General features: G+C 43.2%; 2 protein-coding genes, 1 non-coding gene and 1 pseudogene across 7 annotated transcripts; 1 reads left to right on the top strand and 3 right to left on the bottom strand.

Moving 5' to 3' along the window:
• The first annotated feature begins 39,136 nt into the window (after positions 1-39,136).
• On the top strand, positions 39,137-41,827 carry LOC129555180 (atlastin-2-like). Its single transcript, XM_088842068.1, is given in 4 exon segments — positions 39,137-40,374; positions 40,377-40,675; positions 41,124-41,204; positions 41,689-41,827. Coding segments are annotated over 4 exon segments (1,599 nt in total). The 5' UTR covers positions 39,137-39,275; the 3' UTR covers positions 41,809-41,827.
• A 106,269-nt stretch (positions 41,828-148,096) lies between these two features.
• On the bottom strand, positions 148,097-148,169 carry TRNAC-ACA (transfer RNA cysteine (anticodon ACA)). The gene has a single exon. It is a non-coding gene; the product is annotated as a tRNA-Cys (tRNA).
• A 39,058-nt stretch (positions 148,170-187,227) lies between these two features.
• Positions 187,228-271,552, bottom strand: SH2D4B (SH2 domain containing 4B). 5 transcript variants are annotated; one of them, XM_088842468.1, is made up of 10 exons: positions 271,326-271,552; positions 249,629-249,788; positions 247,759-247,906; positions 231,172-231,319; positions 214,841-215,057; positions 211,143-211,271; positions 209,632-209,755; positions 195,287-195,293; positions 190,881-191,101; positions 187,228-187,320 (listed from the first exon to the last, which is right to left on the bottom strand). In XM_088842468.1, the coding sequence occupies exons 1-10, from the start codon at positions 271,507-271,509 to the stop codon at positions 187,228-187,230; spliced, it is 1,431 nt and encodes a 476-aa protein (XP_088698594.1). In that variant the 5' UTR covers positions 271,510-271,552. The 5 variants fall into 5 exon arrangements, with proteins under 5 accessions (XP_088698594.1, XP_088698595.1, XP_088698596.1 ...); XM_088842469.1 differs by lacking the exons at positions 195,287-195,293; positions 209,632-209,755 and having other exon boundaries at positions 211,147-211,274; positions 249,629-249,792; positions 271,312-271,552; XM_088842470.1 differs by lacking the exons at positions 195,287-195,293; positions 209,632-209,755 and having other exon boundaries at positions 211,147-211,274.
• Positions 263,498-263,719, bottom strand: LOC148775973 (cytochrome c oxidase subunit 6C pseudogene; annotated as a pseudogene).
• Positions 271,553-288,358: the final 16,806 nt, after the last annotated feature.

Below are 288,358 nucleotides of genomic sequence, written 5' to 3'. Positions count from 1 at the left end.
ACCTTTATGGCAGAAAGTGAAGAAGAACTAAAGAGCCTCCGGATGAAAGTGAAAGAGGAGAGTGAAAAAGTTGGCTTAGAGCTCAACATTCAGAAAACTATTATCATGGCATCTGGTCCCATCACTTCATGGAAAATAGATGGGGAAACAGTGGAAACAGTGGCTGACTTTGTTTTTCTGGGCTCCAAAATCACTGCAGATGGTGATTGCAGCAATGAAATTAAAAGACGCTTACTCCTTGGAAGGAAAGTTATGACCAACCTAGACAGCATATTAAAAAGCAGAGACATTACTTTGCCAACACAGGTCCATCTAGTCAAGGCTATGGTTTTCCCAGTAATCATGTATGGATGTGAGAGTTGGACTATAAAGAAAGCTGATCGCTGAAGAATTGATGCTTTTGAACTGTGGTGTTGGAGAAGACTCTTGAGAGTCCCTTGGACTGCAAGGAGATCCAACCAGTTCATCCTGAAGGAGATCAGTCCTAGGTGTTCATTGGAAGGACTGATGTTGAAGTTGAAACTCCAATACTTTGGCCACCTGATGTGAAGAGCTGACTCATTTGAAAAAACCCTGATGCTTGGAAAGATTGAAGGGGACGACAGAGGATGAGATGGTTGGATGGCATCACCAACTCAACGGACATGGGTTTGGGTGGACACCGGGAATTGGTAATGGACAGGGAGGCCTGGTGTGCTGCAGTTCATGGGGTTGCAAAGGGTCAGACATGACTGAGCAACTAAACTGAACTGTTGGCATCCATGGAAGAATTTTAGGTAAAGAAGCATTACTAAGTTGGTGTCAGTTACTATTTCTGCTACATTAAACTACTAATAATTGTCATAGCTTCAAAACTCCCATGTATAAGCAGGATACACAGGCATCTCTTTGACAAGCTTTCTCAGACTATGAAATGTTCTTTTCTATTTTGTTCTCATCAATCTATTACCATTGGTGTTGTTCATTCTGTCTGATCTGCTTCCATATGCTCTTTATTGTTGTCTCATTCATACTAGCCAGATTGGAATAACTAGGATGCTAGATAGACCTAAAATAAGAGAAGGTATGGGACACTTGGCTAAAAGGCCTCTACCTTTCTATGTGACTGACTTCTGTGAAGACTCAAATGAAAATCCAAACTAAATAAATGTGGAGAACAGTTTACACACACACACAAAACTTAACTTGGAATGAAAAATATTCACAGCTAGAGAAATTATGTTAAACTCATGGTTGACCAAGATAAGCTCTTGTTACCTGATTGGAAACATCATGGAATTTTCCCAATGAATTCTATAAAATCAGTTTTTTTTTCAAGCTTATAATTTGATGATAGTAGGTATTCACGTTTGTGTCTCAATGCTCATTTTCTTTAAATGTTCATTTTTATTGACTCAGTTCAGTTCAGTTCAGTCGCTCAGTCATGTCCAACTCTTTGTTACCCAATGTAACACAGCACGCTAGGATTCCCTGTCCATCACTAACTCCCAGAGTTCACTCAAACTCATATCCATCATATGGGTGATGCCATCCAACCATCTCATTCTCTGTCGTCCCCGTCTCCTCCCACCCTCAATCCCTCCCAGCATCAGAGTCTTTTCCAGTGAGTCAACTCATCGCATGAGGTGGCCAAAATATTGCAGTTTCAGCCTCAACATCAGTCCTTCCCATGAACACCCAGGACTGATCTCCTTTAGGATGGACTCGTTGGATCTCCTTGCAGTCCAAGGGACTCTCAAGAGACTTCTCCAGCACCACAGTTCAAAATCATCAATTCTTCGGCGATCAGCTTTCTTCACAGTCCAACTCTCACATCCATACATGACCACGGGAAAAACCATCGCCTTGACTAGACGGACCTTGGTTGGAAAGTAATGTCTCTGCTTTTTAATATGCTATCTAGGTTGGTCATAACTTTCCTTCCAAGGAGTAAGCGTCTTTTAATTTCATGGCTGCAATCAGCATCCACAGTGATTTTGGAGTCCAAAAAAATTAAGTCTGACACTGTTTCCACTGTTTCCCCATCTATTTCCCATGAAGTGATGGGACCAGATGCCATGATCTTCGTTTTCTGAATGCTGAGCTTCAAGCCAACCTTTTCACTCTCCTCTTTCACTTTCATCAAGAGGCTTTTGAGTTCCTCTTCACTTTCTGCCATAAGGGTGGTGTCATCTGCATATCTGAGGTGATTGATATTTCTCCTGGCAATCTTGATTCCAGCTCGTGCTTCTTCCAGCCCAGCGTTCCTCATGATGTACTCTGCATATAAGTTAAATAAGCAAGGTGACAATATACAACTTTGATGTACTCCTTTTCCTATTTGGAACCAGTCTGTTGTTCCATGTCCAGTTCTAACTGTTGCTTCCTGACCTGCATACAGGTTTCTCAAGAGACAGATCAGGTGGTCTGGTATTCCCATCTCTTTCAGAATTTTCCACAGTTTATTGTGATCCACACAGTCAAAGGCTTTGGCATAGTCAATAAAGCAGAAACAGATGTTTTTCTGGAACTGTCTTGCTTTCTCCATGATCCAGTGGATGTTGGCAATTTGATCTCTGGTGCCTCTGCCTTTTCTAAAACCTGCTTGAACATCTGGGAGTTTATGGTTCACATATTGCTGAAGCCTGGCTTGGAGAATTTTGAGCGTGCCTTTACTAGCGTGTGAGATTAGTGCAGTTGTGCGGTAGTTTGAGCATTCTTTGGCATTGCCTTTCTTTGGGATTGGAATGAAAACTGACCTTTTCCAGTCCTGTGGCCACTGCTGAGTTTTCCAAATTTGCTGGTGTATTGAGTGTAGCACTTTCACAGCATCATCTTTCAGGATTTGAAATAGCTCAATTGGAATTCCATCACCTCCACTAGCTTTGTTCGTCGTGATGCTCTTTAAAGCCCACTTGACTTCACATTCCAAGATGTCTGGTTCCAGGTGAGTGATCACATGATTATCTTGGTCTTGAAAATCTTTTTTGTACAGTTATTCTGTGTATTCTTGCCACCTCTTCTTAATATCTTCTGCTTCTGTTAGGTCCATACCACTTCTGTCCTTTATCGAGACCATCTTTGCATGAAATGTTCCCTTGATATCTCTAATTTTCTTGAAGAGATCTCTTGTTTTTCCTATTCTGTTGTTTTCCTCTATTTCTTTGCATTGATCGCTGAGGAAGGCTTTCTTATCTCTCCTTGCTATCTTTGGAACTCCGCATTCAGTTGCTTATATCTTTCCTTTTCTCCTTTGCTTTTCACTTCTCTTCTTTTCACAGCTATTTGTAAGGCCTCCTCAGACAGCCATTTTGCTTTTTTGCATTTCTTTTCCATGGGGATGGTCTTGGTCCCTGTCTCCTGTACAGTGTCATGAACCTCCGTCCAGAGTTCATCAGGCACTCTATCAGATCTAGTCCCTTAAATCTATTTCTCACTTCCACTGTATAATCATAAGGGATTGATTTAGGTCATATCTGAATGGTCTAGTGGTTTTCCCTACTTTCTTCAATTTCAGTCTGAATTTGCAATAAGGAAGGAGTTCATGATCTGAGCCATAGTCATCTCCTGGTCTTGTTTTTGCTAACTATATAGAGCTTCTCCATCTTTGGCTGCAAAGAATATAATCAATCTGATTTCGGTGTTGACCATGTGTAGAGTCTTCTCTTGTGTTGTTGGAAGAGGGTGTTTGCTATGACCAGTGCGTTCTCTTGGCAAAACTCTATTAGCCAAGAGTTAGCCCTACGTCCAAGGTAAGGTACAGCGGCTGCGCTTTGCTGGAGCAGCTGTGAAGAGGTATTCCACGACCAAGGTAAGAGAAACCCAAATAAGACAGTAGGTATTGTGAGGGGGCATCAGAGGGCAGACACACTGAAATCATAATCACAGAAAACTAGTTGATCTGATCACATGCACCACAGCCTTGTCTAACTCAATGAAACTAAGCCATGCCGTGTGGGGCCACCCAAGACGGATGGGTCATGGTGGAGAGGTCTGACAGAATGTGGTCCACTGGAGAAGGGAATGGCAAACCACTTCAGTATACTTGCCTTGAGAACCCCATGAACAGTATCAAAGGGCAAAATGATAGGATACTGAATGAGGAATTCCCCCAGGTCGGTAGGTGCCCAGTATGCTACTGGAGATCAGTGGAGAAATAACTCCAGAAGGAATGAAGGGATGGAGCCAAAGCAAAACAAATACCCAGTTGTGGATGTGACTGGTGATAGAAGCAAGGTACGATGCTATAAAGAGCAATATTGCATAGGAACCTGGAATGTTAGGTCCATGAATCAAGGCAAATTGGAAGTGGTCAAACAGGAGATGACAAGAGTGAACGTAGACATTCTAGGAATCAGTGAACTAAAATGGACTGGAATGGGTGAATTTAACTCAGATGACCATTATATCTACTACTGTGGGCAGGAATCCCTTAGAAGAAATGGAGTAGCCATCATGGTCAACAAAAGAGTCCGAAATGCAGTACTTGGATGCAATCTTAAAAACGACAGAATGATTTCTGTTCATTTCCAAGGCAAACCATTCAATATTACAGTAATCCAAGCCTATACTCCAACCAGTAATGCTGAAGAAGCTGAAGTTGAACGGTTTTATGAAGACCTACAAGACCTTTTAGAACTGACACCCAAAAAAGATGTCCTTTTCATTATAGGGGACTGGAATGCAAAAGTAGGAAGTCAAGAAACACCTGAAGTAACAGGCAAACTTGGCCTTGGAGCACGGAATGAAGCAGGGGAAAGGCTAATATAGTTTTATTGACTAGGAGACCTAATAACTCTACTTCATTTGCAACTGTCAAACTAATGAAAGACAAACTGAAGTGGTTTCTCCAAACACTTGATTTCACTTAGATCTGTTAAATGCTTCAAGTGCAATGGGATAGCATTCAATTCTGGATTCTAAAATACAATGTAATACTTCATTCCACTCTCCAGTCTAATGAACAGTATTTCTTGTTTAACCGGGAAACATAAGTACCAGCGATTTAGTTTGAATTTGAGACCACCCAATGCCTCCTGGATTAATGCTTCCTGGCATTAAGCAGGCATATTAAATTAAGGAAAATGCCAGTCTCATAGCTTTGCTAAATGTAATTTATAGTTTAACCATCATATTAAATCCTTTAATTGAAATCTGTAAAACAAATGGCAGTATTAGTAATTCCTTTATCAGCTTCCAATTCTCTGCCTACTTAACACCAGCCTCTAACCCAGGGGAAATAATTTCCCAAACAGAGTCCTTGAACTTGGGAAAACGTCATTGAATCTTCACATTGCATAACCTTAATGTTCACTATTCCTGCAAGATAATATACTTTCGTTTATCACACAAATGTGCTAATTTCCTTTTTGTGGTTCAAATGCATATTACCAAGGCCTTTCTAGCTTAATATATCTGGACTTCTGGCTTATGTTGTAATTATACATAAAAAAGAATAATAGTTCAAGCAGAAGAAGAAACAGAAAAACAGAATCAAAATGGCAGCTAACGAGGTTAACAAAACTACAGAATAGGAGTGAAGTACTGGGTGACAGAGATGATAAGGAAAACCTAGAATTAGCAGAGAATCACTATTGTCTTTCCCAATACATGTATCTCTTTCTGCAAAAAGCTGTTGCTTGTCCTGGTAACTGGTGCTTTCCAACTAAAGTGTGCCATGGTCTTCCTTTGCTACAATGTGCCTATATATTTGGCAATTCCTCTATCTAGATCAGCCAGACTTGTCCAGATGTTTAAAGGTAAATACATCCACATCCTTAAACCCTAAACCAGGAGTGCCAGTTAATTCTGCTAGATAGACAGCAGGCAGGATCAAATTGAGGGCAGGACTGGCCAGGCCACAGTGTGAGAAGGAAAAGCCTTCCTGGGAAATAAGAAGAGGACTCCAGGAGAATCTCCGTACATCTGTTTGCTTGAAGGAACCAGGGCCAAGGGAAAGGGCAAGGGTGAGGGAAGGGAGTCAGGGGGTGGGAGGGCACCCTGACCCCAGGTGGACTTCAGAATTTATACCCGGCTCCAGTGCCCATCTGCAGGAAGGAGCTGAAGGATGCTTTTTCCAGCTCACTTTCAGTGACGGAAGTGGCTGGATTCTAGAGAGCTGAACGTATCCACTGGCTATCAACAAGGGGACGTTCCAAACAAAGAAGAGAAGCACCTGTCACTTCCCTGACAGTTACTTCCAGGTTTAAATCTGGGGGACACAGTCCCTTATATTTCGTGGTCTGACTTTTTCCTCCAGCTCTCTCCTTCTTTCTAGAATGTCTGAGTTCCCCTCTGCTTAATTCCCTTGCAATCATACCACTTTCTTCGGGAGAGAATTCAAAGCCAGTTCTCTGGGTGCACTTTATCATTTTGTCCCATCAGCTAGATCTAGCAGTTGATGGCACCCTTCTTTAATTTAAAGCATATTTACCTTTCCTCGGCTCTTTTGGCCAGGATCACTGGAGCAGAAAAGGCAGGGGATATGCCTCTGTTGCTGTTAACTTTGTTTCATACTGATTGTCTACCTTAGTTTCTCACAGCCCTTGTTTCAAGAATTTGAGGCCATTTTCCCAGAAGTAAGATGTCCTGGCTTGTTTATCCCTGAAGCTTGAAAAGCTACTGGAGAACAGGCTTTGAAAATGCTTCTCAAATCTGCATGAGCTGGGATTCATAAGAGGGCATTTTTGATGATCCCACCAAGTTATCACACCAAAAACCATTCCCCGCAATCAACAATCACCCTTGACTAAATCATAGGAGCTTTATTCTGCATTCTCAAAACTGGTTACCTATGCATTGAGGACCGTTCCTAAAAATCAGAGGCGACCTCTGCCTTCTCTCTTGTTGAGTGCTGCATCTAAGTTATCTAGGGCTTAATCACAAGTTCCAGAGTTTTCCTCACCATTTCTTAGGTCATTATGTAAAATTAGACTCCTAGCAACCTTTCCTAATTCCCAAGATCATTTGACATATTATACAAAACTAGAGTTACCTAGTTTTGTTACCTAATTTAGGAGATTAGGAAAGGAAGGAAAAGGAGAACAATAGCAGTTATTTCTAATAAGAGTTTTTTAATTTTGTTCTTTTTCTTTACTTCCTCCCTTTTAATATCTTTTTTATAAAAACAGAGACTAGACAACCAACCACTTGTTAAGAAGCCACAAGGTGTTGGGTCCTATGTTGGCACTTCCCTGAAATTATTTCATCTAGCTCCCTAAAAACTTTGTCAGATAGGCATTTTAAATTGTCAAACTAAGGCTACATCAGGAAAGGAACTTGCCTAAAATCAGCAACAGATTGGCTGATTCAGAATTCAAATGTGGGTATCTAACTCCATAGATAATATCCCTTCCTCCACCCCATTCTGTCTCTCAAAAGTTTAATTTTATTGTCAGTCTTCAATCAATACATAGATCATTGAAGGGTCAAATTAAGGAGGCAGCACATTGTAGAGAAAGCCCATAGTACCCACTCAGTTCAGGAAGCCTGGGTTTTTCTTTTTCCTTCCACTAACCAGCTCTGTGACCTTGGACTGTTCATGTAGTTTGTGGGCTCTCTCATTACTTCTATAAAATTTATTTCAATAACTGGATTATCGCTAAGGTCTTTTTGACTCTAGCATCCTATGATTCCTTTATATAATTAGATGAAACTATTTGAATAAATTAATATATTGGAAATCAAGACACAATTCTTTTTACCTCTTCCCATAATATCCCTCCCTTGAAGAACTCAATTTCCAGGCACTCATGTTCCCATCATTACAGACATTACTGCTTTGACAATGCCATTTCATTCACCTTTAGAATTTAAAAATCGTCCACCATGAGTGCATTTCAAAAATCACTCATAGGCAAAGGTTAAAAAGTGGAGGCTACATATAATGAATTTGTGAAGAGTATTCAGTCACCAATCCTTCTAATGCAGGCACTGATTCTCAATAATAAAGGGACAAAAATAATTGGAAGCAGAGTCCTTAAAACACACACCTCATATTCATCCTTCATCTTTGCAGCAGTCCTATCGCAACTTAACAAGAGCCTTTTCACGCTTAAAGGAAACTCATTTAGCCTCTTCATTCAACTTTGATCTTAAGAAGAGGAAACAATTAATAACCATGCTGATACCAACCAGAGCCCTCACTTGAGTTCCTTGTCACTAAGGTATGTGGGTGCCCTCTGGGCATTAGGCAAAGAAAAAAGAAATTCAGGACAGCTATTTTTCTTTTATCTGCCACACAGTCCCCACCATAAATTAAGCCATTTTCAATTTTCTTAACTTCTGTGGTACTATCATCTTCTATCTTCATGTTCATTATCATTCCTGACAAACATTTCAGAGAATATTGTTTCACAGTAGCTCTTGAAACATTTCCTCTGAAGATACCTTTTGAAGAAATTGATGCTCCAAAAGGTGGAAGGACAAAATAAAACTTGAATGCATAGAATTTGTATTAAACACATACACACGCAATAACACCATTGTGTATATTACAGCCGTATTTATGAACACAGATTTTTTGAAACATATATGGAAGGAGAAAGAACAAACTGACAATTGTAGTTTCCTCTGAGGAGTGGGGTCAGTAGAAGGGACATGGTCTGAAATGTCTTAACCTTTTTCAAAGAATTTTTTTTGTTTAATTTTCAACGCTAAAATAATTAAGTTTAAAGAAAATTTAAAACATGCACTAACCACCTTTACTCTCAATGGTTATGATGGGCCTTTGATTTCTGTAGCCCTGATGAACCATGGATAAGTTTGCTTAAGCTGTCTGCCACTTGGGGCATGATGTCATCAACCTTCCACCCTTCGCCAGGAAAGTCAGACTGGCAACCCTAAAGAAAGTCCAATAATTCGTTTACTTCCCATATGATCTAGTAAAACATAAATAGGACAGATTCAGAATCTGACTTGGGCATATGTCAGGAATGATGCCCTTGTTCTTGCCCACCCTGTTCTTGGTCCTGTTCCCAAGTAGAGGACCTCCTGCTCACACATCTGGGTTTCTACAAAGACAGTGCTGAAATTAATGAGAGTGGCCCCTGGTTTTTGCCTCTGCCTCTCACTGCCTCTCTTCTACCACCTTCCAACATGCCCACTGACCCTCTACTCCAACGTCAGTCTTTTCAATCCTTCCGGACTCCCTGAAATCCCCGTCACCACTTACTCTAAGGTAGTAGCCATTTCGCCAACTTCTTCTTCCAGACTTAGAACTTTGTACATCCTTCCAACTCAGAATGTCAATATGGAAACAAGTATATGGTTAAATATATATATATATATATAGCTAAGGGGAAAATACTGAATACATTCCTTCTGAGGTCAGGAAGAAGATCGAGTTGTCCGTTATCACCAATTCTATTCAACATCATGCTGAAGTCATAGCCAGGACAGTAAGGCAAGAATAAAAAATTAAACCATAAAGATTGAAAAGGAATAAATAAATCTGTCTTTATCCTAAATCATACGATGTTCTATGTTAAAAATTCAAATTAATCTAATTTACAGGTAAATGACTGGAATTAGAATTTGTTAGCAGTGATCATAGCTATGAAATCTGTCTAGAAAAACATTTGCTTTTCTATGTAACAATGCAGAAATGTTGTAAATATTTTAAAAGGCACCATGTACATTAACATCAAAACTATGAAGCACATAGGGAAAAATGTTGACAAAATTTTGTAAGTCCAAGGAGAAAATTACAAACAGAAAATAAAAACATATATTATTTTTATGTGATCTATAAAGTAGTTGGAAGTATTGAATATTTAGAAAGGTTTTGGAGGTGACAATGACTATAGTATTCTTCAGATAACAGAAATGTCATAGGCAACATCTACTTGTTGAAGCTGATGGATTTTTGCATGAGCATCTGCAAAATTTCAAATGGAAAAACAAATATATATAGCCTATTTACCTAAAACAGTTTTTGAATAATTAGTTTAAAATAATGAAAAACATGTATAAAATAAAATGGTAAATCCAACAAAAGAAACAGCAAATACTCACATTATTGTAGATTTGTCACCATATGGGACAAACACTAATCAGTTGGGAATTGAGTAAACTGTAATTATCTAAACACAAATAACATAACAAAAAACAAACCCCCAAACCTCAACTCTGAGCATGATTTCTAATCTCTTCGTCAACTGAAGAGCTTCTACTGTAGGTTTATTAACAACATTAAACAAGTTCCATTCAAGTGTAATGTGCTGTGGAATAATAATCATAGACAGATACATAGACTGCAGAACTCCCCTTAATATATCTATCAGCAATTCCTTTAGTCTTGCCTGACAAAAGCTGCCTCCACAGTCCCTGATAAATGGTTGACTACTTTGTTATTTTGCAGTTGTTACTCTTTTTCTTTTCCAGGTGTCCTTTATGTGGAGTATCTTAAATATTCTTGGCAAGGTGTGGCTTTCTTTAAATAATCTAAGAAATGTAATGAGATGTCTTGTCCATTATAAAACTTTTCAACCTTGCAACAGTAGAGTAGCATTTTAATTATTTGAATATATATATTTCAAAGATTCAGCGGAAAAACCCAAACTCAGATGAGATGCCAAAGAATTTTTTCAAACAGTTGGTAAAAACCAAATATTTTAACTACAATAATTTTTAATAAAACAAGTGATAAAGAATCCCACATGCATGCGTGCTGAGTTGCTTCAGTCATGTCCAACTCTTTGCGACCCTATGGACTTTAGCCCACCAGTCTCCTCGGTCCATGGGATTCTCCAATCAAGAATACTGGAGTGGGTTGCCATGCCCTCCTCCAGGGGATATTCCCGACCCAGGGACTGAACCCACATCTCCTGCAGCTCTTGCTTTGCAGAGGGGTTCTTTACCACTGAGCCACCAGGGGAGCCTGAGTTAGATCCAAGTAATGGGTACCTCTTGTCAACTTTAAAATTATTTTAAAACAGCAAAAAGGAAATTGTGATAAAACATTAATGGGATATACAAAAAAGGTGATAAAGATGAATGAAGAGGTCAATAAAAATTATTCTGCTATCAAGAAGCAAATAGCTATGAAAATGTTTTTTAGATTATGCCAGGAGCAGCATGGAAAAGGAAATGGCAACCCACTCCAGTATTCTTGCCTGGAAAATCCCATGAACAGAGAAGCCTGGAAGGCTACAGTCTGTGGGGTCGCAGAGAGTCAAACACGTCTGAGCAACTGAGCACAGCACACAGAAGCAGTAAATGATTAGAGAGAGACATAAATTTTAAAGGTTAAAAAATTGATTCTCAGGCAACTTGAAAATGAAATTAATAAAAAGTCAAATATCTGATCACATTAAAAAGATTCAAATGGCTTGCCAATCTGACATGAAATACTGACATCAACTAAAATAACAAAAACTAAATATGTCATTACAACCTGGGCATCAGGAACCAGGCAGGACATTAATTTAAAGAGTAGTCATGATTAGTCACTGCCCAAGAAAATGTGAAATATTCTGAAATTTTATAGCCTATGCATAAAAGAAACTTGGAAAAGAATTTGCCAAATTTGACAGCAATCCTAAAAATGTACATGATATTATCATTAATGAGGTATAAAACTTAAACAAAATTTTCCAGGTCGTCAATAACAAAATAAATTTCTATCACCCATGTTAGAGTAGGGACTAAATCATCTTTATGTTCCCTATATAGAAAGTTACATTACAAAGTCATTGTCATATAAAGAGGCTATCAAAGCAGCAAAAAAATAATAGGGGGAAATGATTCTATTGAGTCAGACTTTTAATAATAACTTACTTTTCTGGATTTGGAGATGTTTATATATAATGTTTGTCAACTTTTTAAATTTGGAATTTGTGTGACTCCTTTGCTCTTCCAAATGAGTATTCACATTTGTAACTGATTATGTACTTTCATTGTAAATTTTTTTCTCAGAATGAACTACCTGCCCCAAATTGTGAAAACATCAATTCTCACAAAACCAAGATCTACCTGTACCAACCCATGTGAGGTGAAAGTTGGAACTGTGAGTCCCAGTGAAGGTAGACATGTGATTATATTTTCTCAGGATTTTTGTAAAACCACTTCTCTGCTGGAAGCCAATACACAGGTCCTTGTAGTCCCTGGGAGCGGGGTTGATTCACTCCTAGTCAACCCTTATCCCAAGGGTATGACATTTCTGGGTTCCAAGCTTTCCAGGAATGGTTTCCTCTTAGATTCTCCAGCCTGGATGGCTATTGGACTCCTCTCTTTCACCTAGCAAGTTCCAAAAGCGGCTACTCATTTGGCAAGTTCAGTGGAAGCGCCGGGCAACAGTCAGGACCTGTGGTGCTCTGCTAATCCCCCGGGGTGGCACCATTGGTCATATTTTGACTTGGCAATCTCTTACCATCTTATTATTGCTACATGTTTAATATCTTTTGTCCAACATTTCTCATTGCTTTCAGTAGAGTGGTCAGTTTGAATTATTAACAACCCATAGCTGGACACAGAACCTTATTTGCCCATCATATGCTAGATTTAGAAAAGTCCTATATCCTCTCAGGCATATTCTTGCTTTTTAAAAAAAAAAAAGTTTATTTAGAGTACACATAAATTTTTTTGGAATAAAAACACTCTCAATTCTACTAAGCAAATAAAATGAGTGTCCTCATATACCATCCTAATTCTATGCTTTTTTCTACTTTTGAAATCACAGGCTAACATTTTGAATGATGCTTTCTTCTCTTGTCTTTATTCTCAAGATTTCATCATAAGCATTTTCTCACATCATTAAAAATATTTGATGAACATTTTAGTTGGTTGTGCAATAAAATTATATTGCTACTCTATACAGTAATAATGTTTGCAATTGAGGTAATTAAAGAATAAGATCTGAGAATATATAAAAGACACATCTGCTTCACCTAGACTTTTCATCCTATGAAGTTCTACTCTGTGGGCAGATTCACTGCAGACTGAAAGGCTTGTTAGGGAAACTGGTTTGGGGGCAACTCCTTCTCTCTCCTTCCTAACCCATCCCCACCCCCACCCCACCAACACACACACACACACATCGTGCTTGTGTGCTCATGAGCTTTGACAAGCCAGGACAGTTTTGAACTAAGGAGATCCCAGAGGAAATGAGTTTGCAATTCATGATTAGCTGGATCCACCCAGTTCAGCATCTGAACAAGTGCAAAGAAGTGGCTGGAACAACCAAAACTCAGTGTTTCCTCTTCTACTCCATGTGACATTGGCTGAGGGCACCTGGTGGTAGTCAGATGGAGGGCAGCTGGTCTGGAAGGATCAAGACAGCTTCACTTCTTTCAAAATTTCCTGCCATATATATTTTTCAATGTAGTAATACATACATTTGTATTTAGGAGAGTAAACACAGCACATGTGTTTCCCTCCCACCACTCCCACATCCCATCGAAATGACAGCAAAGATGTACAGAAAGGAATTAACCTGTTACAGTTCTGGTAAGAAAATTGGAATCCATGAGTTGACTCAAGACATTTTGATGAATTTCTAAGGGCAAGAAAGGGGTGAGGAGTGTGTCAGAGATGCCTGAGACACACAGAGAAAGTCATCACAGGGATTCAGAAGCAATTCTCCAGGTACTACCTCCTAGTCTCTGATCAGTGAGCAAGATAAATAGAGGAGGGCATATGGGACACCTGGGACTTATCTCCTGCACCCCACACACTGAGAGACTGGCGGCGGGTAATATCTGATCCCAGACTGAAGTCTACAATCTCTGCTCTAATGAAATTAAATGATCTGCCTGAAGAGAACCAGAGCCAGTGGGGATGCGAGTACCAAGGGGAAAACTCTGTTGCTTTTGACACTGAGGAGTGAAGGAAGCCCGCCTACTTGCTGCTGGAACACACACCCTGAAACAAAACCTGCTGGTTGATACCCACCACCCATAGAGAGAACTTCTGTCTGGTTAGCTATTGTTCCTTAACAAGTTAGCCCAGAATGTTGTGACTTAAAATATCAACCATTTTATTATCACTCATGATTGTTGGCTCAGTAATTCAGGCAGAGCTCAGCTGGACAATTTTTCTGCTCCATGTGACATTGGCTGAAGGTACTTGGTAGTATTTACATGGAGGGTGACTGGTCTGGAGGCAGCTTAACTCATGTTTGGCATAGCTGGAACTCTCCTGAGACAGTTCTCTGGAGCACCTACACGTAACCTGCCCAACATCAAACTCTCAGAGTAGCTGGACTTCTTACATAGTCACTCAGGTATCCCAGAGAGTATGTTCCAAGAGACAGGAAAAGTCTCTTAAGGGTCAAGTCGAGGAACCAGTCCATCATCACATTCATCATATTCTATTGGTTAGGCAGTCAGAATCCATCCAGACTCAAGGAGGGATACTATAAACCTCACCTCTTATTCCACTGGGGAAGGAGCTAAAAATAAAACAAACTGTTAAATAGATACTCTGTAAGAAAGTTATTTGAGTTATAATGAAAAAGCAGTTAAAGGGGGTAGAGAGTATCAGAAAGTTGGGAGAATAATATTTATATAGAATAGTCATGATAGCCTTCACTGTTTAGATGACTTTGGAGTAGGGACATTAAGGAAGTAAGGGGACAGACATATGGATTTTGGCTTTTACTCTGAGCTCAGTGGGAAATCTTCAGAGGGTTTTCAGCAGAGGATTGATATAGACTGAGTTGAATTTTAAAGAGATACTCTTAGTGCTATGTGGGTAATACACTGAAGGGAAGTTGAATGGAGTAATAGGAATACTAAGAGGCTCTTTTGATAATCTAGTCAAGAAATCACAGTGGCTTGGACCAGATGATACAGCAGTATATGTATTAAGTGGCCGATTTTGTAAAGAGATAGATATACCTAAAAATATCTTGTTGCATTCCTGCACCTGTTTCTAACATGTATGGGTATGTGTAAGCTTTCACATACTAACAATAGTTCCTGGACACCAGCAGGGTGTCTGAGAATTCAACTCTATTGTGAAACTATCTACCCAGAAATGGCATCAGATTCCACAAGCTAAGGGCTCATTCCCCCAGGACCAAACTCCATGTCAGAGGCCAATCACAAGCCCAGAATGTTACCTATACTTCTGACTGGCTATAAAGCAGAGGTTTTCATGACCCTCTCCTTGGGTTTGAGTAATTTGCTAGAACAGCTCACAGAACTCAGGAAAACCATTTACTCAACAGATGACTAATTTATTACAAAAGATATTAAAGATTATCAGTCAGTGAAGAAGAGATGCAGAGGGCAAAGCCCCAAACAAAGGTCCTCATGGAGCTTGGGGCCTGGCACCAGGGCATATATTAATAGAAACGTTCTGGTTCACCCTCCATGGAAGCTTTCTGAACTGCAACCTTTTGGAGTCTTACACAAGCATCATTACATAGGCATGAGTGATTCATTCATTAGCCATTGGTGACTAAACCAATCTCCAGCCTCTGTCCTGTCCCTGGAGGTCAGGGAAAAGGGACTAAAAGTTCCAACCCCCTAATCATATAGATGGTCCTTCTGGCAACCAGCCCCCACCCTTAAGTAGGGTCTACTAGTTGCTTCATAAACAGAAATAACAATATCTTTGTTGCATTCATCAGTTACAATGAGAACTTCCAAGTTTAAGGAGTTTTATGCAAATATATATTTCCCATTATAAATCACAATATCTCAAAATATATCTGTGATGAATGAACTTTTTCATCTTATACATCAGGCTTCCCCAACAGCTCAAGTGGTAAAGAATACTCCTGCAATACAGGAAAGGCAGGAGACTTGAGTTCAATCTGTGGGTTGGGAGGCTCTGCCACCAAAGGAAATGGCAACACACTCCACTATTCTTGCTGGGATAATCCCATGGACAGAGGAGCCTGACAAGCTATGGTCTCAAAGAGTTAGACATGACTGTGTGATTGAGCACACACACAAACACATATCTTATACATCATCAGAAATCTGTAGTTCATGAATTATTGGTAAGAAAGCAATAGTTATGTTTCTTTGTATTGAAATATAACTTATGTACATGCAAGTCTTTAGTGAACTGTCCCATTAATTTTCACATATGTGTCTACTAATGTAACTAAGAATCCCTCCCATACCTCCCTGTCAATATTTCCCCAGAGACAACCCCTATTCTGACCTCTGTCACTATAGATTTGTCTGTTTCATGCACTTCATGTAAACAGAATAATATAAAATATGTCATTTTTATCCCTGGCATATTTCAGTTTATATTATGTCTGTAAGATTCATCCATGTTAAAAAAAAAAAAAGATTCATCCATGTTGTTCATACACACAGTGAGTTCATTCCTTTTCATTGAATATGGCATGATTTATTTATAAAGATATAGCTGAGAATATTTGCTGATGATTTGGAATGGTCTGAGAGAAAGGAATCATTTTTAGCCTGTGTTTCCAGAAGACTTGGAATTGCCAGAAGGAAGGCTATAGAAAGCAATTATTGGTGTAGGGAATGGGGAAAAGTTCTGTTTGGGGCATGGTCTCTGTGAGATACCTGTTAGACATCTCATGCAGAAACCAAGGAGGCTGTTGGATATGTTAAGCTGAATTTATGAGAAAAATGTGAATTGAAGATCTCACTTTGGGATTCATCAGCATAGGTAGGTGTTATTTAAGACTTTGGGGCTGGATAAGATCTGTGACAGCATGAAGTTTGCTATCCTGTAAAATAAGAAGCAGACTGAGCTTGAAGAACTGTCAGGAGCTCAGGAAGGAGGATGAACATGGAAAGGAGACTGAGAAGGTGTGGCTGACGACGTAGGAAAAGAACCAAATGGTCTAAATTAAAACATGAAATTTCATGGAAAGAAGTGTGTCAATGGCTGCTAATAGGTCAGTAATATATGGGATGAGTTGACAAGAGCTGTTTCATGGGGAGCTGGAGAAAAAGCCTGAGTGGATTCATGTGGAGGCAACTGCTGGTTCCCACTCAATAGTCATGTCCCACTCTTCTTTAGTAACAAGAATCTGGTTTTGTCGGGGGTTTAGAAGCATCCAGTATACAGTCTAATCTCCCTTTCATCAAAATATGACCACATATAACATATAAGTAGAAGTATGTGTGGTATTTCTGTGAAGTCAGCTGAAAGGGAGCTTATTCAGCCAGGAGACATCCTTTGCATTCATCATCTCTGTATTGGTCAGATTTTTACTGTGATAGTTCTATGAAACAAACAACCCCAAAATATCTCATTGGCTTACAACATTCTCTTTCATGATTCTGGATCAGGAGTTTGGCTGGCTTGACTGAGTAAGGCTGCATTCTAGGCTTTGGGTCAGGGTCAGGGCAGCTTCAGTTCCAGGCTGAAAGGAAAATATGCTGTTCCCATGAGGGGGCGATGGAGCTTCAAGCAGTCGTGGAAATTTACCACACCTCTTAGTGCTTCGGTTCAGAACCTAAAAGATCACTTCCACCCACTGCCCAAAGAACTTATATGATTGAACCCAAAGTCAATGAAGAGGGTTATTATCTCTCCATCAGCTATGAACCATGGCAGGGGTGGGAAATATGAAAAATTATACACTAACAGTATCATCTACCACACGTCCTTTTATTCATTTTTTTGATGCACTAAAACCCAAAGTGATGGCTGGAGCCCCAGCAGCCTTTGTGGATCATGTGACATTGAAAGCCCCAAGCTAAGATGGTAAAGAAGAAAGACATGTCCCATCTGTCTGTGGACTCACCATTCCAACCATGAACAGGCTGAATCTGACCTTATTTTATTTTGATTACTTTTATGTTACTTTCTCTTTTGTATGTAGCCAAATGTAAAACTAATGGACACAAGTGTGTTTAAGTAAGAATGGGAGGTTTATGGATAATACCTGCAAAGAATTATTTTATGCAGAGTAGCAGAGAGATCGAATAGTAACTGAAAAGGCAAAGGGAATTTTGCTTTTTTTTTTAAGTTGGAAAGTGTTACAGCATGCTATATGATGATGAGAAAAACCCAATAAAGAAAAAATTAATTGACACAAGAAAGGGAAAATCATTGAAGTACTGTCCTTGAGTAAGCAAGAAGACCTTGTCATGTTGGCACTTAGAGGTGATTCTGTTTGGTTTTAATTATGGGTCAATTTATACCTATTATATGACCTAAACTACTTAAATTCCATGAATTTTCCTGAGAGTTTCCCAGGCAACTCCATATATTAAAAATGTCTGGTTTGACAGAAAACAGCAAATTTCTATAAGGCAATTATTCTTCAATAAAAAAATTAATTTTTTAAAATGTCGTATTCATGTTTTTTATTTTCTGTAAATAGTAACTCAACTTTTCACAGATCCTAGCCCTACCCATTCCCACATTATTTTTCATTTTGAACTACAAAAAGAAGTAGAGAGAGGGTTTGTATTATTTGAAATTATATAAATGATCAAAGGATGGTTCAATAGTCTAAATTAAAAGAAATAACTCATTAAATGGCACAAATCATCTTGCAGATAAAAATATAAGACACAGAAAGCTGATAAAGCAAGTAAAGAAAAATCCTATTTCTTCTAAGCTCCCTGTTAAAATGGAATTTTTAAACCCACAGATGTTTAGAGGAGGTAAAAATACACTTCCTTGTTTGATGGAACTGCTACAATTCCAAATATATAAATCCACCCACAGCATTAATTAAAGTTTAACATTTTTTTTCTCTCTCTGATGTGAGTAGCATAGTGTTTTTACCTGAATAAGGCACTGCTTTTCTTCCCTGTTCTGCCAGATAAAATGCAGAACTCTTTTAAATACCTATTTTTTTCCCCAGAGGGAGCAGCTTTGGGAGAAATATCTAGAGTTCCATTTGAGACTTGTTAACTTTGAGATGCCTACTAGACATCCCAGTGGAGGTGTTAAGTAACAAGTTGGTTATACAAGTCTGAAGTCCAGGGAAAAGGTCTGAGCTAGAGGTAACATGCTTGGAGTCATCTGTATTTAGTATATTTAAAGACATGGCACTCAATAAGATTATCTAGGGATTTACTGTATGCTGCTGCTACTGCTAAGTCACTTCAGTCATGTCCGACTCTGTGTGACCCCATAGACGGCAGCCCACCAGGCTCCCCCGTCCCTGGGATTCTCCAAGCAAGAACACTGGAGTGGGTTGCCATTTCCTTCTCCTTATATAAGGGAAGAAATACAGATCCTTAGACTCAGCCCCAGGGTGCAACATTTATAGGTTAAGAAAATAAGAAAAAAAATTAGCAAAAGAGACTGAGAAGGAGCAGCTGGTGAGGTGGAAGGAAAACAGGAAGAGTGCTATCCTGAAGGTGAGAAAGAGTCTGAGATTTATCTATATTGACTAATAAGGTGAAAATGGAGATGTGACATTGGGTTGTGCAAAATGACATTAGAGGTCATTAGTGATCTTGATAAGAGTGCTTAGAGTAAAGAGTAGGAGTGAGCATTTGTTTGGAGTGGATTCAAGAGAAAATTCAAGAGAAATTAGAGCAAAAGGAATGGACAACTCTTTCTGGAGTTTTGCTCCCAATAGCAAGAGAAAGAAAGCCGGTGATGAGGTCATAGTGGTTTGTTTGTGTTTAAGTTGAGAGAAATACCACTTAAGGAAATAACCCATACAAGAGGGGAAAACTGATGATGCAGGAGAGAGATGGAAACTTAGAGGGATGTAAGTCAGAATGGGGTCTGTCACACAAGAAGAAATCTTGGCTTTAGCTGGTAACATTGACAGTTCATCCAGAAGGAAAAAAAAAAAAAGTTAGAATATATAAACACCAATGCAATTTGAAGTTGGATATGATAGTGGGAATTGATGAAGCACTTTCTGATTTATTCACTTTCCTTGGTATTATCAGCTAAGTGAGAATGGGAAGAAAATATGAGAGGTTTCAGGAAAGTAGGAAAGTGAAAAATATCCATCCAGATAGTAGGAAAGAAAATAAACCTGGAAAATATGATGTGATTACCTGGCAGCTTTAAAGGTCCTCTTGAGGTCATTGATCATCAGTGTAAGGGGGGAGAGCCATCAGCATAGTTGTATGTTTTACTACAGTCATTTTCAGTCATGGATCCAAGTTTGGAAGGAGTTTCATCAGTGATTTCCCCTAGCAGTATGACCAACTAAAAAAGGTCAAAAGAGTTGTGTGCAAGGAAATGATTAAAATGATTGACCATAGATTCTAGGCTGAGATCTCAAGGGAGAGGAAGACTTCAGGTAGGGAGGGATGGAGAATGTAAAGGTGGTAACATCGTGGGTTGAAGATCCAAGTGAGACTAAAGAGAAAAGTCAGGTACTAAAAGGGATGAGCGGGAAAGACAGCAAAAGAGATGTCGAGTACGTGACACTGACATTTTGGAAGAGACATGGTTTCAGGATAAAAGCATGACTTCCCATGAAAGCAAGTGCTGAGACAGGGTAAAGGGCAAGATCACTAAGGGAGAGATTGAGGAACCACATGCCAGGGGATTGGAAGGACCATCTAACTGTACCTGTAAATCACTAAGACTTAAAATAGCAGAATGTTGGCAAGAATGACAGGGAACCAAAAACCAGCACCTTCGTTGAAGACCACTGGTCAGCCTCCTCACTGCAGTGAGGATGAGTACTCACTGACTAATCTCATTACATGATAAGCAAAGTTCAGGGGTCTTTTGGAAGAAGCTGGGAGGATGGTAGCAAATGCAAAGAGGAGCAGGAAGTACACTTCCCCACCCTTCAGAGCTATCTTGGGAGTGCCTTAGCCTAAAGCGAAGTATAGGCTTCAGTTTTAATGGGAACATTTTGGTAGAGGTGCTGAGAATGGATTGAAATATAGCAAAGGGTAGAAATAGAATAAGTTAGGAGGCTACTACAGTAATGTAGGCAAAAGATGATAGAGACTTTTCCCAAGAAGATAACAATAAAGGTCTGAAGATACAGTCAGAGACTGAATATTTTTAAATATACCATATTTCATTGCACCATCGATTTTAAGATGCTCCACTATTTCAGGGGCTTCCCTGGTGGCTCAGATGGTAAAGAATCTAGCTGCAATGTGAGAGACCCGGGTTCGATCTCTGGGTCGGAAAGATCCCCTGGAGAAGGGAGCAGCTACCCACTCCAGTATTCTCACCTGGAGAATTCCATAGATAGAGGAGCCTGGTGGGCTACAGTCCATGGGTTTGTAAATATTCGGACACAACTGAGCAACTAACACTTCACACTATTTCATGTACCACTAAGAAAAAAAAGTAATGCTGACAATTAAACAGTAATAACTTTTTTGTGATTTCAATTTTAAGATGCATCCAAATTTCAGAGAAGTTAAAATATTAAAATGTGCATCTGCAAATGGATGAAATGTATTATTACACCAGTTGAATGTGCTACTGTACTGAGGAAGAAACTCTTTTCCATAAAATCTAAGAATTAAGCAAACTGAGTGTTTGGCATCTTAGAGGACTTCCTACAGAAACTCCCTGACAGCTGCTTAAGGAAAAGCAAGGCTGTGCCCCTGTTAGGTGACCTTCATTGGACACATTTTGCCACCTGTTTACTAATTGGCTCCTGTCAGAGAATACTCCACGTTCCTTGGTACATCTAATTAATAGCCACACATCAATTTACTTATGATTTGTGTCTCTATATATTACTTGTTATTTCTAGTTAACGGTTCATGTCTGATCGTTGTGAGAAGGTAGTTCAGACTTGTTCAGGCTGCAAATTTATCCCTGTCACTGTTGAATATCCCATTATGGCCACAGGAAGTAAAAAGCAAAACAGCAATCTGTGCTAAGTCAGAAGTCTTATGTTTGTAAGTCCTTCTCCATGTCAAATCAAACCAGCATATCTTCCTTGTTGGTTCATAATCCTGACTGCACATTAGAAACACTTCAGGGTGCTTCTTAAAAATGCTTATTCCTGGACCGTAGCCCAGACCAATTAGATCAGAATCATTGGAGGTGAGCTCCAGGCATCCACATTTTTTAGAAAAATGTAAGTGATTCAAATATCCCACCACCATTGAAGGCCATGGGTGTTTGGCAGTCTCTTCATTAATAAGTAACAGACTTTGATGAGCTCAGATCAAGTTGTCTAAGAAATATTGCTTAAACAATATAAGCTATGTCGTGGAGTATAGCAGGCATCACAAATTAATATGGAATGATGTGGAAAGTTACAGTGTGTCACTAATGAAAAATAAAATTGTAGACAGTATCATCTTAATTGAAATAAGTTGTGTCTACATATTTTTGTGTGCATGTATGTCTAGTTAATATCCACAGATCAATTTACCTATTATTTTCTTTTCCATATTAGTTCAGTTTAGTTCAGTCGCTCAGTCGTGTCTGACTCTTTGCGATCCCATGAACCGCAGCATGCCAGGCCTCCTTGTCCATCACCAACTCCCAGAGTCCACCCAAACCCATGTCCTTCAAGTCGATGATGCCATCCAACCATCTCATCCCCTTCTCCTCCTGCCCTCAATCTTTCCCAGCATCAGGGTCTTTTCCAATGAGTCAGCTCTTCACATCAGGTGGCCAAAGTATTGCAGTTTCAGCCTCAACATCAGTCCTTCCAATGAACACCTAGGACTGATTTCCTTTAGGATGGACTGGTTGGATCTCCTTGCAGTCCAAGGGACTCTCAAGAGTCTTCTCTAACACCACAGTTCAAAAGCATCAATTCTTCTTGCTCAGCTTTCTTTGTAGTCCAACTCTCACATCCATACACGACTACTGGAAAAACAATAGCCTTGACTAGACGGACCTTTGTTGGCAAAGTAATGTCTCTGCTTTTTAATATGCTGTCTAGGTTGGTCGTAACTTTCCTTCCAAGGAGCAAGCATCTTTAAATTTCATTGCTACATTCGCCATGTGCAGTGATTTTGGAGCCCAGAAAAATAAAGTCTGACACTGTTTCCACTGTTTCCCCATCTATCTGCCATGAAGTGATGGGACTTCTCCATATATTGCTTGTTATTTCCAGTTATGAATCGTATTCATATCTGACCATTATTGAAAGATTATCCTGAGTTGAACATAATGCAAATTTAACCCTATCACTGATGCATATGATATACAGACACACTGAAACATGTACAGATATATCTATACACACAAATAACACTCATACACAAATATGAGTGATGAAGTAGAAAAAAAAGTTTTCAATTTTAAATACTCAAGATTACAGGAGTTTTTCAGTTTTTTCTTTCTTTTGACCTCATTTTTTTGCAGTGCAAATGTATTACTTTGCTCATTCAGAAACAATACCCTTACCTATTCATTGGAGAAAATCTGGAAAATTCATAAAAGTATAAGTGTGTGCTTAGTCACTCAGTCGTGTCCTACTCTTTGTGACCCTATGGACTGCAGCCCACCAGGCTTCTCTGTCCATGGGATTCTCCAGGCAAGAATACAGGAGTGGGTTGCCATTTCCTCCTCCAGGGGATCTTCCCAACCCAGGGATAGAATCTGCATCTCTTATGTCGCCTGCATTGGCAGGCATGTTCTTTACCACTAGCATCACCTGGGAAATCCCAAAAGCCTTACTAAGAAAATTTAAATGGCTCATGAATCCACCAGCCAGAAGTAACTATTTTGGACATTTTGGTTTATTCTTTCCAAAAAATGTTTTTTCTTTATATGAAAGTGTTTGTAAGTATGTGTGTATATACAGAATTGTGTTTATTACACTGAAAAAAAAATTGTTTTTAACCTTTTTGTTCTCTTAATAAAAGATTCTCCCATGTCTTTAAGAATTATCACAAAACATATTTTGTATTGAACTACACGCATTTTGCCAAAAGACTGAGGAATACATGCAGTATAGCTAGGCCTTAAGCCATAAAAAAAAACAATCCAGTAGAATTTGGGAGGTTAGAGAGCTGTGAGAATTAGCAAGCAGTACTGTGTTGAGTGTCCTCTGCAAGGTTCTTTCAAGAACTTGAGCAAGGAGGGCTGCAAAGCAGGTGTCATTGACATTTGTGAATTGTAGTCCTGTCTCTTTCACTATATCATTACAATGAAATCTGAGTTAATTTAGCAAAGTGAGATGAGCTAATGACAATAGATTAAGATATGTGAAGCTAACTTAGGTTATCAAGATGCATTCATTTCTAAGGCATTTCCAAGGCCAGGATACTTACATAAGAACAGCATTATACCTGGTCATTGGCACCCGTGAAAACTAAGAAAATCACCAATAAATTCAGCAAATATGTACTGTATTGAAGGGTGAGGGGTGAGAAGCAAGACCTTTTACTAGTGCCATGCACTGGTGAGTGGAAATATCTTTTTCTACCCCAGATTTTCTCTTATTAACCAATTTCTCAGCCAAAGACCAGCATCATGATGACTACAAAGCCATGAATTTACTATGGGTTATCTGTTATTAATATATGATTTTCTGCTGTCATGACAGCAGAGACTATCTGTGAAAAAAATCCTAAACAAGATAGGATTGGGATTCCAGAAACAAAGAAAAAGGAATAAAAGTAGAAATGTGTACAAAGGGAGATGGGGTAGAAACAGACTACAGTAGGATAAGATGGATTATTCAAGAAAATTCTAGAGATCAAGAGTGAAATCCTTATGAATCTCTAAATTACGGTGCTACATAAACTCTTAAAGAGAAGGCATCTGGCTAAACTGAGGGTTTTTTCCCCCTTGATATGAGAAGTTTAGTTTCCCAATTACATCTCAATGGGAGACTTGTTGTAATTGAGTTTTAAGTTCACAGATGGTGGAGTCTGAAAAACTGTCACAAATTGACCAACACTAACAAAACTGAAAATCTCTAGCCTTTCTTTCCTACTCCATTTTCTCTGCCCTCTTTCTTTCTCTCCTGACACTGAATCTCTGCCAATGTTTGGAAGCAAAATATGAATCAGAGTTTCAAGATAACACTGAGCTCTGGTGGCACTACTTTTCCTTGGTTAGAAGAACTTATAAGGACAATAGTAGTTAACCTGCTTTATGCTACAGTACTTGGACTGAGGATTGTGGTCACATGTTTGTTGTATTATTATGGTCAACTGATAAATTTTTCACACCAAATATCATACATTTTGGTACTATATTCTTTTATTCTTTATGGCCCTACAGGCACTTAGGAGGAAGAGACTATAAAGGATGTAGGATTTAAGTAATACAGCTAAGAGAGCATGAGGTAAAGGATGCCTCACTATTCCTGAAGATACCCATCCACCTACCACGTCCCCAGGGAAATCTAGCTGAGAGTGGGGAGAAAAAGGAGTAAAAAGTGAAATATTTTAATACACATTTGGGAACTCTACAGGTTTTTCTGAGGAAACAAATCCATGGGAAAGGGGTACTTATCATAGTTTTTTTCCTTTTATTTATTTTTTACTTAGAAGATAATTGCTTTATAATATTGTGTCGGTTTCAGCCATACATCAACATATATCAGCCATAAGTATACATATGTCCCAAGCTCAAAGGTGGAGATTGTTACATGTCTAGCAAAGTGGCCATTGGGTTATACTATCTTTTGGGACATCATGTAAGTCTATTGACTGAATTTGTTCACAGCTGAGAGTTCTTTAAGATTAGGAAATAAAATACTTGGCTTCTTGGTTTAGTGTACAAAGTGACACTGAAATAATTCATTTAAGAATATTTTGGTCATATTTTAGTAGGATTTCATAGCATCCTGCAAAAAATTACCTTGAAAGTCTGTATCTCCAGTAGCATTGTTTTCAGATGGGTATAGAAAAAGTAATAAGGGTAGGAAAGTATTTTAATGAAAGCTCACACTGCAAATTTCGGACACTCTTCCAGTCCTTTCTTTGAGAGGACTTGACGACTTTCCCTTCTCCTTTGTGGACCCTTCTGTAAAGCACATTTCTTTTTCCTTGGGTCTTAGCTGAGCATGTCTTATCTCAATTTAACTCTGCTTCTAAACTCTGGCTACAGATGTATTTCTGAGCATCCTTATTCTACCCTCCTATTATCATTTCATAATTTTCCAAAAGAGTAAATGTAATTTCATATCCATCCATGTATACTGAACTCGTCAACTGTCTCTTTGGAAGAATGAAAGTTGCATGCTAGCTATTCTAATAGATACTCATCTTGTCTAATAAATTGTTAAAAATGAGTAATAGCCATGATTTATAGAAATTATCCTCTTAAGATAAAGGATGTTTGTTCAGCATCACTTGGCTGGAGGGAGGGGGTAGGATTGAGATACCTTAGTATTAGATTTTCCCTTATGATTTTTCTGTTTTTTTATTTTAAATTATTTATTTTAATTGGAGGATAGTTCAGTTCAGTTCAGTTCAGTTCAGTCGCTCAGTCGTGTCCGACTCTCCGCGACCCCATGAACCACAGCACGCCAGGCCTCCCTGTCCATCACCAACTCCCGGAGTACACTCAAACTCATGTCCACAGAATCGGTGATGCCATCCAGCCATCTCATTCTCCGTCGTCCCCTTCTCCTCCCGCCCCCAACCTTTCCCAGCATCAGCGTCTTTTCCAGTGAGTCAACTCGTCTCATGAGGTGGCCAAAGTATTGGAGTTTCAGCCCCAGCAGGATAGTTACTTTACAATATTGTAATGGTTTTTGCCATACATTGACATGAATCAGCCATAGGTGTACATGTGTTCCCCATCCTGAACCCCGCTCCTCCCACCTCCCTCCCCATCCCATCCCTCTGGGTCATCCCAGTACACCAGCCCTGAGCACCCAACTTAAAATAATCAACAAAATCTTCCTGGTCTAGTTGTTTTATTCCAGAAGAATATATTTCAATAGGTAAAAAGCAGCTTAGTTAACAAGTGAATTATTCACATTTACCAGATCTACCTATTTTGAACATTCTTTTATGTTTATCCATTATTACAGTACATAAGAAAATATCAGATAGTCCAAATTACTTTTCTAAAATTATACAGAACACTTGTTCTGCATTTGTTTTTCTTCCAGTATTTTTCAGCATGACTCAAAATCACATGCTTCTGGTTAACATTTTTCTCATTAATGTCATTGAAGATTTTCCTGGAAATAGTGCCTGCAAATGTTTTTATTCCTGGCCTTTGACCTCTAGGATTAAATTTCAGACACTAACTTTTCTTTGTAGAATCATTAATGTGGTATCTGGCAAAACACTTCTAATAACAAGTAGGTCAAATATTTCCTAAATAGTAAATAGGAAGTAATATTTTGAAGGAAAGAAAGCTCAGTGCAATTAAATAGCAAACCTTGTATATACTCTAGAACATGCACTAGATCTTTTTTCCATTTTCCTCAACCACTCACAATCTCACATGCTCTTGGAAGTTAATAAATATTCATCAATGATTGATGATGTTGAGCATACTCTACTCAGAGTCTAATACCCTCAGATATTTACCAAGCAGCCAACATCAGTGAAATTTTCATCACATTGCTCAACTGGGTTCCCTGCCTCCGGAATCTCCATGCTGCAATCTACCCTGTGGTCTAACACTAAATTAATCTTTCTGAATCTCTACTTTTATCATATCAGTCCCTTGTTTAAAAATATATAATGTATGGTGGTACTTAATCACTTGGTTGTGTCCACACTTTGCGACCCCATGGACTACTGCCAATGGGATTTCCCAAGCAAGGATACTGGGAAAAACTGGAGAGGGTAGCCATTCTCTTTTCCAGGGGAATATCCTGACCCAGGGATTGAACCTGAGTATTCTGCATTTCAGGCAGATTCTTTACCACCTGAGCCACCAGGGAAGCCTCAAAATATGTTGTTGTTGTTCAGCCACTAAATCGAGTCTGATTCTTTGCGACCCCATGAACTTCAGCAAGCCAGGCTTCCCTGTCCTTCACTGTCTCCTGGAGTTTGCTCAAACCCATGTCCATTGAGTCAGTGATGCCATCCAACCACCTCATCCTCTGTCGCCCCCTTTTCTCCTCTTGCCTTCGGTCTTTCCCAGCATCATCAAGTGGTCAAAGTATTAGAGTTTCAGCTTCAACATCAGTCCTTCCAGAGAGTATTCAGGGTTGATTTCCTTTAGGATTGTCTGGTTGGATCTTCTTGCTGTCCAAGGGACTCTCAAGAGTCTTCTCCAGCACCACAGTTTGAAAGCATCAGTTCTTCAGCACTGTCTCTTTGCCAATTGAATTATATCCACACTACTTATTAGTGAACAAAATTTTCATTTTTCTGGCTCCACCTCTTGCCTCCCACCTCTCACAAACTTCTCCTAGCCTCTCAACTCCACACACTAGCCATACTCAAAGCTGTCAAGTCTCCAAGTTTATCAAATGGGTCATGCATGCTCTATCCTTTTTCCAGGCCTTTGCTCCAGCTATCCATTGCTTTGAACAGCCCCCTACCCAACTCCATCCCATGGTCCCCTTTGCCTAGATAATTTATGTTAATCCTGCAAATTTCAGCTTTAGTATTTCTTACTCCTTGGGAGGTGTCAGGGAAGAGGAAATTTCTCCCACTCCCCCTCTTGTGGTGAGACTAATATTAAATAATAAAATTGACCCAAGACATGTTAACAGGAGAAAAAGAAATTTTAATTCATGTATACAGAAGTCTCACAGAAATCTGAGACCTAAGAATTGGCCAATGCAGGCAGCTTTTATACTTTTTAGACTAAGAAACAATATATTTGGGAGGAATTGGATAGACAAAGAAACTTAGATTTAGCGTATTCAATTAGTGAAGAATCTAAAAGAGTTTGGGTTTCAGGCAGTAAATTAAAGAAGTAGCAAGATTCATTTCTGCAGGCTTCTCTGCCCAAATTCCTTATCTCTGATGATAAGCGTGTCCTTCTACCACCAGATGCAGGGAGTGCACCTTTGACAGGATAGATTTATCTCCTGCTTTTAGGGAGACAGAAAGGAGGGTCGAGTGTCCTTTTTGCATTGACCATTTCTTAATTCTTTACTTCAAAATAAACAATATGACATCGTGGCATATTAGGGGGCAGTCCGCCCCCAACAGAAAGCATGCCTTTACCTACTAGGCTGGTTGGGATGTCTCTGCTTGTGCTTCCCTACATCTTCCCTACTCCCCTGTCTGAAGTGGATCGAAGGGTGACCCCTCAAAGAGATCAGATCCTGTTCTCTAGAACCTATAAGGCTCAACTTGTAAGCAAAAATGTTTTTTGCAAATGTGATTACCTTAAGGGGGCTTTCCTGGTGACACAGATGGTAAAGATCTGCCTGTAATACAGGACACCTGGGTGCAATCCCTGGGTCAGGAAGACCTCCTGGAGACGGGAATGGCTGCCCACTCCAGTATTTTTGCCTGGAGAATTCCATGGTCAGAGAAACCTGGTAGTCTACATTCCATGGGTTCACAAAGAGTCAGACATGACTGAGCCATTGTCATCATCATCATTTACATTAAGGATCTTCAGAGAGGGAGATTGTCCCAGATTATCTAGGAGGGCCCAAATGCAATCACAAATGTAAGAGGAAGGCAGAAGGAAGTCTCATACATCAAAAGAGGAAAAGACACACAGAAGAAAAGGTGGTGTGGGAAGAGGGAAAAAACAAATTCTCCCCTAGAACCTCTGGAGGGTCTACAACCTTACAACACCTGGACTTCAGCCCAGTGATGCTGACTGCTGACTTCTGGCCTCCAGAACCATAAGAGAACACATTTCTATAAATTCACCAAATTTGTGGTAATTGGTTGCAGCAGCCTTGAGAAACTAATGCATTATAATAGTTCTATCAGTCAGGGGTCCATCAGACAAGAGATGACAGTCAAACTGGCCAATAAGAACTAAATAAAGGGATACTGTAATAACACGGGGCTAATGATAATAAGGTCCTTATTGTTTCTGAGAGGGCAAGGGAAAGGAGCAGTTTCCAGAACCCAGCAAAAAGCTGATTGGAGGGGGTTCCCCAGTGAAAGCCTTCAGTAGGTGACCCAGTCAATTTAAAGTGACCCAGCAGAGAGAAAACCAGGGGAAAAAATATTCCAGCTTCCCCATCTCTCCACCCTGTGATCGTCCTCTTTTTTGGCTAAACCTAGAAACAAAGGGTAAGGGAGTTTTGTCATGCATTCCACAAAGTCAGAGCAAAAAGCCAATTGGAAGATGGTGGTAGGGGAATTGTCCTATTCAATAGCAATGACTCTTTTAATTCTCTGACTCCCTCCCTCTGCTTTAAATGCCAGCAACTACTTCATCTCTCCTCTTTATTATGAATTCCAGTGCCTGACCTGGAATTTATAAAATATTTAACAGATATAATTAATTAATAAAGCAACACCCCATAGAAGGATTAGAGACCCTTCACAACTGGGATCTAGTCTTCTATTTCCAGTTTCATTTTCCACTATTTACACCTTTACGAACGTCTGCTGGAGGCCAGACGGACTATGAAACAGCAACAAAGCTGCTCCATCCTCGCCCACTACCACACCTCTGCTTATGCCTACTCCTCTTCCTAAGCCATACTCACCACCTCTACTGAATGTTGTCATTCTCTGCAGGCCATCTTTTAGGCTACTTCCTCCATGACGTCTGTCAGGATCACCCGGTTGAAAACAGTCCCCTCCTTCTTGACACTTTTCATCTCTTGCTTGTATTTCCCTTATAGCTGTAACTTTTTATAGCTGTGTTCTGTTATAGCTGTGTTCAGTTCAGTTCAGTTCAGTTCATTCGCTCAGTCGTGTCCAACTCTTTGCGACCCCGTGAATCACAGCCCTCCAGGCCTCCCTGTCCATCACCAACTCCCGGAGTTCACTCAAACTCATGTCCATCGAGTCGGTGATGCCATCCAGCCATCTCATTCTCTGTCGTCCTGTCTCCTCCCACCCCCAATCCCTCCCAGCATCAGACTCTTTCCCAGTGAGTCAACTCGTCGCATGAGGTGGCCAAAGTATTGGAGTTTCATGTCATAACTTAACTTGAAGACCATAATTTTCTTGAGAGCTGCCTCTTCTTCTCATAAAATGATCCATTCTAAACAGAAGTTAGCCAGGGACTTTTTAAGAGTTATCTATTTTCTTTTTTGACAGTGGTGGGTCTTCAGTGCTGGACATGGGCTTTCTCTAGTTGTGGTGCTCAGACTTCTCTTGCGGTGACTTTTCTTGTGATGGAGCACATGCTCTAGCAGCATCAGCTTCAGTAGTTTGGTGCACGGGCTTAGTTGCTCTGAGGCATGTGGGATCTTCCCAGACCAGGGGTCGAATCAGTGTCCCTTGCATTGCAAGGCAGATTCTTAACCACTGGATCACCAGGGAAGCCCCTAGTCAGTGACTTTTTAAAATAAATGCAGAAAAACTTTGTTAAATAAGTAAATTAACTGTAAATGTTTGTCAGTTAGCATATTTCATGGTCACCTAATTACCCTAGTCTCTTCCCTTGTCTTTCCCTACTGAAAGCTGAAAGAAACCTCTTGGAATGTCAACTTTATCTCTTTGCATAATAGTTTCCTCATTTAATAAGTTTCACAAGGAAAGAGACTTGTGAACAAAGTTTAGATCCCCACTAACTTCATGAAGTTAGCCATTCACTGTGTTGTACTATGAAACATCTTTGGAAAGGATTTGCCCCCGAGATGATAGGCGTTAGTAACAAATCTTCAGGAATCCTGGTATTTCTGAAGTTTGTCTCGAAATGTGAATTTACCAGACTTGGCATTCCTCAGAACGCAGAACAAGTTAAAACTTACTCTTGATTTTAATGTAACTGCTTATAAAAAGGGAAAAATAGAAAAAAAAAAAACAGCTATTAGGATTCATAGGAGTGGCATTTATACTCACGAAGTCTTATGACATTTTTATAAAAGTCGTATTAGAGAAACAAATGCTAAATTCAAGAGAGTTAAAATGATATATTCTGCTGCAAAATTCTATACCTCTTAACATCAGAATAAACATTTAAAATAATCCTTATTCATGATTACCAGAAATCTTTAGGAACACTTATGAGAGTTTATGAAATTTATTGTCCCATTTCACTATAGTATCACCTAAAAAGAGAATATAGAGCTGAGTATATCTCCCCAAGGACTATCATAAGGGATGGTATGAATACCTAACATATTGATTTGATCACTGTCAGAAACACATACTTTCATACGTAAAAGCAATGTCGTTCAATAACTATATTTTGCAAATGACTGCAGCAGTATAACCGCATCCCAGAAAGACTCATGTGAAAGTCTTTGGAAATATTTAAGCTCTTTAATATTTGAATTGCTTCTAAATGTTTATCTGCGTTGTTTTTCTTCCAAAACCTACCAAGCTTACATCATTGCAATGCATAAGTCAATATTTGCATATGGATGTGGGTAAACACAGCTTTGCAATAGATTCATTTAGATGCAATGGGCAGAATAAAATATATATTTTCTAAAAGAATAGCTCCTCTTGGCTAATCACATAGCGCTCAAAAGCAACTGAATACTCAGTGTTTCACAGCTATTTAAACCAGCGGGAACTTAATAGCTAAATTCTGAAGGAAGAATAAAAGGTATTGGACAAAGAAGAACACTGTACACTACTCAGAACTGAAGCAGCTTCCCATTCTTTCAATGTAGAGAAACCACACATTCAGCTTTTCAAGACCTGTACAAGCAATATGACAAACGGGGACCTTTAGAACCAGTGGCCAGAGCATCTTTGGGTTCTAACATAACTTAGGACAGAGCTGATACTGACTAGTAGTACTAAGTAAGCTTATCAAGTTAACTGCACCGGAAAGCATACAGAGACACTCCAAAGGCATATCAAGGAGCACTTTGTCTCAAATATATACAAGTTATATAATCCTCCTTACCCAACATTGGTTATGGAACAAACGGGTCTTCTATATTTTGTAAACTATCCTGAATTTCTAAAATAAAGCCTTCAATCTTTCTTTAGAGGATTCAATATTGCTTTCTACATTTAAATACCAAAACATAATCTTAGCTACCACACCCATGAATGATACAAGGGACTAGCAGAGATGCCCTACAACAGTTAACTTGATAAAGGGAATGAGTCAAAGGAGCACTTATGTTTCAGGTTCAAGCCCTGGCATCTTAAAATAAAGTCAAGCCCCTAGCAGCAAAGAGAGGAAGAGATTTCCAATGTTTCCCGCTTGCCCCCATATTTGCCTCCTTTTTGTCTTAATATGAAACTTTAGGATGTGCTCACAGGCACGAGAAACAAATGTTGGATCAGAAGTCAATTCCACACTCAGGAGCTCCCTAACGTCCTAGTTGAAACAGCACACGAGCATTAAGAGTTACAAATTTTCATTCAATGGAGAGATGCGGTTCCAGATGAGTGATCAGACAATGCTTCATGGAGGTGACATCGAGTTAGGACTGGGGACATGGGTAGTACTGGGGGCTCATGGACATAAGAAAAGATTGCTATGCATTGTGAAATGACCACAGAGCTTCTCTGCTTCCTTGTTCCCATGTCAATAAGCTGAGCATGCTCATAAAAAAGGTTTGTCCATTCCTCCTCCTGAATTTCAGTATTTGGCTCAGTGGTTTCCTAAACAGCTGCACTGAAATCTCTGTGGTCCAAATGTGACTACGAACTCATGCAAACTGTCACTCTCACGGCACAGTTTGCACATGTCCTGTGGTTTCTGTTCCTCCCTCTTGCCTCCTTGTCCAGTCTGTCACCTGCTCATAGTTTGCTTTCTCCCACTCACTGGTTGCTCCTTTGCTGTTGGGTTTACAGTTTGCATTTTGGGTGATCACTTGGGATTACCAAATGTTTATAAAAGAAAAATTATCAATAAATAGTTTTAAATTCTAAATTGAAAAGAAATACACCCAAATACGTGACAAGGATAGACAAATATCTACAAAGCAATCAAGATGATATACCAATATTTTAAAATATTGATATTTAAAAATCCAGTAGATAAAAATCATATGATCATTTCATTAGATGTAGAAAAAGCTTTCAACAAAATTCGACATTGATTTTATGATTAAAAACTCTCAACAAAGTGAATATAGAGTGAACATACCCCAACAAAATAAAGGTCATATATGACAAACTCACAGTTAATATCATGGAGCATTTTCTCTATGATCAGGAACTAGCAAGGATACTCGCAATTTTATTCAATGCAGTAATAGAAGCAAAGATAGCCTTTTTAACAATGGTGCAAGAACCAATCTAATCCAAGGATTGGATATCCACATGCAAAAAAGAAAAGAATCTAGACTTTATACTCTTCACAGAAATGATCTCAAAATGGATTATAGACCTACATGTAAAACACAAAACTATAAAATTCCTAGAAGATATCATAGGAGAAATCTAGATGGCCTTGGGTATGGCAATAAATTTTAGAATACAAAAGCATATGAAGGGATGGGATATATTGAAATTCTGTGTACTTTCAGCTCAATTTTACTATGATCTTAAAACTGCTCTAACACAATATAGTCTACTTAAAAAGGGAAAAAAATCCCAGAAAGCCTACTGATGGTTAGTATTTGATTCGTAAGTAGTGGTGATCCACAGAAGATTTCCATAAACAGGAGAATGGTATAAGTTTGCTTTCAAAGGTTAATCTGGGGGCAAGCACAATAAGGATGGGAGGGGAGTGAGGGAGAAGGAAGCCAAACATCATGTGATTGCTCACTGGGTGATATATTTGGAAGATAGCAAGGGTCCCTGTTAGCTCAGTTGGTAAAGAATCCACCTACAATGCAGGAGATCCTAGTTCAATTCCTGGGTCGGAAGACCCCCTGGAGAAGGGATAGACTGGGATTCCTTTGTGGCTAAGCTGGTAAAGAATCTGCCAGCAATGCGGGAGACCTGGGTTTGATCCCTGGGTTGGGAAGATCCCCTGGAAAAGGGAAAGGCTACCCACTCCAGTATTCTGGCCTGGAGAATTCCATGGACTGTATAGTCCATGGTGTCACAAAGAGTTGGACACAACTGAGTGACTTTCACTTCACTTCACCCACTCCAAAATTCTTGGGCTTCCCTTGTGGCTCAGCTGGTAAAGAATCTGCCCGTAATGCAGGAGACCTGGGTTCAGTCCCTGGGTTGGGAAGATCCCCTGGAAAAGGGAAAGGCTACCCACTCCAGGGTTCAATCCCTGGGTTGGGGAGATCCCCTGGAGAAGGGAAAGGCTACCCACTCCAGGGTTCAATCCCTGGGTTGGGGAGATCCCCTGGAGAAGGGAAAGGCTACCCACTTCAGTATTCTGGCCTGGAGAATTCCATGGACTGTATAGTCCATGGGGTCCCAAAGAGTCAGACACGACTGAGTGACTTTCACTTTCAAGGCACTTGACAGTTTCCCAGATAGCTCACTGGTGAAGAATCCACCTGCCAATGCAGGAGACACGGGTTCAGTCCTTGGGTTGGGAAGATCCCCTGGAGAAAAAATGACAATGCACTCCAGTATTCTTGCCTGGTGAATCCCATGGACAGAGGAACCTCACAGGCTACAGTCCATAGACCATAGAGTGGGACACGATGGAGGGCGCACACATGCACTCACTCACAAGGAGCTTGACAATGGCAGTAGAGGAAGAGGAAGAGAGATCAACGTTACCATGGTGAAGGTACTCACGTGGTGTGGCATCTGGCTGCTGCTGCTGCTGCTGCTAAGTCACTTCAGTCGTGTCCAACTCTGTGTGACCCCATAGACGGAAGCCCACCAGGCTCCCCTGGTATCTGGCTAGATGCTACCATTTGTGAGATCCTATTTGTAGATGAGAATAAGAGGAAAAGTAGAATGAAACAAAATGTCCTAAGAGACTAGAAGAAAGATGTTGCCATTAAAAGAGGTACGGAACACTGAAAAGAATATAAGTAGGAAAGATGTAGTGTAGTTCCAGAGATTAGCATGCATTCTGTGAATGATCTCTAGAGCATAATTCTAGACTGATGCACCTAAATCACATTGCCATAATTCATAGGAAAGTTTTGCAGATTTTTTCAGCAAATTGCCTAACAGGCAACCAATCCTTTCACTTAATCTGTAGCAAGAATCCCTGGAAACAGCCTGTGATGCTCAAGAGGAACCAGCTCCTCTGCCCTGGAGGTAGAAAATTGGTTACATCAATCATACACAGCTAACCTCGGAAATTGTGTTCAGGAAGAAAGCTGTGCTGTCACAGAAAGGGACTTGGGTTTTAAATCAAAGAACCAGGATTTGTGTGCCATTTCTGCCACTAAATGAACTTGAATCTGGAATAGATGTTCTCTTTAGTTTTTTATTTAAAATGTATACATTAATATGTACTTCATAGGATAATAATGAGAATAAATGGGGTGATCATGTAAAGGCATTTTGCAAAGGGCTTTGCAAAAATGGAAGATTTAAAGTTTTTTCTACTCAGCAGAATGAGGATCTATAATTGACTATAGATTCTGGGTGGAAAAGTTTTTACCAAAACACAGAAACCAATTTTATGCTCACCAAAACAATTTCAAGTTACTAAATTAATTACATATATGTGTGTGTGTGTCTGTGTGTGTGTGTGTGTGTGTGTATGAAACATTGCCTTTGGTCAGAAAATAATAATAACGATAATAATTTCTGAACAAGTCAAAATAGCCTAGGATCAGAAGTGGCTTTAATAAGTATATTATCCATCTTAGGAATTCTATGGTGCATGTGACAAACCCAAGAAAATGCATTTATGTGAACATCTCTAATTCCTTTAGAAGAAACTGTAAAAAGAACATTTAGAGATTTAGGCCCAAATTCCAAATTAGCACCCAGAAACCAATATTGAAGATGTGGGCTGCGCCCACATTGCCTGGGAATTTCCCATGATTCTCATTTTCTCTGCAAAGTGAATTGTAAACAAGCATGGTTTATCTCCTGAGAAACCTGTTCTTGGCTTAGTAGGTTTATCTCCTGAGAAGCTACTAATTGAAGTAGTGATAACATGGTGGCATGTAGACATGGGGACCAGATAAAAAGTAGCCCCTGGATTAGGGCTGCCCCACCCCAGGCATGGAGTCCTACCCTCTGCTCTGAGTTGGCTCCCCCAATACCCATGCCATGACCTCTCACCTCTGTGCTCCTGCCACTCTTCTTCTTGTTGAATCATCTACAGATTTAGACTTCATAAAGATCACTCAAAACCACCAGATTCAGTTAGCATTGATGCACAACAAACTGACCTGAAACTTAATGGTTGAAAGCAGCATCATTTACTACTTCTTACAGATCTGTGACTCAGGGAGCCATTCTGCTGATTCAGGCTGGGCTCCAGTGATCCCAGCAGGGGTCACCCGTGCCTTGGGATTCAGCAGGAGGGTTGCTAAAACCTGGTTGGCCCAGAATAGTCTTGACTAGGACCTTTCGACCCTCCTACACATCTCACGTCCCTCTAGCAGGCTTGCCTGGGTGTTTTCTCATGGCAGTGGAAGAACCCAGGATAAATGGACATTTCAAGAGGAAATGTGCATGCACCATCTCAAGCTTCAGCTTGCACCATGTTTGCCACTGTCCAGTTTTCACTTGTATGCACTGCTCTCTGGAGCTGAGTCCTGACTTTCTCCACTTTTCAGGCCAGGCCCTAAAACAGCACTTTTTTTTATTTAGAAAGTGGGCATGATACTGTACCTGTCACTTCGTAATGTAATTTTTTAATCAATATGTTACAAATTTATTTCCTGTGACAAAATATCCCTCTGTATCAGGGATCAAATTCTGCTTGCTACATTTTTTGGACAACCTGTGAACGAAGAACAGTTTTTACATTTTTAAATGGTAAGGGGGAAAAAATAGGATATTATTTATGACACAAGAAAATTGTCTGAAATTCCAACTTCAGGGTCTAAACTAAAGTTACATTGGGATATAGCCACACTCTGTCGCTGCTTTTGCATTACAGCAGCAAAATTATATTGTTGCAATAGGGACCATATGGCCCCCAAAGCCTAAAATATTTACAACCTGACTATTTGTGGAAAAAGTTTGCCAAGCCCTCTTCTACAGTGTGATTTCCAAAGGCTGAACAGTGATTATTTTCTGTAGTCACACTGTAAAGATCTAAGGTATAAATATTGAATATGGAGGTCATGCTCAATTTTTAGTATTATAGATAACAACTTTGAAAAAGAAATACTGTGTACATTTCTGAATTATTCCCTAGATCAATTCTTAGAAATGGAGTTGTTGGTGCAAAAGAACGTAATTTAGGCCCAGTTTTTTTAGTGTTTTTTTTTTAATTATTATAAATGGACATAGAATTTGCTCAAAGAACATTTTGTTCTCTAAGATATTCATTGGACTTTTTCTTCCCCTTAATGATGTTATCAATTCTGTAAATGTTACCTTGATCATACTGGTGGTCCAGTATGGACCTGAGAGGACTGGTGGTGCTCTCAGGCAGAAGAAATTGAAGAATATCATGGACTGTAGCCCACCAGGCTCCTCTGTCCATGGAATTCTCCAGGCAAGAATACTGGAGAGGGTAGACATTCCCTTCTCCAGAAGATCTTCCCAACCCAGGGATCAAACCTGGGCCTCCCGCATTGCAGAAAGATTCCTTACCATCTGAGCCACCAGAGAAGCCCAGAAGGATATCAAGATCCTACCGTATCCCTTAGTGTATGTATACTAAATTATAAGACATTCTTTTTTTATTAAAAAAATCATTTTCCTAAAAACTAATTATATAACTATACAGTTAAGCACAGAAAGAGAAAATTTTCTCTTGAGTTTGTAGGCCAGGTGTTACTGTCCATATATTGATGGCCTGCCTGACAGCAAGAGACTTCTCCATCAAGTTCCAAGTGTTTTACTTATTTGCCTGTTTCACCAAGTTCCAGCTATTATCCCCCTACTGTTTCCATGCCAAGGCCCTTTATTTTTTCTACAGTACCATAGGTTATCTACAGCTATCCTCTCCCTAGTCTGGGAGTGCAGACTAGCTCAGAGTTCAGTCTTCCCTCTGCCCCAAATAAGGAAGAAGAAGATCCAACTCGAATGTTTGATGGAGGAATGAAAATCAGTATCCAAAACACACACACACAAAAATACGTCTGAGCTAAAGACCATGAAAGGAAGCCTTATACACATGCCAAGTCTGAAAGGCAGCCTCGAATCACACATGGGGTTGCAAGACAAATTTAGGAGCCAGACCAAAAGTTATAAGAATGGGAGGCATTCTTCCCATTCAGATATTCCAGGTCAATTTTTGTTACCATCTTTAGGGTAAATATCATTCTTGGATACTGGAGGTGACAGACTATTTTAAGAGTAAAGACAGGGCACAGCCACAAAGGTTCAACTAAATACAATTTTTCGAAGGTAACGCGAAGCCAAGAACCACACCAAGGGCTGCGGCGCCGGCTGCGGACCAGCGACTCAAACACCGGGGTTAACCACGTCTCATCCACGACCCTCCTAGGTGAGAATTATGAAGATGATGACCTCGTAAACTCTGATGAGGTTATGAAGAAACCATGTCCAGTACAGATTGTTCTTGCACATGAAGATGACCATAACTTTGAGCTTGATGAAGAAGCTTTGGAGCAGATATTACTACAGGAGCACATACCAGATCTAAACATAGTAGTGGTATCCGTGGCAGGAGCTTTTCGTAAAGGGAAATCATTTCTACTGGACTTCATGCTTAGATATATGTATAACAAGGATTCTCAGAGTTGGATTGGTGGAAACAATGAACCATTGACTGGCTTTACATGGCGAGGTGGTTGAGAAAGAGAAACAACAGGCATACAAGTCTGGAATGCAGTATTTGTGATTGAGAGACCTAATGGAACAAAAGTGGCTGTGCTGCTAATGGATACCCAGGGTGCCTTTGATAGCCAGTCAACTATCAAGGATTGTGCCACAGTGTTTGCTTTGAGCACTATGACTGGTTCTGTTCAGGTATATAATTTGTCTCAAAATATTCAGGAAGATGATCTTCAACACTTGCAATTATTTACAGAATACGGCAGACTTGCAATGGAAGAAATCTACCAGAAACCATTTCAGACGTTAATGTTTTTGATTCGAGACTGGAGTTATCCTTATGAACATTCATACGGTTTGGAAGGTGGCAAACAATTCCTTGAAAAGAGATTGCAGGTAAAACAGAATCAACATGAAGAGCTGCAGAATGTAAGGAAGCACATTCACAATTGTTTCTCAAATCTTGGTTGCTTCCTTTTGCCACATCCTGGTCTTAAAGTTGCAGCTAATCCTAGTTTTGATGGGAGATTGAAAGATATTGATGAAGAGTTTAAACGAGAGCTTCGAAATCTGGTTCCATTGCTCCTCGCCCCAGAAAATTTGGTAGAAAAAGAGATAAGTGGATCTAAAGTCACTTGTAGAGATCTTGTAGAATACTTTAAGGCTTACATTAAAATTTATCAAAGAGAGGAGCTTCCACATCCAAAGTCCATGCTTCAGGCAACAGCGGAAGCTAATAATCTTGCTGCAGTAGCAGGAGCAAGAGAGATCTCTTGCAAAAGTATGGAGCAGGTATGTGGTGGGGACAAGCCTTACATTGCGCCTTCAGATCTGGAGCGAAAACACCTGGATCTTAGGAAGTGGCAATTAAACAGTTTCGTTCAGTGAAAAAAATGGGTGGAGATGAATTCTGCCGGCATTATCAGGACCAGCTTGAGGCTGAAATTGAAGAAACCTATGCAAATTTTATAAAGCACAATGATGGCAAAAATATCTTCTATGCTGCTCATACCCCTGCCACACTGTTTGCGGTCATGTTTGCTATGTATATAATCTCAGGACTGACTGGCTTCGTTGGCCTAAACTCTATAGCCGTCTTGTGTAACCTTGTCATGGGGTTAGCACTGACGTCTCTTTGTACTTTTTTTTTTTTTGTATAAATAAAAACGTTTTAATTAGAAAACTACAGTACGCGTGGGGGTGGGGGACAACAGGAAGGGCCAGCAGTCCTGCGCCGGGGGGGCCGCGGCTTCCTGTGACAGCAGCATCAGGCCGGGGCCTCGACTCCACCCGCAGTGGCTCTACTACTTGTCGCGCGTCCACTTGATCATGGTCTCGGGCGAGCGGTACAGGAAGATGAGCTTGGCGTAAAGCTCCTCCTCCAGCTCCAGCTCCCGCGTCTCCCACACCAGGAAGATGTCCTGGCAGAGCTTGAGGATGCGGTCCACACATGGCAGCTCCTCAAACATGATGGAGTGCGAGATCTCGCTGAAGAAGCCGCGCACGAACTTGCCGATGACCAGCACGATGGACACGTACAGACCCATGATGCCATAGCCGGCCAGGAAGCCCAGGCTGGGCGGGCTGACCTTGTCACTGAAGATACTCTGGGAGTTCAGAGAAATTGGAACAATGATTGATCAGATTGCTGAAACACTATGGGAACAGAGGAGTCCCAGGAAGGTGTTTTCCAAACTGTTCGAAGTTTCTAGACGTCGAATGGTTCATTGTGTTCTTTCGTCAGCACAGCGACAGAGACTGTCATCCAACAATAACAAGTAGAAAAACTAGACAGTATTTTTAACTTTTTTCCCTATCTGAAGTGTTCACACTTATACATGTAGGACAATAAGCAGGACCGTCTGGGCCGGTCTGCATAAATGCTGTATACATACCAGATTTGATGCTGCATATAGGGTATGGAATTGCACATCCATCTCATAGGAATTGTAATGGTTTGAATAGGAGGAAAGTAATTTTTGTTACATTATAAAATGTCTACCTGCATTGTTTGTAGCATCATAACTTTTTTTGGGAGAAGCATCTTTTTATTTCCCACATTCCTGGTTATTTTCTTCATTGCTTTGAATTGAATTTTTATTTCTATTTTTATATGTAACTCTTTTTTTACCTCATGTTTTTGTTTTGCACATTTCTCATACCACAGATATTGAAGCCCCTGGGTGATAATTTGATGGAGGAAAACATAAGGCAGTCTGTAACAAACTCTATCAAAGCAGGCCTGACTGACCAGGTGTCTCATCATGCCAGATTAAAGACAGACTGACACTTCATCTCCTCATGGACTCCACTCCCTTTTTTCATGCTTGCTGTACAATGAGAACTCAAATAAAAATAAACCAAAGTTTACAATCTAAAATAAAATAAATACAATTTTTCACAAATTCCAAAAGATAATTTATAAATTGGAATAATCCAAAAAAGGTGCTATCATTTAACTGTATGGATTAACATTTATTTCAGGAAGATTTTGTACAGAAAAGTCTCTTTACACCTTCTATTGGCCCACATGGAAATTATATGTTTGCTATCCTTATGTAGTTTAAAAGGTTGAAAAGATAAATACCACTGTTGAATTTATCCAACTAAAATTAAATATGTACATTACAACCACCTATTAAAAGCTATTATGATATAATTGTTCTGTTTAATAATCTGAAGCTAACAGTGCATCAAAGGCTCACTTTCCTTAAGAATCAATCATAAGCTTAATAACAGCTCACAAGTTTGCTTAGAAAGTTAGATAAAACACTGAACTCTTTAACTATTTATCTATTTAAAAGAGTGCTGCCAAAGGAGTGATGAAAGGGAAAGAGAGAACAAAAAACAATCCGGACCAGATGAGATGATGTCACACGTGGAAGGACATGTCAAAGCCAAATCTGTTCATTCTCTCTCTGTCTTTCACACACACACTTATACACACACAGGATAATTATAGAATATAACCTGGAGTGATCAAGATGATCATTTCAAAGACAGACAGCCCAGATTACTATACCCAGCAAGGATCTCATTCAAATATGAAGGAGAAATCAAAAGCTTTACAGACAAGCAAAAGCTGAGAGAATTCAGCATCACCAAACCAGCTCTTCAACAAATGCTAAAGGATCTTCTCTAGACAGGAAACACAGAAAGGGTGTATAAACTCGAACCCAAAGCAATAAAGAAAATGGCTACGGGATCATACTTATCAATAATTACCTTAAACGTAAATGGGTTGAATGCCCCAACCAAAAGACAAAGGCTGGCTGAATGGATACAAAAACAAGAACCCCATATTTGTTGTCTACAAGAGACCCACCTCAAAACGAGGGACACATACAGACTGGAAGTGAAGGGCTGGAAAAAGATATTCCATGCAAATAGAGACCAAAAGAAAGCAGGAGTAGCAATACTCATATTAGATAAAATAGACTTTAAAACAAAGACTGTGAAAAGAGACAAAGAAGGAAACTACATAATGATCAAAGGATCAATCCAAGAAGAAGATATAACAATTATAAATATTTATGCACCCAACATAGGAGCACCGCAATATGTAAGAAAATGAAATCCCAGTTTGTTAATGGCGATCTACCAATGGAGGTAGTAAGACTCATTTCTTGAATAGTTCCTTGCTGTTATGTGATATTAATGTAAAATTTAATTGAATTCTTAAAGAACACCCTAAGTTTGTTTCTGAAGCTTATCTCAGTGATCTATCTTTGGATGAAGATCAGATGCCTCGTGACCTGCTAATTTAAGGGACTGTCTCCAACCTGGATGGAAGGACTTTTTTCAGAAGAAACTACACTACACCAGGATGAGAAGACGACGACTTCAGAAGTAGAAAGCTTGCCCAAGATGCTGGACCTGATTCGTATGATCATTTATAATGTTTTCTTGTCTTCTTAGCCCTCTGCATATAAATCAAATGCTTTTCTACCATAGGCCTGATCCTATGCTAGTTTTAGAAATTAATCCAATTGTCGGGTTTGTAGACATGTAAAAGCTCATTCTGCTTATACAAAAACTCTGTTAGATTTGTACCATCCTAATGTCCTTAAACCATGGCCACAGTCTGCTTCTAAATTGGAAAATTAAAAACAATAGCTGGAAATCAGAGTATCAGAGTCAGGGCTATGGGAAATCCAAGATGGCTGCTTGGCTTTTCCCAGCTCCCTGACAAACCTCATTTTTTATTTGATGGGTTAAAGCCTCCCTGGCTACAGGGCCTCCATAATGAAAAATCATGGAATATTAAGTTTTGTAAATTGTTAAATTAAGTTTCTAGTTTTGTTAATGTCTAGTGTTTACTAAGACTCACTGCTGAGACAGTTCCTTGTTACGTGATACTGCTAAAAGATTTAATTAAGTTATTAAAAAGGACACTCTAGGTTAGTTTCTAAGGCTTATCTCAGTAACCAATCTTCAGATAAAAGTCGGATGCTCCATAATGTACAACCAGGAGATTAACACCAGACTATAATCATTTAACAAATGAAGTCAGGTGACTTGGGGTATACTAGGCTTTATCTATGAAAGTTCTTGACTTATAATTCTTATTTTACTAATAACTGCTAGCTATGGCTATATTATTTTCTATGTCATTTTCTATTTTCACTGAGCCTGTGATATAATGCTGAATTGACAGTTCCATATGAGATCAATAATTGTAATAATGTGACTCTGGGTATGGGAAAAAGCAACAAGAGGAAATATTTTCCTGGACCAGGAGGCTAGTAAGACAGTGGTCCAGAGACTTTTGCTACTTGCAAGGCCTGGTCCAATTTTAGCACACTGAGTGGCCCATCACTTCCCTAGACCTGGGAATGAGCCTTCCCAGCACCGCAGGACACAATGGCCATGAAATGGTGTCACATAGTCAGATATGTGGCTATGAAGGGACCCTGCTGACTGGAAGTTGGTACTTGCCAGCTGCCTCTACAAAGATTACATCATGACCATTGCAAGCTGCTGACCTTCAACACCCCCTGAAAGAAGTTCAGGGTGAAAATCAGGAATGAGGCACTTTGTGCTCTGAAAAAAAAGAAAAAACAAACAAACTGGCAGAACAGGCCTTCAGATAGTTAGATCTTTTCAGAAAAAGGTTTTATGAGTTCCAATTCTTGCATCTTCTCATACCTAGAAAAACACTGATGTCATTAATGGTGAAATCTGCTTTGGCTATTAAAAAAAATTTTTTTTTTTTACAATTAAAAGTCAAAATAGAGTAGCTATGGTTCAGATATCCTGGGAAATAACTATTTCCCAGATATCCTGAAAAATGATATTATGGGTGTGATTTCAGATTAGACGCTGTGATTTAATGTAGAACTTAATGCTCCTGTAATGCATTTTTGCTTCTGTAATTTGCTTGCTGCATGTAAAACCAAAGTTATTCCATTTTAAGATAAGATTGTTTTTAAGTAAAGATTCCTAAAATTGTTTTTGAAAAAAACAAACAAACAAACAAAGACAGTCTTCAAATTTCCTCCCAGGAACTGATTAAAATAGATTGAAACAAAATCAAATATAAGAGAAACATTTATATGCAATGTAGCTCATCTGGTAAAGAATTTGCCTGCAATGTGGGAGACCTGGGTTAGATCTCTGGGTTGGGAAGACCCCCTGGAGAAGGGAAAGGCTACCCACTCCAGTGTTCTGGCTTGGAGAATTCCATGGACCATATAGTCAATAGGGTCACAAAGAGCTGGACACGACTGAGCGCCTTTCACATCACGTCACATCTGTAAGCAAGAAACAGTGTCCACTACATATGACAACCTTGTAGAAACTTCAGCCAGGTATAATCAATGGCCAAAATTGAAAGAAGAAAATTCACAAGAGATAAATTTATTTCTCAAGATAACAAAACTGTGTAAAATAAATGAAAAAATACTTGAAAACACCTAATTACTGCAATTTGGAAAGAGAAAATGAGGTATGGGTAGTAAGAGAAAAAATGGACTGTAGACTCCTGAAATTCCACTAGTGGGGAGCAAAACATTGCATATATAGATTCTCTCCAATCAAAAATGAACCCTTACAGTTCATGAAATAAACAAACTGGAGACAGAAGTCTGTAACACAGAAGGACAGGGTGTGAGGATAAAGTTAGATCAGGGGAAGATCTTAGAACACAGTAGCTCCTGAAGCAGTGCCCCAGATGTGTTTCAAGGAAATGGAAGTTCAGTTCAGTCACTCAGTCATGTCCGACTCTTTGCGACCCCATGAATCACAGCATGCCAGGCCTCCCTGTCCATCACCAACTCCCGGAGTTCACTCAAACTCATGTCCATAGAGTCAGTGATGCCATCCAGGCATCTCATTCTCTGTCGTCCCCTTTTCCTGCCGCCCCCAATCCTTCCCAGCATCAGAGTCTTTTCCAGTGAGTCAGCTCGTCGCATGAGGTGGCCAAAGTATTGGAGTTTCAGCTTTAGCATCAGTCCGTCCAATGAACGCCCAGGATTGATCTCCTTTAGAATGGACTGATTGGATCTCCTTGCAGTCCACGGGACTCTCAAGAGTCTTCTCCAGCACCACAGTTCAAAAGCATCAACTCTTCAGCGATCAGCTTTCTTCACAGTCCAACTCTCACATCCATACATGACCACAGGAAAAACCAGAGCCTTGACTAGACGGACCTTTGTTGGCAAAATAATGTCTCTGCTTTTTAATATGCTATCTAGGTTGGTCATAACTTTCCTTCCAAGGAGTAAGCGTCTTTTAATTTCATGGCTGCAATCAACATCCGCAGTGATTTTGGAGCCCAAAAAAATAAAGTCTGACACTGTTTCCACTGTTTTCCCATCTTTTTCCCATAAAGTGATGGGATCAGATGCCATGATCTTTGTTTCCTGAATGTTGAGCTTCAAGCCAATCTTTTCACTCTCCTCTTTCACTTTCATCAAGAGGCTTTTGAGTTCCTCTTCACTTTCTGCCATAAGGGTGGTGTCATCTGCATATCTGAGGTTATTGATATTTCTCCCGGCAATCTTGATTACACCTTGTGCTTCTTCCAGCCCAGCGTTCCTCATGATGTATTCTGCATATAAGTTAAATAAGCAAGCTGACAATATACAACCTTGATGTACTCCTTTTCCTATTTGGAACCAGTCTGTTGTTCTATGTACAGTTCTGACTGTTGCTTCCTGATCTGCATACAGGTTTCTCAAGAGGCAGGTCAGGTGGTCTGGTATTCCCATCTCTTTCAGAATTTTCCACAGTTTCTTGTGATCCACAGAGTCAAAGGCTTTGGCATAGTCAATGAAGCAGAAATAGATGTGTTTCTGGAACTCTCTTGCTTTTCCATGATCCAGCGGATGTTGGCCATTTGAACTCTGGTTCCTCTGCCTTTTCTAAAACTTGCTTGAACATCTGGGATTTCACGGTTCACATATTGCTGAAGCCTGGCTTGGAGAATTTTGATCATGACTTTACTAGCGTGTGAGATGAGTGCAATTGTGCGGTAGTTTGAGCATTCTTTGGCATTGCCTTTCTTTGGGATTGGAATGAAGACTGACCTTTTTCAGTCCTGTGGCCACTGCTGAGTATTCCAAATTTGCTGGCATATTGAGTGCAGCACTTTCACAGCATCATCTTTCAAGATTTGAAATAGCTCAACTGGAATTCCATCACCTCCACTAGCTTTGTTCGTAGTGATGCTTTCTAAGGCCCACGTGACTTCACATTCCAAGATGTCTGGCTCTAAGTCAGTGATCACGTTATCGTGATTATCTTGGTTGTGAAGATTTTTTTGTACAGTTCTTCTGTGTATTCTTGCCACCTCTTCTTAATATCTTCTGCTTCTGTTAGGTCCATACCATTTCTGTCCTTTATAGAGCCCATCTTTGCATGAAATGTTCCCTTGGAATCTCTAATTTTCTTGAAGAGATCTCTTGTTTTTCCTATTCTGTTGTTTTCCTCTATTTCTTTGCATTGATCACTGAGGAAGTCTTTCTTATCTCTCCTTGCTATTCTTTGGAACTCTGCATTCAGATCCTTATATCTTTCCTTTTCTCCTTTGCTTTTCACTTCTCTTCTTTTCACAGCTATTTGTAAGGCCTCCTCAGACAGCCATTTCGCTCTTTTGCATTTCTTTTCCATGGGGATGGTCTTGGTCCCTGTCTCCTGTACAATGTCACGAACCTCTGTCCAGAGTTCATCAGGCACTCTATCTATCAGATCTAGTCCCTTAAATCTATTTCTCACTTCCACTGTATAATCATAAGGGATTTGATTTAGGTCATATCTGAATGGTCTAGTGGTTTTCCCTACTTTCTTCAATTTCAGTCTGAATTTGGCTATAAGGAGTTCATAATCTGAGCCACAGTCAGCTCCTGGTCTTGTTTTTGCTAACTGTATAGAGCTTCTCCATCTTTGGCTGCAAAGAATATAATCAATCTGATTTCGGTTTGACCATCTGGTAATGTCCATGTGTAGAGTCTTCTCTTGTGTTCTTGGAAGAGGGTGTTTGCTATGACCAGTGCGTTCTCTTGGCAAAACTCTATTAGCCTTTGCCCTGCTTCATTCCATGCTCCAAGGCCAAATTTGCCTGTTACTCCAGGTGTTTCTTGACTTCCTACTTTTGCATTCCAGTCCCCTCTAATGAAAAGGACATCTTTTGGGGGTGTTAGTTCTTAAAGGTCTTGTAGGTCTTCATAGAACCGTTCAACTTCGGCTTCTTCAGCATTACTGGTTTTGGGCATAGGCCTGTATTACTGTAATATTGAATGGTTTGCCTTAGAAACGAACAGAAATCATTCTGTCGTTTTTAAGATTGCATCCAAGTACTGCTTTTCGGACTCTTTTGTTGACCATAATGGCTACTCCATTTCTTCTAAGGGATTCCTGCCCACAGTAGTAGATATAATGGTCATCTGATTTAAATTCACCCATTCCAGTCTATTTTAGTTCACTGATTCCTAGAATGTCTATGTTCACTCTTGCCATCTCCTGTTTGATCACATCCAATTTGCCTTGATTCATGGACCTAACATTACAGGTTCCTATGCAATATTGCTCTTTACAACATCGTACCTTGCTTCTATCACCAGTAACATCCACAACTGGGTATTGGTTTTGCTATGGCTCCATCCCTTCATTCTTTCTGGAGTTATATCTCCACTGATCTCCAGTAGCATACTGGGCACCTACCGACCTGGGGAATTCCTCATTCAGTATCCTATCATTTTGCCCTTTGATACTGTTCATGGGGTTCTCAAGGCAAGTATACTGAAGTGGTTTGCCATTCCCTTCTCCAGTGGACCACATTCGGCTGTGGTCCATGTGATCAGATCGACTAGTTTCCTGTGATTATGATTTCAGTGTGTCTCCCTCTGATGCCCCTCGCAATACCTACCGTCTTATTTGGGTTTCTCTTACGTTGGGCGTGGGCTATCTCTTCACAGCTGCTCCAGCAAAGCGCAACCGCTGCACCTTACCTTGGACGAGGTGTATCTCCTCAAGGCCGCCCCTCCTGACCTTGAACATGGAGTAGCTCCTTTCGGCCCTCCTGCACCCATGCAGCCACCGCCTATTGGATGTGGGGTAGCTCCTCTCAGCCGCCAGCCTTGGCCTCAGGCGTGGGGTAGCGCCTCCCTAAATGGAAAAATATAGTTCTCAGAGCTATTCTCTAACCTGAATCTTCAAAAATGAGGCAAATGCTCCTGGTCACAAGGGAGCACTTTATAAAATCTTCTTTACATCCCCCACACACTCCCATCAACCTATGAGTTAAATCTTGTGTATCGTGTGAACTAACGGTAAAAATCCATCCTTTTGCATATGGACATCCAATTGTCCAAGCACCATCTGTTGAAAAAGCTATTATTTCTACAATGAATTGTCTTGGTATCTTCCTCAAAAGTCATAAACATAATGATTTTTTTCTAGTCTCTTAATCCTGCAGATGCTGATTGCAGCCAGGAAATTAAAAGACGCTTACTCCTTGGAAGGAAAGTTATGACCAGCCTAGATAGCATATTAAAAAGCAGAGACATTACTTTGCCAACCAAGGTCCGTCTAGTCAAGGCTATGGTTTTTCCCGTGGTCATGTATGGATGTGAGAGTTGGACTGTGAAGAAAGCTGATCGCCGAAGAATTGATGCTTTTGAACTGTGGTGCTGGAGAAGACTCTTGAGAGTCCCTTGGACTGCAAGGATATCCAACCAGTCCATTCTAAAAGAGATCAATCCTGGGTGTTCATTGGACAGACTGATGCTAAAGCTGAAATTCCAATACTTTGGCCACCTCATGCTACGATTTGACTCACTGAAAAAGAGTCTGATGCTAGGAGGGATTGGCGGTGGGAGGAGATGGGGACGGCAGAGAATGAGATGCCTGGATGGCATCACCGACTCGATGGACATGAATTTGAGTGAACTCCGGGAGTTGGTGATGGATAGGGAGACCTGGCGTGCTGTGATTCAGGGGTCGCAGAGAGTCGGACACGACTGAGCGACTCAACTGAACTGAACTGTATCCTGTTACATTGATCTATGTCTAACCTTATACTAATAGCATACTGTTTTAATAACTGTAACTTTTTCTTTTTATTGAAGTGTAGTTGATTTATAATGTTGTGTTAGTTTCTGGTGTACAGAAAAGTGATTCAGTTATACACATATACACATATTCTTTTTATATGCTTTCCCATTATGGTTTATTATAGGATACTGAGTACAGTTCCCTGTGTTATACACTAGGACATTATCTGTTTTCCAAATAGTGGTTTGCTTCTGCTTATCCCAGATTCCTAATTTATCCCCCTCTTACCCCCTTTCCCCTTCAGTAAACATAAGTTTGCTTTCTATGAGTCTGTTTCTGTTTCGTAAATAAGTTCATTTTTATCAGATTTTAGATTGCACATATAAGTGATATCATATAGTATTTGTCTTTCCTTCTCTGACTTACTTCACTTGGTATAATAATCTACAGATCCATCCATGTTGTTGCAAGTGGCATTTTTCATTCTTCTTATGGCTGAGTAGTATTCTGTTGTGTTTATATGTACCACATCTTCTTTATCCATTCTTTTGTCTACGGACACCTAGGTTGCTTCCGTGTCTTGGCTATTGTAAATAGTGCTGCTATGAACATAAGGGAGCATGTATTTTATTTGAATTAGTGTTTTGTCCTGGGATTGATGGATCATCAGTTCAGTTGCTCAGTAGTGTCCGACTCTTGGAAACCCCATGAACCACAGCACACCAGGCCTCCCTGTCCATCACCAACTCCCGGAGTCCACACAAACTCATGTCCATTGATTCGGTGATGCCATCCAACCATCTCATCCTCTGTCATCCCCTTCTGCTCCTGCACTCAATCTTTCCCAGCATCAGGTTCTTTACCAATGAGTCAGTTCTTTGCATGAGGTGGCCAAAGTATTGGAGTTTCAGCTTCAAAATCAGTCCTTCCAATGAACACCCAGGACTGATCTCCTTTAGGATGTGGATCTCCTTGCAGTCTAAGGGGATCTCAAGAGTCTTCTCCAACACCACAGTTCAAAAGCATCAATTCTTCTGTGCTCAGCTTTCTTTATAGTCCAACTCTCACATCCATACATGACCACTGGAAAAACCATAGCCTTGACTAGACAGACCTTTGTTGGCAAAGTAATGTCTCTGCTTTTTAATATGCTGTTTCAGTTCAGTTCAGTTCAGTCACTCAGTCATGTCCGACTCTTTGCAACCCCATGAATCACAGCACACCAGGCCTCCCTGTCCATCACCAACTCCCAGAGTTCACTCAAACTCAAGTCCATCGAGTCGGTGATGCCATCCAGCTATCTCATTCTCTGTCATCCCCGTCTCCTCCCACCCCCCATCCCTCCTAGCATCAGACTCTTTTCCAGTGAGTCAACTCGTCGCATGAGGTGGCCAAAGTATTGCAGTTTCAGCTTTAGCATCAGTCCGTCCAATGAACACCCAGGATTGATCTCCTCTAGAATGGGGATGGATCTCCTGGTTGGATCTCCTTGCAGTCCAAGGGACTCTCAAGAGTCTTCTACAGCACCACAGTTCAAAAGCATCAGTTCTTCGGCGCTCAGCTTTCTTCACAGTCCAACTCTCACATCCATACATGACCACAGGAAAAACCATAGCCTTGACTAGACGGACCTTGGTTGGCAAAGTAATGTCTCTGCTTTTTAATATGCTATCTAGGCTGGTCATAACTTTCCTTACAAGGAGTAAGCGTCGTTTAATTTCCTGGCTGCAATCAGCATCCGCAGTGATTTTGGAGTCCAAAAAAATAAAGTCTGACACTGTTTCCCGTCTATTTCCCATGAAGTGATGGGACCAGATGCCATGGTCTTCGTTTTCTGAATGTTGAGCTTCAAGCCAACCTTTTCACTCTCCTCTTTCACTTTCATCAAGAGGCCTTCGAGTTCCTCTTCACTTTCTTTCATAAGGGTGGTGTCATCTGCATATCTGAGGTTATTGATATTTCTCCCAGCAATCTTGATTCCAGCTGGTGCTTCTTCCAGCCCAGCGTTCCTCATGATGTACTCTGCATATAAGTTAAATAAGCAGAGTGACAATATACAACCTTGACGTACTCCTTTTCCTATTTGGAACCAGTCTGTTGTTCCATGTCCAGTTCTAACTGTTGCTTCCTGACCTGCATACAGGTTTCTCTTCATTCTATGGAATGAAAAAATATATGCTGTTTAGGTTGGTCATAACTTTCCCTCCAAGGAGAAAGCATCTTTTAATTTCATTGTTGCAATTGCCATCTGCAGTGATTTTGGAGCCCAGAAAAATAAAGTCAGCCACTGTTTCCACTGTTTCCCCATATATTTGCCATGAAGAGATGGTACCAGATGCCATGATCTTAGTTTTCTGAATGTTGAGTTTAAGCCGACTTTTTCACTCTCCTCTTTCACTTTCATCAAGAGGCTCTTCTTTAGTTCTTCTTCACTTTCTGCCACAAGGGTGGTGTCATCTGCATATCTGAGATTATTGATATTTCTCCCAGCAATCTTGATTCCAGTTTGTGCTTCCTCCAGCCCAGCATTTCTTATGATGTACTCTGCATATAAGTTAAATGAGTAGGGTGACAATATACAGCCTTGACATACTCCTTTTCCTATTTGGAACCAGTCTGTTGTTCCATGTCCAGTTCTAACTGTTGCTTCCTAACATACATACAGATTTCTCAGGAGGCAGGTCAGGTGGTCTGGTATTCCCATCTCTTTCAGAATTTTCCACAGTTTATTGTGATCCACACAGTCAAAGGCTTTGGCATAGTCAATAAAGCAGAAATAGATGTTTTTCTGGAACTCTCTTGCTTTACCATGATCCAGCAGATGTTGGCAATTTGATCTCTGGTTCCGCTGCCCTTTCTAAAACCAACTTGAACATCTGGAAGTTCACGGTTCACATATTGCTAAAGCCTGGTTGGAGAATTTTGAATATTACTTTACTAGCGTGTGAGATGAGTGCAACTGTACGGTAGTTTGAGCATTCTTTGGCATTGCTTTTCTTTGGGATTGGAATGAAAACTGACCTTTTCCAGTCCTGTGGCCACTGCTGAGTTTTCCAAATTTGCTGGCATATTAAGTGCAGCACTTTTCAGCATCATCTTTCAGGATTTGAAATAGCTTAACTGGAATTCCATCACCTCCTCTAGCTTTGTTTGTAGTGATGCTTCCTAAGGCCCACTTGACTTCGCATTCCAGGATATCTGGCTCTAGGTGAGTGATCACACCCTCATGATTATCTGGGTCATGAAGATCTTTTTTGTACAGTTCTTCTGTGTATTCTTGCCACCTCTTCTTAATATCTTCTGCTTCTGTTAGGTCCCTACCATTTCTGTCCTTTATTCAGCCCATCTTTGCATAAAAGTTAAGAGTAACCTTAAAAATATTTGAAGTAGGACATATAATTTCCAAATTACCAGCAACAACAGAAAATAAATGGAGCAAATCCATACAGAACAAAAAATGGGACAAAGAGGAGAGAAATAAACAGAAAGAATAAGTGAAAGCTTTAACACTAAGATCCAAAACAATGCAAGAATGTCTGCTCTTACTATTCATTTTCAACACAGTACTGGAAGTTCTAGGCATTACAATAAGCCATAAAAATAAAAGAAAAAGCTTACAGATTGGAAGAGAAGAAATAAAACTGTCTCTATTTGTAAATGATATGATTCTGTACATAGAAATTCTCAAAAGATCTCAAGTAAAAAACTCCAAAAACTAATAAGTATGTCTATCAAGATCACAGGGTAAAACACCAACAGAAAAAAAAAAAAAGAATCAACTGCATTTCTATATTTTAACATAAACATGCAGAAACCAAAATTTTAAAACACAGTACCATTTACAATCACTTCAAAGAAAATAAACTGCTTAGGTGTATACTTAACAAAGCAAGTGTAGGATTTCTATGCTATAAATTACAAAATACTGGTGAAGGAACTCAAAGATTTAAAAAATGGTTTTAATGTAGGTCCTGTCAAGGGTCCAGCAATATGTTCTGTATGACATTTTTAATGTATTATAGAATTTATAATTTTATATAATATATATTGCTATTTGTATTTTATTTATAGACAAATAATAATAGAATGGGCTTCCCTGGTGGCTCAGACAGTAATGAATTTGTCTGCCAAGCAGGAGACCTAGGTTCTGTCACTGAGTCAGGGAGATCCCCTAGAGATGGAAATGGCTACCCACTCCAGTATTCTTGCCTGGAGAATTCCAAGGACAGAGGAACCTGGCAGGCTTTAGTCCACAGGGTCACAAAGAGTGGACATGACAGCTAAGTAATCTCAAAATAGAATAAAAAAGTGGGAATAATCATTTCTCCTGATTTTATTAAGGCTTTCTATCTACCTGATTACTTCTTATCTACCTGAAATTATTAAGGCTTACTCTCTAGCAAGTAATGCTAGCAACATACATTGACAGATACATAGACACATAAATAATGGAACAAAGAAAATATCTTAGCAATAGAACCACAAAAATATGATTTTTTTTACAAAGGTGAAAAGCAATTCAAGGGAAAAAGAATAGCAAATGGTGCTAGATCAATTATACATCCATAGCAAAAACATGAAACTCAACCTAAACATCACACTTTATATTAATATTAGCTTAAAATGGATCATAGACAAATGTGAAATATAAACTGAAAGTTTTATGGGGAAATGGAAATCATCTTTAAGATCTGCTGCTGCTGCTGCTGCTAAGTCACTTCAGTCGTGTCCAACTCTGTGCGACCCCATAGACGGCAGCCCACCAGGCTCCCCCGTCCGTGGGATTCTCCAGGCAAGAACACTGGACTGGGCTGCCATTTCCTTCTCCAATGCCTGAAAGTGAAAAGTGAAAGTGAAGTCGCTAAGTCATGTCTGACTCTTAGCGATCCCAGGATCCCACCAGGCTCCTCCGTCCATGGGATTTTCCAGGCAAGAGTACTGGAGTGGGTTGCCATTGCCTTCTTCCTTTAAGATCTAGGAGTTGGCAAACAGTTCTTAAACTTTATACCCACAGCACAATCCATAAAAGGAAAAATTGATAAATTGGATCCCCTCAAATTTAAAAACTTTTGCTTTGCAAAAGTTCTTGAGAAGAGAATGAAAGGACAATCCACAGACTTGGAGAAAGTAGTTGCAAACCACATCTTACGAAGGACTAGTGACTAGAGAATATGAAGTGAAAGTGAAAGTCGTTCAGTCGTGTCCAATTCTTTGCGACCCCATGGACTACACAGTCAATGGAATTCTCCAGCCCAGAATACTGGAGTGGGTGGCCTTTCCCTTCTTCAGGGGATCTTCCCAACCCAGGATTGAACCCAGGTCTCCCACATTGTGGGCAGATTCTTTACCGGCTGAGCCACAAGGGAAGCCCAGAAAATATAAAGAACTCTCAAAAGTAAATGGTAAAAAGAAACAACAACATGATTAGAAAACGGATTTAAATAAAAAAGAAAAAAATAGATTAAACACGTGAAAAGATATTTCACCAAAGAGAGTTAAGGACACTGGTGACAGAATGTGCTACAAAATAGAATACCTAGAAATAAAGCTAATGTGATAAAATATTTTGAGAAATTTTCTAATTTTGAACCACCCTTCCATGCCTTTAATCTGCTCATGAATTAATTGGTACAGAGGTTAGATTATAAATTAAATATATAAAAATTAATAGTTTTCCCTATACTTTTAATATTAAATTAGAAATAAAAAATGTTTTAGATGTTTGTACTTCATTCACAACAGCAAGAAAAATTATGAAGAAGTATAGTAATAAATTCTCAAGAAAAGTATACAATTTGTAAAAATACAAAAGGTTAAAGTCACTCAGTCATGTCTGACTCTTTGCAACCCATGGGCTGTAGTCAGCCAGGCTTCTCTGTCCATGGAATTCTCCAGGCAAGAATACTGGAGTGGGTTGCCATGCCCTCTTCCAGCGGATCTTCCCAACCCAGGAATCAAACTCAGGTCTCCCACATTGGGGTGGATTCTTTTCCATCTGAGCCAACAGGGTAGCCCATGAACTCTGAAGTGGGAAGCCTATCCTTTCTCCAGGGGATCTTCCTGACCCAGGAATTGAACTGGGGTCTCCTGCACTGCAGGCAGATTCTTTACCAGCTGAGCTATCAGGGAAGTCTAAAAACACAAAATAAAACCTAAATAAAGACATTAAATGGAGAGGAATCAATAAAATTTAAAATGTCAGTCTTTCCAAAATGACATATGATGCTGCTAAGTCACTTCAGTCATGTCCGACTCTGTGCAACCCCATAGATGGCAGCCCACCAGGTTCCCCCGTCCCTGGGACTCTCCAGGCAAGAACACTGCAGTGGGCTGCCATTTCCTTCTCCAATGTGTGGAAGTGAAAAGTGAAAGTGAAGTCGCTCAGTCATGTCTGACTTGTAGCGACCCCATGGACTGCAGCCCACCAGGCTCCTCCGTCCATGGGATTCTCCAGGCAAGAATACTAGAGTGGGTTGCCAATTCCTTCTCCAGGGGATCTTCCTGACCCAGGGATCGAACCCAGGTCTCCTGCATTGCAGACAGACACTTTACCCTCTGAGCCACCAGGGACGTTTGTTTGGTTTGGTTTAGGTAAAACTGACTTATGGCAATATATAGAATTAGTCCCACTTTTTTGTAGGGGAAAATTGTGTGTGTATGTGTGTGTGTGTTTCTATGAGTGAAAGACGTAGAAGGATATACAGTGGGCTATAATACGTAACCTTGGAAAAGAGAATTTTTGAGAAAAGAGGAAATTATTGTTTTTTATTTGTATAGAATATCATCTTACAGCAAATATGAACTCCTTTTTTTAAATGTTAAAATTTTTAAAATTCAAAGGAAAAGCAAACTTTAATAAATATAAAAACTCAATAAAAATAGTGAACTTTATGAATTTTTAATTTATGAAATTAATTTAAATTTTACCCAGAATAGTAAACAGGTGTGAACAGATAATAAAATACTTTCTATTCACAATGGAATATTTTAAACTTGATCTTATTTTTTTAATTAAAGCAAAATTGCACTGATGTCGAAAGAGACAAATCAATGAACCAGGACATAAAACACACAACAGACCCAGGTGCACCCATGCATTGTTTGATGTGGTAATAATGTCATTTCAAAATAATGAGGAAATATAATTATTAGTATTTGCTCAAAAATTTATAGATGAAAATAATAACAGTAAGTACTCTGTACCTAAATGTTCAACAACAACAAAAGAATTTACTAAAGTCATGATCCATTCATAACCTGGAACACCACTCAGCATTAAATTTATGTGGTAAAATATTCAAGAAAGTGTCCTCAGTAAGTTGTTAGGTCATTTTCAAGAAGAAAATAAGATGTTTTGCTGTTATAATTTTCTAAATATAGAAGACTGGAAGAATATGAAATAGAAAAATAAAAGTGTTCTGTCAAGGTAACACACAAGTAATTTTTATTTTTGTTGTTCTTTTCTCTGTCTTTTGAACTTATACTTGGAAAGTAAATTTCAAATTAAAAATCCTTGCTAAAATCATAGCTCTGTTTTCTAAATAGAAGAGAGAAAAATCACATTTATAGCTCATGAAAGAATTTTTTTTTTAAATATCACTCTATTCATTTAAATTTTGCCTCATAAGATAAACTGACCAGGAATTCCCTGGCAGTTCAGTAAGTAGGACTTCATACTTTTACTGCCAAAGGTGCGAGTTCAATCCCTGGTCAGGGAACTAACATCCTGCAAGCTGGGAGGCATGGCCAAAAAAAGATAAATTGACCAAGGAGTCTTCAGCAAAATCTTAGGGTAGATAAAAAAGGAACATTACATCCCAAAGCTCTATGCTGGTCACATACTTGGTTGCAGTAGGTTGCATTGCTGCTGCTGCTGCTGCTAAGTCACTTCAGTCATGTCCGACTCTGTGTGACCCCATAGACGGAAGCCCACCAGGCTCCCCTGTCCCCGGGATTCTCCGGGCAAGAACACTGGAGTGGGTTGCCATTTCCTTCTCCAATGTGTGAAAGTGAAAACTGAAAGTGAAGTCGCTCAGTCGTGTCCGACCCTTAGTGACCTCACAGACTGCAGCCTACCAGGCTCCTCCATCCATGGGATTTTCTAGGCAATAGTACTGGAGTGGCTTGCCATTGCATTCTCCAGGTTGCATTCAGTTCAGTTCAGTTCAGTCGCTTAGTCGTGTCCGACTCTTTGCGACCCCATGAACCACAGCACGCCAGGCCTCCCTGTCCATCACCAACTCCCAGAGTTCACTCAAACCCATGTCCATCGAGTCGGTGATGCCATCCAGCCATCTCATTCTCTGCCGTCCCCGTCTCCTCCCACCCCCAATCCCTCCCAGCATCAGACTCTTTTCCAGTGAGTCAACTCGTCGCATGAGGTGGCCAAAGTATTGGAGTTTCAGCTTTAGCATAAGTCCTTCCAATGAACACCCAGGATTGATCTCTTTTAGAATGGACTGGTTGGATCTCTTTGCAGTCCAAGGGACTCTCAAGAGTCTTCTCCAGCACCACAGTTCAAAAGCATCAATTCTTCGGCGCTCAGCTTTCTTCACAGTCCAACTCTCACATCCATACATGACCACGGGAAAAACCATAGCCTTGACTAGATGGACCTTGGTTGGCAAAGCAATGTCTCTGCTTTTTAATATACTATCTAGGCTGGTCATAACTTTCCTTCCAAGGAGTAAGCGTCTTTTAATTTCATGGCTGCAATCAGCATCCAAAGTGATTTTGGAGCCCAAAAAAATAAAGTCTGACACTGTTTCCACTGTTTCCCCATCTATTTCCCATGAAGTGATGGGACCAGATGCCACCAGGTTGCATTAGTGATGTGTTAATAATATGCCTTGGAAGAGTCAACAGAACAGTTAGATTTGTGAAAACATAATTAGCATCACAAGAAAAACAAAACATAAAGCAATCAGAGGTCTTCTTGATCCTTTGTACCAAAGTAGAAATGCAATTGTTTTCCCTGGAAAACGTTCAAAGGCCTATTGTGTATGCAAGGCTACTGTATCTCAACTTGTTTGGGGCAACTGGGCTGACAATGAAAATAAGGATGTCATTCCAGGGAGCCAGCTGACTTGTCTGAGAAATTCTGCTGAGCTGACAGACAGGGGCGGCACTTGTACCAGCAAGCTGGCCATCAGAACCCTCATCTGTTAGGACTCAAGGTAGGAAGTAGTTAAGTAGTTTCAGCATCCTTTTCTCTAGATTCCAAGTTTTCTTCAACTTCTAGCCTGTTACTACTTAACGAAAACTATGAGAAATGTGAACAGAAATAGGATTGGGGGAAAACAAAACCTCGTGTTATAGACAAGTGTGTTCCTCATCATTCGTGTGTTGAGGAAGTTCCTAACCCCTAGTACCTCAGAATATACCCATATTTGGCAAGAAGGCCTTTAAACGGGTAATTAACAGGAGATCAATCCTGGGTGTTCATTGGAAGGACTGATGCTAAAGTTGAAACTGCAATACTGTGGCCACCTCATGCGACGAGTTGACTCACTGGAAAAGACTCTGATGCTGGGAAAGGTTGGGGATGGGAGGAGGAGGGGATGACAGAGAAAGAGATGGCTAGTTGGCATCACCGAATTTGTGGACATGAGTTTGAGTGAACCCCGGGAGTTGGCGATGGACAGGGAGGCCTGGCATGCTGTGATTCATGGGGTCGCAGAGAGTCGGACACAACTGAGCGACTGAACTGAACTGAACTGAAGGTGAAATGAAGTCATAAGGGAGGGCTCTATATGGGTGGTGCTCTTTTAAAAAGAGATTAAGATACAGACGTCATGTAGATCAAGAGCCAACCCAGTGAGAACACAGCAAGAAGGAGATCATCTGCAAGTCCAGGAGAGAAGCCTCAGAAGGAACCTAACTTGCTGACCCCTTGATCTTGGGCTTCTGTCCTCTAAAACTGTGAGAACATTAATTTCTGTTGTGCAATCCCCCTGGTCTCTGATATGTTCTTACGGCAGCCCTAGCAAATTAATACATGTAGGCATACTCAAATTTCAAATAGCTCCTATAGTCCTTTCTTCAAAAGAAAATAAAATTGTAATCAGTATATATTGAAAAACAAAGGAATCTTAATGTAGCTACTTTGTTTTTGGAAGACCTCTAGGTTTCTTGAAAACAAAATAGCAAAAAAATAAATTATACACACAGACATACACGTCTGTATATGTCTTACACCCTGACTCCCCAAAAGCTGAAAGTGGTGAGACTTAAAACCCCAGGAAACCCCCAGGCAAAGCTGCAGCGCCATCTTTGAAGGTTAGTTTGGAAGGGACCCAAGAAGTCGCATCATCCAGCATCCCACCTATGAGGGGATCTACCTGGAGTACTCCTGACAGGCAGGTATCTCAGAGTGTACAGGTGCCAAAATACAGAGAAGGAAATGGCAACCCACTCCAGTACTCTTGCCTGGAGAATTCCGTGGACAGAGGAACCTGGTGGGCTGCTGTCCATGGGGTCACTCAGAGTCGAACATGACTGAAGCAACTTAGCATGCATGCATGCATTGGAGAAGGAAATGGCAACCCACTCCAGTATTCTTGCCTGGAGAATCCCAGGGACAGAGGAGCCTGTGGGCTGCCATCTATGTGGTTGCACAGAGTAGGACACGACTGAAGCAATTTAGCAGCAGCAGCAGCAGTAGAAGCTCACGCATTTCAAGAATTCTAGCTGTTAGATAGCTCCTTCTAATATTCAGTGGCACCTTATGCAATGATCCTAAGTTCTACCCTCAGATTTGTATTTGGCTTCCCAGGTGGTGCTAGAGGTAATGAACCCACATGCCAATGCAGGAGACGTAAAAGACACTGGTTCAATCCCTGAGTGGGGAAGATACCCTGGAGAAGGAAATGGCAATCCACTCCAGTATTCTTGCCTGGGAAATCCCATGGACAGAGGAGCCTGGTGGGCTACAGTCCATAGGGTCACAAAGAGTCGGACACGTATCCTTCATGTCCATTCTCCCAGCTCTTCCCACATATTGTCTGCCTTCCTCCAAATAAAGTCTCCTTTAACTCTGTCCTGCCTATAGGAGTGTCCACAGCCAATCACTGCATATCCCTTGAAGTCTTCTAATAGAAAGCATGAGATCAACTTCCAGCATGATTATATGGGAAGCTTAACTGACCAGCTCCTTAGTGAAAATTATTGGAAAAAAAAATTCTTAAGCCTCTGGAAATGGTGCTAAGAACAAAATCTATTGAAGAAAATCTATGAAAATTTATTTAAAAAGGCGAGTCTGTGATATTAGAAATAAGACCACTCCTGTGTGCCCCTCTCCCAGCTCAGTGAGGTTGAGATTCCACCTCATTCTGATTCAACCAGTAACACAGGACTCCCTCTTCCTCCAGCTCTCAGTTTTGGGAGTCTTTCTTCCTGAAAGGAGCAGGACTTCAGTGTTTCTCTGAGGCTAAGTCCCAAGTGAGTTCAGTCAAGATGTGGAGGCTCTCTTTTTCTACCCACAACCCCACTTGTCGAATAGAAGCTCTACTTCAGTACTGGCATAAAGATAGACATAATGAATCAAAGCATTAGAATTGTGATTCAAAAAATTAACTCATGCATCTGTAATCAACTGAATTTTTAACAAGAACATCCAAAGGGATAATAATTGATTTTTTAAAAAATAGTACTGGTACAACGCGATGGGCTTCCCAGGGCACACTAGTGGTAAAGAATCCACCTGCCAGTGCAGGAAATGTGAGAGACACAGGTTTACTCCCCGAGTCAGGAAGATCCCCTGGAGGAGGGCATGCCAACCCACTCCAGTATTCTTGTCTGGAGAATCCCACGGACAGAGGAGCCCAGAGGTCTACAGTCCATGGGGTTGCAAAGAGTCAGACACAACTGAAGTGATTTAGCACACATGCACACACACAACTGGATATCCATATGCAAAAATAAATAAACATATTGAGCGCTTACCTCAAACCATATACAAAAATTAACTCAAAATGTACCAAAGACCTAGGCTTCCAGGTGACACTAGTGGTAAAGAACCCACCTGCCCATGGAGGAGACGTAAGAGACATAGTTTCGATCCCCTGGTGGAGGGTATGGCAACCCATTCCAGTACTCCAGTATTCTTGCCTGGAGTATCCCATGGACAGAGCAGTCTAATGGGCTACAGTCCATAGGGTCACAGAGTTGGACACCACTGAAGCAACTTAGCACGCATTCACACACATATCAAAGACCTATGGAAGACTAAAACTGTAGACCTCTTAGGAGAAAACACTAGCTCGAATTTAAATGGCCTTGGATTTGGCAGTGGAGTCTTAGATATAAACCCAAAGCATGAGCAACAAAAGAAAATAAATAAACTAGACTTCACCAGAATTTAATAGTTTTGTGTTTCAAGTACACTATCAAGAACATGAAAATTTAACCAAGAGAATGAGAGAAAATATTTGCAAATCATATATTTCATAAAGGATTTATAAGTGGACGATATGAAGAACTCTTACAACTCAATAAGGATTGATTTAGATGTTTTCCCAAGGAAGATATACAAATGTCTAATATCATGGAAATGGAACTTATATCATCAGTCATTAATGGATCAAAACTACATGAAATACCACTTCATATCCACAAGAATGGCTAGAATCACAATGTCATACAGTGAGAGTTTGTGAAAATGTAGAGAAGTGAGAACCCTCATACTTTGCTAATGGGAGTGTAAAATGATTAAGCCACTTTAGAAAACAGTCTAGCAGCTCTTAAAACATAAGGTTATCATATGACTCAACAATTCTGTTCCTAGGTATTTATCCAATAGAAATGAGAACATATGTACACACAAAAACTTGTGCATAAAATTTTATAGGAGCATTATTCATAATAGCCAAAAAGTAGAAACAATCCAAGTATCTACCAACTGGTGAATGGAGCAACAAAGCATGATGTACCCATAGAATGGAATACAATTCAGCCATAAATAGGAATCAAATACTGATGCATGCAACAAATTAGATGAATTTTGAAAATTTATGCCAAATGAAACTAGTCACAAAAGTCCATTTATTGTATCATTCCGTTTCTTTGAAAATCCAGTACAGAGAAATCTCAAGACAGAAAGTAGATTAGCTATAGTTCTCTGTTGGAGGATAGAAGAGGCAATAAGAGAGTGATAGCTGAAGGGTATAGAGTTTCTTTTTGAGATGATGAAAATATTCTAAAACTATCGATGGTGATAGTTTCATACACCTGTGAATATACTAAAAACTTTAAATTTGCATATATACGGTATAACAATTGCACCTCAATAAAGCTATTCCAATAGGAAATATAGCCCAACACTGAAAGAGACCATTCCAGGTTCTCAAACCCCCACTTCAATTTATTTTTTCTTTTCTATATGGGAAATATAAACAGGTTGAGCAGTAATTTCATTTCAACCTAAAACAAGGATTCCCCAAGTATTCAACTGAGCCTGCAAAGTTTAACTATGAATTTGTGCTGCATTTACAATGTCGCATGTCTGTTGGGTTTATACAGGAACTGTCACCTTTTGACTGAGGCCGCAGTTCATTGTGACACTCCTGTTAACAAGACTGCAGCATCCCTGAGCCTCTGTTTTCTCATCTGTGCATCTGGCACATTCACCCTTGCTCCAACAAGTTCTGTTTGTTGTAAGGATCAAATGAAATCACAAAAAAAAAACACTTTGAAAAGAAGAAGGTATTATAAAGACAGAAGAGATTAATCCTTAACATCCTCTCAAAAAGCTTTCAGCAACTGGCCCCCCTGGGGATAGCAGATTAAGTACAAATTAAAAACAAAACTTCAACTAACATTTTCATCCAAATTCAAAAGGTATTTTACATTCATTAAGCTTTGAAGTTCATAGTCTAGTACTTCTATTTTTACTATTTCCATTAATCATATAAAGTGAGAAATCAAGTCACAGCCTTTGTCAGAGGATTGAATGTTTCCAAATGACCTATCTCATGAACACAGGGTAGAAAAGTAATGAGAAATATCAAACTCTATTTTTCTTTTGTAGTATACTAATAACAAAAGAAGCTTTTAAAATTAAACGATGTTGGTAACATTTTGCGCATACTTAGCATTCTTTTTAAAGCAAGTTCTCTGCTGGCAGTGGATTTTAGGTTGCAGTGCCTTAAGCTAAGAAAGCGAGTCTTAAAAAGAAAAGGAAAAAATCAAGGAAACAAGCATGATGCAGTCAGTTGTAAGTAATCACTTTACAAAGGGAATTATAAAGAAGGGCTGGCAGTCTTGCCTTCAGAGTCCCTCCCTTGAAGGACCTGACCATTTATGCTGCTACATCAATTCACAACATGAGAGGGAACCGAGTTCTCCAATTACGATTTTTCAGTAGTAAAAATAACTATTTCAATTTTCCAAGTCCTTTCACATATATTATCCCTTTTGATCATCACAACATGAGGGAAGTGATGATTTTCCCACTCATGAATTATAGAACTAGGAGTGGTACCCAGCATTCCAACTCTCCAGCCTCTGCGATGTCCTCTGCCTCGTGCAGAGGCTGAGAACCACAAAAACTCTCTTGCCACAAAGAGACTCTTTCCAAACTCCTGCATTACATGGCTGGGTCAACCTAGCATGGCTTCCGCCAGCCTAACGCCACATCCTTGGGATGACTAAGACATCCCCTCTTAGAGTTCCTGTCTAAAAGTGTTCAAGACTGTCAAAAAAATTTACCATTTGTTCTAGCCAACACCTGGCCTCAGGGCCCTGACCTCCACTCCTTTCTTTGAGCACTACTAATTTTAAAAGGCAAGAAGGGGCAAGCTCACAATTGTAAATTCTCCCTCTGTCACTTTCAAATATACATGTATGTATTCCCTACAACCCAGGAGTGTCTTTCTCAAGGACTTGAAAGCCATTCCTTTCAAATGCTATCATCAGGAAGGAGAGGGCCTCTGTCTCCCAGGCTCGATGGGTGAGTAGAATCCTAATTCAGCTAACTGCCAACTAGTAGCCACAGCTGTCCTAATGACATCTTCACCGTCTATCTCACTAGATTTTTGTAATTTTTTCTTATCTCCCTGATTCTACTTGACCCCTGCTCCCTGCTCCTCCCTATTCCCTCATCCTGGTCCCTCATCCAGTCACCTCTGTACAGGTTTCCCTTATGGCTCAGACAGTAAAGAATCTGCCTGCGATGCAGGAGACCCAGATTCGATCCCTAGTTTGCGATCTCCTGGAGAAGGAAATGGCAACCCACTCCAGTATTCTTGCCTGGAGAATCCCGATGGACAGAGGAGTGTGGCAGGCTATAATCGATGGGGTCGCAAAGAGTCGAACACGACTGAATGACTCACACACACACCTCTGTGTATGGAGAATGGAACTCAGCTCTTTTCCCTACTGTCAGTAGGTAATAAAATCTGCCTTCACCACTTTAACTAATATCTAGCTTTATCTTTGACAACACACACACAGCTGCCCCCAGGCAAATGTGGTCAAAACCAACCACATCTCCTCTTTATTCTGCCCTGTGTCTGACCCGAGTCCCCATCTCTGCCCTGTCCCCTCTGGCTTCAAAGCTTCCCACATGTACCAGTGGAATAATCTCCTTTACATCTGTCTGCCTCAAAACTGTCTCCCCGGCAGTTCATTCTGCATCTTCCTCCCAAGGTGTAGGTTGTATCGTATCTTCCTCTCTTCAAAAGCACCTGCAGTGTTGTCAAGCTCATTAGCATTCAGTACTCTCTCTATACCGGCTGGTCTAAGTCTCAATTTCATTTATATCCCTGACCTAAAATGCCAAGTGAATGCAGGGGCAGGAAGAAGCAAGACCTCCACACACTGTTCTTCAGGGCCCCATGTGAAGACAGCCTAACAGAATGATATCTGGGAAGAGTTGTGAAAATCACCGGTAAACCATTTGCAGAAAGCCTCAACCTATCCCAGTTGTTGTATGAAAAATGTTCCTGAAAAGACCCAGAATCTCAGGAAGTCCTGCCTCAGACAGGCAAAAATTTGTTATTCTTTAACCTCACTCTCTTCTTTGGGCTTTTCAAAACAGAATAAAGACCAGAATTATTGTTACTGACAGCCAGCACCTATCAAGTGCCTTCTCTGGGTCAAGCAACTCACTAAAAACCTACATGCATTTTCTCATTTAATCTTCAAAATGCTGTAACCATGACATAGGCACTGTTATTATTCCCATTGAACAGATGAAGAAACTGAGGCTTAACATGGATCTGCATCTTTTGTGCAAGTGGCAAAGCTGGAACATGAATCCAGGTCCCTATGTCCTCAGAGCTTGAGTTCTTAACTGCTACGCATGTTGACAAGCATCCAAACATTTTTAAACAGCCCTCATTCAATCTTAGGGTCTTCAATCCATTTCTCATCATATGGACCATGATCGTTTTGTCATCCCAGGCATTGTCTTCTGAACTTGGGTCAGTAAGTTTAGAGTAAAATAAAAGTAGCACTCTAAGGAAGCCCTAGGTAGGCACTTTTCTCATTCATTTTACATTATGTTCTCAACTGGTCTTTATTTTCCTTTGTTCATTTAAGAGATTTGTCACCACCTTCTCTTAATTCATCAAGACAGACTTCAAATAGATTAAAGAGTTAAATATTTTCCTTGAAAAAAAATCAATGAAAAAAAAACTAGAAGAAAACAAGAGTGATATATTTTTCAAAGCTCATTTTTAAAAGATTATTTTCTAAATGTAGCAGTAATGCAAGAAAGGACAAAGGAAAATATTGAAGATCTGACTACAAAAAAATTGAGAACGTCTGTACATGAAAAGCAACTAAAATATAGACAAACAGCAGACTGAAAAAATGTTTGCAGGAAATATGACAAGGGTAAATGCTCTTATTAAACAGAGAGAGTATGCCAATCGATGAGAAAAACATTAAGATAAATGGCCATCAGCAGGAGAGTTACACAAGAGAAAATGCAACCTGTAAGCTACTGTGATGGGGGAAAGTTAAACTTAATAGGAAATTAAGAAGTGTAAATAATGTTAACTATTTTCACCTAATAATTAACAAAAGAGTAATAAGATGTTCAATGCTTTCAGAGAATTAGCAAAATCAGTACTTTACTACTTTTTCTGGAGGTAATATAAATTGTTGGAGACTTCTGGAAAGATATTTGACAATTCATTTCACATGGGTTTTTTTTAAGCCTTAAAGTTAGGCCAATAATCCCACTCTTTTAATAATTCAAAACACAAAAAGAGCTAAAAGGTGTAAGATAATTACAGTAGCTCAAATTGGGACTATCCAAAGATTACAATTATAGAAGCATATCTGCATGATCTATGCTACCTACATGGTATCCACTTCATAAATCACTATTTTATAATGTAAAATATGTATACTTTCTAACAACATTAAAAAATGTATATAACGTGTTGTGGAAAAGCAAGATTGATATGCATATACTCTGTGTGTTCACTCAAATTGTTGCTGTTGTTGTTTGGTCACTAAGTTGTGTCCAACTCTGCACCTCCATGGACTGTAGCCCACTAGCCTCCTCTGTCCATGGAATTTCCCAGGCAGGATTACTGGACTGGGTTGCCATTTTCTACTCTGGGGTATCTTCCTGACCAAGGGATTGAACCCACATCTCCTGCATTAGCAAGTGGATTATTTTATTGCTGAACCACCAGGGAAGCCCCATTCACTCATATAACTATGCACAAAAATTCATCTGAAAATACTCGGAGGGGCTAAAGAAACTTGATAAGAATTGCTGAGTCAGTCTTTGGATTTATGAGTGATGAGTTTTCCCTTATTTTCCTACTATATGAACATACAGACATGTCCAATTTTATGACATTTATCAAACGCAACTGAGCAACAAAACATGCAACACAACCAATAAATTAACAGACTTTGGGTAAAGCAGATTACCCTCCATATTGTGAATGGGTCTCATCCAATCAGTTGAAGGCCTTAAGGGAGAAGACTGAGGTTCCCAAAGGAACAAGGAATCCTGCCAGTTGATTGCCTGCAGACTTGAGCCACAACATTAATTCTTCTCTAGGTCTCTCTACTACCAGCTTACCCTCCAGATTTTATACTTCTCTCTGCCTCTCTCTCTCTTCAGTAATAATATATATATTTTTGGTTCTATTTCTCTGGAGAACCCTGGTAACTACACCCATCCTCCCCACTCCCTGCTACCAGCTTTCACACACACAGTCTCTCATCAGTGGACCTGATCCTTTATTTCACATAGATATAAATGCTATGAAATTTAAAGAATATTTTTCAGTTTCTTCCTATGTGACTTCCCATTTGCATTTAACACAACTCTTCTTTCTTGAAACACTTGTGTGTGGACGTCCAAAATGCTCCAGAACCCTGCCTTCCCCTCTCCTTCTCTGGAACCTCTTCACTCAGTGCTTTGCGGTTCTTTCCTCCTCAGAACAATCCTCCTCAATGCTGGGATTCTCCTGGCCTCAGCTCTGAGTCCTCTCTTTACAGAGTCTACTCTTTCCCCATAGTAGAGTTCTACTTTCATCCATAAGTCGAGTTTTACTTACCGTCCATGTACTGCTGACTCCAGATTTCTCTAAGGTCTGGATTCATGTAATCAACTCTCCTCTGACAGCTCCACCTGGATACTAAAATGTTGTAGTTTTAGTTTTTTGGGTCAAAAGATTCGTTTTCTGTGGGGAGAAGGGAGCTACATCCAAAAGAGGCAGCTGGCTAACATTTTGCTTCACCTTCATACAGAAGGGTTACTTTTCCTTCTTTATCATTGCAATCTAAAAATTGATGCAGTCCTTCTCCAACTTAGGCAATGCTCCCCAGAACATTTAGTCATTCCCGTGGCCTGAAATTCACAGAGAACCTCAGCTGAGCTCACAGAGAGTGAGCCCCCAATCTAGCCATCTCCTTTATCTCCACCAGTGCAAGTTTGCCTTAAGATGTGCAAGTAGAACTGCAGACTGCCTCCAAGTGCACCATACGCTGCACTTATCCCTGGCCCCTCTGCTCTGGTCTTTCTCTAATATTAGAGAGATCCTATTAGAAGTCCTATCCATTAATTTTCAGGCCAATTTTATTTTTGATGTAACATCTCATAAATTAGTCAGACTCTACTCAAGGTGGTCTTGGCGGCACTTTACCATGCAAAAATTCTGGAAGATGGGCAGCACAGTTTGATGGTTTCCTGTATGCTGTTAACCATTCAGTGGAATTCAGGATTCAGGGAGAGTTCACTCAAAGGTTTCATAGCCATCTTAAACTGGAAATTCAAATTTGACTTCTAAAGATTATCCTCACTCTAATTTCTCTGAGCCTATAAACCTTCCAAACCTTTCAATCCCAGTTACCTTTAAGGGGTTCCCCCATTTTACTTAACTCAGGGACACACCCATAATCAGGAACTTGGTACTTGGGAAAACACTACCTGCAAAAATTTTCTAGCAATTATTATAAAGGACACAAATGACCTTCAGTATTAAAAATCTTTGCATAATAGGTAAAGCCCAATAGCTGTCACTTAGTGTTTTGCCTCGGAGAAGGCAATGGCAAGCCACTCCAGTACTCTTGCCTAGAAAATCCCATGGATGGAGGAGCCTGGTAGGCTGCAGTCCATGGGGTCACTCAGTCGGACACGACTGAGCGACCTCACTTTCACTTTTCACTTTCATGCATTGGAGAAGGAAATGGCAACCCACTCCAGTGTTCTTGCCTGGAGAATCCCAGAGACAGGGGAGCCTGGTGGGCTGCCGTCTATGGGGTTGCACAGAGTCGGACAAAACTGAAGCGACTTAGCAGCAGCAGCAGCGGTGTTCTGCCTTCTGCTACAATTCCATCAGCCTACTGCTGCATGCTTCTCCTCACTGCCTTCTGCTCTTAACTTTCCAATATTACTCAGCCATTAAAAAGAATACATTTGAATCAGTTCTAATGAGGTGGGTGAATCTGGAGCCTATTATACAGAGTGAAGTAAGGCAGAACGGAAAACACCAATATGGTATACTAAACCCATATATATGGAATTTAGAAAGATGGTAACGATGACCCTGTATACAAGACAGCAAAAGAGACACAGATGTATAGAAGTCTTTTGGACTCTGTGGGAGAAGGCGAGGGTGGGATGATTTGAGAGAATAGCATTGAAACATGTATATTACCATATGTGAAATAGATCACCAGTCCAGTTTCGATGCATGAGACAGGGTGCTCAGGGCTGATGCACTGGGATGACCCTGAGGAATGGGATGGGTAGGGAGGTGGGAGGGAGGTTCAGGATGGAGAACACATGTACACCCGTGGCAGATTCACATCAATGTATGACAAAAACCACTACAATACTGTAAAGTAATTAGCCTCCAATGAAAATAATTTTTTTTAAAAAGAAAGATAAGAAGAAAAAAAAAAAGCATCTGCATGTTTCAGGAAATGATGTCCAGGTAAAATGGGGAGCTCTTTAGTACACGAAGAGATATGGAATTATCTTCTCTGGGCAGATGAGAAATTCTGATTGTGAGAGGTAGCAGCAATGATGAATGTCTGCCGAGTCTCACACAGAAAGCTCCAGTAACTGATCAAGGGCACAGTCATAAATAGCAAGCTTTTATCTCCATGCTTTAGGACAATTTTGCTTTCTTAGGCAGACTATGAAGATGATCGAGATTTCCCAAGAGTGATGTTAGTTTTCCATTTCTATGTATAATATGCAAACAGTTTTTAACTTTTTTAAAAATTAATTTTTATCACAGTACAGCTGCTTTACAATGTTGTGTTAGTTTCTATTGTACAGCAGAGTGAATCAACCATGTATATACATCTATCCCCTCATTTTGAATTTCCTTCCCATTCAGGTCACCACAGTGCATTAAGTAGAGTTCCCTGTGCTATACATTATGTTCTCATTAGTTGTCTGTTCTTTACAACAATTTTTACTCTTAACTACACCTTTCAAGCCTCTTTTTTTATAAGAAAATATCAAGGCACTTTATGAACATTAATCTTCACTACCTTGGTCAAAAATAACCTTTTTTTTCCAAAACAGTCACAAGGGTCTTCTCATTTTTTTCTATTTGCTTCTTTGGTTTTAGATTTTAAAACTAGCATTGCATCAGGTTGTGAAATGGGAAGGTGGATCCTTCAACTTTATTCATCTACAGTATATTGTATGCTGTATACCTTGTAGACTTAAAGAATGGCTAATTTATCAAACTTCATCATCAGGATTTCAGTTAATGGTATCTGAGAAGATATTTTGCTTTTGGGTTGCTCAGTCTCGAGCTCTTTTTTTTGCTGGAAGGAGAGAATGTTTATCTGTCCCATATATTATTTTTTAACCCCTCACCTTCACAAAGACAATGTTCTATCTAAAGCCTTACTACTCAAAGTGTAACTTGTAGAATAACATCATCAGTGTCACCTGGAAGCTTGTTAAACCCACTACTCTCAGGCTCACCCAGACCTGCCAGATCAGAATCTGAGAACCTCAGGAGGTTCTTGCTGTGTTAAAGTTGGAAGAACACTGAATTAAAGCATTAAACATCTGGGTGTCTATATCAGTTCAGTTCAGTCGCTCAGTCGTATCCGACTCTTTGTAACCCCATGGACTGCAGCATGCCAGTGAACTGTAAAATGAGGGTAAAAACAATGGAGTCTATCACAGGATATTAGGAAATTCAAATAATATGAAATGTGGCAGTGTTATCCAGTCAACAAATATTAATATTAGTCAATGAATTAAAAACATATGAGGTTATAAAAAAAATTAACTGAAATTCACATGGTGTAGTACTTAGAATACTGTAAGCCTCAATAGCAGAATTAAGCATCCATTCATTTATCCAATAAATATTTAAGCTCCTGATAGATACCAGGCACAAATCCTACCTTTGCTCTCAAAGGTGTTAGAAGTGACAGTTAGACAAGAAGAATACCTAGAGTAATTCTTCAGGGTCATTAGAAACCAGATTCTGTAGTCTATAGCCCTTTCACCCATCCAGAGACTAGAAAGAAAGGTGTGCTTAGAGCCCAGTGAAAGGGACTTTGAACATATCCTGAGTCAGATTTCCGTCTTCTTGTCAGAGTTGGGAAATCCCATTTACAGTTAACTCTTCTACAGTGATTCAGAGACAATCTAGAATTAATAGGGCAAACTAGCGTGTGGCGCTGGGAAAATAAGATATCTATCATCCCTTGACACTTGCTCTACTCTTAGGATGGATGGGGTGACAAAAGTCCAGGAGGCACAGATACAGTCTTAGTTAACTGACATTTTCATAGAAACAAACCCATTAGGCCTGTAAGTAATACAACACCAGGACAAACTGAGCAGACCTAGTAGTTGGAAAAGACTTTCAGAAGAAAGAAATGCCATCACCTCTTGGAAAAGGAGATTTGCTAAGAATGCTAGATTTTCATCAAATAATAGTTTTCAAAAAGTCTATGGAACCTGAGAAAAGATCCAGTCCAGGTGACAGCATAAGTGCAAGGAGAAAAGGGGTAGGGGACAAAAAGGGATGCAAGGAGAGTACAGCCAGTAATCACTGTTGAAGGGAGTGGAGTGGGACATGTGTCAACCTCTGATTGGTCAATCCACCACTTTGTTCATAGAGCAGGAAGTGAGTCCCAAGAGATTAAGCCCCTAGGTTTTCCATTTCACTATTAAATTGAAATATACTTTAACTACAATGAAAAATTCACCATCTACTTTATAAATAATTCATATTAGTAAAAACATGTCAGGTGGGTGACTGTGGCCAGAAGAATGTAAAGCACTGTGATCAAGGAGAAGATGTCAAGAGGTGGTTCCTGCATAAATAGAGAAACTGATTCTAAAATTAATGGGAAAATTCTTGAGGACACAGAAGAGCCAAAGTTATCTTGAAAAAGAACAAAACTGAAGGATTAACACTTCCCATTTTCAAAACAGTGCAAAGTGTATGATGCTGGCACAAGTATAAACAAATAGATCCATGGGATAGAACTGAGAGCCTAGAAATAAATCCTAACATTTATAGGTAATTGATTTTTGACAAAGGTGCCAAGACAATTCAATGGGGAAAGAATGGTCTTTTTCCAAAAACTGATGCTGGGATAATTGAATATCCACATGCAGAAGAATGAAGTTGGACTCCTAACTCACACCAGCTAACTCAAAAGAGAACATAGACCTAGATGTAAAAGCTAAATCTATAAAAACTCTTAGAAGAAAAAGTAAATCTTTATAATCTTGGTTTAGGCAAAGATCTCTTCTACATGGAAGACCTAAGTCACAAAAAGAAAAAACAAAATAAATTGAACTACATTAAAGTTCAGTTCAATTCACTCGCTCAGTCTTATCCAACTCCCTGCGACCCCATGAGTCAGACTTCCCTGTCCATCACCAACTCCCAGAGCTTACCCAAACTCATATTCATTGAGTCGGTGATTCCATCCAACCATCTCATCCTCTGTTGTCCCTTCTCTTCCTGCCTTCAGTCTTTCCCAGCATTAGGATCTTTTCCATTGAGTCAGCTCTTCACATCAGGTGGCCAAAGTATTGGAGTTTCAGTTTCAGCAAAAGTCCTTCCAGTAAACACTCAGGACTGATTTCCTTTAGGATGGACTGGTTGGATCTCCTTGCAGTCCAAGGGACTCTCAAGAGTCTTCTCCAAAACCACAATTCAAAAGCATCAATTCTTCTGTACTCAGCTTTCTTTATAATCCAACTCTCACATCCATACATGACTACTGGAAAAACCATAGCTTTGACTAGACAGACCTTGTTTGGCAAAGTAATGTCTCTGCTTTTTAATATGATGTAGGTTGGTCATAACTTTTCTTCTAAGGAGCAAGCGTCTTTTAATTCATGGCTGCAGTCACCATCTCCAGTGATTTTGGAGCCCAAAAAATAAAGTCTCTCTCTGTTTGCGTTGTTTCCCCATCTACTTGCCATGAAGTGATGGGACCAGAGGCTACGAATTAGTTTTCTGAATGTTGAATTTAAGCCAACTTTTTCACACTCCTCTTTCACTTTCATCAAGAAGTTCTTTAGTTCTTTTTAGCTTTCTGCCATAAGGGTGGTGTCATATGCGTATCTGAGGTTATTGATATTTCTCCTGGCAATCTTGATTCCAGCTTGTGCTTCATCCAGCCCAGCATTTCATGATGTACTCTGTATATAAGTTAAATAAGCAAGGTGACAATATATAGCCTCGACCTACTCCTTTCCCAATTTGGAACCAGTCTGTTGTTCCATGTCCAGTTCTAACTGTTGCTTCTTGACCTGCATACAGGTTTCTCAAGAGGCAGGTCAGGTGGTCTGGTAGTCCCATCTCTTTCAGAATTTTCCACAGTTTATTGTGATCCACACAGTCAAAGGCTTTGGCATAGTCAATAAAGCAGAAGTAGATGTTTTCCTGGAACTCTCTCACTTTTTCAATGATCCTACAGATGTTGGCAATTTGATTTCTGGTTCCTCTGCCTTTTCTAAATCCAGCTTGAACATCTGGAAGTTCACAGTTCACGTACTGTTGAATCCTGGCTTGGAGAATTTTGAACATTACTTTGCTAGCATGTCAGATAAAATATGTTTGATAGTGATATCCAAACTCCAGACTAACTACATCAGAATACCCTAGGGAAAAGGAAAGGGATGCTATAAAAAAAAAAAAAATTCTCAAGTCATACCCTCAGAGAGTATGGAAAGCTGTGCTTTTTAAAATCTCCCAAAATATTATTGACTAATGTACAAGACTGGGCTTCTCTGGTGGCTGGGGGTAAAGAATTCACCTGCAATGCAGGAAATGCAGGTTTGATCCCTTGTTTGGGAAGATCCCATGGAGAAGGAAATGATAATCCACTCCAGTATCTCGCCGGGGATATCCCAAGGACAGAAGAGCCTGGTGGACTACATCCATGTGGTCGCAAAAGTCAGACGCAACTTAGCAACTAAACTACCACTCCATGTACAAGAGGAGTTGGAACTCCTGATCTGGAAGTTGAAACAAAACATATGAAACAAATGAGGGAGAAATATAGGGGAATATTTTCCCATTTCAGTATAAGAGAGTGTTTTAAATATGTAAAAGCAAAGGAAAACAATTATTTGATTTATTAAACAAATATTTATGGGGGCTACCAGGTATATGCATTTTGGCTATGTGAAAGAGTTAAAGTTCTGTATATCAAGCCATCACATACAATATTTAAAAACAAACTAGGAAAAGGTATTTTTGGAAAAAATCTTTTCAATGTCTATGGTAAAGAAAAGGTTTTCTTAATAAGTTAAAAAATTCTTACAATTCACTAAGTAAAAGCAAGTAATGAAATAGAAAATAGGAAGTTGACATAGTCTACAAAAGAAATTTGCCCAAATTAAAATGCAAATATGTGAAAAGCTATTTGACTTTTCTAATAGTGATAGAAATGAAGAGTATTTAGATAAACTGTGTGTGTCTATTGAGATGTTAAATACAGAAACAGATGGCCCCCAGTGTTCATAGCTACACTATCCTCAGTGGTTAGGAAATGCAGGCAACCTATATGTCCATCGATAGATGAGTGTATGGGGAAGTTGTGGTGCGTATATACAATGGAATATTATTCAACCATAAAAAGGAACGTGTTTGAGTCAGTTCTAATGAGGTAACTGAACCTAAAGCCTATTATACAGGGTGAAGTAAGTCAGAAAGAGAAAAACAAGTGTCATATATTAACATATTATATGGACTATAGAAAGATGGTACTGATGAACCTATCTGCAGGGCAGCAATGGAGATGAAGACATAGAGAACAGACTTGTAGACATAGTCGGGGAAGGAGTTGTTGTTCAGTCACTCTGTCATGTCCAACTCTTTGCAGCCCTATGGACTGCAGCATGCCAGGCTTCTCTGTCCTTCACCATCTCCTGAAGCTTGCTCAAACTCATGTCCATTGAGTCAGTGATACCATACAATCATCTTGTCCTCTGTCATCCCCTTCATCTCCTGCCTTCAATCTTTCCCATCATCAGGTTCTTTTCTAATGAGTCAGCTCTTTGCATCAGGTGGCCAAAGTATTGGAGCTTAAGCTTCAGCATATCTTTCCAATATATATTCAAGATCGATGCCCTTTAGGATTGATTGGTTTGATCTCCTTGCAGTCCAAGGGACTCTCAAGAGTCTTCTCCAACACCACAGTTCAAAAGCATCAATTCTTCAGAGCTCAGCTTTCTTTGTAGTACAACTCTAACATCCATACATGACCACGGGAAAAACCATAGCCTTGACTAGATGGAACTCTGTTGGCAAAGTAATGTCTCTGCCTTTTAATATGCTCTCTAGGTTGGTCATAACTTTTCTTCCAAGGAGCAAATGTCTTTTAACTTCATGGCTGCAATCACCATCTCAGTAATTTTGGAGCTCAAGAAAATAAAGTCTGTCACTATTTTAATTGTTTCCCCATCTATTTGCCATGAAGTGATGGGACTGGATGCTATGATCTTAGCTTTTTGAATGTTGAATTTTAAGCCAGCTTTTTCATTGCCCTCTTTTGCTTTCATCAAGAGGCTCTTTACCTCCTCTTCACTTTCTGCCATAAGGGTGGTGTTATCTGCATATCTAAGGTTATTGATATTTCTCCCAGCAATCTTGATTCCAGCTTGTGCTTCATCCAGCCTGTCATTTTTCATAATGTACTCTGCATATAAGTTAAATAAGTAGGGTGACAATATACAGCCTTGATGTACTCCTTCCCAATTTGTAACCAGTCATGTTGTTCCATATCTGGTTCTAACTGTTGCTTCTTGACTTACATATGACTTTTCAGGAGGCAGGTCAGGTGGTCTGCTATTCCCATCTCTTTAAAAATTTCAGTTTATTGTGATCCACACAGTCAAAGGCTTTAGTGTAGTCAATGAAGCTGAAGTAGATGCTTTTCTGGAATTATCTTGATTCTTCTATGATCCAGTGGATGTCAGCAATTTGATCTCTGGTTCCTCTGCCTTTCTAAATCCAGTTTGAACATCTGGAAGTTCTTGGTACATGTACTGGTGAAGCCTAGCTTGGAGAATTTTGAGCATTACTTTGCTAGCATGTGAAATGAGTGCAATTATGTGGTAGTTTGAACATTCTTTGGCATTCACTTTCTTTAGAATTGGAATGAAAACTGACCTTTTCCAGTCCTGTGGCCACTGCTGGGTTTTTCAAATTTGCTGACATATTGAGTGGAGCACTTTCACAGCATCATCTCTTAGGATTTGAAATAGATCAGCTTGAATTCCATCACTTCCACTAGCTTTGTTCATACTGATGCTTCTAAGGCCCACTTGACTTCACACTTCAGGATATCTATCTCTAGATGAGTCATCACATCATCGTGGTTATCTGGGGAAGGAGAGGGAGGGACTAATTGAAAGACTAACACTGAAACATATACATGACCATATGTAAAACAGATATCCAGTAGGAATTTGCTGTACGATGTAGGGAGCTCAAACCCTGTGCTCTATGATGACCCAGAGGGGTGGGATGGGGTGGGAGGTGGGATGGAGGTTCAAGAGGAAGGGGATATATATATACCTATGGTTGACTCATGTTGATGCATGGCAGAAGCCAACACAATGTTGTAAAATAATTATCCTTCGATTAAAAATATAGTAAAACAGAAACAAATGGAATGACACCAAGGTTGGAAAGAGTACAGTTAGATCAGTGCTTTCTTGCATTGCTCTTGGCAGTTAAACTTGTCACATGTATGTCTTATCTTCTTCATCTGCCAGCTTTCATTAGATTATGCTGTGGTAACACTACCCCTAAATCTTGTGGCTTGCAACAGTAAAGTTTTCTTTCTCTCTCGTGGTCCATTTTGGCTATGGACTGGCTATGGCTTGGCTCCGTGTGTCTTATTCATTCTAGGTCCCAGACTGCTAATAGGGACATGCCATTTCCTTCCTCTCTTCCATCCACCATGTTATTCAGCCAGAGGATGTAATCTGGGTAACCCAAGAAGGCAGACTTTATTTCATTTATTTTCACTAGTTAAACAACTACATAGTTCTTAAATAGGGAGAAAGTACAGAACTTCTCTGTACTCTCATAGTTTCTGCTAGGTAGTAGCCCATGGCACTTCTACACATGATCCATTAGCCATTGCAAATCATGTGTCTAATCCTGATATAAATAGGATGGAGGAACACAAAGATTTCTGAAAGAATGGACCAAAGGGAAGAGAGAAAATACCATAAACAAATTATATAACCTCTATGATCTTCCTCCCTCTACAGGCAAAAATACATTTCACACCCCAAGGAAAAGTGTCTTCCAAAGACCTATTTAGTTGTGGCTTCAGACCCAAAGTCTAAGATATCTTTTGATCGTTTCTGCATCTGGTCTATATATAACTCCTTGGATATGGATACCTATGAGCTAAAGAGACAAGTGATCTATACCACCACCATCCGTTGAGTGTGTGTGTGTGTGCGCGCACACACACACACACACACACAGCCTACAGTAAGGCAAGAGGGACAGGATAACCAAAGCAAATTATCCCACACGGCAAAGGAAGGGATGAGAGGCACACATAGTTACTGATGCTGCTCTTCCCTCTCACTCATTCTCTCTTCATGAAGCTAAGATTTTAGCATTCTATGACTTTGCTGGTAGCATCTGTAACCAGTGAATGAGAACAATGAAATGAAAAAGGTAACAAAAATAATCATCAGGGTGTCTGTTAATTTTCAAAGTGAAGGACATGTAAGAAAGGCTGATCTTGGTGATGACCTAATTTGCCTATCTTTATCTCGTAGAATTTACAGAATAGCTTTCCCTATAAATTTAGCAAATATAACTTTCCAAACATTTAATAAGGATACACTGTGTGTCTATTTTAAAATCAGCACAATAATTTAGAAGTCCATGTATCATTAGGGTTTTCTCTGGTCATTATTGCTAACTATCAAATATACACTCTTCTCTTAGAAGACTTTACCTTGAAACAATCCACGCTAGCAAAAAAAAAAGTCTAACTGCTTGATTACATTCCAGCCATCATTTGCTTTACTTTCTGAGTGGTCTCCTTTGAGTCACTGCCTATATGTGAGGCTCTGTCATGCAATGACCAAAGCAAATAAGTTTCTGTGGCTGTTTTTCTCTGTAAACACATTGGTAGAGCTTCCAATAAAAATAAACAGAAAAGAAACTGCTGAAGTGCAACATTTTCCCAGAGCAATATTAGTCACCTATGTATTCAAAATTTTGCTCATTACTGAGATTTACAGTATCTTTTTGGAAGGACAAGGTATTGTCCATCCATTTCCTCTCTCTCTTCCTTCCACCATGTTATTCAGCTGGAGTATGTATTCATGGGTAGCTCAAGCAGGCAGGCTTTATTTCATTTACTCTCACCAGTTCCTACATAGTTCTGTAATAAGGATCAGGCTACCCTTCATAATAAGTCATTTCCCTCTTTCCAAATTGCAAAGAAAACCAGATTCAAATTTCAGTTGTGATGACTATTTGTCTAAACATCTAACACCATGAACCTTCAAGCAAGCACAGAGACCCCTAAGATGAAAGTCACACCAGCTGGACTAGAAGCTAGAGGAGCAGCAGGAGAAAAAGGTTGAGGAAATGAGAACCAACTGGGCATCCTAGAACAAAGTCTAAAGAAAGGGCTGGAGGCTCACATATGGACTTGAAGCTCCACATGAAGTGTAAGCCCTGAGTACTTGGCACAGGCACCATTTGCCAATGTGTCTATGGGCCAGTAATGTACTAGCGCCAACTTGTACCAGCCTGAAAAAAGCTGTTAAATTTTTATGAATTTTCCAAACCACATGTTAAATTATTGGTAGCTTGAAATTGGCTATGGTGAGGTACTTACACCATTGAAACTGAAAAATTCTACAAACTAAGACTCTGGTTTTCAGAAGGTTGATGGTTATACATTTACCAGCATACCACTAGACCTTTGGTTGCTTCTCTCAACTTGAAATCCTTCACATCTCCTTCCTATGGACATTTGTAACCAGATTCTGTTCAGAAAGCAGCAGAGAACAGTAAGAAAGAATGACCATCAGGACCTGTCACTGATCATTACCCACAATGTCTGTTCAAGGTCTGTTTCCATATGAAGAGATGCTCAGGAGAGGTCCCTCTACTGACATTCAGAGCCAGGCCACCATCTGAGGACAGCAAGTGTCAGTTCTTGTTCCAGTTCTTTCCTGTTGTTTACACTAAGCAAGAGGGCCTGGGAGAAGAGTGAAACAAGTAAGGACATGAAAAAGAGGGGCCTGAAATTTGACTTGTCTGTAGCATGACTGGTCGTGTCAGACAAGGGGAGGTGGTGAAACTCCTCCCAATGCTGCTTCTCCTCTCTTTAACATGATACCATAGTAAAAGAAAAGACTCCCATGTGGAACCAAGACCAGAAAAGTGGGTCCTACTCCAACTCTGACACTGAGTTACAGTGTGACCTGGAAAAAAAAGACACCAACTGCCCCCATAGGGGACCACACTGCCCTAGTGACTCAAGCCATGTCTGCTAATAGACCCTTCCACTCATGGAGGTACTTTAGGGATAATGGGAAAACAAATAGAACTAAACTGGAAAAAAGGAGAAAGAAGAAATGGAAGGAAAGGAGGGAAGGATGAAGGGAGGAAGTAAAAGAAAAGGAAAGAGAGAGGAAGAAAGAAAAGAGAATGTGGAAAGAAAAAAGCAAAAAAGGGGTAAGAATTTTAAAAAGGAAACCAAAAAGTTAGAAGCTTAGGCTAAAATAATAGCTCTTCTCAACCATAGGAATTGAAAAAAATGTTCATTTTTCCAAGGTCTTCCTGAACTTAATAACTGATTTTAAAGTAAATAAACATCAAAAAATGTGAACTTAATAAAATAACTAAATACTAATAAAATGTCGCTTTTATATATTTATGTATTAGGGACTTGTATGTAAGATTTTATTTGAGAAAACAAAAGTTCCAGTACTGAATATTAAGTTTGAAAACTACTCAACCAGATGAATTATTTATTCAGTAAATATTTGTCTGTGAGCTATCAAAGTGTGATGCTAACTCTAAACATTTACAGAAGGAGAACACTTAAATCCTCTGCTCAAGAAACTCAAAGCCAGAATTCCAGTCAAGGGTTCATGCTTTAAATTACCTCCTCCACTCTAAAAAGAACATTTATATCTGAATTTTCTTCATTGGATTTTTAAAATTAAGACAAAACCACTTTCAAAGAGAAAAGAAATTTCTTAGTAAACCCAAAACAGAAGACAAACCAAATGCAAATCCATGAAGACAATGCCCTTGTTAATTTCAGATCAAAACTATGAGTGATGGGGATTCCACTCCCAGAAATAATGAAGACCCCAAACCTCAATGGTGATGGAGGGAAAGAGCCATCCTGCCACATAAAATAGGGTTTGGACCAACAGCCTCATGTGAAACAAGCTGTGACCACTCCCTAGGAATGCTGCCTGTGACAGCAACAGCAGTTCTGGGAGGGAGAAGACAAGGCTGTTGATGCACGACCATTTCCTGGGCATGAAATAGATCTGATAGGATGGTAATACCAGCATGGGAGGGAAGGGCTACATGTGAGGTTCCATTTGGCCAGATGGAGACAACCATAGATCTGCTGGGCAGAAAGAAGGGAGTACATAGAGAAGGAAAACAAAACACCCCTCTTAGTATGAGCCCAGAGAAGACCAGAAGTCCAACACATATAGGGAAAGGTCACACTAAGAAGGATGGACAACAAAATAAGAAATAAGGGGATGCATTCACTCTCAACAAAATGCAGAAACTTTAAACAATCACATATTGACTTTACAATTGGTATATTTAATATCCTCAAAGAACTAATGCAAGAATACTGTTCATTTTGAAAAGAACAACAACAAACGTGAAACAAAACAGTATCAGTCACCACAAATAAGGAATGGCAAAAGTGCCCAAGCAAAAGATCTTCCAGTCCTAGCTCAAAGTCCCCACAAAAAGCTCATCCCCTCCCCAGTCCAGAGTGCAGATGAATTTGAGCCCCCTTTGATGCCAAGTCTTCCAGGTCTCACCTGTGCAGCGCTCAGCCCTGAGCATAACAGCTCTGTAGCAATCAAAGGACAATCTTACAAAATCCTGGCCAGTGGAGTCATGCCAAGTTTCACCTGACTGAATTTTTGTCGTGGGTAATAAAATTTGAAAATACTCACCCTTCTCCTTCCAAGTTGGATGTTCCAAATATGAAAAGAAATGAACATCATCTGACTTGCACTCAGGATGGTTACTGATATGAATCTGGTCCCTGAAGCCCACTCTGAGACAGGGATCAGGAGCAAGTGATTTGCTCAGGACCTACTCCGAGGAAATTCCACGAGGAAGTGGGAGGACCAAGATAGGAAACAAGAAGCCACAAGACCAGGGTACAAGTTGAGGCAGAGTCTCAGCCTGTTCTCAAGTAAATTTGCATCTAAGAGATTTGCCTGCCCTGAAGTAAAGAAACTAGGCTTTCACACTTCCACACCTGTCAGTCATGAGCATAAACTCCCAGGCACTTTCTCCTGTCCATGCCTATGGGTGAGGCAATTACCATAGCCCCACAGGGTGGTCTCCAAAGAAGCCCCAGGCCCTGGCTATTAGAAGTAATAGTGCCCAGAAGCCCAGGGAGGGAGTCACAGAAAAGTTGTGTGTGTGTGTGTGTGTGTGTGTGTGTGGTATGTACTCAGTCATGTCCGACTCTTTGTGACCCCATGGACTATACCCCACCAGGCTCCTCTGTCCATGGGACTTTTCAAGCAAGAATACTAGAGTGGGTTGCCATTTTGTACTCCAGGGGATCTTCCCAACCCAAGCATCACATTCACATTTCTTGTGTCTCCTGCAGGAATGCAGATTCTTTACCACTTGTGCCCCCTGAGAAAAAGGCATTTCAAGGAGTTTAGCAGAGCTCAGATACTTGTCTGCTGCAGTTACCTTTTTTTGAGGTCAGCAACTGGGATGGTTTGTGATGATTTTACACTTCCAGAAGGTGAACTGGGCCAAGAAGAGAAGTAAAACACAACATAAAATGCTTAGGGTTTATTCATGTGTGCGGTGAATGAAGGACAAGCCATTGCTATAAAGCCTGGTTATCAGTTAATAGGACTTCCAGCAGGAACAAATCACTTAGGTCTAAATAAACTACAGAACTTAAATTTGGTTTAAATTATTGCCCAAACTATGGCTTTCACAAGCAATTTCATCTATTCTGAATTATTTGAAAATAATACATTAGTTTTGGAAGCAACCTTATAGTTTTAGAAATCAAAAGATATATAACCTTTTATTAAGTTTGTAGATATACTTTCAATAACACTATTCTGATTAAGAAATCTGACAAAATAACCTCAGCAAATGAGTTTCAATTGTTTAGCAAATTATTTATGATTTTTAACTCATTGCCAGACTAGGAATTGAAATAAAATAATTTAGAGCCTAGGTGGACAGGGAGGCCTGGCTTGCTGTGATTCATGGAGTTGCGGAGAGTCGGACACGACTGAGCGACTGAACTGAACTGAATATTGATACCTATAGATAACATTAGTGCACAGCTGTTTGAGACTTAATAACTTAGAATAAGTAGATTTATGGACTGGAGTTTCATAGTTTCAACTTGTGTGGTCCAAACTGCTGCTGCTGCTAAGTCGCTTCAGTCGTGTCCGACTCTGTGCGACCCCATAGACGGCAGCCCACCAGGCTCCCCCATCCCTGGGATTCTCCAGGCAAGAACACTGAGAGGGTTACCATTTCCTTCTCCAATGCATGAAAGTGAAAAGTGAAAGTGAAGTCACTCAGTCATGTCTGACTCTTAGCGACCCCATGGACTGCAGCCCACTAGGCTCCTTGGTCCATGGGATTTTCCAGGCAAAAGTACTGGAGTGGGCGGTCCAAACATCCTTCCTTAAGGTAAAAGAGAATAAAAGAAAAAGCACCATCAAAATATGTGAGTTGCTTTGGTGACCATGGACGCACGGTAGCACCTTTGCCAATGCACTAGCATGATTAATATACCCTAATATTGTGACGCCCTTACCCTGCCTATGGCTGACAGAAGAGCAGTGACAGCATAGCCTGGATGTTCCCAAGTGAGGCTGCAGAAAAGACTCAAGGAACTATATTGAAGGCGACTGGTCAATGTTTTTGTTTGAGACTTTGTATAATCCAACTAAAAAGTAAGCCCTTTCTATTTAAAAAGAAAAAACAGGCATATGAGGTTAATATTAAAAAGAATTCATTCTAAATCCTGGGAAATAAAAACATGGCCACAGAAAATTGTTTTAAAATGGACAGATTCAGGTGCAATGAACTCCAGATTGGACAGATTTCAACTGAACTGGTGGACTCAACTAGACATTGATGAACTGGAAGTTTTCTGAGGATTTTATTCAGAAGTTGGAAGACTAATAAGTATGAAGAAGAAAGTAAGAGATGCGGAGATAAGACTGGCTCTAACATATGTCTAATAAGAGTTCCCAAAGTAAAAAGTAGAAGGAATAGAGAAGCAATATAAAGAAATAATGGCCAAGAATTTTTGGCATTAAAAAGATGAGAGTTTTTAAAATCAAAAGCAAAATAAGAGGGATAGAAATAAATCCATACCTAGATTAGCTGCAATGACAATGCAAAATCAAGAATACAGAGAGAGCATAGAAGGTATAAGAAAAGACAAATAAATTGCACTCAAATTCTCATAAGCAACAATTGATCTCAGAAGAAAATGGGATGGCATCTCTCACTGCTGAAGGGACATAATTGTCCCCTGGAATTATATATTTACAAATCTTCAGTCACAAGTTATGGCAAAATAAATACATTCTGATACAAAATAGAAAGCTTACCATTCACACATTCTCACTGAAAGAATTACTGAATAACATATTTTAATAAGAAAAAAAAGTGAACAGAAGTTTCTTATACAGAAAACAATCATGAGTAAGGAAAGTAACCAAAAAGTGTAAATATAATAATAAAATTAAAACATTTGTGTTAAAATATGGAAACAAAGCATTAGAAAACAATGAGATAGGCAGAATAAAAGAACAGTATGCAACAAATTGTGCTAAATCCTTTTTCTACTTTTTCTATGTTTGAAAGAGAGCAGAGAGATACTAAAATGCATAAATGCACAATTAATATATATGCTCCAATTTAAAAGTAACCATTAAAAGAAATGTAACCAACATTGGCTTGCAAAACAGAAGGAAGCATCAGTTCAGTTCAGTCACTTACTCGTGTCTGACTCTCTGCGACCCCATGAACTGCAGCACACCAGGCTTGCCAGTCCATCAACAACTCCCGGAGCTTACTCAAATTCATGTCCATTGAGTCGGTGAAGCCATCCAACCATATCGTCCTCTGTCATCCCCTTCTCCTCCCATCTTCAATCTTTCCCAGCATCAGGGTCTTTTCAAATGAGTCAGCTCTTCACATCAGGTGGCCAAAGTATTGGAGTTTCAGCTTCAGCATCAGTCCTTCCAATGAATATTCAGGACTGATTTCCTTTAGGATTGACAGTTTGGCTTTCCTTGCAGTCCAAGGGACTCAAGAGTCTTCCCCAACAACAAAGTTCAAAAGCATCAATTCTTCTGCGCTCAACTTTCTTTATAGTCCAACTCTCACCTCTATACATGACTACTGGAAAAACCATAGCTTTGACTAGATGGACCTTTGTTGGCAAAAGTATTGTCTCTGCTTTTTAATATGCTGTCTAGGTTGTTCATAGCTTTTCTTCCAAGGAGCAAGCATCTTTTAATTTGATGGCTGCAGTTACCATCTACAGTAATTTTGGATCCCCCCAAAAATAAAGTCTCACTTTTTTCATTGTTTCTTCATCTATTTGCCATGAAGTGACGGGACTAGATGCCATGATTTTAGTTTTCTGAATGTTGAGCTTTAAGCCAACTTTTTCACTCTCCTCTTTCACTTTCATCAAGAGGCTCTTTAGTTCTTTTACGCTTTCTGCCATAAGGGTGATGTCATCTGCGTATCTCAGGTCATTGGTATTTCTCCTGGCAATCTTGATTTCAGCTTGTGCTTCATCCAGCCCAGCATTTCTCATTATATACTGTGCATATAAGTTAAATAAGCAGGGTGACAATATACAGCCTTGACGTACTCCTTTCCCAATTTGGAACAAGTCTGTTGTTACATGTCCAGTTCTAACTATTGCTTCTTGACCTGCATACAGATTTCTCAGGAGACAAGTCAGGTGGTCTGGTATTCCCATCTCTTTCAGAAATTTCCAGTTTATTGTGATCCACACAAAGGCTTTGGCATAATTAATAAAGCAAAAATAGATGGGTTTTTTTTTGGATCTCTCTTGCTTTTTTGATGATCCAATGGATATTGGCAATTTGATCTCTGGTTCCTCTGCCTTTTCTAAATCCAGCTTGACATTTGGAAGTTCACGGTTCATGCACTGTTGAAGCCTTGCTTGGGGAATTTTGAGCATTACTTTACTAACATGTGAGATGAGTGCAATTGTTAGTCTGAACATTCTTTGACACTGCCTTTCTTTGGGATTGGAATGAAAACTGACCTTTTCCAGTCCTGTGGCCACTGCTGAGTTTTCCAGATTTGCTGGCATATTGAGTGCAGCACTTTCACAGCATCATCTTTTAAGATTTGAAATAGCTCAACTGGAATTCCATCACCTCCACTAGTTTTGTTCATAGTGATGCTTCCTAAGGCCCACTTGACTTCACATTCCAGGATGTCTGGCTCTAGGTGAGTGATCACACCATCGTGTTTATCTGGGTCATGAAGATTTTTTTTTGTACAGTTCTGTGTATTCTTGCCACCTCTTCTTAATATCTTCTGCTTCTGTTAGGTTTATACAATTTCTGTCCTTAATTGTGCCCATCTTTGCATGAAATGTTCCCTTGGTATCTCTAATTTTCTTGAAGAGATCTCTGGTCTTTCCCATTTTATTGTTTTCCTCTATTTCTTTCCATTAATCACTGAGAAAGGCTTTCTTATCTCTCTTTACTATTCTTTGGAATTCTGCATTCAAATGGGTATATCTTTCCTTTTCTCCATTGCCTTTAGCTTCTCTTCTTTTCTCAGCTATTTGTAAGGCCTCCTCGGACAGCCATTTTGCCTTTTTGCATCTCTTTTTCTTGGGGATGGTCTTGATCACTGCCTCCTGTACAATGTCACAAACCTCCATCGGTGGTTCTTCAGGCACTCTGTCTATCAGATCTAATCAGGGAACTTAAGAAATGTTTATCAATTCAGAGAACAGAAAAGGATATAAAAATAAATCCAAAGAGGATATGATGAGCAGTAGGAATTAGATGTAGAAATGAGTGTGTGGGGGTGTGTGTGTTATTCACTTAGTAGTGTATGACACCTTGTGACCCCATGGACTGTAGCTCACCAGGCTCCTCTGTCCATGGAATTCTCCAGGCAAGAATACTGGGGTGGGTTACCATTCCCTTCTCCAGGGGAGCTTTCCAACCCAGTGATCAAATCCAGATTTCCCATATTGCAGGCAGATTATTTACCATCTGAGCCACCAGGGAAGCCCCAGAAATAAGGGAAAAGAGTTCAATAATCATACAAAACATAAATGCATTAAATTTGTCTGGAGAGCAAAGAATTATATGAATTTGATTTTTAGTCTGTATGTATATATATATATATATATATATATGTACAGTTTATTAGCAGTACACTTAAATAACACAAAAGCCCAAATCTAGCAGGAAAGATGAGTCATCAACATAAATATTAAGCAAAAGATATGAATTATCAGAAATACAGATCAGGCTTCATGAAAGTTCAAAAGAGAAGGAGAAGAGAGAGAGAAAGAAGTTATGAAATACAAAACTAGATCAGGAAAGTCTTCCTGAAAGAAGAGTCATTTGAGTTGAGCCTTGAGGAATGGATTGGATCCAGCTTGGTAGAGATGGAAAAGAGCATCCTTGCTGAAGAATTGCAGGATTTGTAAATGAAGGGGTTGATAGCCATATGGAACTTGCCATATTAATTTTAGGCAAAGGGAGTCACTGAGATTTTATGTATCAAAGAATAATATTATATTCTTAAACCCCTCAGGGATCAATGAGTAGGTGGAAGGATTATGAAAAAAATGAATAAAAACACATTTCACACACTTCATGAAATTTCTGATGTCACAGGCTTTCAGTTCAGGTTTTGGAGATAAACGTGTTTTCCAGTACCCTGAAAAGTGACCTGTTATCCCAGAACTTCATTTTTGCTCAGGACAGTTGGGAGCCCAGCTTCTAGTCTTGCTCTACTAATATGGTACAGAATGTGAATGAATTCCCATCCTTAGGAAGCCACTGCCATATGCAGTGCCATATGCCTATGCAATTTCTGCTTGCTCTAGCTTTGGTTGGAACAGGGTGAAGTAGAAAAGTAAGTCTAGGAGCAGAGGAAAAGATATCTTAAGCTCCTACCATCTTCATGAAAGCACATAAGCACTTCACTCCTGTATTGTAGAACTATATGAGATTGTTCTCTACATCAGTGATCACGATTTTTTAAGTGTTGCTTCTGTTCCCCATAGTCTACAACCAGATTTTCATTTGGTTTTGCATTTTTATTTTCCTGAAGTCATTTTTTCTCATTATCCTTTTATTATGAAATATTTTAAATACCTACAAAATAAGAGCCATCTCATTTATATTAGTGTTTCATTATGTATCTCTAAAAGGTGACTCCTCTTTTGAAGAAATATCAACAATTCCACAATCATACCTAAAACAATTCATGATAATGCCTTAGCATAGACACATATTTAATCAATGTTCAGATTTTTCCAATGTCTTATCAGGTTTTTTAAAAAAACAGTTTTTAATAGAAATCAATTTGGTTGATGTGACTATTAAATCTTTTCTAATCTGTAGATTTCCTCTGCTTTTCTTATTTTCCTTGAATGTTTATGTGCTTTGGTTTTTTGCTGTTGTTCTCTTTTTCTGTAGAAACCAGGTCATTTGTTCTGTAGCATTTCCTACACTTTGGATTTTGCTGATTGCATCCCTGTGGTATCATTAATATGTTCCTTTGTCCCCTGTGCTTCCTGAAAATTGGTATTTGAGTTAAAGCTTCTTCATGGTCAGAGTTAGAAGTTCTAAGAAAATAACTCACTTTACTGTGATCCTGCAAGTGAGGTGATCTCCAAAGTTTATACTAGAAGACTATGACATTGGCAACACCATGAAATATATATTTATTCATTCTCCCACATTTCTCCTTTGTGTATATGTGTGTGCATGCACACGCACATGCACACACGTGCACACACACACACACACAAGCAAGACTATTTCAAAGGTGGTGGTGTTTATTTCCATCAGGACATACATAAATGTCTGGTTGTCTCACATAATGTGATGTTTCTATACTTATATGCATTGTCTGGTTCCATTGTCTGGATTCATTAATTCTTTCAGTTCAGTTCAGTTGCTCAGTCGTGTCCGACTCTCCGCAACCCCATGAATCACAGCATGCCAGGCCTCCCTGTCCATCACCAACTCCCGGAGTTCACTCAAACTCATGTCCACAGAGTCGGTGATGCCATCCAGCCATCTCATTCTCTGTCATCCCCTTCTCCTCCCGCCCCTCAACCTTTCCCAGCATCAGAGTCTTTTCCAGTGAGTCAACTCATTTAGAGACCACAAAATGGATTAAAGTGATCAGTCTTTGAATTTCAGCTAATATTCCTCTATACAGAGAAACTATTTCTCCTCAACCCATGCTCCAGAGGAAGAAATCCTAAAATGAAAACAGGATAAATTTTTGATATATTTCCTTTATTTTCTAGATTTTGAAACCACAAGGTGATTCCTTGATATCCTTTCAAAAGTTACTGGCAAGCTTTCCATTATTATTTTCATTATGAACACATGCATTAAAACCTTTTATGACCAACCTTGATAGTATATAAAAAGCAGAGACATTACTTTGCCAACAAAGGTCCATCTAGTCAAGGCTATGGTTTTTCCGGTGGTCATGTATGGATGTGAGAGTTGGACTGTGAAGAAAGCTGATCGCTGAAGAATTGATGCTTTTGAACTGTGGTGTTGGAGAAGACTCTTGAGAGTCCCTTGGACTGCAAGGAGATCCAACCAGTCCATTCTAAAGGAGATCAATCCTGGGTATTCATTGGAAGGACTGATGCTAAAGCTGAAACTGCAATACTTTGGCCACCTCATGCGACGAGTTGACTCACTGGAAAAGACTCTAATGCTAGGAAAGGTTGGGGGTGGGAGGAGAAGGGGACGACCGAGAATGAGATGGCTGGATGGCATCAACGACTCTGTGGACATGAGTTTGAATGAACTCCGGGAGTTGGTGATGGACTCCGGGGCCAGGTGAGGGAGGCCTGCCGTGCTGTGATTCATGGGGTTGCAGAGAGTCAGACACGACTGAGCGACTGAACTGAACTGAACTGAACTGAATCCATTGCAGTTTTTATCCTTCTGGATGATCTATTTATCCTGTCTTTAGCCAGTAGGAGCTTCTTCAGGTAATCTCTTAAGTACATTGACACATCTCTGTTAGTATTTTAAAGCTTCTTTGCTATCTGTGCTTTGTTGCACTGTGCTCAATCACTAAGTGGTGTCCAACTCTTTGCAACCCCATGGACTATAGCCCACTAGGTTCCTCTGTCTATGGGATTCTCCAGACAAGAATACTAGAGTGGGTTGCCATTTCCTACTCCAGAGGATCTTCTCAACCCAGGGATTGAACCCATATCTCTTATGTCTCCTGAATTGGCAGGTGGGTTCTTTACCACTGCACCACCTCGGAAGCCTCATTGCTATCTAGTATGGCAAATTATTTTAGGTTCATCTTGAACCTTTTCTTTCCCAGAGCAGGAATCAGTCAACTCTCCAAGAGTCTCTGGTTCCTTTCAGTAGTAAATGGTATTACAAATGAGAATCTGGGACTTCCCTGGTGGTCCAGTGATTAAAATTCCACACTTCCACTGCAGGGAGTGAGAGTTTAATCCCCAGCAGGGCAGATTCCACGTGCCACACAGTGAGGCCAAAAAACAAAGAAAAAGAAATGACAGTCTGAACTAGGAATGCTCACTGCTTACTGGGTTTGTCATTACTTCTAGACCTTCTTAGTCAACAGGTAGGAAAATAATTTCAGGTAAAACACAGTTCACGATGACGATTTAAATGCAGAGTTACAGAGTTTTTAAAACTTAACCTTATCCATCTTACATCTTTCTCACCTTCCAATTATGCCAGAAATCTCAGTTTTCAAGGTCAATAACAGAATCATTCGTTTTATTTATTCCATGATACACACAGCCTCAGAGTCACAATACTAACACTACTATCACCAGTATGATTACTGAATACGATTTAAGATACTTTGCAGTTCTTTTTGTCCCTGGAGAATGTTCCTTTATTGTTGTAGAAGTACTGTGTTCACTTGTAGTGTCACGCGGAATAACTCCTTTCTGTGTGGTTACATCAACAATTGGATCTACAGTTAGGTTAATTTGTTTCATTTTTCTGAAAATCTTTTGCAAGTTCGTTTAGCTTTCTTGCCATCTCACCTGTTGACTTTGCATCTCATTGTATCACCTCTCTTTCTTTGCTTGTTCTTGCTTTAGAAAGGCAATGTTTTCTAAAACACATTTGTTGGTAAATGGTCTTCTATACCCTAATGATAAATCTGATCAATCCTTTTTGCTTCAGGATTCTTTGAAAGGCCTCATGCTATTTGTTGTTTGTTTTCTTTTCCTTTTTTTGCTATTTCATTCTTAAACATGTTTCTTTCTAGGGAGGCCTTTGCCGGGAGAATTATCAATAACCTCAGATATGCAGATGACACCACCCTTATGGCAGAAAGTGAAGAGGAACTCAAAAACCTCTTGACGAAAGTGAAAGAGAAGAGTGAAAAAGTTGCCTTGAAGCTCAACATTCAGAAAACTAAGATCATGGCATCTGGTCCCATCACTTCATGGGAGATAGATGGAGAAACAGTGGAAATGGTGTCAGACTTTATTTTTTTGGGCTCCAAAATCACTGTGGATGCTGATTGCAGCCATGAAATTAAAAGACGTTTACTCCTTGGAATGAAAGTTATGACCAACCCAGATAGCAGATTAAAAAGCAGAGACATTACTTTCCCAACCAAGGTCCATCTAGTCAAGGCTATGGTTTTTCCAGTGGTCATGTATGGATGTGAGAGTTGGACTGTGAAGAAAGCTGAGCGCCGAAGAATTGATGCTTTTGAACTGCGGTGCTGGAGAAGACTCTTGAGAGTCCCTTGGACTACAAGGAGATCCAACCAGTCCATGCTAAAGGAGATCAGTCCTGAGTGTTCATTGGAAGGACTGATGCTAAAGCTGAAACTCCAATACTTTGGCCACCTCATGCGACGAGTTGACTCACTGAAAAAGACTCTGATGCTGGAAGGGATTGGGGGTGGGAGGAGAAGGGGACGACAGAGAATGAGATGGCGGGATGGCATCACTGACTCAATGGACATGAGTTTGAGTGAACTCCAGGGGTTGGTGATGGACAGGGAGGCCTGGCGTGCTGTGATTCATGGGGTCGCAAAGAGTCAAACACGACTGAGTGACTGAACTGAACTGAACTGAACTGTTTATTAACAGAGTGGATGGTTTACTTTGCCTGCCTCTTCTCCAATGCAGACACTAGAGTAGGCTTTTTTTGTTTTAGTCGCTAAGTTGTATGGATAATAATATATTTATCGATATATTGAGGCCTATGTGCACTAAAAAAGGACCAGGTACATGTACTGAGGACTAACTTAATCTCCCTTACAGCCCTATGACATATATATTTCTGTCTCTATTTTATAAATGAGAAACTCAAGATGTGGAATACTTTACCTAAAATAACACAGGTAGTAAGTGCCAAAGCCAAGAAGAATCCCTTCTCAGAGTTAAATCTAGAAGAGAGACTGACGTTCACCTCCCTGACTCTAAACTCTAGCATCTAGTGTATTTTCTACTGCTCTGATTTTAGGCCTGTCTTTAAGGCAAAGACTGTAACCCCTACTAAAGGTGAGGGAAAGCTGCGAGTTTTCTCTCAACCATTTGCAGTTCACAAAATTCTGTAAGCTGCCACCTGTTCCCAGCATTCCCTGTTCCCAGGGCTCACCTTTCCTCCATCCTTTGTCCACAGCAGCCCTCAGGATGAAGTGCATGACAGCCAGTCCCTCCCTAGGTGGTATATGGAAACACTAGACTCTGAACAGAACAGAATCAATCCAATGAGAGTAGGAAGTGGAAGGCAAGACCCTGCCCCCTCAGAAAGGAGCCTGTCATCTTCATGGAGCAAAATCCTTCTCTGACTATGGGCAGACAAGGGGAAGAGAGAAGATTGTTCTTCCTTATTACCCATTCCTTACTGGAATAAAGATTGCTGGGAGAAATATCAATAATCTCAGATATGCAGATGACACTACCCTTATGGCAGAAAGTGAAGAGGAACTCAAAAGCCTCTTGATGAAAGTGAAAGAGGAGAGTGAAAAGGTTGGCTTGAAGTTCAACATTCAGAAAACAAAGATCATGGCATCTGGTCCCATGACTTCATGGGAAATAGATGGAAAAACAGTGGAAACAGTGTCAGACTTTGGTTTTTTGGGCTCCAAAATCACTGCAGATGCTGATTGCAGCCAGGAAATTAAAAGACACTTACTCCCTGGAAGGAAAGTTATGACCAACCTTGATAGTATATTAAAAAGCAGAGACATTACTTTGCCAACAAAGGTCCGTCTAGTCAAGGCTATAGTCTTTCCCGTCATCATGTATGGATGTGAGTGTTGGACTGTGAAGAAAGCAGATCGCTGAAGAACTGATGCTTTTGAACTGTGGTGTTGGAGAAGACTCTTCAGAGTCCCTTGGACTGCAAGGAGATCCAACCAGTCCATTCTAAAGGAGATTGATCCTGGGTGTTCATTGGAAGGACTGATGCTGAGGCTGAAACTGCAATACTTTGGCCACCTCATGCGAGGAGTTGACGCACTGGAAAAGACTATGATGCTAGGAGGGATTGGGGGCGGGAGGAGACGGGGATGACAGAGAATGAGATGGCTAGATGGCATCACCGACTCGATGGACATGAGTTTGAGTGAACTCAGGGAGTTGGATAGGGAGGCCTGGCGTGCTGTGATTCATGGGGTCGCAAAGAGTCGGACACGACTGAGCGACTGAACTGAACTGAACTGAACTGACAGAGCAGACAGTGGGCAGAACCTGTGCCACCGAAGAAGCTGAGAATTCTGGGGCCATTTTGGCATGCCTGGTGGATACTCAATTATTGGACAATATTATAAATCACTTGTGTTGATGAGAAAAAAAGGCCTTGAGACAATAAGAACCTGGCCCATTTTTCATTAAAATTATAGTTGGGAAAACTTCCCCCAAAATATTCAGATGATTGACTCTCTATTTTCAGAACTGTTTTTCTCTCATTTCATTAACATTCACATAGCAACTGGGAGAAAAACCTTTCAAGAGCCGATTGCCTGAGGCCATTTAAAGAAGAAGTCCTCTATATGCTAAATAATTTAATCTTCACAACAAACCCATGAGGCAAAGGTTAATTTTCCATATTGTCAAATTAAGGAAACTTTAACTGAAAGAAAATTTGGCCAAGGTCACTTTGCTATTGGCAGTGGAGGCTGAATTCCAAAGTGCTTGCTACTATGCCACCCTACCAAGACCCTATATGCAAGACAGCAAAAGAGACACAGATATTAAGAACAGACTTTTGGACTTTGTGGGAGAAGGCAAAGATGGGATGATTTGAGAGAATAACATTGAAACATGTATATTACCATATGTGAACTAGATCGCCAGTCCAGGTTCGATGCATGAGACAAGGCAGTCAGGGCTGGTGCACTGGGATGACCCTGAGGGATGGGATAGGAAGGGAGATGGGAGGGGGGTTCAGGATGGGGAACATATGTACACCCATGGCTGATTCATGTCAATGTTTGGCATAAACCACTACAGTATTGTAAAGTAATTAGCCTCCAACTCAAATAAACAAATTAATAAAAGAAAAAAAAAAAGAAGAAGAATCCTTTTGTCTAGTAGTAAAGTAGTAAAGTAATGCTCAAAATTCTCCATGCCAGGCTTCAGCAACACGTGAACTGTGAACTTCCAGATGTTCAAGCTGGTTTTAGAAAAGGCAGAGGAACCAGAGATCAAATTGCCAACATTCGCTGGATCATTGAAAAAGCAAGAGAGTTCCAGAAAAACAATCTATTTCTGTTTTATTGACTATGCCAAAGACTTTGACTGTGTGGATCACAATAAACTGTGGAAAATTCTGAAAGAGATGGGAATACCAGATCACCTGACCTGCCTCTTGAGAAACCTGTATGCAGGTCAGGAAGCAACAGTTAGAAATGGACATGGAATAACAGACTGGTTCCAAACAGGAAAAAGAGTAGGTCAAGGCTGTATATTGTCACCCTGCTTATTTAACTTATATACAGAGTACATCATGAGAAATGCTGGACTGGATGAAGCACAAGCTAGAATCGAGATTGCCAGGAGAAATATCAATAACCTCAGATATGCAGATGGCACCACCCTTGTGGCAGAAAGTGAAGAACTAAAGAACCTCTTGATGGAAGTGAAAGAGGAGAGTGAAAAAGTTGGCTTAAATTCAACATTCAGAAAACTAAGATCATGGCATCTGGTCCCATCACTTCATGGAAAATAGATGGGGAAACAGTGGCTGACTTTATTTTTCTGGGCTCCAAAATCACTGCAAATGGTGACTCCAGCCATAAAATTAAAAGACTCTTACTCCTTGGAAGGAAAGCTATGCCAAACCTAGTCAGCATATTAAAAAGTAGAGACTTTACTTTGCCAACAAAGGTCCATCTAGTCAAGGCTAAGGTTTTTCCAGCAGTCATGTATAGACGTGAGAGTTGGACTATAAAGAAAGCTGAGTGCCAGAGAATTGATGCTTTTGAACTGTGGTGTTGGAGAAGACTCTTGAGAGTCCCTTGGACTGCAAGGAGATCCAACCAGTCCATCCTAAAGGAGATCAGTCCTGGGTGTTTATTGGAAGGACTGATGTTGAAGCTCAAACTCCAATGCTTTGGCCACCTGATGCGAAGAACTGACTCATTTGAAAAGACCCTGATGCTGGGAAAGACTGAAGGCAGGAGAAGAAGAGGACAATAGAGGATGAGATGGTTGGATGGCATCACCGACCAGTGGACATGAGTTTGAGTAAACTCCAGGAGTTGGTGATGGACAGGGAGGCCTAGTATGCTGCGGTTCATGGGGTTTCAAAGAGTCAGACACAACTGAGTGACTGAACTGAGTTGAACTGAAAGCTCTCCAAGGAATATTGATCCCTGATGCCAGAGAGAGAAGCAGATCTGAGCTCCCAGATACAAGGTCTATGAGACCAGAATATCTAAAAGATCCAGGATAATTCTTTTATCTTAAAGTCACTGATAAGAGGCCTTAATTCCATCTGCAAAATCCTTTTTTCTCTGTGAGATAACATATCTGTAGCTATGATATCTCATCATATTTGCAGGGCCAAGAATTAGATAATATTATCTGCTTGGGATTCCTAAGTTGCCTAATATACCATCTTTCTCCCCTTCAGTGCCCATCATCTTGTTATCTAATCTTATTTTTTATCTAATCTTATCCACTTACTCTCCAGACTGTTTTGCAACAAGGCACTGAAATTCACAAAAACTGCCCAGCTCTGTTTGTGGTGATGGCCTATTCTTCTCCACCTGCTTGAGCCCTTCAGCAGCAGGTACTCTATACCTATGGTCTCACTGCTTCTCTTCCCAGTATGAAAGCAAAACCCTTCTCTATCCTTTATCAATCTAGAGCCCATCAAGCTAAGCAGGGTCCAGAAATCTGTTTTTTCCTTTACCCAGTGAGAAAGCTTCATCTTTGATGAAAGAAAGACTCATGCAATAAACCTTGGCCTCTCTGGTCTTGGGCTGGTTAATGTCCCTCACAGGACCTCAGTTTTTCCCAATTGAAAGACAAAGGGCACATCCTACTTGTTCCCTGGTTGGTGAGGTCCTTCCCAAGGAGAATTCTGTGCCTTGAGGCATGGATGGGTGGCAATTTTAAGAGGAAGTTGCTTTTGTGTCAGTCTTCTGAAAAGCGTGCTCCACTTGGCTCCAATGCAGCTGGTTTTTCCAGTTATTAAGGGATACTGCAAAACCATTTTAGCTTCCCCATTCTCTACCTAAAGGCACTGAGCATATCAACAAACACAGAGGCAGGGGTTCCACTGAGAGAAGATAAATATTGGAACGTGCATTGGCTCTACATAGAAAAATTTGAAGGCCATAATGGGTATACTTCTAAATAAGAGCAGTAACTACGCAACCTCAAAATATTAGGGCCTGAACTTTCTGCTTCCCCTCCCTTGATTCTGGCTTAGACTCCACCCAGCACAGGCACAGTATGAACTGCAGCTGCTCATCCCAGCCTGCTCAGCCAACATATCTGTGTCCACTGGAAGAGCTCTAAGTGCTCAGGGGATGCAGATCCTCATTGCCTGGGGTGGAAAGCCCTAGGACCAAGGTCACTGTGAGCTAGCTAATGGCTGGGCTAAATCTCCAGCCGAGAACAAGCTGGTCTCTCTCCCTTCCACAGTGATTATGACTCACCTGACTCATGTCCCTTCTTAATTCCTCAGCAGAAACTTCTCAATCTCTTTAACTTCTTTTTAATCAGGTCAAATAAAAATGTTTTCAATTAACTGCCTTGGATTTTATGCCTCACACCCAGCTGCTTTGTGCAATCTGGCAGGTCCCATCTGTCTGTTTCAGCAGGCTGCTTCTGCATTCATGCTTCTTTCCCATCCTTTTGTTGAGCAACCCCTGGGCACCCACGTTATTCTGGGTGCTGGGAAGACAAGATACACAAGGAACTACAGTCCAGAAGGGGAGGCCACACATCAACAGAGAACTCAGTCCAGCCTGATGAGGATTATATCCACGGGAAGTGAAAAAACAGGAGGGAGGGAGGGATGGCTATACTGCAGGGAATCAAGAAAATCTTCACAGAGGAGCTGGCTTTGTATCTTAAGAAATATATTGACCAAGTCAGGGAGTGATTATTTTGTAAAAGGCAAAGAACAACAGAAACCTACACAATGGTAACCAAAGGAAGGAAGGAATAAATAAAATGCTATCTTTGTGTAATGAATGAAAAACTCAGACTTAAGAAACTTGCCCTTAGGGTCTGCAAATCCTCCCTATCAGGATGGAATAAACTGTGTTCATATGTTAGTGCTATTTCCCCAAATCTGGCCAGCACCAGATTAAGACAGTCTGTAGGGAAGGGAGTTTTGAAAGAGGTGTGAGTGACAAATTCCACTTCATCTTCAAGGCACTTTGTTGGGAAGGAACTTTGGCAGAGGGACCAAGAGTCAGGGGAGAAGCGGAGGATTGAGTAAGGTGTCTGGATGAGTTGATTTCTGCTCAGGCACCCTGAGCTGGTAAAGGCAGAATGAAAGAAGCCCAGGAATCTTTCCGTGGAAGCCACTTCCTGAGTGTCTTCAACCAGAGACAGCAGCCAGGAGGCTCAACATTTAGCCCAGCTTGTCAAACGATTTAGCCTACACTATAGGGACGGGAGGCCTGACGTGCTGTGATTCATGGTGTCACAAAGAGTCAGACACGACTGAGTGACTGAACTGAACTGAACAGACGCGAGAGACGCCGGCCCCTGGCGGCGCAGACTCAAGAGGCGAAACCGACCACGCAAAGAGGCGTGGCCGAGAGGAGCTACCCCACGCCTGAGGCCAGGGCCGGCGGCCGAGAGGAGCTGCCCCACGTCCAATAGGCGGTGGCTGCGCGGGGCAGGAGGGCTGAGAGGAGCTACTCCACGTTCAAGGTCAGGAGGGGCGGCCTTGAGGAGATACCCCGTCCAAGGTAAGGTACAGCGGCTGCGCTTTCTTGGAGCAGCTGTGAAGAGATATCCCACGCCCAAGGTAAGAGAAACCCAAGAAGACGGTAGGTATTGCGAGGGGGCATCAGAGGGCAGGCACACTGAAATCATAATCACAGGAAACTAGTTGATCTGATCACATGGACCACAGCCGAATGTGGTCCACTGGAGAAGGGAATGGCAAACCACTTCAGTATACTTGCCTTGAGAACCCCATGAACAGTGACAAAGGGCAAAATGATAGGATACTGAATGAGGAATTCCCCAGGTCGGTAGGTGCCCAGTATGCTACTGGAGCTCAGTGGAGAAATAACTCTAGAAGGAATAAAGGGATGGAGCAAAAGCAAAACCAATACCAAGTTGTGGATGTGACCGGTGATAGAAGCAAGGTCCGGTGCTGTAAAGAGCAATATTGCATAGGAACCTGGAATGTTAGGTCCATGAATCGAGGCAAATTGGAAGTGGTCAAACAGGAGATGACAAGAGTGAACGTCGACATTTTAGGAATCAGTGAATTAAAATGGACTGGAATGGGTGAATTTAACTCGGATGACCATTATATCTACTACTGTGGGCAGGAATCCCTTAGAAGAAATGGAGTAGCCATCATGGTCAACAAAAGAATCCGAAATACAGTACTTGGATGCAATCTTAAAAACGACAGAATGATTTCTGTTCGTTTCCAAGGCAAACCATTCAATATTACAGTAATCCAGGCCTATGCCTCAACCAGTAACGCTGAAGAAGCTGAAGTTGAACGGTTCTATGAAGACCTACAAGACCTTTTAGAACTAACACCCAAAAAAGATGTCCTTTTCATTATAGGGGACTGGAATGCAAAAGTAGGAAGTCAAGAAACACCTGGAGTAACAGGCAAATTTGGCCTTGGAACACGGAATGAAGCAGGGCAAAGGCTAATAGAGTTTTCTCAAGAGAACGCACTGGTCATAGCAAACACCCTCTTCCAACAACACAAGAGAAGACTCTACACATGGACATCACCAGGTGGTCCACACCGAAATCAAATTGATTATATTCTTTGCAGCCAAAGATGGAGAAGCTCTATACAGTTAGCAAAAACAAGACCAGGAGCTGACTGTGGCTCAGATCATGAACTCCTTATTGCCAAATTCAGATTTAAATTGAAGAAAGTACGGAAAACCACTAGACCATTCAGATATGACCTAAACTAAATCCCTTATGAGTATACAGTGGAAGTGAGAAATAGATTTAAGGGACTAGATCTGACAGATAGAGTGCCTGATGAACTCTGGACGGAGGTTCGTGACATTGTACAGGAGACAGGGACCAAGACCATCCACATGGAAAAGAAATGCAAAAAAACAAAATGGCTGTCTGAGGAGGCCTTACAAATAGCTGTGAAAAGAAGAGAAGTGAAAAGCAAAGGAGAAAAGGAAAGATATAAGCATCTGAATGCAGAGTTCCAAAGAATAGCAAGGAGAGATAAAAAGCCTTCCTCAGCAATCAATGCAAAGAAATAGAGGAAAACAACAGAATAGGAAAAACAAGAGATCTCATCAAGAAAATTAGAGATTCCCAGGGAACATTTCATTCAAAGATGGGCTTGATAAAGGACAGAAATGGTATGGACCTAACAGAAGCAGAAGATATTAAGAAGAGGTGGCAAGAATACACAGAAGAACTGTACAAAAAAGATCTTCACGACCCAGATGATCACAAAGGTTTGATCCCTCACCTAAGCCCGACATCCTGGAATACGAAGTCAAGAGAGCCTTAGGAAGCATCACTATGAACAAAGCTAGTGGAGGTGATAGAATTCCAATTGAGCCATTTCAAATCCTGAAAGACGATGCTGTGAAAGTGCCGCACTCAATATGCCAGCAAATCTGAAAAACTCAGCAGTGGCCACAGGACTGGAAAAGGTCAATTTTCATTCCAATCCCAAAGAAAGACAATGCCAAGAATGCTCAAACTACCTCACAATTGCACTCATCTCACACACTAGTAAACTAATGCTCAACATTCTCCAAACCAGGTCTCAACAATACATGAACCATGAACTTCCAGATGTTCAAGGTGGTTTCAGAAAAGGCAGAGGAACCAGAGATCAAATTGCCCACATCTGCTGGGTCATTGAAAAAGCAAGAGAGTTCCAGAAAAACATCTATTTCTGCTTTATTAACTATGCCAAAGCCTTTGACTGTGTGGATCACAACAAATTGTGGAAAATTCTGAAAGAGATAGGAATACCAGGCCACCTGACCTGACTCTTGAGAAATTTAGAACTGGACATGGAACAACAGACTGGTTCCAAATAGGAAAAGGAGTAGGTCAAGGCTGTATATTGTCACCCTGCTTATTTAACTTATATACAGAGTACATCATGAGAAATGCTGGACTGGATGAAGCACAAGCTAGAATCGAGATTGCCGGGAGAAATATCAATAACCTCAGATATGCAGATGACACCACCCTTATGGCAGAAAGTGAAGAATAAAAGGAGTCTCTTGATGGAAATGAAAGAGGAGAGTGAAAAAGTTGGCTTAAAACTCAACATTCAGAAAACAAAATCATGGCATTCAGTCCCATCACTTCATGTCAAATAGATGGGAAACAGTGGAAACAGTGGCTGACTTTATGTTTTTGGGCTCCAAAATCACTGCAGATTTTGACTGCAGCCAAGATATTAAGAGACGCTTACTCCTTGGAAGAAAAGTTATGACCAACCTAGACTGCATATTAAAAAGCAGAGACAATTACCTTGTCAACAAAGGTCTATCTAGTCAAGGCTGTGGTTCTTCCAGTAGTCACATATGGATGTGAGAGTTGAACTATAAAGAAAGCTGAGCCCTGAAGAACTGATGCTTTTGAACTGTGGTGTTGAAAAAGACTGTTGAGAGTCCCTTGGACAACAAGGAGATCCAACCAGTCCATCCTAAAGGAGATCAGTCCTAAGTGTTCTTTGGAAGGACTGATGTTGAAGCTGAAACCCCAATACTTTGGCCACTTGATGTGAAGAACTGACTCATTGGAAAAGACCCTGATGCTGGAAAAGATTGAAGGCAGGAGGAGAAGGGGACGACAGAGGATGAGATGGTTCAATGGCATCACCGACTCAATGGACATGAGTTTGAGTAAACTCCGGGAGTTGGTGATGGACAGGGAGGCCTAGCATGCTGCAGTCCATGGAGTCACAAAGAGTCAGACATGACTGAGCAACTGGACTGAACTGAACTGAAGGTCCTAAGTCTGACTGGTTGAGATGAAGGAGCCCCTTTCATGGAATGACTGGCACTATATTTTCAAGTGTCAACACTTGTGATACTCACAGTGAGCTCTGGCATGTTACAGGAAGCCCTTATGGCTTACACATACTCCCTGAACTTGACAATGAGTTACTCTAACAAAGCTGATACTGAATGAAGAGATAAGTTATATCTGTTGGTCACTATCAAATGTTTGAATCTTCTCACGTTAAAGCAGAAAGAATAGGATGTTCAATTCTGATCAACATGATAGTCTACACTGGTGTTGTTGTTAAGTGGCTAACTCAGGTCCTACTCATTTGCAACTCCACCAGGCTCCTCTGCGCATGGAATTTCCCAGGAAAGAATACTGAAGTCGGTTTCCATTTCCTTCTCCAGGAAATCTTCCCAACCCAGGGAACAAATCCATGTCTCTTGTGCTGGCAGATGGATTCTTTGCCACTGAGCCATCAGTTCAGTTCAGTTCAGTCGATCAGTCACGTCTGACTCTTTGAGACCCCAGGGGCTGCATCATGCCAGGCCTCCCTGTCCATCACCAACTCCCGGAGCTTACTCAAACTCATGTCCATTGAGTCGGTGATGCCATTGAACCATCTCATCCTCCTCCTGCCTTCAATCTTTCCCAGCATAAGGATCTTTTCCAATGAGTCAGTTCTTCACATCAAGTGGCCAAAGTATTGGAGTCTCAGCTTCAGCATCAGTCCTTCCAATGAATATTCAGGACTGATCTCCTTTAGGATGGACTGGTTGGATCTCCTTGCAGTCCAAGGAACTCTCAAGAGTCTTCTCCAACACCACAGTTCAAAAGCATCAATTCTTCAGCACTCAGCTTTCTTTGTAGTCCAACTCTCACATCCATACATGATTACTGGAAAAACCATAGGCTTGACTAGACGGACCTTTGTTGACAAAGTAATGTCTCTGTTTTTTAATATGCTGACTAGGTTGGTCATAGCTTTTCTTCCAAGGGGCAATTGTATTTTAATTTCATGGCTGCAGTCACCATCTGCAGTGATTTTGGAGCCCACAAAAATAAAGTCTCTCACTGTTTCCCCATCTATTTGCCATGAAGTGATGGGACTGGATGCCATGATCTTAGTTTTCTGAATGTTGAGTTTTAAGCCAACTTTTTCACTCTCCTCTTTCACTTTCATCAAGAGGCTCTTTAGTTCTTCACTTTCTGCCATAAGCGTGGTGTCATCTGCATATCTGAGGTTATTGATATTTCTCCCGGCAATCTTGATTCCAGCTTGTGCTTCCTCCAGCCCAGCATTTCTCGTGATGTACTCTGCATGTAAGTTAAATAAGCAGGGTGACAATATACAGCCTTGACCTACTCCTTTTCCTATTTGGAACCAGTCTGTTGTTCCATGTCCAGTTCTAACTGTTGCTTCTTGACCTGCATACAGATTTCTCAAGAGTCAGGTCAGGTGGTCTGGTATTCCCACCTCTTTCAGAATTTTCCACAATTTGTTGTGATCCACACAGTCAAAGGCTTTGGCACAGTCAATAAAGCAGAAATAGATGTTTTTCTGGAACTCTCTTGCTTTTCTGATGATCCAATGAATGTTGGCTATTTGGAGAAAAGGAAAGATATACTCATTTGAATGCAGAGTTCCAAAGAATAGCAAAGAGAGATAAGAAAGCCTTCTTCAGTGATCATTTGCAAAGAAATAGAAGAAACAATAGAATGAGAAAGACTAGATAGAGATCTCTTCAAGAAAATTAGAGATACCAAGGGACGTTTTCATGCAAAGATGGGCACAATAAAGGACAGAAATTATATGAACCTAAAAGAAGCAGAAGATATTAAGAAGAGGTGGCAAGAATACACAGAAAAACTATACAAAAAAGATCTTCTTGGCTTAGATAATGACGATGGTGTGATCACTCACCTAGAGCCAGACATCCTGGAATGCGAAGTCAAGAGGGCCTTAGGAAGCATCACTACAAACAAAGCTGGTGGAGGTGATGGAATTTCAGTTGAGCTATTTCAAATCACGAAAGATGATGCTGTGAAAGTGCTGCACTCAATATGCCAGCAAATTTGGAAAACTCAGCAGTGGCCACAGGACTGGAAAAGGTCAGTCTTCATTCCAATCCCAAAGAAAGGCAATGTCAAAGAATGCTCAAACTACCACACAATTGCACTCATCTCACAGGCTAGCAAAGTAATGCTCAAAATTCTCCAAGCCAGGCTTCAACAATACGTGAACCATGAACTTCCAAACGTTCAAGCTGGATTTAGAAAAGGCAAAGGCACCAGAGACCACCAGGGAAGCCCATTTTAGTCTATACCTTTATCAAAGTATTAATATAGCTGGGAGTGGGGATGTGTGAGCAGAAGCAGGAACTACATGATCCTAGGAAAAGAGAGGGCAAAAACCATAAGTCAAAGAAGTGTCCAGGGGCCCGTAGGCTGGGATGGATCAACAATGTTTTTCCACTTTGGATAAGATTCTTAGGCCCCTTCCCTGAGCCCAGGGCTCAAATTCTCTAACAAATAATTCTGTGTCCAGATGCTTTGTTGAGGGAAAAGTAAACATGCCATTGTAAACAAACACATCAATAGTCTAAGTTGTGTACCAGTCTACTGTGGGCTTTGTTTGCTTGAATAAATCCTTGAGAGCCTAGAAAAATTCTGGCTGCCCCAAAAAAACCAAACGTGAAGAACTTCACACCAAAGGACCACACTGAAAACAGGCCCTATTGGTAGGTTGATCAACCTGCCTGCTTGTCAGAAGTGGGTCTTCCAGAACTGAGATTTACCCATCTGCCCACCAAGAGGCTGCTGGGGAAGAGTCATGGTGCTGGGGGATTAGGGTATGAAAGATGGCCCAAACATCTCTCTATGTATGTGCTAAGTCACTTCAGTTGTGTCCAACTCTTTGCAACCCCATGGACTGTAACCCACCAGGCTCTTCTGTCCATGGGATTCTCCAGACAAGAATACTGGAGTGGGTTGCCATTTCGTTCTCCAGGGGATCTTCCCGATACAGGGATCAAACCCACATCTCTTACATCTCCTGCATTGGCAGGTGCGATCTTTACCACTAGCACCACCTGGGAAGCCCCTTTCTCTGCCTTCCTTTTTAAGAAGGTGGAAGATGTACCCCTTCCTCTTGAATCTGAGTGGGGACTGGGACTGTTTTGACCACTGGAATGTGGTGGAAGTGACATCCTGAGACTTGCTAACCCCAGGCACTGAGATCACCTGAACCCTTCCAATTTCTCCTCTTGGAGATCCAGGCTGACCCTGTTAAAAGTCCAGGGTAGAGAGAGGCCACATGGAGCAGACCCAGAGAACAAGATGCCACGTGGAAATAGAGGCTACATGGAGTAGCACCCAGGTTACAGCCCCATCAAACAGTAAGTACAAGAGAAACCCCAAAAGAGACAATAGAGAAACCAGCCGAGACCTAGTCAACCCATGGAATTGTGAGGTATCATTAAGTTGTTGTTGTTTTAAGCCACTAAGTTTGGGGGTGGTTTTTTAGACAAAAATTAATCATCAAAACACCATTCAAGCCAGTTCCTCAGTCTTCCTTTCAAATGAGTGTAATAACTGTTCACTAGACTAAGTGAATTTAAAACTTTACGCTATAGATCCATTGTATTCTTTTCCTCTGTTTGAGACATATTTAATAGGTAAGAAACTGAGACTCAAATCAGCTAAGCAACTTGCCCAACACTGCATAACTAGTTAGAAGGAAACTAAACCAAGTGCAACCCAAATGCTGACTGCCGTGCTATTTCCCCTTCAACAACCCAGCTCCACCCTAACACTCCTCTCCCGCAGCACTGTCTGGTTCTCATTTATGCTCAGCAATGGGCTGTGAAAGATTTCTCAGAACACACACCAAAAAACTGTCATACATCCTGGGACAGCTGCTCCTGATCTGTAGTACCCATAGCTTCTAAAACAGCACGGAGCACACAGTGGGAACCCAATAAATGCCTGCTGTTTAAAACACAGATCCATTGATTACAATAAAAATAGAGCAGATTGCAAATTTTCAGGAATATGCCCTACACTAAGATTTCTCTCTTGTGGGGTTTATTCTGGTCACTCTCTCAGCAGAGGCTCATTGCAGGAAGAATTGTTTCCATGCATTTTCTAGAATAATGTGATTAAGTCTCTGATGGATGAAGTGAGTTGTTGAAAAAATTTATTCAGCTTTCAAAATTTTCTAGAAGAGGAAACCCCAGATCAGAGGCCCAGATCACTTTTCCCATACCAGCTTTGCCCTGAAGTGCATTGCCTAAGACTGGGGCTGCGTGTCTTTAGCAATTTAATTAAATTGACAAAGTCAGTTCTTTTTTCTTAGTCAGTGCTGTGATGATGTCAGTTGCCAAAGCCTGCAATCCCTTTTCCAGCTTGACAGGATAAGAGATAGCACAGTGCAGCCAACTCATAAGGAAGCGCTTCTGTGACAATGTCCTCAAGGAGGACGGGAGATGAAAGCTCCAATCTCCTTCTGACATGAACTTCATTTAGGGTCTAGAGTAAATCATGACTAAAGTGCACATATTTATTAACCACTTGCTGAGGGTGAAGCACTCTGCTTGCTAAGTGCTAGAAGAAATGATAATAATGAAAACATCTCACCTGTATATTATGTTTATCAGATTAGAAAACATTTTCTCAAGGCAGCTCATTCAATCCCCATAACGTTCTTGAAAGCAGATAAGCTGACCCCTGTTTTGCAGAAAACTGAGGTCATAAGAGGCCATTGGATCAGCCTGCAGTTACTCACCTAGTTCCGAGTGGGGCCGAGACTTAAGAAGATATGGTAATTCTACATTTATTACCCTTTCCAGGATGTGATGAATCAGTGAACAAACGATGTATAATAAAAGTGATATTGGTAGATGATAAGAAAAGACTGTGCAGTCTGAGGGGATCTGGTTAGGCTTCTGGAATTTGGGCCAAGCTTAGAAGACTGGCCTGCCCACTGAGAGTGTTTGAGAGCCATGGGCTGAAGGGCTGAGCAGCAGGGCTCCTCATGGACACTGAGACCTTTTTCCCATCCCATCTGAAGAGCTGGTTGGGAACTTGAGGCTTCACACCACCTGCACTGCATCCTACAGATGAGCCAGGGGATGCTGTGATTATGCCATCCTCACAGAGAAAGACCAGAGCAGCAGGTCATCTAGAGCTGCACAGGTATAGCCAGGTGGCCCCCACTTCAGAATTCTCCCTCCCAAGCCACGGTGCTGCTTGTCACATTTTCTTTCACAGGGCTCAGGGACTTAGTGATGCAACCATGTCAAATGCATATTCTCCTCATTCCTATGGAAGCCTCTCACAGGACACACTGCCTCTTACACACCCAGGCAGCATATCTAACAGGAGGGGTAATGGCTGTAAAGAAAAGGGAGCTAAATTCAAATCCTGTGTGGCCATTTGATAACATAGCAATAATATCTTTGACACGCATTTCATCAAGAGGTGGGGTCTATGTGGGATGAGACTGAACTGTGACCGCTTCTACCAATAGACTAGAGAGGAAGTGATGCTAGGTGACTTGCTGGGTCAGGAGAAATCTTGCAGCTCCTGTTATGGGGCTTAGGGAGGCTTGGCCTCCAATGGTCCCTCTAGAAACCAAGCACCATGGTGGGATAAGCCCAAGCTACATATGGAGGCCACGTGTAGGTACTTTTGGCAACGTGCTTAGTTACTCAATCATGTCTGACTTTTTGCAACCCTATGGACTGTAGCCTGCCAGGTTCCTGTGTCCATGGGATTCTCCAGGCAAGAATACTAGAGAGGGTTGCCATGCCCTCCTATAGGGGATCTTCCCAACCCAGGGATCGAACCCAGGTCTCCCACATCACAGTGGATTCTTTCCCATCTGAGCCACCAGGGAAGCCCAAGAATACTGGAGTGGGTAGCCTATCCCTTCTCCAGGGGAACTTCCTGACCCAGGAATCGAACCAGGGTTTCCTGCATTACAGGAGGATTCTTTACCAGCTGAGCTAACAGGAAAGCCCAAAGGTCATGTGCGTGCTAAGTCACTTCAGTTGTGTCTGACTCTGTGCAACCCCATGGACTGCATCCCTCCAGGCTCCTCTGTCCATGGGATTCTCCAGGCAAGAATATTGGAACGGTTTACTATTTCCTTCTCCAGAGGATCGTCCCGAACCAGGGATTCAATCTGGGTCTCTTATATCTACCTGCATTGGCAGGCGTAGTTCCAGTGAAATGAGCCTTCCCAGTGTTCCCCCCACCCAGAAGGACCTACAGTCATTGGAGTCCTTGATGGAGTAGAGACAAGCCACTCCCCTGCCCTGCCCAAAGTCCTGATCCACAGGGTCTGTGAGCAGAATGAATGGAGGTCATTTTATACCACTAGGAAATAGTTTGGAGGTTGTTTGGTACACAGCAAAAAAAAAAAAAAAAAAACCTACCATCTCACCACTAGGTACTGACGGTGTGACTTTGGGAAAAGCAGTTGACCCCTTTAAAGAGCCCTCTCTATACAATAATGATTTTAAAATAAAATCCTGCTTCACATGATGTTGTCAGGAGTAAATGAGACGGAGAAAGTAGCTCACGCGGCACCACACGCAGTACATCAGGGCACCCACTAATGAGTGTCAGTTTCTGCATGAGGTGAAAACGGGGCTTCAGTTTGTCCTGACAAGTGCTGCTCTCCATCTTCCAACTCATCAGACATCCTTCCTCACTTCCTCCCAGGGCTCAGACTTCACAGGCTGGACCTCCCAAATCTGCTTCCTCTCAGCCTCACAGCAGCCGATCGCCTGGTGGGGTGAGAAGACCCAGAGCAGAGTGGAGGTCTTTCATGGATGATGCCCCTCTTTTCTCTGGAGTCTGATCTTGACAACTGTGGGGAGGGGGCTTCACACGGTGGCCTTTGCTGAAGTCCTCCTGGCTCCCCAGTGACTCCGCACAGGACGGACACACACATTCATTATAATCACTAGGTAGGGGGCTTTCTTTGGAGCCTCCTCAGCCAACACCTCTATCCACACTGAATTCTGCATGAGTCTCATGATCCAAATTCAAGTATGTCAGGCATAAGGCACGCAGAGTGTCACGGAGCTAAGAAATAATTGTGTGGGTCTCTTCCCTCCTGAGGGCCAGCATGAGGAAAGTCCTTTCAAGACTAGAGGAGTTTCCAAGCATCCTAGGAGGTGATAATTAACTCTCAGCCCCACAGGTTGAAGCCTGTGAGAGGACGCAAGGAGAAGGGGAGCCCCCTCACCACGCGTGGTCAGATGGAACATTGCCCCACACACGCTGAGAGAACACAGCTCCTAGTTCTTTAATGCAGTGCTGATGTATCCCAGGCACAAGTCTCTTACTCTTAGGGAAAAAAATTAAACTTTTCTAAATCAGATGGTAATTCAATTGGAGAAACTTTTACTCCAAGACTAAGAAAACATAGAGCTAGAAGCTGCAAGTACCAAGGGCTTGAGTCTGAATCCCCATGAGGACTGGCTCAAAATTGGGCTCCTCCAATGACACTCTGCTGTAGGATAGGTGTTGGAAGTAGGGGGCTCCTTCCCAGTGTTTGCTGCTCCTTCTGGAACCATGAAGGGCTATCAGGAAGAGGTCTGGATATGCTATGGATCCAAATATGGCTTTATGTTAAGGGCTTCCCAGGTGGCACTAGTGGTAAAGAACCCACCTGCCAATGCAGGAGATGTAAGAGATGTGGGTTCGATCCCTGTATCGGGAAGATCCCCTGGAGAAAGAAATGGCAACCCACTCCAGTATTATTGCCCAAAGAGTCCCATGGACAGAGGAGCTTGGTGGGTTACAGTCCAGGGGGTCTCAAGAGTCGGACACAACTGAAGTGAATGAGCACAGCTTTATGTCAAACTGACTTTATCACTAGAGTCAGATTAACAAGAGTTTATCAAGCACTTAACTATGTGTTAAGCACTGCTCTAGAAGTAGGAAACAAGTAAAGCAAGAACCTTCTCTCAAAGAGCTTACAGTCTAGAATAGAGACGGGCTAAAAGGGGTAAAGAGAAGAGGATCATTTTAAGTTCTCGGCCTTGGGAGGGGTCCTCAGGAAGGACTAGAGTATTATTCCACATTTTTTTTTATTTTTTAATTTCACACAATTTTAAAGGTTACACTCCATTTAGAGTTACTACGAACTATTGACTGTATTCCCCATGTTGTACAATATGTTCTTATAGCCTACTTTATACGCATTAGCTTGAACCTCCCACTCCCCCACCCCTGTTTATTCCACATTTCAGATGAAAATTTTCTTTGCTGTGAGTTTCTGAATTTCCATAGATCCCAGCATAGTGGCATTCTACTCATTGCTCTAGCCTACCAGCTTCAAAATACCTGCTTGTCTACACTAGTCACTTCCTACAGCCTGTCTCAGAAATTTTCCACATGATTAATGTTCCATTTAAAAACCTCTACTTTGGGTAGGTTTGCAGTAGATACCACACAGCTGTAGCCGTCAGCGGGTCACGCTGTGTGATAAACTAGCCGAGACGAAGCCCTGGGAACACTGTCACTTTCCTCCACTAACACAAGAGCCATGGATGAGTCCCTGCACCATTGCTGCTCCAGATATGACACCTGAGACCAACAACAGGGCTCTGTGGACAGAGAATTCTGACCAGGGACCTACCCCCTGCTACCCACATGGGTCAGCTATGTTGTTTCATAGAAGGTGCCTCAGTGTTCCCTTCTCTCAAACAAAAACATAAAAATCCCAATCCTGCCATTTAAAAATTCTCTAAAGGCTGCATTATATAGGGTTCCAAACACTGGGTAGATGGTAGGAGAACATAGGTTTGCTCTCACCCCCTTGTCAAGGCAATTAACCTCTCTGGCCACTAATTGCTTCTAAATAAAGGGAGGGTCCCTTACTATTCTGCTCTCTGTGAATCTACAGATATGGAAGATGTACCTGTTTCTGAGTTGAGGTCTTGTGGAACTTTTTCAAAGTTGTTTTATTAGCATTGTAGTAAATCTTTCCATTTAACAACTTAAACTATGTCGCAAAAAAAAAAAATCTGATAACTTATTTATAATTAGATACACTTGTGAACACAATATGATTACAGCACTGAGATAAGATGATTTCCCCACTACTTCAATAATAGTTGGAAATAATTATTTCCTATAACACTAAAAAGTACAGTTGTATATCTCAAAATGCCAGTGCTTTAATGTACTAAAACAGATTGTTGCCCCTTGGAGTCTACTACACATGTTAAATTATTATTATTCTGATTATCACACCATGATTATAATGTATTCCACTTAGCACTGTGGATTGTATTTGTTAAGTAGTTCTAGATAATTTATTACTTATCCACTCAGTGGTTCTTACACAGCACCTGAGCAAAAGTTAAGGACAAAATGTAAGCCTTTAGTCTAAACAGACTTAATTTTCAATATTCAAAACTCAGCCTTAGGCTGCCTAAACAGAGCTGGCATGGTTTAATTCCTTTTGTCACAATCCCCCTGGATAAATAATTCCTTAATTACTTCTTAGATGGAAATATTAATCATGGGGCAGCCTTTAATAAAACCAAAATTATGGTGCTTCTTATCCCCAAAGGTTAACAGGGGAAAAAATTATTCTTCTCTTCCTTTCTTCTCTGTCCCCTGATACACAGCTTGTGTGGCACCAATCAGTTTGCCATTTGAATTCTATTTAAGCAAATATGTCATCTATCCTCTGAAATTCTGAGGGCCCTGAGCAAGGGAATAGTGTCTGATTCATATCAGGATTTGCCACAGAATTGACATTCAATAAATGAAATAGCCTGACTCTATACAAACATAACTGATTTAAGTAAATTTGGGAATGCCTTAACAGTTGTGTCACTGCTTCTGTTTGACTGTATGATATTTGGTCAGTTTTGTGGTTGGTCAGTAGGTTGGTTTGGGGACTTAGGAAAGCTAATCACTTAGTATGTATGTGTTCAGTTGTTCAGTTGTGTCTGATTCTTCACTGCCCAATGGACTGTAGCTCACCAGGCTCCTCTGTTCATGGAATTTCCTAGGCAAGAATCCTGGAGTGGGTTGCCATTTCCTACTCCAGGGAATCTTCCTGACCCAGGGATCAAACTCGCGTCTCCTGCCATGGCAGGTGGATTCTTTACTACTAGTGCCACCTGGGAAGCCAGTATAAATGTAATCACACAGTATAAATAATATTTAAACTGCAGCCACGTGGTCGATTTGGTGCTCTGCACTGGAAATGTTTCCTGCACTCTAGAAACTCACAGTGTGTTGAGGAAGATAGGCTAACCATGAACCTCTCTATTAAGCTACTGAACACTACAGGAGAGGTGGAAACACTCCTATTGACCCTCAGATACTGCCCAGAATGGCTCTCTTGGTTTGACAAGTGTGTGGAGCATGTACATTCATTGTCCCAACATGATGGTGTAGGAAACCCTTTCGTGAGCCTATCCAATCTGTCGATGTTTAAAATCTCAAGGGTGAAAAGTCTGTTCACAGAGGAGAGGAGCAAATCTATTTGCATCATCGAGGTGAAAGTAAGATAGTGCTGCACACAGAGACCTTTCAGGCAGAACAACTTCCACGGTTCTTGGTTAAACACGGAAAGCCACAGTCTGATCTACTACTGAGTGTAAGTTGAAGACATAAGAGCTATGACAGTGTTTTGTATGTTGCAGAGATCTCACTGAAACACAGTTTTGGAGAAACTGATTTGGAGAATTCTCTAAATGAGACAACTGATGTGAACTGGGCAAGTGTAGGTTCTGTAACACAAGAGATCAAGGTAGGAAAATAGGCAGCTGCAAAGAAAACAGAAGATAGCCAGGAGAGAGAAAACGTGTGTATGTGGAGGGGAAAGGGGGGAAGGGGGGCAGTGTATATATGTATGCAAGTTAGATTTAATATTCAACAAATGAAGGAAGGGAAGAACTTGTCGAAAGTTTGTGTTGGTTATGAATTTGGAAAAAATTAACTTTGAGTTTCTCCTTAAACCATATACTAAATAAACTTCTAAATGAATTACAGAGCAACATATTAAGATATTAAATTCCAATTATAGAAAAACTAGACTGTAAAATTGAATATCAAGTGTGTAAATTTAGAAGTAATAGAAGAAATCACAAAGAATAGATCATCAGACTTAATTACACACAATTAAATTTTCTGCATAGTGAAAGAACCCAAAATAAAAAGGCAGATGGGAAAAGAAATGCTGCTGTAAATATATTTTTAGAAAAAACAAAGAGGTAATGATTTTATTCTGTGAAGAACAAATGGAACATCAATTATAAAAAGGAAAATAATTAATAGTAGATGAATGAGTAAAATATTCTGAATAAGATAAAAGGTATTTTTATCATTATCCTACTACTCTATTTATTTTTATTAAATAACATTTAACAATAATTACTGCCTAGAATTATGTGAAGTGTTGAACATACATAATTCTGAACCCCTCTTGTAAAAACTACTTGATAATGGGCTTAATCCCAAGAAATGATCAAAATTAAAAATCAGATATGAAAACTGCAGTGAAAACTTAGTGGTGATTATTTAACTATTTAAATATGGAACTAAGGCAGTTATGGAATTTAAAGACCAGAATGTAAATGTTATAAACCTTAACCAAGTAAATCTAAAAACATAACAAATAAAAATTAAGACATGAAGGAAATGGAGATGGGAAAAAGTGAACACTGGCAATTTCTTAAATCCCCTATAGCAAGAAGTTGGTTAATAAGGTGTCTACTATTTAAAGGATGTAATTTTAAAAGCTTAACTCCTACCTGTTAATATTTTATAAGGTGTTCCTTCTTAACTTCGAAAGGATCTTTTGGGAAAGGAGCAATGGCATGTGATAAAGAAACATTTATCTGAAATTCAGCTCTTCCTTCAGTTTTTTCTTCTGTAACACTGAAGAGAAATTAATTTTAATGTTTTTAATTTAAATACTGCAGCTTAAGAACAGGCCTCTGCTTTTCTCTACTCTTATGAGTCATAGGACAGCCAGACCAGACAGGACCATCTCACAGGGAGCAAGCTGTCCGGGCAGCCCTTTCTGAAGAAAAGTCTTGAAACAAAAGAATATATGGTATGGGGAAAGTTTATATAAAGCTGGAATTTTAAATTATTGAAGTGGCTAATATAAACCCAGTTGTTGGAGAAAATAGAAGATAAAGAAGAGGACTAGAAGAGTAAAGCCACAGTGAAGTGAAGTGAATGAAGTGACAGTCGCTCAGTCATTCCGACTCTTTGAGACCCCATAGACCATAGTCCATGGAATTCTCCAGGCCAGAATATTGGAGTGGGTAGCCTTTCCCTTCTCCAAGGGATCTTCCCAACCCAGGAATCAAACCGGGGTATCCCGGATTGCAGGTGGATTCTTTACCAACTGAGGTATCAGGGAAGCACATATACATACATATGTAATTAATTTAGTAACTTGAAATTGCTTTGGTGCGTATAAAATTGTGTTCTTTTTGATGATAGCCATTCTGACAGGTGTGAGATGTTATTGCTGTTTTGATTTGCATTTCCCTGATGATTAGTGACGTTGAGCAACTTTTCATGTGCCTGTTGGGTTATTATGAATTATATGAAATCATGTGTGTGGAACTTTTGGAAATTGTAAAGCATTAAAGAACCATTCATTCAATTTAAAAAAAAGTCCAAGAAAATCAACAGTGAAAATATATAAAAAAAAAAAATACAGAGTACTTGAAAATTAAGGAACTCCCTCAGGCTAAATTAAAAAGGAAATCCAAATCAAAATTATCAGTTGTTCATAAAAAAGTGTAAAGGAGCACAGCACTCAATCCAGCTGATGTGGGAGACAGTACTGCTTGATGCTGAGTCAGACTGCCTGGAGCGGTGTGATTCTGGAAACGGTACCTAACCTCTCTGTGCCTCAGCAGGCGTACCACTGCCCAGCAGTGATAATAACACTCGCCACAGGCGTGCGGTGCAGACTGAGTCAGAATTCACAGAAAGCACCTAGAAGTCAAGTCCGTAATAAGGGTTCCTGAACGGTTTGTATCCCGTTGTCTTCATCCCTCCCTCTCCTTTCCTTCTTCCCTTACTCTTCTCCTTCCTCGTTTTTTTAAACTCTCTAAATGTGATTCTACTACTTTTGTAATAAAAAAGTACATTAAAATGTCTAATGGAGCTATTTCATTGCAAATCACGTTAATAATAAAATTTAAAGGAAAAAGACTTCAACTGAATAAGAAGTATCATCATTCCTTAGCTTAGCATATTCTGATATCCCTCCCTTCTGCTGGTGGAGGTGTGTTAGAGTGAGGAAATGGTGCAGACCAATGCAGAACTGTTTGATTTTGCCTATTTTAGACAGAAAAAATGACCCAGTTTCTAAGAAAGCCATCTGGGACCTACCATAATTTCTACAAGGAGGGTTATCATCTATCTCCTTTGTCTTAGAGACAGCTGTAGAAGGAAGGAAAACAAAGATATCAGACTTCTAGCCTTTTATTTCCAAAAGTCTTATTTCAAAAGAAGGAAGAAGAGATATTGTTGCAGACTTTCCCCCAAACCTCTTGTGACCACTCCAGATAGGAAACAGTCTGCAGAAGATGAAGAGCGGGGGGACAGGTTCCAAGACAGAAAGCATCCAGGCAGCAAGTTCAGCAACTGACAAGACCCCAAAAAGAACTGGCTTGGGGCACACCAAGGCAGGGGCCAGAATGTGCAGCCTCCAAGAGGAATTCATGTTCCAAGGGTCATATAGGTATAAAGCAGAGTGCAGGATCCAGAGGCCTTGCCAAATGGAAAGGTCCATGTCCAGCACTACCTGACCTCAAAGGACAGGTCATGTGAGGGCCAGGTGAACACCCATTACCAGACATTGGTCCCATGGAAGCCCTGGGATTTTGACACTATCTTCAGTGTCAGGAACTGCAGGAAAGAATGTTAAAGTTTCCCAATTGCCCAGTAGAACAAAGGCTCAAAAGAAAAAAATATTTTGGAAAATAAAGTCATACTTTGTTGGACATCTGAGTTTATAGTGAGACTTCTTCTTGCCATATGACTCTTCCCCACCTTCAAATCAGGGACTCATGTGACATGTCACCCACTAATCCTGATGTGAACTCGCCTCTGGAGTCCAGTGCTTCCTCAGTGATAATAGCTGGATGGCGCTTTCTCTCTAGCGTCCTTTGCAGACCTTTCTAGGAGACATACCTTGGAGGCTTATGTTCGGTTTTATTGCTCTGCATTGTGCTGTTAAGACTACCCCTGAGATTCTTCCATCTTCCTCACCTTCCCTTCTCCCACTTTACTGATGAGGAAATCAAGGACAATCATAGAAATAATGCCCCCAGGCCACACAACTAGATAGAGTGGTTACAGCTGCTCGTGAATAGAGTCTTCTCTCTTCCTAAACTGAGGCAGGATATTCCTCCTCATAGCCCTGGAACTCAGCCAGCCCTCCCAAGAAATGAGGACACCAGCCCACAATGCAGCCTGCACTGCGGCACAGCACACTCCCCCGCAGACATGACCCCAGGCACTTAACATGTTCAGGTTTTACTGCTGGTCCCCAAGAGGAACTGTTTGTTGCTCAGGCACAGCTCATGAGATACAGCCACAAAGAAGCTTCCCAACTCTCTCTCTCCTATAGATTATCATATCCTGCGAACTGCCCTAGGGCTTGAAATATAGCTTGTACTCAATAAATTCTCATTGACACTGATTCCATTGCTATGTAATTATCACATGAACATGATAACACAATAATCAGATTAACGATAGCAACTGCAGTTTGTTATACAGAGCACTTTGTGTGTGTCACCTCTCACACAATGACCACAGAGGCAGCATCACAGACATTGTACAGATGAGAAAACCAAGACCCAAGGTGGCACAGTAATGGACTTTGAATCCAGAATCTGCCTGAAAGCAAATCAAAACGTCGCTCTCTAAAATGGTGATTGCTTTCCCCCTGCTAAAATCTTCTAATGCCCTTTAAGTTTGCTTCGAGGGATTAGTTTTTTCATCTGCCCCAGGATTAATTTCCAGGATTTTCCTGGTTATTTCTGGTTATTATAAAGTTCTGTAGTCATATGAAGACAAAAAGCTCTGTCTTGCTTGTGAAATTAGAAGGTCTGGCTCTATGTAATAATCAACACTTCAATCTTAATTTGAAAATAAGACTTATCTGCTTCCTTGGCTAGGGTTTCCCGCAGTTACAAAGCCTCTCTCGTGTTGCTCGTCTCTTTTACCACTTGTTACCTGCTGTTTCTTTTAACTTTTTAATATTTTATGTGGAAACTTCCAAGCACACACAAATGTCAAAGAGTAGTATGATCAATCATCACTCACCTTCAACAGTTATTGCTTCACCAACCCATGGCCAGTCTTGTTGCAACTATACCACACCCACCCACCATTATCTGGCCGATGTTCTGAAAACCACCTCCCAGTGTTGGCGGAGAAGGAAAAGAATCTTACCTGAGTAGCAGGTACACTCTTTAGTACTCTCTGGGCCTGGCAAGTGTTTAAAAGATATTTTTTTTAGTGGGGGAGATTTGGTGAGTTCTCCAGAAAGTCCTATAGGTATTGCTCCCCTGCTGTTCCTTTGATGTGAACATGCACATCTCCATTTTGGTTGAATGGCTTAGTCAGGAATCCAGTGGCCCATCCCTAGAGTTTTTGTTTTGTTTTTTGTTTTTTCTTTTTTTGCTGAGGTCCCATCAGCCCTGCAAGCAGCCTATTGCTCGGGAATGGAGATGACCCAGACCCGTTCCCTCATCAAGAGCCTTCATCTGCTCAGTGGGACACACTCAGGCAACACTTGTCCTAATTAATTCTAGAGACATGGGCAAGTGTGATTCTGGTCACCTGTCCTTCAACTGGTCCATCTGTTGCAAGCTTCTTCTCATCCTTTAGATTTCTAAGTGCAACTCTTACTAAGGTCACAGAGTAGTTCTATAGAAGTACTTTTCATTATTCTTGATGTTAGGAATAGGCACTCCAACACCTGTCCAAAAAAAAAATTTCTTCTTCCCAACCCTTTTATACCTCAACATGAAAAGAAGGTTAAGTGCCCGAAATCAGTGTTGCTCAGAGTGTGGTTCTGGCAAATGAGATACAGAGCCTGTGATGGGTTATAAACCAATTCATTGCTTCCTTCATCAAGAAAGTCTTGCTATTAAAAAGAAAAATCAGCTGAATTAAACAATGTGCTTAGCAATGTAGCTGATCTACTTTCTGATTCAAGTTCTTCATGTCATTGGAGACTGCGAACAAATTGTTCATGGACCTGCTTGAACAGTTCTTGGTCGTTTACTTTGGGATTTATCCACAGTGGAAGCATTGGAATAAACTACTGTTTGTTCCTGCCAGAATTTGATTCTTCAATCAAAACTGAAACAGTAAGAATCCTGTTCTAATCCTGAGGTATATAAAATAAGACCAAGGACTCAGACCTACACAGAACAATCACAAAGATCCAGATTCCAGAAAGATTTCATAGGCATGGTTCCTGGTCTTGAGTTCCTGTTCCTCTGTGGTGGTCACTTACAAATCCTATGAAGTCATCTGTTTCAACTTGCTGAAGCAAACAGCCATATCCCTGGTTCTTACCCATCAGAGCAAGCAGTCCAGATTTCCAACCTCAAATATTATATTTCCTTCTCTGTGGGCTTTCTCTCATCTATGAGTCTACTTTGCTCTCCCAGCACAGCAACACATGACTGACGAGTCCGCATATAACTGTCCTGTCTCCTTCACTCCTTACCGGGACCATTCTGAAATGCATGCCCTACACTGGTGCTCAGAGTTTCCCAGCAAAGCACAGGCAAGAACTCACCACATCCTGAGAGCTCTCCACAAGGAAGATCCTTCCAGCTGCAACTTCTAGAGAGAAGCTCGCCAAGAAACCCGAGATGCTGGTTCAACCTGGCAATTAAGAAGCTCTGAGAGGAAGTTCGAAGACAAGGTGTTGTTGCCCTTGCTTGCTTGCCCTGTATCTGTTTCATCAACAACAAGGGCATATTATGGGCAAAGGACCATCCAAAGCCAGACTAGGAGAGGCATGGACCTGGGTTCAACATCATAATCTTTCAGAAAGGATTCAGAATGGACAGCTAGGAAGAGCTGCTTACCCAGCCCTTCCTGGACCACCCACTTGGGATCATTCATTGCTAGCCAACAATTCCAAAGAACCTTGGAACTCTGGCTTTCAAACCCCATTTGCTGGGGTGAAGAGTCATTCCACAGTGTGTAGATTGACCACGCTCTCCTGCCCTCTGCTAAGTCTGGTCTCACTGTGCCTGCCAGGTGCCAGAGACATCTGAGCATCCTATTCAGGTGGGCAGCACAGAATTTAAGCAGCGTGCACAAAGATGATGAAGCAGAGGCTGAGTTCTGAAACTCCTGCTCTCATGGGGAGACTGGTGAGAAAACAATCTCAGCCAAATATGGTTTCCGGGTTTCAAGTCAGAACTTTGACTCTGCAATAAAGGACAGACCTCAGTAAATAAAACATAAAATGAAAATAGGTGAGTTACCTTGGGAAAAGCATTTCTTCTTTCTGATCTTTCCATTTTCTCACCTTGAAATTCAAGCCCTACTCCTCATCGGGGGTGGTTTGAAGACTCAGTGAAAGGACTTGTGAAAACATTTTGTAAAATGCAAAGTGTGATGAAATGAAAGGGATGGGGTGATATTTGAATAAATGATATGTTCATATTCTATAATTCTCATTATATGCTAATGGTTACACTCACTATATAATGTTATCCTTCTAACATTATATATTAAATTCATCACAAACCATATCTAATCTCTCAGTAAATCCTGCTAGTGATGACTTTGGGATATATCCAGAAGCCCACCATTTCTCTCCACTCCTGCTGGACCTCCCTGGCCTGTCTGGTCCAAGTCTCCATCCACAGCCTTCTCACTCCTCCCTCCCACCACCCAACATCAACCTTTCAGTAGAATTTCTTAAATTGCAGTAAAATAGTAGATGATCCCTTCCAAATGTGAATCAGCCATGTCACTCTGCTGTGGGAACCCCGCTGATGGCCTGCAAGTCCTAGCGGGGCCCCTGGTCGCGCATCACTAGTCCCTGGGCTCCTGTGGCATCCCCCACCTCTCTGCCCTTCATTCTCCCACTCCAGGCGTGCTGGCCGCCTTACTCCACCTCAAACAGTAGCATGTTCATGCCTTAGAGCATTTGAACTTGAATCTGCTATCTGGAATGCTTTTCTCCAGAGCGCTGAGAGCTCACGCACCTTCACCTCCTTCAGGATTCTTCTCAAATATCAGAGGCATTCCCCACGCCTTTGTATGAAAAGAGATTGCCATCTGCACCCAGATCCAAGTCCTATACTGCGTGCCCACGTTCGTTTTTCCCCACAGCACTGACACCATCTCACGTGTTAGATATCTGCTTGTTCTCCCGGAGCCTGCCTCCTCAACTAGACTGTGATCTCCTTGAGGGCTTAGAAATCTCCTTCTTTCACCTGAAGGGTGCATGGTCCACAGCAGTTACCTAATACATATTTGTATGAATGAGTGCACGAACAATTGAAGGACTTATTGATCAGCCAATCAATCAACCCACAATATATTCTTGCACACCCCACCGAGTGCAAGATCCATCATAAGGGAGAATGGATACCGTGCACTTTGTAATCTGTAAAGCGGTGCTGATTCAGGTTTTTAAGACAGGAGCGCTGGGATGACCCAGGGAATCTCAGTACACGGTCTTACAGGGTGTCAGAAATAACTTCACCCAAACTGGACCATCTATTCTCTGCCTAGGGGCTTAGACTTGGCCTTCATGATTTCTTTCCAAGCATCCCGAATGGACTGACTCCACGGTGCTTTCTGGCCCCACAAGAACTCAGCAACAGCAGGAATCCAACTCCCCACCTCTGCGCTCTATTTATACTCCTTGATGCCTCTTTATGAAAGTTAAAGTGGTCAGAAGCTGAGAGAGGCACAAATGTGCAGATAGCACTATTGATTTTTTCCTCCTGAGAGAGACCAGGCTGCCGAACTGTGTGGCTACAAAGCAGGCAAAATGGCCTGGCAGGGGTCCCAGTCCCCTCCACTACCACCCCCCCCTCAACTGCCACCATACACACACGGTTTGTTCTCTGATCCCCACCTCCCACCCTTGAAACCCACAAGACCCCTGTTTCTCTCTCCTCTGCTCTGGACCTTCCAGACCCAGGAGCCAACGCAGTGGCAGTAACTAGCCCAGCAGTTGGTTTCTGCCATTTTTATTTTTAGGCGTGATGCTGTCCCTGAAGAGAAAATAAAAGCAAATAAAATTCAGGCTGCTGCTATTGATCTCCAGTCATTTCTGAACGTTGCTACAGCAACCAACAGGGGCTTTGCAGCCACTCTTTCCCTCCTCCCTTCACCCTCCTCCCCGTCGTCATGTGGCGCGGGAACCGGGCCGCCAGGATAGCATCAGCACAGCATCCTGTCATGAAAAAGCATCCATCCACAGCTTTGGAGAAAAGAGTCACCCAGAATCCAGGGCCAGGCAATCGGTTCTGTCCACGTGGTCCATTCGCTGCCAGGCCAGCCCCGCAGCCAGGCCAGGTCCTAAGTGACACACAGAGGAAGGCTGAGCCAGCGCTGTTAAACGCTGATGCAGGCACAGGGAGGAGAAAAGGAAAGAAGCCTGCAACATCTCAAGAAGTTTACAGCCTGGACTTTCCCCACCTCCCTCTGAGGAACTGGTAAATTTTCAGCAGCCTTACTCATGAAGTCAGGGAGATTTGATTTTGGTGGCTCTGCCTGCTTCACCTCCAGGCTCCTCAGGGACCTGGTATGCCCCACTCCTCCTCCATACCACCAGGGACCTGGCTTCCTGCTCCATGGTGGAAGCCAGAAAAATCAAATTAAAATATGTGTACTGGGTTACAGGTGACAGCAACACATGGGCCAGGGAGGGGGCTTTGCCTAAAGCTCAGCTCAGGTCAGCTCTGGGAGCTGGGGGGACTGGGGAGACTGGACCAGGACCCCAGCCCCTCACATAGCCTGCAGCTTCATAACAATTTCTATCATGAGAACAGTGCCAATTCATTCCAGCATATATGCATCCAAGCCAGGGGTCTCACAATGGCACAGTCAATATACCAGTTCCTGTGTGAGCACAAGATGGTTAAAGCTTCAGCTGCTGCTAGAGTATACGGTGGATGATGCAAAAAAAAAAAAGAAACTTTATGGGAAATGTCTTCCAGGTAATAGGTTGCAAATTCAGAGCTGTTCTATTTCCACCCAAATCAGAGCAGTCTATAAAACCCTTCATACACCAGCAGAAATGGGAGTGGAAGGTGTTTGTAATGGGCAACCGCTGCTGCCATTCATTGCTGAGTGTGCTCTGACTGAAAGACTCCTGCAGTGGCCAGATCTCTGCAGCAGAAAATAGCCACAGATGGATCTGGGCCTGCCGCAACAAAATTCATGAACATGAACAGGGAAGGGGTCCCAGTGGCAGCCTGGAGCAGGCCACCACCAAGTTCTCTCCAGCCCCTGGGCTTCTCTCCTCAGATCCCTCCAGTCTCGGGGTAAATCCTTCTCCCTGCGTGTTTCGGCCAAGGTGCTCTCCTTGTCTGCCTCCAATCTCCCCTCCCCTTTGAGACTAAGACCCTGAGAAATAAAACCATGATGACTTCTGGCTAGTTCTGCTTTCAGTTCTCCCTCACCCTTGCAGATCAGAGCCCAAGCATCCACTTAGGTGGAAGGAGGAAAAAGAAAGTGGGTTATTATCTGTTCTGCCACTAATCACTCTCATAGTCATTAATCTGAGGACTGACACAGAGTTCACAGTCCCTTCCCGAAAGCTTATGTGTCCTCAAGGCCAAAGACTATGCAGTTTAAGATAGGATGCAAATTTAATGTGTACTTAGTGATGAAAGTTAATGTATATTGAGTGGTTCTAAGTATTGTAAGTATAAATAGTTATAACAGTTCCAAATGCATTGCATGCATTGGTCAGTTCATCCTCATAGCATTTTGTATGGGAGGCACTATTATTTCTCTCATTTTAGAAAGGAGGAATTTGAGACACAAAGAGGGCAACTAACTTTCCCCCAAGTCACACAGCTTGGGATTGGTGGGATCATAATTCAAATTCAGGCAGGCTGAGAACAGAGCCTCTAGCTTTTTACCATGAGATTTCACCACCAGGACCCATCCTGTCTCATCCTATCTGAGAGACACTCCAGATGCTGTGGAAATAAAACAGTAATGCAGTGGTTAGACAGTGCCTTCCTTCTCAGCCCTTTCCAGCTGCCTGCCCCTTCGCACCCTCAGTGGGCAAAGGTGACTGTAGGGATAAAGAGGAAAACCAGGCCTGGAATTCAGCTGAGTTACACAAGCACAGACATGGCCAGTTTGTTGAATTTTTAAAATACTTCTAAACTGACAAAAAGTCACTGCTCAGCCCCCTCCTTGAGAAATGCTCCTCTCGCTGACCCCCACCCCGCCACTCAGGATCCAACAATTAAGCAGGTGTGAGGTCTGCAGAAGGCACCCACTCATCAGGTCTCTAGAAGGCATCAGAGAGGTTGCTACAGTTTATTCATCAGCCCCATCTTGGCCTGATGCTCTTCCTGAGTCAGATGTCAAGGGTGACAAAGGAAACTGAAGTCCCTAATGGTCTCCCATGTGCCCAGCTGAACCTTGTTCCCTGCCGGAGCCACGTGTGGCTCAACTCCTCACCAGTTTCAGTCTCTGGTTCCTGGTTTTTCCCAGCTCAGGCTGGTTGGCCAGGCTCCCAGGGGCATGGCTTCTGCCAGCCCTTCCCTTGAAACTAGGCTCTATTCCTATTTCTTAGGCATGGATCCAGATGGATGCCCCCTTCTGCTTCTGGCACCCCAACTATAAGCTGAAGCACTCACACCCTCTCCCATCAACTCTTCTGCCCCGAGTCTTGTGTCTTGGTGGCATGAACAGCAGGTCCCTCTTGGGAAGAGGAGTGGGCACCCCTGTGGCCCTCCAGCCACTAGTATGGACTGCCCCATCCCCTTACTCCTTGCTAGCAACTCTTTATCACCCAGTTAAGTCCAGTTCAACATTACTGGGAAGCTACTGCTTGTCGGGTGTTAGTGTTACAATGACCTGATTGAGAAAATTGTCCTGTGCTCAACTGATGTTAATAACTGCTTAGCTATAATGACTGTGCATCAGACGCTGTCCCTAAGCATTTTGCATTTATTAAACTTAATCATGAGGTTAAACTCATGACAGAATAGTTATTGAAGAGGACACTGAGGCACAGAGAGGTTGAGAAACCTCCCCAGGTCGCAAAGCAAGTCATAGACGTGTCTGGATTTGAATTCAGCGTCTGTACCTGCAACTACCATACTGTGGCTGACATTCATAGCACAGAACTATGAGTACCAGGACAGGAAAGACCTAAGTTCTCCCTGGTCCTTTAGACATATGAATTCAAATCCAAATGGGCATATTTAGGAAAATACTTTAAAATGTTTATCCCAAGACCTTCCACATCTCAAGGGCAGCCTCAGAGAAAATGGAATTGGCCAGTTTCTGGGTGAATAGACAAGGTTTTCGGGGAGAAGTTTCCTTTCTTGGCTGCTAAGAAGTCTTTCACCCTGTTTCAGAAAGAGAGCTTCAGGCTGCTGGGGGAAAGCAGAGGATTCTGTTTGGCGCTGGAGTTTTGCCCACTGGCCACCCTGCCAGCAAGCCCAGCCACACAGACGTTTTCCTTCTTTCCAGGGAACCTGCAGGTAAAGATCAGATTTTCTAGGTGATCACAAATACCCTCTCTCTCACGTCCCAGGAGAAGGCGCCAGGCCAGCGTCCTCATGGTGCAGTGGCAGCTCCTGGGCACCTGCAATTTGGGAATACCTCACACAGCCATTTTCCAGCCAGAGCAGGCTCTTTTCGGATAACCGGCTAGATGGCGCCACCTGCTGGAGAAATGAAGCGTCTTTCCTCTGGCGGTAGCATCAGCAAGCCCTGCTTCCTGTGGCTAATAGCCCTGGTTCCCACCTACCTCCTCCAACCCTGAGCCTGGCCAGAGAGAAACCTTCAACAGAAAGCTCAAGCCAGGGACACAAGTATCCATATCTGGATCTTCCACCAGATTAATTAGCATATTGTTCATTTATTTATCTGCTCTTCTTTCTGCTTCTCAAGGCTCTAAGCCCACCCATCCCCTCCACTTCAGACCATTTTCACTGTCACCTTCTGGTTAGGGCTTCTAAGTCCTTAAACTTTTTGAGCCTCAGTTTCTTCATTTATTAAGATGCAGCACTGTCGTGAACAAGATAGCACACCTGTTTCAGGCACTCAGAGAGGTGGAAAGGGGACTAGTGATTGTCACACATCTGCCTAAATGAACGTGTGCTGGACATAGGTCATGACAGGCCCATAACAAATGGGAAACACATGTTGATAGATATTCTCAGGTTCTCAAAAATTTCTGAACAATACGATTTCCTTTGTAAAATGTGCACAGAAGAACAGAGTCCCTTTTAGGTAAGGATTCTGCGCCATTCATTAACATAACTATCTATGGGCTTGCAAGATGCAAGACTCAAATCACAGCCCCAGCAAGACAATAAATTATTATATAACACTGGCTCTCAAAGTCTTAACAGAACCATAGAGGTTATACTTGAAGTGCCAAGCTCTACTATTTTACTTAAAGATTATTTTTCTTCACTTTCTGCTTTGTTCCTTGTTCCCTATAAGCTAATTCCTTCCCATCTATTATGGGCTGAATTGTGCCTCCCCATCTCACCAACAAAAAAAGAAATCTTATGTTGAAGCTCTAACCCTCGCCATCTTAGAATGTGATTGTATTTAAAGATAATTATCTCTCTAAAGGCGCTAAGTTAAAATTATGGTGGGTCCTAGTCCATTATGATTAGTGTCCTTATAAGAGAATTTGAAAACGCAAAGGTTAGCCACGGACTAAAAACAATTTTTCAGATCAAAAAGCTGGTATTCAGATTAAAGAACTCTTACAACTTAATTAAAAGAAGGAAAAAACGTAATAAAAAAAAATGGGCAAAAGTTTGAGACAGATATTTCCCGAAAGAAGATATACAAGTGGCCAATAAGCATATGATAAACATATTCAACATCACTAGTCCTCAGAGAAGTGCTAATTAAAACCACAATGTGAAACCACTACACACCCACTAGAATGACTAAAGTTAAACACATCAATAACAAGGATTGGTGAGGTTGGTAAGGATGTGGAGCAATGGGAACTCTCTCCTGCATTCCTGGTAAGAATGCAAAATATTACAGCCATTTTGCAAAGCAATATAACAGTATTTTATAATATTAAATATTCATTTATTTTTTATATTCAGTCGCTGTCATGTCCAACTTTTGCAGCCCTATGGATTGCAGCATACTAGGCTTCCCTGTCCTTCACTATCTCCCAGAGTTTGCTCAAACTCATGTCCATCAAGTTGGTAATGCCATCCAACCATCTCAACCCCTGTCATCACCTTCTCCTCCCACCTTCAGTCTTTCCCAGCATCAGGGTCTTTTCCAATGAGTCAGCTCTTCACATCACGTGGCCAAAGTATTGGAGCTTCAATATCAGTCCTTCCAATGAATATTCAGGACTGATTTCCTTCAGGATTGACAGGGATGATCTCCTTGCAGTCTGCAGGTACTCTCCAGAGCCTTCTCCAGCACCACAGTTAGAAAGCATCAATTCTTCGGCACTCATTCTTCTTTCTGATCCAACTCTCACATCAGTACCCGACTACTGAAAAAAACCGTGACTTTGGCTAGACGGATCTTTGTCAATAAGGTGATATCTCTGCTTTTTAATATGCTGTCTAGGTTTGGCATAGCTTTTTTCCAAGGAGCAAGCATCTTTTAATTTCAAGGCTGCAGTCATCATCCATAGTGATTTTGGAATCCAGGAAAATCCATTGTCTCCCCATCTATTTGCCATGAAGTCATGGGACCGGATGCCATGATCTTCATTTTTTGAATGTTGAGTTAGGCCAGATTTTTCACTCTCTTCTTTCGCCTTCATCTATAGGCTCTTAAGTTTCTCTTTGCTGCATATCTGAGGTTGTTGACATTTTTCCTGGCAATCCTGATTCCAGCTTGTGCTTCATCCAGTTCAGTATTTTGCATGATGTATTCTGCATAGAAGTTAAATAAGCAGGGTGAAAATATACAGCCTTGATGTACTCTTTTCCCAATTTGGAACCAGCCTGTTGTTCCATGCCTGAATCTAACTGTTGGTTTTTGACCTGTATACAGGTTTCTTGGGAGGCAGGTAAGGTGGTCTGGTATTCCCATCTCTTTAAAATTTTCCAGTTTGTTGTGACCCACACAGTCAAAGGCTTTAGCATAATCAATGAAGCAGAAGTGTATGTTTTCCTGGAATTCCCTTGTTTTTTTTATGTTGCAACAGATGTTGGCAATTTAATCTCTGGTTCCTCTGCCTTTTCTAAATCCAGCTTGTACATCTGGAATTTCTTGGTTCACATACTGTTGAATCCTAGTTTGAAGGATTTTGAGCATTACCTTGATAGCATGTGAAATGAGCGCAATTGTGCAATAGTTTGAACATTCTTTGACATTGCCCTTCTTTGGGATTGGAATGAAAACTGACCTTTTCCATCAATTCCATCCATAAGTATTCTTTAGAGAGAAATAAAATATATATCCCCATGAAAAATGCATGCAAATAATTATGATAGCTTTATTCATAAAGGTCAAAAACTGGAAACAATGTAAATGATACAGACACACCATGGAATACTACAGAGTGTTGAAAAGAAACAAACTATTAAGATACATACCTACACAAATGAATCTCAAAACATTACACTAAATGTAAGAAATCAAGCAGAAAAGTCTATGTACTGAATTATTCTGTCCATGAAATGCTAGAAGAGGCAACACTACAGTGACAGAAAACAGATCAGCGGCTGCCTGGGGCTGGGGTAGAGAAAGGGGACCAAAAGCAAAGGGGCGCAGGGCATATTCTGGGGGGAAAGGGACTGCGGTTTTATGAAAATGTTTTATTTATTTTATTTTACCACTTTTACAAACATCTTTATTGCATGTATTTTTAATTGAAATGTATTTGACATATAACATCGTATGACAGAAACCAGCACATAATTTAAAAAATGTGATTTAAATAAAAATAGAAACAATAAATTATAAAATTATGTTCAAAATCTACTTATTTAGAACACTTTTAGAATAGAAATACCCTATATAACAGAAACAAGTAGAGTTGAAGTTTAATGCTCTATTATGAGCAGGCAGTATCAGGGACACGGAGATCCTGCCTCCCTCTCTGAGCTCTCTAGTTTGTATCCTTCACTCAACTCCAGCCACAACAGCCTTCTCCCCATTCCTCAGGGCCCTTACTTCAGTTTAAAGGGATTGTTGTTAATATTGGTTAGGAGGGAAGTAATATAATTGCATATACTTAATAACATTCATTAAAGTGTACTTTGAAATAAGTGAATGTTATTATATATAACTGTATATTTCCATAATATACAGAAAGAGGACCGAAACCAGAGGGAAAATTTGGCCACGGAGAGACTCCAGAAGGCAACTCAGGGACTCTTCCTCTGAGTTGGTCTGTGTTCCTGTCCATCCACGCATACTGCACTCTTTTCCTGTTAGTAATACCTTGCCTCACTGGGGAAAAAAGAGAGCGAGCGAGTATGTACAGAGAAAACACAGTGTAAGGACACAGCAAGAAGGCAGTCATCTGCAAGCCAAGGACTTCAGGAGAAACCAAACTTGCCAAAACTTGATCTTGGATGTCTTAGCCTCCAGAACTCTGAGACAATAGAGTTCTGTTGATTAAGCCTCCCAGGTTGGTTTCGCTAGGGCAGCTCTAGCAGAGTAATGTATCATCTTAGGACTAGAAAGACAGTTGCTGACCTTCCATCGATGTGGAGGTCAGCCAGGAGGAAGGACTCGAGCTGGGCTGGACCTGCACTTACAGCCAGGCAGGGCCTGGTGGGGACCAGCCGGCACCCCCTGTTTCCCTCCACGATTCCAGGCCCAAAGAGGGTTCTGAACTGAGTAGGCACCTGACTGCAGCCTGGAAGGACCTTCCCTTAGGCCCTGGAGAGTGGCTGCCTGGATTTCTGCTTCTCTCCATCCTGACTAAAGAGTTACCAATTCCCGCTGCAGAGGAAAGGGCTCATAAACCACAGGGCCCAACTGCGGGGGTCACGGCAGGGCAGGGTCACCCTCTGCGGGGCTGTAAACAGAGGCTGAAGTTTATGGCTGTGTGAGATGTTTACAACAGAAACATTTGTTTCTCAAACTGCTCTCGGGTTGCTGAAGTAAAATTTCCTCTAAAGCTGAAAAGTAGCCATCCATCTGCTTGATGGTGACTTCCCCACAGGCAAAGAGAGTAGAGGCTTGGGCGACTGGAATGGGTTGGGCTGGGGAGGTGATGACAAATCAAACTGAGACCCAGGTGGTGCTGGGGACGTCCCTCTACAGGTGAAGCAGTTGTATACTTGACCAGAAGATAGTAAAAAAAAAAAAAAAAAAAACTGGCTCTGATTTGTGAATTTATTTGTATGAAAAGTTTTAACAAAGAGTTATAAAAGCAACCACAATTAATTACACATTCAAAACATTTTATATTGTAAATAGGGAGAGAACAAGATGGCGGAGGAGTGGGTGGACCTGGAGCACATCTCTCTCCATGGATACATCAGGAATACACCTTCCGACACAGACGTGCACGCAGAACACCAGCTGAGAGAGGACAGGAGTACCTGACCAGTGGAAAAGAATATATAGAACCACAAAAAACTCGGTAGGAGAAAGGAACTAGGAGGAAAAACAGGAGTGTTAGCAGGACTGGACCTGCCCTCGATGGGTGGGGGAACTGAAGCAGGGGTCTGATCCCCACATCAGGGCAATTGTCTGAGTCAGAGGAGAAACATTTAAGGCTGACAGTAAAACAGCTGAACTGTGGTAGCCTAAATGGAATGAGAATCAGACAGTCCTTGCAGCAGCCATACATAACCCGGACAGGAATGCTGGTGCCCTAGAAGGCACCACGGCTAGGAGCTGGAGTTTAGGGATTGTGGATCCTAGGGCGAGGGCTGCTGTTGACTGTGGAGAGAAGATTGAGGGTATGTGAGGCAGGAGATTGTGGTGGGAAATACCTGTGGAGGAAAACCAGGCAGCCTTGGAAGCAAGGTGATACTGCTGAGTCACGTGCAGGGGGTGGAGCCATCACCATAGCCTCTCTCTCCCCACATGCCAGCATCCGTAGCTGAACAATAGAGAGGCTGGCCCATCAAACACCTCATGCACTTAACTACAGAGCAAGACCCCACCCAGGGTGCTCATTTATGCGTCTGATGCGCTGATCTACAGACTAGGACCCCAGTCGGGGGGGCCCTCTATGTGCCTGATGCACCAAACAACAGAGAAGGACCCCAGGCAAGGGAACCCTCTAAGTGCCTGAACAGGCAAAGCCACGAAGAAAGACTGGCCAAACAGGCCTTCTGATTGCCAGCCACAAGAGGCTCGAATAAAGACTCTGATAAGAACATAACTCCTGCGGTGGAGGCAGTTCAAGTCCCTTCACGCTTGGCACTGCCAGAGTCCCCATAAGCCAAGCAGCTGCACCACCTTCATGCTCAACTCTCACTGGGGCAGAGCTGCCACAGGCAAAATATTTTTTCATTTATGCACGCAGGGGACACTTCGGTCATATCCAGCTCTTTGCAACCCTGTAGACTGTGGCCTGCCAGGATTCTCTGCTAGGGAGTGGGGTTCTCCAAGCAAGAATACTGGAGCGTATTGGCCAATACTAATTGCCATACCCTTCTGGAGCACTATATTTCCTGCTGCCCTAACCGCCAACTCCCCTGAGTACCTTGTGCTGCCAGAACCCCTGCAACCCAAGCAGCTGCACCACCTCCACACCTGGCCCTCATAGGAGCTAACTCAAGTCCTCCAGGGCGGCCTCAGGAGCAAACCCCAGTGGATGACCCATATCCAGAGGTGGAAATAAAACCATAATTGAAACCCAGAGGAAGTGTGTCTAAGGAAGAAGACTCAAAACCTTCCCACCAGCTGTATAAGCTGCAGATTAAATCCACACGATTGACTAGGCAAACTCTGTGTCTATGGAATATATAAAAGGACATTGAGAGCTCCCACAAAAGAAAACACACCAGTTCTGATAGCTGTGGACATTGGAGGCAAGAACACACCAAAGCAGGACCAGATTAGAATCTGAGCTGCCCCCACAGCAGGTCCAGAGATCAGCACACTGTTGGAGGGCATCCCAGGGAGGTAAGGTGGGCTGTGACTCCCAGCGAGGGAAAGGACTCAGACAGCAGTGACTCAAGAAAAACATTTGTTATTCTTATGTTTTAACTTGTTCTATAGATTCGTTTGGATTTTTTTTCTTTCTTCCCCCTCTCTGTTGTACTTGTCGATTTTATTGGCATTATGAAATCCAGTTAAGCTTTTGAACTTTTTTTTTGCCTCAGTCACATTTTTATTGTTATAAATCTCTGCCTCGGGCTCCAGATCCTCCACATCAGATCGCATGTAGTGTTAAGTTGGGTGCGGCTTGTCTCAGAGCTCCTGCCCTCCAAGCTGAAGAGTCAGTGCCACCATTTTCACTAGAACTCTGTTCTGAAGCACTGGGGGACCAGGCTTCTGCAAACTGCACCCTAAAAGAAAAAATAAATAAATAAATAAATCTCTGCCTCTACGTTGGGCTTTGCGGTTCTATTGAGGTTTCCTTATTATTTTCTTTTCTCTTTTTTAAATTTTATTTAAAAAAATTTTAAGCCTATTATTATTTTTTCTGCATTTATTCCTTTGTTTGCTTTTCCTACTGTTATTTTCCCCTTGCAGTTAATCTTTAATGCATGTAAATCTTCTTTATCTACCTCTATTCCACTTTGTATACCTATTCTTTATTTCTTTTCTTTCTCTCCTTTCCTCTCAATATATTTGTTAGCTTTATTTTCATTGCTTATTCCCCAATTGGCACCTTGCTTTACTTTTGTTTTCCAGTTTGTGCTTTAGTTAATTTTGTTCTGGTAGATGCAATTTTTGTTTCTTTTGTTTGCTAGGTCAATCTGTTGTACTTTATTTTTGCTGGACTGTTTTGATTTTGCTTATGGGTGTATATGTACATGTGTATATCCAGTCACATTTTTTATTGTGACTGCCTTGGGCTTTTGCAGTTCTGTGGAGTTTTCCTTTTTTCTTTTTTTCCCTTTTATCTTTCTTCTTCCATATTTTTTTTCTTTTCTCTTTTTTATAATTTTGATTTTTAATTTTTTAAAACCTACTATATTTTTTCTACATTTATTCTTTGTTTGCCATTCCTACTGTCTTTTTCCCCTTGCAGTTAATCTTTATATAAATCTTCATCTACCTCTATTTAACTGTGCATATATATTCTTTCTTTCTTTTCTTTCTCTCCTTTCCTCTCAACATATTTGTTAGTTTTGTTTTCATTGCTTTATTCCCCAGTTGGCACCTTGTTTCAGTTTTGTTTTCCAGTTTGTGCTTTAGTTAGTTTTGTTCTTAACTGGTTAATATAATTTTTTTATTTCCTTTGGTATCTGGGTCAATCTACTGTATTTTTGTTGGACTGTTTGACTTTGCTCGTGGGTGTATATATTCCATTATTTTAATTATTTTTTGCCTGATTTTGTAACCACCATTTGTCTGGGGTTCATCTTTGGTTTCTCATTTTGGGATATTTGTTTTAATCTCACTTGATATCATAACAAACCACTTGCAGAATCTTTGTTCCTGACCAGAGATCAAGCCCTGAGCCTTTGGAGTGGTAGCACTGACTCCAAGACCCTAGACTACCAGAGAACTAACCTTAGGGAGTATCAGATAGTAAGAACTCACACAAAGGAAACCACTTGAATACAAGACCCAGCATCACCCACCCACCAGTAGCACCCTATGCAGGATGCCTCATGGAAACAACAAACAAAACAAAAATACAAACCCAATCATCAGCAGACAGGATTACCACCTCACTCGGCCCTGCCCATCAGAGGAAGAACAAACAAGCCAACAACAACAACAACAACATACTCAGCACAAATCTCACCCTACACAAAGCTTCCACTAACCACTGGACCAACCTTACGAGAGTAGAAACCGAAAGGAGGAAAGAATTCAACCTTCTTCAAGGAAAGAATTCAACTATGCTTGAAGCCTGGGAAAAGGAGACCTCAAACACAATAAGTTAAAAAAAAAAAATGAAAAGTAAGAGAAATATCACAAAAATGAAGGAACAAACAAGTTCAGTTCAGTTCAGTCACTCAGTCGTGTCCGACTCTTTGCAACCCCGTGAATCACAGCACGCCAGGCCTCCCTGTCCATCACCAATGCCCGGAGTTCACTCAAACTCATGTCCATCGAGTCAGTGATGCCATCCAGCCATCTCATTCTCTGTCTTCCCCGTCTCCTCCCACCCCCAATCCCTCCTAGCATCAGAGTCTTTTCCAGTGAGTCAACTCGTCGCATGAGGTGGCCAAAGTCTTGGAGTTTCAGCTTTAGCATCAGTCCTTCCAATGAACATCCAGGATTGATCTCCTTTAGAATAGACTGGTTGGATTTCGTTGCAGTCCAAGGGACTCTCAAGAGTCTTCTCCAGCACCACAGTTCAAAAGCATCAAATCTTCAGCAATCAGCTTTCTTCACAGTCCAACTCTCACATCCATACATGACCACGGGAAAAACCATAGCCTTGACTAGACGGATCTTGGTCGGCAAAGTAATGTCTCTGCTTTTTAATATACTATCTAGGCTGGTCATAACTTTCATTCCAAGGAGTAAGCGTCTTTTAATTTCCTGGCTGCAATCAACATCTGCAGTGATTTTGGAGCCCAAAAAAATAAAGTCTGACACCGTTTCCACTGTTTCCCCATCTATTTCCCATGAAGTGATGGGACCAGATGCCATGATCTTTGTTTTCTGAATGTTGAGCTTCAAGCCAACCTTTTCACTCTCCTCTTTCACTTTCATCAAGAGGCTTTTTAGTTCCTCTTCACTTTCTGCCATAAGGGTGGTGTCATCTGCATATCTGAGGTTATTGATATTTCTCCCAGCAATCTTGATTCCAGCTTGTGCTTCTTCCAGCCCAGCGTTCCTCATGATGTACTCTGCATATAAGTGTTAAATAACCAGGGTGACCCTGTATACGAGACAGCAAAAGAGACACAGATGTATAGAACAGTCTTTTGGACTCTGTGGGAGAGGGCGAGGGTAGGATGATTTGGGAGCATGGCATTGAAACATGTCTATTATCACAGATGAAACGAATTGCCAATCCAGGTTCAATGCATGATACAGGATGCTTGGGGTTGGTGCACTGGGATGAACCAGAGGGATGGAATGGGAAGGGAGGTTGGAGGGGGGTTCAAGATGGGGAACACATGTACACCCGGGGCGGGTTCATGTCAATGTATGGCAAAACCAATATAATATTGTAAAGTAATTAGCCTCCAATTAAAATAAATAAACTAAAAAAAAAAAAAGACCCATATATATGTGTCTATAAGAAACCCACTTCAGCCAGACATAAAGACACATATAGACTGAAAGTGAGAGGATGAAAAAATATATTCCATGCAAATGGGAAGCAAAAGAAAGCTGGAGTAGCAATCCTCATATCAGACAAAATAGACCTTAAAATAAAGATTACAAGAGATAAGGAAGGACACTATATAATGATCAAGGGATCGATCCAAGAGGAAGACATAACAATTGTAAATATCTATGCACCCAACATAGGCGCGCCTCAATACATAAGACAAATACTAACAGACGTAAAAGCAGAAATTGACAGTAACACAATAACAGTAGGAGACTTTAATACCCCACTCACACCAATGGACAGATCATCAAAACAGAAAATTAATAAGGAAACACAAGTCTTAAATGATACATTAGACGAGATGGATCTCATTGATATCTTCAGGACATTCCATCCAAATGCAGAAGAATATGCTTTCTTCTCAAGTGGACATGGAACATTCTCCAGGAGAGACACATCTTGGGTCACAAGTCAAACCTTAGTAAATTTAAGGAAACTGAAATTGTATCGAGCATCTTCTCTGACCACAACACTATGAGACTAGATATCAATTACAAGAAAAAAGACTATAAGAAACACAAACACATGGAGATTAAACAACACGTTTCTAAATGACCAACAGGTTACTGAAGAAGTCAAAAGGGAAATCAAAAAATTTCTAGAAAGAAATGACAATAAAAACACAACAACTCAAAACCTATGGAATGCAGCAAAAGCAGTTCTAAGAGGGACGTTTATAGCAATACAATCCTACCTCAAGAAACAAGAAAAACATCAAATAGACAACCTAACTTTACCCCTAAAACAACTGGAAAAAGAAGAAGAAAAAAAAAATAAGCAGAAGGAAAGAAATAAAGATCCAAGCAGAAATAAATGAAAAAGAAATGAAAGAAACAATAGTAAAGATTAATAAAACCAAAAGCTAGTTTTTTGAGAAGATAAACAAAATTGACAAGTCCTTGGTCATACTCATCAAGAAAAAATGAGAGAAGAATCAAATCAACAAAATTCAAAGTGAAAAGTAGAGGTTACAACAGACAATGCAGAAATACAAAGGATTATAAGAGACTCTTATGAACAACTATATGGCAATAAAATGGATAACCTGGAAGAAATGGACAGATTCTTAGAAAAGTTCTATCTTCCAACACAGAACCAGGAAGAAACAGAAATTATGAACAACCCAATTACAAGCACTGAAATTGAAGCTGTGATCAAAAATCTCCCAAAAAACAAAAGTCCAGGACCAGATGGCTTCACAGGAGAATTCTATCAAACATTTAGAGAAGAGCTAATGTCTATCCTAAAACTCTCAAAAAATTGCAGAGGAAGGAACACTTCCAAACTCATTTTATGAGGCCACCATCGCCCTGATACCAAAACCAGACAAAGACAACAAAATAAAAGAAAACTGCAGGCCAGTATCACTGATGAACATAGATGCAAAAATCCTCAACAAGATTTTAGCAGACAGAATTCAGCAACACATCAAAAAGCTCATAAACCATGATCAAGTTGGGTTTATTCCAGGGATGCAAGGATTCTTCAATATACACAAATCAATCAATGTGAAACACCATATTAACAAACTGAAAGATAAAAACCACATGATAATCTCAATAGATCAGAAAAAGCCTTTGACAAAATTCAGCACCCATTTATAATTAAAACTCTTCAAGAAATGGACATAGAAGGGACCTACCTCAACGTTCAGTTCAGTTCAGTTCAGTCGCTCAGTCATGTCCAACTCTCCGCGACCCCATGAATCACAGCACACCAGGCCTCCCTGTCCATCACCAATGCCCGGAGTTCACTCAAACTCATGTCCATCGAGTCGGTGATGCCATCCAGCCATCTCATTCTCTGTCGTCCCCTTCTCCTCCTGCCCCCAATCCCTCCCAGCATCAGAGTCTTTTCCAGTGAGTCAACTCTTCACATGAGGTGGCCAAAGTATTGCAGTTTCAGCTTTAGCATCAGTCCTTCCAATGAACACTCAGGACTGATCTCTTTTAGAATGGACTGGTTGGATCTCTTTGCAGTACAAGGGACTCTCAAGAGTCTTCTCCAGCACCACAGTTCAAAAGCATCAATTCTTTGCCGATCAGCTTTCTTCACAGTCCAACTCTCACATCCATACATGACCACTGGAAAAACCATAGCCTTGACTAGACGGACCTTGGTTGGCAAAGTAATGTCTCTGTTTTTTAATATACTTACTATCTAGGTTGGTCATAACTTTCCTTCCAAGGAGTAAGCGTCTTTTAATTTCCTGGCTACAATCGGCATCTGCAGTGATTTTGGAGCCTCAATATAGTAAAGGTCATATATGATAAGCCTACAGCAAACATAATTCTCAATGGTGAAAAACTGAAAGCATTCCCCCTAAGATCAGGAGCAAGACAAGGGTGTCCACTTTCACCACTATTATTCAACATAGTTCTGGAAGTCCTAGCTACAGCAATCAGAGAAGAAAAAGAAATAAAAGGAATCCAGATCAGAAAAGAAGAAGTAAAATTCTCACTGATTGCAGATGACATGATACTGTACATAGAAAACCCTGAAGAATGTATCAGAAAACTACTAGAGCTAATCAGTGAATTTAGCAAAGTTGCATGATGCAAAATCAGTACACAGAAATCACTTACATTTCTATATACTAACAATGAAAAATCAGAAAGAGAAATTAAGGAATCAACCCCATTCACCATTGCAACAAAAAGAATTTAATATCTAGGAATAAACTTACCTAAGGAGACAAAAGAACTGTATACAGAAAATTATAAGGCACTAACGAAAAACTGTGGTGCTGGAGAAGACTCTTGAGAGTCCCTTGGACTGCAAGGAGATCCAACCAGTCCATTCTAAAGGAGATCAGTCCTGGGTGTTCATTGGAAGGACTGATGCTAAAGCTGAAACTCCAATACTTTGGCCACCTCATGTGACGAGTTGACTCACTGGAAAAGAGTCTGATGCTAGGAAGGATTGGGGGTGGGAGGAGACGGGGACGACAGAGAATGAGATGGCTGGATGGCATCACCGACTCTGTGGACATGAGTTTGAGTGAACTCCGGGAGTTGGTGATGGACAGAGAGGCCTGGCGTGCTGTGATTCATGGGGTCGCAAAGAGTCGAACATGACTGAGCGACTGAACTGAACTGAACTGAATGAAAGAAGTTAAAGATGACATAAACAGATGGAGGGATATTCCACGTTCCTGGGTAGGAAGAATCAATATTGTGAAAATGACTATACTACCAAATGCAATCTACACATTCAATGCGATCCCTATCAAATTACCAGTGGCATTTTTCACAGAACTAGAACAAAAATTTCACAATTCATATGGAAGCACAAAAGACCCTGAATAGCCAAAGCAGTCTTGAGAAAGAACTCCATTTTTCTTTCTGGAGGAATCAACCTTCCTGACTTCAGATTATACTACAAATCTATAGTCATCAAGACAGTCTGGCACTGGCACAAAAACAGAAATATAGACCAATGGAACAAGATATAAAGCCCCAAAATAAACACATACACCTATGGGTACATTATTTTCGACAAAGGAGGCAAGAATATACAATGGGGCAAAGACAGCCTCTTCAATAAATGGTGCTGGGAAAACTGGACAGCTACATGTAAAAGAATGAAATTAGAACACTTTCTAACACCATACACAATACAGAAAATAAACTCAAAATGGATTAAAGGCCTAAATGTAAGAAATGTAGATCAGAAACTATAAAACTCGTAGAGGAAAACATAAGCAGAACACTCGATGATATAAATCAAAGCAAGATCCTCTATGACCCACCTCCCAGAGCAATGGAAATAAAAACAAAAGTAAACAAGTGGGACCTGATTAAACTTAAAAACTTTTGCACAGCAAAGGAAACTATAAGCAAGGTGAAAAGACAACCCTCAGAATGGGAGAAAATGATAGCTAATGAAACAACTGACAAAGGATTAATTTCCAAACTATACAAGCAGCTCATACAACTCAATGCCAGAAAAACAAACAACCCAATCAAAAAGTGGGAAAAAGACCTAAACAGACATTTCTCCAAAGAAGACATGCAGATGGCTAACAAACACATGAAAAGATGCTCAACATTGCTCATTATTAGAGAAAAGCAAATTAAAACTACAATGAAATATCACCTCACACCAGTCAGAATCACCATCATCAAAAGACTACAAAGAATAAATGCTGGAGAGGGTGTGGAGAAAAGGGAATGCTCTTGCTCCATAGGTGGGAATGTAAATTGATACAGCCACTATGGAAAACGGTATGGAGATTACTTTAAAAACTAGGAATAAAACCACTATATGACCCAGCAATCCCACACCTAGGCATATACACTGAGGAAACGAAAATTGAAAGAGACACATGTACCCCATTGTCCATTGCAGCACTATTTACAATAGCTAGACCATGGAAGAAACCTAGATGTCCATCGACGGATGAATGGATAAAGTAGTGGTTCAGTTCAGTTCACTTGCTTAGTCGTGTCCGACTCTTTGCGACCCCATGAACCACAGCACGCCAGGCCTCCCTGTCCATCACCAACTCCCGGAGTTCACTCAAACTCATGTCCATCGAGTCAGTGACACCATCCAGCAATCTCATTCTCTGTCGTCCCCGTCTCCTCCTACCTCCAATCCCTCCCAGCATCAGACTCTTTTCCAATGAGTCAACTCGTCGCATGAGGTGGCCAAAGTATTGGAGTTTCAGCTTCAGCATAAGTCCTTCCAATGAACACCCAGGATTGATCTCCTTTAGAATAGACTGGTTGGATATCGTTGCAGTCCAAGGGACTCTCAAGTCTTCTCCAGCACCACAGTTCAAAAGCATCAATTCTTCGGCGATCAGCTTTCTTCATAGTCCAACTCTCACATCCATAGATGACCACGGGAAAAACCATAGCCTTGACTAGACGGATCTTGGTTGGCAAAGTAATGTCTCTGCTTTTTAATATACTATCTAGGCTGGTCATAACTTTCATTCCAAGGAGCAACCGTCTTTTAATTTCATGGCTGCAATCAGCATCCAAAGTGATTTTGGAGCCCAAGAAAATAAAGTCTGACACTGTTTCCACTGTTTCCCCATCTATTTGCCATGAAGTGATGGGACCAGATGCCATGATCTTTGTTTTCTGAATGTTGAGCTTCAAGCCAACCTTTTCACTCTCCTCTTTCACTTTCATCAAGAGGCCTTTGAGTTCCTCTTCACTTTTTGCCATAAGGGTGGTGTCATCTGCATATCTGAGGTTATTGATATTTCTCCCGGCAATCTTGATTCCAGCTTGGCTTCTTCCAGCCCAGCGTTCCTCATGATGTACTCTGCATATAAGTTAAATAAGCACGGCGACAATATACAACCTTGATGTACTCCTTTTCCTATTTGGAACCAGTCTGTTGTTCCATGTCCAGTTCTAACTGTTGCTTCCTGACCTGCATACAGGTTTCTCAAGAGGCAGGTCAAGTGGTCTGGTATTCCCATCTCTTTCAGAATTTTCCACAGTTTCTTGTGATCCACAGAGTCAAAGGCTTTGGCATAGTCAATGAAGCAGAAATAGATGTTTTTCTGGAACTCTCTTGCTTTCTCCATGATCCAGTGGATGTTAGCAATTTGATCTCTGGTGCCTCTGCCTTTTCTAAAACCTGCTTGAACATCTGGAAGTTCACAATTCACATATTGCTGAAGCCTAGCTTGGAGAATTTTGAGCATGACTTTACTAGCATGGGAGATGAGTGCAATTGTGCGGTAGTTTGAGCATTCTTTGGCATTCCCTTTCTTTGGGATTAGAATGAAGACTGACCTTTTCCAGTCCTGTGGCCATTGCTGAGTTTTCCAAATTTGCTGGCATATTGAATGCAGCACTTTCACAGCATCATCTTTCAGGATTTGAAATAGCTCAACTGGAATTCCATTGCCTCCACTAGCTTTGTTCTTAGTGATGCTCTCTAAGGCCCACTTGACTTCACATTCCAAGATGTCTCGTTCCAGGTGAGTGATCACGCCATTGTGATTGTCTTCATCGTGAAGATCTTTTTTGTACAGTTCTTCTGTGTATTCTTGCCACCTCGTCTTAACATCTGCTTCTGTTAGGTCCATGCCATTTCTGTCCTTTATCGAGCCCATCTTTGCATGAAATGTTCCCTTGGAATCTCTAATTTTCTTGAAGAGATCTCTTGTTTTTCCTATTCTGTTGTTTTCCTCTAATTCTTTGCACTGATCGCTGAGGAAGGCTTTCTTATCTCTCCTTGCTATTCATTCAGATGCTTATATCTTTCCTTTCCTCCTTTGCTTTTCGCTTCTCTTCTTTTCACAGCTATTTGTAAGGCCTCCTCAGACAGCCATTTTGCTTTTTTGCATTTCTTTTCCATGGGGATAGTCTTGGTCCCTGTCTCCTGTACAATGTCATGAACCTCTGTCGAGAGTTCATCAGGCACTCTATCTATCAGATCTAGAACCTTAAATCTATTTCTTTCTTCCACTGTATACTCATAAGGGATTTGATTTAGGTCATATCTGAATGATCTAATGGTTTTCCCTCCTTTCTTCAATTTAAGTCTGAATTTGGCAATAAGGAGTTCATGATCTGAGCCACAGTTAGCTCTTGGTCTTGTTTTTGCCAACTGTATAGAGCTTCTCCATCTTTGGCTGCAAAGAATATAATCAATCTGATTTCGGTGTTGACCATCTGGTGATGTCCATGTGTAGAGTCTTCTCTTGTGTTGTTGGAAGAGGGTGTTTGCTATGACCAGTGCGTTCTCTTGGCAAAACTCTATTAGCCTTTGCCCTGCTTCATTCTGTGCTCCAAGGCCAAATTTGCCTGTTACTCCAGGTGTTTCTTGACTTCCTACTTTTGCATTCCAGTCCCCTATAATGAAAAGGACATCTTTTTTGAGTGTTAGTTCTAAAAGGTCTTGTAGGTCTTCATAGAACCGTTCAGCTTCGGCTTCTTCAGCATTACTGTTGAGGCATAGGCCTGGATTACTGTAATATTGAATGGTTTGCCTTGGAAACGAACAGAAATCATTCTGTCGTTTTTAAGATTGCATCCAAGTACTGCATTTTGGACTCTTTTGTTGACCATGATGGCTATTCCATTTCTTCTAAGGGATTCCTGCCCACAGTAGTAGATATAATGGTCATCTGAGTTAAATTCACCCATTCCAGTCCATTTTAGTTCACTGATTCCTAGAATGTCTACGTTCACTCTTGCCATCTCCTGTTTGACCACTTCCAATTTGCCTTGATTCATGGACCTAACATTCCAGGTTCCTATGCAATATTGCTCTTTACAGCACCGGACCTTGCTTCTATCACCAGTCACATCCACAACTGGGTATTTGTTTTTCTTTGGCTCCATCCCTTCATTCTTTCTGGAGTTATTTCTCCACTGATCTCCAGTAGCATACTGGGCACCTACCGACCTGGGGAAATCCTCATTCAGTGTCCTATCATTTTGCCTTTTGTTACTCTTCATGGGATTCTCAAGGCAAGTATACTGAAGTGGTTTGCCATTCCCTTCTCCAGTGGACCACATTCTGTTAGACCTCTCCACCATGACCCGTCCATCTTGGGTGGCCCCACACGGCATGGCTTAGTTTCATTGAGTTAGACAGGGCTGTGGTCCATGTGATCAGATCAACTAGTTTCCTGTGATTATGATTTCAGTGTGTCTGCCCTCTGATACCCCCTCGCAATACCTACCGTCTTCTTTGGGTTTCTCTTACCTTGGGCGTGGGATATCTCTTCACAGCTGCTCCAAGAAAGCGCAGCCGCTGCACCTTACCTTGGATGAGGGGTATCTCCTCAAGGCTGCCCCTCCTGACCTTGAACGTGGAGTAGCTCCTCTCAGCCCTCCTGCGCCCGTGCAGCCACCGCCTATTAGACGTGGGGTAGCTCCTCTCGGCCACGCTTCTTTGCATGGTCGGTTGTGCCGGGGCCGGGGTCTCCCGCATCTGTGCCGCTGGGGCCGGCGTCTCTATTACTCAGCCATAAAAAGGAACACATTTGAGTCAGTTCTAATGAGGTAGATGAACCTAGAACCTATTATACAGAGTGAAATAGTCAGAAAGAGAAAGATAAATATCGTATTCTAACTCATCTATATGGAATCTAGAAAAATGGAGCTGAAGAATTTATTAACAGGGCAGCAGTGGAGAAACAGACATAGAAAACAGACTTGTGCACACGGGGAGGGGGGAGGAGAGGGTGAGATGTGTGTAAAGAGTAACATGGAAACTTACATTACTGTATGTAAAATAGATAGCCAACAGGAATTTGCTGTGTGTCTTAGGAAACTCAAACAGGGGCTCCCTATCAACCTAGAGGGGTGGGATGGTAAGGGAGATGGGAGAGAGTTTCAAGAGGGAGGGGATATATGTATATCTATGGCTGATTCGTGTTGAGGTTTGACAGAAAACAACAAAATTCTGTAAAGCATTATCCTTCAATAGAAAATAAATTTTAAAACATTTATATTGAAAATAGTATCATTCAGAAGCTTATATCATTTAAACCAATAGTGTCAGGTCTCAGCTTGAGCCTAAGCTGGATCTATGTGTGTGTTCAAGCCCTTAGTCACGTTCAACTCTTTGCGACCTTTTGGACTGTAGCATGCCAGGTTTCTCTGTCCAGGGGAGTTCCTGGCAAGAATACTAGAGTGGGTTGCCATTACCTCCTCCAGGGGATCTTCCAGACCTAGAGATTGAATCTGTGTCTTCCACGTCTCTTGTATTGCAGGTAGATTCTTTACCGCTGAGCCACCAGGGAAGCCCCAAGCTCCATCTGGATCCGTTCAAAAGAGGCCGGTGAAGAGGACTGGGGGCTTCCTGCTCAGCAAAGATGAAATGGGCCAGGACAGACTTGACCCAGAAACAGAGATTGGCCCAGGGACACAGAAGGAATGACACACATATTTTGCAGAATCTGCTCACAGGCCAGTCCCAGGAACTTGCTGGCTCCTAAAGGGAACAAAAATCAAATCAAAAAGCAGCTTTACCCTTAAAAATGCTGAAGATCCAGGCGTGGGCAGCATCTACACTGCTCCCCAGGCAGATTAGATTCAAAACATTAATGGATTTGTTTTCTGTGTACTTCCCTCCCCTCCCCTAGTTCCCCCAGGGGAACCCCAAGCTGAAATAAAGCCTCCAAGACACAGACACTGATCTTGGTTAAAAAAAAAAAATAGCCAATGGGAATTTGCTGTGTGATTCAGGGAACTCAAACAGGGGCTCTGTGACAGACTGAAGGGTGGGATGGGGCGGGAGATGGGAGGGAGGTCTGGGAGGGAGGGGACATGGGTGTACCTACAGCTGATTCTTATTGATGTGTGACAGAAAACCACAAAATTCTGTAAAGCAATTATCCTTCACTTAAAAACATTAAAAAACCAAACAATGCTCCAGCTCCAACATGTTTTTCCCAAAGCAAGAGCTTGGATTTTACTCCCTGAATTTATTTAAGGCTGGAGAGAAGAAAGGGAGTGGCTGATGGTGACAAGGATAGTAGAGAAATGTGGGGAGGGAGCATTTGTCGGAAGGAAAAGAAATACCAACAAGCAAAAGATTGGGGAGCCAACTGAAAGAGCCCTGGCAGTCCCTCATTGACCCAACCTGTGGACAAGAGCCCTGGACTCCTGTGAACAGGTAACATGGGCCTTGGGCAAAGCTAGTGCAGAGTACAAAGAGAAAACCTTCACATGACCATCAGGGAATGTTTGAATGGCCCAGGGCAATGGTGGGCACAGCCCTGGTATGACAATGACATGACAATATCGTCTAATGCCTGGTAACCTAGAGGACAGAGAAGCACCAGTCCCATCTTGTCACAGGTACTGCAGCACTGGCTGGCATCACGGGAACTTCAGAGTACTAAGTTTAACATCTAGCAGAAGTCAACAGCCCCCAGTGGGAGATGCTATGACAAGAGCTGGAGGGAGCAAAGAAGCAGAACGGTCTGACAGAAAATGGCCAGAGTCAGAGCCATTCGTGAGTACCCAGAACTCCAAGAGCCCTTCGATCAAGGAAGTATTGCAGGGAGAAGTCAATTCTGACCCCATATTTAAACTGTTTCTTTGACTTGCTTTCTGTTGCTTTTGTTAGAATAATCATACATAATGGTCCGCCTCAGAGAATCCTGCCTGACTTTTAAACTAAAGTGCCTTTATTCAGAACCCTGTCCACCTGTAGATGGCAGGAAGGAAGGAAGAAAGTAACACATCTCCCTGCCTGAGGCTTGCCGTTTCTAGGAGATATTTGCAAGATTAATGGCCTTTTTACTTTGTTTCCTCACCTCTCCCCCACTCCCTCATCTCTGTTCCATAAAAAGAACCTGGCATCCAGACTCAGGTAAGATGGTTATTTTGAGATGCCTGTCTGCCATCTTCTCTGTCAGCTGTCTCTCCGAATAAAGTCATATTCCTTGCCTCAACATCTCACCTCTGATTCATTGGATTCATCAGCTTATTATGCGGCGAGCAGAGCGTGCTTGGACTCTAACAAAGGGAGAGCCCAGGCCCTGGGTGAGCAGATGGAGCAGGTCCCCTGAAATCAGATGCCTCCTATTAGTATAACCCCATTTGTTCTTCCAGCCAGACTAGTAAGGAACTGGGCTGATCCAAGACTTGGCTGAAAACGCAGCTTCCATCTGACAAAACCTGTTTGTCAAGTTTATGGCATATCTGATGGAGAAAAAATGATGACAGGCACACCACAAATTATGCAAATAGAAAACTAGTGTACGATTTTTAATTCCAGGAAAATGAAAAGTTGTACAAGAGAGAAAATGTAATCATAGGACCAACTTGACCTTTAGTGAACAGTGTTTTTCATTAAACTGAGAGGACTTGGGTGGCTGAGGAGACTAAAAAGGGGTGGGGAGTGCAAAAGACAGGAGAGCCAACTCTGCATCTACTGATGAGAAGTCAGTAGGTAATTGCCTAAAACTGAAAGGTCGAAAACAGCAGTGCAATCTCATAATTCAGAAAAATAAAGATAAATACTGGAAAAAATAGCTAAAGAATTGAGGAATGTTGTGTCTAGCGAGCAGCAGTGAGTGAAACAGGAGAAGGGGGACCGAGGGCATGCTGGGTCCTGCCTCCAGGTCTATGGGTCATCTTGGACCCGTGAACTCTGGGACTCAGTTTCCCTGTTTGAATCATGATGGAGCTGTGTAAGTGATCTCTATTGTCTGCTCCACTCTGGGGTATGGGGTTCTAGAAGTGTGGGGTTCAAAGTACATAGCTTTATGTGAATGGATGCACTGTCAGTACTGGATGTGAGAATAAATGCATTTTTATGACCATAATAACCCGAGTGTTGCACATTTCTGGGCCAGACCAGCTGCAGGGTACATCTCAGACTGGTGCTCAAACTCTCACAGGTGTACGGTCTACCCAGGACAGCCCCAGCCCTTCCCAAATTCAGCCAAAGGAAACTCTGCCCACTTGCTCCCAAGCTGAGGGTCCAGCCACAGGAAGGCTCCTCTGGAGTCACTGAACCACAACTCTGTTGCACATACTGACAATCATCCCAGCAGGATCCATCATATCTCTGCAACGTCCTCCCCACCTCACCCAGCACTCCTTTTGACCTCCTCTACCGAAGAATCGATGCTTTTGAACTGTGGTGTTGGAGAAGACTCTTGAGAGTCCCTTATACTGCAAGGAGATCCAACCAGTCCATTCTAAAGGAGATCAATCCTGGATGTTCATTGGAGGGACTGATGCTAAAGCTGCAACTCCAATACTTTGGCCACCTCATGCGACGAGTTGACTCACTGGAAAAGACTCTGATGCTGGGAAAGGTTGGGGGCGGGAGGAGAAGGGGACGACAGAGAATGAGATGGCTGGATGGCATCACTGACTCTGTGGACATGAGTTTGAGTGTACTCCGGGAGTTGGTGATGGACAGGGAGGCCTGGCGTGCTGTGATTCATGGGGTCGCGGAGAGTCGGACACGACTGAGCGACTGAACTGAACTGAACTGAACCCCATATGCCATATTCCACCCCCACAAACAGACTTTTGTATACTCCAGACTGCAAGGTGATCAAACTGGTCAATCCTAAAGGAAGTCAATCCTAAATATTCATTGGAAGGACTGATGCTGATGCTGAAGCTGAAGTTCCAAGACCTTTGGCCACCTGATGTGAAAAGCCAACTCATTGAAAAAGACCCTGATACTGGGAAAGATTGAAGGCAAAAGGAGAAGGGGTCAGGAGAGGATGAGATGATTAGATAGCATCACTGAGTCAGTTGGACATGAATCTGAGCAAACTTTGGGAGATAGTAGAAGACAGAGGAGCCTGGCGTGTTGCAGTCCATGGGGTCCCAAAGAGTCAGACACAATTTAGTGACTGAACAACAGCAAAAATACTCCAGAACTGAAGGACTTACTTCAATGAGAAGATAAAAAGCAAATGGAAACTGACCTGCCCACTCCACTTAGAGAGAAGAGGGAAATGATGGCAAAAAAGACATTCAGTTCCTTGTACAGGCTTCCTCTAGAAGTAAAACCATTTTGAAAATGAGGGAAGCAGTCCCTATAGGTAGAAAGTAACTTTCTACAAATCTTCCAGAAAATCTTCCAGAGCCCAGTACCCAGCAAGTCTACATGTGGCCACCACACAGCCAAATGGCCCTTAATTTTACTCCTAAGGCAAGTCAGGATGGAAAATGCTGATTACCCTTGAGACTGAAGCTCTGAGGAGGGAGAGAAATAGCATATATTTAGGACCTACAATAAGTCACCTGCTTTTTATTTCAGGTAATCCCAACAATAAACTTTTGAAGCAGGAATCATTACCCTGATTTACAAATGAAGAAACTGGACCTCCCAGAGCCAATGTATCTTCCTTGATGTCACATAGCTAGTGAGTATCAAAGCTGGTATGTGCGTACTGAGTTGCTGCAGTCCAATTTAATCCAAAGACCAGGTCATGACAAAATACACTCTTCTCCTTTATAACTTCCAACTTGCACAGACTTACTCCGTACGATTCTTGATCTGGCTGAGGAGGAGCCTGTGGCATCAGACCCAAAAGGGAATGTGTGTAAGGTGCTTTCTCTGTCCCTGGCTGCCATGTGCAGAGAATAAGCCACATTTTCCAGGCTGGGTGTGGATGGAAGGTCACAGTAGTTTGCTGGCCAAAAATGAGACCATGTTGAAAGAAGCACAGGAGAGGAGAATTGGTACAAGTGCCTTTGACAAATGGGGGTCTCAATCACATCATAGTAATTCTGAAGTGAAGTGAAGTCGCTCAGTCATGTCTGACTCTTTGCAACCCCATGGACTGTAGCCTGCCAGGCTCCTCTGTCCATGGGATTTTCCAGGCAAGAAAACTGGAGTGGGTTGCCATTTCCTTCTCCAGGGGATCTTCCCAACCCAGGATTCGAACCCGGGTCTTCTGCATTGTAGGCAGATGCTTTTACCATCTGAGCCACCAGGGAAGTAACTCTGCTCCCTACCAAATGAATCTCTCGATTTTTTTCTGCTTCCATGTATTTTAAATGCATTTAAATGAAGTTGATTATTTAATAGATTTCTGTGGGTTTTCTGGTATTTGTTTTGGGGTTTGTTTTTTTTATTATTTCATTTTTATTTGACAGTGTTGAATCATCAAAATACTGTAAAGCATTTTTCTGGCTCACTAATTGATACACTCCTGCCTAATTGCCTGCTGTTTCATTTTTTCTTTGTTAAAATGACACAAGGTTTTCTGTTTTGTTGCTTCCCAAAAACAAATGGTGCTGCTTCACTACCCCTCCATCTGCGCCTACACCAGGATGACGCACACACCTCAAATTCCAAGGATCATTGGTCCTAGGCAGGGAGTGGGGAGCAGGCACTAGGAAGGATGGGGTCAGGGAGCACAGTGGCCTGCCTCCTCTCCACATTCCTGAAGTTCCTTCCCCAGCACCCATGCCTGACGTAATCTAAAGGATCCACTGACATCCTCAGCAGATCTTAGCTGCCTGTACCCCAAATTGCCTAATGTCATGAAGCTGGTGGAAGCCCCTGCCTTTGTAGAGATTCCATGTGTAGCCTTATTTATCCATCCAGAAACTATGGCCTTAAACCAACCAGCCTTACCCATGCCACAGAACTGTGCTCCACTGACACCTACAGCAGGTATGGGTCCCACCTGATGCTCAGCACATGGACCTTTCCCAGCATCCCACGTTTCCAACCTCTCCTTGAGCCTCCCTCTCTCCAACAGGAGTGGGGTTTGGAGGCATGGATACATTTGTATGAGCTCATCTCTGCCCTTTCCATAGAACCTTGCCAAAACCAGAGGTTGGCTGGAAACTCATATTATGATCTTGGCCTCCTGGATTATAGAAGAGAAAACCTGAGACCCAGTGAGAAGACAGTGGAGTCCAAGGTCACAGTGTGAGTCAATGGCAGAGCTGGAACCAGATCCAGCAGTCAAACTTCGAACTCAGCGCTATGCTAATTCTAGACTTTACTCTTGCAAAAGTAAACTCAATGTCCTGACGTTCCTCTAAAGACCTGGGGATGCCTGGAAAAATGGAGAATGTTAGCTGGGAGACCTGGCTTAACAGTAGTATTTGTGAAAAGGGTCAGGGGTTTTAATTGCCTGGATGAGTCTCTGAGTCAGTGCTGTGATAAGTCAGCTATAAAGTAACCAACAAATGTATTACCAAAGTATTCATACCCTAGCTAATGTGACATATATGTTCCACATATGTTACATATATACTATACACACACACACTACATTTAACAAGCTTTCACTGCCAGAGTAAGGGACATGATCATCTTTCATAATCGAACCCCACGTAGAGGGCTGTGTTCACTTTAAGAGGAAAACTGATAAACTGGAGCATTCCCAAAGAAAAGCTACCAAGAAGCCAGGCTAACTCAAAATAATAATAATAATCTGAGGAATTATATATAAAAGCCAAGGAGAAGTTTAGTTACAGAAGAGAAGATTAAACATGTATCAGATCTCAAATAGCTGAAAAATAATATGAAAAAGAGAACAGAATCTGGTTCATTTTAGAGAGTCAAGCTTGATTCAATGGAGAAAGATAAAAATGAATTTTAAACACTGAAATTCTCAAAATATAAAGATTATTGTGTAAGATGTGAGCTCCCCATCATTTCAGGTATCCAAGCAAAGATATCTCCTCAGGGAGACACCAGAGGCCTTACTGAGTGTGCTGCAGAATGAATTTGGGCAACAAAGATAAATTTGAACTAGATCAAGGACATTCTGTCATCTGATAAACTCTACATTCCTTTCCCTAAGATTCAGAGGGGAAAAGAGGAAAGAAAAAGTAACAGAGAGGGTAACAGCTGAGCTACCTTTTGCAGGTAGAGTCAGAGGAGGTGAAAGTGTTTTCACCAGTCTGTGTACCTCTTAATATCTTTCATATATTAGCAGTATCCCTTGGTTGCTCATGCATTTTTAGGCAAAATAAAGGTCTTTATTGTCAGAACACAGGTATCTTATAAAAAGTGAAAAGGTCCGTCTCTTTCATCCTCGCCTCTCCCAGAATATCATCCATTCTCTCTTTCTGCAGACTACTTTATTGCATTCTCCAGAGGTCTAGGTTTACGAGTTTAGAATTTATTCTGCATGTTTCTCAAGTTTACTTGAGGTTAAGAATCATCTGAAGTGCTTATTTTGGAAATGGATTGCTGGGGAACAACCTAAACATCCTGATTTAGAATTTCCAGGGGAAAGTCCTGATATTCCAGTGAGAGATTCTTATCAACAGGGAAGTTTGAAAAATCTTTGCAGAGGCAATTAGGAGGCATTGAAGGTTTGAGAGAAGAGTCATGGCATAAATGGTCATGCTTCGGGGAGCTTAATTAGGTGGCTCCGTGGAAGCCAGTGGAGAAGGAAATGGCAACCCATTCCAGTACTCTTGCCTGGAGAATCCCATGAACGGAGGAGCCTGGTAGGCTACAGTCCATGGGGTCGCAAATAGTCAGACACAACTGAGCAACTTCACTTCACTCACTTCATACGTTATCACTGGAGAGGGATATGGCAACCCACTCCAGTGTTCTTGTCTGGAGGATCCCATGGACAGAGGAGCCTGGGGGGCGATGGTCCAAGAGGTCTCAGAGAGTCGGACACGACTGAGGTGACTGAGCATGCACATGGAAGCCAGACTATCAGTGTCAAGCTGCAGAGAGTTCTGATGAGGGAAACGTGGTATCCCTAAGATCTGACTGGAGGGACAAGAATCAAAGATCCCACAGCCATGCCTTCCTCTCATGAGCCTACTTCCCTACTTCCCTACATTGATGCCTCTCAAGTTCCTTCCAGTTCCTCCACAGTTGAGAGGAACACTATACACACGTGACACTGGTAGAGGCAACTGCCCAGATCAAAGCCCACGCCTACACTGATTTTCTGGCCAAATGACACTTCATCCCCCATTGAGTACTCATGTCACCTGTCCTTGACTTCTCCTCTGACGCTAATTACTTCCCTTCATCCTACATCAGAGATGTACATGTCCACTTCAGCACTAGACTATAAATTCTATAAGGAATGAGGACTCTACTTCATGCATCTTTGTTTCTATCCAACATTCCCTACACATATGCAATAGCCTGGTTATCAAAAATACTTCTCTAGTGGTCATGTGTGGATGTGAGAGTTGGACTGTGAAGAAAGCTGATCACCAAAGAATTGATGCTTTTGAATTGTGGTGCTGGAGAAGGCTCTTGAGAGTCCCTTGGACTGCAAGGAGATCCAACCAGTCCATTCTAAAGGAGATCAATCCTGGGTGTTCATTGGAAGGACTGATGCTAAAGCTGAAACTCCAATACTTTGGCCACCTCATACGACGAGTTGACTCACTGGAAAAGACTCTGATGCTGGGAGGGATTGGGGGCAGGAGGAGAAGGGGACGACAGAGAATGAGATGGCTGTATGGCATCACTGACTCTATGGACATGAGTTTGAGTGAACTCCGGGAGTTGGTGATGGACAGGAGGCCTGGCGTGCTGTGATTCATGGGGTCACAGGGAGTCGGACACTATGAGCGACTGAACTGAACTGAACTGAACTACAACTACAATGTGTTCCATGGAAACTTTGATCCCTCTCAAATTCCTTCCAGTTCTCAAAGTGGCCAAGAGGTTTCACATATGAATGTTGAGAATGAGACCTCAGAGCTACCACTAGGTATCTGCAATTTGCCTCTTGTCCTCCAGCACCTTTTATGGGAATTTCTCCTTCCTTCACCCATTCAAAAAGTGAGGCCCATGACCCAGTGCCCAACCAGGCCCAGATGCTCATTAGATGCCAAAGCTCAATGCCAAGAGCACTAAAAGTCAATGCCGCTGCCATCCTCACTTCCAAATCTATCAGTGCCTTGTCTTTTCTGTGTCCCACAGAGACACTCAACACATTTGTTCATTCAAAGTGTATTACTGTAGGTCTGGTTGATACCGCTATCACTGCTGGGTTGTAGAAGATCAGTAGGATATAGCCCTTTCAGATTCACTTGTTTTAAGGCTCAGACATCTGTCCCAAGCATCTGGAATTAAGGACAGGCTTCCTGGCAATCTCATCTCACCCCTCCCATAGTGGCCTCTTGACTAGCTGCCAGGCATTTGCACCATGATGCTGTCTTCCTCTCAGGGGTACTTCATGTCAAGAGGGATCCCACTGCCTTCCTCTGAAGTAACATCAGTATCAATCCCACCTCCATACACTCCCACGGACCATGTTAACTCCTAGAATTGGCATAGCTTAAACCCATACTAGCAAATATCTGTTGGATACTGAGTGAATATTTTCCACCTACAAATCCTATTTAGACAGACTCACACCCTCCACTCTCCATCCTGACCCTTCACACACATCTTCCTACATCACAGTAACTAAGAAGGCTTCACGGCTCTTGGATTTTCAACACTATAAGTTGAGGACCTCATAGTGTCTGTCAGAAACCATCAGAGAGAACAATGACATTAATCCTCTGTACAGGTGAGGCAAGTGTCTCAGAGACTAAGAGCTTCTCAGAGCTGGAAGGATTGGCCATGGCACTTGGTTCCAGGTTCTCTGCTTCTAGTTGCTGTCTTTCTTCCAACCCAGCTTCTCTAGAGGGGAGGAAAAGTCACCTTGATGAAGTACCTACTGCGTTGCAGGTACCTTCTTTGCTTTATCTCATCCAATCCTTGCAATAGCCCCTTGAGGCACATGTCATTGCCCCCATTTTATAAGTGTGGTAGCTGAGATACCGGGAGGTCAAGGTCATCCAGCAAATAAATAATGTCAAATCACTTGGATCTAAAACCCATGCATTTGGCCCTCACGACTTTGACCCCTCATGGAGAGAACTCCATGTCTTGTGACTGTCTCATTAGCAAACCAGTCCTCATGCTACTGCAGTGAAACAACCCTCATAAATAAATTACCTCCCTAATCAATCAAATAATGAGCAGCAAAGGGTGTTTTAATTCCCAGACTTCCAACCAGCTGAGTAGAGCACTATGTGTCACTGGTCTGTGCTGCCTGTGTCATGTCACCCAAATCCCCAGCTGAAAAACCACAAAACTGAAAAAGTCAACACATGCATTAGCCCAAACAAGGACATCTTGTCGCAGGACTGAACACCCTTCCATAAGAAGACCTAAAATTGCCAAAATTCTAGGAATTTGGCTGGGGTATAATTAGGACTTTAGCTCATTTTTCAGGTAGGTAGTGATACAGACTTCCCTGGATCTTCCTTCTGCAGTGCCCCTTTCCCCACCAATGTAGTGACTTTCCCATGGAAAGAGGATTGGGGCCGGAGAAGGTGTCAGGAGAGCCTGACTGGAGATCAGTGTGAGGTGCAGAGTGGCTGGCTGCAGGGCAGAAGATACCACCTCACTTGGGGACCACAGAACTCCTGGGTGGTTCCTAACAAGCCTGGCTTGCCCTCTTCCTTATGTTTCCACCTCATTCTTCCCACCGAGGGGCAAATCCCCCCGTCATTGTCCTGTGGGCCAAGTAGGGCAGTGAGAAGTTATTGAGAACACCAGCCCACTTGGCTACCCTTAAGGGAGAAATCACTCTCTTTCTGCTCCCGGCATCAGCCTCCTCTGGGGTTGAATACTGGCCAGAGGACTCCCACCATTTCACAGCCATCGCCTGCATGAGTTTTGGCCATGGTTTCTTCCCTCCCCCTGGCCCCACCGGCTTACCATACTTCAGAGATTCAGCAGGTTTTGTCCACTGTAAGGAGTTTCCTGAGGATCTGAGTAGGCAAAACTCACAGTACACTGAGTCTGTCTTCAACTCCTGCGCCGTTTCTCCAAGACTGCTCTAGCTCCAGGCTCTCATTTAATGTATGAAATAATTTCCCTAAATCACCACGTGTTTGAAACTGAGCTGCTATGATGTGCCAACAACAGAGGCAGGTAAGTGACAGTTGGTTTCAACAAGCACCCTATAAAAATCAGGACAAGATTTGAGTGGTGAGGGGAAGGTTTCTGAAAAGGCAGCCTCACCTCAACAGGTCCTGAATTGAGATCCTTGTCTTCCCCACTGTCTCCTCTTTGTAGAGGCTCTGTCCTGATGACTGGCTTTCTCATCTGTTCAGTCACTCACTCCAGAAAGTGGGAGTCAGTCCTGAAATCCTGTATCCAATCAATAGCCAAGTGCTGTCAATTTGTCTCCTTGATCTGACGCAAACATATCCCCTTCTCTCCATTCCCAGATGACATGACCAGATTCTAGTCTTTGCTGTCTGTCATGTGGATGATTGCCATAACTTCCCAACTTGTCTGCCTGTCTGTGGCCTTCCCCCAAACAACCAATCCTCCCTTAACTTGATGCCTCGGAGGTCTTTAGGAAATGCAGACTAACATCTGAAAACACTGTGCTTGCTAGCACCTGCCTGCTGCTTTCAGTCCATCTGACTGCAGCCAGAAATGCACAAGCAATAACCATTTTCCTGCCCCTCCAGGACCAATTTAGAGCCACGTGTAGGTGCACAGATGGTTGTGCTGTTCCACACCTAAATTCCTCAGTGTATACTGTCCTCTCCATCTAAATGCTCCTTCCCCAGTCTACCTAGAATATCTCCAACCTTCCACACCTCCTCAAAGTCTTTCTCAGGTACTGTCTGTTGTACAAACAATTACCTAATACTTCCAGTCTCCCCTTAGCACTCATTAGTTTTGCCTGTGTCTGTTCTATATACTTTGGCAAACTTGTTTACTTAATTTTCTGACAATGCATTAGTTTTACTTCAATCAAGTCAAAACACTTTCTAGCTGCTGCAAAGTCCATCTCCAGTTTTCTATTACAGATTCACTTTTAAAATGTTTCCTGTGAATGGAATTGTTTCCTCAATTTCTCTTTCTGTTTTCTCATTGTTAGTGTATAGGAATGCAAGGGATTTCTGTGTGTCAATTTTATACCCTGCAACTTTAATATATTCATTGATTAGCTCTAGTAGTTTTCTGGTGGTGTCTTTAGGGTTTTCTATGTAGAGGATCATGTCATCTGCAAACAGTGAGAGTTTTACTTCTTCTTTTCCAATTTGGATTCCTTTTATTACTTTTTCTTCTCTGATGGCTGTGGCTAAAACTTCCAAAACTTTGTTGAATAGTAGTGGTGAGAGTGGGCACCCTTGTCTTGTTCCTGACTTTAGGGGAAATTTTTTCAATTTTTCACCATTGAGGATAACGTTTGCTGTGGGTTTATCATACATGACTTTTATTATATTGAGGTATGTTCCTTCTATGCCTGCTTTCTGAAGGGTTTTTATCATAAATGGATGTTGAATTTTGTCAGAGATTTTCTCTGCATCTATCGAGATAATCATATGGTTTTATCTTTCAATTTGTTAACATGGTATATCACATTGATTGATTTGCAAATATTGAAAAGTCCTTGCATCCCTGGGATAAAGCCCACTTGGTCATTATGTATGATCTTTTTGATATGTTGTTGGATTCTGTTTGCTAGTATTTTGCTGAAGATTTTTGCATCTATGTTCATCAGTGATATTGGCCTGTAGTTTTCTTTTTTTGTGACATCTTTGTCTGATTTTGGTATTAGGGTGATGGTGGCCTCATAGAATTAGTTTGGCAGTTTACCTTCCTGGAAGAGTTTGAGTAGGATAGGTGTTAGCTTTTCTCTAAATTTTTGGTAGAATTCACCTGTGAAGCCATCTGGTCCTTGGCTTTTTTTTGTTAAATACTTAGGAATAAATCTACCTAAAGAAACAAAAGACCTATATGTATTAAACTATAAAACACTGATGAAAGAAATCAAAGATGATACAAATAGATGGAGAAATATACCATGTTCTTGAATCAGAAGAATCAATATAGTGAAAATAAGTATACTACCCAAAGCAATCTATAGATTTGATGCAATCCCTACCAAGCTACCAATGGTATTTTTCAGAGAACTAGAACAAATAATTTCACAATTTGTATGGAAATACAAAAAACCTCAAATAGCCAAAACAATCTTGAGAAAGAAGAATGGAACTGGAGGAATCAACCTGCCTGACTTCAGACTATACTACAAACCTACAGTCATCAAGACAGTATGGTACTGGCACAAAGACAGAACTATAGATCGATGGAACAAAATAGAAAGCCCAGAGGTAAATCCATGCACCTATGGACACCTTATCTTTGACAAAGGAGCCAAGAATATTCAATGGAGAAAAGACAATCTCTTTAACAAGTGGTGCTGGGAAAACTGGCTAACCACTTGTAAAACAATGAAACTAGAACACTTTCTAACACCATATACAAAAATAAACTCACAATGGATTAAAGATCTAACTGTAAGACCAGAAACTATAAAACTCATAGAGGAAAACATAGGCAAAACACTCTCTGACATAAATCACAGCAGGATCCTCTATGACCCACCTCCCAGAGTAATGGAAATAAAAGCAAAAATAAACAAATGGGACTTAATTAGACTTAAAAGCTTTTGCACAAGAAAGGAAACTACAAGCAAGGTGAAAAGACAGCCTTCAGAATGGGAGAAAATAATAACAAATGAAGCAACTGACAAAGAATAAATCTCAAAAATATACAAGCAGCTCCTGCAGCTCAATTCCAGAAAAATAAATGACCCAATCAAAAAATGGGCCAAAGAACTAAACAGACATTTCTCCAAAGAAGACATACAGATGGCTAACAAACACATGAAAAATGCTCAACATCACTCATTATCAGAGAAATGCAAATCGAAACCACAATGAGGTATCATCTCATGCTGGTCAGAATGACTGCTATCAAAAAGTCTATAAACAATAAATGCTGGAGAGGGTGCAGAGAAAAGGGAACCCTCTTACACTATTGGTGGGATTGCAAACCAGTACAGCCAGTTTGGAAAACAGTGTGGAGATTCCTTAAAAAACTGAAAATAGAACTTCCATATGACACAGCAATCCCACTGCTGGGCATACACACTGAGGAAACCTGAATTGAAAGAGACACGTGTACCCCAATGTTCATTGCAGCCCTGTTTACAATAGTTGGACATGGAAGCAACCTAGATGTCCATTGGCAGATGGATGGATAAGAGAGCTGTGGTACATATACACAATTGAATATTACTCAGCTACTAAAAAGAATGCATTTGAATCAATTCTAATGAGATGGATGAAACTGGAGCCCCTTATACAGAGTGAAGTAAGTCAGAAAGAAAAACACCAACAAAGTATATCAACACATACATATGGAATTGAGAAAGATGGTAACAATGACCCTATATGCTAGACAGCAAAAGAGACACAGATGTAAACAGCAGACATTTGTACTCTGTGGGAGAAGGCAAGGGTGGGATGATTTGAGAGAATAGCATTGAAACATGTATATTACCATATGTGAAATAGATCGCCAGTCCAGGTTCAATGCATGAGACAGGGCACTCAGGGCTGGTGCACTGGGATGACCCTGAGGGATGGGATGGGGAGGGAGGTGGGAAGGGGGTTCAGGATGGGGAACACATGTACACCCATGGCTGATTCATGTCAATGTATGGCAAAAACCACTACAATATTTAAAGCAATTAGCCTCCAATTAAAATAAATAAATTTCCCAAAAAAAAGAAAAAAAAGGTTTCCTGTGATAGTACAGCATGCCTCTTTTTTCAAAAAGAGAATGTTCCCAAATTCATCCTCAAGTAAAAGTAAAAATTCTTGAGGGCTGGCCCCACTGAATGAACAGAGCTAAACTCCACCAAACTAATTCACTGCAAAGATTGAAGTTCATCCCTTGGTTTAAAGAATTTGAGTATGCATTTTTCTATCTTCCCTGAAAAATGATATTAAAAGTAATAAATCATGATATATTTTAAGTTAAGGCAAAATAAATCACTCCCATCCTGGGTATTTTCAAATTGCGTAAAGTATCCAGAGACTAACAGAAAAAAGAAAAGATTAAGAAAAGCTATTGAGTGGGGCAGAAATCATGGGGTGAGTCACTCAGTGCCAAAAATATGGCAAATTTTATGGGAAATATCTTTGAATATTATTCTAAAGAGTAGGATATGCTTCCTCAATAAAGAGGAAAGTGACTGAGAGATGAATCAAATGGCTGTTATATGACAACTATTTTGTTAAGTGCTTTGTAAACATTTAATCTCACAACGGTTATGTAAGATGCATGTTATTAGCCATTTTCAAAAGAAATAAAAGCAATTAGGTTAAAATAGAAAATATTCCTAGTTTCATGCTGCTGCTCCTGCTGCTAAGTCACTTCAGTCGTGTCCGCTAGTAAATGACAAAACTAGAATTCAAATCCAAATCTGACTAAAAACCAGCTTCCCAGACCAAATGCTAAATCAAAATAAAGAACATAATCTAATAATAAAAAATCCAAATGGATCAAACAACAGTTTAAAATGAGACCCCCACACACAATGGATTAATTAAAAGTATCCACCAATATCTTGTCTTAGACACCTTTCAAACAAAATAATAGAGAAAACCTTAAAATGTTTTTAATGGGGGAAAGATAAACCAGGCAAATATGAAGCCAAAGAAAGCTGGGAGAGCAATCTTAACACTTGACAGAATGGAATTCAAAACAAGAAGAATAACAACATTATGTATTGATCAAAGAGAATAGCAGAGTAAGAAAATATATTAATAATTAGGAATATTCATGCACTTTACAATATAATTTCAAAATATAAAAAGAAATAACTGACAGAACTGTGGGAATAAATGTATAAATTAACAGTTACAGCTGAGAAATTAATACTCACTCTCAGAAACTGATAAATAAAGCAATAAAATTGAGTAAAAATATAGTGTATCTGAATAATGCAGGTATTGAATATACAGGACTTCACACCCAATAAATACAGAATGAAATTTTTTAATTGAACACTTAATATGCACCAAGAAATGAGCATGTGTTAAGCTATGGGAGTGTCAGAAAATTCTAAGGACTCAGTATCACAGAGGAATGTTCTCTACTTAGAAAATAATAACATTAGAAATTATCAGCAAAAATTTAAGTTCAAAACCTTCTGTATCAGGAAACAGGATTACATATTACTAATAAATTGGTAGCTAAAAAAATCATAAGTAAAGTTAATAAATACTTAAAAACTCAGTAACAAGACATGCCATTTCAAAATCTGTAAGAATAGCAGAAGCCAAACTTTTCAGATATTTATAAGTTCATCAAGGAAAATTAAAATAAAAATTGAAAGCAAATAGTCAATTCAAGAAGTTGCAGAAAATGTAATAGCAAATAAAAGAAAAAAAGCAGAAAATAATACAGGTAAAGGCAAAAATAAATGAAATTCATAATCAAAAAATACACATTTAACAAAACCAAAAGCTAGCTCTTCGATAAATTAACAGCATAGAACTTTGACAAAACTGATCTAAATAAAAGGGGGAAATATTAAAATAAACAACAGAATGAAATAGGAACTAGCAACAGACACAGTATAAATGAAACAATAATAAATTGAACATTTATACACTAAAAACCTAAAAACCTAGATAAAAAAGGGTAGATTTCTTGACAATGCTTCTGGCAGGGACAGAGCATGACCCTGACCCAGTGAGCAGCATAGCCCCCACTCAAGACCCCTGCCCCACAGACTGGTGGTCTGAGCCAAGATGACAGCAGACACTCTGAGACCCACCTCTCAGAGGATACCTACCTTCCATCACTCTAGAGCCAGAGTTTCCCAAAGCACAAATCTGACCAGATAACACCCCTATTTAAAAGACTTTGGTGGGTCTGAGAAATTTTCACAGCCAAGGGCAGCCAAAAGAGACATGGCAATTAAATGAAATCTGATATCCCTGATGGGATCCTGAAGCAAACCATGGACATTAGATAAAAACTCAGGAAGACTGAATAAAGTACAAACTGTAGTTAATAATGATATGTCAATATTGATTCATTCACTGTGACAGGGTTTCTCAGGTGGCTCAGGGGTAAAGAATCCCATTGCTAATATGGGAGACACAGAAGCCACAGCTTTGATCCCTGGGTAAGGAAGATCCCCTGGAGAAGGCAATAGCAACCCACCCCAGTATTCTTGCCTAGAAAAATTCCACGGACACAGGAGCTCAGCAGGCTGTAGTCCGTGGGGTCGCAAAGAGTCAAACATGACTGAACAACTGCTCACGCACACACACTGTGACAAAACTACTGCACTAATATCCGATGTTAATAATAGGGGGAATTGTGTGAGATGTACACAGGAATTCTCTGTTCTATCTTGGCAATTTTTTCTTTAAATCTAGCCACCATTATAAAAATAAATGTTATTGAATTACAAAGAATCTAACAAAGGAGAAATAAACCTTCAGGGGTTCTCCAACACTTCTAAACTCAAATTCCTTTTCTTGGGAAGCTCAGCCCTTCAGGAACTGGTGTTCCCAGGGGGCTCGAGACCAACTGGTAGAACCCGTAAGAATGGAGAAAGATGGGAAGACTGCTTCTTATCAGGCTCTAGAGCAGGATGGCTAATGGGAACATTAAAAAAGACAGGGTCAAGCAAAGGAAGAAAAGAGTATTCTGAGGGACATCCCTGGTGGCTCAGTGATTAAGACTTCACCTTCCAATGCAAGGGGTGTAGGTTCAATCCCTGGTCAGGGAGCTAAAAACCTCACATGCCTCATAGCCAAAAACTAAAACATAAAAAACAGAAGCAATGATGTAACAAATACAATAAAGATTTTAAAATGGCCCACAGCAAAAAAAAAGAGAGAGAGACAGAGAATTCTGAGAGATGGTTTAAGTTTGGGGAGGGCCCTGATTTTGACCAGCAAAACAGCAAACATTCTACAAGGTTCCCCAAAAGGAGCTTTGGCATGCTTTGGGGACTTGTAGTCATGGCTGGAGGGACCTCTGCTGCTGTGCTCCCTTAGCTTGAGACCCAAGGAGGTTCAGCAGCCCAGGCTGGAACCTCAGTCTTGGCTTAACAGGGGTCCCTCCACCAGCCAATGCATCTAGATGTGGTCAGGCGTGGTTCAGTCAGATCTAAATGGACCAGATACTGTTCCTCACGGTTGCAGCCACAGATCATTTTCAGATGTCACCCTCAACCCTTGGGCTTTACCAAGCCCTGGACAGGAAGCTCAGGGGTCCTTGTCCAAACTTGATCCTCCCGGGTCAAATCACCAGGGTCAGTCCAAATTAAAGACAGTCGCAATTTTATAAGGGAGGTTTGGAATGGAATTGATGATTTCTAAGAACCTTTCCAGCTTGAAAAATATTCTCTGAATTTCTCCACCAAATCTGTATACCTAGACTCTTAAATCCCCTTGTCCTTCCTTCTCCAGATTCCTTATTTTCAATTACTCTACAGTCCTAAGAGCCTCCAGCTTTCTTTCCACCCAGACCCCCACGAGAAGAGAATGTCTGTGCTTGAATACCCAGTGTGGCCTACAGAGGAAATGCCAAGTAGCCACACACAGAAGCTACTTTGCAGGTTACAGACTACATTTCTATCTGTATCCCCCAACTCCTCTTTTGGAAAAATGCAGACAGAGGATTAAAGACTGAGGAGGATTCTATCAAGTCAGGCAAAATTAATTAGCTGCAATTTCACTGCTGAGCTACCAGGTAAATTTCACATCGTGATCACTCCAAGCTTCTGCAATAATGTGACAATAACATCTTTTAAGTATTCAATATCCCATTTTCCTCCATGCATGGGCAAGCCTAAGAATTAGGTATTAGCCTAGATGCCATGCTTTGTTTGGAGCTGGGGATAATCACATTTTGTAGAATGCTTCTCACAGAGAAACACAGTAGCTTCAGTCTGCATTTTTTTCTCCTCCCACCTTTAAATGGGAATAATATCAACCTCACTGGGTTGTTGAGACACTTCTAACACAGCACCTGGCATATAATTAGTGCTCAGTATAGCTTCATGTGGCAACAACCATGTGGTATGTCCCCAACGGCAGTGAAAGCCACAGAAGAAAAACTTTAGAGAAGTGGGGATTGTGATATTTGGGTTACACGTAATGATTCAGAAAGTATGAAAGGAAACAAAGCGCAGACCCCACATAAAAGGAACAGCAGGTCAGCTGGAGAGAGGACACAAGTCTACCCTCTGTGACCATGGCTCACTGAGTCTGCACACCTCCCACACCACCTGACTTAGAGAACTCTAGACCCCAGGAAGTCTTCTTTGTGTGAAATGAAATCTTCTCAGCAGACCAGGGTGGGCCCTTCTCTGCCCTCTGCTGCTACGCAGAGCAGTTCTATAGTTCTTAGTCACTCTTTGCCACCATTTGGACCGTAGCCCACCAGGATCCTCTGCCCATGGGATTTTTCAGGCAAGAATACTGAAGTGGGTTTCCATTTTCCTCCTCCAGGAAATCTTCCCGACCCAGGAATCCAACCCTTGTTTCCCATGTCTCCTGCATTGCGGGCCGATTCTTTACCTGCTGAGCCATCTATCTGCTTCTAAACGGTGGCCCTGCAGGAAGCATTTTTGTCCTCACTAAAGGCCCCTCATTCCGTCCTCAGTCCCCAGTGCCCAGACTGAAGCTGTGTTGCCTTGTGCTTAATCACAAGACCTCTGAAGTCAGGCATATGTGGAGAGAATCTAGTTTGGCCCTGGTCCAGTTATTTCACTCTCTTAAGCCATAATGCCTCTTCTGTAATATGGAGGATTTAATAGAAAAGATACCTCATACAGTCTTGTGCATAATTGAACATCAGGCTTAACTCATATTAAGCACTTACTAAATGTTAGTAATTTTCATAAAATGGGGGATTTACAGGAGAAGATAGCTCAAAGAGTTTGTGCACAATGCAAGCATAAGTTTTAATGCATATTAAGCATTCCCTTAAATACTAATAAATTATTCTTCCTTTAAACTCTGTTGTATTCGAGTTTTCTAACACCTTTAATCATTTTCATAGGTAGATAAGTAAGTAGATAGATGGGTAAATAGATAGATAGATAGACAGCTATACCAGAATCTCTCTGAAAGTGTCTAGCTTTCTCCTACTTCACTGTCTGATACTAACTGGTGTTTTCTGTTAATTCAGGCTCTTTGGATACCCCCAAATGGCGGGCGCTCAGGATTTATTCAAGGCCCTCAAATTTCCTCTATCTACCTCTGGCTGTTAATAACATCCCTAAGTCTAATACCACCCCCAACCATTTTAGCTCTAGCTAAGATATTTCTGTTGAGCTCCAGATTCATATACCCAACTGTTTACCTCACATTTCCTTTTGGATATTGTGAAGTAAAGAACTTAACCTTGCCCCAAAAGAAGTCTAGCCTCTGCCCTTTGCTTCTGAGAGGTTATCTTTAAGCCTTCGAAAACGTCACACCTGAAAGGAGTATTTTTATTTGCCTAAGAGCCTTGGATCATGCAAAATAATCTAACAATGTGATTTAGGGTCAGGGAATTTGAGTTATGTGGTATTGGTGAGCCACCAAGAATGGAAGTTAGAATCAGTTACGTGAGCAATCGATAATGTCTACACAATTGATGCCAATAAAAACTCCAAACACTGAGGCTCAGATGAGCTTCCCCAGTCGTTAGTATTCCACGCATATTGTTCACATTAACACCAGTAGAAGAATGCTGTCCTGACTCCATGGGGAGAGGACAGTGTAAGTTCCATGTCTGGTATTTCTGGACTCTGCTACAAGTTTCTTCTGTTGGCTGATTTCAATCAGTATTCTTTCCTCGTAGCAAACCATAAATATGGATAGAACGGCTTTCAGTAAATTCTGTGAATCTTTCTAGTGAATTATCAAATATCAAGGCAGTTTTTAAAGTCCCTGAACTTGCAATTGGTGTTGGAGTGAAAGTGATCTTACAGACTGTGCCTTCTAACCTCTTGGTAGGCAAATTCTTGTGGATGTCTAATGGCCTCTCAAACCTAGTGTATCCCAAACAGAAACCTTGATCTGATCTTCCAAAAATTAAACTAACAATAAAATTTTCAAAATCTTCAGAACAAGGCTCTTAATAACATTTTGCTTATCACCATCAAACCAACAGAAGGAAAACAACACACATGAAGTAGGCATGGGGGTTTTTCAGAAGCCAAGACTAGAAGGACATCTATTACTTGCACTTGCATTCCATTGGCTGAAACATAACCAGACAGTCACACACCTAATATTAAGGATGGCTAGAAAATACACAAGACTTGGGTGCTCAGCAGAAGAAAAAAAAGCCTGTTGAGTAGTTAGCCTTACTTCCCATCAATAGAGCACTGAAGCTCACTGCTTTATTTCTGCTCTTCACTAGGTTGATTTCCTGCATCAGGCTGTCCACCACTGCTGTTACATTTGCCTGGACCTCCACATGACTGGCTCCTTCTTGTCAATCATACATCAGCTCAAATGTCACCTCCTCAAACAGGGCTTTCCTGGGCACCCAATCAAAAGTAACCTCCACTCACCAGTTACTTTCTGACATTTCCCCTGTTGGAAGTTTGTCATGCACTTATGTTAGGATCTGAATCAGTCTTGCTATTTCTGTACTTGTTTATCAGTCTGTACATTAAGAAAGGGCTTTCTTGTTGGCTTGGGTGATAAAGAATCTGCCTGCAACTTGGGAGACCCGGATTCAATCCCTGGGTCGGGAAGATGCCCTGGAGAGAAGGGAATGGCAACCCACTCCAGTGTTCTTTCCTGGAGAATTCCATGGACAGAGGAGCCTCGTGGGCTCTAGTCCATGGGGTCACAAAGAGTTAGACACGAGTGATCAACTAATACTTTCACTTTTCCTTAAGAAATCTATGAGTGCCTGAGCCTGGCACTGACACACTAGTATTTTTGGAAGAATGAATGAATGAATCCTTCTCTATGCATTTGCCAATTCACCAAACATCATCTGAACCATGGAGAAGGAAATGGCAACCCACTCCAGTATTCTTGCCTGGAGAATCCTGTGGACAGAGGAGCCTGGAGGGCTGCTGTCCATAGGGTCGCCCAGAGTCAGAGACGACTAAAGCGACTCAGCATGCCTGCATGCATTAGAGAAGGAAATGGCAACCCACCCCAGAATTCTTGCCTGGAGAATCCCAGGGACAGGGGACCCTGGTGGGCTGCCGTCTATGGTGTCACACAGAGTCGGACATGACTGAAGCGACTTAGCAGCAGCAGCAGCATCTGAACCATGCAAGCCCCAGATGAGATTTCCATAGCGCAAAAACACACATCACTTTGTGGTTCCACTGTGTCTTCTGGTAGGCCCCATACTGTCACGAGCACTGACACCAAAACCTTTGAGCCTTTTGCTGTGGGTCCTAAAGCTCTGATCCTTCTGACCTGTACCTTTCCATCCGCTGTTACTGTCCTAGTGGTAATCTCAGAATTTATTCCTGTTAAAACTCTTCATTTTATGTAAATGATACAGTTTGTCTCTGGGAGTCTTTAATGATCCCATTGTATTGGTTCTTCCATCCAAATTGAGTCAGTACATAAATGGGTGCACCCCACAGGGAATGGGAAGCAAAACAGTGTTCTTTTGGCTCTAGCTGTCAGCCTTGCCCCAAACTTAACATTTCAGATACTGTCCTTGTTCAGCTAACTCCAGACAAAATTAATAGGCCCTTGAGCCCAACCTGTCCTTATTAATCTTGAGTCTCAGACTCTCAGGAGCTTTGTTCTTCCTGACACGGCCCGACAAGGTCGCTGTCCTGCCCACGTGTTCCTCCTCCCACCCCTTCTACTCGTGCCCTGCGGAGCCTCTGGAATTTCTACGGGGCCCTTGGGTGTCAGTCACTAGGCTTTTCATTAAACATGCCATGATTTTAAGCGTGACTCATTCACTTACTAGCTGTATGATTCTGGGCTTCTGTGTCCTCTTCTCTAAGAAGAGGTGACCATGCTCATTTGAGGGGCTGTTGTGAGAGTTAAAGAAAATAAAATGTGTAAAGCACAGAGCCCATCACAGAGCAGGACTCTAATAGAAAGTTCACATCCTCAAAAGAGGATATGCCTTATGGGTTCACCAGGTCCTTTAGGTCATCACATCCAGCCCTGCCTGTGTTGATGAAGGAGAGTTGATGCCCCTTTCCTTAGGAATGTTTCCACCTTGGGCATACCTCAGCCATCATCTGGTGCACTCACTACTGCAGACAGAGGCAGAGCACTGATGCTCCACCAGGCATGGGCTTTACCATTCATGATGATGTCTAAAAACAGGGTTCAGGTGGGCTTCAGTCCTTTTCCTGGGAAAGGATCAAGAGTCAATAGGCTGTTGACCCAGGAGTTCCTATGACCTCTTCACCCCCCTGTCTTAAAGACTTGACCAATATCAAGTTCTGAAAGCTCTCATAGAGCAAACAGAAGAACCCATCAGTCATCTGAGACACAGTTCTACCAACGGCCCATCCTGGGATGCACCATCCCTGGCTGGAGGGGGCCTGTGACACTGGACACGGGCCACTTTCTTCTCGCTGACTAGGAAGAGAGGTGAGAAGCCTGCAGGTCTGCTGATAGATCAGGTACAGCCAGGGCAAAACCAAGTCAGGACAGGAGTTGACAATAGCCATCTCACATCCTCCCATCTCCCCCAGCCAGCTCGAGCTGTCTTTGTCCTGGGAGATTCCCTTCTGTACTGGTTGCAGAGAAAAGACCAACACAATAGTGGAAGAGAAGGCAGCTGAAAGGTATTTCCTCTAGGAATAAAAGTAGCTGGTAAAAAAAAATGAAAGGAATCTTATTCTTTTCATTGGGGCTTTTTTTTTTTCTTATGAATCATTGTATCAGAAAGGTCACTCTTTGAGGCTGATTGCTTTCATTGGAATGCATTTGCTTTCCACTCCTCAGTCGTGGGGCCTGCACATCACAAAACAGAGAAGCTGACGAGATGACTACTCTTCTAAAATCTTAAATTGCAACCATGTGAATAGCTAAAATAAAGCTTTCTGGGGCTCTGAAGTTCTGGCCTTTTAAAAAATTGAATTTATAGGTTACTCTGCTTTCAGATGTCCCTTCCCAATTCTGGTTTGTGAAAAGAACCATAAACCCCAAGTGAGAGGATGGTTTTCCAGAGCCTCTCAGGAGGCAGCAATTCTAGTTCATCCATCCATATACTCATCATGCATCCACCCATCCATCCACCCATCCAGGCATTCATCTGTTCTTGCAACAACCATTGGCTGAGTGCCAGTATCTGGCCTGTACAGGATCAGTATAGCCGGAAATTCATAGTGGTGGTCCCTGGTCTTGTGGAACTGGTATTGAAGGTGGGTGAACTAGTAAACCAGTGCAGCAGGATGATTTGTTAGAAATACACTATAACCTCATTTAGAAATGCTGTTGTTGTTCAGTTGCTAAGTCGTGTCCATGATATTTCCCAGACAATACTGGAGTGGCTTGCCATTTCTTTCTCCAGAGGATTGTCTCAACCTATGGCCTGAACTCACATCTCCTGCTTTGCGGGTGGATTCTTTACCACTGAGCCTCCTGGGAAGCCCCCGTTTAGAAATACACTATATATTTGCTAGAAATATGCTATAACTTCGTTTTGCTTAAATATACTATAAATGTGTCTTATTCCCCTAAAGAGATATTTAGGGTATTCATTCCTGAAGTCTTGGGTTTCTTTAACCTATCGGATATATATATGAATAAGTTTTTGTTTTAAAATTTTGGGGTGAATGGTCCCTCACTGCCCACTGAGGGTCACCCTGCAGCCACTGTTTTCAGCCTACACAAGGCTTTTAAAGACACTGGATGTGGGCAGGTGAGAGACCCCAAATAATCCTGACGTTAACCACTCACCCTCTGCAGGCAGTTGAGTTTGTGAATGTTCTCTATATACACAGTGAAGAGAAATTAGGCTGGCAGAAGTTCTCAACCTTGGCTGCAAGTTAGTCACCTGGAACTTTTAAAAATCACTATGCCCAGACTGCATCCAGACCAATTAAATCAGAGAAGCTGGAGGTGAGAGCCAAGTATCAGTTTTTAAAGTTCCCCAGAGGCATCCAATGAGAACAGCTAGTCTTAGCAGAAGAGCTGGCAGCTTTAAATACTGACGGTTGAAAGAAGAATTATTCCAGCCCTTTAAGATGGGTTGCAGAAAGGGAGGGTTTGGGTTTCTGTTCCTAATGGGAGCCAGATCATCATCACAGGGTCCTTCCCAGGAAAGCAGCGATGTCATTAGCAGCAGCAGCAGACCAAGAGGAACAGGCAGCCACCATGGTTCATGGAAGCCCCAGGGCACTTGTCTGAGGAGAACCCAGGAATGGCAAGATCTTGTGGGAAGAACCTCAGGGCTGGATTTTATATTATTTAGGAAGTTTAGGACATGTGTCCCTTTTTGTACCTCAAGTATCATGTAAGTAATTCACCCCTTTTATCCACTCAGTGGTCAGCTAGGGTAGCAAGTGCTAAGAAGGAGACAGACCTTTGGTTGTTGTAAAAGAGGGTCCCAAGCTAGCTGGTAATCTCTCTTTTTACCAGTACCCATCAGCCAACTGTACCTGCCTCGGCTCCCAGCCACACCCCACTGGGTCACATCCTCTGAGCACTTTAACTCCAAAGCAGAGAGAAGTGGTAAGTTGGGAACACTGGGCTCCAAGTATCCAAGTTCTCCTAAGACTTAATTCTTCCTTTAACTACAAATTTCAAGGATGATGCTCTTCCTTAGGTCCCCTTCCTCCTACCCTGTTGCCCTCTGTACCCTCTCCCCGTTGCAGACTCCAGCTTCCTTTCCAAACAAAGAAGGTAAAATTGTCTGAAATGTTTGCCCAGCCCCTTTCCTTTCTGCGAAAACGGAATTTTCCCACCCCTCTGAATTTCTCCTGCAGCATGTGGCTTTAAGAACCTTCCCTTGCTTACCATTAGGATCATTCACCATATTTCATAGAAATAAAAAACTATAAGCTTGTTCTCTCTGTTGGCACAGCCTACAAGGAACAGCTGGCAGCTTTGTAAATGACTCCATTAAATCCCATCTCTGTAGTGGGGCAAAGATTTCCACAGCCCAGTGCTTCTCAACCTCGGCTGCAGTTGGCATCATCTAGATGAATTTTTAAAAATAAGATGCCTAGGTCCACAGCTTACCTCCATAGATTTTGTTTTAATGAGTCTGCGAGGGACAGGGAGGGCTGTACATGAGAACTGACTTCTCAGCACTCCATGTGATTCTACAGGGTGCCCAGGGTGGAGATCCCCTGTGGTGGAGCTGACAAATGTCTTGTCTGCCCAGGGAGCGTCTCTGAAGTGCCATGATCAGAGATGCAACTTGATGAAATAAAGCTACATCACTCATCCTCCAGGGGGTCTGCAGGTTCCCATCTGGCGCTCTCACTGCCTCCAAACTCACCTCCAGTTGGTATAGGTACTGCTGCAGCCACCCCATCTCTATGCTAATATATGTTCCAGGGTAAAATATCTTTACTTGATATACTTTTCAATCAGCAAACCCTCTCTAACCATGTAGAATAAGACGGGTGCAGCATACATAATACCCAGCTCTTGCCCTTCCTCAAAGAGCCACATGTCCAACTGGGGAGATGAGCAGGTGATCAAAGGCTGACCTGTATGCTAATGCATATAAATTCAGGGTGTACAATGGACTTCCAGGGAAGGGGCAACAACGGGTACTGTAGTAGCGACAGCTGCCTGGAGGAGGCAAGTCAAAAGTAGGGTGAAGAATAGAGAACAGTAAGGCCAAAAGGAGGGCTTCCTAAGGAAAGGCAAAAGAGAAAGGACAGCCCAAGGGCTGGAAAAGGTGCAACAATGGGAGGAGATGATGAGAGAAATCAGGTAGAGAAAAATGGGTCTAATCCCACTAACCTATCACAACACCGTGAACTGAGGCCACTACCATTGCCTCTCTAGAACTTTGCACCTGCTTCGTCCTTATCTGTAGAGGCCCTGCCTCTGGGAGGGATACAGGCAGTAGTAGGAGAATGAGTGTTCATCATTTGCTGAACAATAATCTAAAATATCGCTCACACCCAGCCAATTAAAAAAAATTCCTTAGTATCAGCTGATTTCCAGACCACCATATTTCACAAATGTCCTTTTTATAGGCTGTTGGTTCAAATGGAGACCCAAACAGTGTCCATATATTGCAATCAGTTGATGTCTCTTAAGTTTCTTTTCATCCAGAACTTACTTCCCCACCCCCATTATTTTTCTTATGTCATTTCTTTTTCAAAGAAGTCAGGTCATTTGTCCCATAGCATTTCCCTCATTCTGAAGTTAACTCTCTACATCCTCATTTGAGGTGTAATTTAAAAGCATAAACAAACAAAAACAGACAGGGAAGAGGCAGGGAAGCCTACCTAAGAAATATTCTCTAGAAAAAAAGAATAACCAAACCACTAGCTTCCATTTATGTTAGTCCCTAAGAGGGAAAAGTAGAATGAAGCTCTTTCCATCCCAAGCCGACTCATAGTTCCAAACTTTGGAAACTTCTTGAGAAAAACAGTTAATGGAAAGAAAGGACACATGAGCTAGGAAGGAAATGGCACTGAAGTTTGAACCAGCTCAGAAGAGGTGAAGAAGAATCACAGCTGTGAAAGAAGTATTTCAAGTGGTCCCATCCTCTGCGGACACCTTTTGGGGGCAGAAGAGATCAAAGTCTTGTTCAGCCATAGACAGGGACCTACATTGCCTCCTGCAGGTGAAACTCCTTCAATGCCAGTGATGAAGTCTCAGCTGGGATTTCCTTCAGAGCTTTGGAGAAAGCAGGAGTGAAGGAATAGCTTCAGTACTGTGTGTGCTAACTCGTTAGAGGAGAAACGAGGTTTAAAATGTCCTGAGCCAGAAGTCAATCAGTAAAAAAGCCTACAAATCATCAGATACACACAATTGATGGTGAAGGCAAGCATTCTCATTGACATTAGTTCAAATGGAAGTTCTCTCCTCTCAAGAAGACACTTAAGAAAACTGTGTATAAAGTTATAACTGCACTGTATATTTTCTCTGGGGTAATGGGAATTGGCTAAAATATAATTGCTTCCATTTTTCTGTTTGTACAACACAATCTTGTAGCGATACTATAGTGTGTCTATGTCTGATGCTTGTTGTTGTTTGGTTGCTAAGCTGTGTCCAACTTTTTTGTGACCCCATGGACTGTACCCTGCCAGACTCCTTTGTCCACAGGATGTTTTTAGAGGCAAGAATACTGGAGTGAGTTGCCATTTTCTACTCCAGGGGATCTTCCCAACCCATGAATCAAATCTGTGTCTCCTGCATTGGCTGGTGGATTCTTTACCACTCCAGGGAAGCCCGTCTGATGTTTATACATCCCAAATATCAAGATTAAAACATAAATTTTGATCAACTCTGTTGGAGGAAGCAATAGCTTATCTTTTTAATTTATTTGCAAAATATTATGAAATGACAATTTTACAGAGATATAACCAAAGAGTATGAAGCCAAGATATGTAGGAAGTTGAAAGTACCATAGAGGTGTGTTAAAAAGAGCTATTTAGTGAAAACATTATACCATCTTTTTGAACTTGAGGATGTTTGTGGTATTTGGCAACTTATTTAAATTTGTGTTTTGTTGTTATTTCTTTTCATATTTCACATATTCATTTTTGTACCAAAAACACAAAAAATAAAAAAAGACTTAGGCAGAAAAAAAGTGAAAGTTATAAAATAGATGAATTAAGGAGTGATAATCAGCGTTGCACAGTTTGATTTAACAAAATACTTCTTTTAAATAGACAATATTCTCTGGGGGCACTTTAATTATGACTTCACAAAATATTACAGAGGCGAATAGACCTGAGGTGATCCTGTGCACCTCATTCCTCAGATAGCCGAGAAAAGGACTCCAGGTCCAAAATGACACTGGGAGTTCTGCAAAGGCAGAATTAGAACCCAGGACCCCCATCCCCTGTCCACATGCTCCTGCGTCCACATGCTCCTGCTTCCACAGGTTTACATGCTGTGGAGAGGTGCGTGGGCTTTTCTGGGTGGCTCAGACAGTAAAGAATCTGCCTGCAATGCAGGAGACCTGGGTTCATTCCCTGAGTCAGGAAGATCCCCTAGAGAAGGGAATAACAACCCATTCCAGTATTCTTGCCTGGAGGAGGAGCCTGGTGGGCTACAGTCTATGGGGTCGCAAAGAGTCAGACATAACTGAACAACTAACACTTAACTTAAAGCCATAATTTACCCTGAAACACACACATTAACAAAAAAAACCCTACACCTCTGGGCCACAGCTCTAAGTTCCCCAAGCTAAGCAGGCAGAGGGTAGGGCTTTTTCACCTGACTGTATTTTTCGCGGGTGATGTAGATACCATATACATCTACCTAGGATGGTATCCAGTATGAAATAGACGTTCAGTACATAGTGTCTGTTACTGTTACATGAATTTTCTCCCCATAGGTTCTGTGTCCTCAGCAGCTTACTGCTCATAGATACCGGTAAAATGCTGTGATTTACACAAACACGTAAATCATAGCATCTCAAAACAGTTTCATTTTATTAGCCCCTCACGGCCAAGGTTAGATCCACCTATAATTGTAAACCCTGAGGCTGTGGATCATACAAGTAGTATGACTTCCTACCTTACACCCTTCCTATTGCCATGGTCTGACTCCCACCTACCTGTCTTTACTGCCGCAGGAGAGGCTGCCTCAGCAGATGCTGCAGGTGCCCCCTGCTGGCCAAACCGAATATCACAGCCCAGGTTACCCTCCCTTCTGAGATTCTGGCTCAGATTCTGGCTCCTCTCCAGCAGTTTAGCACCTGTACGAAAGATGTGGGGCTAAAGTAGAACTTTAGTAGAACTTCCTACACATGGAGGGGAAGGAAAGTATTCCATGAGACTGTCCTGCACATGCTCAGTTGAGACTATGGCATCCTCAAGATCCTGAAACCATGAAGCCTCGTTTTGGAGCCTAGAGAAGGGCCTTGAAATTTAACATGAACGGACATTTCCTGGGAATCTTGTTCGAACACAAATTCTGATTAGCTAGGTCTAGGTTGGAGCTTGGGGTGCTGCGTTACTAACAAGGCTCCAGGTCACGCCAATGCTGCTAGTCCAAGGGCCACACTGAGTAACGAGACCGTAGATGAAAGTGCATGTACTTTGAAGTCAGATAGAATGGTCTGAACCCCGTTTTTACTCACCAGCCATATGACCTCAGATAAAGATGGTTAAATCATCTTGAACCTTGAATTCTAGGTCTATAAAATGAGCATGCACACACCTGACTGCATTTCTCGCGGGTGATGTAGATACCATTTACATCTACCTAGGATGGTATCCCCCTGGAGAAGGAAATGGTAACCCACTCCAGTATTCTTGCCTGGAGAATCCCATGGACAGAGAAGCCTGGCAGGCTACAGTCCACGGGGTCGCATAGAGTCGGACACGACTGAGTGACTGAACGGAACGGAGGATGGTATCCAGTATGCAATAGACGTTCAGTACATAGTGTCTGTTACTGCTGCATGAGTGTTCTCCCCATAGGTTCTGTGTCCTCAGAAGCTTGCTGCTCATAGATACTGGTAAAATGCTGTGATTTACACAAACATGTAAATCATAGCATCTCAAACTTATGGACATCACAGTTTCATTTTATTAGCCCCTCACGGCCAAGGTTAGACCCACCTATAATTGTAAACCCCGAGGCTGTGGATCAGTTAGATTTGGGTCCTTAACAGTGGTCTCAGGCGGCTCTGATAAATGTACATCTTCTCTCACACCCAAACTGGAAAGACACAGAAGAAGTAAGATTGATGCCTCACCACCACGCTGGAGGTGAGCCCTATTTCACATGTGCTCCAGGCAGACAATGGAACGTGACCTGCACAGAAAATCTGCAGAGGAGCATGTAGAAACACTCAGTTCTGTGAGCTGGAAGGCCTGGGTTCACATACTAGCATCGGTGCTCTGTCACGGAGCCACCTCAAAGAACCCTCTAAGTTATCTGAGCCTCAATTTCCTCATCTTTAAAATGAGATGATGAAAATAATGCAGCCAAATTAGACACAGAATGTGAACTGCTTTTAAAATCACCATCCCCATCACCTTGGCTCCTTTTGTGTGAGAAGGGTTAGAATTTAAGATAAATGGGGAGGGATCCTTTCTCCATAATAGTTCTGAACCCAAGAACCCAGCAGTTTAGAGGCAGCAGATGTTGCAGAAATATTTATTTGTGAATCAATATAAACTGAGGTTTATTTTACATCAGCGTTTAGGTTATAGAGTGGCAAAAGTCCATTCCCCCCCTCAGTTTGGGTTACACTTTGAAGCAGGGAGTGATTGAAACACTGTAATCCCATCTCCATAGCAGAGCCTGTAAGAGCCTTCCGCCATGACCCTCTCCAGCGCATCACTGACTCCATCCCCAGTAACTCCAAACTGCCAAGTCCTGGCGCCCTTTTACACCTCTGCGCCTTTTCACGTGCCCCTACCTTGTCCTTTCCCTCAATCCTCCCCAAACTTCTGACTCAAGGACAAGTCAGGGCTTTTGATTTCAACAGAGTCTGTCCCTTGGTGACATAAGCAGTAGAATAGCATATCAGAGGATATCGGGGAGCTGAGAGAATCACCTAGAAGGCTGGAGAGAGTGACTGGGCAGGGGGAGGGTGATGTAGGAAATCACAGTCAAAACCATAGCCAAGACTTCAGTGCAAAACAGCCTAGGGACCACCCTTCTGCTGCCACTACCAAGCACAGGAAGCCGTAAGTGTGTGTTCCACCATTGCCCCCCACCAAAGACTGGCACTCCCCCCACCCTCCCACCCCCATCACCAATCCAGGAAATGAGACTGGGCAGCTGCAGAGACTGGGTAGACCTGTGCAGGTGGGTAAGTCTGGGGGACTTTGCCCTTCTTACCAGGAAGGCAGAAAATGGGGAAATTGGGCTTCTCAACTTCTGTGGTAGAATCCTGCCTTCCAGCCAGACCCACTCAGGTAAAGGGCTCTGAAACCAGGCAACCACATAGATAACAGATGCATGTCCACAAGCCTAGCATCACGATGTGCCAAAACTTCCCTGCTATACTTTTCTCTGTGTCCCAGAGCTGTATTCCCAGCACCCCTTAAATCTGATCATGTGGTTTTATATTTTTCTAACCAGGTTTCTCTGACTGCCTTAGGACAGACTCCCCCAAAAACAGACCTTGGGAGGAGAAATCTCATACAAATGATTTATGAAAGAAATTCTCCAGGAAAGATACATGAGGGAGTGGGAAAACAGGACAGGAAGAAGAGAAAGCCAACAAGGAGGCGATCTTGGGCAAAAGTAAAACAGGGTGGCTTCAAGCTGACCTCCACAGGGGACCTCAGGGGGGTAAACTATGTCTCAGAATTGACTCAACCTAAGGTGAGGGGCTGGGTTCCCACACTCAGTACCCAATGGGCATTGGTTAATGGCAGCCAGGGTTGGAGAAGGAAGGAATAAGTCTAAGGCACATCCTTGCACAGTGGCTCCTGTCGCCCTAGCACCATGCTCCAAGCAGAGTGGCAGGTGCCACTGTGCTATTGAAAGCACAGTGTTGACTGTGGCAAAGATAAAACGGGTCCAAGGGGATGGACAGAGCTCTGACTCTGTCTGCTCCAGTGGCCTCGTTACACTGGAGCCCCCTCAAGATCACTGCCTGGTGCTGATTTAGCCTTATGTTCCCAGCACCCAACACAGGGCAGGAGCTTAGAAGGCATTGACAAAATGTTGAAAAAGTGAATAAATGCTGGCTGTAAGGGGCTTATTGCTTCCGGGGTGCAAAACAAAGCCAAAAGATGAATGCAGACCTTGACGGGGGGCAAGCAGGCAAGGGTCAGGGAATTCCAACCTGGGATTTATATTCTCTTCATTATCTTGCAAGTCCTGGCCACACTGTCTCTGACAAAGGAAAGAATTCGTGGCATTCCCAAGGTCAGAGGGGACTTGTCTTTAGAAAGGGTCTAGTGTGAAGTACCCTTGTCTCTGGAAGGTGAAAGAGCATTTGGAGTTCTCGGGCACAGCTGTCCCACAGCTACCCATCCCCTCAGGAAGAGCCTAGAAGCCGGAGCTAATGCAGATGGTTTCTGAAGTCACATACAATACCCTGAGGACACAGGTGATTTGCTACAATAGTACTTCTTGTCGCCTACTAGCAGGTGGAAGGCAGGACTGGACAGGCTTGTAAGCCCCTGACGGATGTGCTTTCACAGTAGAGCTCCCAGAAGAATTCACCCCAGCTGACTCAGGAGAGAGTTATTTTTAATCCTGTGCCTTTGGATTGGCCAACCTTAGAGAAAGAACAGAGCTGGTGGGGTGCGGGCAGAGGGGAGGGGGCAATCTCCTCCTCCCACTTTAGTATCAAGAAGAAGGCAGAGTGTTTTAGCATGGGCTTGATTTGGGATGCCAAAGAGATCTGTGTTCTTCCAGTCTGAGGCACAAATGGTAGCCCTGTGAGTGTGGCAGACCCCCGAGAGAAGGGACCACTGATTAAGGGTCACCGTGGCCCAGGTCATGTCATCAGCAGGCCAGTGCGGAACACCACCATTGGCCTCTGGAGTTAGGGCCACTGTGATGGTTAATTTTATGAGCCAACTTGGCTGTGCCACAGTACCCAGATATGTGGCCAAGGATTTTTGCAAGAGTTTTTGGATGTGATAAACATTTAAGTTGGTGGACTTTGGATAAAGCTGCTTGCTCTCCATGATATTGGTAAATCCATCCTGGGAAGAAGAGAGACTGGGAATTCACTGACTAACCTGAAATAACCAAATTTTATTCAGAAAATGGGGGCTTGATATAAATTAGGTTTAATTGCAGAAAATTAAAGTGGCATTTCTCACACAGTTACCTAAATCATGAAGATAGTACATGCCATCATTGTCACAAAGACAGCATATCCACACTGTCTTGTGCCCCACAGAGGGACACTTAACCTCAGAAACACAGAGTCTCCACTTACTTAAAATAGACTGATCCTGAGGTCCAGCCCAGACCAAGGTGTTAGCATCCCTAGAGAAGGAACATTACTGTCTATTTGGTTTTTTGTTTTGTTTTCAGGATCCCTGGAAACTGCTTTAGATCATCCTGTTCATGCCCATCATGTAACCCTGTGAATGGACAATTTCCTGGCTGGGCAGACAAAAACAGAACTGAGGTCCCTTCCCCTCTTTGCTGGTTTGTTTCCCTTTTGTTGTGCAAAGTTTCAAATACAGTCCAATTAGACTCAGCCTCCAGTCCAAACTATAGTTGAGCTTCACTTCTTCCTTCTAATCTGCAGAATTTACACTAGAAACTTCATTCCCTGCTCAGATTAACCAGTGAGGAAATGACAACCATTTTAAATGGCCATCCCCTTGTTCTGCCAAAACCATAAAACAACTACACAAAGAAAATGGACAGAGTTGCCTGGTAGGTGGGACACAAAGTCTCCACAGTGTCCGAGCAGCAGAGCCCTGGCTTCCCAGGCAGGGACACTGAGCCACAGGTTGAGGGGAAAAAACCCTAGTGATGCTCAGACTGCACTGACTCCAAGTGTGTGCTTCTCTGATAAATTTCCCTTGTCTCCTATTATTGCTTTGTCTTTGGAAATTCAAAAAAGGAGAAAATCTATACCATGAGAAAAGTGGAGAATGTTAGAAGTGAAATAAACCTTTAACTAGAGATTGTTCAAATGATCACTGCCAGAAATGTATGAAGAATGGGCTCAGTGCTAAAAATGATGATACTGGAAAATCCATGAAAAGCAGCATAAACTAAAGAATGTCGGAATGCAGAGGATATGGTGGTCTGCCATCCGGGGGTCCAGTGACCACCGCCAGGTGGTCTATTGCCTCAGGTACGGGGACAAAGTTGAGGGTAACCTTGTGGTGGAGGCGCCAAAACACTACAGCCAAGTTTAAAAGCCAGAGGCTGGGTCATAAGATATGGCCTCTGCCTTCAAAAGCAAAATAAAAAGATCTGTTAATGGACTTCACAAGTGGACCTAGAAAGGTGACTGTGGTGGATGGAACAGAATAGCAGGCAGAGACACTATCTCTGAATACGTACAGGGACTCAAGGTTGGCAGGAAAAGCTGGGACACCTTCAAACTAACTTTGCCCCCCTACCCAGATACACTCTTGATGACTCCACCTTTGGTGGCTGTCCTGTGTAGATTTCACCAAGAGTTTCAGACCCTCTGGCCATAGGCCAATTCAGCCACTGGGGCACCCAGCAGAGATTAGAAACAGGGAGGAGGGTGAAGGCAGGCTATTTATTTCTTGCCCCGGCTGCCTCCCTGCAAGGTCACCTCAGCTGGCTCTGTCCCCGAACACAGTCCTGACCTGCACAGAATGGCCGGCTGTACATGTACCTCCCTCCACATGCTGTAACTGCTCTCCCCTCCCCACATCATGAGGGCCTGGGGGTAACAGGTGGGATGCCACTAAGCCACACAGAGGTCACTGCCCTTTCCACCATGGGTCCCCTACATCCCCACCTTTGTGAATAAAACCTCATCCGGTGACCCTTGTTGAGGCCCCCTCATCCTTCCTATTGGGACCCCACCTGACGCAGATACCAACAAACAGCCCCTAGATCTTTTCCTGGCATTCTCAGGTGTCACTGAAAAAAAAAAAATCACATATGCAATGGGGGAGAAAATGATTCCATCTGAAGAAAAAACTGAGACCAGACAAAAAGCTTATAAAAGCCTATGAAATGTATCTCCTAACTTTTTCCCCTTTTTGAGTCACCATTGTACTTGTGAGTGCAATTGGTTAAAAATTAGTGTTCAAAGGCTTTGAAAATTGTTGGGAGAAATGGTTCCTCCCTTAAACCAATAACTGAATTGCTTAATTGAGAACATAAATCTCTGTTGTGAATATTGACGGTTTCTCTTTAAGGGCTCTGTATGCTACACTACCAGCCTGGGCTCCACTGTTTTATAGACGTGTCAGGTAAGTGCTTTTAACACAAAGTATTCCTCCCTTGCTATGTACTAAGTAATAAAAGTTGTTCCTAAAATGATTTTTGTGTTTTTGTTTCAGCTATGAGTTAGCCTCTGTTTTTTAAGGTTAAGAATGTTTCTAATGCAGAGTGTTGTTAATTAGTTTTCCCCTGGTCCTTGTGTTCAGGGATTCCATGCCTCCTGAACAAATTGCTAAGCGGTTAATGGAAAACGATATTTTGTTAGGCAGACTGGGGAAAGTGTCTGATTGATTCCTAAAACAACGTTTTAGAGTGGGGCCCTAGGTTGCTAGATCACGTATGTTCGTATGGATTTAGTTATTTGTTCAAATACTAATTTTTGTATTTCAGCATACTATTTTGGTTGTTCTGTTTGTTTTTATTTGCTTGTAAGCCACAGTGTTCTTTACTTTTCAAGAAGCCCTAGAAACTGAAAATGAGGAGAGAGGGCTCATTAGCTCATAGAAGTTTCCGTAGTTCTGTTCAACAACCACTAGTAGAAATAGAAGGCTGAAAACAATACACATGCAACACGTAAGGCAGGGGGCCCCACCTTATTAAATTGCCCAGCAGCCATGCAAGGGGAAAAGAATCACTAAAGAAAGGCAAAATGACAAGCAATAATTACAGCCAATCAGAACAAGCCAAATGGGAAAAACCCACCAAAACCCCATAAAGATGTGAGAATTAAAAAAGGAATTAAACAGAGTCATACCAGCATAAATAGCAATATGAAACATCAGTTAGAGTCAGGAAAAGATAGATGAGGAAGAAACCAAGTTATGGAAGGGCTAGGCTGAGTTTTTGGCCAACACCCAAGTTAAGGGTACAAATTGCTTGCAGAAGTGTCCAAGACACTTGGCTGATGACTGAGAATCTAAGCAGAATGAGTCCCTTATGATGAGTTTAGTTGTACAGATGTTCAGTTTGTGTGATAAGGGAGGGGTAGATTACAGAAGCTAAAATGTCCCCTCCACACACACACACACACATACATGCAGCCCAAGTTTGGTTATGAGGGACCTTGTAGATCACAGAGACTTTTAAAAGTCTTTTTCCTGGAACATATGCATACATACACTCATGCACTTTTATACTGCCATACCATTACTTATGCCAGTTTTTTCCTGTTTCTAGAAGCCTCTTTTATTCTTCAACCATTTAGATTTGGATGCATATTGGTGACTCTAAATGAATTACTCTTCCCTGTACTCTGCTTCTTCCTCCTGCCTAGATGGGGGATGCAAGATGAGGTGTCCATGGAGGGGAGAAGCCCTTTGGTGAATAGGTTAAGGGTCCACCATAGATAAGCTTGCTACCTCCCCCTTCTACAGAACATGGAGGCTTCTGAAGCCTTCTCTCCTTCAACTCACCCAGCATGGGGTCACTTTGATTGCTGAGCCTCTAACATGCGATGCCACTAGGGTAACAAATTTTCCTTCAGAAGAGTATCTGGAATAACCATTTTTTGAAGGGGGTTTTTTTTTTAAGATTTTTATTTTTATTTATTTTTTAATTGAAAGAAAATTGCTTTACAATGTTGTACTGGTTTCCGCCATATAACAATGCAAATCAGCCAAATATCACCTCCCTCTTAAGCCTCTGTCCCCTGCTCCCATCCCACCTGTCTAGGTCATCACAGAGTGCCAGGCTGGGCTCCCTGTGTTATACAGCAACTTCTGACCAGCTATCTATTTTACACATGGTAGTGTATATATGTCAGTTTGGCTGTGCCAGGTCTTAGCTGCAGCACATGGGATCTTTGATCCTCATTGCCACATATGGGATCCAATTCCCTGACCAGGGATCGAGCCCAAGCCCCCCACATTTGGAACGCAGAGTCTTAGCCACTGGACCACCAGGGAAGTCCCTGGCATAACCACTTTTGAGTCTGTCTCTGGCTCTGCAACTTCACCATTGTCCACATTATACAGTTTCCTAGAGTATAAGCTCATAACCCAGCAAGTCCATTAGCTCATCCTGTGAGATGATGTTAGAAATGGACATGGACTATTGCCCACAATGGCAACACTCACAGCTGATCTTAGCATGGTCAATGGAGAAGGGACATTCAGCTGTTATTAACTGTTTATCATGGATCCCATACTTTACAGACATCATCTTTATAAAGCCCACCAGTAAAAGCCCTCCTGGAATACATGTGTAACCAAAGTTAGAGTGATCAGCTGGTTGCAGCAAGGGGGAGCACATACCAGAAGAATTGTGAGAGTTAGATGAGATAACTTGTTGGAACTGAAGTTGATCACAGCGTAACCTTGGCAGGGATTGGTCAGAATCTATAAACTAGGGAGTTGCTAAAACACCCAAGAGATCTTTAGAACACATGAGTCATGTAAATACACACCCAAGTTCATAGCAGCATTACTCACAACAGCCAAAAGGTTGAAGCAACACTGATGTCTATCAACAGAAGAATGGATAAGCAAAATGTATACACATACGATGGGATATTACTCAGCCTTAAACAGGAAAAGAAATCTGATACATGCCACAATATGCATGAACCTTGAAGAAATTATGCCAAGTGAAACAAGCCGATGACAAAAAGGCCAATTCAGTGATTCCACCTACATGAGGTACCTAGAGTCATCACGTTAATTCAGACAGAAAGTAGAAAGGTAGTTGCCAGGGGCTGGAAGGAGGGGAGAACAGGGAGTTACTGTTTAATTTGTTTCGTGTATCTCTTTTGCAAGTCACAGAACAGTTTCGCCAAGATGTGATTTTTGTTTGAATTCTCAGTTCCCCCACTTCAGACTAGCCGTTAGCAGAGCTGTTTTTGAGCTTATCGGTCTTGCTTGTTTATTCCTCTTAACAGCTGAAAGTAGTGGATTCAGGATTCCAACCCAAGGCAGCTGTGATGCTCAGCTTGGGCTTTTCAGCCATAGGACTCCCCTAATGGTGAAAGCGGCCTTTTGAGATCCACACAGTCCATTTGTCCCCAATCCATAGCAAATGCAATTTGACAACAGCGACTATTCCAGGCACCATAAAACATACAGGTATATGGCATCACTTGGCCTCTAGGACCGCACAGACTGAAGGACAAAACAAATAGAACTGTATGAAGTATGATTCATTCGAGAAAGCAAATGACCCTGTGCCCTACTTGTAAAGTATCTCTATAACTGTGATAGTGCTTGCTTATATTTGGTTTAAATCCTTTGACAAAGAAACAGGTCCCTTCTTTGATTACTAGAGATGAGTTTCAAATTTAAAATGGAAACATGTAACACATTTACTTAGGTTTCTTGGACATATAAACAATGGTGTTAGCATCTTTCCTAAGGAGTAGGATTTAGACAAAGCAGAAAAAGAAAGCAAAAGTAATTTCTCACATATACACCGTAACTTAATGCCGGGGTCAGCAAATTTTTCCATAAAGGGCTAGATAGAAAATATTTTAGGCTTTGCAGACCACAAGCGGCCAAAGACTAGGTAAACAGACTAGCAAAGCTGTAGTCCAATAAAACTTTATTGATGGACATTGAAATTTGGATTTAATGTAATTTTCACAGGTCATAAAATATTATTCTTCTTTTTAATTTTTTCCAGCCAACTGAAAATATAAAAACCACTCTTGGCTCAGGCTCTAGAAACACAGCAGAGAGGCCGAATTTGGCCTGCAGCTCTAATTTGCAGGGCTTGCTTCTCCAATTGTGACCAAAGGTCCAGCAACATTGACAGCACCTGAAAACTTGTTAGAAATGCACACCTTCAGGCCCCACCCCGCAGCCACTGGAGGACATTTTTAAGAACATCACCTGTGTTTATTTACATATCCGAGATTGAAAAGCACTGGTGTGAGGTCTACACCGGCTCCAAAGCCAGATTGGTGAATCCCAGTGCTGTAAGACAACTTCTCTGACAAGTGCCCCTGGGAAAGTTCTGAGCTTCTCTTTGCCTCAGTTTCCCCACACACAAGATGAGGATGATACCACTGTCTCCCTCAGCATGGTTGTTAGAATAACACTCACACATGGAACTCAGTATTTGTCGCCACTGTTACAAAATCTCGTGTTATTTTCCCAGAGACTGCTCTGAGACAGGCATTGTGAAGACAGGCCCCGAGAGTTGGAGACACTTGTTTAGAGTCACAAAACAAAGGTCTTTCTGCCTCCAAATTTATCCTGAGGATAATGAAGGATTTAAGGGTACAGAAGTGGTGCTGGAGAAGACTCTTGAGAGTCCCTTGGACTGCAAGGAGATCCAACCAGTCCATTCTAAAGGAGATCAATCCTGGGTGTTCATTGGAAGGACTGATGCTAAAGCTGAAACTCCAATACTTTGGCCACCTCATGCGACGAGTTGACTCACTGGAGAAGAGTCTGATGCTGGGAGGGATTGGGGGTGGGAGGAGATGGGGATGACAGAGAATGAGATGGCTGGATAGCATCACCGACTCGATGGACATGAGTTTGAGTGAACTCTGGGAGTTGGTGATGGACAGGGAGGCCTGGCGTGCTGTGATTCATGGGGTCACAGGGAGTCAGACACGACTGAGCAACTGAACTGAACTGAAGGGGGTATGCCCAGGGACTCAGATCTTCCTATTCATGTGTCCTTTCCTTTTATTTTTTTAAGATTTTTTTTTCATGTAGACCATGTTTAAAATCTTATTGAATTTTTTACAATATTGTTTCTGTTTTATGCTTTAGCTTTTTGGCTGTAAGGCACTTGTAATCTCCAGCCAGGGATCAAACCCATACCTCCTTCATTGGAAGATGAAGTCTTAACCACTGGACAACCAGGGAAGTCCCAACACATGTCCCTTCTAAGGATTCCCTCTCAGTAGCCCCTCGCAGCCCTTGTTCCTTATATATGCCCTCCCCTCACAGTGTACAGCTCCAACTCCACACACAGGGACCTTCCCCCAAATCTTTACCCCAAGTTCCCCTTTCATTCCTTGAAATTTATCCTCCATTAAGTTGCACAGTGTTTTTTTACAACTTCTCCTTCTAGTTGTGGATTGTAAATTTTCTCTCGGCTGAGTCCTGTAGCTGGCTGACTGTTTTTCATTATATTTGTAGGCCTCGGGGAAAAAAATAGGCAATTCCTTTATTTGAGAATCCTGACATTTATTAGCATAATAAAACTCTCAAGATGAGATTGCAGTTTTCCAGACAGTAATTTCATTTGCAGGACAACTTACAAGGAATTTATTTTAAGGCTAGGTAAAACCTAAAATCTATGAGACATGCAGAAAGTGCGGGCCCCAAATAAAAGGAAATAAATGTGCTGGGCATGGAAAACTCAGCTGTTGTCTCTCACAAGTTAATTAGCGGTGACAGGAACAACAGCTTAGGGAATCAAGTTCTCAACCCATCCTGGTCTGCTTTCAAAGCTGCTTTTGAATAGAAGTTTCTTCTTGTTAGTTCCTTATACACCTCGAAAATCATCACATCATATCCCCTTGACACTTGAAACTATTGTCACTGTTAAAGCAGTTGTCACCAGCAATACCTTCCATTTCACAGAGCTCTCATATTTATCATTTGACTGACCTGCCAAAGAGGCCTAGTGATGGCCGTATAGGAAATTCTCTTCTCAGTTACACTGAACTTTAGTGAGGTTAAATGACATGAACAGAGTCATATGGTTAGTTAAGTAGCAGCCAAAACTCTAATTCGATTCCTCAGAGTCTAATAGGAAGAAGGTAATTATAATAATAATAAATCAGGTTTTAAAGCACTTTGCAGTTCAGAAAGCCGATTCCCTCAATCACTTTCTTGCATCCATTCAGGGGCCCTGTGATGCAGGGAAATAGGAGGGAGGCCATGGAGTCAGGATGCAAATTTTATATTATAAAACACGTTTGTATGATGGATCCTTACCCTGGCTTCCCCAAAATGCTAAGCCTGTGGCACATGTTTATATGCTGCTGTTTCACATGGGAACAAAGTCCTGAGGGACTAGGAGAGAAGAAAAAAAAAGCAGAAGTGAGCCAGAGATGGAGGGAATGGTACTCATCCAGCTACTGCTTGTTTCATCATGACCAGTTGCTCGGTCTTAGTATGTCTTAATATGTCTTGCATAAGAAGAACTGCCTCATGGTACAATCCATCCGGAAGGGAGGAGAAAGGGAGAAGAACTGATCACCAGCCTCTGTCTCCCGTTGATCCAAGAGTCCCTGCATTGGGCATTAACTTTCCAGCTCTCCTAGGTTGCATGGTGTCTCAGTAACTCTGCAGTAACAGAAGAACGGCTATAGCACCACACGTGGCAAAGCACCATTGGCCAACGCTCACGTAAAGCTGATCAACATGGGGGGGAAGAGTAGAGCCCATCCAGAACTGGTTTCAGCAGTGGCGACTGGAGTAAAACAAGTAGCAAGTAGCCAAGGTGATCCGAGGAACAGGTGAGGTCAGTAGTGGAATAGAGCATGAGAGATATCTGATACAACTATCAAGTAAGGTAACCAGTCCACTGATGGCCAGAGTCCATTCATCCTTTTCCTCCCACCAAATACAATACTGCCAGCATTGTAATACTAGTCAGTTTCAGGGTGTGATTTGAACCCAAGTCTGCTTGATTCTGCAGCCTATAAAATTATCATTTGACATGATAACATGTCATATACAAATACATATAACCCATAAATGTGAAACATGAGCATGCAAAGACACCGATGCTGAAAGTTATTGAGGAGTTACTGGGAGAGTCTACTTGTTAATAAGAAGAATGTACTCAGTATAAACATAGTATAAATAGAACATATTCAGTATAAATAGGCATGCAAGCATGCATTCCCAGTCGCTTCAGTCGTGTCCAACTCTCTGTGACCCTATGGACTGTAGCCCGCAAGGCTCCTCTGTCATGGGATTCTCCAAGCAAGAATACTGGAGTGGTTGCCATTTCCTTCTCCAGGGGATCTTCCTGACCCAGGGATTGAACCCACGTCTCTTACGTCTCCTGCATTGGCAGGCATGTTCTTTACCACTAATGCCGCCTGGGAAGCCCAGTATAAATGGACAATAGAATCAAAATCAAAAGGACTGTGAGAATAGAGCTAGTTATTTGAGTAACCTGCATAAACAGGACCATAGAAAGCAAAGGCCATATCAGAGGTCTACAAACCATCCTTGGATTTTTAATTCTCCCTGGGGCTTAGGCACATCTGTAGAAATACATGAAACCACTGCCTCAATATTTCAAAACTGAGGCCAAGATATGATGCCAAGAAAAAGGAGAGATGGCAGAAGAAGAGGGAAACACAAAGGCAGGGCAATGTCATCTGTTCTGGAAGCTGGGACTCAGAAGCCTTAGGTAATTCCAATGATAATATCAATGAGAATGAATATCATTTAAAATACAGTACCTATGCCTTCCATATAAATCCTTTACAATATTTCTTCCCTAATCTCCATGACTTCATAAACAGAAACAAATAGAACTTACTAGAAATCATTGCTTACAAGTGTTGGAAAACTTTGAAAAGAAGTGCATTCATTCAACAAACATTTATTGAACATCTCAGTTCAGTTCAGTTCAGTCGCTCAGTCGTGTCCGACTCCCTGCGATCCCATGAATCACAGCACGCCAGGCCTCCTTGTCCATCACCAACTCCCGGAGTTCACTCAAACTCATGTTCATCGAGTCGGTGATGCCATCCAGCCATCTCATTCTCTGTCGTCCCCTTCTCCTCCCGCCCCCAACCTTTCCCAGCATCAGAGTCTTTTCCAGTGAGTCAACTCGACGCATGAGGTGGCCAAAGTATTGGAGTTTCAGCTTTAGCATTAGTCCTTCCAATGAACACCCAGGATTGATCTCCTTTAGAATGGACTGGTTGTATCTCCTTGCAGTCCAAGGGAATCTCAAGAGTCTTCTCCAGCACCACAGTTCAAAAGCATAAATTCAGAGTTCGGCACTAGAATTATTTGGATAATTAAAACACGACCGTGTACTCTAGGAGCTCAGTTTAGGGCAGCCCTGACAGAATGGCTTTATTTTCTGAGGTTGTATCTAAATTTTTCAGGAAAGAGCTGCATCAGCTATTAGCAATTTCTGTCCTGGGCACTGGGTCAGGAACCACCAACACATACACCATATATTTCATATTTGTTGAAATATACTAATCCACTTGTTCCTCTGGATGTCAATGGATCTTCCAGAAGGCCATAAAGATTTGAGCTGGGAAGTTCTTGAGTTCAAAAATAGGATGCCCGATGAAGTCCAATTGAGAAAGGGGAAAAAATCATTCAAACAACAGATGGTAGTCTGGTGGGTTGTCCCTCTGTCCACAGGGTTCCTGCAGCAACTCTCCCCCTGAAACAGTGATAATTTCCTCCTAAAAAGGAAAAAAAAAAAGGAAAATTCACTTATAATCAGAAAAAGGAAATAAATGTCCAGCAGAGAGAGACCGGTTCAAGATAGAAAGACTAAGAATATGTATCTCCCTCCTCCTCATTCAAATTTATAGAAATGACAGAAAAAGTGTTCTTAAAAAGAAAGAAATCTATAAAAGCATGGGAAAATAAGAAGAAAGGCCACCAACAAAGCAAGACCAAAATCAGTATGTGATGAGATTGTCAGAGGAGTGAATGTAGGGCAGCGGGAGAACAGGTTGTCAGTGGGAAGGTTGGGGGAACCCCAGGTGACAGCAGTCTGTGCCTCAGGCAGGTGAGGACATGCAGAGAGGAAGCCGAAGCAACCCAAACGTTCAGACAGTCCCACTCCCGAAGACGAGCTGCTGCTGCTGCTAAGTCGCTTCAGTCGTGTCCGACTCTGTGCGACTCCATAGACAGCAGTCCACCAGGCTCCCCCATCCCTGGGATTCTCCAGGCAAAAACACTGGAGTGGGTTGCCATTTCCTTCTCCAATGCATGCAAGTGAAAAGTGAAAGTGAAGTCGCTCAGTCATGTCCGGCTCTTCTCGACCCCATGGACTGCAGCCCACCAGGCTCCTCCGTCCATGGGATTTTCCAGGTAAGAGTACTGGAGTGGGGTGCCATTGCCTTCTCTGCCAAAGATGAGCAACTCACTGTCAACTCCAACCTTTGCCACATGAAGAGGCTGGATTTGAGAAACAGGAACTGTATCCACAGATAAACAAACAGGAATTTCAAAGATTCCCCTTAAAGCCCAAAACTTATAAACATTTAAGGAAAATCGTAACCATAAAAGAAAGATGCCAAACTCAAACAATCAAAATGACTCCCAAGAAAATATCAGGTTTATAAAACAGAGACGTTCAGAGATATGTATTAAATTCCTCAGTGTAATAAGAAGATAAATCACCCATGAAACAAGAGTGGACTATTATAAAATAAAAGAACCCATTAAAGAACCTGGAAATGAAAGGGACGCCCATTTAAGTTGAAAACTTTTTTTCAATAGACGACCTGGAGAGCAGAATGGACGTAACTAAAGAGCAATTTAGTTGCCGGGAGAACTGACACATCAACACATCAGTAAGAAAAAGACACCTAAGTAGAAAAACGGACAAAGGATATAAATAGATAATTCACAGAAGAAATCCAAGTGGCCATTAAACATGTGAAAAAATCCTCAGCATCAGTGGTAATAGAGAAATGCAGGCTCAACAACAGTGAGATACATTGTCTGCCCATCTGGTGGGAAAAAATTAAAATGACTGATAATCCCCAGTATTGGCAGCAGTGTGGGGGAACAGCCTCATATAGTTTTGGAAGAAGCATGAATTGGCGCTACATTTTAGGAGGGCAGTCTGGCAGATCTTTACAAAGTAAACTGTGCATAGTCTCATAGCCAGCAATTCCAGTTTGAGGGATCCATCCCAGAAAAAGATTTGCATGTGTTCCCAAAGTGACACATACAGCACTGTTTGTGCATGAAAACCTGGAAGCTACAAAAGTGACCAGCAAAAGGAGGGTAGAGAACGAAATTGTAAGATGCATCCACACCAAGGATGTGGTGCATGCCTGGACATGAAAAGATCCCACAGACACATGTCAGTAACAACCAGCTTGTCCTGATAAATACAAATGTAAGGTATAGTGTTTTAGTGCTTTACAGAGTGATATCTCATTGAAACCTTCCTGACCCTGAAGAGGTGAATACTATTATTAACCCTATCTTACCGAGGAGGAAGACTTCCCTGGTGGTTCAGTGGTAAAAATCCACCTGCCAATGAAGGAGACGCAAGTTCAATTCCTGGGTTGGGAAGATCCCCTGGAGGAGGGCGTGGCAACTCACTCCAGTATTCTTGCCTGGAGAATCCCCATGGACAGAGAAGCCCAGTGGGCTACAGTCCATGGGGTCGCTAAGAGTCAGATATGACTTAGCAACTAAACAACACTGAGAAAGAAACTAAGGTCCCAAATTTGAATAGTTGCCCAAAGTGACACACAGTAATGAAGCTGGGGTTTAAAACCTGGAGCTTCATTTCCGGGACTATGCTTTCAAAACATGCATTCAAGGATATATTGTGAAAGTGTTAGTCGTTCAGTCATGTCTGACTCTGTGACCCCATGGACTACAACCCCCCAGGTTCCTCGGTCCATGGAATTCTTCAGGCAAGAATACTGAAGTATACTGAAAGAATACTGCCTTTTCCTTCTCCAGGGGATCTTCCTGACCCAGAGACTGAACCCACAACTCTTGCATCTCCTGCATTGGCAGGCAGATTCTTTACAACTGCACTACCTGGGAAGCCAGAGTCATGGTGAAAGTTAAATACAACATGGATCATGGATGAGCGCAACAGGCATAGTGCTCAAAACAGAGAAGGTGCCAACATCCACACACCCCTCCTTCCTCTTTCCTGTGGTTGAAATGTAAGTAGAAATCTGCCTTGATTCTGGTTGACTGAGTTTTCCAGGCAGTTCTCTCCTCCCAGCATCTAGCTGTTTGTAATTGGATAGTTTTCTATGTGCTTTACTTGAAGTTAAGAGCTGCCCTAGAGACCTGGAGACATCCATGAAGAAAAAGTAATACGAATTCCAGAGTACCTTTTATAGCAAAAACCCAATGAGATAGCCCAGGAATTCTGTGAACATTTCTATACCTGCAAAGCTCAGGGAGATGGGGACCCCTGTGTTGTCACAGCTCTGTCTCCTAGAATCCTGGGCCCCACCTTTCTTGGTCACCGAGCTCCACTGCTGGCTTTCTCACAGGTAGTACTGAAGCCACATTAACACAAAAGTTGTTTCTTTTTATACACACTCTTTGGAAGGCAACATCTCTTCTAATGTGAGGTCCCCGGCAGGGGAACAAATAACAAATAGAGTTGTGGGAAACAAGAATGTGCACACTGCTTCACAATTATAGGGCATTGTGACTCCCCATGTAAGTCCCCATGTAAGACTCACAGGAGCCAAGCTAAGTATTATTTATAAGACATGTGTTTACCTAGCTAGTTAGGGGACTTCAGCTCAGTATGGATAAGGAAACTGCCTGAAGTCACACACAAACTAAGTGGTAAGGCTGTATTTGGAAGAAGAGGCACTAGAAAAGCTTCCCTAACTACAGAGTTGCCTGCTCAACTTCAGCTAACCCTACGAAGCTGCCAGAGGCTTGTCTAGAACATCCTCAAGAGGGACATCCTGGAACGAGCTGGGGGTGAGACGTGTGCTTGGACAGAAAGCAAGTCAACCAGCCAACCCCCTTCTCACTCAGGCACTCAAGGTGAGAACACGCCTGCCGACCAGGGTTGGAGATGCCCACATGAGCAGAGAGTTGCCCAGAGAAGAACAGCAATTCCAGAGCCTGGTCTAGACAATCTCTGGTCTCTTCCATCAGGATGGTCTAGACCCCTGTGACCCTAAAGACTTTCTGGGGCTGCCTGCTCACTCTCCATCCCCGTCTCTTAGAATGACCACAGCCTGGCATTTCCTGCCCTCCCTGCCATCAGCACCCCTAAGAGGAATACCTTGTGGAAATCAATGAGATCCGTGAGTGTTGCGTGGCGATTGGGGTCCACTCCCAGGAAGCTGTAAAAATCCCCAGAGGCATCCACAAGAAAATGCTTGAACCCCTTCTGCAGGCGGTAGGAGAGGGTATAACCCCAGATTTTCTCACTGACCCGGACCAGAAATGCACCCTCGGTCATATTCTCAAGGAGATCTTCGGCATCTTCTCGGCTGATAATTCCTGGTTTAAAAAAGAACAGAAAAGAAAAAAATGTCAGCAGATTCTGCAACCCCTTTCTCATCCAGCCATGCTTCCCAGCTCATCCCTGCCCCGCAGCCTCTGTCAAAGGTCTAGAGAAAAAGGGAGCCTCAGGAACTGTCCAGCACTTCCCTTATTCCAGTGAGGGGACCTCTTGGCCCGGAGCAACTAGCGGCGGTGAGCTTGGGGGCAGAGTTTCTACTAACACCCCAATTTAGCATTCTTTCCTCCAAATTAAGCCACACTAATTTGGATTAATTGGGTAAAATCAGGCAAGCAAAGAATTAGTAATGAGCCGGAATTTTAGCGTCTATTGATTACAAATACAAGTCAACAAACATTGCCCTGTGGAGATCCCTGAGAGTCCTGCTTTAATGAACAGACCAGAATGACTTATGATTACTACCTTGGTTATCTCTCTGGTACCTGTGAGTGAGTACCTGAAAACAACAGTTCCTCTTAGGAAGTAAAAAGATTTCCTCTATCTATGGACACAAGGCCAACAGTTTCTTAATAGGGGCACAGAATTAAGCACCACTTCAGTTCAAAGAACAAAACATTCTCTCTCAGGTTCTGCAGTTCTACCAATGTGGTTTCACCAGAGTATGACAGTCAGGTCTAGCCTTAGAGGTGTTTGTGCGTCAGTGTCAATCCCCTGAAAGGCTTTTCAGGAGCTGCCCTCCTCGGGGGAGTACCGGAGGGGCCGTGTGTATGGTGGGTCAGGCTTTGGAGGGCAGGGTGGTGGGAAAAGCAGAGGGAAACTTAGTCTACCTGTCCACCCGTGCACACACCTGCCTACGGGACCTTCAGCCAAGCCCTCAACTTCTCCAATGTCTTTTAACATTTAAATGACCATCTTAACCTATTTATTTCAAGGGCATGTTATGACTTTCAAGTGAGACCAAGAATTGAAAAATCATTTCATAAACAGAAGAGCTGTGGGAATGTGGGCTCCTGCTCTCATCTGTTATAAGGGGAAAGGAAAATTTGCAACACAATGTCCTCTTACACAACCATTTATTTACCATCTACATACATTCAGCAGGGTTCTGCCAGTCACACAGCAGAGGGCAGAAGGTGGCTGGGCTGCTCATCACACTGACCCTGAAGGCACTGCACACTGTCATTCACCACCCCCACCCCACCCCCACGGCACCCTCAGTGCCTCTGCCATGACTCAGTGCAGGGACACTCCCTTCCCCAATCTTTCCTACTTCGCAGGAGGTGTGGCAGGACTTCCTTGTGCCCAAAGCAGAGGACACAGAAGCCACCACGCTATCACAGGTCCCCTGTAAAGATAGCCAAGAACACAAATGGGGGCCACCTCTTTCCTCCTGGGGCCAAGGACTTACCAGGAGGCAGTCGAGCCAACAACACCCATCCCAATCAGGCGGGATAAGAAAACCATGAAGAGAGGGAGAGAAGTGGGTGGGAAGCACTCCCAACACAGGGCACCCAGAGGATGACACACACATCCATGCAGGAAGGTAGATGCCCCCAACGGCCTTGGTGGGTTCAGCTGGAGAAGCAGCGACAGCCAAAAGAAGACGAACCAAAAGGGCATCCCAAGGATTTGTCAAAAGATTCACCAGTGTCCCTCAGCCACCTCCGTGCCCCAATACCACAGGACCTAGATCCCAAAGGTGACTGGGGTGGAGGGGTCAGTAAAGGGAGACGGAGACGGAGCCAAGGCCTATGAAGAAGAACCAGAAGACATCACCTCTGTCCCAACTCGAAGTACCTCAAGCTGAAGCCCAGTGTCGACTGGCAGTGGAGAGGAGAGTTAAAATGGGTGGATACACTTGATGTGACTTGATTTTTTAATAAGCAAAAGTGACCAGTAACACCAAAATGACAATGCCACGTCTAAGTTCAGTTCAGTTCAGTTGCTCAGTCGTCTCCGACTCTTTGCGACCCCATGAACCGCAGCATGCCTGGCCTCCCTGTCTATCACCAACTCCCGGAGTTCACCCAAACCCATATCCATCACCCATGTCGGTGATGCCATCCAACCATCTCATCCTCTGTCATCCCCTTCTCCTCCTCTCTGCCATCTAAAACCCTGGAAGATCTTTCCACTGACCTCCATCTGGCAAAGCCTGACTCAAGAACAGTGGACACCAGGCTCCGAATGCCTGCTTTCTCCCGGCTGATCTGGAACCCTCACTGAACGATTTCTCTTCTCTCCCAGGAATCACAGGCTGCCGGTTGCCTATACTCTACCGTTGTGTGGGTTAGAAAACATCCTTCAAGGTGGTTGAACTGGAAAAAGGTGCCTCAGATCAGTCCTGGGTGTTCATTGGAAGGACTGATGCTAGAGTTGAAACTCCAATACTTTGGCCACCTCATGCGAAGAGTTGACTCACTGGAAAAGACTGATGCTGAGGGGGGATTGGGGGCGGGAGGAGACGGGGACAACAGAGAATGAGATGGCTGGATGGCATCACCGACTCGATGGACATGAGTTTGAGTGAACTCCTGGAGTTGGTGATGGACAGGGAGGCCTGGCGTGATTCATGGGGTCGCAGAGAGTCGGACACGACTGAGCAACTGAACTGACTGACTGACTGACTGAGCCAAAAGGACTAAGCTTACATTTCTGCCCTTCAATTCGTTCTCCCCTAAACCAGCCCCCACTGAAAGTGAAAGTGAAAATTTCTCAGTCATGTCTGACTCTTTGCGACCCCATGGACGATACAGTCCATGGAATTCTCCAGGCCACAATACTGGAGTGGATAGCCTTTCCCTTCTCCAGGGGATCCTCCCAATACAGGGATTGAACCCATGTCTCCTACATTGCAGGCAGATTCTTTACCAGCTGAGCCACAAGGGAAGCCCAAACTAGCCCCATTGACTTCTCTGTATTCATTGCACATTCTGCCTGACCCGTCAGGAAATCATTTTATCCCAGGAAGTGTTGGGACAGCTCACCTTTGGGCTTTCATGACCTTCTGCCCAGACTCTACAATATATTAGTGAACCAGCTGGAAACAGCTCAAGGATGGAGACTGGCAGCCATGAGTTCTGCTCAGCTCTCTTTCCAGAGAGACCCTGCTTCAAGGAGCAGCATCTGCAGCTGTTGTCCCTTCAGGATCCACCATGCCCAGGAGGTACCACATGCCTGATTCAGGGCAAAGGGTATTATAACTGAGTCCAGGGGTACCAGAGCCACCATGCCTATCCTATGTTGATGCTGTTCAGTCGGTAAGTCATGTCCGACTTTTGCAACTCCATGGATTGCAGCACGCCAGGCTTCCCTGTCCTTCACCATCTCCCAGAGTTTTCTCAAACTCATGTCCATTGAGTCAGTGATGCCATCCAACCATCTCATCCTCTGTCGTCGTCCCCTTCTCCTCCTGATGACCCTACATGGGGGATGACAGTCTCCTATGTGGGACTCCTCTACTGAGCAGTGTTTTCTCGGGGGCTTCCCCTCAGCCTGATCAAGGTGTAACTCTGAGCTGCACTCCCATGTCAGGCTCTTCCTCTCAATCATCCATCCTTCCTTCCCTCTGCCCGTTCACAGGTGTCAAACCTGCACCATGTTCTTAAGACTCTCCCCACCTGTCCCATTCCCTCTTCCCTTCATCCTTCAAAAGCATTTCCTCCAATAAAGTTCTTGGACTTCTGCTTTTGGATGACCTGAACAGACAAAGCAACCTTATCTTCATATTCCAAGTGCCAGAGATGCTGGGGGGAGGGGTCTTGTTTACTTTAGAGCAGTGAATATGCACATGAACTGAAATCTCAGCTCAGGGACTTGATCAATAGGCGGCCTCGGGCAGGTCACTTAAGCCCCTCTGAAAACCAGTTCAGTGTCCTCGTCTATTAAGTGGTGATTATAGCACCTATGTCTTAAGATTGTTTGAGACTTCATCACAGTAATGTATGAATGTGCTTATCACACGTGTGAATGTGCCTGAGAAGTAATGACTACCCAATTCCATGTAACTAACCGGTACCCGATACACTGAGTACATGACATATGTGCTACTGTTGGATGTTACCTCATGCTGATAACAGCAATGACCATAGTACTACTGGGCTGTGCTACTCACACCCCACACACCCAGTCCTCTCAGAGAGGCTGCTGAGGCTGACTTTCTCTGAAGGGGACCACTTGGGTCCCTGGGCCCCAGCCTGGGCTATTCTATATGGGGGACTCACCAGGTAGCTCAAGTAATAAGCATCAGTGAACTCTTTAATACCTCTTCGATGCCTTCCTAGGACTCAAAATCATAATCTGTCCCAAGGCCAAAGGTAATATAGCCTCATAGTTCAGGATGGCAAAGACAGTTTTACAGAAAACCAACCCTCAAAAGAATTAGTTGGTGGCTCGGGGATGTGAAGCCTTTGACTGTGTCGATCACAATAAACTGTGGAAAATTCTGAAGGAGATGGGAATACCAGACCACCTGACCTGCCTCTTGAGAAACCTGTATGCAGGTCAGGAAGCAACAGTCAGAACTGTACATGGAACAACAGACTGGTTCCAAATAGGAAAAGGAGTACGTCAAGGTTGTATATTGTCACCCTGCTTATTTAACTTATATGCAGAGTACATCATGAGGAACGCTGGGCTGGAAGAAGCACCAGCTGGAATCAAGATTGCCGGGAGAAATATCAGTAACCTCAGATATGCAGATGACACCACCCTTATGGCAGAGAGTGAAGAGGAGCTCAAAAGCCTTTTGATGAAAGTGAAAGAGGAGAGTGAAAAGGTTGGCTTGAAGCTCAACATTCAGAAAACGAAGATCATGGCATCTGGTCCCACCACTTCATGGGAAATAGATGGGGAAACAGTGGAAACAGTGTCAGACTTTATTTTCTTGGGCTCCAAAATCACTGCAGATGCTGATTTCAGCCATGAAATTAAAAGACACTTACTCCTTGGAAGGAAAGTTATGACCAACCTAGATAATATATTAAAAAGCAGAGACATTACTTTGCAAGCAAAGGTCCGTCTAGTCAAGGCTCTGGTTTTTCCCGTGGTCATGTATGGATGTTGAGAGTTGGACTGTGAAGAAAGCTGATCGCCGAAGAATTGATGCTTTTGAACTGTGGTGCTGGAGAAGACTCTTGAGAGTCCCTTGTACTGCAGGGAGATCCAACTGGTCCATTTTAAAGGAGATCAATCCTTGGTGTTCATTGGAAGGACTGATGCTAAAGCTGAAACTCCAATACTTTGGCCACCTCATGCGATGGGTTGACTCACTGGAAAAGACTTTGATGCTGGGAAAGGTTGGGGGCAGGAGGAGAAGGGGACGACAGAGAATGAGATGGTGGGATGGCATCAGCGACTCTATGGACATGAGTTTGAGTGAACTCCGGGAGTTGGTAATGGACAGGCAGGCCTGGTGTGCTGTGATTCATGGGGTCGCAGAGAGTCAGACATGACTGAGCAACTGAACTGAACTGAACTGGGGGATGTGAAGGTTGCTTAGGGGAAGAAGCAGTTACTTTCCTGCTCCATTACTCTGCTCTCCATCTCTCTCTCCCAGATCACCCTTAAGCTAACTGTACTGGGAATCAGCATTAATCATATCACATCCCATCCCATCTCCTTTGATACACTTTATAACCTGAGGAAATGGAGGGGCATACCTCCCCACTTCTGGCTAGGGAGTGAGCTCACCATCAGGACCACAGAAACTTTCTAACTCTGAGAATAACCAAGATCTTCTGCTGAGGGATACAGCCTTACCAGATAATGCTCCAGGGTTGTTGACAATTATTGGAGAATCAGTTCAGTTCAGTTGCTCAGTCGTGTCTGACTCTTTGTGACCCCATGAACCACAGCACACCAGGCCTCCTTGTCCATCACCAACTCCCGGAATCCACCCAAACCCATGTCCTTCGAGTCGATGAGGCCATCCAACCATCTCATCCTGTCATCCCTTTCTTTTCCTGCCTTCAATCTTTCCCAGCATCAAAGTCTTTTCCAATGAGTCAACTCTTCACATGAGGTGGCCAAAGTATTGCAGTTTCAGCCTCAACATCAGTCCTTCCAATGAACACCCAGGACTGATCTCCTTTAGGATGGACTGGTTGGATTTCCTTGCAGTCCAAGGGACTCTCAAGAGTCTTCTCCAACACCACAGTTCAAAAGCATCAATTCTTTGGCACTCAGCTTTCTTCACAGTCCAACTCTCACATCCATACATGACCATTGGAAAAACCATAGCCTTGACTAGACGGACCTTTGTTGGCAAAGTAATGTCTCTGCTTTTTAATATGCTGTCTAGATTGGTCATAACTTTCCTTCCAAAGAGTAAGTGTCTTTTAATTTCATGGCTGCAATCAACATCTGCAGTGATTTTGGAGCCCCCAAAAATAAAGTCAGCCACTGTTTCCACTGTTTCCCCATCTATTCGGCATAAAGTAATGGGATTGGATGCCATGATCTTAGTTTTCTGAATGTTGAGCTTTAAGCCAACTTTTTCACTCTCCTCTTTCACTTTCATCAAGAGGCTCTTTACTTCTTCTTCACTTTCTGCCATAAGGGTAGTGTCATCTGCATATCTGAGGTTGGAGAATACAGCTACGGATTCTATCTGAGCCAGTTTTCACCCTCAGACAACAGGAAATGTAGTTTTTCCTGTAATTTCCCAAAACACTTACTTTTCCTTTCTTCCCTTTTCTTTCCTCTAATAAACATTTATCAACCACTTTCTAGGAGCCAGGCCCCATGCTGGGCATCTGAGAGTCACCACTGAATGAGAAACAATTCCTGCCTTTCAGAATCTTTGATTCTGGACTGAAATCAAGATGAGCAGAATTTTTTATGGGGTGTGGCGGGGGGATGTGGCATGAGAGGAGCTCAGTGTAATTGGTAGTGATAAAGACCACAGAATATGGGCTCAGAGAGGTAACCCACCCAGCTCTGAGCCCAGGGATGGAAGTGCCAGTTAGACTGAGAACAGAAAGGTTATGACAGAGGGGCAAGGACAAGGGGGCAGTTTGCAAAAGGAATGAGCGCATGATTCTTTGTGGCTGGAGGGAGAGCTGAAGTAGGAGCTGGGCAGTGGAAAGACGTGTAGAGGTTGGAAGGGGTCAGGCCCCAAAGCACTCTTGACACCATTAAAAGGATTATGGACTTCATTCTGAGGGCAGTGGGGAGCTACTGATCTTCCATAAACAGAGGAAGGACACGAGAATGTTCAAGAGTGGAAAATCGGTTGAAGGGTACGGATTAGAGACATACAAGCCAGGGGTTTCAACTCAGTGAGGGCTTTCTCATGTAAGGGTTGCTTCACAGCTACATTTCCACAGTTGCAACCTTGGTATCCAGCTCCCCAGCCACTAGTCAGCCAGGAACAATTTCCATTGTGAGGCAGAGGGCCAAGGGTCATATGATAAGCCTGATATTGAAGCCAGCACTGGGCAGTACCTTGGGGACTCAGTGGCCCTCACCGCATTTAGTCTCCTAACAACCCTACCATCGTCAGTTCATAGCTGAGGACACTGAAGTTCAGCAAGACAAGTGACTTACCCAAGGTCACAGAGCTATTAAGTGGTAGAGTCAGAATTTGAACTTAGGGCCTCGGACTCCACGTCCAGTGCTCTTTGCTCTACACCATGTTATCTCATGCAGAGACAGTAAGTACTGTGAAACACACAAGAAGGAGGAGGTTATGAGACCTCTGGAAGTCAGGGCAAGGTTTACAGAGGCAGTGAAGAGTGTGGGAAGTGCGCCTTGAAGACTGGGTAGAAGCGAGCAGAGGGGAGTGGCGATGAGGTGAAAGAGGAGAAGGAGAGGTAAGTGAGAGAAACCTCACAGTGAAGACCAGGAATGGCACATCCGTGGGACATCTATACAGTGTGACATAAACTTAATCTACCTCTCAGGAGGTTAAGAGACATGGAGAATGGGATGAAAGGTCTAATACATGAATAACCTGAACACCCCTAAACAGAGAGGAGATTGAAGAGGTGGGAATATCTCAAGAGCGAATGTTGATTGCTCTAAAGCCAGAGCGCCACAACTACTGAAGCCAAGAGCCCTAGAGAAGCCCGAGCCCCACACCTGGAAAACATCCCCACAGGCTACAAGAGAAAGCCCACGCGAAGAAATGAAGCCCCAGCACAGACAGAAATAAATAAATAAACTTTTAAAAAGAAGTCAAAATTATAAAAAAAAAAGAATGAACGCTGAGAATTAATCAGCACATAATAGTGAAATGGCACAAAACTACTCAGTGTCTGAGTTTGTCAACCAGAGAGAAAAGGCAGATTACCTACAAAGAAAAAACAAATTGGTGGCTGACTTTTCAGTTGCAATAACAGAAGCCAGAGGACAACGGGTTAGTAGTATTTTCAGTGTGCTGAGAAAAAAAATAATGGTGTTTAATGAAACTCTTTCAAGGTGAAAGGAAGTGTAAAGATATCTACAAAAAAATTTGAGAGTCTGACTACTAAGAAAATGTTAGAGAATATATCTCATTTAGAAGAAATATAATCCTAGATAGAGAATCTGAGATGCTAGAAGAAATGATGAGCATGGCTACTTTAAGTCAATTTTTAAAATATATTGACTTACAAAGTAACAATAATCATGGGTTTAAAAATATGAGGGTTTAAAAAAGATAGAATTAAATTACTGGATAATGTCATTTGAGAGTAGGATGATTAGAATTTGTTTAGGAAGAGGTTAAAGATATATATTAACAAAGCATGCATGTGAAATCATCTGAATTAACCACTAAAAGACAGGCATTGAGAGTGGTATAACCTCCAAACAACAAAGTGGGAAGACACAATGAGGAAAAAAAAATTATTTTTCAATGAAGTATAAAACAATCTAATAACTGAAAAATAAATACAGTGTAGTTCCATTTATATTAAACCGAAAAACTCACAAAGCTAAACACTCATGTTTGGAGATCAATATATAAACAATATATGAAGCAAAGAAATGATGGACAAAATACTCAGAATAGGGATCATATCTGAGGAAAGGAAAAGGGATACATGGGTGAGAAGAAGGCTATGCAGGGGCCTCCAATGACTTTATGCCTTGCTTTTCACCAGGGTCAGTGGCACAAAGAAGCAGAGCTGTAATCTGGAAGCTGAGGCAGAAGCCCAGCATACAGGTGGAGGCCCTCGATGGGAACTAAGGCGAACAGGGTGTCGGACCTGACCTGACCCACAAGTCCCACAGGTACCCAAGGCTTCTCTGGGGGTCAGAGGCAATCTGACTTACTGCAACGCCCCCTGTGTAGCCTCTGCCCAGAAAAGACAGGGCCGAGGTCAGGGGACAGAGGCCCTTCAGGACAGCAGCCCTGCTTCCCATGGTTGCAGCAGGTGAGGGTGAGAAGGTGGGGAAGGCAGCAGGGAACATGTACATCCCCACAGCAAAGGAGTCCAGGATGACTCTCAGGCTCCTGGCACCTACACATCAACAGCACGGGTGGGAGTTTGCAGCCAATGCTCCCGTGAGGTGGGGCAGCTGCTGCTCCCCACTCAGGTCTATTACTGTACCTCGGGCCCAAATCCCCGAGCATTCTTCCTGACGCCTCCCCTAATCATCTCCCTGGATTCCTCTCAAACACCACCAAAACTCAGTGCTCACTATCAAAATATTTGCTCCATCTGTACTAACTGAGAGCAGCCCCGGGAAAGGAGAGGCACTTTAAGCACACTTGCAAAAGACACTCTGCTCTCACGGACCCATAAATCCACACATTAGCAAATCCTAAAGCGGACCCAGGATTCAGTTCCCATCCCCTCCACCACTTCCATACTGGTCCCTGAAATCATTAGCTCAAATCGAACCTGAGTAACCAAATGAGCTCCTTTTATTTCTCTGTTAGGGCTTCTCCCCAAAAAGGAAGAAAGGCAGGCAGGCCAGACAAGACATTTTACTTTTTATGGGTCTCAATTTATCTGACATGCATATTTCTTAAAGCTTTCACCAAAGCTATGCCTCACTGGCCAGCCAACAACACCTCCATTACCACTCAGCTATTTCTCATTCACTTCTGTGACTTTCCTTTCTTATTGCCACACTTTCCAGACGATAACATTAAGGGGATTGGAATTATTAAGCTCTTCCTTCTCAACAGTTTCTCAGAGCATCCTGAAGCCACAGAGATTGTGATGAATGAGTTCCAATGCCTTCATTTTTTATAACTCCAAATGAAATTTAGCCACAGCTAAGTGCTGAGACAAGGGTTTCACTGGACAAGCTTCTTGATTGCAGATATATTATGCACAAGGGGCACCATTCCATGCCATGACTGCCTGCCTGTTCCAAGCTGACATGCCATGTTCAAATTACGGATGCTGCTATTCATGACAGGGTTGCAACCACCCAGCAAAATGACTTCTGAAACTGGCTACACAAGGATCTTGCATAGCACTAACCTCAACTGGAAGTAAAAATTCATTATTTGATTCATGCCAGTCTCATTGACTGGATTGTGAGTCTCACTGGGACAGTTACTTTCCTCAATATGGTGGCCCTCCATTGGTCTTGCCCACTCAGGACCATCTGTGCTTCTTCTGGCAAGGGAATGGTGAGCTGCTTTTGGGGAGCCACACCTTCCCACTCAGTCTATCCAGTTGCAATGGGATGGACTCGTCCCTACTCCGGGAGTGGTCATGTGACTCAAACCTAGCCAATCAGAGAGCTCAACCATTTGGCCATGATGACTGGCTCAGAAGTGGGCATGTGACCACACCAGAGTCAACAAGGCAGAATATTGGGACTAATACTACAAATTATTTGAGAGAAAAACATGTCCCCTCTTCAGCTAGATTTGAAACTAGGAAAACAAGTGCAGGCACGCTACCTCAGGCTGATGCTTTGAGAATAAAAACAACATGGAAAGCAACAGAGCTGAGAGATGGAGAGAGGCCAGCCGCTGAAAACAAGCTCCCTGAATCAAGCAAAGCCTGAAACTGGACTAATCTCTTTTGACTATATCGGTTTGATAGCTTTCTATCAATTGCAAGTGAATATAAGTGCCACAAGGGGAAGGAAATTATCAGTTTTGCTCACCACCATATGCCCTGTGCTTAGCACAGTGTCTCACATAAAACAGAAGCTTAACGTTAATAATGAACAAATGATTTAAATACCTTACACAGGAGCCTGCTCCCTAGTGCCCCAGCCAAGACAATTCAACAACCTCAAACTCTAACAAGTACTGTTATTACCTCTTCCAGAGAATTGTGCAGGCTTCCCTGGTAGCTCAGCTGGTAAAGAATCCTCCCGTAACGCAGGAGACCTGGGTTCAATCCCTGGGTTGGGAAGATCCCCTGGAGGAGGGCGTGGCAACCCACTCCAGTGTTCTTGCCTGCAGAATCCCCATGGACAGAGGAGCCTGGCAGGCTACAGTCCATGGGGTCGCAAACAGTCAGACATGACTTAGCGACTAAGTGCAGCACAGCACAGACTTGTGCAAGGATAAATGAAATACTGGATGCTTGATGTTTACCAGACACAAAGCACAAAAGAAATTTTCACTAAATTACCAGTTAAAACATAAAAGCCGCTGTGACCCCACACATGAGGCAAACCAACCAAACCCCATGAATATAGACCAGTGTAAACCTGAGGAATGGTACCAGATCAGGCAACACCTGCCCAAGGATGCCACTGATCCAAGTGGTACCTCTGAGCACCTCCAGATAGACACGGCCCCAAGCAGGGGACAGGACCCGGAAGCAGATCAGGGACCCAGATCTTGGCCTCTCGCATACCCTCAGTTGCACATCCTCATGCAAAATCTAGATGACCACATGGCAGTCCTGCCCCTGACCATCTCCCCACAAGTGCAGAGAAGACTCTGACACTCAGATGCCCTTTTGGAGAGAAGCAGGGAGTGGGGTAAGACAACCGCAATCCTAAAGCCTATTCTCCCCAAAAGGACCAAGTTATTTAAAGACGACCGCATTGAAAAGAATGACACTAAATGGAATGGATGAAAAAAATGGATTTATTTTTTCCCTACTACCTAGAGGGGTAAAAGAGGTTGGTGATAACTTCATGAGATCAGAGAAATTATAGAAAAGTGCACTGCATTTTCATTGTACGTTTAAATAAGCTTGAAATGTGGCTGTACAAACTTCGGTAGCACTGTGAGCTCTGCATGGGGAGCAGACAGTCTATTCGTGATGACTGCAGGAAGAAACACACTTTAATTGCAAGCCACGCTAGCCACACTGATCTGCTGCAGAAAGTGTTTCTAGGACGCTGCAACCTAAAGCAGGTGACACCCTCCTGCATTATGCACTCCTGGGGCTGATGAGGAGGAGTGTGATCTCAACACATAAAAGCATCATATCTATTTTAAATGGAAGCTGTAGGCAAATGGGGCTTCCCTGATGGTTCAGTAGTAAAGAATTTGTCTGCCAATGCAGGAGACACAGGAGACTTGGGTTTGATCCCTGGGTTGGGAAGATCCCTTGGAGAAGGGAATGGCAACCCATTCCAGTATTCTTGCCTGGAGAATCCCATGGACAGAGGAACCTGGCAGGCTGTAGTCCATAGTGTCGCAAAACTTCAGAGCAACTGAGCATGCACACACTCAGGCAGATGGCTCTGACATGTGACTCTATAAAGAACTTAATTACTAAACAAGGTAATTTGAGTATGACAGACTTTTAATACTTAAGCATAAGTATTATAAAAGTCATTTCCAGAAAGCTTCTCAACTACTGTAGCAACCAGACTTCATTCTCTAGCAAATGTCAAAGCCGCCAGATTTGTTTCTAGATAAGCAGAGAGAGAAGAGCTCATGGTGGGAAGGTAGGGGAGAAAAGTCATGTGATCTGATCTAATCCCATCAGACTGGACAAGCCATGCCTTCACTGTCTTGACTGAAGTCTGGCCTCTGTTTACACATTTCAGCAGTAGGTGTGTTCATGGCTCCTGGACGTAGTTTATTCCATCTCAGGACAACTAACTGCTAAAAAAAATGGTCAGACTGAATCAAAGTTAGCACCCTGTGATTTTCATAAGTGTTCCATTTCTTGAGGCCCCTGACCTGGAAGACATCAGTGATTGGAAGACAGCAGCTATGCCTCCCACCCCAAGGCTTCCATCTCATGCCTGTCATCATAAAAATGTAAGGCCATGAAAAGGTTCTGGCATGAGCTGGAGCCCTTCATCCCAGGGCTGGGACAAGCTTGGGGCTGGGCATCCATGGGAAACTAGACTACAGGTTCTGGAGCAAGAAAGCTAAAAGCAGTTTCCTGGGTCTAACCGGTGATAGAAACTTCCCAGTGTCAGCAAATTAGGAAGAATCTCTTCCAACCACCAGACATATGAGACCATCAGAAGTATATGAAATCAATAACAACAGAAATCACAGTATATTGTTACTCTGTGCTTTTATTAAATCCCCATAGAAAATTTTAAAAAATCAGTTCTATCGAATCCAAGCTATCTAGATCCTCAACGTCTGTCCCTTTCCACACACTTTAGTTACCCACACCTGTGCATCACAAAACAATCTCAGCAAAACATCAAAAATGAAAAAGTGTTAGGTAGACAAGACACAAAGAGCCTGAAATCAGAAACATGGAACTAGTAGAAAGGAAAGAGTTAAAATCTTGAGAACACCATTACAATAGATGCTTTCCTAAAGCAAAAAATAATTCCACTCTCCTTTGTGATCTTTTTTTGAGACCCTATAGCCAGTGCACAATATTTTTTTAAAAAAAGAAGGAAAAAGGTTCCTTTATTTCTTAGTTAGAACAGCTTAAGCAAGAACTTAGGAAGAAAGTAGGTCAACTGACCTACTTTTTTTCTGCTTTAGAAATGTTTGCATTTAGGATAAGAGTTGGTGGAAATTTTCCATTCCAAATTCTGCTCCAGAGAGGAAAATCAGCCATCTGACTTGACATGATGGATGGTAACATGCTAACCATCCCTTCCAAATGACCCATGTGTTATCCCTCACAGCTTTTTTAAAAAATTTCAAGATGGGTATCATATTCATAATGAAAGAAAATTCAGACTTTTACTTTTTTGTGGGGAAGGCTAAATACATACCATCTTCCTTTTGTGAAGAGTTGTTTGATGTCATCTTTTTCTTTACTTCCAAATGACAGGAGTGGTGAACCCTAAGGGTATGAAGCCACCATTCACATGCTTCAAATCCTGATATGCATCTCCAAAGGCTACTGTGTTTATTTATTCCATATAACAAGTAGAAGCATTTATTGCAAGTTCTAAACACTTTATAAATATTATACACTTAATCTTCATAACACCACCGTTACTTTCATGACCACTGGTTTCTTCAGCTAGTTCTTGCTTCACATGGATTTGGTGCTCAGATCCCCACTACCAGCACTGCCCCCCACAACCCCGATTCTGGCTGCCACCTCTCAACAGGTTCCAAAATCTCACCATAGTTTCCTATCTTTCTATTGTTCTTGGGGGCTAAGGACAAAAGCCTCAGCTGGCTCACTCTCTCCTTCTCAGCCCCAGACACTCTAGCTTCCGAGGTTGATCCCAAAGACCATACAAGGCATTCCCTGATTTCCCATCAAGCTAGGTTAGGAACTAGAGGCAGCTCTGTTCTGGAAAGTCCAAGGAATGAGAAGGGGTGAGATTTAAAATAAAGAACTCAAGGGGACTTCCCTGGTGGTCCAGTGGTTAAGAATCTGCCTTCTAACGCAGAGAACTCAGGTTCAATCCCTGGTCAGGGAACTATTAATAAGATCCCACCTGCCTCAGAGCAAATAACCCCAAGTGCCTCAACAAAGACCCAGTGAGGCCAAAAACTAAATAAAATAAAAGGACTCGAGCTATGCATGAAAGAAGATCAAGTGAATACACAGTAAAGGGACTGTGAATCCAGAGGAGGCACTTTTTTGCCCCAGTATCCCTCCCTGGCCAGCTGTATATTCAAGGAGCCACCAGAATAGAGAAACAAAAACTGGGAGCCAGAGCCAATCCCAGCTCCCATATTTACTACTGGGTAAATAAGGGCGATTTCTCAAGCTCTTCTGGCCATCAGTGATGCTATCTGTAGAGGGCTAACCATGACTAACTCAAGAAGTTGAGAGTCCCTCTGAGACAGTGCACATCCAACCGCTCTGCACATCTACACAGCCAGGCAAACACAACCTGCCAGAGCATGCAGTTGGGGGAGTCCACATTGCCTCTCACCCTCTGCCTCCACAGGCACAATCCTTCCCACCTCCTTGGGGGGCTGCATCTCAGCAGGACAGCCCGGTGTGTCTGCTCCCCCACCTCCCACAGGACTCCTGGAAGGGCCATCCAGGAGGTGGTGTCCACTGCCTGAGCCTCAGTTCCTGGACTGAAGACAGTACTGGTGATAGAGACACAAATAAGAACAAAGAAGCCCAACAGTCATTAGGAAGAACACACCCTCACTCCTTAGCCCACAGACTCCCACCCAGGTGCCCGCTCTGTGGCTAACCCCATACCCTGGCCAACCTTTCCCGTGCTCCCAACAACCTGAGAAAACTTTGGAAGCTCCGGTGGTCCCGGGGCAGTGCCAGCACAATCACACTGCATACCAGATGCTGAGAACAGACATTCTTAAAGGCCCTCTGGTCACCCAACTGAAGAGTCCACTAGCCGTCCCTCTGCCCAACAGTAGCTGCAAGCATCTTTCTTCTATTGAAGTGAAATGTGTCTCTTTAGAACTCCCAGCCCCAAATCCGCTTAATGATCTCCCTTTCTCCAGATGGGACTCCAGAGATTGAGGACTGGTCGCTTTGTTCCCCCGCCACACACATATTGCAAGACAATTATCCCCCCCCAAAATAATTACTAAAAATGACTGATATAACTTCTATGTCCTTCCTCTGCTTCAAACACAATCAGATGTGTTGTGGTTAAGAATAAGGTGAACAAAGAGCCTGAAGGGATGGCCCCACCCTAGACCCCTGCAGCTCAGGGACCTTCCACAATCCTCTCCTCCATGTGTGTCCTGAAGACACAGCATGGGAAGGTAGGAAGCAGTGCCCATTTCACTTGGGAGCTCTGCTTTGCACGGAAAGCCAATCTCAACTGCTGGGTCCCTACAAGCTTCACCGACTACATGGATGGGGAGTGCCCTGCCCTGGTGATTGTCAGAAAAAGTTAAGAGGTGAACACCCAACCTGAGTGCAGGACAGGCCATCAGGAGGCCCACTCCAGCACCCAAGCCCCAACTCCACTATTCACTGCACACCCGCAGTCCCTGCCAAGCTCTCAGGGCAAGTCCTCTGGAGACAGCCAGTGGGTTGCTGCCAAGACAATAAGCCATGAACCAGATGTGACTGATTTTTAGAAGTAAAGCTCAGGAGGAGAAATGGGTACTGACAGAGGCAGTGTTTAGACAGAGGATATTCTTAATAGTTTCAGATACATGTTGAAGTCCAAAAACAGATATTTCCCCCCGCCAAAACCAAGCCTATATGCAATAGGTTTTCTCATGAGTACTTTTATATAACCAGAAATCTCTCTTAGAACCCCTGGAACATAACAATGAACACAGGAGAAAGGAGGAATGACTTTACATTTTCCCTCTTTTTAACAGAGGAGACTTTTATCAAGAACCCCATGGTCCCAGTGGGAAGCCACCTCCTCCTCCCTGCCCCCTCTGTGCTCCGAGTCCACTTTCCCAGACTGGTTCTCTGGAGAGGAGGCGTCTCAGACTCCGGGAGGCATCGGCACCCACGTTCATGTGCTCATAGACAGAGCACATTCGTCGGCTTGATCTTCATACATATCCCATGGAGTTGATGTTATGGTCACGGATAAGGAATTGAAAGGACACACCCAAGCTCACGGAGCTGCTAGGTTTTAGAGAGGGCCCCGGATCTTCAGACTCCTGGTCCACATTGCCCTTTGGATTACAGTTCAACAACCCATCCAAATGTGTTTGACAGAAGGGAAGAAAATACAAAGTCACAAGAGTCCTTTTTACACCTGAATTTTGCACCTAAAATTCAACTAAATTAATGATGAATGCTTACCCCGGGAAAGAAAAGATTTACATGAGGATTGTGATTGATTGCATTAGTGGCTCAAATTCTCCTCCCCTCCCTGTCTTCACACTCTTTAACACATGGCTTTGCAGTTCCTCACACGAAAGGAGCAGAATATTTTTCCCACCTTCTCAACTCTGTGACACATTGTGGCCAATGGTACGAGGTGAAAGTGAGAGCATGCTGGTTTGGAGGCTAGACTTCAAGAGCCTGGCATGCTGCCACTTGCTTTGTTGGCTCCTGAGAAGAGTGTGAACAGGCTGGCCTGCTGGTCCCAAGAGGAGCATGAGAGCTAAACGGAGCAGAGTCCCCCCGCCCCAGTGATGATGCCCAGCCAAGATCAGCCAAGAGCAGAGCCTCAGCCAACCTGCAGCAGTGACTCCCTAACAACTGACTGTGGGGCAGGAGGTTTCTTCTCTAGTACAGATTAGCAACGGGGGAGTCCCATTAAGAATGCTATCAGGAATTGTTACAATGGGAAGGAAGTTGGACCATACCAGGACTTCCAGACTTTGGGATTTTCATTTCAGTTCAGTTCAGTCGCTCAGTTGTGTCCGACTCTTTGCGACCCCATGAATCACAGCACACCAGGCCTCCCTGTCCGTCAGCAACTCCTGGAGTTCACTCAAACTCATGTCCATCGAGTCAGTGATGCCATCCAGCCATCTCATTCTCTGTCGTCCCCTTCTCCTCCTGCCCCCAATCCCTCCCAGCGTCAGAGTCTTTTCCAGTGAGTCAACTCTTGAGATTTTAGGTATAAGTATCAGTAAAAAGCCTCTGGAGAAGGAAATGGCAACCCACTCCAGTATTCTTGCCTGGAGAATCCCATGGACAGAGGAGCCTGGCAGGCTATAGTACCTAGCATTGCAAATAGTAGGACACAACTTAGCTACTAAAAAACAACAACAAATCAAAGAAAAAGTGTGGAAACCAACACGGGATTCCTCCCTTTTTCAGAGCAAAGGCAATATATAAAAAAAATAACCATTGTTTACTATCACCATCAATTCATAAGAGACAGGACATGTTAACACTAAAACTGAGGAGAGGATATTATCTTTGAATATGACACAGTCCTTTGCAAGCAAAGATAGCTGGCCACCCTCCATAGATGAGCCTTTTTCTTTCCTCTTGTCACAGATCAATGAAAACTTTGTCACTAAATAGCTCTGGCCCATGTATTAGCAACGTTTCTGCATGCTTTATGGTAGAACTGTCAGAAGAACACAGAATCAGTTATGTGAATTGCGAGACTTAAATCATGTTTCTGTTTGCTCTGTGACAATATAAAAATTACATTTATTAAACTGGGATTAAAAATAAAGCTAAAGATAAATTTGAGGACCTCTGCCATGCCTTCTCCAATTCTTCAGCCAACAGCCCTGACAAACCCCCACCTCAACAAAACTTTTTGAGTCACACACTATGCAGGCACCTAAGATGCTAATTTTGTGCTTCCATGATTACAATAATGTACAAATAAAAAGGAAAGCAGTGATCCCAATGGAAGCTCTCCCAGGGAGAGTTTCTCTACAGGGACATATAACTGAGACAGAGGTTACAGACAGGGAATCCCTGGGACCAGCTCCAGGGACAAACAATGAGTTCACACATAAACATTGACTGTCTTCTTTCTGAGCCATAAAGAGGCCCTCCATCCTTCCGTTGGGTATATGGAGGCCCACGAGAAGGAAGGGGGTCACAATGAGAGAAATGCTTCTGAGGGGCCCTTGATGGCCAAGCAGGTTGTGAAGTGAGGGCAGTGTGCAAGAGTCCTGTTCATCCCTTCCCAGCAGAGAGGGCAGTGCATGTCTGGAGCCCTGGGGCTTGCAGTCCCCAGGACTCCTGCACAGAGATGTGAAGCCGCGGTCTCTAACGGTCTCTGTGAAGGTCACTCAGTGCTTCAACACATGCCATGGGGACATCAAAGCCTGTGCCTCGAGCTCAGCACATTCAGTGAGCACAGAAAGGACAGACACCAGAGCTCTCTCCACTCCCCTCTCTGCAGGCGACCAGGAACACTGAGCCTTAGCCCTGGGAGACCGCCAGTCTTTGTGGGGCCAGAGCAGAATTAGCAGAATCTAACGTCCTATGCAGAGTACATCATGAGGAACGCTGGGCTGGAAGAAGCACAAGCTGGAATCAAGATTGCTGGGAGAAATATCAATAACCTCAGATATGCAGATGACACTACCCTTATGGCAGAAAGTGAAGAGGAACTCAAAAGCCTCTTGATGAAAGTGAAAGAGGAGAGTGAAAAGGTTGGCTTGAAGCTCAACATTCAGAAAACAAAGATCATGGCATCTGGTCCCATCACTTCATGGGAAATAGATGGAAAAACAGTGGAAACAGTGTCAGACTTTGTTTTTTTGGGCTCCAAAATCACTGCAGATGCTGATTGCAGCCATGAAATTAAAAGACGCTTACTCCTTGGAAGGAAAGTTATGACCAACCTTGATAGTATATTAAAAAGCAGAGACATTACTTTGCCAACCAAGGTCCGTCTAGTCAAGGCAATGGTTTTTCCCGTGGTCATGTGTGGATGTGAGAGTTGGACTGTGAAGAAGGCTGACCACCGAAGAATCGATGCTTTTGAACTGTGGTGTTGGAGAAGACTCTTGAGAGTCCGTTATACTGCAAGGAGATCCAACCAGTCCATTCTAGAGGAGATCAATCCTGGATGTTCATTGGAGGGACTGATGCTAAAGCTGAAACTGCAATACTTTGGCCACCTCATGCGACAAGTTGACTCACTGGAAAAGACTCTGATGCTGGGAAAGGTTGGGGGCGGGAGGAGAAGGGGACGACAGAGAATGAGATGGCTGGATGGCATCACCGACTCTGTGGACATGAGTTTGAGTGAACTCCAGGAGTTGGTGATGGACAGGGAGGCCTGGCGTGCTGTGATTCATGGGGTCGCGGAGAGTCGGACACGACTGAGCGACTGAACTGAACTGAACTGAACGTCCCCACTCCCATGATGGTAGCGGTCCTTCAGACTCTGCCCCAGCCCCAGAGGGAGGCTGAGATGTGGAAACCTGCCCCAGGGATCTGGAAAGTCAGCCTACCGTGGAACCAGGGGGCGATGGCTTTGGTGTTCCTCTCGAAGCCCGCTCGGCGAGGCAGCTGCTCCTCCTTAAACCAGCGGACTATGACTTCTCTGGAGACGGGGCGCAGGGGCCGCTCCCAGGTCCTGCTGAGACAGAGACCAGGGAGTGTGGGAGAGTCAGGAGGGAGGGGGCAGGGGGCGGGGCGGGAAGGATGGGGAGGGAGCCGGGAAGACACTGTGAACAAGCCCCACGCCCACACGCACGCTTGTGGGAAGGATTAAATAAATCCAAGTACTTGAGGGCACTCTGCAGATTATAATGTACCAGCTGTTCCTACTTTTCCCCAAAAGAAAACTGTTATCACTTGCTTTAGGGGAAAAATGCCTACTAGCATAACATCGTAAAGCTACTATACTCCAATAAAAAAATTTTTTAAAAGGAGGGGGACTTGCTGGCAGCCCAGTGGTTCAGTGGTTAAGACTCCATGCTTCAAAAAAAAAAAAAGACTCCATGCTTCCAATCCAGGAGTGGGGCGGGGTCCCTCGGGTTCAGTCCCTGGTATGGGAACTGGGATCCCTCCTGTTGCCTGGTAAGGGCAATGTCTCTTTTAATGTAAAAAAGAAAAAGTCACACAAGTGCAAGAGGGAAATGGGACAAGAGGGGATGTCTGAGAGAGTGAAAAGCCCAGGGCATAAACAGCAGAATCTATGAAGAAGGATCCTAATGTAAGACCAGCAAAATCATTATATGTGATGATATATCACACACTCCCCAAACCCCCACCGAAGACGATGCTGGTTCTGCTTCTCCCCATCTCCCCGCCCATCCCCCGTGCCCCTGCCATCTAAGGGGACACCTGTCTTGGCCAACTAGCTTTCATGATTTATGACACAGTATCGGCACAGGGAACAGCCTCAATCTGCTCTGAAATGGCTGAGCTTCACCTCCAAAAAATAAAAAGGAAAAGGACAGAGGAAAGAGAGAGAGGCAGGAACAAGGCACTGCACTGGCTGACTTTTGACCGGCGATCTGGTGAGGGTCTGAAGATCCCTAGAGTGAGATGAACAGGGGCACTACTTCCGTGCTTTCTGATATTTTCCCACAAAAGCCCAGATTTCACTTGTTTTTGTGTCTGTGCTTTATTGGAGCCATACTACACGAAGCCCAGTAAGGGTTTGACAGCACATGCCCCATAACAGCATGTACCACTGTTTGTGGCTGTGTAGTAAGATTTGTTGTTGTTGTTGTTTAGCCGCTAAGTCATGCCCAACTGTTTTGTGACCCCATGAACTGCAGCCCGCAGGCTCCTCTGTCTGTGGGATTTCCCAGGCAAGAATAATGGAATGGGTTGCCATTTCCTTCTTCAGGGGATCTTACCAATCCAGAGATAAAACTCACGTCTCCTGCAATGGCAGGGAGATTCTTTACCACTGAACCACCAGGGAAGCTCAAAAATTCCCTTATATTAATTTATGGTATGAAAGCAGAGCAGACTTTGGGCCCACCTTAAACAACTGCAACTTTTTCACCTTTCCACCTGAGTGACAGAAACCTGGCAAATGCTCACTGTCATTGCTGTCTGGTCTACCTAATAGCACTGGCATTTAGAATTCACCACCACTGTCATCATCTCTTATACAATAAACATCAGCTGGCCCCTTACGCAGTCATTGCATTTCCTCTGCACCAACAAAAATGGATGATGAGCCCAGGACTTCCTGGCAAACCCCAGAATGAGCTCCTATTTTTCTTGCCCTGAGATGAATCCATGTACTCACGTGCAGTAGTGAACACTACAGATTTTAAAAATGATTCCATAAGAAAGACAGGGCTTCCCTGGTTGCTCAGACAGTAAAGAATCCTCCTGTAATGCAGGAGACCTGGGTTCGATCCCTGGGTTGAGAAGATCCCCTGGAGGAGGGCATGGCAACCCACTCTAGTATTCTTGCCTGGAGAATCCCCATGGACAGAGGAACCTGATGGGCTACAGTCCGTGGAGTCACAAAGAGTTGGACATGACTGAGCAACACACAAGAAAGATGGAGGGTGAGGTTCCACTGAACGGCTCAAAGGCATGATCAGTGGGGTCTGTTCTCTAAACCCTTTCCTCCCCACAGCCACCTCCACAGGCAGAGCCCCTCTAACCAGCTTTGCCCCCCTGTATCCACCCTTCAGGAGTTCCCTCTTCTCAGGAACCTCAGAGTCCCTTTCTGTTTATGAAACAACAGTTTTGCCCCCAGCCTCTTTCTTCACACTTGCATTCCGCAGTAAATAACTATGCTTGGGGAGAAAAAATCCTCTGGTTTCTAAGACTCATTCTCCTTAGAAGGCAAGAGGAGGTTATAAATGACAGCAAGGAAAATTCATTCCCTCTTGTCCCTCTGTTTCCAAGGAGAGAATCTGATTCCCCAGAATGTAAATGCTAGCGGGAGGTGTTCCACGAGGCCACCTGGCCAGCAGCCTTGCTCCTGAAGCTCTCTCCCATCAACCATGTGTCTGCCCCCAGTACAGCCAGGCAAGCACGTGCTGGCACCACAGTGCTGAGGGCAGTGAGGCCACAGGGACCTGTGCCATAGGGCAGCCACAGGAAAGAGGCTGATGCCTGGCTTCTGGTGCCTGGGTCTGCCATTCCATCTGCCTGCTCCCTGGTCCCCCCACCCCATCCAAGGTGGCTCGCCGTGGCTGTCACTTCTCCCCTACTGACAGTTACACCCAGAGAGCCTGGAGCCAGACTGCAACAGTCCATGCAGCTCTGTCTTCTGGGCCTGAAGGACAAATTATTTGTCTCCTTAAAAAAAAAAAGCACAAGAGGAAGAAGACTTCTATGTCTCTAAATCCAGTAAACATAAAAGAAACTCTGATCTCATAAAAATCAAGAATTCCTACACGACAGAAAACGTTATCATAAAAGTCAAAAGACGAATGACAGATTGAGGGGGAAAAACATTTTATCACAAAGAACAGAATCTTTTCCCCTATATTTTAGGAATTCCTAAAAATAGATCAACCCTGAATATTCATCGGAAGGGCTGAAGTTGCTGAAGCTGAAGCTCCAATATTTTGGCCACCTGATGTGAAGAGCTGATTCATTGGAAACGATCCTAATGCTGGGAAAGACTGAAGGCAAAAGAAGAAGGGAATGGCAGAGGATGAGATGGTCAGACAGCATCACTGACTCGGCGGACATGAATTCGAGCAAACTCTGGGAGATAGTGGAGGACAGAGGAGCCTGGCGTGCCATAGTCCATGGGGTTGCAAAGAGCTGGACACGACTTAGCGACTGAATAACAATAAACAAAAAAATAGATGACAAAAAGATCAATCACACAATGAAGAGGCAGGAAAGGAAGAGACAGGTACGGAAATATCAAAAATCCTTAAACATATACAAAATACTTCACCTCATGCATAAATAGAAACGCAGATTTAAACTTTCACTGAGATATTATTTCTCACAAAAAACAAAAGTCTGACAACATACTGCTGGCAAGGCTAAAGAATGAGAGTGTTCACTGGTACCATCTCTGTGGAGGACAAATTGACCTTAACTATCAATACTATAAATACATGGAGCCCTTAATCCACTGGTCCCACTTTGGGGAATCGCCATTGTAGATAATAGTTGCCCGAGTATAAAATTAATGTCTACAAGGTTACTTATTAAGGGCATTGTTGGCAATAACCAAAGGTCTCAAACAACACCAAGACCCACCTGCTAGCCACGGCCAGGGGTGAAAGCGGCCCCGGGCCTGGGAGGTGGTGGTAGAGCCTCGCCTCCTGCTCATGGCTCTGGCCAAGCTCTTGGAACCTGGAGCTGAGTCCGGCAATGGTGCCCTTCTGGATGGCGCGGAGCGAGTGCCGCTGGTACTCGTCCCGGGCGCGCTGGGCTCGGCGGCTCCTCTCCTTGTCAGCCGCCTTGGATCGACGCACTGGAAAGGAAGACAGCATGTTCACCACTGTACCCACTTCCCAAGCTTTCTTCCTTTTAAAATCAGGTATTTCCAGGGACTTCCCTGGTGGTCCAGTGGTTAAGAATCTGCCTTCCAGTGCAGGGGATGGGAGTCCAATGCCCGGCCAGGGAACTAAGATCCCACCTGCCATGGGGCAACTAAGCCCACACCCCAACTACAGAAAAGGCCTGCGTGCCACAATGAAGATTCAGTGGAGTCAAATTTTAAAAAATAAATCAATAAAAAATAAAAATAAAATCAGGTGTATCTGACACCAGAGCCCCTGCTGTTTCCTACAAAAAGCCACAAGAGCCCTTGAGACCATCCCGCTACTCATCCCTCCTCATGTTACTCATGTGGAAACTGAGTTCCAAAGAAGGACCTTGCTTTGCCTAGCTGGGTCAGTGGGCAAGCCTGGCAGGGAGCCACACTCCCTGCTACCAGAGGATGAGTTATGGGAAACTCTGGAGTCCCGGTTCTTGTTCCCTTTCTCTTTGGTTTCCTGAAGCCTTGACAGCCGGTGGGTGAGTGTGTTGGAGGGAGGGAAGAGGGTGCTTCAGTAACTTTCACCACAGAGCTGCCATGTCTGCCGTGACGCCCCTCTCACCAGCCTGTCTTTTCGTATTTCTCGAGGCAGGTTGGACCTCTGCAAGTTGCTGCTTCTAAAACTCAAAAGGAAGTCCTGGAGCTGGGAAAGTGCACAGAGCAAGGAAGACCTCTGAAACACGGTCTAGAATTAAAACCAATTATTTTGTAGTCTGACTGCATCAAGTCAGGGCCCACCTGCCTCTAAAATCCAGTCCTTTTGTAGAGAACTCTTGGAGCTGGCAGTGTTCTCACTACACAGGTCCAGGGATCGCCTTAGCCCGAGCCTTAAGAAAAATCTTACCCAAAGTCTAAGTCTACTCCAAGTCCATCCAATACCTGTATAGCACGCAACTACAACCTACCAATGCCAGAGAACTGTGTTCTGTTGGCTCTTGCAGGATACAAGGCAAATGGTCCTCATCCTTAAAGAAAGAGCTTCTCCTCTTCAAGCAGTCAAAGTCCATTCTCAAAAGACAACATCTCCCAGATCTGAGGAAGGCAGCGGGAAGTCTGTCCCTCAGAAAGTATTTATAGAAGTGGAGGTCACATAGACTGAGAGTGCCAGGGTGGAGGGAGGGGAATTTTCTTTGGTCTATTCATTGCTCCATTCCAGTGCATCAGTCAGCAGGTGATACATATGCTTGAATGACTGCACCCCATTAAGTATTTAACCCTGCCAGGCTCTGAGCTGAATATAGAGACAGCAAAGACGAAACCGTTCCCTCAGGACACTCAGAGTGTAGCTGGGAGAATAAGACAAATAAATATCTGTAGCATAAGGAGAGCAGGGACTCAACAAGTCTTGTCGGAGCTTAGGGGCTGCAGCACTCATTCTGTGAGGGAGTCAGGAGCCACCACAGGAGACTGAGCCCCCCACTGGGTCTGGAAAGGTCAACAGGAGTTTTTCCAGGGAAAGAAGAGGGAGGAATCCAGAAGAGGCAGGGGGCAGGGTTGCGGTGGGGGGGGACCTAATTTCAGTTCCTGACACTAAGAACACCATAATACCTGCCACCATGAAGATTCCCAGCCTGGGCTTTCCAGTCGCTAGACTACAGACAGAACACAGAAGCTTCTGCCCCACAAGGAGAGCTTCCCTGGTGGCCCAGTAGTAAAGAATCCATCTGCCAACGCAGCAGGCGTGGGTTTGATCCCTGGGTCGGGAAGATCCCCTGGAGAAGGAAATGGCAACGCACTCCAGTATTCTTGTCTGGGAAATCCAATGGACAGAGGAGCCTGGTGGAGTCCATGGGTCGCAAAAGAGTCAGACATGACTTGGAGATTAAACAATGAAATCTCTTCAGGGGCCAGTGACCTTTGAGAGTTGACAGCCCTTGAGAGACACCCACAGTCAGTGATAGAAGGATGTCACATGCAAAGCAGGAAGACAAGCTTCGGGAACTCAGCTAGGAGAGGGCACAGGCCGTGGGTCACACAGGGACTAAATCCAGCCTCCCAAAGTCCAGCCCTGGTTTTGCTGTTGTCTTCCTCAGAAGCCTTCAGTGGCTCCCAGTACTTGCAGGACAAAAGGCAAATCCCTTGGCCCTAAAGGAGCATCCCTTCCACCCACTTTCTTTCCCAGCCCAATGGGCCTCTGAGCTTCTTCCCAACCTTTGTTCAAGTGCCACCAAGCTCCCCACCATTCTGCAAACTCTCCTCTGTGCAGCTGTGTCCACCAACTCAAACCAGCTGTGATGCACAGGCAGCCAGATCAGCTCAGAAATGCCAGGCAGCAGTACAGAGGGTACTCAGAGGTAAGGACATGGCCGAGGCTGCAAGCAGGAAGCCAGCCCTGCCGCCCAGCCTCGATTATGGAAAAGAGACTGATATGGAGTCAGACAGGGTCAGTGGCAGCTCCAGGAGGGCTTCTTGGGTCTTTTTCTCTTCCTGTGTTTCTTTTTTGATACATAACTGATGTACATAAATAAGCTTAAAGTGTTCTATGTGCTGATGTTGAGATACTTAATATATTGCAAAATGACTATCACCATAGCATTAGCTAACTCATTCATCAGTCACATAGTCACCATTTCTTTTTTGTGGCGAGAACATTTAAGATCTAGTCTCTTGGCAACTTGAGCTTCCCTGGTGGCTCAGGTGATAAGGAACCTGCCTGCAATGTGGGAGAGCCGGGTTGGATCCCTGGGTTGGGAAGATCCCCTGGAGAAGGGAATGGCTACCCACTCCAGTATTCGTGCCTGGAGAATTCCATGGACAGAAGAGCCTGGTGAGCTACAGTCCATGGGGTCCCAAAGAGTCAGACACCACTGAGTAACTCACCTTTTCACTTTCATTCTTGGCAACTTAGAAGTATACAACACATTATTGTTGACTGCAGTCACTAAGCTGTGCATTAGATCCCCAGAATTTATTCACCTTCAAATTTCGTACCCTGTGATCAACTTCTAACTCCTCCTCACCCCGCCACCCCTGCCCCCAGGCCCTGGACACCATCATTTTACTCTTTGTTTCTATGGGTTTGACCTTTTTAGATTTCACATATAAGTGAAATTGTGTAGTATTTTCCTTTGTCTTTTTTTCACTTAGGATAACCCCTAAAGGTCCATGTATGTATATGTGTATATACATGTGTGTGTGGGGGGGGGTCTTTATTCATCCTTAACATATGCTTATGTTGTTTCTGTAGCTTGGCTACTGTGAATAATGTTGCAGTAAACATGAGTGTACAGATGCCGCTTTAATAGCCTGACTTTATTTCCTTTGGATATATACCCAGAAGGGAGATTGCTGGGTCATATGGTAGCTTCATCTTTAATTTTTTTGAGGAACCTCCATAATGTTTGCCACAGTGGCTGCATCAATTTATACTCTCACCAAGAGTGCCTGGGATCCCTTTTCTCCAACCTTCATCAACACCCTATGCCAGATTTCTTTTGAAAGTCCCTGAATGCCTGCAGGCCTCAGTGTTTACCTCTGTCAAAATAAGAATGATTTGAGTGTCTCACTGAGTTATTATAAAGATTAAATGAAACATATAAAACACTATAAACGATGAAGTGCTTTGGAAAAGCAATGTCTTACTAAATCAGGCCTCTGACCTTGATCTCTTCTTCAAATTTCTCAAAGCCTGATTCTGGAGCCAAGCTGCCTGGGTTCAGATCTCAACTTCATTTACCAGCTGTGTAACAGTGGACAAGTTAGTTAATCACCCTGGGCTTCCATTTTTTCAAAAGTAAAATGGACATGATAATGGTCCCTACCTCATAAAGTTATGAAGTTACTATGAAACTAATATAAATCACTTACAACTGTGTCAGGCACATTTGGAGCACCATGGTGTTAGTTAAAGCTTTTATTTTCATCGGAAGTGAAAAAGGTGAAAGTTTTCGTTGCTCAGTCATGTCTTTGAGACTTTTGTGACCCCATGGACTGTAGCCCGTCAGTCTCCTCTGTCCATGGAATTCTCCAAGCAAGAATAGTGGAGTGGGTGGCATTAGCCCTGTCAAAATGCAGACATAAGCAGTTCTCAGTCAGTCCAGGAGGGGGCACCCTTGATGCTCAGTGGCATGCATTCTGGGTCTGTTTACAAGCAGCTTGTGGGACCTCAGTTCTCCAGCCAGGGCAGTGAAAGCCTAACCAGTGGACCACCAGGAAACTCCCAGCTTACCCTAAAGTAAGGTTTGAAATCTTCAGAGGTTGCTTCTGTTCCTTCTCTGAATCTGGGATAGATTCAAACTGTATCATGTGAATCTGCCATGGAAACCCTCAGCCAGAACACAAAGCTTTTTTTCTTCTATCCCTGTGAAAACAACCACAAGCATCTCTGGCCCTGAGGCTGCAAGTATCAAACTATCTTATACCCCAGAGGATGCCACTGCAGAGGCGGGGCTCCAACCAAGTCAACTTCGCTTTCTCCTACGGCCCGAGTTTCAGTCCAGGATGACTTCTACAGGCCTGTCCAGTAGGCACAGCAAGAGCCTGCACCAGATGCAGAACAAAGGGGGATCATGGCAATTCCCACTTCTAAGGTGGGTTCCAAGGTCTCCTTTCTCCACCTGTTAAAGGAGAGAATGAACCTCATCTCTCAGAAATAATGTAAAGAGAGCTGAACATGAAAACACTGAAGACCAGAAGAAAAGCTGAATTTACAGACTGAAAAGTGGACCAACCACAAAGAGACACCTCTTCACACCTATCTGTATAGCTATTGTTTTTTAAATTAAAAGAAATATGATAACAAGTATTGGCAAGGATATGGAGACATTGAAACCCTTATGCAATGTTGGTGGGACTGTGAAATGGTGCAGTTGCATTCCATAAAAAAATTAAATGCACAATTACACATGGTCCAGCAATGCCAATTCTAGATACATACCCAAAAGAATTGATAGCAGGAATTCAAACAAATATTTGTACACCCATGTTCATAACAGCATGATTCACAATAGCCAAAACATGGAAATAACACAAATGTCCATCAGTGGATAAGCAGATAAAACACAGTACATAAAAGGAATATTATTCAGTCTTAAAAAGGGAGGAAATTCTGACACAAACAACAACATGGTTGAAACTTAAAGACATTATGCTAAGTGAATAAGCCAGACACAAAAGGAAAAGCGTTGTATGATTTCACTTATACTCCACATATTGCACTTAGAGTAGTCAAATTCAGAGTAGAAAGTGGTGGCTACCAGGGGCCAGGGGCAGAGTGAAATGAGGAGCTATCGTTTCATGGGCCAGAGTTTCAATGTAGGAAGAAAACAAATTTCTGGAGGTGGGCGGTGGTGATGGTAGCAAAGTACCATGAATGCACCCAGTGTCATTGAACCACACACTTAAAAGTAGCTAAAATGGTCAATCTGAAGCTGTATCAGTTCAGTTCAGTTGCTCTGTCTTGTCTGACTCTGTGCAAGCCCATGGACTTCAACACACCAGGCCTCCCTGTCCATCACCAACTCCCAGAGCCTTTTGTCAACCTCATGTCCATCGCGTGGGTGATGCCATCCAACCAGCTTATCCTCTGCCGTCCCCTTCTCCTCCCGCCTTCAATCTTTCCCAGCATCAGGGTATTTTCCAGTGACTCAGTTCTTTGCATCAGGTGGCCAAAGTATTGGAGTTTCCGCTTCAGCATCAGTCCTTCCAATGAATAATCAGAACTGATTTCCTTTAGGATTGACAGGTTGGATCTCCATGCATTCCAATGGACTTTCAAGAGTCTTTTTCAACACCACAGTTCAAAACCACAATTTGTTGGGTTTTTTTTTTACCTTTTTTTTACCTTTTTACCTTTTTTTTTTTACCACACCATGTAGCCTGTGGGATGCAGGATCTTGTTCCCCAACAAGAATCAAACCCGTGTCCCTTCCATTGGGAGCTTGGAGTCTTAACCACTGGACCACCAGGGAAGGCCCCTATCACAACTTAAATTAAAAAAAAAAAAAAAGCCATTCTGTAACATTCTGGCTTGGGGAGCACTGGGCTTAGAATGAAGAGGCCAGAGCACAGCAGGTGTTGCCATTAGATAGAAATGTCCCCAGCTGTGTGTGCCCCTAGCCATCCCTCAGTTCTCTCACCTGCAGATCAGGGGGAAAGGCCCCTTCCAGCTTTGCCCTCCTATCACGAGGATGTACCCACACCTGCCCGGCCTGGGGCCACCTCCCAGAACTGAGACAACACTTTCCAGGACTGCTGGCCTGCAACCCTCTTGCCCAAAAGACACCAACTCCCAGTCTTAGGAGTCCAGCCTCACCCATGTTGGACCTGGGAGTTTGAGCTGCCCCTGGCCGGGAGGGAACAGCTGAGCATTCTGCTTGGCTTTGCTCCTGACTCTGTCTAGCCCATGACAAGTTTTCACCTCCCTAGGTCTTAGTTTTCCCTTCGTGGAAAATAGAGACGACCCCTTCTTTCACCCTGTGTGTGTGTGTACTAAATCACTTAGTCATGTCCAACTCTCTGCAACCCCGTGGACTGTAGCCCGCCAGGCTCCTCTGTCCGTGGGCTTCTCCAGACAGGAATACTGGAGTGGGTTGCCGTGACCTTCTCCAGGGGATCTTCCCAATCCAGGGATCAAACTGCCAGGCTGCTCTGGAATCACATCCGAGCCTCTGCTCAAGACTCCTGCTCAGTTCTTCCACGCTGAAGAGAAATGGCAGGAGCTGGGTTTCCTCTTGGCAGCATATCTGTGAGCAGTTGCACAGCTCCAGAAACATGGCCAGGCTAGTCATTGAAGAGGCAGGATTTTTAACACTTTAACACATTCGGGCACAAAAGATACATTTATTTAGCACAGGTGTGTAGTGCCTCCCTTGTGCCAGCTCCATGTTGCGCAGGCAGAAGCTGTGCATAGCACAACTCCAGGGGCACAGTCACCCATGATCGTCATCAGTATGTATAGATGTTGTGACAGTTTCCTGGTAGATGGCAGTGCAGCACCTTGAAAAGCGGGCACCTTTTCCTAATTTTTCACAAGGTCACCCTATCGGCTGGCAGCCTGGCTGCTGCTGCTGCTAAGTCACTTCAGTCGTGTCCGACTCTGTGTGACCCCATAGACGGAAGCCCACCAGGCTCCCCCGTCCCTGGGATTCTCCAGGCAAGAACACTGGAGTGGGTTGCCATTTCCTTCTCCAATGTGTGAAAGTGGAAAGTGAAAAGGGAAAGTGAAGTAGCTCAGTCGTGTCTGACCCTTAGCGACCCCGCGGACTGCAGCCTACCAGGCTCCTCCATCCATGGGATTTTCTAGGCAATAGTACTGGAGTGGCTTGCCATTGCCTTCTCCGCTGGCTGCTGCTAGGGTTTGTAAATACAGCAACGAGCAAGACACAGTCCCTATCTTCGGAGAGCTCACTGCCTTGAAGGGGGAACACAACAGCAAATGGTGCATAGAGTTGTGCAGTATGGACAGGGTGCTGGGGAGCCGCAGAGAAGGGGTACCTTATCCAGGCAGAGAAATCCTCTGGAGGACATCTAAGTTGATGCCTGGTGGACACAAGGGATTCAAACAAGAAAGGCCAAGGAAGGGCTATTCTAGCAGAGGAAGCTCAGGGGCAGAGGCCCAGAGGCAAAAGGGAGTTGGAACATTTCTCACAGAATGGCTGGAAGGAAGCTCTTGTAGGGAGGGGGCAAGAGGTAAAGATGCAGAAACAGAAAAGGCCATTTAGGAAACCCCAAAACACTGACTAATCAATTTCAGTACTTTACCAAAGAGTGATGAAAGCCACTGAAAGGCTTTAAGCAGGAAAGCAGGATGCTGTTGGAACTTTTCAGACTGACTTAGCTACATTGTTGGGAATGAACTTAACAGGAACGAGAATGAACGTTTGCAAAACAGAAAGCTAGACAAAGAAAAATGGGGGTCAAAGTTAAAGCACGGTCAGGATGATGAGGAGAAGGGGTGTAAATACCAAGAATATTGAGGAGGTTGAATCTTTATAACTTGGTAGGTTTGGGGATTAGTAGTGAGCAGAACGGAGAAGGCAATGGCAAGCCACTCCAGTACTCTTGCCTAGAAAATCCCATGGATGGAGGAGCCTGGTAGGCTGCAGTCTGTGGGGTCGCTAAGGGTCGGACACGACTGAGCAACTTCACTTTCACTTTTCACTTTCACACATTGGAGAAGGAAATGGCAACCCACTCCAGTGTTCTTGCCTGGAGAATCCCAGGGACGGGGGAGCCTGGTGGGCTTCCGTCTATGGGGTCACACAGAGTCGGACACGACTGAAGTGACTTGGCGGCAGCAGCAGCAGCAGCAGTGAGCAGAAAAGAGACCAGAATGACAGCCCAGTTTCCGCCTTTGACAGCCAGGTGATGAAGCAGGTGGGGGAAGAGGAGGATTGGGTTTTGAACGAGTGGAGGTAGAGGTGCCTATGGGATTCAGGGGGGAAGGTCCAGGGAGCATGAGGTCTTAGAAGATCACCAGTTGCCACTCATCATGAAACCTAGCACTTGCGTACGGTTCTCCCTACTTCTGCCCAGAAAGAGAAGACTCAGTGCTGAATAGAATTCAGATGAGCCAGTTAGAGCCTGCAGAGAAACCAAATGCTTCAAAGCATTATCAATTTGTAGTTAAGTCCTTCAGTGAATAGCATAATGTCTCTGAAAATTAGTGAATAATCCTACCTGGCTTCTGAGGAAAAGGCACCAATAAAGATTCAGGTTGTGTATGTGCGCAGACGTGTTTAAATTCGACTCCATCTTCTGCTTCATGGGAACCTTAGGCAACTTGAATTACCTTGTCTCTACTTAATTTCCTCATCTGTAAAATGAGGGCCTCACAGGGTTGCTTTGAGACATCAATGAGAGTGTACATAGACGAGGCTTGGACAGTTCCTGGCACAAGGCAAGAGTTCATCAAATATTATCGTGTTTGCTGTGAGACAGGGGGACTGGAATACAACCTTCAGAAAGGGTCCAGTCTCGTTAAGGCACAGAGGGGTGGAGGTGGGGAAGTGGTGTGAGATGCGGGGCTGTATAGAGTCAGAAGCCCTTGTCAGGGAAATGGGGAAAATGAAGCTCTGTGAGAAGGGGATGTTTCCTGACCCCTAAGAAAGGGAAACATGTGGTCCAGATGTTGGAGGATATACATTCAGGCCTCTGGTAGCCTGGGGAACAGCCATCACCTGGGAAAGAATAGGTTTGTCACCAAGGCAATGAACCCTGATGAGCCTCAGGGAAATCCAGTGAGGTCCACCCACAGCTAAACAAGACCTCTCTGTCTAGGGCTCTCTCTACCTGGCTTCTGAGGTCAGCTGTCAACCATCCTTGTTTGGCTTACAATCCTGATGGCTGTCAACAGTGACCCCATCTGGCCACCAGGGGCAACATCAGGGGTTCCTTAAGAGTGCTCCCCAGGGATTCTTGAGCAATCAAGAGGAGAGAGAACCCTAGGCAGGACGTGAACTGGGCATGTGGGGGGCTCGGGCTGGCATTATTCTGAGCTGTAAAACCAAAAATATGTGGCACCTGGAGTTTGGGGAGCACTTGCCCAAGGAGCAACTCCACAGTTTCCCATCCCATCAGTGGAGAGAAAAAAAACTTCTGTGTTATTCTTCAACTGTCCTTCAAACCCAAAATTCTCTGCCCCATCCCATCTTCAGACCATATCCCCTTTCCACAAGCCCCCGAGTTCTACCTGGGTCAAGTACACAGCAGTTTAGAATCACTGACTTTCTTTCTCTGGCTGCACTGGAGCTTAGTTGCAGCACGTGGGGTCACTGATCGTTGCAATATGCAGGATCTTTAGTTGTGGCAATGCAAATTCTAAGTTGCAGCCTGTGGGAACTAGTTCCCCAATCGAACCCGGGCCCCCTGCACTGGAAGCTTAAAGTCTTAGCCATTGAGTCACTGGGGAGTCCCCTAGAATCACTGTGTTTAAACCCAGACTCCAGAGCACATGCCCTTCTATGAGGGAAGAGAACAGAACCAACACAACTGACTCCCTAGTAGACTTGAGCGCACATTTTCTCACTCAGCTCTGACCACAACCCCACAAAGGGTTGACACAAGGATGCAGACTGTGGGTTGGGGGCCACAACTGGGATCATAACGCTCAAAGAGGAAGGGCAGGGGTTAACTGTAACACTGTCCCAATTTTTATAAGCGATACCACCAGCCAAGTCAGACTGGCTCATCTCAAAATATCTGGGCTGTTACCTAACTCACAGTACTACAAATTCCTGCTGAGAAATTATTAAGTGAATTTCTGCCTGATATATTCAGAGCTTCTCAGAAGTCAGAGCCTGCTCTGCTGTTTGAACTGAATAACTAACTCTGTATTCAAGTGATACTAAAGGGAACAATTCCCTCTTTTTTTCCTAACTTGGAGAATTTAATTTAGGTGTTTTATCAAAAACTGCTGCTCCCAGTAGATTAATGGCCCACTATAGCTTTCATATTAAGTTAATTGAGTGCAGAATGGCTTTGCTGGATTTGAATGACAGCTTCAGAGTTAAGCTCATCATTCTTTAAGAAAGCATAAAATGAGGGAACCGAAATCATGGGCCTGAATTATCACATCTTTTCCCGGTTTAGGGTAGGTTTTTCCATTTTCGGGTGCCACACAGCCCATTAATTAGCAAACAGGCAGCACTTGCACCAGATGATTTCCATCCTCCATCCCCAGCTAAACACTAGACCAGCCCGTAACTTTCCGTCTCAGGGTGCAGGTACAAAGAAAGGAACGCTCCATGTGTGACAGCCCTTCACAGCTTAGCGAGCACCTGGGTTCCTCTCTCTCATTTCACGCTCCCAACAAGCCTCAACTCTCCGTGATCACCCTCATTTTACAAATGAAGAGACTGAGCAACAGAGCAGAAGAGAATGTGCTTGAGGTCGTACACAAGGAAGCAGCAGAACGAGAACAGGGCTCCCAGCCCAGTGCTCCTCCCCCAGAGCACAGCAGGCTTGTGTGACTTCACGCTGTGACTCTTCACTTTTTTTTTTTCACTATAAACTTCTGTCCAGCCTCCTTTTTCCACCTATCTCTCCATCCATTCCAAATTTATAGGGACGAATTCTTCTTAGGTCTTGCCTGTTTTACCTTTTAGCCTTATTTCCATCATTACCCAACATGAAGCCCAGGCTGCAGCCACGTCAAAACATGTGCTGGCTTCCCTGGTGGTCCAGTGGTTAAGAGTCCATCTGCCAGTGCAGGGGACACAGGTTTGATCTCTGGTCCGGGAAGATTCCACATGCCACAGAGCAACTAAGCCCAGGCGCCACAGTTACCCAGCCTTCACTCTAGATCCCGCAAAGCCACAACTACTGAGCCCATGTGCTGCAACTATTGAAGCCCGTGTGTCTAGAGCCCGTGTTCCACAACAAGAAGAGCCATCACAGTAAGCCTGAGCACCATAACTAAAGAGTAGCCCCCTCTCGCCACAACTAGAGAAAGCCCACACACAGCAACGAGACCAGCGCAGCCATAAATAATTTTTTTCAAAAGCTTGTGCCACGTTCCATGCACATAAGGACCTCAGCTTTACTCAGTGCTGTTCCCTCTGCTGGGATGCCCTTCTCCACCTTCACCTTTTCTACTCAACTTTCCCAAACCAAATGCCATTTCCTCCACGGGGCCTTTCCAAATGTTCAAGTATTTTGTAGGAAAATATTACAGAATTCTTGTGCATTTATGTGTATCAAGGATAGTGGCTTGTAACTTTGCTTATACTGTCTCTGTCTGGCTTTGGTATAAGGATGATGCTGGCCTCTTAAAGTCAGTTTGGAAGTATTCCCTCCTCTTCAATTTTTTGGAATATTTTGAGAAGGATTTGTGTTAATTCTTTTTTAGATGTTCAGTAGAATCCATCAGTGAAGCCATCTGGTCCTGGACTCTTCTATGTTGGCAGATTTTTTAATTACTGATTCAACATTCTTATTAGTATTTGGTCTGTTCAGATTTTCTATTTCTTCATGACTCAGTCTTTGTAGGTTGTACGTTTTTGAAAGTGATTCATTTCTTCTAGGTTATCTAATTTGTTGGACTATAATTGTTCATAGTAGCTTCTTACAATCCTCAGTATTTTCATGGCAAGTGTTAAGTAGATGCAAATCAAAATCACAATAAGATAGCATTTCATTAGGATGGATATTAAGCAAAACACCAAGTGCTATCAAGGATGTGAAGACATTGGCACCCTTATACATTGCTTGTAGAAGTGTAAAATGGTATGGTCACTTTGGAAAACAGTATGGCGGTTTCTCAAAGTGTTAAACATAGAGTTATCATAAGACTCAGAAATTCCACTCCTGGATACATATCCAAGAGAACTGAAAATATATATATTCACAAAAACATACACAAATGCTCAGAGCAACATTATCTGTAATAGCCAAAAAATAGAAACAACCTAAATGTCCATCAACTGATAAACAGATAAACAAAAGTGTGGTATATGCACACATTAGAATTTTATTGTCATAAAAAAGAATGAATGACTGATCCATGCTACAACATGGATTGACCTTGACGATACACTAAATGAAAGAAGTCAGACACAGAAGACCACATAATACATGATTCTATTTATATGATTTCCCACAACAGGCAAATCCATAGAGACAGAAAATAGATTCGAAATTAGATTATTTCCAGGGGTATAGTGGGAGGGGTGAGTAACTGCCAGTGGGCAGAGAGTTTCTTTCTCTGGGGGTGAAAATGTTCTAGAATTGGAGAGTGGTAATGGTTGCACGACTTTGTGACTATACTAGAAACCACTGAGCTGCACACTTTAAAAGGATGAATTTTATGGTATGTGAATTGTATATCAATTTTTTTTAAAGTCTGTCTAATGAATGGGGCAGATGGTTGTGAAATGCTGAGACCAGAATGCTGGCCAGCAGAAGGCACCTCATATCTCTGCTCTCCCTGCTGTGGTCCTAGTCATCTCCAAAGTCAATCATGCCACAGTCTCCTCCTCTCTCTCATTCCCAAAACCAGCCTGAATTATGACACTTGACTTTAGAATAATTTCCTCTGTCCACTCATACAAGTCATGCCTTTTTATTTTCTGTATGTTTTGAAGTTTTGACACCTGGGACCTTGCTGGTCCTTCAGATACTGCCCCTCCAAGATCTAGCCATTTCCTAAAGCTAGCAAAGGACCCAGCTGCAAGTGCACCTTTCAAATGCAAACGAACCAACGCAAAGCCCATACCCCAACCACCTCGTTTATCTGGTTCTTATATTCCTCAGGCCGTCCATCTGCCCTAATCACCCCAGTGCCGGGTATAGAGAACTAGAGACAGCTCCTATACCTCAGAACCTGCTGAAATTATTCAAACTAGCCAATCCTAAGTCTGTTTACCCTGTCCTGCCTTACCTTTGAGGCTTCCCAGGTGGCACTAGTGCTAAAGAACCCACCTGCCAATGCAGGAGACTTAAGAGACACCGGTTCAATCCCTGGGTCAGGAAGATCCCCAGAGGAGGGCACAGCAACCACTCAAGTATTCTTGCCTGGAGAATCCCATGGACAGAGGAGCCCGGTAGGCTATAGTCCATAGGGTCACAAAGAGTCTAACATGACTGAAGCAACTGAGCTCACACACACGCATGCCTTACCTTTCCCAGTGACACCATAGTAAAGGCTCTTGCCCACTTTTTCTACTTGTTTTCTCTGCCTTTTGACTCACCCTGGTGCTTCCTGTGTGGCCCTGAATGGCATGCCATGCTCTCCATCTCTAGGAATCTGTGAGCAAAAACTTCTTGCAACAGTCATTTCCATATCTGTATGCCTACCCATACCTGGTTAAAGCAAGTCTCAAGGACATATTAAAACATCACCTTCAAGCTTAGTTCCACTTCCTCTTTCCCACCTAACTTCTTACCACCTCCGACACTCTCCAAGATTAAGAGCCACCTATACAAATAGATGGGGAAACAGTGGAAATAGTGTCAGACTTTATTTGGGGGGGCTCCAAAATCACTGCGGATGCTGATTACAGCCATGAAATTAAAAGACGCTTACTCCTTGGAAGGAAAGTTATGACCAACCTAGACAGCAGATTAAAAAGCAGAGACATTACTTTGCCAACAAAGGTCCGCCTAGTCAAGGCTATGGTTTTTCCAGTGGTCATGTATGGATGTGAGAGTTGGCCTGTGAAGAAAGCTGATTGCCGAAGAATTGATGCTTTTGAACTGTGGTGCTGGAGAAGACTCTTGAGAGTCCCTTGGACTGCAAGGAGATCCAACCAGTCCATTCTAAAGGAGATCGGTCCTGGGTGTTCATTGGAAGGACTGATGCTAAAGCTGAAACTCCAATACTTTGGCCACCTCACGCGAAGAGTTGACTCACTGGAAAAGACTCTGATGCTGGGAGGGATTGGGAGCGAAAGGAGACGGGGACGACAGAGAATGAGATGGCTGGATGGCATCACCGACTCGATGGACATGAGTTTGAGTGAACTCCGGGAGTTGGTAATGGACAGGGAGGCCTGGCGTGCTGTGATTCATGGGGTCGCAAAGAGTCGGACACAACTGAGCGACTCAACTGAACTGATACATCTCTAATGGCTCAGATGGTAAAGAATCTGCTTGCAATGCAGGAGACCTTGGCTTGATACCTGGGTCGGGAAGATCCCCTGGAGAAGGGAACGGGAACCCACTCCAGTATTCTTGCCTGGAGAATTCCACGGACAGAAGAGCCTGGCAGGCTACAGTCCATGGGGTCACAAAGAGTCAGATACGACCAAGTGATTTTCACATTTTCACATACATCTCTAACTTCCTAAGCACACCACCTCCCTTTATCATATTCTGGGTCCTCCATCCTAACTACCTTCTCCAGCCTCTTCGTCCAATATCCCCATGCTCCCAGCAAGCCTCACTTTATAATTTCTCATCTGGAATACCACCAGAATAGCCACCATGTGCTCCAACAGAACGTGTACCTTTTCCCTCAAAGCCCTTAGCCTGTGTGTCTAGCTCCTGCCTGACTGGCGAGTTCCCCCAAGATACAGACCATGATCCCTCATCTCTGGATCTCCAGGGCTTAGCACACAGCCAGAAAATTATTGGTAACTCAGTAAATGTAGAGTTTTACTCTTTAGTATAAGAAATCTCCCCAACAGGCAAGTAAGTTCCTTGAGCATGGAGCTCTTACTCTCTGGGTCCTTAGCAGGACCATATACATGGTTGACACAGGTTAAAGGCTTCTGGGCTAAGTGGATGATCTGGAATGATGACTGAGCAAATAGACAAGTGGGAGGAAAGTGGCTGAGAAAGCAGGCCAGCCTCCCAGTCACCAATAAGAGAGCTTAGGACTTTTCTGGTGTTCCAGGGGCTAAGACTTTGAGCTCCCAATGCAGGAGGCCTGAGTCAGGAAACTAGATCCCATATGCCGCAACTAAAGAGTCTGCATGCTGAAAGGAAGAGCCAGCAGACCTAACTAATCACTGCAGATGGAAAGAAAGATCCAGCAGACCTAATTAATCACTGCAGATGGTGACTGCAGCCATGAAATTAAAAGACGCTTACTCCTTGGAAGGAAAGTTATGACCAACCTAGACAGCATATTAAAAAGCAGAGACATTACTTTGCCAACAAGGGTCCGTCTAGGCAAGGCTATGGTTTTTCCAATAGCCATGTATGGATGTGAGAGTTGCACTATAAAGAAAGCTGAGCGCCAAAGAATTGATGCTTTTGAACTGTGGTGTTGGAGAAGACTCTTGAGAATCCCTTGGACTGCAAGGAGATCCAACCAGTCCATCCTAAAGGAGATAAAGGAGATCAGTCCTGAGTGTTCATTGAAAGGACTGATGCTGAAGCTGAAAATCCAATACTTTGGCCACCTGATTCAAAGAGCTGACTCATTTGAAAAGACCCTGATTCTGGGAAAGATTGAGGGCAGGAGGAGAAGGGGACGACAGAGGGTGAGATGGTTGGATGGCATCACCGACTCAATGGACATGAGTTTGGGTAAACTCCGGGAGTTGGTGATGGACAAGGGAGGCCAGGCATGCTGCAATCCATGGAGTCACAGAGTCAGACCTGACTGAGCAACTGAACTGGACTGAAATGAATTAATTTTAAAAAAAAATCAAGTGCTACTCACACTGTTCTTCCCACTCACGTTCCTCCTTCTCGCTGGGGTGGCTTTGCAGCTGGGCCTGCTTCAGGGTCCAGTAGAGTTCCTTCGCCCTCTGCTCTTCCTGGAGGCGAATCTGCTCTTCTCCTCGCTTCCTTTCCTCTTCCTCTTTCCTCTAAAAAACATCATGGGGAGAGAATGACATTAGGTGATAGTAACAGGTCACAGGCAGGGCAGGGCTGAGCTCTCACATGGAAAGGTGGCCAGAGGAGGCCACTCCAGACTCCGTCTCTACACACATGAAGTGGTAACAGTTATATCTAATCAGGCCATGGTAAAGATCAAAGGACTTGAAATATGTGAACCAAATATGTGAAGCTTTCTGCAATAATAAGAGAACTCTGAGCCACCCTTGGTCACACTTTCATTCTCGGGGAAGAGGGAAGTGGGCATAAGGAGGGGAGCCTGGTCTTCTTGGAAGCAAGTTAAGCAGGATATGATTATTGTTGTTGTTGTTCAGTCATCCAGTTGAGTCCAATCCTTTGCAAACCCATGGACTGCAGCACACCTGGCCTCCCTGTCCCTTACCATCTCCCAGAGTTTGCCTAAGTTCATGTTCATTGCATCGGTCATGCCAGCCAGCCATCTCATCCTCTGACACCTTCTCCTTCTGCCCTCAATCTTTCCCAGCATCAGGGACTTTTCCAATGAGTCATCTGTTCGCATCAACTACCTTGTCGTGGCAAAGGGGCTTTAATAACTCAGTGAAGCCATGCCATGCAGGGCCACCTAAGATGGACAGGTCATAGCAGACAGTTCTGACAAAACTTAATCCACTAGAAGAGGGAATGGCAAACAAGCCCAGTATACTTGCTGTGAGAACCTCATGAATTGTATAAAAGGCCAAAAAGATATGACACCCATAGAGGAGTCCTCTAGGTCTGAAGGTGTCCACTATGCTACTGGGGAAGAGTGGAGGATATGATTATATCTTAACATTATTTCCAGAGAAGATACTTCAAAGAGAAAACCATTTCAGGAGCCCAAAATCTCTAAATATTGTCCTGCTTGCAAGTTCCAAAAAGGCTGTGTATATTTTCCTTTACTTTTGTTTAATCAAAGCAACATGAACATACATGTCAATCATGTATTATATGCCAGAAGGCTTGTTATTAAAAAAAATTAATTCTCTAAACCACTTTACCCAACCTACCCCACTCTCATCTAGTGTTTAGAGGTCACCATTCTCAATTATTTTAGTTTTGCTTTATGTGGTTATATCCATGTCTGAATAATGCTGCTAATTATCGATTTATCGACTCTAGACATTAACTACTATGTCTTTTTTTGGTACATGACTATTTAGCACTTATATTTCCCACATTGGTGTAAACCCATATTTTTCTTCTCACCACCCTCACAATAGATTTACATTCCGTTCCGTTCTGTTCTGTCGCTCAGTCGTGTCCGACTCTTTGCGACCCCGTGGACCGTAGCCTACCAGGCTTCTCCGTCCATGGGATTCTCCAGGCAAGAATATTGGAGTGGGTTACCGTTTCCTTCTTCAGGGGATCTTCGCGACCAATTCATAATTATAACAAAGATTGGTACATAACTAAATATAGTTCACAGGACTTCCCTGGTGGTCCAGTGGTTAAGAACCTGCCTGCCAATACGGGAAACACAGGTTTGACCTCTGGTCCAGGAGGATGCCACATGCCCCAGAACAACTGTGCTCACAAGCCACAACTATTGAGCCCAAGCTTTAAAGCCTGGGTTCTGCAACAAGAGAAGCCACTTCAATGAGAAGCCTGAACACCGTGACAAAGAGTAGCCCCTACTCACTGCAACTAGAGAAAACCCACGCGCAGTAATGAAGACCCAGTGCAAACATAAATAAAATTTTTTTTAATAAATATAGTTCACTGTAAAGCCATCAGGGGCTCCCCTGGTGGCTCAGTGGTAAAGAATCTGCCTGCTAATGCAGGAGATGCACATAGGATCCCTGAATTGGGAAGATCCCCTGGAGTAGGAAATGGCAACCCCCTCCAGTATTCTTGCTTGGCAAAATCCTACAGACAGAGTAGCCTGGTGGGCTACAGTCCAGAGGGTCACAAAGAGTCAGACACAATTTAGCAACTAAACAATAGCCACATATATATAGCTAGATGTATATACATATTTTGTATCATATGTATATTATTTATATATCCATATAGAGTCATGTCTGAAAATATCTATGTTACCCTCGCATGTAACTGCTAGTCTAGCTATGCATAGAATTTGATTAAAATCATTTTCCTGCAGAACTTGGAGGACTTCACTTCCTTATTTTCAAGCATCCAGTACTGCCACTCGAATTCTCATTCTTCTGCATAAGGCACTATTTTCCTCTTTATCTCTGAATTCTGAACCTTTTTATAGATGTGCCTTGGTGTGGAGTTTCTTTCATTGATTACTAGGCACTCAGGGTGCTTTTGATTGGAGTTTCAGGTCCTTCTAGTCTACTACCTCTCTGCATAGGATTTTTCTGATAATTTCTCCCCTGTCATTTTGCTTTGTTTCTTCCTAGAACTCCTATGTGTCAACTGCTGGACTTCTTGATTTGACCCTCTAAGTGCCTTAATCCTTTCTCTCTTATTTCCTGCCTCTTGCCTTTTTGTTCTACTTCCTGGTTGATTTCACCGACTTTATCCCCCAAACCTTCCACTGAATTTTTTATTTCAGCTAGTACATTTATAATTCCCAAGCCCTCTTTTATTCTTTGCTTGTTCCTTTTTGCTTTGTGGCATTCTGTACTTGTTTCATAAATGCCAAAACTCATCTCTGAGGATTTTAGAGATTTTTCTCCCTCATGTTCTGATGTAGGGCTATTTCTTCTGTTTTTGTTTTGTTTTGTTTTGTTCTTTTCTTTAAAGTTTGTTTTATTTGGTACCTACCATTTGTGTCAGAGGTTTTCTTCTGATATCTGATGTTCCCTGACTGCTCATAATTCAAAGAGGAAAGTAAGTGTGTTTCTGAGGGACTTCCCTGGTGGTCCAGTGGTTAAGAATTCTCCTTGCAATCCAGGGTATGCATATTTGATTCCTGGTTGGGGAACTAAGATCCCACATGCCTTGCAGCAACTAAGCCCACACACCACAACCACTGAGCCTACACACCACCACGTGTCATAACTAAAGACCCAAGGCAGCCAAATTAAAAAAAAAAAAAAAGTATATCTGAAACAGAGACTCAGAGTGTGTAGTCGGGGTTTCCTTGTGTTTCACTCTAGGAAGACTGGATGAGGGATCAGCCACTTCACTGAGAACCCTCAGGTGGAAATACCTGGAGGTTCTTTCTCTGAAATTATTTGACATCTTCTGTGTCCACCCAGGTGGTGTCTGACCACCAACATCCTAGGAGTTTGCATAGGAGACAGGCTACAGGCAGGACCGCCCTTATACTCAAGCAAGCAGGACCCCTAGCCTGAGCCCCATGATTCATGAGAAACCAATGCTTTGAGGTATCTTTTTGCAAATTGTCCCTGCAAGTTTCCCAAGACTGTCCAGGACAGGCAGGGGCAGCAGTAGGTTCAGGTAATATGCCCCAAAACCAGATCAGGTACTCTCTGACCCTCTCCTCCATGCAAAGGGTTAACCAAGTGCCCTATGGAGCTCCAGGATTCATAACTATGGAGTCATTCCCAGGTCCAGTGGCCAAGCCCTGGTTCCAGAAGGGTAGCCCAGCAAGCAGATGAATGTTCCTGGCCAACAGAATATTTTTATCATAGGATCACCTGAGATTGGGCCACCAGAGTAGAGTTAATAGGCTGAGCTTATGTAGTTCAAGTTATTAACTTGCTATAAATAAAAACACCACCAAAAAAAATGTTACCAGTTCTGTACACCCTACAGGAAACCCTGACAGTAGGTTCCACGGTTCAGAGTTAAAACCTTTGCTTGTTCCCCGATTCCTACCTGCCCCCATCTGTCTCTCTATTTGTCCTGATATGCTGAGCCCCAATGTTGTCCTTTCAACTCCTGGTCAGAGGGAGGGATGAAGTAGCCTGAAGAAACAGGTGAAAACAGGGAACTGAGGGTCCAGCCACTCCACGCAGAAATGTGCCACCAGTCCCTCATTCTCAGCGCCATCCTTCACTGTACCCGCTGTCCCCAGGTCTCGAGCCTGTGGGCTCTCTGGGCTGAGCTGATTCAGGACCACCAGCCCCCTTCCTGCAGGTGCCCCACTAACCTCCCATCACTCTCCCTCTGTCTTCCAGAAACCAAATTTCTTTGGGCATTATTTTCATCTGCTCTTTCCTCCTCTCATTTTCTGTTTTTGTGGCTTATAATTTTTTCAGTCTGCAGAAAGTTATGACCAACCTAGACAGCATATTAAAAAGCAGAGACATTACTTTACCAACAAAGCTCTGTCTAGTCAAGGCCATGGTTTTTTTCAGTGGTCATGTATGGATGTGAGAGTTGGACTATAAAGAAAGCTGAGTGCCAAAGAATTGATGCTTTTGAACTGTGGTGTTGGAGAAGACTCTTGAGAATCCCTTGGCTGCAAGGAGATCCAACCAGTCCATCCTAAAGGAGATAAGTCCTGAGTGTTCATTGGAAGGACTGATGCTGAAGCTGAAACTCCAATACTTTGGCCACCTGATGCAAAGAGCTGACTCATCTGAAAAGACCCTGATGCTGGAAAGATTGAGGGCAGGAGGAGAAGGGGATGACAAAGGACGAGATGGTTGGATGGCATCACCAACTCGATGGACATGGGTTTGGACAGACTCCAGGAGCTGGTGATGGACAGGGAGGCCTGGTGTGCTGCGGTTCATGGGGTCACAAAGAGTCGGACACGACTGAGTGACTGAACTGAACTGAACTGATAGTTTAATGGATCAAGAAGAAAAAACAAAGAAGACGGGAACTCTGAGTTTTGAGCCCCTCGTTTAAAAAAGCACAAACAGGATTTTGTTGCTTTTGAAATGACACAGATTGAGAATATTTCTCCAATTCCACGATCATGTTTTTAAATTCTAAAAAAAGACAAATTCCTAATGACCCACTCTCTAGAAGTTAGGAATTAAGGGATAAAGACGTTAAGTGGCTTCTCCAGTCATTCACCGAATCCTTACTGAGCATCTTGGAGACTCTGCCTGCTCCAGGCACCGGGGACATATCCGTGAAAAAGGCACTTAGCCCCACTCTCTTAGAGCTTGCCTTCCAATGACAGAAAAACACTCATCAGGTAAGATAAAAAATATATCAGAATATCAGAAGTATTATATATTATACTATGTTATATATTACATATAATATTTATATAATACACTATACAATATATCATATTATATAATAAAGTATATAGAGAATTAAAACAGGGTAAGTGATAGAGTCTAGGCAGCTACTTTAGACAGCATGACCAGAAATCCTCTCAGAAGTGGCTGCTTTAAGACCTAAATAATAAGAAAGCTGATGAGTGAATCTCAGGGAGAAGAAACTTCTAGGGAGAGGGAACCACAGGCGCAATGGCCCCAGCATTGGAAATGGGTTTGGCATGTTTGAGTAGGGAATTATCCACTATAGCTGGAAGGAAAACAAGTCAAAATTCTATCTTTAATGAGTCTGAGATGCCATCGGACATCCAAGAGACCTGCTGTGGGTAATGGGATGCATAAACATGGGACTTAAGGGTCCCAGGGACTTAAGCTCAGGCTGCAGAGGTTGAGTGAGAGGCCCTCTGCATGGGGGTGATGTTTCTCAGCCACGGACTTGATGTTATCAATGAGGGAAAGAAAGTAGATCAGAGAAAACAGCCAGAATGCCTTGGGGCACTGAGCCATTTATAAGTTGAGAGAAAGAGTTGGAGCCAGAAAGTAAGACTGAGAAGGCAGACCAAGGGGTAAGATAAAAACCCTGCGGGCGCTATGTCTGTAGGAGAAGCTGAGGGAAAAGCGGGTGGTAAGCCAAGCTGCAGGCTACTGAGACACCTCAAGAGATGTAGAGAAGCACCAAGGGGCCGCAGAACGTGGTCTCAGGACCACGTGATGTGAGATCTTGTCAACAGCAGCCCTGGTGGGGCGGATGGGCAGCCATCCAGGCAGCATGGGGGAGAGAGAGGAAGGGACCACAGACAACCCCTTTCAAGACATTTCCTTTTAAAAATGAGTAGTGACAGAAAGCAGCAGCCAGAGGGGGCTGTGGGGTTAAGCTAGAAAAGGGAAGGTGCGTTGGTTGTTTTTAAGATGCAAAATACTAGAGCAGAGAGTTAATGTGGATGCAAAACTGGAACCAAAGTCTGTCTGCCTCCAAAGCAGAAAAAATTGTATTTTACCCCAAAGTTGTATTTCACTTTCATCAATCACTAGCATCTCAGCAGCATAAAAATGAAGTGTCACACTGGCATGGCACTTCACAGTTTACAAAGTGGGTTTCCCATTCCTCCCCCAGGAATCCTTAATTGGATTGTACTCACCACATTGCTCAATAAACAGGGCGCTAACCAAGACAATCTAAAGGAGATCAATCCTGGGTTTTCACTGGAAGGACTGATGCTAAAGCTGAAACTGCAATACTTTGGCCACCTCATGCGACGAGTTGACGCACTGGAAAAGACTCTGATGCTGGGAAAGGTTGGGGGTGGGAGGAGAAGGGGACGACCGAGAATGAGATGGCTGGATGGCATCACTGACTCTGTGGACATGAGTTTGAGTGAACTCCAGGAGTTGGTGATGGACAGGGAGGCCTGGCGTGCTGTGATTCATGGGGTCGCGGAGAGTTGGACATGACTGAGCGACTGAACTGAACCAAGACAGCTTCCACCAGGGACTATAGATCTGTCATCCACCCACAGAAGTCTTCCAAACAGGAGTGATCTCAGGGAAATTACAGACAGTTGAGGCATGTCGGAGCCAGAGGGCTTTCAACCCCCAGTCTTACTTCCTTGTGAGGATACTAGTTTTCCCAGCCACCATAACAAGGCACCATAGATGGGGGCAGGTAGGCTTAAACAACAGATATTTATTGTCTTGCAGTTCTGGAGGCCAGAAGTCCAAGACCAAAGTGTCAGCAGGGTTGATTTCTTTCTGAGCCCTCTCTCCTTGGTTTATAAGCAGCACATGGTCTTTCCTCTGTGTTCACGCATGTCTCTGTCCAAATTTCCTCTTCTTTTAAGGGTAACAATCATATTGATTTAGCTTGAACTGTAGCCCGCCAGGCTCCTTGGTCCATGGAATTCTCAAAGCAAGAATATTAGAGAGGGTTGCCATTCTCTTCTCCAGATCTTCCCAACCCAGGGATCGAACCCAGGTCTCCTGCATTGCAGGCAGGTTCTTTACCATCTGAGCCACCAGGAAAGCCATTGATTTAGGGCCTGCCCTAAAAACCTCATTTTAACTTAATTTTCTCTATAAAGACCTTTAGGTCCAAATACAGTTTTACATCCTGAGACCCTAGGGTTGGGACTTCAACATCTATATTTTAACTGGACACAATTTAGCGCATAACAAGGAGACTTAGTACCCCCAGAAAAGGGTTATGACTGGCATACCACAGTTAATGGCATTTGACCCATACCATAGATAAATGGCATTTGACCAACCACCTCAAATTAAATACAGTGTTCCTACTCCAACCAGCTGTGGCAACAGGAAGCAGCATGGTAAATGGCAGTGCCCACTTCCGTCCCCACCCACTCCTCCTACCCCAACTCCACAACTTCCATCTACTCCCTGCTTCTACAAGTTCAACTTTGTTAGACTCCACATTTAAGTAAGATCACGCAGCATGTGGCCTTCTGTGTCTAGCTTATTTCATTTAGCATAATGTTCTCCAAGTTCACCTGTATTGTCACAAATGTCAGGATCTCCTTCTGTTTTAAGACTGAATAATAGTTCGCTGTATATACACATATACTACTTTTTCAAATCTATCTATAGATACTTTATCTGCATGGAGAAAAGGCACAAAGCTTCAGTTAAGTAGAATCAAAACATTCCGGAGATCTAATGTACAGCAGCAGGACTATAAATGAATACTGTATTTAATGGACATGGGTTTCAGCAAACTAGTGCTCTCATCACACAAAAAAAGTAGGTGAGGTGATGGAAATGATAGCTTGATTGTGTCACTTTTTCATAAGGTATATGTGTATCAAAATGTCACACTGTACACCTTAAACTCATACAATTTTGATTTGCCAGTCACACCTCAATAAAGATGGAGGAAAATTTACTACCAATAAATAAATAGACAGATAGATGGATGGAGGGCAGTTCCACAGTTCACTCAGTCCTTTTCTCCTGAGAATGGGACACCACCAGAAATCCCAGACTTCCCTGGTGGTCCAGTGGCCAAGGCAAGCAGGGGACTGGGTTCCGTCCTTGGTCAGAGAATTAGATCTCACGTGCCACAACTAACAGTTCCCATGCCATAACTAAAGATCACATAAGTAAAGAAAGAAACAAAGAAATAGTTACAGAAGAGAGCCAGAAACCTGCGTCAACCTCCACCTCAAAGGAACATGACGGATCACCTACTGTGGCAAAGGTAAGCGCTTCACAGAGATGAACTGATTAAAAAAAGACATTTTCCACCACAAATAAAGAGTATCGCATCATCCTCACCCTGGTTTTGCAAAAATGCTCAACCTTTGCAGCTGAAATTGACTGAAAACTCTCACTGTTGCTACTTTCAGCATCCTTTGGGCCATCTGTGATCACTGAAGAAAAGGCCATCTTTCTTTGGTTTAGCAGCGAAAGGCCAATACAGCCAAAAGGCAGATAGGCAAAGACTCGCCTTCCACCTTAGGCGTCGATTGCCTTTTTCTGGCAAGCCCAAAGCCCTCTGAGCTGTCCAGCTGATTCAATCCCCCTTCTCCTGATAACTCATCAGTAACAGCACACCACAGGAGCCCACAGATGCCCAGTCCGTCTCACCCCAATGGAAAATGCCACGAAGACACATGCTTTTTCTGGAAGGCATGGTCCTTTTTGTTTTTGGCCTGGCCCCAATGATACCATCGTGTCTTATAGGACAATGTGCTCCCAAAGGACAGGGCCAGACCTGTGTTGTTCATTCTTCTAACACCAGTACCCCGCACAGGGCCAGGCAGATAGTAGCTGCTTCATGAACACTGACCAGAAGAGGGGGTGGATTAATGAATTGATGAAGAGGGGGTTTGTGATGATCTGTGACGAGGAAAGGGTAAACCGCCCCACGCTGTGTCTCGCTGATGCCAGCCTTGTCCAAGAGAAATTCAGAGAAAGTCTACAAATGTTCGAGAGAAATTAAAGCAGCAATAGCGTCTCTGGTTGCAAAGCATGTCATGAGGTGGCCAAAATGAACTCCAGTCTTAAAGGAGAAAGAACAAAAAGAGAACGGTTATGAATAGAAAACAGAGGAAAATGAAAGGACAGCTTAGCTGTACCGAGTCTGTTCCCCATCATGGAAACCAGAAGGAGGCAGGATGGGGCAGGAAACTTACAGGTTGGGAAGGAAGGTCATAGGGGCAGAGCAGGAGCCTTGTTGCCCATGTTCTGGGGTTGGAAGCGGAGAGAGAAGCATCCAAAAGCAGTCAAAGGAGTTTAAAAAAAAAAAAAAGTGGGGAAAAATGAAAATTTTATCTGGCTCCACAACATTTTTACTAAAAAAAAAAAAACTTTCTGTATGCATGTAAACTGCATTCAAATAGTGCCAGCAACTCAGCTGGTAAAGAATCTGCCTGCAATGCAGGAGACCCCGGTTTGATTCTTGGGTCAGGAAGTTCCCCTGGAGAAGGGATAGGCTACCCACTCTAGTATTCTTGGGCTTCCCTGGTGGCTCAGATGGTAAAGAATCAACCTGCAACGCAGGAGACCTGGGTTCAATCCTGGGGTTGGGAAGATCCCCTGGAGGAGGGCATGGCAACCCACTCCAGTGTTCTTGCCTGGAAAATCCCCATGGACAGAGGAGCCCGGTGGGCTACAGTCCATAGGGTCACAAAGAATCAGACATGACTGAGTGACAAAGCACAGTGTCAGCCACAACAGAATGTTGTTGTTGTTTTTAAAAAAAAAAAAACAGGTTTCTAGCTATCTGTAGCTCCTATTTTTAAACTCCCTCTTTAACTCTACAGAAGGTTCTGGGATTATCCCCCCTATTTTATGAATTTCCTATGACCAGGAAAATTCACAGAATTTGCTGGCATCCTCAACACAGGCTCCCCAGGCAAACTCCCTCCACCACCAGGTTCCTCACACAGGTTCTCTCCTCTCCTCCATTCCCCACTCTCCTCTGTCCTGGGTGGAAAAACAAAACCAACAAACACCAACCTCAGCGCGACCACTCCAAGCACATTCTCTCTCCTCCAAGCCTGAACCTCCTTCCCAGCTCCCCATGCAAGAGGCTGGTGCCATTTAGCCATCCCTCCCCCTGGGGCTCAAGAAGCCTGCTCTCGGCTTTCCTTCATGTGTTAAGTCGCTTCAGTTCAGTTCAGTCGCTCAGTCGTGTCTGACTCTCCGCGACCCCATGAATCACAGCACGCCAGGCCTCCCTGTCCATCACCAACTCCTGGAGTTCACTCAAACTCATGTCCATTGAGTCAGTGATGCCATCAGCCATCTCATTCTCTGTCGTCCCCTTCTCCTCCCAACCCCCAATCCCTCCCAGCATCAGAGTCTTTTCCAGTGAGTCAACTCATCACATGAGGTGGCCAAAGTATTGCAGTTTCAGCTTTAGCATCAGTCCTTCCAATGAACACCCAGGATTGATCTCCTTTAGAATGGACTGGTTGGATCTCCTTGCAGTCCAAGGGACTCTCAAGAGTCTTCTCCAGCACCACAGTTCAAAAGCATCAATTCTTCGGCGATCAGCTTTCTTCACAGTCCAACTCTCACATCCATACATGACCACGGGAAAAACCATAGCCTTGACTAGGCGGACCTTGGTTGGCAAAGTAATGTCTCTGCTTTTTAATATACTATCTAGGTTGGTCATAACTTTCCTTCCAAGGAGTAAGCGTCTTTTAATTTCATGGTTGCAATCAGCATCCGCAGTGATTTTGGAGCCCAAAAAAATAAAGTCTGACACTGTTTCCACTGTTTCCCCATCTATTTCCCATGAAGTGATGGGACCAGATGGCAGTCAAGTCCAACTCTTTGCAATTTCATGGACTGTAGGCTCCTCTGTCCTCCCACCAGGCTCCTCTGTCCGTGAGATTTCCCAGGCAAGAAAACTGGAGTGAGTTGCCATGCCCTCTTCCAGAGGATCTTCCCGACCCCAGGATCAAACCTAAGTCACTTTTCAGTTCAGTCGCTCAGTCGTGTCTGACTCTACAACCCCATGGACTGCAGCATGTCAGGCCTCCCTGTCCATCACCTACTCTGGGAGTCTACTCAAATACACGTCCATTGAATCAGTAATGCCTCTTGGGTCTCCTGCATTGGCAGGCAGATTCTTTACCACTAGCACCACCTACCAACATCTAACTGATTATTGATTTCACCACCAGCGTTACTTTGTCCATCCCCTTTATCTCTTCATAGTGCCCACTTTGACCATGGCAAAGATCTCCTAATTGCCCCCCGCAACCCTAATGGCAACCCACTCCAGTATTCTTGCCTGGAGAATCCCAGGGACGGGGGAGCCTGGTTGACTGCCGTCTATGGGGTTGCACAGAGTCGGACATGACTGAAGTGACTTAGCAGCACCCTAAATGTTCATCACTTGAGTCACACCACCAGTTTTCCTCGTAAAACGTGATCCAAACGTGGCCCTCTGAATACGCAGGTCTGCTTGGCCCACAGAGAATAGTCCACCTCCTTAGCATAGCATTCAAGGGCCTCACAGCCAATCTTTCCAGGTTTTTGTCTGTCTCCACCCATCATGTGCTTTTTTCTCTCCCCCAGCAGATCATTTCTCACCCCACTTATCTCCTTTCCATTTCCTGTCTTTATTTGTGCAGGGTTCCTGGAAGGACCTCTGCCCTCTAAGGTGCCTCTGGACATGGTTGGGGCTGAGTGGCTGCTCGCAGAATTATCTCTTCCCTGGCACCTTGTAAGCTTTTTGAGAACAGGGAGTTTATTACTACCACCACTACCCTCCTCCAAACAACCTCCATTTCTGGTCTCAGGGGAAAAAAGTATTAAATTAGATGAATGTTATCGGTGCATTGCTGCATGCAAGACTCATATTATGTTAGCATCTTGATGTAGGAAGACAACAATAAAAATTATCTAAACCAATCTCTAACCCGATGTGTAAATCCCTTTGGCAAAGCTGTTGCAGTTATCTATTGCTAAGTATTATAACAACAAGCTATCAGCAAAATTTAGTGGCTTAAAACACAAACCTTTTATGTGCTTGAGATTCTGTAGACACTAGTTCCGGCCAGGCTTGGCTGGGTGGCCTTTCAGCTCCACATTATGTCAGTCATGGTCGATTACTTGGCTGAGGTCACTGACTGGAAGAACCACAAAGGCTTCACTCACGTGTGTGGTGCCTAGGTGCTCCCTCACATAGCCTCTCTTTAGCTAGCCTGGGTGTCCTTGCAGATAGCCTGGGAGCCTAGGGCAGGAAGGCTTCCTGTGAGGCAGCTTCCAAAAGTGAGCCTTGCCAGAGGCGCAACCTGCTCTTATCCATCCTCGGAATTTACACACAGTCATTTCTACCGTACCCTATAGACCAAGGCTAGCCACAAGGTCACAGAGGTTCAGCGGTGGGGAACCAGACACCTCCTCTCAAAGGGAGGAGAGGCCAAAAATTTGCTGCCAGGCATATTTAATCCACCACTGAAACCTTCTCAGATACTGTTTCAGCTTACACATAATCACTTCCTGTGATGGAGAGCCTGTCACAATACAAGGGTAGTTCATTTACACACATCTCTGCCAGAAGATGGGGCCTCCCAGTGGCTCAGTGGTAACAAATCTGCCTGCCAAGGCAGGAGGTGCAGCAGACACAGGTTCTATCCCTGGGTGGGGAAGATTCCCTGGAGAAGGAAATGGCAATCCACTCCAGTATTCTTGCCTGGAGAATTCCATGGACAGAGGAGCCTGGCGGGCTACAGGCATGTAGCAAAGAGTGGATATGATTTAACAACTAAGCATGGATGCACAGACAGAAAATATCTCAGCTCATTAACAAGGACCGTCCAGCCCCAATGTCTGATTTAATGCTCCTTAACTCCGGGAGTTGGTGATGGACAGGGAGGCCTAGCGTGCTGTGATTCATGGGGTGGCAGAGAGTCAGACACGACTGAGTGACTGAACTGAACTGAATGAGCCTTCCAAGGCCTCAAAGATGCTACTTGCACTTCTGAGGCTCCTCAAAGCAGACATACTTACTATGTATATTAAACACATATAACACATTTATATATGTTCACACAGAAGAAACACATACAAAAAAAAAAAAAACCACAGACAATAACGATAACCTTTGGCAATAACATAAAAACCTGCATTTGGGTTCCTCAGTGAACATGGGGCCTGGCCACATGGCTTTACTGATTCCTCCATAAACCCCAACACACAGCCAGCATACAATTTCTATCCCTCAATCACTGAGGTCCTCAAGGAGAACATCAGAGAATCTCTGCTGGGAACCAAGCCCCAAGACTCCAGCTCTGCCAAGCTACCCTCCCAGCTTCTGAGACTCAGCCCACCTCTGGGGAGGAAGGAGGCCAGGGATTGGAACAGGTGACACTCACCTCTGGAGACATGTGAAAAGTACTGGTTTTCTTCCCTAGACTTAAATTGTTGTTGTTTAGTTGCTAAGTCATGTTGGACTCTTTTGCGACCCTATGGACCGTGGCTCACCAGGCTCCTGTGCAAAATCCAGCAATACAAACTAAGTATCTCTCCAGTGTGGATGGGATTTGAGTCACTACTATGGAATTACATCGTTAATTTCAAGCAATGTGACAGTGATTATTGCGGCTATGACAGGAAATGTCCTTCTTCGTGGGGGATGCACACTGAAGGATTAAGGTTTGGTCAGGAAGCTCCCAGGCCAGTGACAGGCATTATTGGAAAACCTGGTTGGACCACAGTCTCACTCTTTTGTTTACACATTGTCTGTGGCTGCTTTTGTGCCACGATGTCCTAGTTGAGTAGCTGTGACAGAGACAGCATGACCCACAGAGTCTAAAATATTGACTATCTGCTCCTCTACAGAAAATAGTTTGCCAACTCCTGGGTTAGACAGCACTATGTCTGCAATTTTCTCTCAAACTGTTTGACAGCAACAAAAAAAATGCAAGTATGTATATGTCTGTGTGTGTGCCTGTGGGCATGTATAGATGGAGAAAGAGAAAAGCAAAGAGCATGAAATCTAGGCAAAATATTAATAATTGGTAAATATAGGTGGATAATATCAATATATGAGTACTCATGTCATTTTTCTTTTCACTTTTCTCCAAGTTTGAATTTTTTTTAAATGAAGTGTCTTGAGAGTAAATATTCCTTCACTTAAAAATGCAAAAGAATCTCCTAGAAAAAAAAGGCACCTCATGGGAAAGTTAAATAAGGAGACCAATAACAATGCAAATATATAGCTAGCAGTTGCAGTAGGTTTAAAAGTAATGAGCACAATCACAATAGCAATAAAAATATTAAACATAAAATTTAAAAAAAAAGAAATGCAGAGCACCTAAAGAAAACAATAAATTTTATCCAAGTCCAAAAATTAGATGCCCACAAGAACATATGTCTTTGAGAATGTCTGGGGTTGGAGGGCCAGTGCATTTACAGATATTAAAAAAAAAAAAACTATATCAAAGATAAAAAAAGAAACTTTGGATAAAAGGAAGAACTTACCAGATTCCTGAGTCAGATTTAATGATTCAATATTATAAAAAATGTTCATCTTCCACAAATAGAGCAATAGTACTGATGCAATTCAATGAAAACCACCACGTGGATTTTTGGATATTAGGGGAGAAGCGGATACTGAGAAAATAATTCAACAGTAGCTCTAATGGGAAAAAAATGGATGAGATTAGCCAAGGACATTTCAGAAATGAAGAATAATGATACACTTTAACTTTAATAGATGGTAAAATTTATGTTAAAGTTACGTATAATTAAACAATTACATCTGGCTCAGGAATAATCAGTCAAAGAAGAAAAATCCACAAAAGGGTCCAAAAGTAAGTAAGAAGTAAGAGTCAAGGCAGGAAATCCAATGAGAGGAGAGAGGATGATTTACATAGTAAATGATGTTAGCATAATGGGCTAGCCATTTGGAATAAAATAAAGTGACAGCCATATATCATACCACACAGCAAAGTGAAGGAAAATTGAGTACAAAGAAATGAGATCTGGAAAGACATATAAAGCAATGTAGATTAGTATTTTTATAAGCTTGTGATGGCCTTTCTATGCATAAAACAACTAATAGAGAACAAGATTCATATAGTTGGCTAATAAAAATTTTAACCTTCTGTACATCATGAACCACTATAACCAAAATTAAAAAAAACTGCAACAACAACACTGAGAAAAAATATTTACAACAGAAATGATATTAAAAGGCCAATGTCCCCATTATCCAATCATTATAAGGGGAAAGTTTTTAAAAATTCAAAAATGGGCAAATGCCATTAATATACAAATCATAAAAATATACAACTGCTGAGATTCAGCATGATTCTTGTTTTTTTTTTCTTTTTGTTCAGAGTATTTTCTGAGTTTTCTACCCCCTCAAAAATATATTATTGCTACATAGCCAAAAAAAAAAAAATCTCAAAATAGGAACCAGAAGAAAATATACTAACCTAAGCTTTTTTCCGGAGAAGGCGATGGCAAGCCACTCCAGTACTATTGCCTAGAAAATCCCATGGATGGAGGAGCCTGGTAGGCTGCAGTCCGTGGGGTCGCTAAGGGTCAGACACGACTGAGCGACTTCACTTTCACGAATTGGAGAAGGAAATGGCAACCCACTCCAGTGTCCTTGCCTGGAGAATCCCAGGGATGGGGGAGCCTAGTGGGCTTCCGTCTATGGGATCACACAGAGTCGGACACGACTGAAGTGACTTAGCAGCAGCAGCAGCAGCAAGCTTTTTTTCAGGAAACTTAAGCTTCTTGCTACAGGACTGTAACGCTCCTTTACCAGCTCCAAACTCTGAGTCTCAGAATGAGCAGCTATGCAAACTTACAATGTCCTATCCTGGGCAGAAAAATTTACATTTTTCATTTCCTTGAATCCTCCAAAAATCTCAAGGAGAGTGTTTTTATTATGAATATTACAAACAAGAAGCTCAGAGAAGTTCAGCAAGCTTCCCAAGGTCACACAGCAGTGAGCAATAGAGTTGGAACAGGATCCCAGGCTGGTCTGACCACAGATTCAGCTCTCTTCAGGCCCCATTTCAGGACCCTTGGTTTGGGACGCAGAGGGCTGAGTTCTGATCCTGGCTCTGTCCCCAAACCAATCACCACTATACACAGTCTCTTCCCTATCTGACCCTCAATTTCCTCATCTGTACAAGGAGAAGTGAATTAGCCAAGATGGTATGTCAAGTTCCTTCCTACTCAGACATGTCTGATTTCTATTCTCAGAAAGCACACATTGGCCAAGGACTGGTCCAACCAAAGATCAGCCTGGGGGTTGCAACAGGTGGCCTCACACCGACACCCAGGCACTGGCCCACCTTGAATTCCTCATGGATGCGCTCCTCCAGGACTTTGGCAGCCTTGCGGTCCTCCATCTCCACCTTCCACTTCTCTGCCAGGATCCGGGCTTTCTCATTTGCCAGAGCGTCCCGGAACTTTTTGGTGATCTCTGCCTCCTTCTGTCTCCTTTCAAGAGAACACCAGCAGGTATCAGGAGGTGTGGGAAAATAAGGGACCACATGCTAACAGAATTTCAAATAAAAACCATGCCCAATCATTCCTGGTCTATCAGAATGGTAAGTATCTGAGGTTCACAAATGTTGGCAAAGGTGGGGAAAAAAAAAATAGTTCCTCTCCTGTACAGGAGTGTAAATCAGCAGAACTGCTCTGGAAGCCAGGAAAAAAAAAAATTTTCAGGAATCCCATTTCTTGCTTGGGTTTACAAAGGTGTAGGGAGAGGCACATCAGAGGATTTTTATAACATTAAAAAAAAATGGCAAACAGCCCAAATGTCCCTCAATAGGACCAATAAGTTGGGTTCCTCATGTTATGAGATGCTACACAGTTACCTTGAATAATGCTGTGGATCTGCAGTAATCAATTTATCAAGGTGTGAATAAAGCACTTTGCAGAGCAGATGTTGCCCTAATGCTCATCATGCTTATCTTGAAGTGAAGTCGCTCAGTCATATCCGACTCTTTGCAACCCCATGGACTGTAGCCCACTAGGCTCCTCAGTCCATGGAATTTTCCAGGCCAGAGTACTGGAGTGGGTTGCCATTTCCTTCTCCAGGGGATCTTAGGTGATGAATATTGAGTTGTTCTTTAATTAATTCTTTATAGTTTTCAATATTGGTTATATGTCACAATTTTTTTAATTAATTTATTTTTTATTGAAGGATAATTGCTTTACAGAATTTTGCTGTTTTCGGTCAAATCTCAACATGAATATATGTCACAATTTTATTATTGGAACATTGTCATTGGGCTTCCCTGGTGGTCCAGTGGTTGGGAATCTGCCTGTCAATGCAGGGTACCGGGGTTCAATCCCTGGTCCAGGCAGATCCCGCATGTGACGGACAACTAAGCCCATGCGCCACAACTACCGAGCCTGGGCTTTGCTGCTGCTGCTGCTAAGTCACTTCAGTCATGTCCGACTCTGCGCAACCCACAGAGCCTTCTCAGGGGCCTGGGCTCCAGAGCCTGCATTCCGCAACAAAAGAAGCCACCGCAATGAGAAGTCCTCTCAATGCAAGTAGAGAAAGCTTGCATACAGGACGGAAGATCCAGTGCAGTCATAAACAACAACAACAAAACACTGTGATTAAAACTTGTGGGAAAAATGTTGGCACTGACCTCATACAAACTTCCAAGTTTAGCAAAAATTACGTCATAAGTTGTTTATGAAAGAAGTCTGACCCTCCCAGGATCAGCAGAGGCTTCAGTGTCCATCTTGTGTGAAAAACAGAGGTAGCACAGAGAGGAACAAGAAGACTTTAAGAGTGATATTCACCAAAAAAAAAAAAAAGAGTGATATTCAAACTGCTCCGCTGTCCCAAGGACACCTCAGTGAGGGAAGAGGCGAAAGAATATCAAAAGTATTATCTCAATAAATCCAACTATATAAAAAAGGCGTTGTGGTACCCAAACCATAGATGTAGAAAACTGAGGCCTCAAATCACCTCCCCACTGATGAGTGGAACCAGGACTTGAATCACAAGGTCTACCTGATGTAAGACTAATTCTTCGGTCACCTAATCTTAGCACAGCTCCAAACAGCCTGCCAGCTGCCTGGCGCCACTTCCTTCTTCCCACCCATAATCTATTATCCTTAATGTGAACCCAGCCCAAGCCTCCATGTTCAGGCACCACTCACCCCCCAACCTCAGCACCCACTGGCACCTCTCACCAGAGTTCCTCGGCTTCCCGCTGTGCCTGCAGCCGCGCTCTCTCTGCAATCAGCTCCTCAGAGATCTCTTCATAGGGCTTGTCGCCAGGACCTTCTCCCATGATCCAGACCCAGACCTCGCCATCTGCCCCCAGCAGCCACTGGATGTGCTTGTCACTTGCTGCCTCACAACAGGAGGAAGACGGAGAAGGAAGAAAAAAAAAAAGGTCAGAGTTGTAATGAGTGAGGAATAACCTGGGCTGACAACCATCATACCACCCTACAAAACCTTGTCATCTGCAAAGAAGATGCCAGACAGAGATTGACCTGAGTGCAGTTCCACAGCCATCTCCCTGTCCCATTCCCTCTAGGGAGCAATATGGCAGCCAGGGCAGCCTGCTGGAGCAGGTGTTCAGGGCTGGAACTGGTGTCCAAAGCCCAGAGACCCTGAGATCTTCAGCAGAGTGGACATCATCAGGTGACTCATTGAAGGAAGACTTGTGTCACTTCCAAGCCAAGGCTTCCCTGGTGGTTCAGAAGGTAAAGAAGCTGCTTGCAATGCAGGAGACCTGAATTTGATCCCTGGGTGGGAAAGATGCCCTGGAGAAGGGAATGGCTACCCACTCCAGTATTCTTGTCTGGAGAATTCCATGGACAAAGGAGACTGGTGGGCTACAGTTCATGGAGTTGCAAAGAGTTGGACAATACTGAGCAACTAACACTTTCATACAAGCCAAGGCACTTCAGAGCCAAGCATCTTCTGAGTCTTATCTCTCTCATTTCTCATCTCTATCATCTCCCCTGTCTGTTGAATGGAAGCAAAGAATTATATATAGATGGTGGTGTTGCAAGATGAAGCAGCTGGCCCCTGCGTCTCCCTGACCCACATCAGCCCACAACCTGAGTAAGAAATAAATTTGTGTTGGATTAAGTCACTGAGATTTTTCAATCTGCCTGTTCTAATAGATTCCATTGATAACCATGAGTAAAATAGAGATCTACCCCCAAAGTGGGGTACTGGCTGCAACAGGAATATCAACTGACTGTCAGTGCTTTAGCAGTGGTGTTTAGCAGGCTGCTTGGCCGAAGATTCATGTGATGCAGGAGCAAAGCATCTGGTAAAGCTGTCAGACACTACAACTTAAGAGGAAGACCTTCATGCCCTCTGAACTTGTCTCTCTAAGAAAGGAGGTTGGAAAACACAGCACTGGGAGTATCCATTAGTTGCTAGGTGCTGTGTTTGGCAAGACGTTAAGGGATAGAAATGAGTTCAAGAAAGAATTGAGGAGACTTCCCTGGCAATCCATTGGTTAGGACTCCACGGCAGGGGGCACGGGTTCAATCCCTGGTCGGGGAACTAAGATCCCACATGCTGGGTGGGATTTAAATTTTAAAAAAAAATTTTTTTTTTAATTTTAGTGTTTAAAAAACAGAAAGAATTGAGCTCAAGGTCATGCTCCCAGCCTTCAACTGAGCATGGCAGGCTGGTTCCTGGGAGACATGAGACTCCTATGAAGGGCAACTCCTCAGAGGCCGTAACAAACCTCCCCTGGACAGCCTGGAACACGTCCACCCAACCTGCCCTCCCCTCTCCTTCACTCAAGGTCATGCTGCACTGACTACAGCGTGATGGCTCTCCCAGCCTCCTCCAGCTCCCAGCCCTTTTTCTCTCACAGGTGTTTTCTGAATGAACTCTTGTGTGATTGTCTCCCACCATGGCTCCCCTCCTGAGAGGAGCCAAGCTAAAACAAGACACTAAGGGTGCAGTCTTTCACACTTGGTTTTCAAAGAGCCTAAATGCAGATGACCTGTTGAAAAGTAGAGGCATGGGGTAAAGAGGCAAAGGAAACAGGCAATTTTTGAAATACGTCCAGAGAATAATCTAGCTGTTGCTCCTGGCACATGGAAGCAAAGAGATCAGAAGCCTACTAAGTCTCTGAGTCTGGACTTAATGACTTAAACAACCCTTGGGCACCCAATCTCAATGACCAGGAGGCAGGTTTCAAAGGCTATATCTATATAGTCCGAGGAGGATGAGATCCTCTATACTCACTTTGGATGCAACCAAGGGGAATAATGAACAAGGAGGAGCCTCCAGGGTACAGACAGTGTCCATTCAAGGTCATCCCTTCACTGCCAGGGCAGGGGGTCCTCACAGAGTCTGACCTGGAGGACTTCACGATGCTATAGACTAGTGACTAAGTGGGGCTCATACTCCCGCCTTTTCCACAGTGGACGTTCTGACCCTGCTCCCCTGACTGTGTATCATGTCTCGAGGGTGTGAGGATTACATGTCTTTTGAGCCACATTAGGACCTTAGAGAACCTAATGCCGTACACATGTAGACTGTGGACTTTGGGCTGACGCAGTGACCAGGTGAGACTTGCAGGCGCCCCATTAAGGAGGCAGTGAGTGTATCTGTGCAGAGAAAACAAATGCATGGATGACTAGAATGTGACAGTGACCACACTATGTCCAGCACGCCACCTCCTCTCCCTGAGCCCAGCAGATGACCACTTTTCCCAGGTTCCTTTCCATTCCATGGGGCCACATGACTGAATTCTAGTCTATGAAACGTCAGGGGAAGTAACTTGTGCCACTTTCGGGCTAAGACTGTTTGCAGTCAGTGTGCCTCTTCCCACATTCTCTTTCCCACCCACCCATCACGAAATTGACGACTCCAAGATGGTGGCGAGAAAAGCGGCCTGATCCATGAGTCAGTGTTCAAAGGCGAGCCATGCCACAGCTACCCAATCCACATCAAGCTGTGACGTAATCAGAACTAGATCTCCGTTACAATAACTCACTGAAATTTCAGAATTTATTGCAGATGGCAGCATTAATTCCCCTGGCTGATATATAAAGGCACTATGATCTTTTTAGTATGTTAAAAGCAATGCAGTACTAGCAGAACATAAGTTTAATTATGACTGATAGAAGCAAAGAAGCAACTACCACTAGAACTGCAGAACTTCCAAATTAATAGTGGGCAAAGGTACATGATAATAGGTTTGTCAATCCTATAAAAATACTTTAAAGAAAAAGAGAAAACAACAGAAAATGAGTAGTTATCATAGCAGACTCTATCAGTTACCTCCTCACCATCCATTCCAGCCATCTTCCTCCCTTGCTAAAAACCCCAATTTGTTTGGGAAGTAACAGAGATCCCTTCGTTTCAGGAAAGGCAAGTTTCTACTCCAGCCTCAAAGGACAAATGAAATTGGTCTAAACCCATCACATAATATTATTCTCGTTGGCAAGTAGTCGACCTAGGAGTGACCAGTCATCCCCACTTTTGACAAAGAAGATGAGGGCAGAAGTCCCAGTGAAAGGCTTTCTTGTTCTAAACAAAAGGTGAAGACTTCTTAGGAGAAATGGGTTCACTCTTTGCTCATTTGCCTCCCCTCCTTCTTCCTGGCTGGAATGAAGAAGTGATGTCAGGAGCTGCTGGAGGACTTTTTTAGCCATGAGGAAGAAAGCCACATGCTAGAGATGAGTAAGCAGAAATTTGAGAGGAGGTGAGGCCTTGACATCTGACTGAGAAGCTAAACTAATCTATCCACTGCAGTATACCTCCAGATGTTTTATCGTTTAGGAAAAATGAGGAACTCCAAGCAATAAAGTTCTTTAATTATTAAATGAAATGTGGTAACACAAATACGAAAGATTTATTTAATCAGGCAACTATTAATGGTGCATCCTGTTACTTACGGCCAAGCACATTCCTAACTGATACAGAAAACAATGAAAAACAACACAGAAGCCCTAAACCCTAAGTATACTCATTAACACAAAAAGGGGAACAGAATTAATTTCTCTATTAAAAATCTGAGACTGTCAGATGTAAATAAAAAGTAAAATCCAGACACTGCTTTGGGAAAGGCCAAGTATTCTCCTTACTGGCTGCAAGTAATAATAAATCCTTGCTTCTCCCAAGCAAAAAAAAAAAAAAGTAAAATCCAATTCTGTACTATTTAAATATAATACACACGTAAAAAAGAAAAAAGTTAAAAATAGTCAGCAATAGGCCATGCAAAGGCAAGCAAAAAGAAAGCAGAAGTGCCAATGTCAGACAAAACAAATTCAAGGACAAACATGTCAGACAAGGCAAAGAATATTATGTGATAATAAAAGATGCAACCCACAAAGAAGCTGTAACAGTCATAAAACTTTATACAACAAACAACATAGCAGACAACTGCATAAAACAAAAACTCCTAACAACTCAAAGAGAATTTGAAAATGTATACATACCCATAGTGGAGAGTTCTACAATATTTATTTCAGAAGCTGGCAAGCCAGATAGATTTTAAAAATTAATAATATAGTTTTTGAATAATATAGTCAATAAATTTTACTTAACAACTACAGAACTTTACTCCTTAAAGTTTAAGAATATACTTTTATTCTTCTGATCTTGCAATTTGTGAGAAAAATGTTATAGGCTATATTCTCTAATAATGACATGAAATTTAGAAATCAATGAGGGGAAATAGCCATCAAGAAAATACTCCTAGAGAACTCATGGATCTTAGAGCAAATCAAAACTGAAATTATACATTATCAAGGGGAAAAGTTGTAGAAAAAAATATGAGTACAAGTAACAGTAAGCTCAAAATAAAAATTATAGGTTTAAAGCCTTTTCTTTTTGATGTCCCAGTGAAGATAAAACTTTCTTCTCTACACATTCCCTCACTGTCCAATAGTTAGGACTCTGCCCTTTCATTGCTGAGAGCCCAGATTTAATCCCTGGTCCAGGAACTAAGATCCTACAAACCACATGGTGCAGCCAAAATAATAAAAGTTAGAATTTTTTTAAAAGTTTAAGAAAAAAATCTCTCTTGTCCAAACACATAACAATATAGAAGCAAAATAACAAGAACAAATGTATAGGAATACAAGAGATACCTCCATAGACTCAATACTAAACAGAAGTGAAGCAGTCTGCAGGGTGGAAGCCTCAGCTCCCATGTGGGTCCTGCAGGAAATGGTGGTCACCAGGAATGTGACTCCAACAGGGTAGAGGGGAGTCAAAGTTCTCCAGGTGAGACAGAGGCCAGAGGAGGACTCAAGTCAGGTGCTGGTGATGTGCTTGCCAAGCTCACGGGGCAGCCAGGAGGTTACAATGGCTGCAGCAGAGGAAGCAAGAAGGGAAATCCCAAATGCAGTTGGAGAAGCATCAGCTTCAGTTCATTCAGCGGCCCTCTCATTGGACACTGTTGACCCGGGTAAGGACTCTGGATTTTGATGTAAGTGGGATGGGAAGTCACGACAAGTGGAGAGTGCGGAAAGTGACGTAATCCATTGAGAGTTCAAAATGCTCACTCTCCCCATTATGTGGGAAAAAAGGGGACAAGGAAACCTGGTAGGTCAGTGAGCATCTGTAATAGTCCAGGGGCTAGATAATCATTTATTGGACTAAGAGGATCCTGGTGGAAGAAGTATAAAGTGGTTAAGATTTAGGATATATTCTGGAGGAAAGAGCAATATTGTTTCAATTTGGGATATGAGTTGTGAAAGAAAGAGAATGAGAAACCTCCAACGTTTCCACTTAAGCAATGGAATGAAAGTGGTATTACTGAAAGGAATAACTTGAAAGAAATAGCTTGGATAAATCAACACTTTTGTTTGGGCCAAGTTAAGTTTGAGATGTCTATTAGATATCCTATAGGCAATCGAAGAAAAGAGTTCAGAGGAGAGACCAGAACTAAAATATAATTTTTAATAGGCATCACTGTATAGACATTTAAAGCAGTAAGACTGGATGAAAGCAGATAAAGAGTGAGTATAGGAAGGAACTAGAAGATGCGGAAGGACAGAAGTCCAGCACATTCCAACATGTAGATAGGAGAAGGACCCTCAAGGAGATGAGGACAAAGAAGCCTGTGAGGCAGGAGAACAACAAAAAGAGCCCAGTATCACAGAAACCAAGGGGAGAAAGAATTTCGGGGATTCAAGAGAGGTCAACTGTGTCAAAGGCTACTGATGGGTCAACAGGATGAAGACAGAATTGACCACTGGATTCAACAACATGGAGGTCACCAACGACCTTGACAAAGGTGATTTCATGAGTCTGTGAAAAGGAACACTTAGAAACTCTTAGAGGAAAATATAAAAGCATATCATTATTACTTTGGGGAAGGAAAGAATTTCTTCTATGAGACATAAAAAGAATAAACTATAAGAGACAATGTTGATGTATTTGAATACAGATTAAAGCCTAAAATTTTCTCACACAAAAAAACACCACAAAGACAATTAAAAATCAGCAATCGAGAGAAGATACTTGAGTGTGCACAACTGTCAATTGCACCAATTAATAAAAGCAATGGTAACAGTTAACATCTGCTGCTGCTGCTGCTAAGTCACTTCAGTCGTGTCCGACTCTGTGTGACCCCATAGACGGAAGCCCACCAGGCTCCCCCGTCCCTGGGATTCTCCAGGCAAGAACACTGGAGTGGGTTGCCATTTCCTTCTCCAATGTGTGAAAGTGAAAAGTGAAAGTGAAGTCACTCAGCCGTGTCTGACCCCCAGCGACCCCACGGACTGCAGCCCACCAGGCTCCTCCATCCATGGGATTTTCCAGGCAAGAGAACTGGAGTGGCCAGTTAACATCTGCTGCTAAGTCACTTCAGTCGTGTCCGACTCTGTGTGACCCCATAGACGGCAGCCCATCAGGCTCTCCCATCCCTGGGATTCTCCAGGCAAGAACACTGGAGTGGGTTGCCATTTCCTTCTCCAATGTGTGAAAGTGAAAAGGGAAAGTGAAGTTGCTCAGTCATGTCTGACTCATAGCGACCCCATGGACTGCAGCCTACCAGGCTCCTCCGTCCATGGGATTTTCTAGGCAAGAGTACTGGAGTGGCTTGCCATTGCCTTCTCCTAGTTAACTTCTACTGAAGGCTTATATGCTATTCACGGTTCAACATATTTTACATGTATTAACTTATTAATGTCTAGAACAATCTTTCTTTACTAGAGTCCAGTGAGAGAAATAAGCCCTATAAAACATAACTTGAATGGTGATTTTTTTCTCAGTTCTCTAAGAATGGTATATAGATAGTACTAGTCTAGACACATTGTAGAAAAGTCAACTCATTACATACTATGTATCCTTTCAAGTAACTATTGTCAAATAATTTGTTCTCAAGACCCCTTTATAGTATTTAAAAATATTGAGCATCTCAAAGAATTTTTGTTTATGTGAATTATACCTATCAATATTTCCCATATTCAAAATTAAAACAGAAAATTGTAATATATATTTATTTAAAATAATAATATATCAGGACTTCCTTAGTGTCCAGTGGTTAAAACTCTGTGCTTCCACTGCAGAAAGCAGGGACTCAATCCCTGGCCAGGAACTAAGATCCAACATGCTGCAGGGCATGATCAAAAAAAGATAAAGTAATAGCAAATCCATTACATAATAACATATATAACACTTTTATAAAAAAATAGCTATATATTCTAAACTAAAAAATATTTAATTGGGAGAGTGGCTTCATTTTCCGTTTTTGCAAATCCTTTGAATGTCCAGCTTAATAGAAAGCAGTTGGGCTCTGTTGTAATACATAATTTTAGTTGAAGCATATGAAAAAAAAATTGACTTCACACAGATATATAATAGGAAAGAGAAGAAAAGAGAAAAATGCATGCCTTTTCAGACAGTACAGATAATCTTCTATTATACCACACCAAAACTAAAGTGGTAGTTTCTTAAATGTTTGTTGTGATGTGAAACCGGAAACAGTATCAGTGAATTTATTGTACTTTGTCCTACTAAAATTCATAGGTCATGTTAATCTCCTAGTTTTGGTCACTGTATCATGGTGACATAAGATGTAACCATTAGTGGCAACTAGATGCAGAGTATAAGGGAAGTCTCTGAACAACTTTGCAACTCTTCTATAAGTCTAAGGTTACTTCAGAACTAAAAATTAAAATTTTTTAAGCAAAATAAAATTAAAATCCATTGGTTTACATTGCACTTTGAAAGGATCTTTCACTCATGCCTAATTTAGCAACTTTTCTCATTGTCCTTTGGAAAATACTGGTCCACGAGCAGATCTTCCAAATGTGGACCCATTTTATTTTACAATATCATAAAATCATGTCTGTTAATATCACTTCAAACCTCAAAGAAAAGCCTCTAGGTATAGGAAATCTAATAAGCTCATTGTGGCTGATATAAGTTTTCCAAAAATTCTAATTTTTGCTTGAAAGCTGGAATTTTATCACTGCCTTAAATTTTATCAGTTGTTTTCTTTGAAGTGACAGAGTCACTTTATTAATTTTCAAATATCCAAGTTTGAAAAAAGACATAGTTTGTCAGTCTTCTTTCAAATAAAAATGGTATTCCATGAAAAAAGAGGCTAGTTCAGCACATAACTCAAAAAATCACATACTGCTTTTCCTCAGGACAGCCATCACACTTCAGTATGCAGCAGAAATGTTTTATGCAGCCTTCTGGTTTGTCACACAATAAAACAATATGGTTTACTATTTCATCAAGGAGTGAAACCACCATCAATTTTACTGAGTGTATGATGATGAAAAAATACAATCATTTCACTCTTACAAGACTGGAAAGAATAAAAACGTCTGATGAAAAAGTCTGCTTGTTGGAAAGGATATGGAACAACAATAATTCTTATAAATTGCTGATGGTAGAAAATCACTTTGATGATATTTGGCAAATATTTAGTAACATTAAACATGCTTCACATTATTACCAAGCACTTTCAAGTACAGATGTGCCCAGAAAAACCTGAATAAGAAGGTTCATGGAAACATCGTCCAAACTATTAAAAATCAGAAACAATGTAAATGACCAGTAAAGGAAAACAGATAAACACATTTTGGTATGTTTTTATAATACAGTACTCCATAGCAAGAAAAATAAATAGGTTTGAACAACACAGACATATCTCTTTAAAAAATGCAGAACCAATAAATTAAATTCAGACTGCATATAGTATAATGTCATTCATATAATGATTAAGCAACATACTGCTTACAAAATATATATTAAAGTACATAAAAGATATAAGGATGATACATTTTGTATTTATAATAGGCTTGCATATGGGGAGAGTGATGAGGAATGAAATATTAGAAAGATATTAAAGTGTGAAGTATACTTTAATAAAAACGAAGAAGGTAGGACTTCCCTAGTGGTCCTGTAGCGAAGACTCTGCACTCCCAGTGTAGAACAGGGGTTTGACCCCTGTTTGGGGAACTAAATTTATGTCACATGCTGCAACTAAGACCTGGCACAGCCAAATAAAGAATTATTTTTAAACAAAGAAGTCACCACGTTAACTGTTAGTAATATGGGTCCATAAGTACATATTACACTACTTACAATTTTTGTCTATATGTTTAAAATTTTACAGTGAGAAATTTTTAAGGCTTTCTTTAAAAAAAAAAGATGAAACATGAATAAACTAAGTTCTCAATCTAAGACATTAATAAAAGAAAATAAAAAGAGAAAAGAATTACCAAAGAAAAAACTAATCTTAGTGAATATACAGCATATATATTATAAATACAACCAAACATTTGTTCTTTGAAAAAATGTAACATGATAGGAAACCACCCAGCATGCTTAATTAAAACATATAGATATAAACATATATATGTTATACATATATTATATATGTTTATATATGTGTGTATATATATAATATATATATGGCATTAGGAATAAAACAAGAACTGATTAAAAGAGAGTATCAAGGACTTCCCTGGTGGTACAGTGAATGAGAATTCGCCTGCCAAGCAGGGGACATGGGTTTGATCCCTGACCCTGAAGGTTCCACGTGCCACGGAGCAATTATGCCCCTGTACCACAGTGACTGAAGCCTGTACACCCTGGAGCCTGTGCTCTGCAGCAAGAGAAACCCCCACATCGAGAGCCTGCCAACCACAACAAAGAGGAGCCCCCACTCTGCAGCTAGAGAAAGCTGGCGAGCAGCAAAAGACCCAGCACAGCCCAACTAAATAAGTAAATAAAAGAGAATATCATGCACTATTCTGTATTAACAAATTTGAAAATATAGATATAGGCATAAATCTTCATAATCTTAAATTAGACAATGGTTTCTTAGATATGACACCAAAAGCATAAACAACAAAAAATATATATACGATTTGGACTTCATCAAAATTTGGTACTTAAAACTTTTGTGTTTCAAAGGATGCCATCCAGAAAGAAAAGGGCAGCTCAAAGAGTAGGAGTAAATATTTGCAGATTATATATCTGATAAAGAACATGTGTCTGGAGTACATAAAAATTCTTACAACTCAATAATAAAAAGACAGTTCAGTCAAACAATGGGCAAAGGATCTAGATATTTCTCTAAAGAAGATATACAGATGTCCAACAGGCACAAGAAAAGATGCTCAACATCTTTCCTCATCAGGAAAATACAAATCAAAACCACAATGACATAACACTTCACACCTCCCAGGATGGATTTAACCAAAAACATAAACAATAATGAGTATTGGTGAAGGTGTGGAGAAATTGGAACTCTTATCCACTGCTTGTGGAAAATTAAAATGGTGCAACTGTTTTGGAAAACAATCTACCAATTCCCCAAGTTATTAAACATAAAGTTATCAAAAGATCTGGCAATCCCACTCATAGATACACACCCAAGAGAAATAAAAACAAACATCCACACAAAAACTTGCACATGAGTGTTTACAGAAGCATTATTCATAATAGTCAAAAGTGAAAACCCAAATTTCCTTTAAGAGATGATGGATAAACAAAATGTGATACATTCATATAATGGAATCTTCAGTTCAGTTCAGTTCAGTTTAGTCGTCCAGTCATGTCCGACCCTTTGCAACCCCATGAATCACAGCACGCCAGGCCTCCCTGTCCATCACCAACTCCCGGAGTTCACACAAGCTCATGTCCATCGAGTCAGTGATGCCATCCAGCCATCTCATTCTCTGTCGTCCCCGTCTCCTCCCGCCCCCAATCCTTCCCAGCATCAGAGTCTTTTCCAGTGAGTCAACTCTCCGCATGAGGTGGCCAAAGTATTGGAGTTTCAGCTTTAGCAGCAGTCCTTCCAATGAACACCCAGGATTGATTTCCTTTAGAATGGACTGGTTGGATCTCCTTGCAGTCCAAGGGACTCTCAAGAGTCTTCTCCAACACCACAGTTCAAAAGCATCAATTCTTCAGCGATCAGCTTTCTTCACAGTCCATTCAGCCATAAAAAGAATGACATACAGATATATGCTACATTGTGGATGGGCCTTGAAAACATTATGCTAAGTGCAAGAAGCCAGTCACAAAAGTCCACATATTACATTATTCCATCCATATGAAAGTCCAAAATAGGGAAATCCAGAGACCTAAAGAAGACTGCATGCTAAGTTGCTTCAGTCGTGTCCGACTCTTCACAGCTCTATAGACTGTAGCCCGCCAGGCTCCTCTGTCCATGGGATTCTCCAGGCAAGAATATTGGAGTGGGTTGCCCTCCTCCACGGAGAAGGCAATGGCAAGCCACTCCAGTACTCTTGCCTAGAAAATCCCATGGACGGAGGAGCCTGGTAGGCTGCAGTTCGTGGGGTCGCTAAGGGTCGGACAAGACTGAGCGACTTCACTTTCACTTTTCACTTTCACACATTGGAGAAGGAAATGGCAACCCACTCCAGTGTTCTTGCCTGGAGAATCCCAGGGATGGGGAGCCTGGTGGGCTTCCATCTATGGGGTCACAAAGAGTCGGACACGACTGAAGTGACTTAGCAGCAGCAGCAGCCCTCCTCCAGGGGATCTTCCCAACCTAGGAATTGGACCTATGTCTCTTATGTCTCCTGCATTGGCAGCCAAGTTCTTTACCACTAGCACCACCTGGAAAGCCCCTAAGGAAGATTAGTAGTTACTAAAGGCTGGAGCAGGGAGAGAGGAGCCTGGAGGGTACTAGTTAAAGTCTATGGGTTTTCTTGAGGGATGAAAATATTCTAAAATTGACTGTGGTGATGGCTGCACATCTCTGTGAATATACTAAAAACCACTTAGTTGTACACATTAAATGGGTGACTTGTGTACACTTTAAACAGGTGACTTGTATGGTTTAGGAATTATGTCTCAATAAAGCTGTTCTGGACAACAACAACAACAAGAAAAAACTCTCCTGGTAATTATTTGATAAGGTAATTTTAAAAATTAGTTAAGGTACAGAAGTCTAAACAAGATATGGACAAACTTAACCTAACCAACACCTATAGAACAGTCCACACTATAAAGGAAAACTTTCTTTCCAGCGCACACAGAACACTCACCTGGATAGACTACAGTCTCGGCCATTATACAAGAAACAACAAGTTTCAAACGTTTGAAATCATTTATGGAATGTATAGGGAACCCAACCATGGTGGCCAGATAATAAGCATATCCATGCAATGATAAGATAAAAATAAATGTTCCCTGAGGCCCCAAATCATGTCATTTTGAAAGGACAGGCGGGAAACAGGTGTGGAAATGCACCTGAAGAATCTATTTTCAAATGAGAGAATCCTAGGAAGCTTTGCTAACCTTTAATATGAGAAAACCTGGAAAGCAGTGATGCTACTAGCCACTCCGAGAGATAACAAAGGGGCCGGCAGCTGCCTGCAACCTGCTACTTCAGCATGACTCCACTGAGGAGAGCTGAGACCTGGCATCAGGTTACAGGGAGTCATGAGATAACCAGGTGGTGGCCTTTCTCAGAAACTGCCCCTGCTGACCTCCAGGTGGAAGAAGAAGCAGTGAGGTGGACAGGGAAGAAGGGAGGTGGCAGGCATCAACACCCCTCAAGCAAGGGGAGAAAATACAACCCAAGCAGCTCAGCGTGGCATGCCCAGCTGGGGTCCTGCAACAGGCAGGAGAAAGGTTTCCCTCCAGCCAGAGTTGAGCAAAATTCCACCTGTTTAATCAGTCCATGGGCTGCAGGAAACAAACTTACAGTTACCAGGAAGGAAAGGGGGGGTGGGGTAAACTGGGAGACTGGAATTGACATATACACACTACTATATATAGAATGGATAACTAATAAGGATCTACTGTATAGCACAGGCAACTCTACTCAACACTTTGTAATCCCCTGTATGGGAAAAGAATCTTAAAAAAAAGTGGATATATGTGTATGCGTAACTGATTCACTTTACTGCATACCTGAAATTAACACAGCACTGTAAATCATCTACACGCCAAAAAAATTTTTTTTAAACTAGAGAAAAAAATATACAGCCCATGGGCTCTTGGCAGCATCCAGGAAAATGGTGAGGGGTAGGCGGGCAGGAAAATCCCTTCCCCGTGGGCCAAGCTCTTCAGGTACTTGCAAAAACTCTCTCCCTCTTTATATGTCGTCCCTCCTTAGCCTTGTAGGAGGATCCCCATCAACATTACTGCTACCAAACTTCTTTAACTTTTGCCAGTATTATTGTTTTAATTGGCAATGAGATACTTTATTAGTGAGGCTGAAGACCTTTCCACAAGGTCATTGTGGATTTGAAATTTCACTCTTGAAAGGTGGCGTGCTGTGATTCATGGGGTCGCGGAGAGTTGGACACGACTGAGTGACTGAACTGAACTGAATGGCTTGTTAATATCTTTCCTCCATCTTTCTACTATTTTTCTTTTGCTGATTGGGGAAGTTTCTTTCATCTCTGGATACAAGTCCTTTGCCTGTTACAAATGTTGCGAATACTTTCCTCTCATTTATCTCTCCTGTTTTGTTTTCTTTTTTCTTTTTTTTCAGTATTTGTTAATTGTTTATTTATTGAGAGACTATTTCTCACCCCAGATAGTCATAGTTTCATAGTTCAGGAACACAGGAAAGTGACAAACGTCCATGGACAACCCAAATAAATTATTTATATTCCAAATCACTTTGCACTCTGAAAGATACCAGCCTTCCTCATCTCAAAATCTTTCATGAAATCATAATTTCTGTAGAAATCTGCATATGCCTTCTTTCTTTGTTCAGCCACAGCAAACTTACAGAAAGTTGCAAACCCCAGGGAGACCATGAATGGTCCAACAATATGAAATCGCAGACGTTTGGCCAGGAGGCCACGCATCTGAGGCTTTGCCAAAGCAGAGGACATGGTAATTTTTCTTCTCGACGGCTCAACCGCGACGTCCTTTCAGGCTGATGGAGAAATGGACCTTGTTTTCTTTTTAAACTCAGTTTGGTATCTTTTATAAAGATTTTAAAAATTTAGTCATATTTATCTTTATTTTCCTTATTTTTCTTGTTGTGTCTTATTTTAAGAAAGCCTTCACTCTCCCCAATATGCTCTCATATTTTCTTTGATTACTTCTAGAATTTTGTTTTGGCTTTTTCTACATTGGTCTTTAGTCACCTGGAATATGTCATTTCCCCACAAGAGCAGCTGTGAGAAGGAGGAAGATGCTGTACACTGAAGTATGGGGAATTGGAGCCCCAGCAAGCCTGGACCCAGATTCCAACTCTACCCCAACTCAACCGATTTTGTTAATAACCGATTTAGTTAATTTGACAACACACATCTTAAAGTTTCTGAAATCACTATGTGTCTTATAAACAATGGTGTATCATGGTTTCATTTACAGCTTTCTTAGTAGTATATAAAAATAGTGTGTCTTTCAAGCCCAGAATCTAAGGTGGGCATGCTGATTTTCTTCAACTCCCTTTTAGATTTCTCTGTTAGGTTCAACAGTTTTTCAGTAGATCCACTTAGAGGGCAATGAGTTTGTAGGAACACTGGGGAATCGGGGGTTTGGAAGCCCTGGATTTGGGGGCTTTAACTCTTCAATTGCCCATCTTAGATTTCATGAAACACAAAGAACTCAATCTCAGGTCCCTAAGGGGGTGAGATAAACAGCCAGATGAGACATTCCATCTGGGTGAGTTCACCTTCATTCCAGAGAAAGCAGCTGCTCTGAGGCCTTATTCTTCCTGCAATCCTGGGCCTTCTTCCTTAGCCTCCAGAACCTGAGCCTCCATTCCAGGAACCCCTTCAGGCACCCTTCTTTAAAACCTTCCGTGGGACAAGGCCATACCTCAGTTGTCTGCCAGATCCAGGACGCTCAGAGCTGACAGTTAAGGGCTCTGTCCAAGGCTGATCTCTGCCCACATTCAACAAGCCTGCACCCTCACCCCTGGGGACACCCACACCTGCTGGGCACCAGAAGCGATTAAGGCGGCTGTCCCCACATCCTCTCACAGCAGCTGCTGCCTGGCTCCTCCCACTGCCCACCTGGTGAGTCTGTGGTTCTGCAGCTTCTGCAAATGCTGGAGACAGGGAGCCGAGGGCTCAGTCAGAGCCCTGGCACTGGGCTCAGGGAAGGCCAGGAGGACAGGGAGTGAGCCAGGAGGCTGCAGAGGCCCCCAGCCAGGGCCAGCGTGAGAACTTTGCACACTTCAGCCTCACAGCCACCCAGAAAGCCCCTGCCTCATTCCAGATGAAGGGAAGCAGAGTGACACCCCAAAGAGTTACAGTCCCCAAATCCAGGGCTTCCATGCCCTTGATTTCCCAATGTTCCTACATACTCACTGTCCTCTAAGTGGAGCTACTGGAAAACTGTTGGAACTAATAGAGAAATTTTAAAAGGGAGTTGAAGAAAATCAGCATGCCCACTGCAATATGACAGCAAGAACAGAAATGGGACAGGAGACAGCTTCAAACATGGATTTCCCTTGATGTTTAATAACTTCTGTGTGACGTGCTGAGAATCCAAACAGTGAGTGGTGTGCTGCTGGGTTGGCCAAATCATTTGTACAAGGGGGCAGAGAGGGGATAAAACATTTATCACTTTCCCCTCAGAGGAAAAAATGTGGGGAACTAGCAGTACAAAGTGGAGTTGGTGTCCAAGTAATTATTGCTATTATGGCTTGATTATAAAACCACTGTTGGCATAAAAAATAAGTCTTGAAAGATAACTAAACAAAATCAATCTAAAATTCTTGATTATACCAAAAAACCATGGAGAGGGATATTAAAATATCCTTGTTTCTCATCTTCAATCTATGACGTGTCATTCCTGATAAAGATAAAATGGGTTCAAGTATATATTTTTAAAGGTTTAAACGAACATACGCTATTTAATAGACACTTTTCAATCGACTCCCTTTAAAAAAAAATGATAGTATCAAAAGGAGGGGGGAAAGAAAAGATACAAGGACATGAACACTAGGCAGATGCAAAGGAGAAAAGCAGAGTCAGTCAACCTAAAAATCTAAGTCAAAATCCTAAAAAAAGAAATGAGAAGAAAGGACTTACCCAGCGTCCAGTGGTTAAGACTCCAGCTTCCAATGCAAGGGGTATGGGTTTGATCCCTGGTTGGCAAGTTAAGGTACCATAAGGTATGCGGTACGGAACAACAAACGGGGCTAGAAAGCTTGAATACCTCTACGCAAAATTACAACAACAACAATGGTCACATCTTGCACCGCATACAAAGATTAACTCAAATGGATCATAGACCCAAAATGTAAAGCCTAAAAGGAATTTAAAAAATAAAATGGTGAGTTGTATGTTAAAAAAAAAGAAATGAAAAGGAAATGAGTTGTAAGAGTGAAAAGGTGACAGAATAGCCCCTACTTGGTGGCTCGGGTGGTAAAGAATCCACAGGCAATGGAGGAGACTGGGATTCAATCCCTAGGTGGGGAAGATCCCTGGAGAAGGGAATGGCTACCCTCTCAAGTATTCCTACCGGGAGAATTACAGGAACAGGGGAGCCTGATGGGCTACCGTCCATGGGGTCACAAAGAGTCAGACACAACTGAGTGACTCTACAGACTGTAGTTCAGCTTCTACAATATACATCACAAAACACAAGTTTACTGAGACTGTTAGACTTTTACTGAAGATTTTCAACGTCTAGGGGAGAGGTAACACTGCACAGTTCACTGCACGCATGCTCAGTCGCTCAGTCATGTCCGACTCTTTGTGACCCCACAGACTATAGCCCACCAGGCTCCTCTGTCCATGGGATTTCTTAGGCAAGAATCCTGGAATGGCTTGCCATTTCCTTCTCCAGGGGATCTTCCCAACCGAGGGATCAAGCCCACGTCTCCTGCGTGGCAGGCAGATTCTTTATCAATGAGTCACCTGTGAATCCCACAGCTCACAGCCTTCTACTCAAAAGAGAAATCCTTTAATACCTGTCTCCTCAATCAAGCCCCTCTGACACACCACGCACACCAGGGTCTCAGCAGCTCCCCGCCCACAGCTGGCCCCAACCATAACCATCAGGTTTGTTTCACTTGCTAGGATGGACACGACGCAGCCACAGCCATGCTGACATCACCGCACATGCAGGCTAGTGGAGGAGACAGACCATAAACAAGCAAACAGACATGAGAGAAGAAGAAGACGATAACGACAAAGGCAAATTCACAGGGACAGAAAGCAGATCGGTGCTTGCCAGGGGCTGTGGGAGGGAAGGATGGGGAATGACCCAGTAATGGATACGGGCTTTCCCTCTGGGGTGATGTACACGACACAGGTGGTGGTTGCACAATATTCTAAACGTCACTGAATTGCACACTTTAACATGGTTAAAATAGTAACCTTTATGTCGTGTATATTTTACCACACACACACAAAAAATGATACTTTCAGATAAGGTAAAGTGCTTTGAGGGAAGTCAGGCTGGATATTATAAGACAAGGGTGCGGCTCCTTGAGAGCAAGGCGTCAGTGAAAAGCTCAACATTTAACTGAAAAATGAATGAAGGGGAGAACCCAGGCTCACGAGGATTTGGGAAAAAAGCATTCCACCCAGAGGGACACAAAAGAGGTAGAAACAGGTTGGAGAATGGGTAGAGGCCCTCAAAAAGCATTTGTGTTCCTTTGAGTACAATGGAAGCCACTGGGGCAGGGAGATCCCTGAATTTAGTGTGTTAAAAGGGCACTTTGGCTGCTCTGCGGAGAAAGGTCATAGGGCATGAGCCTGAGACAGGGGGACCACTGAGGAGATGGATGCACTGGGAATGTCTGCAGGCTAGTACAGGTTCCCATGCCCGGAAAGGGAACACACTGAGGCTAGGAGGGCCTAGGTCCAGCAGGGGAGGTTGCCATGGTTACTGGAAGGTTCCCAGGAAACAGTCAAGGTGGATGCCCAGGGAGAAAGACTGTGTCCCATAGTCATTTCATTAAAGCATGGACCAGGCCCACCTGGGCACCAAGTCCAGGGCAGATGTGCAGTGGGAATGGCTGCGAGCTGAGACGGGATGCTGGATTGGGTATCTCCTTCTAGCCCCAGGTCAGGGCTGCTTGTAGGAGTGGCATAGGATGGAAAGACAGAGAGAGGTGGGCCTAGCAGGCAGGAGGGGCCTCTTGACCCTTGGGGAACAGAAGCAGTAGGGGCTGGACAGCCAGATTTACAGTCTTCCATAGGCTGGACTGAGGGGCAGGCACGAGGCTGGCTGTGTGGGTGAGAATAAGGCACTTCCGTGAAGCTGCAGGTTTGGCTTGCAGTGTGGCCAATGTCAGCCACATTAAAGGAGAGAGCAGGAAGGAGTGGGGGAAGAGGTCTGGACCCCAGGAAGAGGATGGCCAGACAGATAAGGAGATGGTCATGGAGGAACCAATTGAACACTGACAGGGACTGCCAGTCATGGCCAGAACCAGCAAGACCAGGTGGAGAGGCTTCCTGGGTCACCGCAGCAGTAGGAACACATGTGTCCTGAGTCCTGCGTCCCAGCTGACACACAGCTCCAGGCCCAAGAAAACCCAGAAAGGGCCAGGAGGTTGTAAAGGCTGCGAGAACCCACGTCACCTGTGAGGAGCTGCAGTCACCATCACGCTCGATGGCCGTGGCTTAAATCTAGAAGAATGTAATGTCGTAACACGCCTTCCCAGAGTCTCAACAAACAACACAAGTTTCCATCAGACGTCAAATTTTGCCAGAAACTAGCAAATACAATGGGAAATGGGAAAACAACGTAGGCTAAGGGTCTGTATCTTCTACAACAGGGCAGAACACCAGAAGCGTCTCAGCGAAGTACAAAGCAAAACCAAAAAGACACACCAGCATGATCAGGGAGTGAGATGCGCCCAGCCATGACCATCCTTTTCCAGCCCAGCTCACGTCTGCGGCCCCTCCCAGGACCAGCACAACCACCGAGCTTATGTAAATCGGAATAACCCGTTTCACCGGTGTCTGTCCCTCCCCTCTCAGGCAGAACTGGAAAGCAGAGATGTTCTCAGGGTCAGAGTGCACCTTGCCCCGCCTGAGTCCTAGGGACCGTGAGATCAGGCCTGCTAGGAACTGAGAAGAGAGAGCGTGGGATGGAGTTCTCCAGGGACAAATGGGACTTGGGAGGTCAACGGGCAGGAGGAGGTGCAAGGTCATTCCAGGCTGACGGGAACTAAGCTGTGCTCAGGGATCCCAAGAGGCTGGCACGCACAACAGGACGCAGCAGGTGCTTCCTTCAGGACAGATTGGAGGGAGGGAGGCACAAGCTGGGAAGGAAATGTCTGTAAAAGGAAGGAAAAGATGCAGCTGACAGAGCCTGCGCCTACACACCCTGCCCTGAGCCACCCCATGGCTGCTTCTTTCCCAAGTCTCACTCCTGACACTCCAGTTGGCATGCTCTCTTGGATCTGATCGGTTTACCCATGGATTCAAGAGCTGAAGCTCTGTCCAGTTCACCAAGATCAGAGCTTAGTGATGTTGGCTAAAGGTGTGAATGAATGAACAAGTGAATACACGCACAGATCATCCATTGGATTGAAGCATCGAGTTCAGAAGTGAATGAACAGAAAAACATCGGTCACTAGGCTAAGGTCAAAGTCACAGGATATTCATCCCGGCTCCATTCTTAGCAGCTAGGTGACTGTGGAGGATTGGGCTGTGGCTTCCTTATCTGAGACAGTCAGAGGGCTATGGAGCATTCAGTGAGGGCAAGCACACGGTAAATGTTAAAGGTCTCGGACAGGTGGGGTGGTTGTTGCAACCCTTTATCAAGATTCCAGGACGAGAAGCAGGCAATGTGCACCCAGACCCATACTAAGAAGCTCTTCAGCCGCTGGGGCTGAGCCTGCCCCCAGGGCTTCCCCAAGGTCTTCCCAGACAGCTCTGGGACTAAAGAAAAGAGCTGAGATCTGAGCGGGATCCTGACCTGGAATACACACACTCCTACTCGTCTCCATTCTTTATAAATCAGAACATTAACTATCTGGAAAAGAGTCTTCTGCACCAGAAACCCAAATGAGTTTAATGTATAATTTATTCACGAAAACGTAGATGTCAAAGTGTGACAAATCGTAGTAAAAATATTTTTATAGTTAAAGTTTTAGACATCTGTCTTCCTCCCAGAAGAGTCACGGTATCAATGACATGCGACCCTAGGGCTCTGGGCGGGTGAGGCAGGAAGGTGACCTGTCTTTTTCACCAGCAGTGATGAAGCTGCCAGTGCAGTCCCAGCCTTGGCACGAGCCACAGGCAGCCAAGTCATAGCTTTGCCTCCCTGGGGTCCTACCATGTCTTGCTCAAAAATGGGGATTTCATACTCTGTGACAGCTCTGTGTTAGACCCAAGGGCAGAAGACAGGATGGAGAATGATCTCACTCCCGGAGCTTTGAGTCCCCTGAAAGCTTTGAGCTTTCAGACCCCTTAGTATGGGTCTGAGAGCCAGGCGAGCAGAGGATCAAAGACACTGACAGTGTGGCAAGTGCTAGGGCAGGGCTGGGTCCAAGCAGTCACCAAGGAGCAAGTACTTCTCTGCACCAGGAGCATCCCCGAGAGACTGCAAGAGGCAGAACTTCAGGCCAGAACTGAAGGAGTCTGTCAGGAGGATAAAGGCAGGAGAACATTCCCCAAGAGAAGAATCACGTGTGTAAAGAGAGAGGCTACAGCAAGATGGCCAGATGGGTGCAGGTGTGGCCTGCAGAACATGGCAGGGGCAAGCCTGGAGTGAAGAGAGGAAGCCAGGTCACCAAGGGGCCTGTATGTCTATCGAGAAGCAGAACCTTATCCTAGACTGCAAACTTACAAACTGATCAAGTCTACAACTCACTCTGGCCAACAGTATAGAGGCTGAGAGGAGGGCTGCTGTGGGCAGCCAATGAGAGAGAAAACAAACGGGTTTGGGGAATGGTAAAGTGCGGCATCCGCATACAGTGCCCTCCCCAGCAGGGTCTCGAGTCCCGCACAACTCAGCAGCCTGCCTGCTTCAGATGTGCCGTCGCTCACAGGCGCCCCAGTCCATAGCCTTGACTGGCACAGGCGCCCCAGTCCGTAGCCTTGACCTGCACATCACTGCATAGCAACTACCTGAAATGTGGGTTGAACCCTTGTTTCTCATCTGCAGTTGCTACTGCCTTTGGGACTGGTCACTCTTAATGTAGGTGCAGAGGCCCAGTGGGGCTCCAGCACAACCCGAAGCATCCTCTCACACAAGGACAGGGAGGAGGGGCATGGGGCACCATGCTGGAACCACTGAGCTGCACTCGCAAGGGAGGGAGGAATGGTGTGTCTGCGTTGCACCCTGCCCTCTGTCCATGCCATCAGGGTCCCCAGGCAGTGCCCTGTGCAGCCTTGTAGCCCTGCATAAAAGAGAGATGCCCAGGCTAATGGGATAGGATGCTCACAGAACAAGAGTTTCAAGCCCCTGACCCTTATCACATCAGCACACATTTTAAAGAACACAGCCTCTTATTATCAACTTTTCCGTCTCCCAGGAGGCCAGGGCTCAGGCTTTTGGTTACTTTCAGCCACCTACCTCGCTTGACTTTGGGGGGCCTGAGGCCTTCGACCTGGGCCAGGGCCTCCCAAGCCTCACGCTCCCTCCAGCGTCTCAGCTGCTCCTCACGCATTTTGTAGAAGAGGATGTGCTTCTGCACATCGCTGAGCTCAGCGAGGAGCTCGGGATCGATGTACATGTCATGCAGGATCTGCTGAAGCATGGTGCCACCTGGGATGCGCACGCCAGCAGGACACCCCAGGCCGCTCTTCACCCTGGGCTCCTCACGCCACAGCCACTCCCAGAGCCCCTTCTCTGTGCAGCACTGTCACTCTGCCACAGCTCCCAGCCGATGACGAACTCATCTCCTCTGCTCGGGACAACAGGGATCAGGCAGCTGGAAGGAAAGAGGCAGCCAAGACCCGCAATGGCGATCCGGCACCTGGAACAGTCTAGTCCTTCTGTTGGGTCCCCAAGAGGCTGGGTCGTGGCCTCCCCTGGGCTCTCAGATGATGGAAGAGAAAAAGCCTCCAGCTCTGTGGGCAATGCCCAGGCCTGGCCCTGCCTGGCCCTGCCTGGCCTGGCAGGTGTCGAGTGATCTGTTAGTGGAAGGTAACGATGACACCAGCTGTATCAATGACACTGCCCCAGCCAACCAGGAACCGATCTTTCCTCTAAAGGTAAGAGGAGGAGGAGGAGGAGGCAGGTTTGCCAATGAATTCCATGTCTTTTGAGTCAACATCAAACAGGCCAGAGAAGCCAGTCATTGCCAGTCTACCTCTGTTCCAGGACGCTGGCCTACTGAGATAATGCTTCTAACACTCTGCCTTGGAGGAAAAGAGATCTGCCCTTCTTTCTGGCTTGCAGTTAAGGAAGAAAGCAAAATGGAATCAGTAGGGACACCCGAGGGGCTTGATCACAGGATTCAAGGACATGAAGGAGGTAAATATCCTCTCCCTTTCCCCTGTAATAGGCTGGCTCAGTCTGGGGTCAATTGTGGTCATTGCTGATCCTTTTCTGCTGTTGTTGCTGTTGCAAGTATCTGGACATGATCACAAACAACACAAGTGTGTTTTCTCTGTCCTCTCCATGCCCTGAATGTGAAGCGACCTGGACAGAGGGGGATGTTGCTTTCTGCTTGGAGGAAACTCACCTGTCTTTGGCCGTGAGGATGGGTAGTGTTGCTCATGCTGAGATCCAAAGTTCTCCCTAACAGGCACTCAGGGCTACTCCCAGCTGCCCCTGTATTCAGACAAAGAAACGGCTTCAGAGAAGGTAAGAGACTTGCCTCTGGCTACCCACTCCATCGGCTGCCACCTGGGGACTTCATCTAATTTTCACATTTGACATCCACTAGATACTATGAATATTTTGATGGTTTGTAGCCTGAGCAGGAGAAAACAAACAGAGTTTGGCACTGGGAGGGATGGTAACCTTCACATCCTCTTCCCTCCCCAAGAAGACTAAAGGTGGATCAGGCACCCCAGAGTGATGGAACCCAGGTGTGAGTGGGTGCTCCTTATGCCCAGGGGGTCACAAGAAGTGCGGAGGGCCAGGCTGCCCCTCCCCCAGGTCTGGCTGGCCTGTCTCAGTGTGACCCAGACCACGGAGGCCCCACACAGAGGCTCCTGCCATGCAGCGCTGTAGTCCTGGATGCCACCCACCCTCTTCTCTCTCCTCCCCACTCAGGGAGGGCAGCGACCGGGCACAATACAGGGCTGCTGGGACGGGCCGGTTGCCGTCGGCATGAGGTCTGGTCCTCTGGCCAGGGCGGTGATAGTGTCATCCCTGTGGTGGTAATACGTTTGAGAGAGGGTAGGTGGTAGCCAAATGAAAAGGAAGACGCTAGCGCCCCGTTTTGTGCCGCAGAGGGCTCCCTGGCAATCCCAGGTCAGTGGGGCAGGAGGCCAAGCGTGGAGCGCAGCCGGGGCGCGGGCTGGATCGGGTTTCCGGAAAGACGTGCTTAGGGCCGGCGCGCGGGGGAGTTGCCTGGTCCGGCTCCCCGCTCCACCTCTGGCCTGGCTTCCGCCCGCCAGTCGCGGTCCCCGGGGGAAGGAGGCCTCTAGACTCGGCCTGGAGCGCCCCCTGACGGCCAATCGGAGCGGGCGCGCCTGCCCGTGGGAGAGCCAGACAGGAGAGCAAGCGCCGGCCAAGCGCAACGGGACGCCCCGGGATCTGCGCGCAGAGGGACCCCTGCCCGCCGCTGGCGCGCTGCGCCAGGGCACGACGGCGGTGCAGGGCCCGGACGCCAAGGCGGAGGCAGCGCAGACCAAAGGAGCCCATGGCAGTTCCGGCCGAGGCAGCGCCCAGTGACTGGAAACGAACCAGGTGAGGAGTCCCAGGGGTATTTACACATGGTCCTTTACCGCCTTCCAACTGGTTTTATTTTGTTTTCATTTTTCATCGGCTGATGTGATGTGTTTAACTTTGCATGCTAACGCAGTTCCCTCTGGGGGCAGGGTGCACGCAGGCAATGTTCTTACGCAAGTAACTGGAAACCACCCGAATGTCCCTCAGTGGGGTGGGGAGTGGCCTAAACAGGAACAGTGACACTTGTCACAAAGGATGGAGCCTATATGTCTGCTTTGGCCGAGGAACATGTCCAGGGCAGAAAAATGGAAAGGTGACACTCAGAGTATTGTGCATGGTGCAATCCATTTTTAACATTCTATGTTTGATTGTTTTCGTATAAACGAAGGAAGAATATGAAAGAAGACACACATGGTTTCTTGTTTTCTTGTTAGAAGGGGGAGTTCAGTTCAATTCAGTTCAGTCGCTCAGTCGTGTCCGACTCTTTGCGGGAGGAAGCCAACTTTAGACCATTCTGTATTGCTTTATACAGTGAGTAAGCTATATAATTCCTGTGAGTGAAATAAATATATTTGCTGCTGCTGCTAAGTCACTTCAGTCGTATCCTACTCTGTGTGACCCCATAGATGGAAGCTCACCAGGCTCCCCCATCCCTGGGATTCTCCAGGCAAGAACACTGGAGTGGGTTGCCATTTCCTTCTCCAATGTGTGAAAGTGAAGTCACTCAGTCGTGTCCTACCCTTAGCGACCCCACGGACTGCAGCCACATCCATTGGGTTTTCCAGGCAAGAGTACTGGAGTGGCTTGCCATTGCGTGCTGAAATGTGACCCAAGAAAACTGGCCTGTGGACACGGGACAGGACATGCACAGTCTTGTCCACACTGGCACCCACCCCCAAAGAGGGACATGCAGACAAAGCCAGACCTTCCTAGCAGGAAGTCTAGCACCTTGGTGGGGATAATCCTTCCTATCACCAGAGGTTCCTAAGCTGCATAACGGCTTGGAGACATTTCTCTGAGACTGAAGAGCAGGAGGTTGGGAGAAGTCAGCAGACTCTGGCCAAAGTCTGAGGGAGGTGATGAGGACTGTAGCAACATGGCCAGTGGGGACCAAGGGCATAAGAGAGGGTGTTTCCTTATCCCAGAGTTTCCTATCAGGTATCTGCTCACATTCAAAATCATTTTAAAATGTAGATCACGTCATTCCTCTACTTGAAACCCTGCAGTGGCTCCTGTTTCACTCAAAGTACAAGGCTTACAGAATCTGCCTCCTCCTGGCTACCCCTCCCCCAAAGTCCCTTTTAACCTCCATTCCCATTCTCAACTTTCCACAAATACACACTCCCTCCCTTCTATTGGCTGTTGCCTCTGCCCAGGGCCCAGCTAGATCCTTCACCCCCTTCAAGTCTTTGCTCAAACTTTCAGCTCCTCTGTATTCCCGATCCCTCCTTGGTTGCATGTATGCTCAGTCATGTCGGAATCTTTGTGACCCCATGGACTGTAGCCTACCAGGCTCCTCTGTCCATGAGATTTCCCAGTTAACAACACTGGAGTGGGTTGCCACTTCCTCCTCCAGGAGATCTTCCCAACCCAGAGATCGAAGCAGTTTCTACTGCATCTCCTGCATTGCAGGTGGAAACTTTCCTGCTTAGCCACTGGGGAAGCCTCCCTTATTCTGCTCTACTGATTCCCGTATCACTTACTCTGTAAAAGACTATTTTACAGTTGGTCTGGTGTTGTCTCTCTCTCCCTACTTGTAACAAGCATCACAAGGGCAGGTGCTTTGCTGATCCCCAGTGCTGAGAGCTCTGCTGCGTGTGCAGCAGGTGCTAGATAAACACTGTAGCTACTAGAAATGAGAATGGATGATGGAACATTCATGTGGGAATTGACCAGAGGCTGTGTAAACGCTGCAGAACAGGGCTCTGGGGAGATGCTATTGGAGATTCATACCTGGAAGTCGTGGGCAGATGGGCTAAGTCTCTGGGGCATTAGGTGGACTGGCCACTTACCCTGGCTATCCTCCCACACCCTGACCACAGGGCTCCCTTAAAGGCAGGGTCAAGTCATGGTCAGAGAACTCCATCATCTTGACTTCAGGCAGCCCTGAGCACCACGTAAAGAGGGACTGCGGGAAGGCCTTCCTTACGTTCTCCTCCCACCTCCCTGGCATGCAGTCACTTGGGGAAACTGGTCCCAATCGCACATTTAGGATCTTATCTGGTCTCTGTTTTGTGATCCAAAGGCTCAGTGACAGTCTAGAGGAATTTCTGCTTTGTTACCCGTTAAGCTCCCCTGAAAAATTATGGTCATAAAAATCAATAGTGTCCCTGTATGAGTGCAACAGCCACTTAGAAAATACAATATGAAAGACATCCAGTTCACAATAGGAACCAGATATGAAACACTGCGAATAAATTTAACAAACATTGTGTGGACTTATGTGAAAAAAAGTAAAAATCCTCGCTGAGAGCACACCGAGGATTTAAGTTGGTATAGGGACACACTGCGTTCACAATTGAAAAGCTGGAATACCGTAACATGTTCGGTTCACCTCTGTATTAGTTAGCCTTCAAGATGGTTCTCGATGATCCCAGACATCTGGCCTCTGTGACTTTGGGTGGCCTCTCTCACACATACCAGAGTTGGTCTGTGTGATCAATAATAGTATGCACCAGAAGTGATCATCTGTCACTTCTGAGATTAGGTTATAAAATATTTTTCTGCTTCCTCCTCGGGTTCTCTCCTTTCCTCTATCTCTTTTCTTCTCTCTCTCTCAGCACTCACTCTGGGGAGACCATGTTACAAAATCTACATGTCAAGGAACTGAAGTCTCCTGCCAACAGTTACGTGAGTGGCGGAGGATCTGGTCAGATAAGACTGCAGCCCCAGCCAGCAGTTTCACTGCAACCTGACAAGAGATTCTGAGCTAGCATCCCCAAGCCAAGCTGTTCCTAGTTTCCTGACCCTCAAACAGGGTGCGAGATGTATAAGTGCTATTTCAAGCTGCTAAACTTTGGGGTAATGTGTCATGCAGTGATGCGTAACTAATACAATCTCAAACAATTCATCTATTTCTACAATTTCAAGCCAAAACTGAAATTTAATTGGTATGTGGGCAAGACACTTTGATAAAGTGTTTCCCAAGTTAGCCAAAAAAATGAACAGATGAAAACAGTCTAGAAAATACAGTGGAATGTTAAACTCTATACTGCCAGTATTCAAACTTCTAAAACAAACATTTCAGTTCTCACACACACATACACACAAACAGATTGAAATAAGAAAGCCCAGTTGTTGATGTTTATTCACTAAGTTGTGTATGACTCTTTTGCAACCCCATGAACTACACACTGCCAGTTTCTTGTGTCCATGGGATTTTCCAGGCAGGAATCCCAGACTGCGTTGCCATTTCCTTCTCCAGGGGATCCTCCCAACCCAGGGATCAAACCACTGTCTCCTGCATTGCAGGCAGATTCTTTACCACTGAGCCACCAGGGAAACCTGAGAAAGCCCATACTCAGATCCAAATACGTATGTAATTATTTAGAATGTGATCCAAATGACACTTAATAATGGGGTGAGGGAGAGGATGGATATTTATTCAATAAACAGAGCTGGGTTAATTAGCTAGATCCTTGCCTGTTACCTGTGATTTTACCAGGATAGCCCTCAGTGGTCATGACCTTAAGGGTTCTGTGACATACGAAAGAATAACTACTGCATCATTAGTCATAATCGTGGGAAGTTTCAAAAGAAAAGATGGATTCAATAAAAGAGGCTTAGATTAATAAATCATGGTGAGTCTATAGAATGAAATACTATACAGCCATTAGAACTGACGTTGAGCATATCTTTTGGCATAAAAGGGTAATTGTTTTTTTGGGCTCCAAAATCACTGCAGATGCTGATTGCAGCCATGAAATTAAAAGACGCTTGCTCCTTGGAAGGAAAGTTATGACCAACCTTGATAGTATATTAAAAAGCAGAGACATTACTTTGCCAACCAAGGTCCGTCTAGTCAAGGCAATGGTTTTTCCCGTGGTCATGTATGGATGTGAGAGTTGGACTGTGAAGAAAGCTGATCGCCGAAGAATCGATGCTTTTGAACTGTGGTGTTGGAGAAGACTCTTGAGAGTCCCTTATACTGCAAGGAGATCCAACCAGTCCATTCTAAAGGAGATCAATCCTGGATGTTCATTGGAGGGACTGATGCTAAAGCTGAAACTCCAATACTTTGGCCACCTCATGCGACGAGTTGACTCACTGGAAAAGACTCTGATGCTGGGAAAGGTTGGGGGCGGGAGGAGAAGGGGACGACAGAGAATGAGATGGCTGGATGGCATCACTGACTCTGTGGACATGAGTTTGAGTGTACTCCGGGAGTTGGTGATGGACAGGGAGGCCTGGCGTGCTGTGATTCATGGGGTCGCAGAGAGTCGGACACGACTGAGCGACTGAACTGACTGACTGACTGACTAGTGGGGAAAAGCTTTTGTAGGATGCTCCCAGTCTAATATATCAGGAAAAAGAGTATTTTAACTCCCAGTGCCTTCTAAAGAGAGTAAACAGGTCCTCATAAAAGGAAAGGCCCAGGGTCTTCCCTAGTGCTCCAGCTGTTAAAAATTCATCTGCCCATGCAGGGGACGTGGGTTTGATCCCTGGTCCAGAAACTAGGATCCCACATGCCGCAGGGCAACTAAGCACATGAGCCACAGCTATTGAAGCAGACAAGCCTCGAGCCTGTGCTCTGCAACGGGAAGCCACCGCAGTGAGAAACCTGGGTACCACAGCTAGAGAGCAGCTTCCGCTCTCCACAACTAGAGGAAGTGCACGCACAGCAACGAAAACCCAACACACACAAAAATAAATAAATAAATCATAAAAAAAAAAAAATGGAACGGCCCATGAACTTCTGGAAACCATGCTAGGTTTGGATATGCACATTTGGGTGGCCAAGCTGTGGTGAGCTGAGTTGCTCCATGTAACACAGGACTGGAAACCAGGATCTCTGAGCCCAGAGAAGGCAGGGGAAGAAGCAAAGGGACGGCCACACACCCGAGACGGTGGACCACTCTGCCCCAGATCTTTATCAAAATGATTTAACTCACAAAACGCTTGCTGTGAGATTTATTTAAAAGAGAAAAAAAAGTGAACTTTAATTCTGCCAGGACAGAGGAGAGACAAAAAGGAACCATTAAGGGACGTAGTAGTGGAAGGCATGTGGGCACGAGTGCCAGGAATTAGCAGAGTTCATGAGGAGGGCTTGGGGCTTTCCCCACCATGGAATTGCTGGGGTCAGAATACAGGTTGAGGACACCAATGCTGATGTTAAATAAAAAGCACAGACACACACATTTGTGATTACAGCTTCAGAGCCCAGGGTTGCAGTCAGCCATACCTGACATTCCTGGGGAGCAGAGCTTCTTAAGTAATCAGGTCTCTGCACAAGGCTTTGATCAGCATCCAGTGGGTGTGGTAAGTTATGTCAGAGCCATGTGGCCAGGCTTACAGTAGGTGGCAATAGGAGATGTTTCCTACTCCTTAATATAGGACTGAGTTCCTCACTAACTTGGTGAATCAGCATACAAGGCAGGGGTGGTGGGTTTTGGGAGCTTATTCTATGTCCCCAGACTCCTGGTTTACAGGAAAAGTCCTGAGTCCTGCACAGGCGTGTTTCCTGAGCCTGGGACTGATACACAAAACAAGGAGAAATCAGCTGATTTTCTACTACAGTTTGAACTTGTGGCTGCCAGCATTCGGGGAGTCTGGGGATGGTCCAGTGTTCCAAGAGGTGGAGAGACTGATGGAGAGAAAACATGGGACAGTGTGAAGTCTGATCCTGTCCCCACGGCCCCATGCCTCTCTGAGACTAGGCCACCCTCCTCCCTGTTATCAGAGTCCCCTTCTGCTTCACCTCCTCTCCGTAAGGTCATTGCGAGCAGTGTGTTACTTGGCTAGCCCTGCATTTGTCTTGCCAAGGATGCCGCAGGGGTGAACTGGACATGACACTAAGGACCTGGGCCAGACCCTCTCTAAGGGCCCTTTCTGATGGCCCATTTCCCACTGGAGGTCCCTCCTGGGCTCCGCTCTCTATTTGACGGCAGCCATCCCACCTCCTTGCTGCCCAGCCCCCCCTTTCATCACCTCCCCCAGGAAGCCAATGACATAGCAAAGAAAAGGTGGTTTCCAGAGACAGTCCTCTGCTCACCAGATGCCAAGTTCTTTTGGGCTGCACACAGCTCATACAGCAGGGAGCTCTGGGTCCTCAGGTGGAGGGAGTATTGAGCGGGCCACCCCCTCTCCATCACAGACAGACAACCTACGCTCATCTGCACTCCCGCTCCCTAAACCTCTCCAGGAGCCCTGGTCCTGCTAATTAGAAAATGCTCGACTCCATCCGAATCCCCCTGGAACCAGGCCACTCAGCACAAGTATAACAGATTGACTCAGTGTCAGCCCAGGACTGATTCTTATTAACTCAAAGGGCAGGAGGCGACTCTGAGACCGCAGATGGCAAACAGGCTTGTGCTATGGGCAGCCGCCCACACATCCCTCCCCAGGTCCCCTGGCATCTACTAAAGACCACACGTCGGCCAGGCCTGCCTGCTGCCTCTCTCAGCTTGAGAGTCACCTCCAAATCACAGGCGTGGCCCCACCAGGTCCCTAGGCTGTCCCACCCAGTGGAGAGGAGCAGCAGTGCCCTCACCCTATAAGCACCTGACCAGCAAGCCCTGGGCTCCCATCCGGGCCCGGAAGAGCAAGCAGAGATCACTGCCAATACTTCCTGCATGCCCACCACGAGGCTTCAGGCACTGTGCTAAAGCCTTTCTTCTAACTTCTTTAATTTTCAGAATAAGATTATGAGGCAGGCAGTTTGATTATTCCAAGGCCAATTTTGTTGTCAAAATCGACAGCTGCTAATGACCCAGGACCTAAACCTAAGTCTTGCTGCTGCTGCTGCTGCTAAGTCACTTCAGTCGTGTCCGACTCTGTGCGACCCCATAGACGGAAGCCCACCAGGCTCCCCCGTCCCTGGGATTCTCCAGGCAAGAACACTGGAGTGGGTTGCCATTTCCTTCTCCAATGTGTGAAAGGGAAAGTGAAGTCGCTCTTAGTGAGCCCTAATAGGTTCCTGCCCTTCCATCCTCCACCTCCACCCTCTGGGTTCTTGTTCTGAGCCGAACATTCCTTCTGGGTCCATGCAGCGGTGTCTCACCTCCCCAGTGGCCACTCCTGGTGGGTATGGACAAGAGTACATGTGCCTCCTGCTCCTCGCCACCATCTGCTCACAGACCACATCTGTCCCTGTGGGATCCCACATACCATTCAGCTTGAAGAGGCGGCCGCCACCTCCAGGCTGCTTTTGGGAGCCGTGAGAAGGCTGAGCAGAGGCTGTGAGCTCGACAAACAGCACCCCCACCCCACCCCGGCTGGGTCCTCAGTTCCCTACAAAGGGGGATTCCAGCCCCAATCCTCACTTCCCCAAGCAGTGAGACTTAGGGTAGAGACAGCTGGTGTCCTTCAATATCTAGCCTCGCCTCTTCTTCCTGGGCATACAGAGAGACCTTGACCTGGCAACTAGACGTGGCTTCAGATGATGGAATGTGGGCACAGTGATGTGCAAGCATCCAGGCCTCTTTCCTAAGATTCTCCCTCACTGGGTCTTCACCCTCTTCCCTGCTCCAGCCACCAGCTGACTAGACTAGAGCCTTCAAGGCCCTATCGGAGGGTGGGGTCACAAGATGGAAGGAGTCCGGGTCCCTGAAACACTGTGTGGAGCAGGTATTTGCCACCCCAACCCCTCAGCCCTCCCCCAGAGACTGTGACATGAGCAAAAAACATTTATTTTTAAAAGCCATCGAAGTTTAGGGGATATTTGCCATAATGGTTAGTCTATCCTGACTCTAATGCAGTGGTCTTCTAACTTGAACCTGTGTTAGAATCACCAAGTGAAAGTGTTAGTCGCTCAGTCATGTCCGACTCTTTGAAACCCCCCTGTCCATGGATTTCTCCAGGCAAGAATACTGGAGTGGGTAGCCATTCCCTTCTCCAGGGGATCTTCCTGACTCAGGGATCAAAGCTGGGTGTCCTGCATTGCAGGCAGATTCTTTACTGTCTGAGTCGTCGGAGAAGCCCCAGAATCACCAAAGGGCTGGTTAGAACAGTGACTGCTGAGTTTCTGATACCACAGGCCCAGAGTGGGACCACAGAATTTGCATGTTTACCGAGTTCCCAAGTGATGCCACAGCTGCTGGCCCAGGGCGTCACGCATGGAGAATCATCGCACTGTTGCTGAAGCTGCGGTGCTATAATCAGCGTCCCCACTTTACAGAGGAGATGGCCCCCAGTTCCTGTCTCTTTCACTGGCACCATACTGCTTTCACACTAGGCCACATCAGTATGTGGCCCCTGCATCTGCCCATTCTATACTCACTGATTCTGTCCTGTGAGTTGGTGTCTTCAGACAGGGTGAGAAGTCCTTGGAGTAGACATCCTGGGCTATAAACCCAGCTCTGCTACTCAACATGCGTGGCACCTGTGTGTTCAGGTTCCTCTAACATCAAACATACCTCACCTGCCCAGCAGTGTTGCCCAAAGTAGGTTTTTTAATGAGGCCATCTGACTGTTGCCCTTGAGCGGCAGATACTTGGAACAGAAGGAACGAATATTGGTCCTAGATGAGCCCATTCCAGCCTCACTCCTGAGAACCACGTGGATGTTCACGCCCCCCGCCCCGCCCCAGTATTGCTGCCTCCAAGGCCAGTGACTGACATTTGTCCCCGTACAGTCTTGGGGTGGAGGAAGATTGGGGGTGGGATATAGAAAGAGAAAACAAAAATACAGTCTAAAACTTTTAATGGACACCTTTGCCAGGTGTAAGAATTGTGTTGCCGGGAGGAAGGAGGGGAGTTCACCAGCCTGGGACTGGGCCCCCACACCCCAGTTTCTTAGAACATCCTTACAGATTCTCTTTCATATGAGAATCCTGCAAAGACACCCCCCCCCCTACCGCAGCTTCCAAGAATAGTTTTAAGATCCGCAGAGAGGGGAGGTAAGCTCACTTCAAAATGCAGTTATGCTTGGAAAGAGATTCAGATGCACATGAGATGTCTAACTTTTGGAAGAGATGACCAGATGTTCTGTTGACTGTGGAGGAGTCAATTTCATCCTCAGGGCCCTGGTGATCCCACATTCCTGGATCATCCCTCTCAGTCAGTTCAGTTCACTCAGTCGTGACCAACTCTTTGTGACCCCATGAATCACAGCACGCCAGGCCTCCCTGTCCATCACCAACTCCCGGAGTTCACTCAAACTCATGTCCATCGAGTCAGTGATGCCATCCAGCCATCTCATTCTCTGTCGTCCCCGTCTCCTCCCACCCCCAATCCCTCCCAGCATCAGAATCTTTTCCAGTGAGTCAACTCATCGCATGGCCAAAGTATTGGAGTTTCAGCTTTAGCATCAGTCCTTCCAATGAACACCCAGGATTGATCTCCTTTAGAATGGACTGGTTGGATCTCCTTGCAGTATAAGGGACTCTCAAGAGTCTTCTCCAGCACCACAGTTCAAAAGCATCCATTCTTTGGTAATCAGCTTTCTTCACAGTCCAACTCTCACATCCATACATGACCACAGGAAATACCATAGCCTTGACTAGATGGACCTTGGTTGGCAAAGTAATGTCTCTGCTTTTTAATATGCTATCTAGGTTGGTCATAACTTTCCTTCCAAGGAGCAAGCGTCTTTTAATTTCATGGCTGCAATCAGCATCTGCAGTGATTTTGGAGCCCAAAAAAACAAAGTCTGACACTGTTTCCACTGTTTCCCCATCTATTTCCCATGAAGTGATGGAATCAGATGCCATGATCTTAGTTTTCTGAATGTTGAGCTTCAAGCCAACCTTTTCACTCTCCTCTTTCACTTTCATCAAGAGGCTTTTTAGTTCCTCTTCACTTTCTGCCATAAGGGTAGTGTCATCTGCATATCTGAGGTTATTGATATTTCTCCCGGCAATCTTGATTCCAGCTTGTGCTTCTTCCAGCCCAGCGTTCCTCATGATGTACTCTGCATATAAGTTAATTAAGCAGGGTGACAGGATACAACCTTGACGCATTCCTTTTCCTATTTGGAACCAGTCTGTTGTTCCATGTCCAGTTCTAACTGTTGCTTCCTGACCTGCATACAGGTTTCTCAAGAGGCAGGTCAGGTGGTCTGTTAATCCCATCTCTTTCAGAATTTTCCACAGTTTATTGTGATCCACACAGTCAAAGGCTTTGGCATAGTCAATGAAGCAGAAATAGATAGAAATAGAAAAAGAATACACAGAAGAACTGTACAAAATAGATCTTCACGACCAAGATAATCAGGATGGCGTGGTCACTCACCTGGAGCCAGACCTCTTGGAATGTGAAGTCAAGTGGGCCTTAGAGAGCATCACTACGAACAAAGCTAGTGGAGGTGATAGAATTCCAATTGAGCTATTTCAAATCCTGAAAGATGATGCTGTGAGAGTGCTGCACTCAATATGCCAGCAAATTTGGAAAACTCAGCAGTGGCCACAGGACTGGAAAAGGTCAGTCTTCATTCCAATCCCAAAGAAAGGCAATGCCAAAGAATGCTCAAACTACCGCACAATTGCACTCATCTCACACACTAGTAAAGTCATGCTCAAAATTTTCCAAGCCAGGCCTCAGTAGTATGTGAACCGTGAACTTCCAGATGTTCAAGCAGGTTTTAGAAAAGGCAGAGGCACCAGAGATCAAATTGCCAACATCCACTGGATCATGGAGAAAGGAAGAGAGTTCCAGAAAAACATCTATTTCTGCTTCATTGACTATGCCAAAGCCTTTGACTGTGTGGATCACAGTTCACTCTAGGAGCCCTCAAATCCAGGCTGTGGCCTGGATTTAGCCAATGGTCAATAGTAGTCCCCTCAGCTTAGATGGGCGAGACTGGAAGGAGTAGCTTGGGATTTACGATTAGATTGAGATTTACGATTGGAGGAACACAAGACAAATTTGACTTGTCTGCAGGAGCAGGCAGTCCTGTGGGTCTAAAGCAGCCTTGCTGACATTTGGCTCTCTGGGCAGCAGACGACCTGAGCCATCCAGTCCCCACTGAGAAGGCAGCCAGTGCCCTTGGGACCCCTTTGACAGTGGCTGACCCTGACCAACGGCACCTGGGAGACACCCTCATCCCCTGGCTCCACTTCACAGTGAGAAGTTGGCTTCTTTGGACTTCCTGCCTGGGTCCTATTTTTTTAAAAGTGAATTCTGCCAGAGAGATAAGAAGTGCAAGGAAATTTGGAATAAGCAAGAGATCGTGGGTGGAAAACTGTGCATGGTTTAGAGCACAGCCTTCAGTTATCTGATCCTGATTCTCAAATTTCATCGCCTTTGAGCTGTTTTACAACTCTTTAAGTCGTAGTTAATGCAAAATACTTCTTGTATATGGACATGCATATAGTGTATTTGAATGATCCTCCAGTAAAGGGGAACGACCACTGACCCCCCTTTCCCTCTACAAAAAAGCCAGTCTCAACATTCCTTTACTTAGTATAGATTTACAGTCCACTGCAAGTTCTCCTTTGAACTGCTTGTTAATCTTACCAGATCCATCGTTTAATTAATGAGTTAAATCTTTCACGTGCACATTTAACATTTAGATGAGTGATGCCGCATTTTTAAAAAATAATCTCTGACAAAATACACAGGAAAGAGGGCCTCTCAGGGATGAGAAGAGTTGCCACGCAGTGCAACGCCCCCCCTCCCCACAGCCCCATCCATATCACCCTCAACAGGAGGTGTCCAGCCTGGGTTTGCCCACCTCCAGCAACAGGGTGCTCAGTCCCTCCCAGAGGTCAGTTCTCCACATGTATGATCACAGCTGTGCTGACTTTTAAAAGTAGACCAAAACAAGAACAGATAAAACACAGCCCTCCTCCCAGCCCCAGGTGATAATGACTGCTTGGACCCCCCAAATCACCTACAAACAAAGCTTGCAACCCTGGGCTCCCTGCAAAGGCACAGTAAGGCTGAAATGGCTAGGTGGTGAGGGCTAGGAGAGAGGGGATGACGTGGCCCAGAAGATGCCGCCATGAAGTGGAGCCCAGAGGTGAGACTGCTGGGCTCATGTGCCTTAGAACGGTCTTAAGACACTGTTAACCAGCTGCCCTCCTGATCTTAGGGCTATAAATAAAATCCAAAAGGTCTTGGAAACGAAGATTTCCTCCTGGGGCCCTGAGCTAGTGCAACAGGACTGCACACACACGTATACACCCACATATACACACATGTGCGTGCCTCCAGAACTGCATGCACATGTCTTATACATACACACACACGCCTCCAGGACTGCATGCATGTCTTACACACACGAGTGCCTCCAGTCCTGGGGTGGCCATCCTGCGTCAGGGTTGGACACACTGGCTTGTCAAGGTGGGAAGTGCACGGACCACCTCCTGGCCTTGGCTTCAGGCCTGCTCCAGGCCCCGCTTCCGCTGGACTCAGCCCCTCACTCTGAGGCCTAGGGTGGGTCTGTTCTCCCTGCCTGGAATGGAACCAGATGAGGTCTCCAAGCACAGGAGCCTTCCAATCCCATCCAAACATGTCATCCTGCTAGTTTCAGAGCATCTATTCAGGTTCTTCTTTCTCGTCCAAGCTCCTTTAACCCAGGCTCCTTTCCCGATCTCCCCCAGGTCATCCCTTCAGGAGCTCTTGAAGGCAGGCTGTGGCCCTCTGCTGGCCCCTTGGCTGGAGAGGAACACCGCTTCCTCTGGGGGCTTCAGGAGCCACGTCTCAGGCTGTGTTGGTTTCTGACCGGATCCACACTCCCGGCAAGAAGAAACCCCGTCTTCTGCCTCCCCACCACCATGACACAGAAAGCAAACAGACCTTGAACCCCAAATACCAGCTGAGCCCCCAGCAGACCTAAGCTTTGTTCCTAAAAGGACAAGGAAGTGGGGCTTTTCACTTCAGCCTGGCTGGGAGCTTGAGCTGTGTTTCCCATAACCCAGGCAGCTGAGCCTGGTGGGGACTGGTAGTTAGAATTTCTTCAATAATTGCATTAGCAGTAGTTTTGAGGGGTGCCTACTAAGTAATGCATCTCAACCTATGTTAAAATGATTAGATGAGCCACCTCATCTCATTTAAACCTTGAAACAACCTCATGTTGGTGGTGTTTTTCACAAAAAACACCCAAAGTGGTTAAATAACTTGCCAAAGGCTACAAGGCTAGTGAGTAGTAGGTGGCTGATAACACCTTTCAAGTTTACCTCGCTGTCTCTCATCTACACAAACTCATCAGATTCTCCCAGTTCAGTTCAGTTCAGTCGCTCAGTCGTGTCCGACTCTCCGCGACCCCATGAATCACAGCACGCCAGGCCTCCCTGTCCATCACCAACTCCCGGAGTTCACTCAAACTCATGTTCACAGAGTCGGTGATGCCATCCAGCCATCTCATTCTCAGTCGTCCCCTTCTCCTCCCGCCCCCAACCTTTCCCAGCATCAGAGTCTTTTCCAGTGAGTCAGCTCGTCGCATGAGGTGGCCAAAGTATTGGAGTTTCAGCTTTAGCATCAGTCCTTCCAATGAACACCCAGGATTGATCTCCTTTAGAATGGACTGCTTGGATCTCCTTGCAGTACAAGGACTTTCAAGAGTCTTCTCCAACACCACAGTTCAAAAGCATCAATTCGTCGGCGATCAGCCTTCTTCACAGTCCAACTCTCACAGATTCTCCCAGAAACCTTGCGAAATCAAGACCTCAAATTATTTCCACCTGAGAAATGAAGAAACTGAGGCACTGAGGTGTTTGGGGTTTGTTTGTACATGTGAGTTTGTGGTGTTTGTTTTCAAGCCCGAGCTCACTGAAGCAGAGGCCTTAATCTAGAGCAGGGAGCCTGGTACTACAAAGGAAACCGATCAATGGCAACCCCACTCAGTCTCCGTGGGAATACACCCTCACAGAGCCAAGAGCGCCCCCCGGCTTCCCCACCTACCCTGGCTGGGTTCATTGTCTAGTTTTGCCTCTGGCACATAGCTACCTGTCTGGGGACGTGGCCAAACCAATAGGCTGAGCCCATCAGAGTGATCTGCCCTTCTCCAGGAGGGGGTCAACCCCGCAGTCAGGCAGTGAGCCATCTGCACCCCAAAGCCCCATCACAGGCTTGTCTGCCGGGCTCTGCAGCTCCCTCCCTGGCAACCTCAGGGCGGCCCTGGATCTCCAGCGCACATGTCCTCATCTGTACACAAGGATGCCATTCAAACCACTCCTTTCTCACAGAACCAGCTATCTCCAAAGGCAAAGGTGGATTGCAGGGCCACCTTGTGGAAGCTGTGCTGTCACAGGCCACAGGCTCCTGGAGGACATATCACCCACCCCTTGCCCACCACCCCTAACCCCAGAACTAGCCCGTACATCCCAGGTGCTCAGGCCACCCTTACCACTCAACAGCCTGGCAGCACAGGCACACCCCAGCCCCTGAGTAGCTGCTCATTACAACGGCAGCCCACTGCCCTGGAGAATTTCTTTAAAATGTTTTCCTTACAAAACCCTTCTTGGAGATAATTCTAATAATAAGATACAGTGGGATTCTTAATAGCCCTTGTAAGAACAAAACACCCTGTAACCAAAATGTTCATCCACAGGAGTGTAACAGGGGTAATTGGCAGCCTTTCCCATGTCCATCTCCCCTACAGGAGTCTGGTTCCCCCACCACAGTGTTTCAGTGGGATGAACAAACATAGGGGGCTGGTGGGGG

Source organism: Moschus berezovskii, chromosome 12 (assembly GCF_049115385.1).
Source record: "Moschus berezovskii isolate FMDL1 chromosome 12, NW_MosBer_1.0, whole genome shotgun sequence".
Taxonomy (NCBI): domain Eukaryota; kingdom Metazoa; phylum Chordata; class Mammalia; order Artiodactyla; family Moschidae; genus Moschus; species Moschus berezovskii.
The sequence above is the reverse complement of the archived record's forward strand: the minus strand, read 5'-3'. Positions and strand labels throughout refer to the sequence as shown.

Coding starts and splice junctions, on each gene's coding strand:
- SH2D4B (XM_088842468.1), bottom strand. CDS start 271,509: ATGCTTCAGCAGATCCTGCATGACATGTACATCGATCCCGAGCTCCTC. Junction 249,789..271,325: donor GCCCCCCAAAGTCAAGCGAG/GTAGGTGGCTGA, acceptor GTTGTGAGGCAG/CAAGTGACAAGCACATCCAG. Junction 215,058..231,171: donor ACGTGAGTGGGAAGAACAGT/GTGAGTAGCACT, acceptor CTTCCTTTCCAG/TGCGTCGATCCAAGGCGGCT.